Here is a 234,489-nt window from a genome sequence, read left to right as displayed (position 1 = left end):
TCTTTGGAATTCCAAAGCTCATAGTTGAACTTGCAATTAGCTGCTGCTTGGAGAGATTTTAGCTAATTGGATGCTGAGGGAAATGTTGGGGTAATAAGGTGTCTCTGAATTCTCATTAGGCCCCAAATAAGAAAGGGGGGGCAAATGACATTGAGAAAGAACAGAATAAGAAAAGTAGCTTTGTATAAAGTAAACAGAAATCAGAACTGAAGTTAATTTAGGTTGGATCACTATGTTGAGCAGACCAGTAAAAGACAAAAATGTAATACCTTAATTATAATTTTTTACCTTCTTGTCTGAGTCAAGACTAGATCCAAGGACATGAGACAACCATCTAATGTTGAATGGCTAGGCTATGAGTAACGACAAAGATAGTTTCTGTGTTTCTATGACAGAATTGGCATTCTTACAAGGAGATGAAGTAGAAGATACTCCTCTGTCTTCTGAACTTGGCATTAATTTTTCCCTGGAAAACAGGGCACAGTATCTATCTTTTGCCTTCAGGTCCAGGCAGAGCAGCCTGTTCATGAAAAATTTTGGACTGAGCCAAGTAGTGAAACCTTCCTTGGCTGTGTTGTCATGGAATTTGAGGATGGTTCAGCTGATAGCAGAGTGCTGGCTGGGAGCACAGAAAACGCATCCAAACAGACAATTGCTGTCAGAGATTTTACATCTATAATTACAAGGTTGATAATTCTGAATTTAAGGCTTGTCTAGGCTGGCTTGTGTTTCAGCTCAATATTTACTTATAGCTGGGAAGTGGAATGGGCATGCAGCCTACACTGATTCCCTGAGTCCTGGGAGTGGTATTAAGTAATCTGTTACAAAACAAACTCATGAGAGAAGGGGGGGGCAGTCTCCCTTTGCCAGACAGCGCTTCCTCACTGGGGATTTATCCATCTGGAGCATTAGCAAACTCTGGATAATAGTGAATAAAATCTGGCCTGCATGGCCTGTGGAGATGGATTAAATTAAACCTAATGCTGGTGGGGGTTTTTTTTCAATTTTGAATGCTCTGGGTTTTTTATGATTGCCAGGTGTATGATTATTTATAGTGCCCAAATTACTTTGTAAGAAATAGCCACCAGCCTGTACTCCATGTGCTGCACCTTTAAACCAGTGAAATACACACCAGTAAGTGGGGAAGGCAGCAATATTCAGGAGCAGGGGAAACAACCAAAAGGAAGCAGGAAAAGGAGGGATGTCTACTTAAATTCTTGCTGTCATGCTATTTAAATGCACTTATGCAAAACAGGCAAAGTGATTTCAGATTAGTTAGGGTGGATTGGTATTTTCCTGATGTCCCTTTGTGTTTGTTTTTGCATATGAATGTAGGCAATGCTCTCTGGATCAAAAAGGAATCTCTGGGATATGAAAGTCGTCCATCTTTCAGCCAAAGTGATAAAATTCATGGTTTTGAACCTGAAGAGATTAGGAGAGCTGACCAAGCAGGATGCAGATAGTGAAAAAAGGAGAATGCTAAAATACAGTGTGGCTGAATGGAAAAGCTCTGAGAGCGATTAGCTCAAGCAAGGGAGGAAGGTTGTCTTTTGTTGACATCTGAGAACTTCTCTGGTATCTTATTAAGACAGGGAAACTACTTGTTTGATTGAGGTTGTGGGTATTTGTGGGGTATTTGGTTGTTTGGTTTTGTTTATTTGTTTTCATTTGGAAATAAATAAAACACCATGAAATCTGAAATCAGCTTCACTTGTGTGCTGCTCAGCGCTTCAGCCTCACGCAACCCCTACTTGCCGTTTTCAGTTTGCTGCTTTCACAGCATTTTCTTTGAAGGGAAGCTTCCCTGAGCAGAGGGGGCATAAAACTTACTCTCAAGGCCTCTTCAGGAAAATTTAGTCTAGAAACCTTTGGATGACTTGTGGGGGGAAAGAGCAGACTGGCAAAATACAGTGTACAGTATGAGTAGCTTGGTGATGTAAAGGCAACCTTGTAGCTCTCACACGCAGAGACTGCTTTCAGGTACGTGAGAAAATATTATTAAACAAGGAGGAAGGGGGAGAGAGAGACTTGCAGAAAGTGCAAGTCTCCTGCTCCTTTCAAGGAAACTATGATTAGAGAATAGTGTGGCCACTGAGCTCTTGCTCTTACCTCTGCTGTTCCACACTCCCTTAGCCAGATCGCTCTGTTTTCTCAGGAATGTCACTGATACTGTCCTTCCTCAGCACCCCACTGATAACATCTCTAAGCTCAGAGAATGCTTTTTGTATCTGCTCAGAGAATGCTTTTTTGTATCTCAGGTGATCTACACATTGAAAGTAAGTTTTCTGCCTTTGATGAGTTATTTACAGGGATATGCTTATTTTCCCTGGCAAGAGAGTGCTGAATGGGGGGGGATTGGGACAGTTAAAGCATTCAGAACATCTGCTATAAAAATCACCAGTAGCAGCTAAAATTGCCAGGTAGTGTGGTGACGTTTACAGCACTCTCCTGTTACTGTATAAAAGTGCAGGGCAGAGAGAGCTGGATCCTCTCCGGTTTGTTTTCTCTCATCTGGAAAGTTGTGCATTTACTCCCCTCACCCCAATGCAACATACTCTTATAGTAAAGAATGAGTGTCACATTTAGGGATGCATGTGTGTTCATGCTGCAGACAGTCACTGAGCACAGGACAGGTGAAACAGGATTCGTTTACCCTGATGGTTGTGTTAGGTTAACATCTTACCCTGAGTTATTCAGATGGTTGTGTTAGGTTAACATCACGATCTCGCACTGTGCCAGGAGACCTCTGCCGCTGTGATTGCACTGATGTGTTATTGGCAAGGTGCTCTTATAGTAAGTCATTTTCATCTTGTAGTACTGTCTACAAGCAGAGAATGCTGTACCTGTAAAGTACATATATCCTTGTAAAAGCACTGCCTGGGCTATACCTGCTGATGTTTGGATAACACAGAGGCCCGTAAATATTGCTGTGCTGGTTGATACGGTGACACTGCAAGTCTGTGATGTGCGTCTGGTGTCTCTCAGTGAATAAACGGTTCAGATGCAGTGAGCCAAAAATCACAGAAGGAGGAGGGGAGGGATAGGATCACCGGAACGGAGCTAGAGGAATTTTGGGGAAAATCACCCTTGTTCATGGCCGGAGCCTGGTTTTCAGTTTGGGTAATTTACAGCCAGAAGTTATAAGTCTGACCGCGCTGTGCGTGCTGCTTTGGCTCTCCCTTGCCCCTCAGCTCGGCGTGTTGTCCCGGCCCAACTCCCCCGGGGCCTCGCCCCGCCGCTGCCGGGGCTGCGGCGCGTCCTCCGGGCCGCCAGGGGCGCGGGCCTGCGCCGCGGGAGCCGCGGTACCGGGGCGGGGCAGGCGGGGCCCGCCCGGCACCGGGCAGTGGCGGCCGCAGCGCCCGCCCCGGCCCGGCCCGGCTGGGAGGTCCCTGGCTGGCGCCGGCCCCGGCCCGTGCGGGGATCGCCGTGCCGGGGTCCGTTCCGCGGTGCTGCAGTGCCCCCGCCTGCGTGCCGAGCTCGGTGCTGGAGATGGGACGGGCTGGTGCGAGCACAAATCGCGGTAGAGCCGAGGCCTTCCCGGGGGTCCGTCAGTCCGCGCCGCGGCACACGGAGGGGCCGGCTCGGCAGTCGGGTGTGGCTTCGAGGGACCGCCCCTCTTCAGGGTGGGCACCAGCATCCTGCCCTGCCATCTGCGGGGTGTTCCACGCTGCCTTAAGGAGTACCGTGGTGGGAAGTGTTGTGAACATGGAGATACCATGAATAGGTTATTGTTTAAGCAGCTCAAAATATTTTTCATACCGATCCATAAAAAGGAAAATACTTCCTTATTCTACTTACAGAGGACAAACAAGCCACGGGGGAAAAAAAATCAACCTGGAAATAAGAAAACTTCAAATTCATAGGGCACTGCAGTCCCAGGGTGACTTAAGGGAATAAACATAATTTTATGTTTTAAAACGGAGCTTGATCATTTTATGAAGTAGATTATATGCTAATAAGTGAACAATAGCCGGGCTTGGACTATGACCCAGGAAGTTGCTTCTAGCTCTATGTTAATTACTCATCACTCCGTCTTGGACTGGGGCTGTAGTTCTATGTTTTTTGCCTCATGCTGCTTTTTCTTTACCCTAGGACATCCTGTCTCGCACACTGAATTACCAGCAAAGAAAGGATGGAGAACGTCCTGGCTAGTTTGTGTGGGACCAGCCCAGAAGATCCACTCCCTGTGTGGGTTCGTGGCAGCATTGGCCATTGCTTTAACCAGCTGACATTAAATGTGATTCCTCACGTGATCCTTGCAGTGGTCAGTGCCTGCTTCCTTGGCACTCCCAGGTATGACAACTGCCTTGTCTGGCTCTTGATTATTATGCAGGGCTGGAAAGGCTGGAAATTGTATCTCCCTATCATCTGCTGAATATGTAACTAGGGCATGACAGTATACTATGATGCTATTATATTTGTCAGCATCCATCTAATTCAGTGTACAGAAAGGAATCCAGGAAGAATCGAGGGGATTGTGGGATAAAATCACAGAAAGTAATTAAAAACTTTTTCAGTGAATGAGGGTTGGAGAAACTGGGAGTGTTCTGGGAGAGGATATAAATCCAAGGTGGCATAGAAGATGTACATAAGGCAATAAGGAGTTCAGAGAAATGCAAAATTGTTTTTCTGTTTACCCTCTTCTGAAATTCGTAAACGTGACAACATTCACTGATACTGAAAGGCCACAAAGAAACCAGTGATAATTTTGATGGGCAGTAGATGGTAGACTTTGCAAGCATAGCATCACTGAAACTAATAGTGATAAAAATAATATTTCTAGAAAAATTATCCCACAGATAAGGAAATCAAGGATCAGACATGTGACACAGAGAATTTCATCATCCAAAATTTGTGTTCAAGAGGTTAAATATACTTTTTTTGCTGTTAATCCTTAAGGACTGGAGTCTAATTTGACCACAAAATATCATAGTTTGCAGACAAATCTCTGTAAAGAAGTGCTTTTCTTTGGTATGTCTAAATCTCTGGTATTGTCCAAAGAGTGGGGCTATAATGACCTGATGTAGTTTAGCAATGCCTACAGTCAGAAAAAGTTACAGATCTAGGGAAGTGTATCCAGAAGGTTAAGTAGGGGTGTATGTATAAACATGGGGAAGAGGGAAGAAAGAAGGGACAATACTGACTGAGCGGTAGTGGAATTTCAACTGTAATTTATTTCACTGCTCTTTCCTCCTCAAGGTCTGGCTCCAGTGTGCCTTGCAGGCCAAGCTGGGGGTGGAGAATCACTACCTCCTTCGTACTTGTTGGCTTGTTCCTTGCTGACACCATCCCAGCCGCCATTTCCCAGCAGGAGCTGGGCCCTGTGTACCTGGAAGTGCTGGCCAATGGCACTGCTGCCCTGACATGGCTGGTGCATGGCTTTGCCCTTCTCATGCTCTGCAGGTCCATGCACGGCTTTACCAGGGGCCCTGCAGCCCTGGCTCTCCTCCCTCTCTTGCCCCTACCTTCCTTCATCATCACACTGCTGTGGTACTGCCAGAGTGGGACAGCTTGGTCCCCTGCCCAGCCCGCTGCCTCCTCCAGGTTCGCCATTCTCTGTCTGCAGCTGGCCTCTCTGCTTGCCTACGTGGGCAGCTACCTCTTCCCCACTGCTGGCAGGCAAGACTTCCTCTCCATTAATCGCTCCTGGCAACAAGACCAGCCCATCTCAGAGCCAGGGATCCCAGTGCCTGTGCAGCAGAGAGTGGCAGAGGATGGTGAGAGCTGGCTCTCACGCTTCTTTTACACCTGGATGAACCCCCTCATGAAGCGTGGCTACCAGCAGAAGCTGAACCAGCCACAGGATGTCTATGTGCTTCCTCACCAGCTCCAGACTGCCAGGGTCTGTGGCCGGTTCTACTCTTGCTGGCAGAAGAAGGCAGCTCTTCACCAAGCAGAGGAGGAGACAGTGTCTCTGACCAGCCCCATCATTGCTGGAGGTGATGGCAGTAGTGATGCTCCAGACAGCCCACACCATGCCCAGGAAGCTGTGCGCCTCTTGTCAGTCCTTCATGCAGCCTTTGGGCTTCGTTTCTATACCCTTGGACTTCTCAAGCTGGCTGGCAGTCTGCTGGGTTTTTCAGGTCCTCTGCTTCTGAACTTGCTGGTGAACTTCATGGAGTCACGGCAGGAGCCCCTGAGCCACGGGGTTCTGTATGCCCTTGGGCTCTTTGCTGGCTCCTTCCTGGGTGCTCTCTTGCGGAACCAGTTCAGCTACGAGATGAACAAGACGGCGCTGATGGTGCGGGCCGCCGTCATCTCCGCCATCTACCGCAAGGCTCTGCGTGTCAGCAGCACCAGCCTCGCCCGCTTCACTGTGGGTGAAATTGTCAACTTCATGAGCACCGACACCGATAGGCTGGTCCACTTCTGCCGCAGCTTCCACGAGTTGTGGAGCCTGCCTGTCCAGCTTGCCATTACCCTCTACCTGCTCTACCTGCAAGTGGGGGTAGCCTTTCTGGGAGGCGTGGTCCTGGCGCTGCTGCTCGTGCCCATCAACAAGATCATAGCTAACCGCATCATGGCCAACAATGAGAAGATGCTGAAACACAAGGACACGCGAGTCAAGGTGAGGGGCTGTGGTATCTCTCAGTTTGTGTTTTTTCCCTGTTTTTCCCAGAACGTTGGCCTCTTGGCCACTAGTCATGATGCAAGGCAGATTATTTGAATCACAGCTGAGAAAAATGCCAGAAGGGGTGCGCGCACACACACACACACTTTGGTCAAAAGTCTTTCAGGATGATGTAGTTTCACCACCCATAAGATCGTGAATTTTTAATGCTTGTCTTGTCCCCTGAGCTAATTTAGGTTCCCTTGCAGGTTTCTTTTCTGTGTATAGTAGTTAAGGTAAGATTTCTGATGGCTTCCTCTAGATATGTGTCCATCCTATTGCTCCAATGATGCCATCAATGCTAAAGTGGCTTGCAGTCTGGACAAAGGCAATGGTTATGGATGTAATATATATGGTTCCAGGCTGGGCGCTCTTAGTCATCTTTTCCACTGCTTTTCCCATATTTGCAGTGCCATCTTTTCCTCACCACATAACACATTTGATTCCCAGCTTTTAGCATTGTATCTGTGATTGGAGGGGACAGCAGTTTCACTCATGCTTTGGAAGCAAGAAACATAGGCCAGCTCCCTGTCAGAACTGTTGACAGCTTTAAAAATACTTACTTTCCCAACAGAAGGTGCATCTACCAGAATTATATCTGATTATGCTGAACTTTATCTGACTGTTGTAAGACTGGTTTGCTGAAAAAACTCTCCCTTTTTAGTGTTCTTTAATGTTGGGCAAAGGCACAGTCAGCTTGCTCTACATATGCTAACCTGAGAGCAGAAATGAGAGGACAGCATCCTGCAGGGACACCAGAGCTCTGGAAATTAACTGTCCAGGCTCTGGATACAGACTAGCTGTGTCAGGGCAGGACCAGGCCTGAGAGTCAGGTGTTTTCTCAAGGCACTGTCAGGTCAACACAAGTAAACAGTATCCAGCTAGCAATTCCACCCATCCCTTCACCTGTGTTGTTCATCTTTCACTTGGAAAGTAGTGTAATATTTTTCCTTTTCCTGAGTTGTGCATACCATGGATGGCTGAAGAAGCTGGTGGGATGGATGAGCATAAAGTTTCCAATAATTGTCACTTAAGTTTATGTCTTCATTAGCAATAAATGGTTCCTGACATCTCTAGCCTGACCTTTAGCAAGAGGAGACAACTGCACACCCAGGCACAGCCCAGGCTGCCTGGGCACTGTTTGCTTGATGTTCTTTTCCTTGTTGCCTGCAGCTAATGACGGAGTTCCTATGTGGCATTCGTGTGATCAAGTTTTATGCCTGGGAGAAGCACTTCAGCTCCAGGACAAATGCCTGCCGGGCTGCAGAGCTGCAGAAGTTACGGGCCATCGGTTACCTGGATGCTTTGTGCGTGTACATGTGGGCAGCACTGCCTGTGGTTGTCTCCATTGCCATCTTTGTCACCTATGTCCTGTTGGGTCACCAGCTCACTGCCACAAAGGTGAGTAGGTAGTAGGGAGAGCTCCAGTTTGTCTTGTGCAGAACACAGTCTACAGTGGAACTGCAGTCCTAAGGCATCTTCTCTGGGAAGTAAACCCAGCCCATGTCTCTCCACAGCTCTTCAGGCTCTCACTGGTGAAGCTGTTTGGAGGATATAGGGGAGGTACTGGCTCCAGCTCATGGCTGTTTGCTTACCCATGCAGGTGTTCACAGCATTGGCCCTTGTTGGGATGCTCATTCTACCCCTCAACGGCTTCCCATGGGTGCTGAATGCCATCTTGGAGGCCAAAGTTTCCCTGGATCGAATCCAGCAATTCTTCACACTCATGGACCAGGACCTGGAAGCTTATTATGCCCTAGGTAAGGGGTTAAGGAATCTGCCAGGCCTGAGGCTCTGAGCAGACATTCAGAGCAGAGAGCTGAGGTGCGAGGCCCAGGGGCAGTACTGGAGGGCAGTGGTTGTCACCCTGTGATTCAAAATGTTCAGTTGGGTAGAGGCAGAGTGGATACACTTCTCTTAATTTCTGTGGAAAACAGGAGACAAGGCTGTAACATTGCACCATAAGCCACTGCTTGTCCCGACAGAGCCATTAGTGTCCCAGTAGAACAAGCAGCTCTGTCCACTGACTAAAGCTCTTCTGACACTGAAGCCATCAACAAACTTGGCTTCACCTGGCAGAAAGGCTTGAGTGGCTGCTCCTCTCCTGAGCCATATTAGCTCCCTTTCCTTCTTTCATTGCCTTTGGCCAGTTCCCTGCCATTCTTTTACCTTCAGCAATAATAAAACCAGATTATATCCTTACATTGTCTCCCTGACAGCCATGTTTGTCTGGTGTGAGCTGGAGACAGGAGGGTTGGAAGAAGGGATGTATAAGCTTAAGGGCAATTGAGTAGGCAAGAGTCTCATTCTGTGGTTAGGTCAGGAGCATCATGCTGTGCCTCATCCATGGTCTCTGCATTTGGGAGCAAAACTGATGGTATTTGTAATGCCAGGTGCCTTTAATTTTCTGGTCTTCTCACAGCAATGCTTTGCTGTTCTGCTTTTCACTTGTAGATAGCCCTTCAGGTACTGCTACTGCCATGGAGATGCAGTGTGCAGTCTTCTCATGGGTGCCAGTTGAGGAGGAAAGCACCAGGCAGCCCTCATCCACAGGCACTCTGCAACTGCACGTCGAGAACCTGTCCGTGAGAAAGGTGAGCAAGGACACGATGTAAATGCACAAGAGAAAAATACTGGGAACTAGAAATAATGGAGCAGAGGTGGCATGTTTTCCTTAGCTTAGGAACTGTGCATCAAAATCTTCTCTTGGTCAAGAGGCACAGGACACATATCTCAGAGGTGAAAGGTGCTAGAGAACATCCACAGCATACAGACAGGAGATGAACTAGTTCTCTCTGCTTTCTACTATTGCTGCAGGAGACGACTGGATGGGGAACAGAGCAGGGCTCTAGAATTAACACTCCTTGCAAATCTGTGTCCTGTCATGTCAGGAGTCTGGTTTACCTGACAACTGTACCCAGCTGCTGAATGTGTGAGATGGTCCTAGCAGCCAGCTTCCTTACAGGCTACATGTGGCTCAAGAAATCTGGACAAGCTACCCTGTATTAGTATATCAGGTTGTTTCTTTTCATTTTCCTTTGCAGGGAATGCTCCTGGGGGTTGTTGGGAAGGTTGGCTCTGGCAAAAGCTCTCTGCTTGCAGCCATCACTGGAGAGCTCATTAAGTAAGTAGCCTAAAAACTTTTCCCTGCCTGGTCCCTCCCTGCCATGGCAGGTGGGCACTGTCTGGTGCTATTCCAACTTACAGGTAATTTTGATCTGCCAGCAGTTTTTCTTTGTTGCCCTTCATACCCACTTCTGTTGTGCTTGCAGACAAGGTGGACGAGTGTATGTTTGTGACCTGGAGGAAGGATTTGGCCTGGCCACACAGGAGCCTTGGATACAATTTACCACTGTCCGTGAAAACATCCTCTTTGGGCGGGAATATGATGCCAGGCTGTACGAGGAGGTGCTGGAGGCCTGTGCCCTCTCTGAGGACCTAAATGTGAGTGCCTAGACTGTAAACCTGCCCGGGCCTTCGTGGTGAGGTTTTGCATCCATCCTGATGGATTTATTCTTTCAGGGTGCAGACTGCTTTTCCAATGTTCCATCACACAGTGTTGCTGTGATTACCAAGCCCACACCTTTCTGGAGTGCCCATACTTATTTAAGGTGTGAAGTCACTCTTGTGTCACTTTGGTTTCTTCTGCTGCTGAGCCAAAAGCTCTTCGTCCTGGGGAAATGAGTTGTTCTTTCAGAGCTGATGACTCTTGGGTTTTTCAGGCGGAACCCATCAGAACCTGATGCTTTTTTAAAGGGGGTGGATCAGAAGCAACTTCTTTGGGATTTGGAAGGGTTAAGTCAGTGCTTCTGCCATATATTCTAAATTTGAGGTTTATGAGTGTATTAGCCAGTAAACCTGGCTGTATATATGGTAGGAAGCTAGCTTTCTCCCAGTTTATAAGCTGATGCCTGTTTCTCTGAAGTGCCAAGCTTTAGCAGCTTCTGTTTGTTTTGGCCAGAGCTATGAATACTCTATAAAGGCAAGATTTTTATTTGAGATTTAGTAGAATACACCTATGGTACCTAACCAAGAGGAGACTTATTTCCAGGTACTGAAATTTGGTAGTTTTTACTGCTACACTGTTTGGAAGGACCCTGACATGATTTTGATGCAGGCACAGCTCTTGTTTTCACAGAAAATTGCTGTGTGCAATTACCTTGGACCAGAAGTTGCTCTCAATGGGTAGTTCAGATGTGACCACCCTATTCTGGAGCGTAAGAGATTTTTATGCATAAATAAAGCTTGCTGGTTGTTTGGAGAACCAGTGTATAGACTGTTGCATTGTTTAGCTGTTGGTAAGGTGTCAGCCTTACAAATTACTGCCAGAGACTGGAGAGGGGCCCCTCTGTCCTGGTTTTGGGGCTCCAGAAGTTTCCTGTCCCTTTCTAAATTATTTTCTTGAATATTTCAGATTTTACCAGCAGGTGACCAGACGGAGGTGGGTGAAAATGGTGTGACACTCAGTGGGGGACAGAAGGCTCGACTAGCCCTTGCCAGAGCCATTTACCAGGTAAATAACAAAGGAGTTACTGTGTGGCAGACCATGCCAAGTCAAATGTGAAGAGGCTGGATGCACTCAGCTGTACATTGAGCTCTGGCAGCATGTCTTTAAAGCACATTTTGCAAGCCTAAAGGTGCTGCCACACGGAGATACTTGGACTTTTCTCTACAGCACTGCCTGCTCCAGCAGGACCAGCAGCTATCCTTTTTTTTTTTTTGTCCCCTCCCAGGAGAAGGAACTTTACCTCCTTGATGATCCCCTGGCTGCTGTTGATGCAGATGTAGCCAACCATATTATGCAGAAATGCATTTTTGGAGTTCTCAAACACAAGACCAGGATCCTTTGCACTCACAGGACAGAGTTTTTGGAGAAGGCTGATGCCTTGTTGCTGATGGACAATGGCAGGATAGTTAAGACAGGTACATTGTCTTCTCAGGGATTCACTTGTCCCTGTGTCTTGGAATGGCTTGAGGGGAATAGGATTAACTAGTGGAAACCCAGTGGTGAAAGAGGACACTGAGAATACTGCATGTGGGCAGAGATGGGGTGGAAGAGACTGTGCAGATGTACAGATAAAGAAGGACAGCCTAGATGGGTGGAGCTGATGAGGCAGAAGGATGTAAAGGTTGAATGGAGCAGAGCCTTCAAGGGTACAGTTGTTGTGTAACATAGGGAATGTTATGAGAGAACAAAACTGGGTCATTTCAGAGCAAGAGGCAGTGGGAAGGTGGAAAGTTGTCACCTGTTCCTCACAGATGCTGAAGAATTTGCATGTCTCTCTTTGCAGGCACACCAGCTGATATCCTGCCGCTTGTTGAAGCCTTCCCCAAGTTCAAGGATACAGACAAGGGGCATAAGGATAAAGGTCTGTTCCTGATGAGCTTAAAGGTAGCTGGGGCAGCACAGCTGACCTTCCAGACAGAACCTGTACCTGATGGCTGCTGGCCTTAGAGCAGAACTCCCACCATCTTGTTCTGCTGTGGCAGTGCTGATATGTGGGTGGTGTATACACAGAAGGACAGGAGGCCCACATATTATTGGGTATTGGGTATTGATCTGGAGCACTATTTGAACCTGGTGTTCCACTTGTAGTCTAGTTTTGGATGAAGAACTGCCAGGGTTGTGCACCTATCTTGAAAGAGGAGAGAGGAGGGGAAAAAAGTGTCCCTCTTAGTTTAGACTTGCTCAGTTCACAGTTAGGAACAGCTCCAGTAAGAAATTAACACTGCACTGATTTCTCCTTTTGCATCCATTTCCACAGCTCCTAATGAACAGGGACAGGAAGAGGCCATAAAGACAGAGGCAGAAGAACCAACCCAGAACAGTAATCTCATCCACAAGGAGGAAGAGAAGAAAGAAGGGGCAGTGGCTTTTCAGGTGTACAAGGCCTATTGGATGGCAATGGGCAGCTGCTTGGCAATATCAATCCTCTTCTCACTGTTCCTGATGCAAGGTGAGGCAGTGACCCAGCAGCACATCTCTCTTTAGGCACTCCTCTCCTCTTGTCTCATTCCCTGGTTGCATGGAGTCCAGAAGGAAAGACACCGGGATTTTAAACACTCTCCCTGTTAGCAGGAAGACCATTTTTCTCTTCCCCAAATTAAAGTAGCTCAAAGAGCTACTTTAGTAGGGAGGAGGCGCATGTGGGAACTGTACCTGGCATCTCGCTGCTGCATTTGCATTACTGCACCTCTGTAACAGTGCTCTCTCACTGCTGCAGCTCAAGGCTGTTCCCTTGCTCCTGCTTTGCTACCTACAAGGGGAAGATTATACTGGGCAGCAAGACTCTGCAAAAGTTGTCCAGCAGCTTCTGCTTCATATTTGCTGATTTAAAAAGTAGAATTTCTCTTTACATAGTCTGTCTTTCTCTGTAGCATCCAGAAATACCTCGGATTGGTGGCTGTCGTACTGGATCTCCAGCATATCCCAGACAGCAAATACCTCTGTGATGGCCTGCTCAGCTTCTCTGCCTTCCCAAGAGCTGCTTCTCTTCTCCACTGCTGGGCTTGTGTAAGTGAATATGGTCCAGAGGTGCCAAAGGAAACTGGAAATGTCCTGAAGTGCATTTCCTGTGAAAATCCTGGAAAGCAGGCTTAAATAAATTGACCACTTCCCTTCAGGGGATGTGTTGACTGCTTTAACGAAGAGAATCAAACCCCCTGACCTGGTGTTGTGCCCAAAAGGCTTCTGTTTGGGGCTGAGGGAAGACCCCTAGCTGCATACTAATCAGAGTATTTGTCCCAACGTGCCAAAAGGGTGTAACAGGAGTATCAGGCTAAAGTATCCTGATTTGCCCTGGAGTATGCTCTTGGGTTCTTGTGCCCTGTCTATGAGTTCACTGTCAGGAGGATGTTGGCAGATTCATAATCTTCCTCCTTTTTCCCAGTTCCCCCATTCAAGATCTGGACAAGACCCCAGGCCCTCCCAATGGCTCAGTGGATGTGAATTTCTACCTGATAGTTTATGGGAGCATTGCAGGGGCCAACTCCCTCTTCACCATTATTCGGGCATTCCTCTTTGCCTATGGCGCTCTCCGTGCTGCCGCTGTCATTCACGACCGACTTCTCCAAAGGGTTCTAAAGGTAACGGGCACAAAGTCCAGAGGAGCTGAAGCTCCTCCAAGCTGACATTCTTCTCATAGCTGAGAGTAAGGTGTGGGAGATAGATTAAGATTTCTGTTGGTATTGGCTGGTAGAACTGTATTCAAAAAGGGCTGCACCACAGCCAGCACAAGGGGCAAGTGAGCTGGGGTTCAAATTGTGTTCAGTTCATTCCATGGAAGGATGATTTATGGCTCCCACCTGCATCTGTTCACTCATTAGGCTTAGATGTATTGCCAAGGTGAGGGCCAGTCAAGTCAGAGTAGCTTTTACAGAACGGTGAGTTCATGTTTAGATGAGATTGGAAAGAGTTCAGCAAGATCTAGGGCTATGCTGGCATGTGTCAGTGAACTTTCTTCATGTTTTTGGCTTCCTTGGGTCCTTGGGCTAGGGTTCGGATTAGGGGATTGGTAGTTTGGATTAGAGGCTAGTTTTGCCTCGCTGCTGTTGGACTGAGTGCCTGCTCTCTCAGTAGCTGTCAGTCATTCGATACAGGAGTGCTTCCTTTTGCCATGCAAACAACGTGAGTTGTTTGGCTGCTAGTGGATGCTGGCTTTGGAGGCTGAGGTAAGGAAGTGGGTTGTGTGGCCACAACCTTGTGGCCTTATCTGCTCCTCTTGGTGCTGCTTTCCTGCACACAGTTCTGTGGCTGGATCTCACTGCAGCTGAGTGGCTCTTACTGTCTGGTTCCCTTGTTGCCAGGCCACAGTCACCTTCTTCGACACCACACCAACAGGCCGGATCCTGAACCGCTTCTCCTCAGACCTGTACTGTGTGGATAGCAGCCTGCCATTTATCCTCAACATCTTCCTAGCCAACGTCTACGGGCTCCTGGGCATGCTGGTGATAATGACCTATGGCCTCCCGTGGATTGGTCTGGTCTTGCTCCCTCTGGCCGTAGTTTACTTCTTCATTCAGCGCTATTACCGATTCACATCCCGGGAGCTCAAGCGCCTCTGCAGTGTCACCCTGTCTCCCATTTACACCCACTTCTCAGAGACCCTCTCGGGACTGAGCACTGTTAGAGCAATGCGGGCAACAAAGAGGTGAGCAGAAAGCACGAGCACCCCGAGAGACTTGGGCTTTATAGGCCAAGGCCTTCCTCATGTGGGGCTGGTCATAGGGTGGCTGGAATGCCCTTGGTCTGGGGCAGCAGGAGTGGAATTTGAGTAGTACAAACCTCTGTTGTGTGCCTGACAGGTTTGAGTTGGAGAATCAGCTGCGTCTGGAGCAGAACCAGCGCTGCCTCTTTGCCAGCAACACAGTGATGGAGTGGCTGGACATCCGCTTGCAGATGATTGGGGTTGCTGTGGTTACTGCTATTGCAGGGATTGCCATCATCCAGCACCAGAAGCAGCTGGGAAATCCAGGTAGACTGCCAGGGATTGATCTGTGTCTACTCCTAGGCTGTGCCCAAGGAGTTCCTCCTCTCCCAGCCCAGAGCTACACATTTTCCTACACTGCAAGTCACCCACAGTGTAGTGCTTCAGCTCCTGTCTCTGCTTCTGTGTGTCCCCAACCTCAAGTATGTCCCCAGACTCCAGAGTCCTGACTTTTCTTTTTTTTTTGTCTGCCCACCAAGATGCCAGTTCCTTCCCTGCCAGTGACATTCTTGCTTATGCTTTTGTCCTCACAGGACTTGTGGGCCTGGCACTCTCATACGCCCTGTCTGTCACAAACCTGCTCTCAGGCCTCATTGCCACTTTCACTCACACAGAGATCATGATGGTGAGTGTGGAGCGGACAGAGGAATATACCACAGACATCCCCATGGAGCCCCAGGATAAATTGTTCCAGGTAAAGGCTCAAATGTGTTCTCAGGTACTGGCCCATCTTCTGGCTCTTTGCCTTGCACTTGCCCCCTGGGGAGATCACAGGGTTCCAGTGAATGGGTGGAGGGCCCTCACCACAGAAACCACCTTGATCACTCATCTTTTACCAGCCTATCTCCTAGGGAGGATGAATCTCTGGCAGGAGCTGGTGAAGGCTGGAATGGTGGGGAGGAGTAGGGAAGCAGAATGGGTGGTAGATAGAAGCTGTGATGGAAGAACAAGCCTAGGAGTGGGCTGGAGGTGGGACTGGGCTGTATGTTGGTTCTGCTCAGAAGCCAAGCAGCCATCTAAAGGGATGGGGCGTGGACTGTGGGGAGGTGATGCTGAAGATGACAATCAATTGTTATCATACCTTTTCTCACCTGTGTATCCCTCTTAGGTTTCTGCTGACTGGCCAAGTGAGGGGCTTGTGGAGTTCCAGCAAGTGGTCCTGGCATACAGAGCAGGCTTGTCTAATGCACTTGATGGCGTGAGCTTCACTGTTTACCCTGGAGAGAAGCTGGGGATTGTGGGTCGCACAGGATCTGGGAAATCCACCCTTTTCTTGGCCCTTTTCCGTATGGTGGAGCTGAAATCAGGCCGGATTCTCCTGGATGGTGTTGACAGCCAGCTGGTGGGCTTGGAGGAGCTGAGGTAGGGCTGAGCAGAGTGAAGGGTAGCTCATGGTGGCTGAGAGCTGTCAGTGGCTGGATGCCAAAGTAAAGAGTGAGGAGCAAAGGACTCACTGTTGTGGCACCCTCTATTCTGGTTGTGGCAGCTTTTTATGAGTCTCTGTTGTTTCTCGACAGTTGTGCTAACGATACCAGGCTGAATATGTGACCCATGTCTCTGTGCCTCTAAGATTTGTAGCAAACTAAGACACCCCATGAAAAAAAGAAATAGCAGATCTTTGCTTTTCTGCAGAACCCATGCCCCATGCCATGAGGCTTCAGCTTTCGTTTGCTTGCAGATCTAGGCTGGCCATCATCCCGCAGGATCCATTTTTGTTCAGTGGCTCAATCAGAGAAAACCTGGACCCGCAGGGAAAACGGACAGATGCTGAGCTCCGTGAGGTGCTGGAGCAGTGCCACCTGTGGGATGCTGTTACTCAGATGGGTGAGTTGGAAACCAGGGGGAAGCAGCTGATGACTGCGGGTTCTGTGAGAGGAGAAGGCCTTAGCTCAGGCAGGGAGCTGAGGTGGATGCAGTAGGAAGGAGTTAGGTCATGCTAGAACCAGTGTGGGAACAGGTCAGTGGGATCCAGTGACATTCCCTGACATTTAGAGGCAAATGGACTGGCAGGTAATGGAATGGGGGCAGAATTTTGCTGGTGAGATCAGGACTCAATGGGTGTTAGAGGAGTAGCTGAGAGATAAGCCAGGCTTTAGTTCTAAGGGAACTGTGCCAGGTGTTGCTTGTGTCTGAGTGTAAAGGCTCCAGTTCCTAAGGCCTGGGCCTGAGCAGAGTTGGGATTTTGTGTGCTACTGGGAAAACCTTGGACTGGTGGAGCTGTTTGGGGCCCTGTGCAGATGGTGCAGGTGACTGCTGATCTGATCCCTGCAGGTGGATTGGACAGCGAGCTGGGAGAGAGGGGAAGGAGTCTGTCTGTGGGACAGAGGCAGCTGGTGTGTCTGGCCAGAGCCCTCCTGACACAGGCCAAGGTGAGTGCACTGCCTGCATCGGAGCAAGGGGGAGGGTGCGCTGCCGGTGGCGGTGTGGGGACAGCAGCAGAGAGCGCTGCAGAGTTGGAGGTGTAGTGAAAACAGATGGCCCGTGCTGACCTCTCAGGCTGTCTCCAGGCAGGGAGTGGGGGCTGCTGTGGTGCTTGGGAGCTCCCTTCACTCTCTGTCCCCGGCAGGTGCTGTGCATTGATGAGGCCACAGCCAGCGTGGATCAGAGGACAGACCAGCTGCTGCAGCAGACCATCCGCCAGCGCTTCGCTGACAAAACTGTCTTGACGATTGCTCACAGGTATGGAAGAGCTCTGTGCCTAAAGTCATCCTAACACTCACAGGGAGAGGTGGCTGCACATGCCATGCCTGGGCCTCAGGCTGAGCACAGAGGCCTCTGTGATAAGGTTTTTCAAGTGCCAAAGCTGGACTTTGCCTTTTGCCTTTTCTGCTGGGTGCTGGGAACAACTGAATGTGAAAAGGGGAAAATGTTGTACCCAGAAGTTGGTGTCAGCAAAGGGCAAATTGCCACATCGTAGCACAGATTTCTCTTGCTGGGCACTGCCTGCTGGGATCGGTAGGGCAGGTGAATTGTTCCTTGTGGTTCTGCCAAATTAGAGCGAGGAGTAATGGAGAACTATCCCATGGAAAGTGGCAGTGTGGAGACCGCGGAGGAGCAGGTGTCCCTGGCTCAGCAGAGGGCAGTGCAGGACAGCCGGCAGCAAAGGGGCTGCAGCCAGCTCCTGGATAGTTCTGTTTTCCAAAATCCTGAGTTTTTGTCCCAGCCTGCATCTTATGGCAGCAAGATAGACACTGCCCAGGCAGGACAGGACAACAGTCTGACAGATTAAGAGCAGAATCAGTGGATGGCTGCAGCCAGAGGGAGGAGGGCAAAATGTGAATACCGCAGAGAAGGGATGGATCAGCATTAGGTGGTGTTCTCTGCTCTTACTCTTGCTGAGTGGAGGAGCGTTTGGAGGAGGGTTATGCAATTGTATGGAGGGTGTTTTCAAAGCATAGAGGTTACCACAAAAATAAAAATCAAATGAGCAGGTGGCAGGGGCTGGTGTCCTGCTGCATAGGAGTGGGAGTGATGGATGACAGGCAGGGTGGGCTGGGCCTGGCAAGTGATTCAAGTGGGTCTTGTTAAATACATCATGTGGGAGGGAGGCAGGAGGGGTGTGAAGGGAATGTGGTTCCTACACTAGGGATCTTAGGCATAAATAGAGTAGAAGTGCAAGGGCACTGTGGGCTGAGGTGTGTGTTTGGGTTGGGTGTGGGGAGGCCACCTTTGATAGGGGAGTAATTAAAGAGGAGAAACAGCAGAGGAAGGAGTGGCAGAAGGCAAAGCAGCAAGACTTGAGTTGAAGATGGCCCCAGCCCTTTTTCCACTGGGATGAAGAACAACGGGAGAGAGCAGTAAGGAGGGAGAGGTGATCATGGGGTTGTTTTGTATCCGTGGTTTTTCCACGCCATTCAGCTTGGGTGACATCCAGGAAGGGAAGTGACTCTGTACTTGTCTCTTACCCCTCCAAGTCATTTCCAGTAACGAAAGGCACCCTCTTGGAGATGAGTGTGTAACCAGAGACTTGAACTCCATAATGCCTTTTATCTATTCAAAGCCTGTGCAGTGCCTTCCTTGTGACTTGTAGCTTCGTAGGGCTGTAGTTTCACACTGAATGGTGCATGACTGTGCAAAAACACTCCTGCTGTCCTGTTTTGCCTATCCAGAGCCCGAGGTTGCTGCTCTGATGGTGGTCTGGGCAGACCTAGGCACATATATGTATGCAGTGGGTCCTGTGGTTGGCTGTCTGGCAACTACAAATCCAGTGGTGGTGGCAGCATAAGCAAAGATGCCAGACTGCTGGGGAATAATAGCTGATGCACAATTTCTGTTGCCCTTGGGAGGTGACAGGTGAGGAAATGTTTGGGCAAATAAAGCAACTCACTAACTCCTGCAGGGATGGAGACATTTTGTGCAAACCCAGAATCAGGCATGCCCTGAGCTTCCCTCTGCACTCCTGGTGCCCTGCCATGCCCAGCAACTGGAAGGCATCATGATGCTCTCCTGAGAGGTGCTGCATTTCAGCAGTGAGCAGAGGCTCTCTGGGGAGCTGCACTGCACTGTGACCTTGAGTGCAGAGGGAGATCCTCCACAGCTCCTAATGCTGGCCATGTCTTGGGCCATGCTTAACAGCAGGGGAAGCAGTATCCAGAGCTTCTCCCCAGCTCCACCAACGGGTGTCCTGGCCCTTGTTGTCCACAGGCTGAACACCATCCTGGACTCGGACCGCGTGCTGGTGATGCAAGCTGGGAGAGTGGCAGAGCTGGATTCCCCCGCCCGCCTAAGCCAGAAAGATGGCTCCTTGTTCCAGCACCTCCTGCACAGCAGGCAGCTATGACCTCCCTCCTGGGCTCAGCCCAGGCAGCCCTTCCTGCTGCGTGCCTGGCTTTCCTCTCACCTCAAATACCTCTGTCCCTGCAGGGCCAGGAGCTGATGAGGTGAGGGAGGGGATTATTCCTGTCTGCAGGAAGCAATCGTGTGTCCTCAGGGACTGGAATGTGGCACTGTGGCCTTTCCTTTAACAAGGAAGATGTGACCTGACCTGCTGTTTAGAGTTAATGCAAGCCTGGTTGGTGGGATCTTGCTCCCCTCCAAGGCTTCCCTTTGAGATTACAGAGGGATTTTCTGCTCACTGAAGAATCAGTAACTCGTAATTTGAGACATAGTCTCACATATGCAATGTAAAATAAAGTGGAAATGTCCTTGTGAAGCTGTTAATTCAGGTTTTTGTTTCTTTTCCTCACCAGACACTTATTTCCTTATGAGATACAAGAGTAGTGCCCTCTCTAGACAAATACAACCCTACCTACTCTATTCCCAGAAGGCTTTTCCAAGCCCAGAAGGTTGCACCCAGGGACCTTGATGCTTTTCCTCTGCTTTTCAGTGGAGAGGGCCTTCCCCTGTACGGGCTAGAATGCAGTTGCATTAAAGGCCTCTAAGGCTAGTTTATTTCAAGACCACTCCTTCAAGGGAAATTTTCTATCCCTCCTGCCCTGTTCCTAGCTGCACAAACCCACAGCTGCTTTCAGGTGTAGGATCCTGCTTTTGCCATAGACACCTGGGACTCTTTCCCAACACTCTTAAGGCAATGCCTAGCCCACACCTTTGCTATGCTGTCCAGGGATAGGTGCCATTCCTTTCCCTGAGTCTCTAGGAGCCCCATCCCCATCCCTGCATATGGAGAATAAGGCAGGACAACTCCTGTGCCACGGTCTGGGTTTGCATTCTTGAGCAAAATGATGGCTGAGTAACCTGATCCAAGTAGGATCTGCTGAGAGCAGGAGGTTGATGTTCAGAGGTCCCTTGCAACCGAACTTGTTTTATGATTCTCTGATACACTGTTTCTGGGCTTGTACTTGTTTTATTTGATAAAGGTACATCATCCATCCATGTATTAAAAAAATAATCTTTCTGATGAAGCTCCAGTCCCCTCTCCCAGCTCTCACTCCTGCCTGAGCAGTCACTTCTTGGCTCACTTCACATCACCTTGGACCCAGCTCTGCAACCCTACAAGCCAGTAGTAGGGCTTTGGTTGTGGAGAGTTTTGCCCCACTGCTTAGCCATCCATGCCCATGAGGAGGCACAGAAATCCCTGGTCCTGGGAGAGAGCCACTGATTGCTGCACACCAGACCAGCACAGGCAGGAACAGACCTCGTACAAAGGCTAAGTGACCTGACCATCTATTGCCTCTTAGCCGTGCTTTAGCAATGGTAGAGAAGGCAGTTTTGTGTCTGCCTCCTGTGCTTATCCCAGGCTTAGCAGGCTGTCCTCGCATCCACTGTGCGGAGTTTAGCCTTTGTTGTATCAAGAAATGCTGCAATGACTGATTTGAGGTTAGGGCCAGCTGCCTGCCTCAGTCAGTGGGAGAGGAAAGGAGGACCTGGATCCTGTATTGCTCTTGAACCAGCCACAGCACAGCCTTGTCCATCTCTGGCTTCACCTGTGAGGACATAGGAGAAGGACCAGCTCAGGCCCAGAGGACCCCAGAGGACAGCAAATAGTGAGGCAGAAGTGCACACTGCAGAGGCACAGAAAGCTTGGTCATTTGTGGCCGGACCAGAAAGGACGGCTTGGTACATGGGTCAAAGAGACCCATGGATTAGCAGGAGGAAAGTATGGAACATGTTTGTAACCCCAAGTCTGACAGCAAGAGGAGGGTGCACCAGCCAGGGCAGAAGGGCATGAGACCTGCAATGATTTTTGAAGTCTCGTTGAACTGGCTCACAGAACCACAAGGCCAAGGAGCAAGGGTTTTTGCTCACCTGGGGACATGGCATCTGAAATGACACCCTCCAGAAACAGCCAGGAATTACGCCATACAGTACTGTGGCAGGGAGACCCATGCAGCCACAACTGTCCCAAAGGCCCTGGAAGAAGCATCCCAACACCAGCAGAAATGAGGATAAAGCTCCTTCCTGTAGTCATAGAGAGGAGTTACAAGGGATCTGGCAGTATTTGGGCTTGCAAGGGGGCTGTGCCCTCCTCAGCACTACCTGTCCTGTTTCTGGGTGCTTACGTCAAATGATACCAGTGCTTGTGTGGCACAGGCTGCTGCAAGCAGCACACCATCACTCCCATGCAGGGCTGGCCCAACACAGCCCTGCCTTCAAATGCTCATGGGTGCCAGCTGAGCCAGCCAGACAGGAGACAGCTCAGACCTAGGCAGGGCCATCACACCAATGCTCAACACCCAGGGTGTTGTTGACGTGTTTGCTGCCCTGGGACCCTTTTCCTGTTGCCCAGTTGGTGCTGGTGTGGCTCCGCAGGGTGCAGTTCGAGGGGTTTGCCAGCATGATGACCTGCCAGGGCCTGGTTCAGAGTCCTCACAGCTCACAGCTCTGTGGTCTTCCTTGGCTCAATCAAGATGGTGTTGAGCATGCCCACCTGACACTCCTGGTCTTGGAGCTTTCTTGCAGCCTGAGAAGGGCTTTGGCACCAGTTCGACCTTTGACGGCCTCTTTGCCAGTTCCTCAGCAATAGCAGGACAGTGATGAGGACCAGCACTGCTGTCAGCACCCCGAACACCAGCACTGTCACCAGCTGGGCTTCACTCAGCCCTGAGTCCCTTTGGGTAACCACCTCCTTCACAGATATTTTCAACAACCCTCCCCCTGGCTCTTTCTCACTGTGGTTGGCCACACGCCGCCCTGTGACCACAGTCCTGATGGGCTCTGGCTGCGTCACCCCTGGCGTCTCACTAGTGGTGCTTTTGACACCTCCAGCATTCTCATGGTTTGCAGGGTGGTAGGGAGGAGACCAGGTGGGCTCAGGGACGGAGATCTCACAGGTTTTGCCAGTGAAACGGTCAGGACACAAGCAGTCATAGTCATTGATGCGGTCGTAGCACTTTCCCCCATTTTTGCACGGCTGGCTGGCGCAGTCGTTGATGTTGATGGTGCAGAAACGCCCTTCAAAGCCCACCTGGCACTGGCAGGAGAAGCGGTTGACGCCGTCGTGGCAGGTGGCCCCGTTGGCACAGGGGCGCATCAGGCAGTCATCCACATCGTGCTCACACAGAGCCCCCACAAAGCCAGCGAGACACCGGCAGGTGAAGTTACTGGCAAAGCCATTTTCGTCTTGACATTGCCCACCGTTCTTGCATGGAGACCTGCATGGAGAGAGCAAGGATAGGTCATGGCGCTGGAGACCAAGCAGCTTCCCCCACCCCAGGGAGGTAAACACGCAGAGCTGCTTGCACGGTCAGTGTCCAGCTCTCTCTGTGGGGGCAGCTCTCTCTAGGAGAAGACTGGGCGGGAGTTTCTGTCTCCATGAGTGAGAGGCCGTGGGACCCCCTCAAAGAATGTGGCTGTGCACAGGCCCACCACGCACCAGGGATGGTCTTCAGCCAAGTGATCTGAAGAGGAAACATGTCCTCCTGATGCTCCCCAAAGGCATCAGGGATGTCAGCTCATCACACTCACAGCCGTTTGGCTGCCTGGGAGATAGGATGTCCCAGGCATGATGAACAGATTCCTGTCCCCCTACAGCAGGCACAGGAATCTATTCAGACTGCATCAAAGCCCTTGCCCTGGTGCGACTGTGCACTGCACACTGCTTAACCAAAGCCAAAGGTGATTTTGGCATAACTCCATTAGTGTATGGACATTCACACATAATGAGCCAAGCTGGGCCTCCACTTGGCAGTGTGTGACCCAAAGTTAATGTTCTCTGCAATCTCACTGCAGTGTCTCACCCTGCCTTCTCACATGGCCCTGTCTTCATCTCACAGTCCTTCCCATGGAAACCTTCTGGACACAAGCAGGAGTACTCCCCATCTCGATCGTAGATGCACTGTGCCCCGTTCTGACAGGGGGATTGGTGTTCGCAGATGTGGATGTCTGAGGGGAAAAAAATGGTGTGGATTAGGGAGAAAAGAGGGTTGATGTGGCCAACTCAGTGCAAACACAAACCCACCAAACCCCCTGGGGATGGAGAAATGGCAGAAGCTTCTCTCTTCTCCCCTCCAATAGGCACCTGCAGCAACAGAAGTGCAGTGCCTGTGTGGTTGTGAAGATGCAGTGCATGCCAACTGTCTGAGCAGTGGAGACCCCCTGGTACAGACGAGTCTCTGGGGCTGAAGAAGGGGAGTCCCTCAGCCACCTGCTGAAGGCAGGAAGCCTTGGGGAAAGCAGCAGAAGCTGCTTGGAGATGCAGCATGGGAAATGCAACGCATTTATCTGCTCCGCTTCCTGAGGCTGGCCAGTGTCACACCAGCTCTTGCCATGCAGCCAGGGAGTGTCAGCAGTCTGACCTCTTTTGCAGGAAGGGAATTGTCCCAGCTGTGGCAGCCAGGCAAAATCCCATCTTCCAGGCAGCCAAAACAGCATCACCCAGGTGGCTTCTGGCTATGCTGGCTGACATATCCATGAGGGTGTGCTGGGCTTCTGCCCTCAGCACCAGGCCACGACTCACCTTTGTCACAGAACTTGCCAGCCCAGCCGGTGTGACAGATGCACTGCCAAGGCTGGTGACACGTCCCGTGAAGACAGCCTGGCATACGCACGCACTCCTCGCAGTACTCCCCCTCCCAGCCTGGATCGCACCTGCAGGAGGACAGGGCATAGCAGCATAATCAAATCCCAGCAGGAGCTGCAGAAAAGCTGGCTGTGTGCTGTGCAGGGCTCCCACAGACACAGCCGTGCTTGGAAACCCTCCCGAAGGCCCCATGGACCTCCCAGCTGTCTCCCTCAGAGGTGAGTACTGGCATCTCATCTGTCCAAGGGAGCAAGCAGACAGAGCAGGAGCAGACAGCCTCTGCAGCCAGCGAGGGAGAGTGGCCAGCAGCAGAGCTCAGCAGCTTCACTTCCACTGCCCACGTCCCTCTGCTCTCCTCCAACCAGCTGCTCTGTATACACCACTACATTAGCTCAGCAACTCCCGTGCCTCCCACAGCAGGCAGCCACTCTGACAGGCAGAGAAAAGCCACCCCTAACCCTGAGCTTCCTGAGGGAGAGGGACAAGAGGCTGCTGAGGTCTGCATGTTTCACTGCTCTCTGCATTATAATGTGTCTCATTTTTTGTCTGGACTGTTATCCAGCCATGAAACCTTGCTTGCCATGGCTGGTGCACAGAATAGACTTATCAGCCAGCTCACAAGGGCAGTGCAACAGGAAAACCTGCAGCACACAACGAGCCTTCTGGCCCCAGAAGAGCAGGGCAGTGGCAGTGACTAAGTAAAGCCAAGCTGCATTGCTCCAGTGGCAGGCATCCCTCAGACCTGCCAGCTCCAAGGCAGAAAGCAAGTGATAACAAAATGAGAGCTGAGAGGCAGTGGCACCAAGCCACAACAAAAGCTATACTCAAACCAGCATGAAATGAAACCTAACAAAAACAACACAGTTTCTAGAGTAAGGAAGGGGTTTCATTTTCATGGCTGGGGCTCATTTCAGCACAATGTGTGGTAACTGCAGGTTTTTTGGGCTGGCCCACAGCTGCATTTTCAAACCTGAGTTGGGTGTTGCCACTGTATGTTGTTCCAAAGAGAGGAAGAGTGAAGAAATTGGTTAAATAAAAACAAACAAACAAACAAACAAACAAATAAATAATAACAAATAATACATAATAAATAATAAATATTAATTAGAGGCTTCTCGACACGACTGGAGGTGATACCATGTGCCTGGTATAGTCTGGAGAAATACATTCATACCTGGACAGCCCTGAGCAGAGGGATGTGGACACTGCTACCCCTCAGTACCTGCAAGGAGCAAAAGCCATCAACTCTTCCACTTCTCTGAAAAGGGAGCTGGCCAGCCTAAAAATTGCCAGGGAGGAGGCCAGGTAAGCAGCCAAGTCTCCCTGAGTCTGTGGTGATTTTGAGGCACTGCCAAGCCACAAGGTTCAGCAAATGCTCTGGAGGCCTGAACTCGGCAGCAGCAACTCACGTGTGGAAAGATCTGCAGCTGGGACACCTGCCACATGGTGACATGTGGCCTTTCTCACTGGGGCTTTTGCTTTTGCACTGGGCTGCTCCCCCAGCCAGCCACAGCTGCTGAAAGGGCTCAGGGAGGAGCTCTATGCAGCTGCAAACAGAGGCCCAGCCAAACCAGAGCTGGACACTCCCTGATGTGGCAGTTAGCAAGAACAAGTGGCCCAGGTGTGGTGTGACACCGGAGCTGTCCTGTGAAAGGGGCCTGGCCATGCCCTGGCACGGAGAACAGGGTGGCATTGGGCAGTCTGTCCCCTTGCAGCCACAGGTGTCCAAGCCAGCCATTGCCTCCTGGTGCTGCTTTATAGAATGGGGGCTCCAGATGTTCCTACAGTGGGACAACAGGCAGTGGGTCTGTGGCAGCCCAGAGCAGTTATATGGATGCTTCCCAGGCTGAAGTGCAGGGTCGGGCTCTGTGCTTTGACTCAGCGGGATCTGGGCACCAGCTGGAGCTGGGATGCGAAGTACACACAGGCACTTCTGCTGCTGTAGCTCACAGCTTGCTGGTAAACCCTTTATGAAAACATCTAGAGATCCCCACCACAGCTCAGGCTTCTGAGAGGGGACCCCTGAAGCCCTCGGTGATATGCATGGCTGGAAGTTCTTCTCTTCCATGCCCCAGGAAGAGCACCTCCACCTCAATCGGCAAGGAGGCCAAGCAAGCTGGCCAACCCTGCTGCCTGATGACTTTCCCCCATCATATCAGAGCCTGAAGGCTCCTTCCCATCACCCAGGCATGGCCAGGCTGTCCTAGGCTTCCCTCTAGACATAAAGGGCTCAGCAGAATAACACTGGTCAGTGTGTGAAGGTGGGCACCCTGGAAGCACAGGAGCAAAGGCTAGAGGGGACCAGCAAGAGGCTGAGGCATCAAAATCTCTCACTCCAGAGGATGTCAGGGGAGAAGAGAGCAGAGTCCTCGATTCCAGGTGTGGGTGAGTGGAGGAGGAGGCGCTTCAGCTCTGGGCAGGGATGTAGGCACCAGGGACACAGCATCAAGGGAGGGAGAGCAGTTACAGTCAGGAGCAGCAGAGAGACAAAGACAAGCCATACCTGCACTTCCCATCCTGGTCACAGCAGCCATGGGCAAGATTGCAGCGCTCACTACAGTCATCCCCTGCAAGACAAGAGACATGGGGACTTAGATTAAGCAGAGACTATAGATGATTCCAGATCTGCCCATGGCTCTGGGTGTTTCCTTAAGTGCTCAGCCTACCTGTCCCCAGAACTGTAAGGTGAGGAATCTTCCTCTCACTTGATGGATGCCACGCAAGAAATGAAGATTTCACAGTAACCTAACCAGCAGTAACACTGTCTTTATTGAGAAATGGGTCTGTGTTTCAAAACTACCCAGTCTCTGGTCATCTTCCCCACCTTTTCTCTGCTGCCTCCCTTATATTTTGAGCCCTTCTGGGCAAGAGCTGGGGTTGCCTGTGCATTGAGACAAGCTGTGTCCTGGGACCTGGGTCCCAGAGTCTTGCAGCAAGTGTGGTGGGAAAGCTCAGGGCCAAGTACTGCAAGGGGCACAAAGGGACCAAGGATGGAAATGGAAAGAATGGTTCTTTTTACCTCCCAGGGTGTTGCTGTGCCCAAGGACAGCTATTGGCACAGAGCAGTCTGACAGGGGCTCCTGCCCTCTTCCAGGACCCAGTTGCCAGCACTCCCCTTCCAGCACAGGGAAGCAGGACTTGGCATCACATGGGGCCAGGTATCCAGTTCTGTTTATTTATTTAAATGCCACAGAAGCTGTAACTGAGCCGTGGCCTCACTGTGCCACTTCTCATCCTCTCCTCTGTGCCAGGTGTTCTCTTTCATCTCCACCTTCCCCTCTTTCCCATCACTTGCTTGCATCTTAGCTCTACAGGGGAGCTGGCTCACTCTGGCTCCACAAGCAGTAGAACTAGAGCACATGTCGGGAAGCAGGGGGATTCTCCAGAAGTCTTGTGCAATCCCAGACCAGGCCCAGGAGGTGAATATCCTTACCTGAGCCCTTTCATCCTGGACCGAAACAGATTAAAGTCCCTATGTCTAGAGATGTGCTCAGGCTTTCCCAAGCAGCATTTTGTGCTGTCTGGGCAAACAAGCAGGGGAAGAAATCTCCTGTGCATGCAGTTCCGCTGCAGTGAGGCAGCAGGTCCCATGGCACAGGGTGAGAGCCTCCTAAAACAAATCACTGTGGAGCTGGAGCAGCATCCTGGGACTGCTCAGCCCCAAGCCTGGGTATCACCACCTTTCCTATTTGTAACCATCTCTCCTGGCACACAGCTTTGGGAATTCACTGCTTATCCGGAGCAGGGATAGAGCAAACTAATCTTTGGAAAAGGACTTTTTCTCATTGGATCCAGGGTCAACTGTTCACTTTTGGGACATTCTTTCCCCTGACCAAGCTCGTTGGTTTGGGAACCCATTCACCCTGAGAGAGACAGAGCGGCAGGAATGTCTTTGCCAGTCTGCTCAGGCACTGCCACCCCTGTGGACAAGGGTTTCTAAGGTGCCTCCAGTGTCACACCCCGGGTGATTAACAACTGGGCAGCATTTTCTGCTTTTCCAGGTCAGACCATCTCTATTTTACATGGAAAACTGAGGAGACTTCAGCAATGCCAAGCACAAGTTTGGAAAGATGGATATGAAAGAGAAGGACCCATGTCTACAGAGACTCACCTTGCACAAGCTGGTGATGGGCCAAGAGGATCCAAATCAAGGACATGAGCTGGAGACAGAAGCTCCTGAGCATGGTCAGTGTGGCCCCACCGAGATGAACACCTATAGAGAGAAAAATAGAAAGCTCAGCAAAATCCCTTGGCTGACACCACAGCTTCATTTCACACATCCCTTCCTCTCTACTGCCTGGGAGTTTTGAGTTGAAACTCAAGTTTTATAAAGATTTGTCACCACACTCCCCTCTGTGCATCCAGACTCCTTTCTCTAAGTCAGCATTGGGGCACTACAAATTAAAAAGCTTTCAAAAATGTGTGTACAGGAGAACCTAGTGTGCACACTCAGTCCTGAGTGTGTAATAGCTCAGGCTGTTACACCACATCTTGGAGTACTCCAAGGACAGTAGCTGCTGTGAAGAGATCAGAAACCTCCAGAAATACCAGTGCAGCTGTGGGTACCTTCGTCTTCCCTCCCTAGATCTGGGAGGCTTCAGCTTCATGTTAAATAAGGCCCTCCTGTGTACATTTGAATGAATAGATGGGCTGAGTGTTCTCCACAGTGCCCAGGCTCCTTTTCAAACCCTGCAGGGGAGCAGGGAATCCAGGAGCTCTAGCAGAGGGGCAGGCAGTAAGCAGCAGCCCTCTTTCATTGTCCAAGCAAGAGAGTGTAGCAAGAGGCACTAGAGCTGGGCTGCAGCTGCAGGCAGGAAATGTGAACACACACCTCTCACTAGGTGCGCTCCTTTTCCTCAGCTGTCCTGCAGAGAGCCCCGTCAGCCCAAGGTTCCTGCACCCATCTATTTTCCGACCGCCCTCCTGAAGTAGCATTAAATACTTTCCAAAAATGCTCCATTCCCTCCCAGCCTTCTGGGGTTGTTAAGGGCAGGAAATTCGAGGGTGATATCATAAATATATTATTGTAATGAGATGGGAGGGGTTAAACAGTTCTGTTAGGAGAACGGTGAAGGTATGGAGCGGACTCTATCCAGCTGCGTGGGTGTGATGAACAGGGGCCATTCCATTTTCAGTTTGACTCCTTAGCTCTGGAAGGTTATGTTTGGTCCACAGTTGTGTGAGAGACTTCTAAGACGGGGACATAAGTCCTCCCACCCACCTACACATACACATGCATTGCAGGAAGAGGTTTTGGGGTCCCTGCTAAGAGCTTCACCTGCCTGGACCAGACAAAATAGCCCAGGAAAGCAGTGATGTCGCTTGAAGCATCTCTCCAGAAAACAAACTACCACCAACGAAGGATGCAGCATTTTCAGAGGAGCTGCAGGATGTTACTGTCACTGCCCCAGCCAAATCCCACCATGGATTGCTGTATCCTCCCTCTCCACAGTCCCTCTGACACCATGCATGCAGGACCCTCCTTTGCCTCCTGCCCCTAAACACTGGGCAGTGCCAAACAGCTGCTGCATTTCAGGGGAGGGTGAAGCAATTGCTATGAAACTTATAAAATAATTTAGGGCTGGAGAGCGAGTATCACATTGCTTCAGGGCTGTGAGAAGCACAAGCTCCCATCACATGCCACTGCAAAGGCTGTTTTTCCCCCACACCTCCCCACCCGACGCGCAGCCTCTCTGACCTCCTGACGTAGCCACCCCATGGGTGCTGCTCCCAGGAGAACCCCGGGGTCGCCCTGTACCCCAGCATCCTGGGCGGCAGCTGGTGCCCAGGAGAGGCATGAGCAGCTCCCACCTGGGCAGGCCTGGCTTTGGGTCACAAGCACACGGGCGAGGGAGCTCCCTCTGTCCCGCTCGTCTGCCTCTGCCTGGCCGGGCTGGGGACTACCAGACCTCCAGGTGCTGCGAGGACGCCCCCCGAGTCTATTAATCTCCCTCTCGAGGGTATTAGGGACCTCCGTGCTCTTGGGGACTACCAGGGACATCCTCAGGACGTGAGGTATCAGGCACTGCCCCTAGTCCGAAGGCTATCGGGACCCCTCCGGACTGGGGTCCAGGGTCAGGGATGGGAACCCGGGGGATGCCGCGCCGCCGCGGCTCGCCGCGCCTGTCCCCCCGCCCCCTCCCCCGGGGCTTTGGGACCACCCCAAGCCCCAGTGCCCCCGGAGGGGCACGGCCACGGGGGTGCTCGCCTTCCCCCCACCCACCCCGCCCCACGGCCGTCCCCGGAGGGGGCCCTCCGCGGAGCCCCGCCGGTGCCCCTGCGGCCGGGGCGGCGGCGGGGAAAGGGGGACCGGCGGGGCTGGGGCGCTGCGGGTCCCCGCCGCTCGCTGTCCCCCGGCCCCTGCTCACCTCGGCGACGCGGCGGCTGGCGGGGCTATCGCGGGGCGCGGCGGGGGGCGGCCATGCCCGGTGCGGCGGCGGCGGGGCTGCCGAGACGCGGGGCTGCGGAGGGAGCTGCCGCCGCGTGTGCCGCGCCGCTCCGCCCGCCGCCGCCGCCGCCGTGCAGCCCCGGCCGCCTGCCAGCGGCTGCGTGTGCCTGCACATCCCCGCTCCCTCCCCGGGACATCCCGCCTCCCGCCGCCCCAAACCGCAGGCAGCCCCCGGCCCGGCCCGCCCTGCCCGCTCACCCCTGCCCTGCTCCCGCCGCCGGGGGCGGGGGGTCCCGGCACGGCCCGCCCGCTCCCACCGCCCCGGGGGAGCTGCGGCTCAGCGGCCCCCGGCCCCGATCGCAGAGCACGGAGAGAGAGAGAGGTGTCCCGGGCTGGCGATCCCCGCAGGGGCGCGGCCTTGCCGGGGGTACCCCCGCCCGGGCTCGGGGGGCTGCAGCGCTCGCCGCCCTCGCTTGGGCACGGGCGCGGCCCCGAGCCCGGCCCCGAGGGGCACTGAGCCTCTCAGCCTGGCGGCCCGCTCAGAAATAGCTGCGCGGTGATCCGAGCCTTCGTTTTGCTCAGATTATCTAATACTAATAAGCAAAAACACCTCCTGCAGCCCCTCCCTGATGTCCCCGGGGTCCACTAAAACGCCCCCACTGGCAAACTGTAGGTTTAAGAAGCCCCATCCTTAAAATAAAGGTAGTAGTCACCTCACAACTTGTAGTAGTCACCCCATAAAAGAGAAGCCATCCAGAGAAGCTGTAGTCCCCAGCATTTCTCTCGCTGCCACTCACGAGATGTGGGCATCAGCACTTCAGTGGACAAGGAACAATAAGGCAGCTGTGGGAGAGGGTCTGGGCTGTCACATCTTCAGAAGAAGCAGCTGCCTGCTCTCCCACTCACCTTGCATGGCCTTTCTGCTACTTGACAAGATCGTATTTGTCACCTTCAAAGGTCCTAGCAATCCTTAATTAGATTACAAGTTCACAACAGTCAGCTCTTTTCTACCCCTGTATCCCACAAGGTTTGCTGGTTTTCACCAGGAAGGAAGAAGAACCATGTCTTACTGGCATGGATCTTTCACACTCCATCTCGTCTCATTAGACAAAGCTCAACTCATCCCTGCTACCTTACCCAGTGCCCCCAGCCCTCTGCAGTTCCTGACAGCCCTGTCAGCACCCTGTGGCAGCCATGGGTAGATCTGCAGGCCCCAGGACCCAGTAACAGCCCAGGAAGCAACCCCAACAAAACCAAGGTCTCTACCAGCTCTGAGTGGGGAGCCCTGCTTGCTCCTCCTTGGCATGCCTGGACAATACAACATGACTGAGTGATAAAATGGGGAGCTACCCCCCTGCCATCCTCTGCAGAAGCTGCCTCCTTCCTGCCTCCTTCCTGCTCTCCTGTCAGCCAGGAGCCCTGTTCCTTTCCTTGCCCTCCTTCTCCTCCTCCTCCTATCTCTATCGCCCCACAGACAGAGGGACAGAGAAGTCCAAACCTCCTGCTTAGGTTGCTCCATCAGCTCTTCGGATATTTATGAGACAGGTGTGCACCAGCTCTATGCTGAGATACTTCCTGTGTCTCTACATCCATTCTCATCCCCAGATCCCTCACAGCCAGCTCAGCCTGCTTTTGAGCCCTAATTCCTACTATGTCTGGAACATACAGCAAAAAGGGGAGGGGAAGGCTGCAGGTGAAGCACAGCTTCTGGTACTCGGTTTAAACCCAGACAGCTTCTCCTTCCATCACTACATCTCTAGGACCTGGAATGATCCACATTTCTGCTGTGACACCCACAACACTCTGCCTCGCGCTCTTTGCCAGCCATGGTTGGAGGCCAGAGGTTTACTGGTGACACCTCCAACACTGAGTGTAAGCTGCTGAACCTCACCCTCACTTCCTCCTTGAAATCCTACCACCTTCACTGTGTCAGAGAGAACACCGCCTCCTGCAGCATCCTCATCTGCTCCTGCATTCCTCTGCTGGGATCTGCCCTGCTCCTGACCACACTACACTGCAACGTCATTGCACAGCCATGCTCGTGTGCTCTCACACTTCACACTGTCAAACGTGCCTAAGAAAACCCTCTGGATGCCTCGTGTGCATTTGAATGGGCAGATAGGAGGGGGCCTGCAGAGAGACCCTGATATGTGCTGATATCTGTAAGTATCTGTGTCCACAGCATGAGCACTGTGAGAGAGGGAGATAGGATAGGGTGCAGCCAACAGGATGGGACATGTGGCTCTCCCTGTGCTGCCTCTCCTGGAGGTGAGAGCCGTACAACCAAGTGAGGGCTGTCCAGGCGCAGGAGGTGAAGTTGGTTGTTGGAGATCTGAGCTCCAAGGAAGGGATATGAAGAACAAAATCCAGGGTGGGATTTCAGAAGGTGGGATATCTGAGGAAATGTGTTTTGTGGTTTGAGGTTTGGCTTTGCATGTACGTATCACAGAGAGAAGCAGGCACGGATGGATGGGAGTAAGAGGGGAATACAGAGGAGGGAGAAGGGATCCATGCAATGTGGACATTGGGTGCACTTCTTTCTCCACACCGAAGGGCCCCTGTCCCATCCCCAGGCACAATCCTGTGTCTCAGACTTGCTGTGTCAGCCCATGGACTGCCCAGTACTATTTAATCAGAGCAGCTCTATTTGCAGACCCAAGAAATGGGTGTTGAGGGGATTCCTGTGCTTGGCTTAGACCCTGCTCTACTAGGCTCTGATCCCTGCCATCCCTAGAGGCGTCTCAGATGGAACAGCTGCTGGGTCAGAATTAGGAAAGATTTTTTCCTAGCCATAAGAGTCCCTCCATGGCTTCTCCCTCCAGTGAAGGAAATGTCACAAAGCAGAGACCTGGAGTGGGAACTGGAGCAACCTCTTGTCATGGTTTTCCCTCCAATGCATGCCAGATGAAGACTCCCTCCCCCACCATCATCCCAACACACCGTCACCACTCACAGACAGAGGGAGGAATTACCTGTCAAAACCAGCTGAAGCTGCTTCCCTTTCTTCCGGATTCTGGAACCTGCACCTTGGAGGCAGCCAGACATCAGGGACAAGAAGCAGATGCCGAGCTGAGAAAACAGATAATGTTGCCTCTTCTCCTTCAGGAAGAAGCTTTCTCTTGAGCAGAAACTCTTCCCTGTGCAGAAGTCCAGAGAAATTTGCCCCTTCCTGCTCACTCTAATTCCTTAAGAAAGGCAGAAAAGCAGCACAAAGAAGCTGGAGAAAGACTGCAAACACCTCTGAGCTGCCAACTCAAATGATCATCCTCTTCAGCTCTTGCTCCGGGTCACCCTCTCCGCCTTATGCACAGCACCAGCCCGGGGTCTCTAGGTTAAAACAAATGTTCTCCCCCATCCCACCCCCCTTGCTTTTCCAATTCCACCCCAGCCCACAACAAACAGCAGCTCGCTGGCCCTACAGCCATGTAACCCAACCCCAGCCATTGTTCTCCTTCCACAAGGTCTATATTTGACTTTGCAGCAGCACCGTGGCTCTGTGTGTGTGTGTGTGTGCTTGTGTGTGCACTCTCTGCACACACACGCTCCAATATTTGTTCAGAGCCTCATTCCCCAGATGCCCGGGATTGCTTAGAAATAGCTTCCATGGGCAGTAGGTGTTTGTGCCTTCAGCGGGGAAGTGGAGGGGGCAGGCAAAAGAGGAGCAGGGAGGGGGTGGAAGTTGAAGGTAGAAAACCTCCTGGCTCTCTTTTCACAATTTGCACCATCCCACTACTCTGCCACAATGTGGAGCATGGCCAGGCTGACAGACAGCAATGCATGCACTCAAAAGTGGAACTGATGGCATATCTGGGAAATGATGGGGAAAAGGACGAGCTGTGCTCTTGGTAACTCTGTCTGGTGTTACCCTGCCCCAAGTTTTGCTCTCTTGTGGCAAAACTGCAGTTAAACGTCCAAAAACTCTTCAAATCTTCCTAGGTCTCTGGCTGAGACCACCAGAAATGCCACTGGGAAGTACCCAATTCTCCTAGCCTGGTGGCTTTGCAAGGGGTGCCTCAGGGAATGGGAGCTGCCCTTGGATTCACCTTCCTATGTTCCAGTACTGCACTAAGAGTGGCCATCCTGGGCTACCCCAAGATGTATTTTGTATTTGCCCAAAGCCTCCAGGAATGCTGCTCAAGTCCAGTGTCACAGTCCCTGTGACCCCGGAGTATCTGGGAACACTGCCTAGAGCTGGCATGAGCTTCTTTTATTTGCTTCTTTTGTGATCTGCCAGGATATAAGGCAAAATGAGAAAAAAGTGTAATCCAAATGAGTGACAGGAAGATTACTTTCATCCTAAAGACTGATGATCCAGTGAACTCATTGCCACTGGGTAACAAGAAAAGGCATTCCTTAAAAAAAAATGACTAGACAATTATATAGACAATGAGAATAAATAGGAATGAACTCCAAAGAGCTATAAACCCTCTTGCTTCAGGGCACTGAAGATGAGTTCTAGGTGATGGTATAAGGAGCAGTTTTCCATAAGGGCAGATTCTGCAGTAATTTTGTGCAAGGCAGTGTTTGTACTTTTCCCTGTGCAGACCCAGCCCTGGGAGACAAAGGATGCTGGGCATGGGTAAGTACCATCTGTGCATATCCACTGCACATATTTACCATTAGCAAGGCCAAGACAGGGTGAACTGTGTGGATCTCCTGGTGATGCCTGTGACATGTCCTGGAGAGGTGATTCCTGGCTGTTCAAAGCCAAGTGTCAGCTTCCATCCCAGCTTCTGATCATCAGCTTGCTTCTCCTCCTCTCAGAGCCAGGTGCAGAGAGTTCCTCCTCACCAGGGCTGCTGCTTCCTGAGCGATGGTCTGCACTCTGGCTTCCAGGCAGCTGCTGTGCTGGGACTAAAATCTGACTGCCTGATGGTCTGCTCCACTAAAACAGATCCTCTGAGTGTGGGAGAATGTGTCATTGTGATGGACCTGAGTTCATACCTGACAGTGTTCAAACCTACTGTGAGGAGCAGCAAAAGTAAGCTTAAATCACATGTTATTTTGAGATACAGATTCCTCAAATCCACCCTCGGTACTTCAATCCAAGACAAGACAAAGGTACCGGGGAAAAAAGAATTTAAAAAGAAAGATTAAATACTAGAGGAAAAGACCTAGACTTGAAGAGGGGGGGAAAGAGGCTGAGGGTTTTACCTGTGTCCCCAGAGCTCAAAAGGCTGAGTAAATCCCCTTCAAAAAACACTCATGAGTTCATAAGAAGGTGTAGGATCTTGTTTTGCCCTGTGATTTCTGGCTTCTCTCTGTGTGCATGTACAGCAGCTAATGTCAGGGCTCTCCCAAGGGCACTGATTCAGGGGGTGTATCCGTTCCCCCGCCGCCGGGAGGAGGTCTGGAAGGACTGGAGTGGGAAGGAGGTGTCTGCCAGGCTTTCCCTTTGCTGGCACACACCCGTGGGTGCCTCAAAGCCCATCTCCAGCTATGCGGTCTCCCTTTCCAGCCTTTCCAGCTGGCAGCTCTAGCAATGAAACCTCTTCATCTCACCAGGAGCACACAAACATTTAATGGGAGATTCTTCACGCAAATCTTTTGTGCTTTCTTGGTGCTTGCCTCTGAGCTTGCTCTTGGTTGTTTACAGAGGATGGCATATCTTGGTGTTAACAGTGAAACCTGGCAGGAGAGCCTGTTGCAGAGAATGTCAAGGTCATTTCATGAAACTATGGCCTGTGCTTAGAAAGACTTGAACCCTGGCTGCAGAGGAGTCCATAATTAGCAGCCCCAGGGGATGTGGACGAGTGTTGAGAGGGAGGCTAATTGTAGACTGACTGTCTCCTTGGCCTTCAGCAGCTCCCATGAAGCAGAGAAGTGGTGTGCTCAGCCAAGCACCAAGTGTGTCCTAGGGAAAGGTAATTCCTCCGTGGCCTGCCTGGACCCGTCCCTATAAACAACAAGAGCTCCACAGGGAGAGCAGTGCTGCAGATTTCACAAAAAAAAAAGGTCTCTGTGAGTTGGAGCATGTTAGGCACGTAGAAGGGCTCCTTAAGAGACAACACACAACCATGTGTGTCTACATGATAGAGTCCACAAGTCTCTGCTGTGCTTCAGAGGGCTTGGGGGATCAGCTACTGCCTCCCCATTTGAGTACTGTGGTGAAGGGCCAACCCCTGCACCCCAGTGTGTGGTGTCCTCCCCTTGCACACCACAAACGCTGTGCCCAAGCCTTGGTGAAGCCCTGTCTGCCTGCACACACCAAGGGGGGCTGGTTTGCACCTAGCCCTCTGCCACCTCCCCATAAGCTCCAGTGAGATATCCTCCCCCTTCCTCTCCTCATCCTTTTAACTCTGTTCATTTCAAACACTTTATTAGCATGACAAGCTAAACAAGTTTTGACGAAGGGGAAGGGAGGCAGAGCCCCTTGAGTCTTGGTCTGAGGCTGACACAGTGACTCTAGCCTTTGCTTCCCATGGTGTTTTGCCTTGCATTGGAGCAGCCACCCTGCCTGTCAGGCACATTCTCTCCACTCCCTCACCAAGGTAAATCACTGGCCCATGAGGGTCCTTCAGTCTCTGCTGCACAGCAGCACCCGTGCTGGATTTAGCACCTAGTGGGGTGAAGAATTTACAGTGAGCTTTGGTGGGGCTAAGGTGAGGCTGCCAGGAGGAGAAACTCTGCAGTGCTGGGGAGCACTGTGGGGAGCTGACCTCGAGGAGCAGTGGAATCTGTGGTGTGGTCCCAGCTGGGAACTGAATTTTCCTGGAAAAAATACCCTGTATAAGGTTACAGGCCAATACCTGGTCCCTTGCAGAGCCTTGCAACTGTGCAGAGTAAGAGTTGGAGGCACCTGTACAGGGCTCAGTGCAAGAGCTGGGATCGTGGCATGGAGCTGGCGGTGAGCAGAGAAATGAGTGGGATGCCACAAACAAATACCTGAGGTCAGAAAATCCCGATTTGAGCTGCCTGCCCCCAGGAGTGATGCAGCCAGCACAAAGTGAGTGCAGAGAGCACAAATACACCACTGCCAGGCTCTGCGCTCTGTGTCTCACACTGAAATACTGCACCTCAGCAAGAGGCAAGAGCTCACTGTTGCTGCACTATTTCGTGGCTAGTTAGGAATGGCCAGTAGGGGTCACTGATATATATTTATTTTATTCTATTTTTACGCACACACATTTATAAATATATAGAAGGCTTGCATAGGCAGCAATTGTAATGGGCAAGCATTGGTGTTCAGTGTATTCTTCAAGCATATAGGTTGGGGGAAAGTACCCTGTGTATGCCTGAGCTTTACATCAGTGTGAGCTTTACATCATGCTCTGCTCAAACCCCGTGATGGCATGAAACCACTGAGCTGTGCCAAGCACTGGGGTGCTGCAATGGTGTTTTTTTGTCATTGTTCCCCAGTTCTGTGTTCATCTTCCATTTTGCCAGAGATGCTTTGAGAGAGATTCAAGAGATTTAGAGATTCAAGCCTCGAAGGCAGGATATTGTGTCTGCTTGTCTTTCTGTGCAGTGCCCAGCACAACTGTATCGCAATCACATTTGGGCAGTCCCATAAGACAAACAGCATTTTGGGTTGGGTTGGGTCAGCGCTCTTGTTCTTCAGCCACTGATGCTGGGGAATGTGTTTGCTTGTGAAAAGACTCTATTGTTTTTTGAGTGTTGAATCTCTATTGAACTCAAAAATGAGCCCTCAGTCTTACGTGGTGGGATGGCCTGAACTATACACGTGGGTATGTTTTTAGCAACTGTTTTATTGGTGGGTTGGCTGTATTTGTCTGGTAGGTGTATGCTCCAGGCATACTGGCAGAATGTGTTTGGCTGTCCAATTCGGCATCCACAGACTTGTTTGACTGTCACAGGCTGGCAGTATTTCACCCATCTTATTGTTCCTGAAATGCTGTTAGTTTTGGGTGCTGAGCTCCCCTTGTGTTGGCATATCCCAGAGTGAGAACTCTGCTCAAACTAAGTCTCAGGTCTTTTGGTTTTGGTGGGCTCAGCCCATCCATGAAACATCTTTTGCCTCTGAGAGTTTCCCAGCTGATGTCTACTGGGGAATCCGCTGTGCTGCTGGAGTTAGAGAAGTAGCTGAGGAGGTAAGTGTTTCTCAGGAGTCCCTTCACCACTGCAACTCTCAGGCAGGTGACAGCCTCCAAGTCAGCCACCAAGGGGTTGTCCAGCACCTGCCATCTTCCCCGCTTGACCAGGTTTGATGGAAAACTTGAGAGGACCAAGCCTGCACTGCCTTCTTCTGGTGGGGAGATATTATTTCTGGCATCTCCTTTTTCACTAGCCAAGACCACAGGCACTTCAGAGGGATTTGTCCCTCCACAGGGTGGCATCTGCCCCTCCAGGGGTTCCTTTTATTCAGTTACAAAGGTCTATATAAAGTGCTGCCAGTTGGAAAGTATTTTGAAGAGATTCCTCCCTGCTCTTCACTACAGGTCATAAATTCAGCTGGTATTTGAGAGAATCTCAAATGTACTTCCAGGACTGTTTGCTGAGGGCTTTACATCCGCCTGAGGCCCCTTAAAATAAAAGGATTATTGAGAGCCAAGTGTTAGATTACCTGGTGCTTGTTAATTGAACTTCAGAGGCTTTAGCGAGCAACTGGCTCTAGCAGGGAGCTGCGCTTTGGTATTAATGGTGTTATATAAATGAATATAATGTAACCCAACGTCATGCTTCTGCATCATGTCATATCTCTGGGCTCAGGGCAATGGGGAGTCCAGCTCACAAGCATACGGATATGGGGAAAGGCAAAGCGGATGTATGTGGAGAGGAAGAAGGATTGGGAATCAAGGCCTTTGGGATCTGAGGAAAAAGTGTTTTTTGGTGCTCGAAGCAGGTGATTGGTGCTCAGCCAGCCCAAGTCGAGTTCCTTTCTCCCTTTGGCAGTCTGACCTTGAGATCTGATTTTGAGAAGAGTTGAGTTTAATGGAAGCAGTAAATGACAAGACCATCTGAAAATCAGCCTCTGTCCTTCCTGCAGGACTTATTTCACCTAGACTTGGAAAAAGCCTGAAGATCTTTCTCTGACAAGTCTCTAAAAGAAAGCAAAGTACTCTAATCATTGCTGCCATCAGTGCGCACCCATGGAAACCTGAACAGACCACAGCTGTGAAGGCTCCAAGGCAGCAAGGCCCAGTGGAAATGAGAAACCTCATCAGCTATGAAAATTTCATCAGCTGGCGCTGTGGAAGCAAGAATCTGGAAGTGCAGAGCAGATGGGCAGCCTGGATTCTTGGAGCCATTGTCCTTCTGCTTGTTATCTGATTCCGGCACAGGGAGGATTTGAAGAATTTATGGGGGCACAAGTACCAAAGTCTTTCTTGAAATATCCCTGGCTGACGCGTGGTGTGGTGCAGACGGTACTTGCTGGGCGCTCAGCAGACGTTTTTGCACAATATTGCCAAGGTCATAGAAGCAGGGTCCTGCTGAGCACCTGTCTTTTATTGTGTAAGACCAGGGACCATTTGGGCAGCGTTTGCACTACTGTGAGCTTGATACTACCAGATTTACCTGAATGTAAATCTGAAGGCTTTGTAAACGTAGCAGTACATTGAAGAACATCATGTAAATTTCTATCTGGACTTTCCTGAACCGGGCAAATTTGCTCAGAACTAGGTTCCATTACTTACTGTGTGAATCATCAGTTCATGAGATGCTTGTGAAAGAAAGGATAACAGGAAATGGAAGCAGTGGGTAACTCTCACTGGGCATGAGGAGCAATGGAAAAAGTACCTGCCTGAGCTCAGAGTTGAATAAATGGGATGATTTGGTTAGAAATTAAAATGTACTGATTTTTCGAAGACCCAAGACTAGAACAACACAGTAGAAAATTTTGCAAATGAATACCAAAGCACATTCACAAATTGTGTCAGGGTCTGCCTAGCTCTTGCCTTGCACACGCTGTCCTCAACACCTCTCCTTTAAGAAGCACACAATTGTCCTTGGCGTGTTTCAGATGGGTTTCTCCATTTACTACTCTACGTTTCTCCCTCCCTCTCCACCTGATCCTACGGCCTGTAATTTCCTAGTGACAGGCTGCGATATGCCCCAACCTGTTGAGTCGTTTCTCAGAACACGGGACACATAGGAAGGGGCAGGAGCGGGTCCGGTCCCTGGCACTGCCAGCGGTGTCTCCCGTCCCGCCGCCCCTCAGGGAGCTCCCAGGTCCCGGGACAGGAGCGGGTCCGGTCCCTGGCACTGCCAGCGGTGTCTCCCGTCCCGCCGCCCCTCAGGGAGCTCCCAGGTCCCGGGACAGGAGCGGGTCCGGTCCCTGGCACTGCCAGCGGTGTCTCCCGTCCCGCCGCCGGGCCTCAGGGAGCTCCCAGGTCCCGGGGCAGGAGCGGGTCCGGTCCCTGGCACTGCCAGCGGTGCCACCCCGCGCGTGCCGCCCCTCGCGCTGCCGGGACCGCCCCGCCCCGCCCCCCGCGCGTGCCGCCCGATGACGCAGCCGCGCCGCGACGTGGGGATTCCGCCGGATTACCCGGCGTGCCCCGCGGCAAAATGGCGGCCTGAGGCGAGAGCGCGGGGCCGGGGCCGGGCGGGGGCAAAGTTTGGGGCGGGCCCGAGGCGGGGCCGAACCGGGGCAGAACCGGCCGCAAAGTCCCTGGGACCCCTGGTGGAGCCGAGCCCGACCGGGTCAGAGCCGGACTGGGGCTCCGGGGGTGGGGAGCGGGAAACGCGACCGGCTGGGGACGAAGTCCCGGGCGGGGCCCCCTACGCCCCCGGGCCTCTGCGGGCTTCGGGCGGCGCCCAGCGAGCAGGGTGGGCCTTTCTGTCCACGTGTGCGGCGAGGAATTGTAGAGATCCTCGAGGACAGCGGGTTCGGGCGGGTCGCACCGTGGCCGGGGGAGTCAGCCAGGTGGGGCGGGGGCCGGGTGCGGGAGGCCCCCGCCCTAGGGAAGGGACGGTCTCCGTGGGGAAGGGTGGTGATGCCACTGCCTCAGCCATCAGGGCATTACGGAGCTCACCCACCCGGGGAGAGACCCGTGCCAGGGAGCAGCGCAGGCACGGGTCGGCAGGCAGAACCTGGTTCACGCAGGGTGTAGCTGTTTCTGAGTGATGGAGAGTTAGGTGGGGGGCGGGGGAAATGAGAAAACAGTATCTCTGCAGGGAGCGGTGCCGGAGTAGGAGCTGAAAAGTGGAACAAGTCTGGGCCAGCACGTGTGTTAAAGAACTGGAGTGTAACTGGCAGAGTCAGGGTTGGAAGGGAGGAATCAGCATTCCTCTGGTGTCAGACTCGGCAGGGGTTAATGGGAAATTCTCTGCCAGCCTGGACATCCTCTCTAGTATGGAGACATCATCTCTCTATGCTCTGCATAGAGCAGAGTAAAAGACTGAGTGCTAATACACAGACTTTTAGGTGTGAATGAGGTGTATTGATAGGCATCAGGGTATGCAAATGATGCACAGATCTGGCAAGGCTGAGAATGACCTAGATCTGAGAGATGCTAGGTGGATCTTGTCCACTGAAAAGAATCATCCATCACATATAGATAGTTCTGTGCCAGTGAAAGCTTTTCAGAGCTATGCATTTCTGTTTTACAGATTCAGAGAAAGAACTGGGATAAAGGGCCTATCTAAGATGAAGCACTGAATCCTTACTGAAGCATCAGACAGCAGGTAAGAAAGCCAGGAATGAGCTGATGCTGAGTCAGACTGTGTTCTTCTCGTACCACTACTTGAATTTTTTGAGAACATGTGACCCACATACCTGTAACACTGCGTCTCTCTGTGCTGTTCTCTGCATCGCAGTGGGCCTGTGTTGCCAGAATTGAGAGGCCAGGGGTGTCAGTGAAATGGGAGTAACCCCGAGAAATCCAGTAAGAGCTTCAGGGAAGAAAAGTTCAATTGAAGAAGTAAGCCAGTGCTCGACATGCCATCTGGGAAAGCAGTCTTAAATGTGCTCTATCAGTGCCAAAGAAGCCATATAATTCGCAAGGGATCTGCCCAGCCATAATCCAAATGAAGTCCTTTCTGATCTACCTGCTCTTGCACTACTGGCAGTGTCAGAGTTAGGTGGTTCCAGTGACCCTCTGTTCTGTCAGGTTGTTTGTTCCACCACATTGTTTTTCCACACCAATTTTAACTGTTCCTGTGACGGGTGGTACAGCTGTACCTGAGCTCACTGTTGAGAGCCAGTCTGGAGGAGCAGTTGTGGGATACCCAGCAGCTGGGGTTTTTTTTGGATTGTACACTGTCAAATCACCTTTGTAGCAACTCCTTTCTCTCTTCTGCACTTGCTAGTGGATCGCTGCAGAAAGCACCTATATCCCAGCAGTGCTTTGCATGCAGTGTGATTCAGCTTCTGGGTGCTAAATCAGCATTTAAGCTACCAGGTCTTAGCTGTGGTATGGAGAGGAGTTTTTCATTCCTTCCCAGGCACCCAGTGCTCTTGAAGTCCTGTGAATGCATTTCAGCTGGGCCAGAGGAGTTCCAAAGTACAGCCCATGGTTACCTTCATCTTTAATATTAACAAGGCATTGGGTCAGGAGGGGATGAGTTACTTGCCAAGACCTGTTGCCTCTTCACTCTCCAAACCAGCTTTCTGAACTAAAGATGACCTTGCGTGCTTTTCCACTCTGTTTCAAGTTGTTTATTGGCTGCTGCTAAGTCACTTGCTTTGCAGCCAACAAACCCTCAGTTCTTATCTCTGCCATCCACTCTAAATACAATCGTGGTGTAGCTTGTCTGGGAGATAGGCTAAAGTCCTGGAAAAGGTGTAGTCTTTTGCAAGCCTGCCTGCTTCTTGTCCCAGAGCAGAACAAATCAAGTCAGATGAGACAAATGATTTTTGGTCGGCTTGCTGGTCTGAATGGCACCAGAGCTGGCTTGGAGAAAGGGCTTGTGGCAGCTGGGGTGGCATATAAAGTGTTTTTAAAAAGGGGAAGAAAGCCAAGCTATTTGATCGGTAGCAAAGTGAACAAGTTAAAATGTAACTGTATTTTTTGGTAGTTGATTTCACGCTTGTGAGTCTTAGATGCTGATGGTTTTTCTGAAGATGAGCTCCCTAAGCTGTTAAAATGTCTGCCATGTTTTATGGAGACCACTGAAAACTGGATTCTGAGATTTCCGTGTATCACCACATCTACAGTGTAGACCCAAGAAGCAGTTCTGGAGCTTAGGTCCTGACAAACTGACTGTGTTGTGTATTTGTTGTCATGAGCCTCGCTTCTCCAGCAAGGAGTGACAACAGAACTCTCTGCCTTACGTGTTGCTGGGAGAGATGCAACGTGTAGAGGTCTCAAATGAGCCTGCATGTGATACAGATTGAGGGTAGGATTCCTGTGCTAATAAGTGTGGATCTGGCTTGACACCTTTTTGATTCATCTTGCTCTTTTTACTGGGCTTGTCGGGATCTGGAATTGTCATAATAGAGCAGTTTTTCTTGACCATTTGACTTGATGAATGCTTTGAGAGTAAATTTGGGGTCCTGAAGCTGGGTGTATTTGTCTCCTTGTTTGAGGGCTCTTGGTTGGGAAGATGTCTCCTCTCTGTATGACACCCTGAGCTTTGGAGAGAGTGCTTGTTGGCATTCCTGCCAGCTGTGTGTATTTCAGATCACTAGTGACTGGGTAAATATGATCCTCTCTGAGATTTCTTTTACGCAGGACTGCAAAGGAACTATGTGTGTAACCTATGCAAACAGGACAAATGCCTTAGGGCATGAAATCATCCATCCTGTTTCCCTGCCAGTTCCCCTACCTGAGGGCTTTTCCTTAGATCTAGATTGGCTGAGTCTGTAACTGTAGTAGGAAGAATGTTACTTTTTAAAGTTGAAATACCTTTACAGCTGGTTGGAGGGGAAGGGCGATGCTGTGGTCAGAAAGATACCTCATTTCTGCCCCAGATGGATTGTGTTCAGATCATTACTGTTTCTTACTCTTCATTCTTAGCTTGGGAAATATGATTAACGCTGGTCTTACTGGGATTTGAGGATGAACCCGTAAGTGTGTAGATGCTTAGATACCGTGGTGTTGAATGCTTTCGTAAGGCTGGGTGGAGGAGAAATGAAAAGAGTATTTCAAACTGTGACTTCAAAATGAAGCAGACCCCTGTGTGATCCATTGTCCTGTGTATTCTGTAGCATGGTCAAATTGCTATGGAGTGCAAGTCAGGCCCTGCCTTGTTCAAGGCAACTGGGCACTCTAAAACCTCACTATTTTTGCCTTCCTAGGAACTATTTGCTTGTTTTGCTCACATCTAACCTTGCCTGAATCTTTTTGACTTCAAGGACAATTTTCTTTTTTGTTTAGTTGTTTGTTCCATTTTCAGAAACCATTCTCTTCATTATCAGGATATTCATATATGGTTTTATTCCAAATATGCTCAGCCAGAGAGGGCCAAAAGCAGTAGCTTGCAGGATGTTTCGTAGTTGGAATGACATGAGCCAGGTTCTCTCTCTCGCTCTCCTGGGAGCTGCTCTTAGGAAGGAAATGGCGTGGAAAACCATGTAGGAGTGAGCATAGCTCTGCAGCGGTTGGAATGCAGTATAAGCATCACTTGGGTGGGCTCAGTTTTCCTTTATTTTCAACAGTGCTGGGTGCCAAGCTTGAGGAAGACTGCTGTGCTGGGGTGAAGGAGCTGGAATGTGTTCTTCAGTTGAGGTGAATGCAATTCAGTGAAACTGATAGGCATCAAACTGAATAATGATTTTAAAGTATTTTCACATGATGTCTAATCTGTGGAAATTCACTACCACATAATAGTGCTGAGGCTAAGAGCTGAGTGGGATTCAGAAAAGATCAAGCACTTAGGAATGGAAATGTTCAGACTTGCTTTAGTTAAAGAACTTGTTTTAGAAGGTGTATTTTTCAGAACTAATCCAATCTCTTAACAAATAAAGGTTTAAAGACAGGGCAGTGTGTTCCATAATTGTCCACTGAGGCTTCTTGCTCCAGCTACTAAACCACCTTCATGTGTTGGTCTGTGTCAGGGGCAGAGTATTGAATCACTTATGTGCTATGTTAGGTTGCTCACTGACCTTGCTTTTTGTGGTAACTGCATTAGGGTAAAAAAAACCCAACAAATCACCAACCAAAGAACAAATCCACAAAGCACTGCAGCTGCTCTGATTAATCGCGGTAGTTGAGGATTTTAAGCTGGTGAAGAGCAGGGTCTGTGGGAAGATAGTGCGGTTCATAGAGGAGGACTGTCTTACTGGTGAACGTGGAGATGTGCAGCCTATTGTCTTTTCCTGCTGAGTGGTCATGCAAAGCATTTGCTTCTTCCCTTTGCTTGTAAGAGGGAAAAGAATGTGTGGAGTTTGGCCTCTCCACGCTGCAGTGTTGTTGTGGACTTTAGTCTGTAAGGTGTCTGAAAGGCAGGGCTTTAAGGCTGTTCAAGTGAGTTCTGGTGTGTTGTAGCATGAGCCTCAATGTACTCGTGTCTGTGAGGACAGTTCGTGTCCTGTTCTCACGTGCAGTCTGTTAAGGATTAGGAGAATCATCAGTGCTGCAAGTAGGTATAAATTTCATTTGATGCATAGGCTAATAAAAATAAGTGTCAGTGCCATAAGGATATGTATAAAAAGCTGTGTGTTTGTGATGTTTGCCTGAATGCAAGGGGAACTGAAGGAAAGAGTCTGTATGTGTATTTTCAGAGACAGAAGCAGGATATGTAAACCTCAAGATCCTGTATGGGCCCTGTAGGCTTCTCTGGGAACAACACCTGCTTTAGGGCACAACTTAACCCTTCTGTGGCAGGGCTAACAGGGGAGAATAAATGGCTACCAACTTTCATAGAAGTTTTGTGTTGCTGTTAAAGTGAAATAGGTCAAGATTGGAAAGTAAGTTTTCCTGCAAGGCTTAGACTGATTTTTAGGCAGAGAGTATCTGACCAGCTTCTAGTGGCAAGAGAGAACTGGTTTAAATTTTTGATTTCTTAAAGATCAGCAAGTTCAGACCTGGAAGTCCCACAGTGATTTCTATATTTTTGAGTTGAGTGCTGCATTTGTATTTTAGCTCTGCGATAAAGCTGACTTTGGTAATGTTGTAGGAGTCATAACTGGATTTGCTTACTCTTGTGGTTAAAGTCTCAGTTGTCCAGCTGTGTTAATGTAACACTCATGCACAAATGGTTCTAAAATCAAAAGGGACAGATGAGGTAGTCTCTCTAACTATTGAGGAATTACACACAGTCTCATAAAAAGCCTTAAGTGAGTTTTACTTTATAGCATTTGTTTCAAAAGAATATAAGTTATTTTCCCAAGGTAATAATTAGATAATTGTTGTGGCTATAAGGTTTTTGACCATTATTTTGGCATAAGCTGTAACTGGTTTTAGACCTGCATATGTCTTGCTTCACAAGCTCTCTGCAATTCTCAAAGATGCCTTGCTGCTCTGTTTCCTAAATCAGATTTCTTCCTGCAGCTTTAGTTTTCATTAGTGATGACTCTGCTGCTGCCCAGCGGGAAGGTTAAAAATATTCTAGGGAGATGAGTTGAAATCTGGTGTCTCTCACATAACTGAGTAGTGATTGCAGTTAATGCTACTGGTCTGGGTTTTTTTTTCCCTTGAGTATTTTATTCATAATTTTTTCATTATCTCTTCTCCCTTCTCTTTTATCTGTGGGAGATTTGTATACAGTGTATTGTATTAGTTGTGGCGTTTTCAAATGGGGGAAAAGAAAAAAGTGGAAAATGACAAGATTTTCATGCTTAAAATTAAGTTGTTTTAAATAATTTCTTGAGAATGGACTTCAAGCTTACATCCTGCCTTTAAGTGCATTTATTTTTCTGAGCAGAAAGTGTCTTGTGCGCTAAAGTATGCAAAGTATTTTTATTTCCCTTTTAGAATTTAGGCATTGCTTACACTACAGTTATGTGAATACTGGGAAATGAAAACCTTGCTCAGAAGGGTTTTCTCAGGTAACCGCGTTTTGCTGGAGATACACACTGTTGTTAAATGTCTGTGTAGGCACTCAATCCAATTTCTTTTAGGACTAATGTGGAGAGTAATTTTTGGCAAACATCTCATACCCGTTAGGTTTGATTCCTGAAAGCAAATCACCCTTGCTGGGCTGCAGAATTTTGGTAGATTCTACTTGTGAGTGTATTCATTTTTCTATGATTAGATGATGCCTTTGCAAATAGGTCCCCAGGTGTATCTGAAAGGGCTGTAACAGAATTCAGTGTCGTCAAGGCCCCAGCTGGATGGGGCCTGTGCAGCTCCAGAGATGATTTACTGCCTGACTGACAACTCACAATATAAACATTAGTCCAAGCATGATCTTGTCCCAAAGCCCCGCCTACGCAGGGAGCCAGGAGTCTTCCTGCCACGCGCCATAAATCGTTTGTGCTTTGCTCATGCCCGTCCATTTGAAAAGCAGCTGTGGAGCGGGGATTAGCAGTTTGCAGAGGGCCCGTGCGGGGCTAAATTAGGGTCTCCTGCTCCACTGGTGAATACCAGTATGGGAATAGCAGGAGTGCTTCTCAACAGTGGAAGGCAATTTACTCTGGGAATGGGGGTGGCTGCAGGGTATCTGTGAGGGTACAGCAGCCAGGATTGCAATGCTCCAATCTGAGCTCTGATGCCTGATTGATAGCTGCCCAGGACTGTGTGGGATTGAACAAGTCATTGTTCTGTGGGTTTAACATTTTATTTATATATTTATTATTTCTATGTATTTTACACATATATATAGAGTCACGAAATGTAAGCCTACTGCTTCTAGTCTCCTAGGAGCTTAAGGATGATAGAGTTTTTTGGTGGTTTTTTTACAGTGTGAAGAGTGATTTCCCTTTTGCTAGCCCACGGTAGCAGAATCAAATTATATGCAAGGCCATTTGGGGCTTCACAACTAATTTTAAGCTTTTATAAGAAGTTTTACTGTGCCATTTGGAATTATTACAGCTTTGCAACTTCAACTCCCAAAGTAAAACTATTTTTGTGCTGACTGCAATAGTTTAAATTACCTCCTGGAGCTTCTAATGACTAACTCATGTTTATGGTGAAATCTCCCATTTATTCAAACTCTGAAAGCACAATCTGTTTGGTAATGTAACTCCAAATGTGTTGATGCTTTATATCAATGGCAAGTACATTGGAGCCTAAAGTCGATTGGTACCTTCAAGTCTTCCTGTAATAAAGAGAATCTGCAGGTTTTGCTGATCAGGTGGGACTAGACAGTACAGGTCAGAGATCTCCTGTGTGCTGGCTGAGGGACCAGCTACTGAGTAAAGCAGATATGAGTAGATCATTTTCAGCTGGCTTGGTTACTCATTAACAAATCCTTTCTTGGGTGGGTTGGATAAGAATCTGGGTGGAATGTGTCAGCAGGGTGTCCCCTCTAGAGGCATCAGCTGAACATGAGTGCTTCCAGATGGATGCTTCCCCATGAGCATCCATGGGGCCATGGGCAAAACCGGTGGGCTCTGAGTAAAGCAGGTGATTGATTCCAAAAGGACACAATTAGGAGACTTCCTTCTATTTTGTTGACGCTTCAGCATGGGCTTCTGTCTCAAATAAGACCATTTTCCTGGAGCTTTCCACTGTGCTCTCTTCTGTTGGAGGTTTGGGGAGAGTAGCTGGAAAGGCTCATCCTAGGGTTATTTTAGTCTCAGAGTTGCCACCATTTTTCTTACTGCTTTTGGCAAAAGGCTGTATAGTCTGATTCTTTCTGCTCTGCTGAGATGGAGGGCAGATAGCACCAAATATATTTGTGGCTGTTCGTGTGGGCATTTTGAGATTTGGAAGGCACTTTGCTAATGAGCTGTAGGTCATTTCATGTCAGATTGGCTGAGTTTCCATTGAGCTGGTTTTTTGTTGCGGCAATGCATATGGACTGTGTATGCTTGGGGATCCCTATTACCTATCTCAGATGGAGAGGGCTTTCCTCCTCTTTGCTACCTCCTCTCTCCCCACAAGAAAAAAATCATCACCTGGAGGGCTGTTAAGCTCCAGATGCTTTGCTGTTACTTATGCAGACCTTTCAGATGTATACAGAGGTTAGAGAGGGGCGTGGATATGTGATCGTATTTTGAGGTTTCCCTCCTTCTCCTTGTTTTTGATAGTGAAGTTGGAATTCACCTTTCCCTTTTCCTGGGAACTGATGTGAAGGAATTACTGTCACCCAGAGCAAAGCTCAATCCGCTTGCCTCGAGGCCCTGCCTCTCCAGGTTAGTACTTTGCCTGACTTCCACAGGCAACAGTTTGTTTATGAGCTTTTGTTCCCTGAATCTTGTGGGGTAGGTGTGAGGGGTACTACTCTTCAGGGCAGTGGAAATCTCAACTCAGCCAGGATAGGGAAGGGAAGGAATAGAGTTAGTACAGTTAACTCTTCTCCCCCACACACCCGCCTTTCTTCCCTGTTTCCTCACCTGCCCAGCTGTGTAGTAGGTTAGCAGTACGTGTCTGTTCTTATTCTTATGAAAGTAGACTTTGTTCTCTGAAGACTGCTAATCATGCCCCATGGGGGTGTAATCAGTTATAAGGTATTTAATGCAGTGCAGGCGGGAACAGGCTGCCTGGCCGGGCTGGCAGATTGCAACACTACAATTATAAAGGGCCCCTTTCCCCCACTCATCCGCCCACCGGTGGCAGGATGAGGGTACCTTGAAACAGTATTGAGTCTATGAAAAGTGAAGGTGTAGTGGGGGAAGGGAGAGGAGAGGCTGAAGAGGCAGCTCCTATTCTGGGAAACAGGCAGACCTACATTCTGCGGGAGCTGCAGCCATTGCAGGTTGCACTGCTGAGACTGGTGCAGTTCGGGTGCTGTCACCGTCGGAGCGGATTGCACAGGAATGGCCCTTGGCAACAGGACAGCAGGGGCTTCCGTCCTGTCTGAGATGGGTTTCCTTGTGGTGGCTGGGGCTGGGGAGGTATGGTGCGGTTAGAAGGGGAGAAGCCCATACTCCTGCTTGCAGTGATTTAGACACCTAATCTGTAAATCCTGCCAGGCTTCTATTTATATCTTTGGATATAAATCTGTTGGTAAATTCATGCCTCATTCTTCCAAGTACTGAAGCTTACTGAAGGGAATAGGTAGCTTGAGGCCTTGAATTTCAGTGGGCATGAGAAAGTCTACTGGACCTCGGTCTGGTCTGTTCTTGTTACTTAATATCAGATAATTTCCCTCTGTGAGGGCCTTGAAATGCACATGTGGGGTGTGGAGCAGCTAGGCTGCAAGCCTTATAAATCATCCCTGCTCCAGCAGCGTGCTAGATGCGGCGGTATGTCTCTGGAGCTTATGGCTACACTGACCTTTCCCCTTTCAGGTTCCCCAGAGGTTACAGTGTTTCAGCCCTTAATTGGTTCTTCGTGAGTTTCCTGACACTGTTTTTTCTCTTACATCCAGGTCGGATATATTCTTGCTGCGGTGCTCTTGGGGGTGTTGGTTTTCCTGTTTGGTGCTGAGAGAGCACTGGCTGTTGAATCTCAGAGTTAGCCCTTAGGACTGGGTGATGGATTTTTAAGGTTTTCAGGAGTGGGTTGTTGTTTAGTTAGGTTGCACAGAGTAAGTGCAGATTCACAATGTGGTGAGTTCACAATATAGACTTGAGAATTCTGCTGACAGTTTCACATCTGAGGCATCCCTCAGAGTAACTTCATATTTGAGAATGCGAATTCTTTGGAAAGCTTTAGGATTTGTAGGAGTGCTACATGAAGGAGGAATAATGTTTCTTCTGACTAGAGCACAGAGCCTCTTTGCAACGCTAAAATGATGAGGTTCTGAGATAAGAGGTTACCTGATGTCTTGGGTATTTGTACATTAATTTTTTCTTCTCTTGATCACTGTAATGACCTGGTGTCAGTGCAGTAGTGGAAGAATGTTGTACAGTGAAGGTCAGATTTGTATGTGTGGGCAATGAAGACAAGCATTTACAGAAGGATTTTGGGGTAATGAGGAAGCACCCCCATCCCAGAGAAGCTACTTGACTTAAAGCTGGATGGTTTCCTAGGGATAGAAAAAGACCTCGCTCCTTTCCAAGCATCCCTGTTGCCCAAAGTAACTTCTTATTCAGCCTGCTCTCTCAGTTTAAGAGATCTTGGTGTTAAATCTGCCCCTTGTCTTATAGGAATAGTCAGGGAAATTCCCTTCCCAGGCTAGTGTACAGAGCTGTTCCTGCCCTGGACTGTGGCTACTTCCCAGCTTAGGCGGCAGCTTTTCTCCCTGTGGCTGGCATGTCCACCTGAGAACTCTCCTGCCTTGCTCTGTTTCTCTTGTCCCATGGGCTCAAGAATTTGCCTGGAGAACTTGACCCTCACACGAATTTGGGGCTGAAGCTGTCCTTGGGGTCCTGACAGTGGCCATGCAGGCAGGTGTGGGGAGCGAGCATGGCGGGTGTCAGCAGGGCGGGTGTGTGGGCTTGCTACTTGTTTTCCTTCTCTGCCTGGTGAGGAATGCGATGTGTTTGCCTTCCTTGGCCTGTGGTTGCAGCCGCATTCCTGCAGTGGGAGTCAGCACGGCGGCGGGCGGCGTGCTGTTCATGCCCCGTGGCTACATGCTTTCAGCTCCACATCAAAGGTGTATTTAGTGTGTAGCTTGTGCCATTCCTGGCCACACCTGGTGGCCTGCAGGCATGCAGGAGGTGGAGTCTGGCTGTGTTTGCAGATGGCATTCAGGGTTCAGACTTCTTGCTTGTGGAGAGGCTGGAGCTGAATCCATGCTAAACAACCCCAGGAATGCACCGGGAGAGCTGAGCGGCACAGTCACTCCAGGGGCATGTCCTAGCAGCAATGTTTCCTTTATAGCTGCAGCAAAATAACTCATGCCTGCTTCTCCAAAGGAACTGACTGTTTGCTTGGGTGTGTTGTACGGTTTAATTTACACCGATAAGGCCAATTAAGGTTGGCTCGTCCCCCCTGCAGCCTGTGTGCTCTTGGCAATCAGTAGATGATTGAGTGGTTCGTGCCATCGAGCTCTGCTCAGTACACAAGATGTCTGCCCGGAGATGGAATGGCTCTGGGATTTAACCCGGGCAGGACTGCTTCTCCTAGTCTGTGGGTAAATGTTCTGTTCCAACTGCTTCTGGAAAATCTTACTTTTTCTGCCCAGTACCCCAGGAGCTGAGGACAGGAAGCTTGCTAAGGCTGGCAGATCAGGATGTAGCTGTTCCTTTGGGTTCCTTGACATATCTGTTTTGAGAAATGGTTACTAGTCTGCTATGCACCCATCATGCAAGCCATCCTTGTCCACTCTACGAGTCTTTTATTTGCCTGGCACAGGGAAATGTGATCCCATTTGGTAGCGTCATTATGGGCAGCCCGTCAGCAAGGCTTGTGGAAGTAACAGCAGACCATCTTCTGTGTTCTGGATAAGCCTTGGGCTGTTCATCACCCACTTTGCTTGGATCTTTTGCAGTTTTCCTTTTGGTAATTTTAGTAACCTGAAATTCTGTGAGCTGCCGGTCCTTTACTTATTAAAGTTAGTCTTCTGCAGAAGACCTCCCTACTGCCATCCTTAGATAGTAGCAGGAATGAAAGAATTTTTTTTAAGAAGTTCTCTGGCTTTATAGCTTAGTTTTTGCTGTTTAGCTGTCGCCACACTCTCCACGTGAGTCACTGCAGAGCTCACTGCAAACAGGTCACTGCCACCCTCTCTCCAGAAGGCTGTATCACTTTTCACAGCAGGATCTCAGTGATAGGAGATTAAGGGAATGTTACTTGTTCCAAGGCTCTTAGCATTGTGAAACAGTTGGAAATTATTCACATTGGGCTCTCTTCTCTTTTGATTTCATGTAAACTGTGCATTTTATTTCAAACCTAGTTGCCACCGACTCCATATGTAACTGTTAGGGCTTTGATGCTGAGAAAGTGTGTTGCCTGAATCTTCATTTTCCTTCCTCTGTTCTGTAGTGGCAGACTGGACAATATGTCCTGCAGCAACAGGAGGTGGTAGCAAAATATAAGTAAGTCTAAATTTGGATTGTGTGGCAGGTTAGTGATAGAACATTTAAGTGTGTAAAATCATTGTCATACCGGCTGTTTCAGCTTTGTCATGTGATACGGGCTGTGGCTGCAAAGATGGAGGTCTTGCTTTGGATTACATACTGCTTCTGCTGACGCTTCCAATTGCCAGGAAAGGAGTGAAGGAATAAGAGTGAAATGGATGTGACTTTGGCCAAGGAGGAAGTACGGCTGATTATTGACCTTTTTGCATCCTGTCAGTGAGTTTTAATATGTTGTGGGGAGAAAGTCGCTAGCTCCTTGGTTTGGCTTTCCTGCTGCCCTTCATGACTGTAGGAATCCACGCCTCTGTGCTCCTGTATCTAGTCAGGATAGGGCAATGTGTTCCTCTGGCTAGAGTTGTAACCCTCCCAAGTAGCTAGATCTCCCCCTGGTGGAATAGAGAGCGGAAGGCACGGCCACGGCTGGCCAGTAATGGGAATTGGTCTGGTCCTGGGGCACCTTGAGCTGGCAGCAGATGAGGTGTTTGTCCGGTTGAGACATTCCTTAGTCCAGAGTCACAGGCTCAACAGAGCTGTGCTCGTGCAGCTGCATGGAGCTGAAGGCATGAGTGAACAGCTCACTGTCGATACTGAGCAAACACCTTGTCTGTGCAGCATCTGCCTGGCTGTGTGCTGGCATTCCTCCATGGCCTTTGCCCTTAGATGAGCAGTGAGCTACTAGCTCTTTGGGTTCTTGTCTGACACTTGACAAAAAAAAAAGGTACCTGGAATGTGGTGGCTTGCTTTAAGATGTCTGGGGATTATTAGTCCTCAATTAGAGCCCCTTTGAGGACAGGTGACTTCACTTGTAGCTCAACTATTTTGCATTCCCTGCTTGCTCTCTGAAGAGCTGCACAGAGTTTACTTAAGGGGAATCTACAGGAGGGAGCCCTGTGCAGGGGAAGAGCTTGTGTGTTAAGCATTACTAAAAAGGAGTGGTTTTCCTTAACCTTGGAATGATTAATGGACTTACAGTTATCCCAAAGGACAACAGTGGTAAAGGCACTTCAGTTTTACAAGAGCAATGCCAGGCAGGGCATGTAAAGTAGTCTGGAGAAGCTGACCTTGTGGTAAAATGGAAGTGATTGGCCTTTGCTGCAATTGCCCCATGAGACAATTGATGCTCATAATTAGCTGCAGATGAAGAACAGCCCTGGTCCTAGCAATGATGACAGATGTGGCAGGAGGTGGTTGAGGAGAGCTCTCTCTGACTCATCTGCCACAAAGAGAAGTCTGAGGTAAGAGCTGAAGCAATCCGGCTTGGGGACAAGTGGGGAATCTGTGGTTATCCCCCTCCAAGGGAGAAAGGTGAACCTAGGAGGTACAATAGAGTATGCAGAAGGACAGACAGTGCAGCCTGTGACTGCTGGTGACAGGCAGCCTAGCCTGCCTGTGCAGGGCAGGGGGTGGAGGAGGTGTGAGTCCCCTCTGCCGTGGCTGGGATCCTGCTGTTAAAAGGACTGGCTGCAGCCTAGGGGAACAGGGAGAGAGGAGCCGTAGTCAGCTGCATGCTGTACACAGGTCATCAGTGAAAGATAGATGAGTGGATCTGTTTGTTTTTCCTAAGCTGGATTAAGCCATGTTATATTTCTGTGACTGAACTCAGAATGAAATCTCTCCGTAGTTCAGTGGTGCTGAAGACTAAGAGAATCATAAAAAAAAAAAAAAAACAACACCAAAGAAATGAGGCAAACTGAGGCAGATTAACTACAGGACCATGCCACAAAATGGAGAGAAGATGCTCTAGGATTACATGCTACTTCAGGAGCCATGCTGCTGTATTGTTTACAGAGCTGAAACAAGTTTTGTGCCTGTGCCTGCCTCGGCACAGGCTCTGAATCTGCTAGGCCAAAAGCATGGATTTGAAAGCCTTCTCCTTGTTCTGCCTTTGTGGTGTGGTGAGATGAGTACTGCCAGTGTGTACAGGAGTGGGTGCCCTAACACTCAGCATTGTGCCTGGGTGTAGAGGCTAAGTGGAAGTCAACGAGGAATATTTGTTTTTGTTTCCAAAGTCGGCAGTGGCTGTCACATGGGTTAAGTGGGAGATCTCTGTGCCTGGTAGGAATCCTGCTTTGCAAAGGAGTCAGTAGCAACACCACTTGTAACTCTGGGAAGAGAAAGGACCAGGATATAATCAGCTTTGGGTAAGGGCTGTGGTGACCCCTTTTCTCTTTCATCCCTTTGGCTGGGTAGTTTTACTCCTGAAACACCACTTTGCTTCTCTCAGTGCTGCTCTACTTTTCCCTGCCAGCTTACAGCAAGTTACTGCTCACTGTAGGTGATGCGAGGTTCAGGCAGTTTGATTAAAGAGCACCCCGCTGCTATCCTCACACAACACTGGTGTCACTAGTTTTACTTCATTATTCTGACTGGTGTATGTATTCAGTGCCACAGAGATCATAAAATATTTCTGAGCTAGATCTTCTCTGATGACTAACACAGAGGATGTCTCGAGTTTCCATGGCAATGCTACTGAATGTGCTTCTGTCACCAAAGAAAGAGGGGCTTTTATTTGATTAAGATTTGAGGATTTTGTCTGAGAAAGGGGATGGTGGTGAAATGGCGTATTAGTTGTTTTCCTGCCCTTGGATGTGCCTCTGACTGATACATAATCTGGAGAAAGAGGAAGCCGACATTTGGCTAATGGCAGACACGGCCTCTGTCGTGCAAACAAACTACAGCTGGACCCCTGGACATGCTTAAGTGTTCAGCTACAGATGCAGCTGCACAATCACCCAACAGTTAAGCCTGTACCATTCTCTGCCTCTCATATCTGACCATCTGCTAGGGAAAAGCTAATTAAACCAAAACGATTCTTGCTGGGATTAAACCCCAGCAGCAGAAAAAATTTGAGTGTAGTACAAATATTGTTCTACTACTGGATCAGGGTTGCTGCTTTATTTGTTCTTATAAAGAATTGCAGGCTATTCAGCTCAGTTGTTGTCAGGTAGGTGTTTAGCTCATGCACACTTTCCTTTCTCTTTTCTATCCCAGATGATTCTTGTTTTCAGTGCAAGAAATAAGACTGTCTTGCTGAATTTGTGTGCAGTTCCTTTCTTATGACAGCTGAGTCTGTTTTTCTTTAACTTGCAAGTTAATGCAAAACCAGTGCACAAAACTCTTATTTTGTCCTAGTGCCTCAATTTCTCTACTTATGGAATGGAAATTGTTCCTACTTTCTTGTAGGTATGTATTTATGGTGAGAATGAATCCTAGAGTTGGTGTGGGACCACATAACCTTGTAGTTGCATCAGTGTGAATCTGAGACCTAAGACCAAACAGTGTATTGCAAAAATATATCTGCAGCCCTTTGAGAGTTGAAGTTTAAATCTTATAAAATGGAAATGTGTAAGTGTGGTAAGTGTGGTTCCCTTAGCAGCCAAACTCTTGTGTACCTACAATCTTTGATGCCATGTGATCTGGGCTTCAAAGCAGCTCTTCAAAAAAAAAAAGATAAAAGAACTTACAATTCAGGTTGATTTCAGAGATGCTGTGTGTACTCGAGGTCACCACTTTATTCAGAGTTGGGGCACAATTTAGTTTCTGAAGGCCACTGAGGGGTTTAGTTCTCTTTAAGAGGCTCTGAGAGGATTCTTGATAATGTCTTTCTGTGCTAAGCTTGGAAAACTTGCACTGAAGGAGAAGTTAGTTTTGCATGTGGTAGCTCAGAGGCAGCAGTAGAAGGTGGCCCTGAGGAGAGAGAAATGGTTGTGTTGCTGGTATGGATGTGAATAAGACTGGTAAGCTCAAAGAGACACTATAGAAAAAGCAGGTAACAATAAAACAGTGCCAAGAGAATGAAGGTAAATTTAATCTTGATACTCAGGAGGAGGAGTTCAAATAGTTTTTAATGGGGAATAGAAAGAATACTGCTAATTTTAGAATTGTTGAAATTTAATTTTGACAGATATGTTTCCTGGGGAAACGCTGTGGGAATTGAGGAGATGAGAGATGATGTTAGAGTGTGGGTTTGTAGCGTGTTAGGTCTGTGACCTAGGACTTGGTTTGTGTATGTGCTTACCCCACAGTTAAAAGGAGAACATATTTTGGTGGAAGAGGGTCAGCAGTAAGACTGTGCCTGGGGGCAGTTTGAAAACGTGCTCTAACTCCACGCTCCAGTTTGCTCAGATAAGCTGTTGGTGAGCCATACCCTGAGGAATGAGCGAGTGGGGAACATTGTCTTCCCGGAACTGCTCCAGGGATGTTGGACATCAGCACGCAAAAGCTGTGTGGGAGTATGGAAAACAGTGTACAGTGTGAGTATTTGTGATCACCCTTTCCATCTTGCTTGGGGAAGGTAGAGAAAATACTAAGCTGCACTGGTCTGAGCATTGTTATGGTATTTATTTGGCATAAGATTAATAAAACTTTCAAGACATATAAATGTCAATATCTTTAGTATCTTAATATACCTCCTGTACTGTAGGTATCTTATTTTGATTCTGAGAGAGGCCATGCTGTTGTTGGTTTGGGGGTTTTTGGAAGAGAAAAACCCAAACGAAACACGAAAACAACAAAACCTTTGGAAGCAGAAAAGTGCAAAAAAGGGTTAACGTCAATATCGGTAAGGATTTTGCCATTGCAGGGAAGTTGTACTGATTTAACGTAATCAGATTAGAGACAGCTGTGATTATATTAGTGCAGCATTCCTGTATAGACATCCTTAATTTAGTTTGTGTCTTGTATCTATCTATTTAATTTAAATGGTTTCAATGTAAAGTGCTCTTAAACTGAATTAAGAACATTTGCCCAGGAGCGTTATACTGCTTTATATTATTTTCTAAGTCAATTTAATTTAGTGCAGTGTATATGTAGACAAGACCTTGGGGAAAAAGCTGATCCTTTTTATTACTTGCTGAACAGTCTGTCATGTTTGGCTGCAGCCATGTGATCATGGAATGAAAGAGCCTGTTGTGGTGCATGTTGGTGGAGGATGGGCGGGCTGATCATTGTGAGCATTGTACAACTTGGTAATTCTTAGTCGAAGTGTTCAATTAAAATAGGTTGATCCATCTTGTAAATGAGGCTTTTTCCTGTCTAGAACACATGTGAGACCCCTGTAATGTTATTTTAAGTTTCATCCTCAGCCTACCAATAAAAGTGCCTGCAATGTGGTTAGTGCCCTGTTTAGGCAGCAAAAGCAACATCTTAAAACTTGGCACAAATGTTTAATGTTTGAAAAAAATCAGATGGCTGAGCAGGTTTGAGCTGGATTTTGCTACTTTTCTTCATCCATAGCTTGAAATAAATGTCACCCAATTTTGATGCTGTTTCCTTCCTGGTCTATGTCTCCCGACAGAATGTGCCACCTGCTATATGTGGTGACTTACACACATACAGAACTTATGGCCAAGGAATAAGTAAGTACTGCAGATGTCAGTTTTCTTTCTGGTTGAAAAGGATAAATCTAGTCAATACATCTTCTGTTCTGCTTGCTGGTAAAGGCTCTAAGGGAACAAAACTGGCATGTGAATTACTCTGCAAGCATGGTTGTAGTGATAGCATTTCAGAATAAAGCTGACTGCTGTAAGCAGCCGTTTTATTTTTTGAAATTTGTTTTTGTCAGCACCTGCAAGCATTAGGGCTGGACTTAGCACCTCCTCAGCATTGCAGATGCTCTGTGGGCTAGGTCACTGTAGCAACTTGTCCATCTGTCCTCTGTAAATAATGCAAATAATGTTCTGCTACATTGTCCCACTGTGTAGCTACTGCATAGTGTGTCAGCCATCTGTGCCTCGCTGAGACTGCCGGACAGAGGGCATGTTTTGGAGAGTGGATTGTGGCAAGTGTATAGTTGAATGCTCCAGCAATAAAGCATTCTCTAGCATTACTGTATCTCTACTAGAGGGACAGCTCAGTGACATTCAGTTCCTGGCACTGGAAGAAATGGAGACTGCAGTTTGCCCAGAACTTCTGAACCAAAGCTTGAAACAAGAGGACTACTGATAATAATTGCTGGGGTTTGTGTGAGACTTAGGGAATACTTACAGGGGCTGAGAGTCTACCTCTCAGTAGCTGAAAAATTTAAGCTGCTTCTACCTTGTCCTAATTAAATGCCTTTTGATTTTATGCTCTAGGGAGGTAATGTATTATTTTTCACCTCTTCTTCCCCTCCTACACAGCACAGGAAATGACAGAGGTCTGGGAAAGGAATTCCCGCATGGTGATTTTTTACAGAAATCTCCCTCTTTGACTTGTCTTCAAATGTTTGCTTGTTGCAGCCATGCCCTCGCTTGTGTTTGAGAAAGTTTAAGGCCTCATGTGACCTATCAGCTTTATTCTTTAACATGTTATTAGAGTATCAAGATTTGCTTTTTCTAGCTGGGTCCAGACACTTCCAGAAACTTTTGAGAGTTCTTCTAATCTCCATGAGTTTTTTATCTAATGTTCTGGTATTTCTTTAAATTTCTGAGCAATATACTCCAAAAGTCTTCTCATGGGAGATCTTAAAGAGCAGGTAAGAAGAGAGAGTGAGGAAGTACTGTACTCTGAAACCCAGAGCACTAAGATGAAGAGACTCTGAAAGTTTGTAGCCTAAACTACCTTATGAGACTTGGAAGGATCACTGAACAAACTAAACACACTTCTGGTATGTCAGCAGTTCTGAATAAATTGTCCTTAGCCCTTGATGTAGCTGTCTATGCTAAAGGTAACTTGGGAAATGACCTTTTGCTGAGCTGGTTCTTGTGCAATTTGTGCAAAATGTGTAGCCATTAAAGGTGGTTCTACGCTTTATATGCATTAAAAAGGTGGTGCTGGTTTCCTAGTCAAAATCTCCCCTGGGTATTTTTACTCTCCATTAACATTCCTTTTGGGGATTGAGTTCTGGTCCTTTGCTTCCTGTTCTGTTCCTGTTCAGATGTTAATCAGCTGTTGCATTCTATTCCAGTTACATGTGAGTGATGCTAGCATTTCTTGGTCAGTGTTGACCAGTCCTGGCCTCTATAAAAGAATTAGGGAAGCTAAGCTACTCTTAACACAGCAGAGAGTAGATAATAAAATGCACACTTAAGGGTGTGGAGTGCAACTGAATTACAGGGACTGAGATCTTTGTATTGTGGAAGGAGCAAACAGGACTGTAAGGAAAGTGTGATTCTGATAATTCTTAAGAGAATTCTGCATGTGGCAGTGGATATGACTGATATGTGATATGTCCTGTGGTATTTCCATTCAGCAAGAACTGTGTATGACTGGAATCCAGGGATTTAATTTTCTTTGGAAATGTTAGGTGTTAAGTAGGGCATGGTATATGGACTGTTGTTCAACAGCTATCCTGATCTCTTTTACTTTAGAGCTCTTGGAATTGTTCCCATGCAGAGAACAGAGGTTTCTGCCTAACAGTCAAGGTTAATTGGCATGGAAAAGCAGGAATGACCAATAATCCTCCTGAAACTCGATTTTAATCCCAAAGTCACTATAGTGCTATTACTCAGATCTGAATTGTGAGCGCTAACATACAAGCAGAACTGAGATGTGAATCTGCACTAGGAACTGTCATCCTTCTATTTTAAAATGAGCTTCAACGTAGTCAGCGGTAGAATGGCTGTGAACCTTCTTTTGAGATGCCTTCTCTGAATGAAAAGATCTCTCTCATTAAATGTTAAAGGGCCCTTTAATAACCTTGCAGTCCTTTTCAATTGTGCTTGGCACCAGCAGTCTACAGGTGCTGCTTTTAATTTCACACAGCTTGCTTTTCTGTCCTGGACAGACATCCCTTGGTGCAGTTATTACATTGTTCATCTCCTGGTTAGTTGTCTTGGTCAGGATTTCTGCAGCAGCTTCTCAGGTAGTCTGGCTTGAGGCTTGTGAAAGCTAAGGTGTCCTCTATCCATACACACAGGAAAGCAACTAGACAAAACTCTCTTGCGTTTGCTTTTCATGAAGCTGGTCAGGAGATATTGATACCTCCTAAAGCAGGATGTGCCAGTATCCTGTATTGGATAAGCATGCAGAATATAGGTTGGCCCACAGAGAGCAAATATTCCAGGTTAACTGTGGTGGTCGGACATGTGTCACTGGACATTTGATTTTCTTACTTGTGGGTATTGTACCTGCAAGTTTTTGGAGTGTGCTGACTCTGACAGCCACAAAAATTGAGCCACAAAGAATCTTTCTGTAGTGTTGCATTAGAAACAAATGTGACTGTGATTGTATTTTGGAATGTATTTTTTCAGTAATACAAGTTCATCCTTCTGAATAAAAAGTAGTGCTAAATAAATGCTGCTATTAAGAGGAAAAGCTGGAAAGGTGATACAGTACCTGAGGAAAGAAACTTTGTCTTCATCATAATCACTGTATTTCCCTTGAGGAAAGGACACTGCTGATCCTCAGCACTGGTAAGAAGACTGTTTTATAAGATCAGAAAAGAGACAAGAGAAGGTGATGATGAGGAAAAGCCTGCAAGTCCTCTGCCTCTTTGCAGGATAAGTTCTGCTGCTGCAACTACAAGCAGGCAGAAGTTGTGTGCATCCTAGAATCACAGTGTTGGCTACCTCAGGCCTCAAGGGACTTGCCAAATATCAGGAAGAGACACTAGGTGCCTACAAATGTTGCCTTTTTGATTTCTCTTGTTCTTTCCCTTTTTGTCCAAAGCATTCCTGTTTGAACCTTTGTTTCTCTGCTAGGGACCTCTTTCTTGTTACTGGAGATAAAGCAATGCTCATGGGTGGTGGTGTGGTTTTGTGTGCATGCCAAGTGGCTGTTTATTCTGTACAGGGCCCAAAGAACTGTCTTAAGCAATTCAGTGTGAGATGACTTCTGTTTGTGGTGTGTGGTGAAAGTTTTGCCTTTCTCAGGTCACACAGAGAACAGAGCTACCTTGCAGGTGGATTTTACAGTGTCTGGTGAAGCCAGCTGGAGTCAAGGTCGTGTGCTGCCTGTGCAGCTGCACTCTGTCCCTGTGTTGGGGTTAATCCCAGCTGACAACCAAGTACCATGCTGGCACTTGGTCACTCTCCCCTCTGCTCCCAGGGGAATGGGGACGAGAATTAGAATAAAGTAAAACTTGTGGGTGGGGATTAGAGCAGTTTAATAATTGAAAAAAAGTAAAATATAGTAACAATTGTAATGGAGAGAGGGAGAGAGGAATAAAACCCAAGAAAAACAAGTGATGCACAACACAGTTGGTCACCACCTGCTGACCAATGCCCAGCCTGTCCCTAAGCAGCAGTTGGCCCTTCCTAGCAACTTCCCTTAGTGTATATACTGAGCATGATGCCATTAAATATGGAATATTTCTTTGCTTGGTTTGAGTCAGTTGTCCTGACTGTGCTCCCTCCAAGCTTGGTCAACTGTCCTGACTATGCTTCCTCCCAGCTTCTCATGCACCTTGTCACTGGCACAAGAAACTGAAAATCCTTGAGTTAGAGTAAGCACTGCATAGTAACAGCTAAACCATCAGTGTGTTACCAACATCATTCTCATCCCAAATCCCAACCACAGCACTGTACCAGCTACCAGAAGGAAAATTATCTCTGTCCCAGCTGTAACCAGAACATGGTGTCCCTGTGAAGAAAGAGTGTGTGTGTTTTGTCAGTGTGAGCCTTGTGGCCCTCAATAAGCCATCCTGGTGAAGCTGTAATTGTCAGTGAGCTTAGAAATCAGACTGGAACAACAGTGGGTAATAGCTAAAAGACAGAATTGGACCTACTGCAGGTGATCAACTAGTAGAAAGAGGACTGTAAATGTTAAGGAACAGTACTGATGAGAGGTGGAAAGGATGGATAAAAGGAACTAGGATTTAAAGTTTCCTCTTGTATTACAGTGCTAATTAGAATAGCTGAAGAGCTGCCTCCTGCTGTAGCTCCAGGCTAAAATTGAGCTTCTGCAGGGTAATCTTAATGTAGACTTGCCAGCAAGCTCCTTCAGAGAGGGGCTTTTGAATAGTGTGATGACCAGAATTGGTGCCTTCTTCTGTTTCTGGATATTACCTATATCCATTTCTGCTTTGGAGCACAAGGTCCATCTGTTCTGCAGAGCGTATCTGCTCCTCTCTGAACAGAGGTGTGGTGAATTGAACCACCTTGGGATTTCACCCTGTGGTAGCAAGAGATGCTCAGGTATTGTAGATGAGGAGGCCTTTGCTGTGCTGTTCACTGCATGTGATGCTGCAGCCTCTGGATGTCTGCAAAACAAAATCAGGTTGGTGTGGCAGAGTGATTGGAGCAGAGTGACAGCGACCGGATTCTTGATGGTGGACAGGATTGCAGGTGGGGAAGTAGGGACCCCTGAGCCATGTGGAAAAAACAGCTGCTTCTCTGAGGTCAGGTACTGGTCTGCACAGGCATCCTGCTCGGTGGAGAGATGGTTAAAAGACCTGTTCTTCCTGGGATACAGTGCAGACATGGAGCTTTTACAGTGGAAGGACCTGGCATTCGATAGTAGTCTGATGGTGCAGTTTGCTGTTGACTTCTGCCCTGGTACCTGGCTATGGCTTGCTCTGAGCATGCCTGGTTGTTTCCATGTTTTGTGCTGATAGGTGACTGACACCAAGTTTCCTTTCTCATGTTTCAGGAGCTGTTGGCCAGATGCTGCTGACTGCTGACAGGAGAGAGCTCATTCAGAGACAAACGACCAGAAATGTTTGGACACGTCGTCACTTTGGATCTGTAAGTCCTTGTTTGAGGAAAGTTGCCTGGCAGCCCTGTGAGTTTTTGAGTATCTATGGAAATTCTCAGATCATGAGGGTAGATTTCAAATCCTGCTATCTTTTCCAGGTAAGTAGGGATGAGATGGCAGGTAGCATAGTTGCTGCCTCTAGGGTAGGAAGCAGGAGAGTTCTGTTTGAGCCTGAGGAACAGTGTGCTGAGAGACAGGGAGGCCTTTGGCATGTTCTGAGCACAGCTGCAATGGAAACATGCGTGGACCCATTGGTGCAGCTGTTCCTGGAAGCCTCTGTCTGCCATGTGGCTGGTGGTTATGCCTGGATGCTGAACCAGCTCTTGCTGGGAGCTGATGGAAAAGCAGATTCAAACTGTGCTGTCCTGATCCTTCCTGGAGGTGCGTGTTCTCCCTCTCTCCCCTCATACTTTACAGTTTGCCCCACAGAGCAGTTCCACTGTTGTGAAGCTGTTTTTCCCTGTGCTAGTTGAGACTCGAGTCCAGCATTGTAGTAGGGAAAGGGGCCAGACAGCTTGCTGGGGCAGGGCCAGCACTGGGGCACCTCTTCAGTTTGTTTTGGCAAAGCTTGATTTTGCGTGGTCCTGTTGCCTGCGTGTTCCATTCACCTTCCCTCTGACTCTCCCTGTGTGTGTACAATTGCTCCACACCCTGCCTCCTGTGCCATCTCCCAGGACTTCATGCCACTGGCATGGGAAAAGCAGCACAGCAGCAGTAGTGCTTCAGGGGAGGGAAGGCTTTACTCAAGTCTCTCGTGCCAGTGGCAGAGCAATGGCCACAGAGCTACTCTCCTACAGAAAGACTAACCCAAATTAACCCCATTCTCTACTTGTAGTGATGGGTACCTGTTGTGGTTTGATTTCCACTGGCAACTAAGCATCACACAGCTATTGGCTCACTTCTCACCCCTCAATGGACTGGGGAGAGATTTGGGGAAAAAGTAAAATATTGTTGATTGAGATGCAGAGAGTTAAAAGGGACAGAAAAGGAAGGGATCATAGTAAAATGAGTAGAATGTACAGAACGAGGGATGCACAGTGCAATTGCTCACCACCTGCTGACCAATGCCCAGCCAATTCCTGAGCAGTGGCCCCTGGCCAGCTTTCTCCCTGGTTTATATACTGGCCATGATGCCATATGCTGTGGCATCCCTTTGGACAGTGGGGGTCAGCTGTCCTGGCAGTGTCCCCTCTCAGTTTCTCCCCACTGCTGGGATTGGGTGAGAAGCTGAAAAGCCAGTGACTCTGGGTAAGCACTGCTTAGCAACATCTAAAACATCAGGTGCTATCAACATTATTCTCATCCCAAATCCAAAGCACAGCACTTCCTAGCTACTAGGAAGAAAATTATCCCAGACAAAACCAGTTAAATACCCCAGGCTTTGACCAGAGAGGAAGGTTGTTTCTGAACCTGTTTTGTATCCCTGGTTGACTGGATGTTTTACAGAAGCCTGTTAACAGCAGGAGTATGATATGCTGCTTGATAGCAGTCAGAGTAGCTTGCCTTCCTCCCTTGTGGGGGTGTGGGTTATCACAGCTCTAGGCACAAATGTTTTGGCTCAAACAAAAGCCTGATAATTGCCAACTCATTTGTGGGTGAAAAGCACTGACTTGAAAGGATGAGCGAGATAACTGTTAGCATCACCAAACTTCTCTACTGAAGGCTCCACAGTTAGCATCCCTACAGTGGCAGGGAAGATTAGCTGGGAAGGTCCCATTCTAAAGCAGGTTTGTTTAGTCCTTTCTGGAACCACTATTGCCTTGAAGCCATTGCTTCATGAATTTTGAGTTTATGTGATTCCAGGTGCCTGAGTGCCTCGAACATTTCCTTGACATGTGCCTTTCCAGCTCTTGCTGGGCTATGTGGCCAAGTATTTCTAAGTCAATTTTCTTTACTTTCAGAAGATCTGATGTGGGTTGAGGTATCTGGAATGAGGTGGCCATCCCAGTTTGTCCTTGGCTATAAATATTCCCTATGCCTTATGTATTTATGGGATGAGATTTCAAGCTGGCTGTTTTGTTAGATGCTAAGCTATTTGTTATCTTCTTCAGGTCATCTGAGTGAGTGTCCCGGCTTCATGAGGCTTTCAATTTGAGCCCAGGCTGGTAAGTGCTCACGTCCTTATAAAATAGAGAAATTATTGTGATTTCAGCTGGGTGCACCTTCATGCACATCTCCTGTCCTTAGCCTGGCAGAAACTGAGAGAAGAGACCCCTAGACCGCCTGTTTGATAGTGGGCCATTTGCAAACCTTCTTCTGGTCAGGTTTTCAGCCTTTCTCTTTGAAAAAAGAGAAATGTCTTCCCAGCAAATCAGACCTATCTGTTTTGCTTAGGGATGCAATGAAATGTGCATTCGGTATTATGGATTTAATTTTTCTAAAATATTAGAGATCTACATCTACTTGAGTCTTTTTAGGGGAAGGGACTTTGAGACAATGACTGCAGCAAGGGGAAGTTCCCAGCATTGTGATGAGGAAGATTTACAGGTTAGTCCTAGGAAGTTGTTCATGTTTGTGGAAAGGTGCAAGAAACTTTTGTCAGCTTGTGTTTATAGCAGAGAGGACAGTTTGCAAATGTACCTGTGAAGTGTTAAAGCCTGCTAGGGCTTGGGACTGCTGTGTGCTTGGTGCAGACACCTCCCACTTGCCTTTCTCTCAGAGGACTCAGTCTGGGTGTCAAAAGAGGCAGCTAGACTGGAGCAGATAAGAATTGGAGACCATTCTTAAGGCTCCATTTAGACTCTTACCAGGTAAAACGCCACTGTCCAACACACAAAGCAAGTGAAGTCTGCTGAGTCACGGGCCCTGTGGTAGCCATTGACTGCAGGTGTGTAAAGGGGAGTTGTGTGGCCCTGCTTGTAGAAATGATCTGAGTGGACACAGGTCCTGCACTTTGAAGAGCTGCAGGTCAGGTGCTGAGGACTGCAGAGATGCAAGGCTTGCTGAGAGTAAGGGTCCCACAAGGGGAATGAGAATTGAGCACTTACTCCAAATATAGGACAACTATGAATGGTGCATATGTTGTCACTGAGGAAAGTCTGGTACTGGGCTCTGCAGGGCCTGCTTGATAGCTCTTGTGTACAACAGGGTGGATAACATTCTGGCTGCTTGTGGGGATGTCTTCCTGCCCTCAACTGTGGACACAGAAGATGGAAAGGAAGGTGTTTCTTCCATGTGTACAAGACAGCTGCTTTTCTTCTACCCTATTTTTTGCTTTTGTAATGCTCCTACAGAAGGAAGAGTCCCAGCACAGCTAGGGTGAAGGAACTAATCCTTCCACTAGTTGTGCAGCTGCATGTCTATATATTGTGCACTCACTCTAAGGGTGGGGAGGCACTGGAACAGGTTGCCTGGAGAGGTTGTGAGCGCCTCATCCCTGGAGGTTCAAGGTGGGGCTGGGTGGGGCTCTGACCAACCTGGTCTAGTGGAAGCTGTCCCTGCCCATGGCAAGGGGCTTGGAATGAGATAATCTTTAATGTCCTTTCCAACCCAAACCATTCTGTGATCCTGTGCTGCAAAATCTGGCTTTAAGAACCAAGAGGTCAAAACCACTGCTCCCTAATTTGATGCCACCTCTGACTTGGGGGTTGTCTTTGTGTTTTCTGCCAGAGTAATGTGTTCTCATTCTGAAAAATCTCCTGTGGTCTACTGCACTGGGGTCCCAGTGTAAGCCAAAAAGTTCTGGGCTCTTTAATGGCTGAAGTCTCCTCCCACATAGTCCCTGCTGACAGTGACAGGAGATGATCAATAACTCCTGCTCCAGCTGTCACTGCTGCCTGTAAGGCTTGCAGTTTCCATATTGAAAAAGGCCTTTCCTAAAGAGCCTGATCAATATGCTGCTGTGAGGTCTGTTCTCATTTGCTATATATAATCCGGACACACACAAGTACGTGAGTGAGCGTGTGTAGAGGGGGGAGAGGATGTGCCAGCCCTCTGCTCTCACTGGCTGGGAGAAGGACACAGCTCCCTCTTACTTTGCTCCCTCTCCTGCCGCTGCTGCTCAAGGCCTGTGGCTACATCCTTTACCTGCTCTATTAGCACTCTGCATGGGGACCTGCTCTGGGACTCCAGGGGAGCCGAATTGCTGCTGGGTCACCTGTAGGGTTCGATGGAGCAGCCGCAACTCTCTCTCCTATGCCCTCTCTGCTGTTGGTAGGTAACCCGCCTTCGGAGCCACGCAGGTGGGAGGATGTCGAGCACGGCCCCGACAAAGAAGCCTTACCGCAAGGCGCCCCCGCAGCACCGCGAAGTCCGGCATGAGGTACCCATCATTCGTGACGACCAGGACGGAGTGATCTTGGCTGAGCAGAGTCAGGTAACGGCTTGCCGGGTGACAAAGGGCTTAACACCATTGCACCAGCAAATAGGGTTTAGTTACACCGAGGCAGGCCAGCTCGAGCAGGCAGAGGGGTTTGAGGTTTGCAACCTGAACTTCTCCTCATCGTGGTCCCTGGAGTCCAGCAGTGAGAAGGAAGTGGCAGGGTGCAGAGCAGAGTTGAACATCAAGAGCCAGACTGTCTCTCCTGCACTTCAGCGTGGTGGGAAGATGGGGCAGCGAAGTGGGAAGCGGTGCCCAAACCGCAGTCGTGGGCACCGCAGCAAATTTGTGAGCCGTAGCATGGAGACAGTTCTGGTGTCTGGAGATGAAAGACACCATCCCACTTGCTCTTTCAAGAGCAGAAGCCTGGAACGCTCACTTATATTTAAAGAGCCTCCTGAAGTCCTGACACCAAGGAAGTTTCGTGTCTCCTCTACACACCTGCCTCTCAAAGGGATCCTGAAGCAGACCAACATGACTGGCTCGTGCCCTGAGAGCTTATGCAAGTCCCGCTCAGTTGAGACACTTTGCCGTGGTCGTGGCTCGCGCAAATACAGCGATCCTCAGCTCTGCCTCAGCCCTAGGGAGAAACGCTCCCTGGAGCAAAGCAGCAGCAGGGCCGCTGACTCTGTCAAGCATAGGGAGAAGATCACAGAGGAAAAACTGCAGTTCTCCAAATTCCTGGATGAGATTAGCCAGCGGGTGCTGAGTCCCAACCGCTTGCGCTCACTGGGAGAGACCAGGGGAGCAGAACAAGACCAGAACTCTCCCCCTTTTCCCAGAAGCTCCGTGCCAGAAGGCCAAGGGGAAGGTCGTCTGAAAGGGGTCAAAACCAAGCATGCAACTGAAAGATCCCCCTGCCCAAGCAGAAGAAAAGCAGAAAAGAAAAGTGAGGGGCTGGGAGTGGCTTCGGGCCAGAGAAAGTATGCTGAGGAAGCTGAGAGAGTTTCCAGACTAAGAAAGAAACCTGTCCTTAGGAGGAAGGACAGTAAGGGAAAACTCCTTTCCTTGGAGAAAAGGGTGGTAGATCTGTGTCAGTATGAGCTGCAGCAGCTGGCAGACCTGGGGCTGGCAGGGACATCCTCTGGGCAGCAGCATTCACTGTCTTCATGGAAAAGCAGTGCAGAGGGCAGAAGGGATGAAAGCAGTCCCTGTTCACAGCTATTACAGCCACACCATCAGTGTGCTAAGCTTGAGCAGAAGCGTGCAGTGGAGCCGAACTACCCAGAGAAAGGATCCTGCTCCACTCCAACATGCTGGAGTCGGGAGGAGGGGCCTACCCCACCTAGATCCTCCCCTTCCTTCAACCTGGCACTAAACAAGGTAGGTGCCAGGGTCACCATCTCGCAGGCAGGGCTCTCACAAAGGCCAAACCCCTACCTGGATCTCATCTAGTCTGTAATGCCAGGGCAGAGAGTGAGAGTGGGCCCCTAGACCTCATGTTGTGGGTGCTTAATCACCAGAAGCTGTTCTCTTGTGGTGCCACTCCCATACGTGTGGGTGCCACTCATGGCTGTGCTGCAGGTTGGGTATGGGTTGCTGGGAGTAACCAGCTTCCCTTTGGCCCCAGGAGTTAAGGAAGGTAGAAACTGGTGCTGTTCTCCCCACTGCAGACTTTCCAGGTGTTTGCTGGTTGGAGACCCTTCAGGCTGCTGGGCAGTAGGTGTGTGCAGGAAGCAGGGAGCTCCGTTGTCAAGGAGGTGCTGGGATGTTCCTGGTGCTTTGTGTGTGCCCTGTGCCTGGCTGTCTCAGGGTGTTGGACCTTTGTATGATGGCCGTTTCAGGTCCTTTAAGCTTTCCCCTCTTTTCTCTAGCCTGCCTTGAGGCAATGCCATTACCTTGTATTAATAAGAATCACATTATCCCCTTTGCCTGGTCACTATCATCTGCTGTTTGTTTGTGGCGGCAGGGGAGGCAGGTGCTAGATAATTCTGTGTGAATTAACTGATTGCCATGCGGAATCAGGAGGTAAGGATGGATTGATGGTTTGCCCTTAGGAGCAGGAGGGTATCTGCAGGTGTTAAAGACCGTTCTTTTAAAGTGTGAATTAATAAAGGAAGCAGCCCCTGAGGTCTTAAGGGATGAGGGATGGTGTACCTTATGGAAGTGTTAGCAGCTCAACAGCTTCGTCCTTGGCTGTCTGACACGATCTCTCAGCTCAGAGCTGACTGTGACACTTAATAGAGTATCTAAAGTGTGGTAGCACTTGGGTTTGTGAAGTGCTCTTGGTATGAAGCACCAAAAATAATCCATGGGCAGTTTGGACTTTGTGAGAATGGTCAGAGACTTGGGCTTTCACAAAAATACAGTTGCTTCTAGTGCTAATTAAATATCTTCCAGCCATCCTGGCAGGCAGCAGCTATCTCATGGGTTAGCACAGAGAGTTCAGAACAGCTGAGCTGTGTGCTCTTGTCACTGCTTTCTGTCTCCTTGTTCTGCAGGGCCCTGCTCCAGCTACCTCTGGGGATCTTGCCTATAACGTTTTCTTTTACAGGCTTTTCTGACCTTTAGTGTTTCTTCTGCTATCCTAGAATGGTTAGTGGTTGTTTTCAGGTCTGCAGAAAGAAGCCTTTTTTGGAGCACAGTCTGGGTGTTATAATTGGTAGCCACATTTTTCAGGTCCCAACTGATTCTCTCTCATGATTTTTATGGGGTTTCGAGGGTCCCACAAGTGACTGCTGTGGTGACAAGTGAATCCTGCTTATGCTGGCCTGTGAGATTCCTGCTGCCCACCAGCTGTGGATGTGGAGGAAGCTGAAACATCTGCTAAGGTGCTGATGTTACAAGAGATGCTGAGATTGCACCGTGGGAGGGTAAAGTTACCTAACTTGTGTGGTGGTTTCTAGTCCAGCTCTTCTACCCTGAACCAGACACACAGTGTGTTTCAGTATCAGACCACTGAGCAGTGTGTACAGATCCTTGTAGCTCTAAGCTTGCCTAGTATGAACTGTCAGAGCAGGGGAGGAAGAGTCACAGCTAGGGTGTAGCAACCAAGACTGCCTTTTAGGACAGTGTGAGAGACCAACTCCTCTTGTAAAAGAACCTCACAACTGTTTTCTTCCCTGTGCAGGAGCCCTTGACGGATGCAGAAAGGATGAAGTAAGTGTCCTGCTCCCCCTTTATGCCTGTCATACTGCAATTGTGTGGGTGCTGATTCCTCACATCCTGCCTGTGCCACCTGTGCAGTGAAGCTGACTGGCCCTGCAGGCTCCTCTCAGATCTTCAGTCTTCTTGGGGCTGTGTGGGCAGAACTTTAGTCTGTGCCTTGCCAACCTGTGCCATGCATGTCCCTCCCGCTGGAGGAGGAGGGAGCATGGACCCCCCAGTGCAGATGCAGGCAGAGGAGTTGGTGGGTGTGAAAGAAAGTAGATTAAGTCATTAACAGAGGTGGAGAGAGGATTTTTCCCGTCTATTCTTCTAACCTGGACTGGGATAAATTATTGATTGGTTTTCATTCATCATTGAGGGACACTGGAGCTGTGCAGCTCATCTGTCTTTATGCAAGCACTGTAACCCGAGAGGGAGCTGGGAGCCACGGCTGGCCAGCTGGCATGTGCTTCTTTGCCCCTGCTCCAAGAGTGTTTGTCTGTCTGTCCTGACAGAGATGTAGCTCTTGCTTCATGTGTTACAGTCTCCTGAGCGTTCAGTTCCTGACTTCCTGGGACCTGTGAGGGCTCTTGGGCCCTGGTACAGGGCAGCAGGTGGGGGTGCTGGTGTGGAACGCTCCTTGTGCACTCAGTGGTACCTTGCTCCTGGTTCCTGCCCCAGGCTCCTGCAGCATGAGAATGAGGAGCTTCGTCGACGGCTGACATACGTGACTAACAAAATGGAGGCAATGGAGAGGGAACTGGAGTCAGGTCAGGACTATCTGGAGATGGAACTGGGCCAGAACCGTGAGGAGCTGGAGAAGTTCAAGGACAAATTCCGTAGGTATGACAAAGAAAATGAGGGGGGTAGAGTTAGAAAGATCCCTCACACCAAAGACTCCCGCAGCTGGTGTGTGCAGGCTGTGCCCTGTTGTGCAAGTCAAAGGTGTGCTGCATCCTTGAAAAGGTGCACCTCCAGACTCTAGGGGAGATAAAGGCTCTGCAGCCATTATTTCTTCCTAGGTACAGTGTAGGAATGCTGTCAGCATGAGAGGCTGATGGCAGGGAATTCTTCATCTGTTGGATGTAAGCATGTGTGCAAAAAAAGCCACTGGTGGCTGCAAGGAAATACATCATTGCTTTACTTGAAAAGTACCTCAGTTAAAAATCAGTGCCAGTCACTGGTCGTGTGCTTAGATGTGACATAGCTCAGAGGAGTCCTCCAAAGGCAGCTACATCCCCTCCTGCAGATCCTTTCAGCCTGCCAGGCCCGTCTTGCCTCCAGTAACTTGGGGTCTGAAAGCCATCACGTGTCAGAGGTGAGGCACAGTTAATATGCCTGGTTGTCTTAGTAGCAGTCTGAGTTCTAGAGCTGGTGGTTTTCTTGGCACCTATGAAGGCAGCTTGAGCAGGTGCCTGAGATCCATTCCCAAGCATACAATCTTGTTTCTGTAGGTTGCAGAATAGTTACACTGCTTCCCAGAGAACCAACCAAGACCTGGAGGAGAAGCTGCACACCCTGGTGAGTGCCCTGTTAAGTCACTAGAGACATGAGGTGGAGAAGACCAGTGTGTGTTAGGAGCAAATGGGCAAAGGGCCCTGTCTTTACCCAGCAGATGTGGCAGGGGGTGAGGGGTGAGATTCTGGCCGTGACCATCTACTCCCCATTCTGGCTGGTGTCATGAGTGGTGTTCTTGATTTACTGAGCCCATACTTGGTCATGCATGAGAGCTTTGGTTCCTCACAACATAATTGCATGGTATTCCGTCATGTTGCTTCAGTCCCTCTCAAAATGCCAGGAATGTGTCAGCTAGTCTTGGGGTGGTCATCCTGGGAGGACAGGGGCAGTCAGAGCAGAGTCAGTGTGCGTGTACGTCTGTTGTGTGCGTTCATAACACTCATGGCTGTTTCTTTTCTCTCCCTCCCCCTCTCTTTCTCTTTCTCCTCCCCACGCTGCCGCTGGCACACTCTGGGCGCACTCACCTCTCAGGCCTCTCTCAGCCAAAGCTGGATTTTTGCAGTTGCGTCTTTTCGTTTGTGTGTTTTTCCTTTTTCCTCTTTACGTGTCTGGGCCTGTTGGTCTCATTGTCAATCCCACATACACCATCTCAGATGGAGGGGCCCCAGGCCTCGTCCAGCCAAGGGCTCACCTGGTATCCAGCAGCTGCCCGCAGATGCAGCAGGTCCTAGCTTGCAGGGCTCCATCTTAGGAGTGTTTGACTCTGAGCCAGCTGGAGCATGGCATGTTGGGAAGTGGTGCCCATAAGCAGCAGCACTGCACAAGGTGTGGATGGCTGTGAGCCTCGTTTGCTCCCTTTCCTTCCCCTTCTGAGCTGCGAGCAGGCAAGTCAAATAGCTGAGGTTCTGATTGCCTCCATGTAGCCCAGGATGAGATTTCTTTGGTTCTAGAACTTGAATTTCTTGGGTTAATATTCACTACCAATTATTCATTGTGCTGGTGTCTGAAGTACTGGCTCCCCTATCACCTTGCCTGTTGCTGTGCTGTACCTGTGCTGCACAGCTGGCCCTGCTGCTCACAGCCTCACAACAGCCTTGGGCAGTTTAGAGGAACTTCTTGAGACAGTGACAGCTTGGTTGTTCTCAGCTGTTGTCCCTCTTGGCTGTTACATCTGGGTCTCCATGTACCCGAACTGTTAGGGAGTCTGAAGAGGCAAGGTTGCCTGCTTTAGGGAGGACATTAGCTGAACTTCAAATGAAGCGACAGGTGCTTTTACTTACTAGAGCAAGGCTTAAACTCCTTCAAGATGGTGCCTTCCCCCTTTTGTCCATTCAGTATTGGCTGCTGGATCTTTTCAGGCAGTGTTCTTGTTTCGGTTTCCCCAGGAAGGAGGGCAGGGTATCACTATCTCAGAGTTCTTTACTACCAGTGGCAGGGTGGGATTGACCGCTCAAAACCACTAGCTTTTTGTGAGGCACCATGGGAACCAGGGGCAGAGAGGAAACCTACAGGTGCTGCAAGAAGAAATACTGCCTTAAGGAGGTTCAGACTCAACCTGTTGTCTCTGTAGCTAGCAGAGCGGCTGGTCCCATTTGGCTTTTGGAATCACCTTCCTTTGAAGAGGGTTGTCTCCCTTGTCTGTCTGTCTGTCTGGAAGTTTTTTGTATCCCAGCTGTACATGTCATTGTGCCATGCTTGGGCTGAGGTGGGTGGTGAAGCCAAGTTCTGTGCTAGGGAGTTTTAAACCTGTTGTTCTTGCATCCCAGATTAAAAAGGCAGAAATGGACCGCAAGACGCTGGACTGGGAGATTGTGGAGCTCACTAATAAATTGCTTGATGCCAAAACCACCATCAATAAGCTGGAGGAACTCAATGTAAGTGTCAGTCTGCAAATGGCTGTGAAAAGTGTGTGAGGTGTGGGCTTTTCCTTTTGTTCAAAGTCATTAGTGTAAAGGAGCAAATGATTTACTGTGCATGGAAGTGCAGGAACTGTACATGATAGCAGGGACAGACAAACAGAAGAGGGTCTGAGGGGTTGAACAGGGAAGAATGGATCTTCAAGTTTGATGTATTTGCTCTTTTAAGCTGAGGGTTGGACCTGAGTCTGGGCTGTACCTGTGGAGGGGTCATTCACTCCAGAGCTGGGAGGGGGCTGATGCCTCTTCTACACCATTAATATGAAAGTTCCTGGATCCGGTGCTTGACTCTGTTAGCTGCTCTCAACTCCCTCCAGTCTCTCTGCATCATCAGATGTGGCTGAGCTGTGGGATGGGAGAGAAAATCTGGTGGGATTTTTGGGGATGATTAAAATCCCCAGAGGGAGAGAAGCTTTCTACACTGATAGAGGATATGCCAGCAAGAAGGACTGGAGTTGAAAGGGACACCTTGGCTGAGTTGTGAGAAAATACACAAAAGTATGAGGAGGAGGGAATGGCAGTGCCCTCATGAGCGATTCATCAGATGCCTCTTCTGGCTTCTGTTCCAGCAGTATCTGGTCAGGTGGTGGCTTTTTGGGTAAGCGTTTGGGCAAGTCTGGCAGTGTCACACACCTGTGCCCTCTCTTGCAGGAACGCTATCGACAGGACTGTAACCTTGCAGTACAGCTGCTCAAGTGTAACAAGTCTCACTTCAGGAACCACAAGTTTGCTGATGTGAGTAGGAATCCTGCTGAGGTGGGGAGGAAGGGCTTATGAGCTTTGACTGCATTTTGCTTTCTCCAGCTTTCTCCACAGGGCTGCTGGCCTCTCATCCCTCATTCTCAGAGGTGGGGGGAGGTTCTTGTTCCCACTCCCACTGAGAAGACAGCAAAGAGTTTCTGCCAGCTCCTCTTTCATGACAGCTTCATTTCACAGTTCAGCCAGGAGCTGTTATAAAAAGCACAATAACCTTGAATTTGATAGCCTGCTGGGTGCATGCTGATAGCTGGCAGGAGGACAGACCTCTCTCTTACTGTGCTCCATCCTTTCTCCTTCCTCACCTGGCCACATGGAAGGGCCATACTGCCCCATAAGAAGCAGCAGTTGTCTGACCCAACATCACTTATTATCTGAGGAGAAATGTGTGAGGCAGCATGCAGAGTTTTCTAGGCCTTCTGAGTAGGAGAAGCTGGTACCAACTCACTCCCCTTGTGGGGAGGGATGAGGGTGGGGGAGTTCAGTTCATCCTGCTCTCATCTCCTTTCACATCAGTAGCATCAGTTCTTTGGCTGAAAGTATCATCCAGGCCCTTAGCTGAGCTCTCTTTGCCGTACCTCTAGTCTCTGTCCCTTCTTTTGTTCCTCTCAGCAAAACTACATGCTTGTCTTTTTTAATTTAGCAGGTGACCACTATGTCACCCTCCCCCACTGTGTCTCAAATTAGCACTCTTGAGGTCAGTGTATCAGTTACTGCTGGGGTAACCTTGACCTCTCTCCCAGCTGTCCCCTCCCCTCTCTGGAGCTTTGAATTCTGCCCCAGAGCGCTGTGTTCCACATGGCTGCCACTGGAGGGGGTTTGGTTCTGAGACAGTCTGCCTCACAGCCAGCTGTTGTTATGCAGTGAGCCCTGCATGCCCAGATGTGGGTGCAGTTTCCTTCTGGCTGTGATGGGACAGACCTCACTATGCCACTGAATGGCCTGGGGACCTCTGCCCTCCACTTTGTGCTTCACTTGCCTGTGGTGACCCAGTTGAGGGCAGCTTGGCAGGGTAAGGGAGGAACAGCAGTGCTCATTTGCAGGACAAGGTAGTGTTTACCCCGTGGTGAGACCCCAGTCCGACAGCTTTGGTGATAAGCCCTGTGTTTGTCTCTCTGAAATGGAGAGTGAGGTAGCGGGGTGACGTGGTGCAGTTGGTAGGAACACAGGAAGGCATCGATCCTGGTCTGCAGGCAGGCTGCCAAGGCAGCATGGCTGCAATCATGCATTCAGGGAGCACTGTGCATCTCAGCAGTGGGGGCTGTAGAGTCACTTCAGTGCAACCACCAGCTGATTTTCCACAGATCAATAGATCCCTTCCTAGCATGTGCTGGCTGGGCCTTATCTCTGTGCTCACAGACATGTGGCACTGAGCCCGTGTGCTGTCTTTACCTGCTCGCTTTGCCAGATGGGGCCTGTGAACCATGGCCTAGAAGCATGACTGCTGTGACAGCTGGAGAGCCTTGTTAGTCACTTGTGGGGCAGGTTTGCTTTGAAAAGGTGTACCCTTCTGAAGGCAAGGTAGGTGAATGTTAAGATCAAGATAATGACTACAAAATACACGTGTAGGTTGGTTGGAAAAGGCAGGTTATATGAAAATAAACGGCTTGTATGGCATTCCCCTTCTAATGTCCTTTTCCTTCTCCCTAGCTTCCCTATGAGCTGCAGGACATGGTGAATAAACATTTGCACAGCACGCAGGAGTCCGCAGGCCCTGGCCAGGAGGCACCCCACACTTTGGCTCCATCTGATGTTGTGCCCACCTCAGTCATCGCCAGAGTCTTGGAGAAACCAGAATCTCTGGTTCTGAATTCAGCCAAGTCTAGCAGTGGCAGCTGTCCCATGGCTGAGGATGTCTTTGTGCATGTGGACATGAGCGGAGCTCTTCCTGATGCCTGCAACAGTGCAGGGCAGATGGGGAAGGAAGGAGGAGATGCAGGGAAACAGCAGAACGGTGGCTGCAAGGCGCAGGGTAGTGTGGAAAGTGTGCCTGAGGAGGTGCCTGCCTTTGAGAAGCTAAGCCCGTACCCTACTCCCTCACCTCCCCATCCTATGTACCCAGGGCGCAAAGTGATTGAGTTCTCTGAGGACAAGGTAAGGATCCCAAAGAACAGCCCGCTGCCCAACTGTACGTATGCTACACGCCAGGCCATCTCCCTCAGCCTGGTGCAGAGCGAAGATGAGAGCTGCGACAGGCACCGGACGCTCCCCAGCAGCCCCGCGTCAGAGGGGCGCCGTTCAGCTTCCAGCTGCTCCTGTCAGCAGTCCCCCAAAGCAGCCAGGGCTCACGGCTCCTCCCAGAGCAGCCCATTCAGCAGCCCTCCCCAGATCCCGAGCGCCTTTGCCAGCTCTGCCAGCTCTGAGGAGGACCTGCTGGCTAACTGGCAGCGTATGTTTGTGGATAAGGCGCCCCCCACCTCGGAGCGAGTGCTGATGAACCGCACGGCCTTCAGCCGTGACACGGCCCCCGAGCTGCAGAAGAGGTTCAGCCGCTCCATGCAGGAGCTGGGTAGGGCAGCCTCGGCTTACTCGGATGGTGAGGAGTCTGCACAGAGCTGCAGCTGGACCGTGAGCCGGGACTCAAGCGTAGACACAGACAGCACCGAGTCCAGAGCCCGCAGGAGCCATTTCTCTTCAGACTATGGGACAGATTTCTCCCAGGATGAAGCCCAGAAGCTGTTGCTTGAAAGCAGTGGAGGCACTGCAGAGCCTGAGAGCTCCTCACCAGAGAAGCACAAGGACTATGTAGACCTTGTCTTGCCTGAGAGCCCAGCTGAGGAGACAGAAATGCTGCTCCAGGGAAACAAGGAGAGCAGCCGAGGAGGTGTCCAAGAGGAAAGTGGAGAAGGCAGGATCAAGCCTCCTTTCAGTCGGCCGCACCGCAGCCCTAAGAGGATGGGGGTACACCATTTACATCGCAAGGACAGTCTGACACAAGCCCAGGAGCAGGGCAACCTTCTCAGCTGAGGCAGAGCAAGAAGCAGCCTCACTTTGCAGAGCTGTGGGATGCCCCCATCAGTCCACTTGAGGGAGAAGCCTCCCTTAGTACCCTCCTCCCAGGGGAAATCTGCTCTGAGATTTCATATTTATTCTCTTTTGCTACCTGGAAGAGCTGGGATCTCCCTTCCCCGGCACCTCAGACCCACAGTACAAGCACATACAGTGTGCATAAGCACACCCACTGCCCTGACACACTCGCAGCTCTCTTCACAGCCTCACACTGGTGCCTGTACCAGAGCTAGTTCTTGGTACCCCTCGTCCTGGTGCCTGTGCCTCTTTTTGCTCTCATCCCCCTTCCCACTCAGGTACCTGAGGCCCTGGGTGCTCTCGTGTTGTTTCCCTGCAGCTGTTCTGCTCTCTTTTAACTTGTGCCAACAGGGCAGAGTGCCTGTGTGGTGTCTGATTCCCCGGGAGCCCCAGGGGCTGTGAGTGGGGCACAAGGACTCTCCCAGCAGAAGGCTGTGTGCCGTGGGGATGTGCTGGGATTGCTGGTGTCTCATTTTCCCGCTGGGTTTTGTTTTCCCCAGCCGCCCACTGGGTGGGTCTCCAGAATCTGCCGCCGCAGGTTGCTGTCGTGTGTCTCCAGGGCTGGGCTCAGCACCTGGTCCCCACTGGGGCAGTGCACAGGGGCTGGTGCTGTGGTGTGAGGCACGGGTGCTGCCTGCTGAGGTGGTTCGGGGAGGCAGTGCCTCCTGGGCGCTGGGGTTTGCATTTGTTTGTCTCCTCCCTCACACCTCTTCCCCTGCTCTCTGTGCTGTTGTTTTGTTTGAACAGTGCTGGTGCTTTGCTCTTGGGTGGGCTTCTTTCTTCTTTCCAAGCCTTTGGTTTTGGGGTGTATTGTTTTTTCTTTCCCCCACCCGCATAAACAGACGCCCCGTTGGCAGCCAGTCCGATGCCTGCACTGAGGGTGTGTTGAGGAGTCTCGGCTATCAGAGCTGCGCTTCCCTCTGATCCTGGCCTCCAGCCTGCAGAAACCCCTCCAGATTTAAGAACAAGGTCTTGCCCCAGGCAAGCAAGGCGTGAAGGATGCTTCCGGGCTTTTCTGGGAAGGGCTTGGTGTAGGGCCAGCAGGGATGTGAGGGCAGCATGCTGAAGAGCTGCTCCCTGCAGATGCACTACCTCATGGCTCAGCAGCAGCCCTTCACCAGGGTTTGCTTGCACGCCCCCTTCTCTGGGAGGCTCCAGGCTCTGGTGCCTCTCTGGGGCCTCCTTTTCTGGGTAGGGCTCTCCTGCGTGTTTTTCCTAGCGTAGTGTGATACTGTGTCACTTTTCTTCTCAGTCTTGTGTGCTCAGTGTCTTGTTGGGGGGGAGGGAACGGGAGAGGTCTTTAGATGTAGGTATTTTTTTGAGGGCTTACAAAGCCCAGGCCTCCTGTTTTAATTTTGTCCTGTGCCCTTGTCTGTCTAGTGTTTCTTGGCATCCATGGGGGTGCAGGGCAGAGAACAGCCCAGTTCCCTTCACCATACCCCCTTCAAACCCTGCCCTCAGCCTGCTGTCTGGTTTTTGAGTTGGGTTTGTGTTGTCCTCCCACCCTACACCATGCGGGCTCTTCACTGGTCTGGAGGAGAGCATCGCTCTCTCCAGGAGGGAGCATCTGTTCATATGTTTACATCAAGATTTGCAGCCAAGAGCTGTCTGGGGGCCCTGCTCCCCTCCCCAAGCCCCTGTCTTTGTAAAGGGCTTGCAGCTTGTAGCTGGGGCCAGCCAGGGCTTCAGCTTGAGCCTGGAGGCTCCAGGGCCAGTGAAAGGGAGCTGCAGGCCTCTCTGGCAGGCTGTGTAGTTTGTTTTATGTACCCTGGGCAGAGCTGCTGCCTACACACTCACCTTGTTTCCCACCTGGAACAGTTGTGGAGCTGGATGCCACCCTCTGGTGGGCAGGTGGGACTCAGTATTTCACTGCAGTGTTTCGCTGTGCAGACAGGCTGGTGCTGAGAGTGGGAGCCTCCTCTGAGCCTGCAGAGTGTTTATCCCCTGTCCCTGTTGTGGAGGGATGGGAGATGTCCTTGTGTTTGCTGCCATCAGCCACTCCACTGCTGCTTTTCTTTTGTTCTTCTGCAGCACTGCTGAGGGTTTGCAGCTGCAGCAGCTGCCAGAGCCTGCCTCGAAGATGTCACCTGGGGTTGGCAGCTCACTGAGTGAGCTGCTCTGGCTCTGAGGCTGCTGGTGGCCTGCAGCAGGGGAGGCACTGCCCCCCAGGGCTCAGCCCCATCTCCCCTGAATCCTGGTATGCTGGTCAGTGGGCAGAACTCTCTTGCTGAGGCAGCTGGTGCTGATGATGCCAAACAGAGCTGGCCTTCTCTGCTTTTGGTCAAGGTAGACTGAAAAGCAAAACAGTGAAGTGGAGGGGTGGCAAAGGTTTGCCCAGCACCTCACCAGACACTTGTGCTTTGCAGTATTAGGCTGCTGGCAGAGGTTGAGGGGGAGTGGTGGCCTCAAGCAGCAGAGCCCTCTCTTTTCTTGTGGGCATCGTGTCCTCTGCACTCCTGCCCACCTCCAGCAGTATTGGCTCTGGGGCCTTGAGCCCATCCCACTCCTAGGGTCCCAACTCCAGACTGTTAATGTGTAACTAATGTGGTTTTTTCTGAGATTTTCAAACTGATGTATATTTTAAGACCAGAAATAAACTATTTTAAAAGTAGATAGCAGTGGCTGTATTGTACTTGACACTAAACAAGACCGGACTGGAACGATCCTGAGTATGTGAGGGTGTACTCATGGTACAGTGTCTCAAGTTTGTTAACTGTGTGTGCCACCCAATGTCTCTTCCAAGGAGAGCGATCCTGGGACCTGTAAGCTGGTGCTGTAAGCACCCCTCAGTGTTACTCATAAGATTCTGCCTACCCCATTTCACATATTTTCCGGGCTGCAGTGGCTGATCTGTCTTGGCAGACCTGCACATTCTCATCTGGTAGGATGAGGTGTAGCTAATCCTTTTAATAGTTGCTGGTTTTCTTAGAGTCCCAGCTTTTGGAGCCATCTGAGAGTATCACTTCAGAAGCTGAATGACATGGCACCATGTAACATACCCCCTTCCTGGGCTTCCTAAGAGGTTTATAATTCTAGATTCAGTATTTTGTGTGAGGAGGGAGGATTGGTGGTGACTGGACATACCCCAGACAGAAAGCCCTCCAAACATGAGGCAGAGGATTCGTGCAGGATGCTGATACAGACGATTGGAAGCGTTTCCTTTCCATGTTGAAGGGTGCTGCAAAGGTCAGAGGGCTGTGATGAGTTTCTCTCCATCTCCCAAGTTAGGCTGCCTGTGCCTTCCTGACCTGGCGGCATGTAAGCCTAACGCTGGAAAGAGTGTCTTGTTTCTTTGTCCCCGTAATTAATGATTTTATTCCTCGTTCTCTTGAGTAGCAGCTGCTGCCACAATTTAATCTTCTAGCCTAATCTGAGACTTGAAACACGATCTTCTCGACAGCAGGGGACGCTTGGCCAAGCAGCGCAGCCCACGGTGCCGATGCGGGCTGAAGCCTCCGCCATGGTGTGCACGGCTAGTGTCAAGCTCCCTGCAGAGCCAGATCACCCCAGCTCGCTTCCTCCTGGCCCGAGGGAGGGCCCGGGGGGACCGAAAACAGGGCTGTCACCGACCTGTCCCCAGCGCTGGGCCCGACTCCTGGGGCCGCGGGAGAGCCCGTGAGGGGAGCGGCGGGCGCCCCCTGCCGGCGCTCCGGGCCCGCGGCTCCTGCCCGTGCCTGGCACCTGCCCGACCGTGCCGTGTCTGCCGTGTCTGCCGTGTCTGCCACCCTCTGCCCGACCCTGCCGCCCCCTGCCCGACCGTGCCGTGTCTGCCGTGTCTGCCGTGTCTGCCACCCTCTGCCTGACCCTGCCGACCCCTGCCCGACCGTGCCGTGTCTGCCGTGTCTGCCACCCTCTGCCCGACCCTGCCGACCCCTGCCCGACCGTGTCGTGTCTGCCGTGTCTGCCGTGTCTGCCGTGTCTGCCACCCTCTGCCTGACCCTTGCCGACCCCTGCCCGACCGTGCCGTGTCTGCCGTGTCTGCCACCCTCTGCCCGACCCTGCCGACCCCTGCCCGACCGTGTCGTGTCTGCCGTGTCTGCCACCCTCTGCCTGACCCTGCCGCCCTCTGCCCGACCGTGCCGTGTCTGCCGTGTCTGCCACCCTCTGCCCGACCCTGCCGTGTCTGCCACCCTCTGCCCGTCCCTGCCGTGTCTGCCGCCCTCTGCCCGTCTGTGCCGGTCCCCGCCCTCCCGGGGTCGCACCGTGGCGGAGGCGGACGCTGCCGAGTGGTGTCACCACGTCTGTGACCTTTATAAAAGTCTCACCGCGACAGCAGTACAAGCGATAGAAAGGACATCTCTTATACACATCTGAATAAATACAGCCTGCACCCTGGGGGCGCAGCCGGGCGTGGGGGCGGCAGGGCGGCGTGAGCTACACATGCGGCGACGGGGACAATCACAAGCGGCCGGCGAGGCGTGTGACGACACGGAGACGTGTGTGGAGGTTCGCTTGGAGCAGGCCCTGCTCAGAGCCGAGGGAGCATCGACAGGAGGTGAGATGTGAGAGGAGAGGGCTGGGGAGCCCAGCGGAGGCTGGGGGAGCTCGGGGCTCTCCTCGGCAGAAGCAGGCGGGGTAGCCCAGCTACATTTCTGTTTCTGCCAAGAGGCTGTCACCGAGGCCTGACGTCATCAGGACCATCTGGGAGCTGGAATCTGTGGAGAGAGGGAGAGAACCGTGAGCCGTGCGGGCCGGAGAGGGCAGGGCTGTGCTCCAGATCCAGAGGTGAGGATGAGCAATTGAAGCACCGCAGGGTGGGAAGAGAGCTGCTGAGTGAAGTGTGAGATTAAGTAGGAACTAGGCCTGCTCCGGCCACACAGCAGAACAGAATCGATTTTTGGGGAGAGGGAGAAAGCAGGGACAGCAGCAAGAGGCCAGAGGAACATCAGGTCCGAGTACCCTTGACGTGCAGGTGATCCTGGCTGTGCCGGCCCAGCCGTGCCCTTGCCCAGCCCTGCACGGGCCTTTAAATCTGCACTCATTGGGTGTTTTCCAGTAGAGAGACAGTGTCCAGGTGGGGCAGGCTTCAGGCTGCAAGCCAACCAACACCACACAGGGTGGTGGTGTTGCCTTCCCAGGAGCGGGGAATGCCGTGGGCAATCGGCCATGTTAGAGCAGCAGAGGCCTGGAAATACTGACTTTCTGCACCGCATGAATGGAGGGTTTGTGCAGCCCTCCCCTGCCTGCCTTGGGGAGGTGAGGGCAGCTTGCTGGCTCTGCCACGGCTCAGAGCAACAGCCAGGAACATTGTGACTGTCCCCACAGCAAGTGAATCAACTGCAAGGAGAATGGGCACGCATAGCAAGTAAGAAACTTAGCAGGGTACCAGTTTCCCATCCAGAAGCCTTTTGAAACTGAAAAAGAATCTGTTTTTTCCCGGATGGGAGGGAGGAGATCTCTAGTGCCAGTCCTGCACATTCAAAACTACTGCAGGGTAATCTCTATTTCAGGAATCGATTTCTGGAAAATAGATCAAAAACTTGGCCAAACTGTCACTAAATTATTTTTATGGGTTTAATAGATGAGGATCCAGATGTTTTGAGGTTCAAGGATTGGTTGTGCTTATCTGCTGGTAGTATGATATGAGAACTGTGAGGGGTAAAGGACAAATGAAGGTAAAAAAAGCAAACCCTCAAACCAGCTGGATCACAAGGTAGGCATGACAAAATACAGTATCACATATGCAAACTACACAGAACAGGCAACTGCTATCTCCATAATACACCTTTTTTCCATTACAAGCAACAGACAGACAGTGGCACCTGGCTAACCCTTCACATGTTTGGGACACAGAGATAGGAACAGCTGATGCCGTGCGGATTGTAGGGAGGTTCTGGAAACAGTGAGGAATGACACAAGTTTTGGCTAGGATATCTGGCAAAGGCTCCCAAGATCTTTAATATTCCTGCCCTTGAGTTTTCAGACTTTCAGATTTTGTTCCTGCAGCATCAGGAAAAATGCCTCAGAGGTACCGTTTTCACTCTTTGCAGCAGCTGCATTGTCCTTGGAGGCTGCCCTTCCAAGAGCAGCGCAGCCCAATGCTGTTTAACAGGAAGGTCACGCCTGGAGGTGAGTGTATTCCATGGAGGTGTGTATATTCCATGGAGGTGTGTATATTCCATGGAGGTGTGTGTATTCCATGGAGGTTGTGTGTATTCCATGGAGGTGTGTGTATTCCATGGAGGTGTGTGTATTCCATGGAGGTTGTGTGTATTCCATGGAGGTTGTATGTATTCCATGGAGGTTGTGTGTATTCCATGGAGGTTGTATGTATTCCATGGAGGTGTGTGTATTCCATGGAGGTATATGTATTCCATGGAGGTATATGTATTCCATGGAGGTTGTATGTATTCCATGGAGGTGTGTGTATTCCATGGAGGTGTGTGTATTCCATGGAGGTGTGTGTATTCCATGGAGGTATATGTATTCCATGGAGGTATATGTATTCCATGGAGGTTGTATGTATTCTATGGAGGTTGTGTGTATTCCATGGAGGTTGTATGTATTCTATGGAGGTTGTGTGTATTCCATGGAGGTTGTACATATTCCATGGAGGTTGTATGTATTCCAGTTCATGGGGAGACGTGACAGACCCATTCACCAACCCCACTGCAAGAGGCCAGTGGCACTGGAAATGCTCCAGACACCCCAGTTCTTGCCCCTGAACTCCTGCCACCCAACCCAGCTCCCAGAGCTCTTACTGTTCTGGCAGATCCAGGGGTTCTTCTCCCTGGCTGTGACTTCGTGGGCCTCTGTCTCCTCCTCTTCCTCACCCTCTGAGAGAAGATCAGAGATCTGCTGCTGCAGCTCGGGACTAATGTTGTTCTCTGCCAGGATGAGTGTCCGTAGGGCTGTGGGGTAATTCTCTACCATGTCCAGCAAGGTCTGGGGGCAGAGTGACATAAACAGGCTGACAAGCATCACAAAAGCTGAGCAGAAACAGTGTCAATACTTTGTCTCCCTGTAAACTCCAGCTCTCCTCTCCTTACTTCTACCTTCCCTTGGCCTTGACCTCCCTTCATCAGGCTTTATTATCTTCCTGTGGGAAGAGCCACACTTGAAGCTTGAACTTTCTGGCTCTGTCTAAAGAAGGGACTGCTCTACACTGTTGCTGTCAGACATCCAGGCCCATTCCCTCTTACCACTGGAAGCTGGAGATCTGAGAGGAGAGTCTGTGGAACTCAGCCTTGGCCTGTGTTTGTCCACAGAGATTTAGTTCTGATTCTCAGCCAAAAATCCAACCTCATTTCTTCCAAGAAAACAGCCAGGGGAGAGCAAGACCCCCCCTGGGTGCAGGGAGGGAAGGGAGTGTGTGTGGTGTGAGGCAGGTGTGGGTGTGGGGCCTCTGCAGACACCCAGAGCTGCGCCCTGAGGTGTCCGTGGTGCTGCAGAGTATCTGCGGGCTCCCCTACCTGGGCTGACTGGTTGGTAAGTCCTGTTCCCTCCAAGTCCAGCACTTCGAGGGTTCGACTGGAGGCCACAGCGACAGCGAGCATCCCGGCCACCTGGTCACCTGTGGGAGGAGCACACCAGGGCTGTCAGCAGTGCCTGCCTTCCCTCCTGCACTGCCACATCCCTCATGCGCCCGGGGCTGGCAGGGGAACATCCTCGGTGTGTTTCTGCCGTCAGACAGCCTTCCAAATCTGTTACCTCATGGTGGAAAAAAAGCTGTTAACTGAGAAAAGAGACAAGGAAAGGTGCAGCATTTTGTGGTTATGGGAACAGTCACTGATTATCAGGGGAAACATAAAGGAACACTGTGAAATTGGTTTTATTCCCCAAGGAACCATATCTTCCCAAATCTCCTTCCTACTCAAGGAGGCAAGGGCCTTTAACAGTCCCTGTAGGGCATCCCAGACACAGAATAGGAGCTGAATTCTTCAGTCTAGGGAAAGGCTGAAGTCAGAGAGAGGACTCTGCACCAGCTGGCATATTGCCTCCCTGCAAAGGGGGCAGACCTTGAGGGGGGATGTGGCAGCATGAGGAGCATTGAAGATAGATGTTAGTGGAGAGACAAGACTCCAGAATGCATTCTGACACTCTCTGCTGAGTGCAAAGATGCCATACAACCGTGACACCTTCTCTTGGAACAAAAAAGTAACACCCTGGGGCTTTTCCTGTCCAAGAGGAGGTACCTGGTCAGCGAAGAGGGCCTGGGGGAGGCTCTGCTTGCAGACAGGTTGAGGAGGGGAGTGTCATCCGGATGCTCAGAGAGGCATGGCCCGATCTCCTCCTCACCACCTTGCAGCAGAGCAGGAGAGAGTTTGTTTCTATGGCAACGAGTGCCAGGCTCTCCTCCTCCTCCTCCTCCCTGCTCCTCCAGGAAGATGAAGGGGGGAGCGTGGGGACATACTGCATCTGCCAAGCCAGCTTCAGCGCCCAGGGCTTCAGGAAGAAGGCAGACATGGAGGGTCAAACGTGATGACAAAGGCGGTGGAGTGGGCAAGGCACAGCCTCCATTCTGCACCTTCCCGCAGGGCATGTGGGCACCTCACACAAGCAGAGCACTTAGGGTGGCTTCCCCTACACCTGAAGGTGCCTGGCAGGGTGAACTTGCTGCTGGGGAACAGAGGGCACCTGTGCAAGGAACTGCCCCATGCTACTGTTGATGCTCTACTGCCTTTCCAGAGCTTGGTCCCTGGCCACCCACTGGTGCAAATCACACAGACACTGACTGAGAGGCAGGAGTGCTCCCCTCCTTGGCCCCCAGCTTACCTAGGGGGTTGTAGTCCAGGTTCAGCACGCGGAGCTGGGAGCTGTGAGCCACTGCAATGGCTAGGCGTCCCCAGCCCTTACTTGTGATGCCTGGGTTGGCACTCAGTGTTAGCTCTTTGAGGCCTGGAAAAGAGAGAGAAGCCAAACCAGAGCCTTAGGGTTCCCAAAGCAGTGCAGGAGAACTCATTCAGCTCGCCAGGACAGCTTTGGGTTGTGTCCCCTGTACTCTGTAGGGCTTAAGGGCTTGGTTTGCTCTGACAACTGCTATCATATATTTCAGTGATTAGTGAAATATTTCACTGCCTTCAGCTGTGGCCCTTCATTTAACCGTGCTGCAACTGCCCCATTTATCGGCTCTCCCAGGCTGAGTCCTGCTTACCCTAACTAGGAAACACAATAGAAATGAAGGGGTGTGTGAGACAACTGACTGGGCGAAGAAGGCAGCATGAGGTGACAGGCTGGAGAGAGGATAGCAGGGACAGTGGGCTCTGAAGCCTGCACCTGAGAGGGGTGGCCAGCAGAGATAACAGTATCCGTGGCATTGTGCACTCAGAGGAGGAGGTTCTGGGAAAAGGTGGAAAGCACTTTGAGACTCAGAAGAAAAGAGTGGTATTACCTCAGCACATGCCAGCTCTGAGCTTGAGTGGGTCAATGGCCTCACACCACCAAAGATCATTCCCTGCAAAGACCTGAGTCTTGGCATGAAGGCTGTGACCATGCAAATACATACTCATGGAGTGCAGCTGCGAGCTGGGACAACTCCAGGGCACTGATAATAAAGCTAAGTGCTTAGAGGTAGGGGCACACAATATATTTATTTATGGTGATTATCAACACACAAATGCGAAATAATAAATTCAAAGTCCAAGGTGTCCTCCCCAGTTTCAAATGCTGCTGACATGACCCAGAAGCAACCTGTTAGTCCCTGACTTCCAAACTGCCAGCGGGACAGATCAGTAGCAGAAAGCCCAAACCTGCCCAAGGGAACCCCTCGTCTACTGTTTGGCTTATCTGCTTTTGATAAGTTAGGAGAAATAAATCCTCAGCCCTGGCAAACCATAGAGCCTGCCTCCTCCAGGGCTGAGGGTTTAGTGCTGCATACATCTGATCTATGTGAAAGCTCCAGCAGCCACTGAGCAGCCCACAGCCCCTGGTGCTTACCAGACTTGGCCCCATCAGGCGGCAGGAGCCCACAGATAAGGTTGATGCCTTCATCACCCAGCATGCAGTCTCCTAGATCCAGAGCCACCAGCGAGGGGTGGATGGAGAGAGCAGGGTTGAGGAGGGCCAAGCCTGCATCTGTCAGGGGACTCCCATGGAGGCTGTGCAGGTAAAAGGGAAAATTACTACAGAGCCTTCTTCCTGAGGGCTAACTAACCTGACAGGGAGGAAGAAGCAGACAAAATGAGGTGAATGACAAATACTAACCCCAAGTGAGCAAAAGGCTTTGGGAAGCCTCTGTCGCTAGGGTCGGCTGGCCGCTGCGGCGGCCCTCCTCTCCCGGCCGGGAGGAGGGGTGCGGAGGATGCCAGCGGAGAAGGGGCAGCCTCACCACCGGGGCTGGAGGACCGGGACTGACAGGCAGGGCCGTGCCCAGCCGGGGAGACGGAGGCGGCTCCCTCCCAGCAGGTGACGGGCAGGGGCTTATCCTCCGCAGCGTCAAGGGCATTTTCCCTCCGACAAGACTCAAATTCGGGGGCTGGTCCCGAGCTAATAGTGCCCCGAAAGAGCCGTCCCCGCCCGGGAGGGCGCCGGGCCCCCTCGGCAGCCCCCGCCCCACCGTACTCACAAGAGGGACTGAACGGAGCGGTTCGTCTTGAGGGCCTCGGCCAGCTGCTTGACGCGGTTGATGTTGGAGACGATGCCCAAGTTGAGGTTGAGCTGCGCGAGGGAGCGGGACTCGGCCACCCCGCGGCAGACGTGCCCGAAGTCCCGCTCGGAGAGCTGGCAGCCCCGCAGCGACAGCAGCCGCACCGAGTTCTCCCGCAGGCTCTCGCAGATGTCCCGGATCTCCGCTCCCGACAGCGTCTCCCCGGAGATCTGGATGGACCCCGGCAGCATCTTCCCCCGGCTCGGAGCGCCGCCGATGCCGGGGCCGCGCCGCCCGGGCGCCGGGGGAGAGCCGCGCTGCGGGCCGGGGCGGGCGCCGCCGCCGCCGCTGCCGCCGCCGCTGCCGGGCAGTCCCGGCCCGGCCCACCGCGGCCCCGGGGGCGGCACCGCGCTGCCTCACCGGCGGCCGCCGAGCCGCCCCGCTGCGCCCGGCGGGGCGGCGGGACCCAGGGCGGCCATCGGCGGGGCTGATCCGCACCGGGGCGCCGGGTCGCGCCGCCCCGCAGCGCCGGGCGGGGGCCGGGCAGCCCCGCGGTCCCCGCCCCGCTCCGCCCGCACCTGCCGGGCCGCCCCGCCTTCCCCCGGCCGCCGCTCCCAGCCCTCCTCCCCGCCCGGCCAGCGCCTCCCGGCGGGACCGAGCAGGCGTGGAGGGGCGTCCGGCGTCCCTCATCGCAGCCCGGTATCCCGCCGGGCATCTCGGGCCCCCACGCCGTTCAGAGCCCGCGGGCGCGGCGGCAGCGCCCGCTGGCAGCTGCCCGCTGCCCCGAGGAGATGGCGGGGCCGGGGCCTGCCCGAGCGGGGCTGCAGGACGGGAGAGAGGGTGGAAGAGGCACCAGGGAAAGACTCTCCATGCCAGCCCCGCTCCCACCCGGGGAAAGAGGCCCAAGCCATTAGGCCACGGCACGCTGGGTGCTTGGTCCGAGGAACTGCGGTGTTCCGTGGCTTCAGTGGCGTTTAAGACTTAAATCTACTAAACCTGAATCCTCGACCCATGACTTAGTGGCGAGGTCAGTCTGATCCGCTCCTCATGGCCCAGAGCTTGCCAGAGCCAGTGCTTGGAGGCAACTGCTTGGAGGTGAAAGTTGGAGGGTTGGGGAAGGGCCACAGGTTTCCTAATCCCTGAGCACACAGCCTGTGCCCTCAGCCTGAACTGAGGTATGTGGGGCACACCCCACGTCCTGCTAATTCACAGGTATGGATCACAGGGATTTGTCTCCTCTCCCCCCGTAATCCTGTACTTGGAGAGAAATAGGAAGCAGGGCCCTTGCGTTTTCAACTTCACTGAGCCGAAAAAGGAAGGCAGTGATGTGGAAATTAGGTTAAACCGCCTAAGTAGGCAGCTTTCTGCACGTAACTAATCTGGCTGCTGCATATAGCAGTGCTCAAGTGAATTCCAGCCCCGTGGGTAACACTGGGACAAAACCAGGCTCCTCTGCTTGGTTTTCAGGCCAGGCCCTGGGAGAGGGGATAGAAGGTGAAGAGAAAAATAGGGTGTGGTTGGGGAGATGGAGCACTTCTCCATTGAAACAGAGGAGCAGATCACCTGAGCTGAGGATGCATGTTAGGTCCTGAATCAGACAAGGCCAGCAGCTTTAAGACTTTGGTTTAAACTCCCAGAGTGGGTAATCACCATGCCCTTTGAGTAATCCATCACTGCTCTCGAGAATACCTACACACCCTCTTTCTTTCCCTGTTGCACAGAGATGCATGACCTTGATACTGTTCCTGCAAGATACACCAAGAACAGATCACTGGCCTCACAACCCATCTGTGCTGCAGTAGGAGCAGCAGCTGCAAGCATCCAGCTGTGGTACAGCTGTGGTACTGTGGCTTTCAGAAAAGGAGCAGCTCATCTCTAAGGTCACATTAAAAGACCCAGGTGAGAATGAGATCCTACGGATTGCAGGATGGTGAAGGACAAAGGACTGGATTTCAGGTTAGAGGCAGGGGGTGGCAAGAAAGTCCCAGCTGCTGCTACTGCATGCAGGTCAACTACAAGGCTACACTCAGACTCACCTCTCAATTACCGCCTGGCACTACTCAACCCATGCTTTTTAAACAGACTATTATTAGAGAGGTGCTTGGAGGAGAGCCCTTGGGACATGTCCCACTTCCATTGACAGCAGCAGTCCCGAAATATTGATGAAGATGCCCTAGGGCCTCTTCACTGCCTGATGTCAGGGGCCAGAGCACATTGAGGAGACAAGTATCCCACCCACTTTAAGTTCAATTAATTGAAAAAAGTGGCACAGGAACTAATGGTCCAAAGCTTTGGCTCACCAAACCTCACGCAGGGCTATGCAGAGGGGACCTTGGCAATGCTATTTTGTGTAGAACTAGATATTTCTTCCTTGTCATGTGCAGTCACCCAGGAGGTATGAGGAAGGTCATTTATTGTTTACCTACTGGGAGCAGAAAGAGTGATGCCATTGAGATTTAACTCACAAACAGAGAAAAACAGTGGATGAATAGCAACTACTGTGAGAGAGACACAGGGAAGGGAACAAATGGGAGAAGAAAGAGCCTACCTGTAACCCAAAATCACAGTTAAGGTGACCATTAGGGCAACAAGGACAGACAGTAAGAAAAGTTGGACTCTCGGGTACTGCATAGGAGAGGAGGAGGAAGTCACAGATGCTTTAATTTTCAGCTTTAATATACAGCTTTCTCCTTCTAATCTGACAGCTTTATATGTTTGTTCCATATTTAATAAAGAGGGGCTTACACAGAACTACCTTTACTCAAAAGGGGGAAATGATGAGTCAGTTATTTCAGATTTGCTGCAAGGGAGAAGGGAGAAAATTATTTGAGATTTGCTGCAAGAGCTGTGCCAGGAAACAAAGGCAGAGATAGTGTTGCATGATAGGGTTGTAAGGCTTGTTCTGATAACTAGAGGACTTGAGTAAGCATTGAGATGCCCTCCCACAAGTACTTTATTAAGCCTGCGTGCTCAGCATGCTCCCTGGAACTGCAGCATGCATGCATTTCCCTGAAAAAACGTGTCCTTCTCTGTCAGTGAAAGGCAATGCTGAAGCTTTCAGCCGAGTTCTGAATTTCTGGCAGTAAAGAACAGTTTAGCTTCCAGCTGCTGCTGCACAGAGAATTAATCAGGGCTGAAGAACTGGAGCAGAGCAAGCCCCACAGGTTCCAAGAGGGTGGTTGGTTGTCACCCCAATCATGTCCCCAGCTGACACAACACACAAGCTGCTCAGAGGAAGCATGAGGAGTTTGCTCACTGCTCTCCTCTGTGCTTTGAGAGAAAACACAGGGCACAGCTTCACCCCTCTGGTTCAGCCGAGTGGCTCAGTGCAGGAGGGGCCACAGCTGTTCTCCAATTGTGTCCTAGATCAGCAATGGTTACAAACAAGTTTGTTGCAGAATGATTTTTTCTTCACAACTGAACTTACTCTAGTGACAATTGTCTCTTTTCCTTCCCCCCCTGCCAGTACTTCAGAGTTTGCACCAAAAGGAACAGATCTATTCTAGCCTGCCAGGGCAAGAACTTGGAATTAGAAACAAACCTCCCATGGAGATACAAAGAGGGAAATACCAGAAGCAGCTTAACAAACTAACACTTCCATTTTGTCAAGAGTTGAAGTAACAGAAATTGTAGGAGCTTTAAGTGGTTCAATTGGTCCAAAAAAAAAAAAACCTATGGAGACTACTAGCCAAAATAATTAACACTTTCCCCAAGTAGCCTGCTCTGAATGCTGTTCTTCGGCCAAAATGTTTCCCAAGGAAGGGGGTCAGGAGGAGAGAAGAGCGTGAGGGAACCTGTTACGCATGTGATTCTTAGCAGAGAAGCTTTTTGCTCTTAAAAGGGGAACAAATTATGAATGTGGGAATAAGCACATAGTGGAAAGTAGGTCTGTGACTGAAAATAATCAAGTCCTGTCCAGTGACAATTTTTTCAACTGAAGCAGATGACCAACCTGATTGCAGTAGCTGGCACTATCTTCCTCTCTTTCATTGCACCTTGGCACTAGTCTGAATGCTACTACAGCTGCATCCTCTCCCATTAATATGAACAAGGGACCAAAGAGTGCAGTTCTGACATTCTGCCTTGTGCGCTTGTGGGCACACCAAGGAAGGGCAATATCCTGGGATTTTTTCTGCCTGAGTTTAAAGATGAGCTTCTTTGAGGGGTGGCTCCTCTCCCCTAGACATCCAGGACTACAGGGAGAGAAAAGATGAAAGCCAGTTTAACAGCTTCTACTTGCAGACCAGTAGAAGTCTGAGCAGTGAGGGAAGGCTGAACTACTCAGTTGTGAGTGCAGGCAAGTCTAGACTAGGCTGCTCTGCTTACCCATCCTTACTGGAGTTTTCCTGCATCACTGGAGATTAATAAGCCAACTCTATTTCCATTACACACTCTGCTATTTCTCCCTTTGTTAAATGGAAACACCAGAGAAAAGTTTACCAGAGACCCTCAAGGCTGCAGGAGTCCCTTCGAAAAGACGGCCTAGACTCAGGTTGAAAAGCCAGGCAGTACACAGCAGAATGGGTGTCTGGAAAACAGAATGCCACTCCTGCCCAGAGATGAGAGTCTCATGGCTGGAAGACATGAGGGCCAGCAGCACAAGGGTGGGCTGAACTAGCCTCCTAAGAGAAACATCCACTGAGGACCATGCACAAACCCGCTGCCCTACATGACCCACGGAGCAACTTGGGCAGAAGGGTGGCAGGAACAAAGGTACAGCGAAAGCATGGGGACAGTTTCATTTCTGACATCCCCAGCAGAAGGGACAGTGAGGTGAGATAGCAGCTTGGACAAAGTGAGGAGAGAGGGATCAGTATGCATGACAAGAAAGAGAATGTGGCTAAACACCGTGCTGTTCCTGAAAATCGCCAGAGAAAGTGAAGTTCCTGTGCCTTTGGAACTACCATGCCCAAAACAGGACATATATCACAGAACATCTGAAGAAGGACAGCAGAAATTGCAAAGAATCCTGCTTTCAGTCTAGGACAGGACAGATGAAGGCGCAGAGACCCAAACACCACGCTCCCATTAGACAAGCAGGCTCAAGCATAAGACATCACTCAGCACCAACATCAATTTAATTCTTCCCTCTTCAGGACAGGAACAGGGCAGATACTCCTGGAGTTACATCAGCAAGCGGAAAGAGGGCTAAGGAACAAACTGTGCTGAGAAATCCCAGCTAAACATGCAGGCAACAGAACCACTCTACTCAAGACAGCCCAGACCTGGATGGGGGAGTAGCTCTTCTGAGTCACTGAGGTGCAACTCACCTCTGCTGAGTCCACTCAGCTGCCCAAAACCATAACGCAGAGCACAGGTCCAGGAAAACAAAACCAAGTTGTCTTCTTGCTGTTCTGTCCTGTTCCTAAGAGGCAGCAGGTTACTGTGGCCCTATGCAGCCCCAAAAGTAGTGAAGGAAGCAAGTCCAAGTCTGTAAAACTACAGGGTCAATGCAATGGCTTTGGCTGTTGTGTTCAATACAACATTGGAAACTACTGGAATGTCTCGGGCAACTCTCTGGAAGGGCGGCATGTTGGGTCCTTCCAATGTGTCCAGGATACCTGCAGAACAGAAAAAAGAACCTTTATGCACCTTCTTTTTTGCTTTGAGGGTGTCAGATTCAGTCCCTTGCCATTTGACCTGCATGTAGGTACTGCCAGAGATGTTGCTCTGCTGAGGGAAAATGCTAAAATCCTGCTTCTACTTCATCCCAGCACAGATCTTGCTCTTAGGTCAAGACTTTCTGCTTTCATCCTGAGATACACTGGCAGACTCACACCAGGAGCTGCTGCTGTTTTGCAATATGGAGTTTTTGTCACTGCAATGCAAACAGACCATGCTTGGCAGGAAATACAGACCAGTGCAAATGTTCAAGTCTCTGCAATTACCCTCTCAAGACTGATAATCAGTTTTGGAGTGCCTCGAGGAAAATTTCTTGGAGTATATTTTATTCTATTTCATCAGCCAAAAAGCTGCAGATCAGAACCTCTGTCACAAGAACAAATTCAGGAAAGAACAAGATTTATATCTAAAAGGACTTGTAATGCTATGTATAACCCCTAATTATGCAGATTTATCAGAAATACCACAAACGGGTCTGGCTGCCTAAACTCATAGAAGAGACTTGCAGAACTGCGTATTTAGGTATCTGGAAACTCTCTAGAGATGGGGAGAGAGAAGAGTTTGGGTTGTTGTTGTTTTTTTTTTTTTTTCTAAGGAGGTTGAGACTTTGTTAGTAGAAAACAAGAAGAGACATGGAAGGAGGACCTGAACATGCATGGCCTGGTTAACAGTACCAGCTGGGGAAGAAACAGCTTCTGCTATCTGTGCTATACAAGATATTAAACAAAGAAGGAAAAATACTTATGACACATTTCCTGATCAGAGAAAAGCAACCTGACTTCAACAATACTCAGGAAGGGGTTGGGACATCTTGATGCAAGAACAGTCAATGCTGTTACACTTCACTTGTGGTAATAAGGGTCCTGCCTCACAAATTGAGTCTTAAGTGCTAAAACTCAGCGCACAGTAACTATCCCAATGTTTACCTGCTGCCATACTTGAACAGCTTCCTCTAAAATACTAGTGGCAGTCATTTTAGAGTTGGAAACTGGCACAGATGCCCAAAGGACAGATTCAAAGTGTCCATCCTTTCTCTCAGAGAGACAAAAAACAACTTCTCTTCCCCCAGATCTAACAGAATGTCCTTGTATCTCCTTTGCTTACCTTCTACCACTTTGTGATAAGCAAAGTGCAGATAGAGGAGGAAAAGCATATGCAGAGCAGCAAGAGTCCCACACAGGATGAGCCGCTGGGTATGTCCCACGGTGCGTGACACCAACACAGCAACCTAGGAGAGGGGAGTGATCAGGGACAGGGCAGCTGCTACCTGAACCTCTGTGACTGCAGTCAGGAACACACAGAAGAACAGGTCAAGCAGTGAGAATCTGCAGAAACGCTGCACTGAGTCTTTTGTGCAGTTTTCACCCACACACTTGAGTAATTTGACACTGTTTTGTGTAGGTGAACCTTGCCCAGTATTGCCAAAAGTGCAGGATGCTCAGGGCACGGCTCTCCACAGCAGCAAGGGCTGTAAGGGAGTGAATTAACCCCCTGTAGCTGTTAGAATGGGTGAGGTAATTAGTCCAAGCAGCATCTCCATTCACCAGTGGCCAAAATATGCAGGAGCATAATTTTCTCCACAGCAGTTCGACTGGCTGTGAAATGAACCACCAGGCCAAGGAACAGAAAGCAAACCACTTCCCTCCCTTTTTTTTGTCCCAGGAAGAGGAGGACCCCAGGCTGCCTGTCCCTTACCATTCGTAGTGTAGAGAGTCCACCAACAACCAACCAGAAGATATAGAAGAGGGAGTGGAAGTGGATATTATAGGTGACAAAGAGAGTGATGCAGTGTCCGAAAAGACCGTAGCCCTGACAAAACAAAAACGTCCATGTTACAAGCACCAGTCCCGCACAAAGGGCCATTGATCAAGAGCACCAACAGCCTATTCCTGCAGCACTTCACCACAGCAAAGCCTCACAAACCACTCATTCACTGCCAAACAGGCACCCAGAACAATAACTTTAACAACAGCTCACACACAGATAATCCATGTGAAGGAGGCACAGCCCTGCCAGGGATTGTGACAACATGTGAAACAGAGGAATGATCCTCCAGCCCCAGAGAAATTGGAGTCTCCTGGCTTTTTACCACCAGGGGCTCAAATCAGGAAGTGCAAAGCAGGAGACCTGCACAGGAACTGCCTCTTTGTACTACTGCTGTGCCTGGGATGGGGTGGGTCAGAAGAACATCCTGGAATTCCAGGTTGTCCCAGTGCAGTTACCTGGGACAGTTTACAAAGACTTTTCCTGTTCTTTGGAAAAAGCTTATTCTGGAACACCACACAGCCAGCGTGCATCATAGGGCAGCTCCATGAGTACATACCAACAGTGAGAGCATCTGCACCATTGTGATTTGGGCATTGCACAGATATGCCAGGAAATACATGAAAGACGAGACTCCCAGCCAGTAACCAAAGCAGGTGCCAATGGCTGTGCCCATCAGTGTGCCTTCCCTCTGTGGAGACAGTGTCAGGATGAGAACTCAAAGAAGTGACCTGCCAGCACCCAAATTAACCCCTGAGAGTCCCAGACCCTTTGTAGGCATTATCAAATAGCTGGCCAGCAGCATTCAGGGGGCCACAGGACCTACACCCCAAGCTCTCCCGGCAGCAGTGTCAAGACTTTCTGGTACATCATTCCTCCCAGCCCCAAGGCCGCATCCCCAAATCAACCTGCTCTTCAGCAAGATGCTTATTCAGTTATAGAAGAGGTTTCCTCTCCTTTTCTAGTGTCACTACAGCAACCCAGAGCCCAGTCAAACCACTCAGCACTGAAACTCAACGTACAATGATGGTGTCTGAGGTCTTCATTCCATGCAAAAGAATGGCCACCAGTGTGAAAACCAGCATGAGGGGTCCGTACAGCTCGCCTGCAATCTTCTACAGGAGGAGACAGGTGAGGGCAAGTTTGGTTAGAGCTGAATATCAGGGTCCCCAGCACAGGTGATGTGAGAAGTGCACTGGATGGAGTTTATCACCCAGGCTATCAGCTGAGGTTAGGTGACAGCACACTGAGGTTTGGAACAACCGTGGAAAGGAGCCACCAACATTTTCAGGGAGAAGAACACCTAACAAACTCAGTCTTTAATAACATGGATTATTACAATTCTACAAGGTGTCTGTGGGACAGTCACTTGGCCATGGAGTCTGATTCAGCAAAAGGGAACTCACCTGTGGGAAATTAATCATCTTCACAGGAATCATGGACTCCAGCAGTCTGCATCACAGGAAAACAGGGAACGACAACAGACGCAAAAAGAACAACAGGACTGTTAACAAAATGCTTCATAAGGAAAAGATCCCATATACCCATTACTAATGTTTGCTATTGTGTTGACAGGCCTTGAGGGACAGAGGATTCTTTCTACAGAGTGAGTCAAGGTCACTAAAGAAAGAAAACCTTGCTGTCAGGGGGTTAACTTTGCTGAGGAGGAGCAGATTCAATGAAAATGTTTAGGGAACCACTCAGGGATGACAGATCATTGACAGAACAGCAGGAAGGAACAGTAACTCTCCTCACAAAGGCTCACAAAACTTTGCCTTGTTGGACACAACTGTGTTGCAAACCCAATAGAAGCCACATAAGGCAGCCAAGTACAAAAAGAGCCCCTTCTCCTGAGCAGCAATGCCAGGTGACAGGGCCCCCAGCTCAACCACGGGACCTGACTAAGACGGGCGGGACAACCCACGGTGTGTTTGCCCATCCGTGAGTCTTCCCGCAGGGCGGACCCACTCCCGCCCGCTCGCTCGGGGCTGGCAGCCAGGCTCCTGCAGGCGCGGAGCCCCGGCCTCCCCCGCCGGCCCTGCCCACCTGGCTCGCACTTGGACGGGCTCCACATCGAAGTAGGGCCGGAGGATGTCGATGTTGGCGTAGAGGCTGAAGGCCCTGGAGGCTTGTCTCTTCCCCACCTGCCACATCTGCGGAGAGAGGGGAGCGGGCAGCGGCCGGGCGGGCAGGCAGGGACCCCGTGCCCGGGGGCGGCCGGGGCCCAGCGCTCACCTGGTCAGCGACCTGCCGGCCCAGCTGCCCCCGCAGCCCCTTCATGCCCAGGAACTCCCCGTCCTCCTCCTCGCCGGCGCCCGCCTCGCCCTCCGCCTCCTCCTCCTCCTCCTCCTTCATGCGCTGGTGCATCTCCCCCATGTCCTCGAAGCTGGAGCCCGACGTGTCGTCCATGTTTTCCATGTCGATGACGGCGGAGCCGCCACCCTGCGCGGGGGCAGACACGGTGTCAGCTCCCGCTGGGCCCGGCCCCGCCGCCGCCCCCGGCCCGGCCCCACCTGCACGTTGTCCTCGAAGCCGCCCCATTCGGCGGCGGGGGCACCGCTCCTGCCGCCGCCCGCCGCCCCCGGCGCGGCCATGGTGCCCGTCCCGGCCCCGCCGCGCTGGCCCGGATGGGCGGGGGCCGGATGTGACGGCGGCCGTGAGCGGCTCCCGGCGCCCGGGAGCGCCGCCCATCGCCCCCATGGCGGCCCGGCGGAGCGCGGACGAGATGCGGGACCGCGTGGTGCTGGGCGAGTTCGGCGTCCGCAACGTGAGCGAGTCCGGCGGGGCGGGGGGCGGCCGGCGCCCGCAGCCCCTCACGGCCCCGCTGTGCCCTCTCCTCGCAGGTCCACACCACCGACTTCCCCGGGAACTACCCCGGCTACGAGGACGCCTGGGACCAGCGGCGCTTCGAGGAGGTGGGTGAGCGGCGCCGGCGGCGGGGCTCCGTGGCTGTGCGGGGCCGGGCCCCGCGGCCGGCCTGACCCGCGGTGCGCCGCTCCCGCAGGCGTTCCGCGTGGACGTGATCCGTGAGGAGGAGGACAGCCTGGAGTTCGACATGGTGGGCATCGACGCCGCCATCGCCAACGCCTTCCGCCGCATCCTGCTCGCCGAGGTACCGCCGCTCCGGGGCTGCTCGCCTGGGGGGCCGGCCCGAGACTCGCTTGACAGGGAGCCTGGAATGTCCAGCCCTCGGTCAGCCCTTGCGGACAGCTGCGGGGTTTGGAAGAGAAGCACACGGTCGTTCCGCAAGCGTGCCAGGAGCCCAGAGAGAATTAGGGCTTTAGCAGCATGGGCGATACCGCCTCCTGGGCCTAGGGCTGCTGTTGGCACTGTCTGCGGGTCAGCCTGTTCGACACAGCTGTGTTGCCAACCCAACAGAATAGTGCTGCCAAGTGCTAAAAGGCTGAGGGTGCCCCAAAGCCCTTTCTCCTGCCCTTCACCTCTTGTGATTGATTGTTATAAAAGATGGGGATGGGAGTAGATGGGGTGTGAGGGTATATTGCATAGCCTGATTTGGCAGAAATACCACTCAAAATAGTCTGCATGGAAGTTGTTTGTGGGAGAGGAGGGACACTTGAGCTGGATAATCTCTTGGCACGTAGTTCAACTATTGTCTTAGGCTGACTTGATCTCATCTCCCTGAGGTGCCAACGATGGCTGTAGAGAAGGTCTTTGTGTACAACAACACATCCATTGTGCAGGATGAAATTCTGGCTCATCGGTTGGGCCTCATCCCTATCCGAGCTGACCCTCGGCTCTTTGAGTACAGAAACCAAGGTGAGAGTCTCCGATGGAACAGAAATATTGAAGGATTCTCTCAAAGCAGGAAATCAGGGTCGTGTAAACTGAGCAGAAGTGTGATTTCACGTGCTTCTTCCCAGGAGATCAGGAAGGCACTGAAATTGATACTCTGCAGTTTCAGCTGAAAATCAAATGCAAACGAAACCCTCAGGCCGCCAAGGAATCATCTGATCCTGATGAACTATATTTCAATCATAAAGGTGAGTTCTGTCCTAAAAACAGATGTTGTATTTTCTTTTTGGTCTTTCTTTTTGGACTTGGGCTGTCTTCTCAGCCCTTTGTGCTCATAGGGAGAGTTGATTCCATTCTGCTAAACTTGTTTTTTGCTATCGAGTCCTGTACAGGTGAGTGACCTGCTTTGAAGCAGCAGCTGCCTGACGCTTGTGGCTTCTCTTTGCAGTGTACAGCAAGCACATGACATGGGTGCCCTTGGGGAATCAGACAGACCTTTTTCCAGATGCTGACTTCCGACCTGTTCACGATGACATCCTCATTGCACTGTTGCGACCTGGACAGGAAATAGATGTGCTTATGCACTGTGTTAAGGGCATAGGTGAGTCCTGGCTTCTGGGCAGCAGGACAAGGCATGGGAGTGCTTGGACTGGGGCACTGTGGTGTGATGGGGAAGAGTGGAGGACTGGCTTTTCCCCTGCAACTTGAGGCCCCAGCGTCCTTGTTCCCTGAGTTCTGCTCTCATCCTTGACTCTTAACTCTTCATACAGGTAAGGATCATGCCAAGTTTTCTCCTGTGGCCACAGCCAGTTATCGACTGCTCCCTGACATTACTCTCCTGCAGCCTATTGAGGATGAGGCAGCTGAGACGTTGCAGAAGTGCTTTTCCCCCGGGGTCATTGAGATCCAGAACGTCAATGGTACTTTTTTCCTGTGCTAAGTGCCTTGTTCTTGCAAGCTTTAGTAGAGACTGATTGGAGGTTAGAGCCAAACTTTGCAGAGACAAAACCACACTGTGATGTTGCCTTGCTGATCAATGGGCCATGCTCTTGTGAGCCTGGTTTTATGGATGAGTGGCTGCCACGTGCAGATGTGTTGGGTGATGAACAGGGATGCCCCTGAAATGCATTGGATACCTGTCCACAGAGCTCTGCAGCTGCTGACTGCAGCTTCCAGTGCTGTTCAGTGACACTGGGTAATGAGCTTGTTCTTTCCCGCAGCTGTGTGGAGACTTCTTGTGTCCTCCCAGGGGTGCATGTAGGCTTTGTGTTTGGGTTTTTCTGCCAGGTTGGAGTTTCATGTTGGGTATATGCTAATTCTTTATATTAATATCTTCCCTGCCTTTGGTGAGGGGCGAGTGCCTGTTTGAGGTAAGCATGTGCAGTCACCATTAGGTATTCACCTGCTGCAATTTGCCCATCTCGTTTCATCTTCCCTTCAGGAAAAAAGGTGGCAAGAGTAGCCAATGCACGCCTGGACACATTCAGCAGAGAAGTTTTCCGACATGAGAGTCTGAAAAACCTTGTGCGGCTGGCAAGAGTCCGGAACCATTACATCTGTAAGTGCCCCCTTTTCCACAGTCCTGACATGGTTTGTGTGAACAAGCAGCAACTGGCCAGCGTGTGTGGCTGGCTCTGTGCCTCTCCCCATCCTCGGCATCCATACGTTCAGAATGCAGTGGGTAACTGCTCGCTTTGGGATGGAATCTGTTGGTGCTTCCTGCTGGCAAAGGTAGCGCTTCTCTGGCTGTGAAAATGTGGCTTGCTGCAGTGAGGTGTAAGGGCAGGTGAGGGACAGAGGAATGGAGGCTGAGGCTGCCCCGTGGCTGTGCTGACTTGTGTCTGTGTCTCTGTGCAGTTTCAGTGGAGTCCACGGGTATCTTGCCTCCGGATGTGCTGGTGAGCGAAGCCATCAAGATCCTGATGGGAAAGTGTCAGCGATTCCTCAATGAGCTGGACTCTGTGCCTATGGAGTGACCAGGCTGCAGCTGGGAAAGCAGAAACTGCACTGCTCTTCTGGGCTTCCTGCACCTGCTTCTAGGGGCATTCCTCTTCCATAGGCAGGAGGCTTGGTAGGGGTTTGCTAAGAGTCCAAGGACTATCTCTGGATATCTCTGTTGGTAATGAGCCTCAGTGAGGAGATGCACTAAAATAAAAGCTTTCGATTTTTTTTAAAGCAGTCTCCTGTGCCATTCACAATTGTGAAACCACAGTACATGGAGAAGAGAGTGGCAGCAGGGCTAAAGATGAGTAACAGCATTTATTTTAGATGGTATGCAGTGAATGAGGAGGACTGATGGGGCAGTGTATTGAAGCACTTCACACCAGGTCAGTGAGGTTTAAGGAGTTGGTATCAGAGCACAGCTGTTTTGCAGGTGTTTCAGAGCAGCTCTGGGATAGTTAATATGGCAGAGAAAAGGCTATACTGTTAGAGGACTGGAACACATCTCCTATGAAGAAATTGAGAGCTGGGATTGTTCAGCCTGGAGACCAAGAAGGCTCCAGGGAGACCCTGTTCTGGCCTTTCAGTGTATAAAGGGGGCATGGAGAAAGACTTTACCAGGCTCTGTAGTGACAGGCAAAGGGCCAACAGTTTTGAACTGGAAGAAGGTAGGCTTATGTTGAACATTAGATACTTTTTACAATGAGGGTGGAGTAAGTTGTCACAGGTTGCCCAGAGCTGTGAATGCCCCATCCCTGGAAGTGTTCAAGGCCAGGTTAGATGGGGCATTGAGCAATGTGGTTAAGAGTTGAATATGTCTGGGAGCATTGGTGTGTCCCAGCTGCTGAAGTCAATCCACATTATAGTGCTAGACTTTAGCAAGTAAGTAGAAGGAAAGTTCTGTTCCCTTGGGGTCAAATTACTTAAGAGTGTAAACGTCCTGTAAGGGTGAATATGCTGTAGGGAGGAGGTATACTTGGCATCCTGGCTCCAACCCCAACCTGTCCCATGCCATGCTGCAGACCCAGGTATGCTGCATGTGCCTATCACATGTTTATCTATCTGTCTATCCATCCATCCATCTCTGCTATTGCTTCACATGCTTATGGGACAGAATCTCAAATAGCCTAAGGGGTTTGCTTTGACAACACATACCCCTCAAGCTGTAAGCTGGTACCTAGAATTAAAATAAACTAGCAGTGAGTGACAAATAAATGCTTTAAAAATGCAACATCCCCTTCAATTAAATAATATAGTCTGGAATGGTTCATCCCCTCCCTGACAGTGTACAGACCACCAGCAAAAGTGCCACCTCTTGGTAGGTGAAATAAGGACTGCTGAGAAATCTCCAGGCAGGCAACCTGGCCAGACCAGAGGCCTCACATCTTACTGAAATAGATAAAAGAATAAAAATGAAACATGACACCATGTGTATGAAACTGGAATAGCTTTACTAACATTCAGGTGTAACACAACCAGTTCAGAGACAGCTTCGGATTTAAACATTCCTACAAAAAAGATTTAAAATCCATTTTACAAAAACCCCTTGTGTCTAGCATGAAGTCACAGAATGTTAAAAATATCACAACACAATAAATACACCCAGCCTTTGCTAGAGCCAGGAGTAATGTTAGCTCAGAGGTTAAAAAGTCTGAGGCTAGAAGAAAGTGGAGGGTGCTGGTGGAACAGCAGGGGCAGGAGAGGGAGTGGATGCCCAAGGCCTGCTCTTCCTGTCTGCACTCCCACACCTCCCAACCCCAGCCTTTTTGTCCAGTCTGTCCATGTGGAGACACCGCTTCTCCAGCTACCACAGTTTATTACTTGTTCTGTCTCCTGGACTGCAAACCTGCCAGCTAGCTCTGGACAGACCCTCCCAGCTCCTGTGCTAACTCTAGGATAGATTGTGTAGTATTTGTCATGTAAGAACCAGCTTTGCAGACTGGAGTGGCTTCATAAGAGTCCCACCACATCTAAAACCCAGTTTCTGACCTGCCTCCCCCCTGTAAACTGCAGTATAAAGCCCACCCCTCCTGCCCCATTTTGCAATCCTCTGAGAAGTACCAGACTGGGTAAAAACGGGGGCTGTTGTCACCTCCACTGCAACAAGGCGAGGAGATCCCTTCTGGATTGCAGGTGCTTCAGGTATTGGTCCAGATTTTATTTACCCTGCGCTGGCCACGTTCTAGTCTACAGGGCATGATAAAATGAAAAAAAAAATTAAAAAAATATGTCCTGCTCCCCCTGAGAGATGTCCAAGAAAGGCTGGCACAAAGTAAAAGCCTTCCATTTGGCTCTGGGTAGAACAAGCTATATGATCATATTTATACATATATATGTATATATATGACAGTGTCTGCCTCTTTCTAGAGAGCAGTTGCACCTTAGAAAGGCTGATCTCACAGGAGATCCTAGAGCACTGCTAGGCTTCCTGGCACGCAGCCCTCAGCCCAAGGCTTAGCATTCTGGAGGGAAACAGATTCAGCAGAATTCCAGTCTGCTAGGGACAGGTGCTGATAAGCATGACAGGAGTGTCCGATGTGTTCCCTACAAAACCTGGCTACTAGCACCCAGAGGAAGATTAGGGTAGCCCCTTTTCACATGGCACACTACTCTGCCTTTTGCATTAATCCTAAACCCCAAGGGATGAAGAGGTGGAGCAAGAGTGACCCCGAGGCTACAGGATGATCAGACTTTACCCTAAAGAGGTCTATGGACTCAGCTCCCACCTTGCAGAGAAGCAGAGGTCTAAAGATGCTCATCCAGTGGAGGGAAGGAGTCAGGGGAAGAGCTTAATATTGACTGGTTCAAATGCCACTGCAGGCCCCATCCCAGTGTATGGAAGAGAAGGGGACAGGACCCGTAAGGGGCTTTATTCAGACGAATGCTTGTGGAGGCGGTGACAAGGAGAATCTAATGTGCTGACTATGAGGAGAGACAAATTATAAGGTAAGGGAGAAGATGGTTGCAGCATCCCAGGCTCAAGGCTCAAAGAGTACATTGAAGCCCTCTCCATCCTCGTTTTCTAGCACATCTGTCTCCAGTGACGGCTTCACCTTTTTGAAGAGAGATGGAAGGTTCCGGATATGAACCTCCTTGCGGAACTGCTCCCCGATGGGCTTCTACAGAGGACAGACAGGCAGGCATCAGTCATTACTGTCTCCATAGCCCCACTCAGCTCAGGGGCAGCCTGCTTGCATATCAGAAGCAGACCCCAGGTTCTGAGCAATCCCTTGGCCCAGACCTTGTGCTTGCATTTTGAGGAATTTCAGGCCTGGCCTTTTCCAAGTGCCAGGGCACTGAGGTGTAACCTTTACAATACCAGCTCCCCAGCTTCTTACTCAATGTCAAAGGCTCCTCCACCACCACCACCATCCTCATGGAAGTCCAGTGCCCATCCAGCAGCTTTAATCAAACATTTTAACACCCTGTTTCCCCGCGCACCCCTATGCAAGGTACCCGCTGCCTCTCAGTGAGAGGCCTTTGCTGGAGGGGCTGCTGGATCTGCTGGACCTCCAGGGTGAAGAGAGGCAGAACAAACACTAAGGACATGCAACAGCTTCCTGGCTGGGAAGGAGGGTGGTTGGTGAGAGGAGGCAGGCATCACTTCTGCATCCTACAGCTGTGCAATTTTCCTCCAGGATATCGCTTACCCCAATGCAACCTGAGATGAGGCGCTTGAAGTGATCCTTCCGGCGCTTGTCTGCCACTTTCTGCAGTGTTGGGTTGAGAAGCTTTGAATCAAACTGCTCTAAAGAGTCCAGCTGGATGTCTGGGATCTGCTCCATCACTGCCTTCAGCTCACCATAGCGAGGGCGCTGCATGGAGAAGTACCATTAACACAGCTCTGCTAGGGTTACAGCCTTGCCCTCATTGGGGGCCCTTAACTCCTCTGCCCCCACCCACTGGCATGGGATTAGTTTTCACCATTCCCCTCACATTCCTCAACCTCACATTTGGATGAAGAACAGAGTTTCTCACCAAGGCCTCGTAGATCTGGAAAGCCAGGTGGACAAGAGCTGCCATGCAGCCGTCGTGCTGCCCGTGTACTTGTAAGCCCTTCAGCACACTTGTGAAAAACCAGGACACTGCATCGGGAAGGAGGTTTCCTGGAAGCACCTGGGGAAGAAGCACTGTCAGCAGTGAAGCAAGGTACTGGTACATGACCACGTTTCTCCAACAACATGCTCTTCCTGAGGGAGAAGGTGCCCAGGGGAGAAACAGCCACGGTTCTCACAACATTCAGAGCTTCTTCTACCAACCCTGCCAGAACTAATCCCTTCTTCCTCCCAGAGGTACCTGTTTGAGCAGTGGCCAGCAAAGCTGTGTTGTGGTTCTTTGGCAGGACAAGGTGTCCTTCCAGGACAGGGATGTGTAGGCAGTGATCAGCACTGCAGTGCAAACATCCTGAAAAGGAGACAGGGGAAAACCAGTCAGAGGAACTTTCCTATTTCTAGCATTCAAACCTGATGCAATCAGGTTTCAAACCAAGCAGCAATCCAAAGAGTCTGCAGGAGCTTCTGAGAATCCTGCATCTTACTGTTGTTCCAGCAGAAGGTGTTCACTCTCATCATAACCATGAGGGATCAGTGTTAAATTAATCTGCTTCCTTCACTTCCCTGGGAAAGACCCTAGAGCACTAATGGACTCCCCTCAGCTGCTACTCTCAAGTTGCTGCAAAAGCTTCTAGAAGAGCTTCTGAGGCATCCACAGCAGAGAAATATTGGGATAAAGGTACTCTACACAATGGGTGGTGTCAGCACTGTGGCTCCTGTAGCACCATAGACAGATTTTACAGAAAAAAAAAAAAAAAAGCTGGATGAAGTTCTTCCTCATGAAGACTGGGGCTCAGGATGAAGGCACAGTCAGGGAGCTGAATGCCCAGGGCCCCTTTCCCAGAAAGGCTGGAGCTCTGTAGCTGTGTGTTATAACTGGATCCCAACCCCCATTTGCTCTGTGGCTTCTGCAAGGCCCTTAAAAGCCCTGCATGTTCCAAGAGGTGATTCCCACATGGGGAATGTTCCAGCAGCCCACAACTCTGCAGCAGTGTCTGGCTGCAGAGCAGACAAGTGTGACAAAGAGTACAGAGAAAGGATGGTGGCAGTCAGAGCACACGCTCTTACCTCTTGCTTCATCAGACACTTGCCGAGCTCGGTGAGCTCTGCGTTGGCAGGGGGAGTCACCTCGGTGGCCATGGCCTCATCATCTGCAGAGCAAAGGCTGCACTGTGAACTTGGCCTCCCAAGGACTCACGGGGACACAGGGAGGCTGCAAGAACTAAGCTGGGAGCCAGGAGACAGCACACACAATCAGTGTCCTGGCACAGCTAACCCAGAACATCTCTTTTCAAGCAAAAAGCACCCACCCTTTGTGAGGCAGGAGGGGCATGCAACTGGCTACCTTCAGCTCTTGGGAAACTGTTCACATCCCCATGTGCTCCTCAGCCCACTTCTCAGAACCTTAAGAACCAGCTCTCCAATATTTTACCTGTGAACCCTACAGCACATTAGTTTCCAGGCTAGACTGGGTTTTTCTGTGGCCCCCAGGCATGCTGGGCAGGACAGAGTGGAAGGCTTCTTACCAAACCTATATCCCTGACACAGAACCTCCAGCATCAGCCCAGCCACCCCCTCAAGAAACGGGAATGAAACAGTATTTGTGTACACCAAAGGCAGGAAAGGCAAAGGTAGGCATTTACTTACCATCCCCATCTACAGCAGCAGTAGTGTTCTGTTCAACACCTTTCTTAGAAACACAGCAAACAGCTGCAAAAACAGTTGCAGGTCAGTGGAGCAGAAAAGGGAAGACGCTACTGCAGAACATGCAGAGATTATCCTACAGACTCTGATGGGCTCACAGCTGCTTCAAGCTCCCCCAGCTCTTACAGGGAATCTGAAGAATCAGAAAGCCCAGTATAAAAGCTCAATACCTAGAAGGCTGTAACACCTCATCCACAGCACCTTCCCACAGTGGAACCTGCTGCACAGTGGTTGCTTCCTACTACTGAGAACCAGGAATGTTCAAAACCATCTGAAGCCCATAACCCAAGAAGAACACTGATTTAAAGCAAAAAGGCCACTCAAGAAAGGAGACAGAAGATTGAGATCTGTAATCTCTGTGGAATCAGTTTTCCCAGCCTCCCTGCACAAAATCATGCTGACACAAAAATGATGCTGGAGAAGGGGAACACAAGGGATACTGCTTTGGGGGAGGGACTCTTCCCTTATGTCTGGTTAGAGACATGGCAATGGCAATGGCCAGCAACAAAACTGCTCTACACTTGGCTTCTCCACAAATCCATGTCCCAGACTGAATTCCAAAGCACAGAATGGGAGAACAAAATTCCCTGTAGGACCGGATTCTTACAGGAACAGTGCCAAAACCATGGAGCCCTAAAAGCTAACAAAAGGAAGCAATCTCTCTTCTGAAGGTTTTAAATTACCTCTCACTAGGTTTTAGCTAAGATTTTGGCAGGGCTGTCTCATATCTGCCTTCTCATGGTTATGATATATACTACTGATGGTTATAATTAGGTTTTACTGCACACTGGGAATTCCTGTTGTCCTCTCCAGGGAAACCTTCCCAAATATCTCAGGAGACCTAGCCTGATTTCACTTACTGGCAAGATCCATGACTTCTCGAGTCAGCAGCCTGACCAGCTGTTCCTCAAGCATCTCCTGAGACTCGGGGTTGTCATCTGCAGCATCATCCTCACTGAGGAGAACAGGTTTTAGTCTGACAGGAGCCAATGTCTTCAAGTACCCCCTCCGCCCAAACAAAGGAATGAGTCACCAGTGTGTCTTCCAGCCCTTGCTGGCATGGCTGTTCCTGGGCAAAGGGCCACATAAAAGACCAAACCTCCATCCCATTCCTCATCTCCCTCTCTGTACCAGGGGGTGGAAGCTTACCAGAGCATGCTTCGCTGGTTGATCACCTGCCATTTCTGGGACAACCTCTGTTCAAGACAAAAGGAAAGATTAAATCTGGACACAATGCAAGGAGACCAAGCAACAGCTGCTGGCAGAAGCACAAGAGCTTTAAACACAGCTCTCACAACAAGGCCCATTCTGAATGGCAGGAGAACTGGTACCAAATGTGTTGGAATGTGAATGAGCTGTCATGAAAATGAGAGGACACAGGAAAAAAAAACACCCTATAAACAAACCCAAGAAGTCTCAGGGTTGCAGGCTGAGGAGTTCATGTCCACAGGTTTGAATTCACAGCAAGGGGTGCTGGGCAACAGTCAGGGTTCAATGAACTTTAAAGCCCCTCCCTAAACATCATCAAAATCATTATGCATCAAGGCTCTGCCCTTGTCTCTGCTGGCTCTGTAGAGACAGACACTCCCACATGTTGCTGCCAGCTGCTACAGGGAGTCGGGGCTGTCAAGGAACAGGCACTGAACAAGTGTGTTCTTACCATGTGCAGATAGGTAAAGAGTGGTCCCAGCATGGGGCAGACAAGGGTTTCGTAGTATTCAGAGGGGCAGGAAAGTACCAACGGCTTCACAAACACACCTGCACAGACCAGTTAAGGAACAGATCCAACACGTAAGGCCAGCTGCTAGGGAGTTACAGCACAGTGCCCAAGCCAGCCCATTCCACTGGGAGGCCAAGGGACTGACACCTGGAAGCCCACCTTCTCACAGCCCTGAATTAACAAGTGGCATCTCAAGAACATCAGTTATTCAGCTCTTTACCCTGACTGTTCAGCTGACAAAGTTAAAAATGCTTAGCATCCATTTCCTAGCTGTGAGACTGAATGTCCAGCCCTGGAAAGTAGGCTGGGGAACTCATATGACCCCCCAGAGAAGCACATCCTAATGTCAAGCTCCTCACTATCCAAGCCCCCTTGCCCCTCAGAAGGCACTACTCACCTCTCACAGTGCTTCCAGAACCACACAAATCCTTTGCATTTATTCTGACCCCACACACTGCACTTTCTGCTTGTGCCCTCCTAGGCTCACACCTCATCCACACCAGGTGTATCCTTTGTTTACCTCCTCAACCACCCTTCTTTGTCTTGGCCACAATGAAAACAATGCAGGGTTTAAATTTATGTCTTCAGAGCCTCCCAAGCTGGCCTGAGGCCGTGATGGAAGGATACGGAGCATGGGACGCAGTCTGTAATCAGGAATGTTGTTGAGGTTGTTGAAAGCAGAGCTGAGGAGCTGGGTGGCGAGGCCCTCAACAGTGTAGAAATCCTGCTGCATGGAGGGGCCTGCATTTCCCAGGATGTGAAAACTTCAACAAAAAACAAGTTAGTTACAAGTCTGCTAGACAACAAGTACCGTGTCTCTGATCTGCAAAGGCTACAAGTACTATGGCTTGAGACTACACAGGTGTCACATTCCTAAACAAACACTACAGAGGAATTTTAGCACGGTATCTTTCTTTTTTCTGAGATACCTGCAGAGGGACAATGAATTAAGCATTTAAGCACTGCAAAGTACTTTCAAGCGCTAATGTACCCTGACACATAATCAGAAGTGCCAAAAGAGACAAACTACATCAGGAAACCAGGTAAGTGCTCCAATGTGACTACCTAACTGCAGAAGAGCTAAAAGCAGATCCCCATTTCGAGGCACTTTTTCCAGACCGTTCCATGTCTGTGTGGCAGATTCTAACCACTGAATATAGGCCACCACTGCAGCTTGTACTTGGATATTACAGGACACAGCTCACCTCAGAAGCCTAACTCTAAAGGAAGTCAGGACCCCACAATAACCTACTGGTCCAGCTGTGCAGTGCTGGATTGTGGTGAGAGATGTGGTGCTCTTACCAGTTGTCATAGAGGGTACAAAAGAAGCCTTGCATCCTTTCTAAGACTGTTTTGTAAACAGGAGAGTCATAAAGCTCCAACAAAGGCTGAGGGAGACCTGTGGGAAGGAATAAGCTTCAGTTACACTAATGAGAGAGCACGGTACACCTTCAGAGTATCCCTGGCAGGCCCCAGCCAGCTTGATGGCAGCAAGGGAAGCTCTTGGCAGATAGGAAGTGGTGTAGCAAGTCAGAGGTCAGCCACATTAAGTTTGGTTGTACCCAGAGCAGAGGTGTTTCCACTGAGGTTGTAGCTGCCTTGTTTCTCCGAAGCAGAACTTACTTGAGCTATCAGATGTCACAGCTACAGCTCATCTGAAGCTGTACAGATAATTTGGCCATAACAAGAAACCCAGTTTGGCTAGCCTAGTCAGTTAAAGAATAGAAATAAACAAGTCCCCAGGTGAGGCAATGGTAGGTTGTAGAGGAATTTTTAGAAGAGCGAGGTCATGATTCAAACTCAAACAGGGGACTCCTGCCAATCCCATTCAACCCTGAATGCAGCCATCTAGTTGCCCCGTGAGCTGGGCAGTGCTGAGACCTTGACCAGTCAGGTGTTCAAGTGCCTGAATATATAGGGGGAATTTTGAACCCCCTATATACAAGGGGGTGTCCATGATTAAACGCTGGCTGTTGTCACATGACCTTCGGTGTGCCTGTCTCCAAAACTGTGACCCCTACGTAATAACCAGAACCCAACCAGCAGCAAAGCTGACAGTTCTTGCAGCTCCTCTAATAGCTCATCCCTTCAGGTTTGTTTTCTCTGCCAGAATACAAGCTACTGATGAACTATGATATTAAAAAGTTTAGAGGAGAGATCAAGGGCCTGCTGCTTTATGTGCAAGGGCTCACAGACAGAGTTTTTAAGGTCACAGAAAACAAGTAAAGGAAGCATGTCCTCATTCTATAGATAGGAAATGAGACAGAAAGAAAGGAGAAAGAAAGACAAAGCAACATCCTCCAAATATTTCACTCTCTGTCAGAACCTGAAATTAAACACTAATTCCTAAACTAACTATCCACACTTTGCCATGTTGCAGAGACTACCATCATCCCACAGATGGGCTAAGCAGTTAGGTAGCATACCCTTCAATGTATGCAGAACCAATGTGTCTGAGACCAATAACTTATTTAATGTCTTAGTTTCAGCCAGTTAAATCACAGCTGAGCTGCAAATGAAGAAGCTGGTCCTCCAGCCCTATTTCACTTCCACTGTTATCGACAGCTCATTAACTCAAATCTCTCTAAGAATCTGCCCACACATTCCTCCTGAAGAGAAACTTCTTACCTAGAATGGCATTCTTCTCCACGTCCAGCATGTCCAAGGCCTTTGCAAATGTATCCCCGAGCCTAGCCACCATCTCTGGCGTGTAGAGGTTGTTGTGAGTCCTGAAACAGAAGAGCACTTAGTTTATACTCATGTAAGTCAACTCCTTTTTGCCCTTGACAGTGGAATCCTTTCCTTCAGCTTGTGGACAGCTCTTCTGAGGCAGATGATGAGGAAGGTGAGACCACGCACATGTGCATGGGATCTCCCTTCCCCACCTGCAAAAATATTGGGGAAGCTGACCCAACAGAGGCATGGAGTGACTCCACCTCATGTCCTGAATCTCCTGGCTGCCCTTTCCACTTATTGCAGTTCATCCCACCCCTGGCAAGCACCGGCGGTAAAAACTCCCAGCAATTCTCCAGATGATGCTGGGAACAACTTATCAGCTTGGCCAAAGGGATCAGAGAATGCATTTTTAAAACTGATGGATTCTGTCCTCTCAAAAGATCTTCTACACCTAGGGCCCTGCAGAGGGAGGGGCCACAGTCCCCAGAATGGCAGCTGGCATTGGAGTGACTCTAGTGAGAACATCAGTCTGATCAGATGCTACTCATGGCAGGCACAAGTGGCCCTTGGGCAACACATCCAGCTGGGAACATTTCCGCACCATAGGAAGTGGCCACTGTCAGCTGTCTCAAGGGACACCAGTTCAGCCATGGGTGGCTGGTTCTTGCCATCCAGGCCAAAATGGGTCCCCCCTCTTAGCCAGGGTACTGACACTCACAGCTGGATTCAGCAGGGGTGTCTCTCTCACCTACCTCTCTCCTTTGAGACCTCAGACCTCCAATCTGGGTGTCGCCAGCTGCACACAGCACAAATCCTGCAGCCTCCTCCAAAACTGCAATGCCATTGCACCTGCTGCTAGAGGTGATCAAGGGCAACTCAGTATCTCCCCCTCAAGCAGCGTTTCCCAAAGCAGGGGGTACATGGGAATGGCTGGGGGAAGGGATGGTGGACAGACCTCACCATGTCCTCCAGAGTCTCAGCTTTCACTCATGTATTAATTATCACTTTTTGGGGTTTTTTTTTAGGTCTGTGTTTATAATTCTGGCAACCCTGATGCAACAATGTTTGACTGCATTGGCAGAAAGCTCCAAAACCACAACTATCCTGTTTCTCTCTGCAAGTGTTAAATACTTTCCTGCTCACTGCACATGGGAAAGGCAAGTGTGTGAAATTCATAAGAAAGAGCTCACTAATGACTTCTTAATGACTCATACTCTCATTCTGGGTTGGATCTAACACCATGCAGCCTCAAAGGGGCACAAGCTGATTCTACTTTGCCAAGAATGGCCGGGGAACAGCCCAGCTTCCACACTGGTTGATGTTGCCCCACTCACTCAAAAAACTGTACATTTCTGCTTGAGGCTACCGTGAAAGCTACCCACTAAAATCATCTCTTGTATGTCTCCTGCCCACTCCATACCCAGTGTTGGCTTTGCCTCATGCTGTGCAGAAGGCTAGTGGGGCACATGCAGAGACTGTGGAATTGCAAAGGTGAACCCTGAAATCACTGCATGACCTCCAGCAGGACAGGCCAGAAAGTCATATCCTGAAGGTGTGGTCATGGTCCTTAGTTGTTTCAGAGTCCTTGAAGCATTTTTAAAGTATGAGAGTTGTGAGGCAGGGCAAGCTCTCTCAATACTTTAGCAAGTTCCCAGTGGGAATGGAGAGAAAATGGTCAACCACCCACTCCCCATGGGAGTTAAAAAAGCATCCAACAGCCCTCATGTATAATGATGTAGCCCCTAAGCCTTCAGTTCCAGCTGAGACTTACCAGCACTCCTGGGCACACAAGGGAGAACAGTGAAACTAATTTCAAGAAACATTTATGTGTTAGAAAAGACAAGTGAAGGACATGGCAGGACTTGGGGAATTTTCAGTGATGGTCACAGCTCTGCTAGAAAGAATATCTGATGCCTAGAGAGAATAGCTTGTAAACCAGAAGATGAGTCCTTTAGGACAGTCCATGATTGAAGAATCTTTTTCCAAAGCTGGAGCTGTCTACAATGAGAATGCCTACAGCATCTATATCTAACCAAGAATTCTTTCACCAGCATTAATGCTTTGGCAATGTCAGCATTGCGTCACCAGGAGTTCCAAAAAAGTCTTTGTCTAAGCAAAGCATTTGCTGAGCCTGAGCACTTTATTTGTAACAGAACATGAGCCAATCCCAGCACAATAAAGGCTCTGCACCCATCAGGTCATGCAGCTACTGACTGCAGAAATGCACCAAGGTGGCTGAAAATCATGATTTGGATTTAAATTCAGGAGCAAACATTTTAAGACAGAAGCTAGAAAACACCTAAATGAAATGAGGTGCCACAGAGGACAGCAGAATCATTACTCTGAAAACTGCAAGCAGTGATTAATAAAGCAGCCAGAAAACAATTCATTAAATACAGCTACCGACACAGAGACAAATACAGGTAGGTACAATGTAGGCATAAGATGCCACGCAAAACGACCTTATTTTTCCATTACCTGGACTACCTCATTCTTCTCAGTTCTTTGATCTCACCCATGACCCACCTTCATGCTACTTACCACCCTGGCAAAGGCCCAAGGGCTTTACAGCTTCACTGCTTCTGTCTGCCAACACAGCAGCAGAATGCCACACATGATCCAGAGTGCCGCAGACCCACCTGCTCAGCCTGAAACCCCCTTTGGTAGCACTCTGGGGCCTGACTTGGTGCTCAGCTCAGCTGCTCAGCAGGACCCATGCTGCTGCTACCTGCAGATCTGCTCACACAGAAACCAACACAGCCTGCAGGGACCTTCATATCTCTGTCCCACGCAAGCATGGGGCAACACTGGATATGTTGCTTATCCCTACAGAGAGTTGTCTAATGGCACAGATCTAAGAGAAGTATCCATCCCCAGGCAGTAATGCAACTCTGACCCTGAAGGCATCCTCAACACGGGAGCTTTCCTGCCGGGCAGCCTTCCTCATATCCCCATAACTCCTGCCTGCTGACAGGTGGCTACAGATTCCATGTTCTCCTGTGTGATCCATACTAAAGGGGGCTTGAGGAAGACATACATGGAAGAGGCACCTGAAGTCACCAAAGAACACAACAGCAGCTCCATAGCACAAGATCCAGCTTTGGCAAAAAGACGTAAGCATCAACATTTGCACTGCACAACCATGAGCTTGCAGTTGTCAGAGGCCTATATATCCAGCAGCAGCAATGGAAAAATACAAAGCATAAAGATCTACTGTTCTTAATACATCATTGATTAGTTCTTGTTGGAGCATCCAGTCTTAAGAAAAGCCTAGATACCTCTGAGTGAAACAGAGGTTTCTCCATGTATGTTACTACCACGTACACAGAAACTATTTCAGTCTGCAGGTGAGATGCTTGAACACCACAGGTGCATTATCTCAAAAAATGCCCAAACCAGCCACAGAGCCTCTTCCTTTATATACTGGATAGAGAACATAGCTCATGTGCTCTACTGGAGGTGGTAAACAGCCAGGCACAGAGTTTCTGCTTCTTCACAGAAGTGGCGACAGAAGTTGGATGACAGTTTCCTAAGCTTGTTGTAACAGAGATTCCAAGTAATCTTACTAAGGCACAAGTTCTGGTCGGAACAGTGACTGCACAAGGAGAAAGTGTCTGTTCCAGCCTGTTCAGACCATGAGCACTGGTTTAGTTGGTCTCAACAATATGACATGCATTTTCCAGACACTGGAAGAAATGGCATGAGGCTACTGTTACTCAGGGCAACTCTATTCTACCTAACCCCCCCTGAAAACTCACCAATAGGATTTTCAGCCTTCCAGGATAAAAGGCAAAAACACTTCAAGCACAATTCTGCAGCTCTACATGGTCACTGGCCAAAGTACCACACACTGTGCTACATGGAGTTTAGTGATGAGAAACACTGCCAGGTGGGCCAAGACAGCATGTGCTTGTCCCAACAGTCCAGCATGTTGCTCCTCTCTGGAAGCAGAACATTTCTGAGCTCAGTGACTACTAAACATACTTGACAGAGCTCAGGTAACAGGGCCCCTTCCCTTACCAACTCAGGAGCTGAAAAATCTAAGTGGATCTAAATGCTCTTTCGTAAGAGGCCCCTGCCAAGGACAGAGCATCAAGTTTTCAAGCATGTAACATGTTATCTCACAAAACTGTCCCAAAGTCTAGCAAAATCCCAGCATCAGGAGTTAACCCGAGGCTTATCCTTTATAATTCTGGGAACTATGTTACTCAGGATTTCTCTTTTCTGTCTTCTCTTGCTCCCTCCCCTGGCTGCCCTAGACCTGCACAACACTGGTGACATGCAGAGAGCCACTGCATGGTAGCAACAGCCTGAGAGTATGCATCCACTGATTTCAAGAGCAGACAGTGCTTCAGGAGGCTGCTGCTCATGTTTAGCAAAACTAGCTTAATTTAACACTGAAGAGAGAACAAGGTGAACAGGATGCAATGAGAGCTGGGACTGCCCTGGTGGTGACGGGAGAGGTGGCCTTGTAGGGGCTGAAGGCAGAGCAGAGATGTTAGCTGAGAAATCATTAACTGGGTGGGAGAACTATAGCAGTGGAGGTGGGGAAGGCAACCCCAGCACAAGCTCCCGTTAGCTTTGATGGCCTCTTGCAAGTCAGGCCAATGAACATTCAGGAGGCTGCAGTTTCCCCAGTGCCATTCCCCACTGTGAACAGTCAGGAACAGTATTTGGGCACTGGCACCAGCCTGTATTCCCACTGGCTTCACTGGCCAAACATGCTCTGAGCATTCCACATATTTATCACGGTTTGGCTTTCAGAGATTTATAAGCCATCATAAATGATTTCAAGTCAACTGGACCCACCTTATGAGAGCAAGTAAATTGTCAAAAAGCTTCAGGACCTGCTCAGTGCAGGGATTACGGTACATTGGAGTTCCACTGGGCAAGTATCCCAAAAAGAATCCTCCAGCTTTTGCCTCTTCAGTAGCAGCAGGCCAACGAGCTCGTTTCACAACTCCCAGAATGGTGTACACACAAAAGCTTATCTGCAGCAAGAGATGTGGAGAAAGTATTTCTTAGCCAGACCACAGTCTGAATCAATAGGCTTTCAGAGAAACATGTCGTCATTCCATCTAAAAGGAAATATTCTACAGTGAGCCTAACCTGGTGATAGGAACAAACTCTGTTGAGTTTGCTGCCAGGAAAACGCAGCAATGATCATGATTCCATCAACTTCTGAGAGCCCTGGCCATGGCAGGATGGTCTAGGAATTCACTACCAGACAAAGCATCAATGCATACCATCTCAAGAGCATGCAAGAGCCAGGCAGGCTGCTAAAAATAGGTGTCTAGACCATCAGTTCCTCATGTCCTTCATGTGCTGGGATAGATGCAGGATCCAAGATGATACAACTGCATTAGCCCCAAATCACAAACACATCTCTATGGACTGCATTTCAGTGTCTTCCACAGATCTAAGGACAGCAACTCTGAGTGCAGTCCAAGTGAAGACTTTACACTAACAACTCAACACAAATCTCCTCAGATGAATTTTAATTACATTCTGTGCTCCAGTCTGAGCACGATGTTTTCCATACTGCCCGTATAAAAAGCACAATTCACTGTGCCCTATTTCTAAAAATCATATAAATCAATTGCTTCTCCAAAACCAAACTATTAAACAAAGAGTAGAAAACAGTGTGCTTCACTCTGATAATACTGTGTTTTTGCATAGCCTGCATGCTCTTTACTGTAGCTTAAAGAGCAAAGGCCAGCCTGTTATTCTGCAATCTCAAAAACCTATTGATCCACACTCTGAAGAAGTACATGATCAGGAGATCTCGTGTGTAACCACAAGAGAAATGGGGGATAGAAGGAGGCAGGTCTCCTTTCACTAATGATTACACCTCTCCTGGTAGTGATACTCACTCTAGACCGGTTCAGGCCACTAGGATCTTCCAAGACTGGATCAGCAATTTTGTTGTCTGCACCCACATAGGATATAAAGGCTTCAGGATCTGAGAGAACTCTGGCAGCAGCAAAAGACATCAATGGGATTATTGTTTGTACCAGGGAATTTAAGCAGAGCTCTGCACTGGCAATAAACATCTAACAAATACAGAGCAGGCTAGAGAGGCTAGGTAGAATTCCATCCCATACATGGGAACATGATTAAAAAGCATGAAACTCTCCAAACATTACCAGCTCTCTTGGGCTGTGGAGACCTAAAAGATTCAAATCTCTTATGAAGATAGCCCTGCTGGGAAAACTCTTGTGGATGCCCAGCTACCAGAGTTGCAAGATATCTCAGCTTTAGTAAGAACTCAGCTTCCTACCTTCTCCTGGGGACGAGAAGGATGTCTTTTATTTCTCATCTTCTGCAAATGCTTTGATCATGCTGAGCAATGTTCCTTTATTACCTTAAGCAACTCTTACCACAAATTTTCAGCAAACAGCACTTAGTCTGTTGGCAGTTTCTGAACTGTAGAAGGACCTCCTGGCCACAGCACAGGAGGTCAAGAGGCAGCCCACCACCCTCCTATGGCTTGTGTGTTTCCTTACTGGGCACAGCATCACCTCCTCAACACCTCTAGCTCAAAAGTTGGAGAAGAAATGACCAACAGGAAGAAAAATAACCCATACCTCTGCATCTCTGGGGAGAGCCATAAGCCAGCCACAGGAGCCATGAGCTCCTCCAGGAAAGCTTTCTGTCGCTCATAGTCCTTGAACTGGTTGCTGATGAGGACAAGGGCCTCCATAAGAGCACACTTCTCCATCTGTGTCAGGAGTAGCTCATTTGACAGCAGCTGTTTCACGTGGTTGTACAACATCTCAAAGTTTGGCTAGAAAACACATCCAAGTGGAAAGATATCATGCATTTTGTACAGAGGAGGGCCACTGGAGGAGGTGGAAAAGGGGTGTACTGTACAGCTGGAGGAGCGTATCTGTTACCTTTTCTCAACACAGTCATCTCTTCCTCACACTCAAGTTTCTCTGCACGTTCAGTCTAAGAGAAATTCTATTCTTCCCTACCCCTCTATCACAATCCTGCATCCATTTTATTTTAACTCTCCAGAATGACTGAAATATGAAGAGGAAATTTCTCCCTAGGCACTTATATCCTTTAAAGCAGTGTCACACCTCAAAACAGTTCTGGTGCTTTTATTTGTCCACAGAATGCACCTTGCTTCTTTGGCCAGACTTAGGATTCTTCCATCTCTTTGCTTGTGGTAAGTAACAATTCATATGGTTATGATGAGTGCCACAAGTATTCTTGCATTTCCTCCCTTCCTTCTCCAGCTGCCAACACATTTACCCATAATTTTGTACAAGCATTAGCAATTATCCCCTTCAGCAAAGTCATCTGAACATCCTCTGGGGCAACTCTGGGTCCTTGGCTCTTATAGTGATGATGTCTGGCTGGCCATGGACCATAAGCTATAGCTCAAGGACCAGTAAAGTGGAACAAAACCCAACCCATTAGTTCTTAGCATCAATTGCAGAATACAGACTGGAACCTCCAAATTACCTTAATTAACATATTTTAAAAATGTCTTTGCTTAAACTAGCAATGTCCTATGGTCCTCCCATGGAGGTCCCACTCCACAGAAACACATCTAAAGCATATTGCATGTGGTGACTGTTTACTTCAGCAAAACAAACAAAACACAGCTCATGGAATTTAAATGTATTTGTCTTCTAATCTCCTCAAGCTCATCAAGAAAACAAATAGTCTCCTTCTCCTCCTATATTATGCTAAGTAACAGAAGAAAATCTAGTGATTAGCTACGCCAGTGTCTTCAGCTAAGGAATCAACTGAGATCAGCACAGGCGATCACACAGATACAGAGCAAACATTCCCATAAATCCAGTGCAAAAGAGGTACAGGGAATGAGCCGCTTTGCCATTTGTGCAGCAGGAATGTTTCTCACAAGGAAAGCAGAGACTGCAGCCAAGGAAGCTGAAGATCCCACAAAATCCAACTGAAACTGAGGCAAGACTCTTCATGACAGTTGCATTTACATACCAGGACAAGCTGAGGGTAATCCCGGCACATCTTTATGATTGACGAGCACGCATGCCTTCTCACATTCTTCACTGCTCGAGTTCTAGGAGCCTGGACAGACACAACAAACTTCAATGCAACAAAACAAAAGTTTAGCCAAATGCAGGGTACCATCAAGTGTCAAATTCATTACATATAGACACAGGTCAAAAAAACATTTCCATTCCTCCCCTGCTCCCTCCAAGCAATCATGCAGCAACCAAATTTCCTCTGAAGCAGTAGTCAGGTCAAGAAGCCCATGTTCAAACAAGCTGTACCTCAGGAGTGAGTATACCATAGTATACTATAGCTCTTACTCACTATTTCAAGAGTCCAAGCCCTCCTTAGGTAACTGGTGGGTTTACAGCCATCCTTCAGAGGCATGTATACCAAGTACTGAACGAATACCCAGAGCTAGTGAAGGGATTTCACTCTCAGGAAGGCCAGCACTGACTGGGGAACTAAGTGTACTGGCCTTAGAGCACACCTGTGGCCTTCTGAGCTTGTGAGCCAAAGCTTAGTAGACTGTCTACCACAGAGATCAATGTCTAGAGCAATGTCTAGACTTGGCAGCTTTTTCTGGAGCAGAGCTACACTTGAGAAGCCTACTTCAGCAGAGTCCTCAGACTCAGGATGCTCTCTCCACTAGAGTATGATTTGATCCAACTGTTACAGCTCATTAGTAGATAATAATTAGGACATACCTTACTTTCTTCTACAACTTCAAAGGTAACTGAAGCAAACAGCTGTGAGAAAAGGGAGGAAAAAAAAAAAACAAACCTCGTATCATTTGTTAATATTTAGCACTCCTGTCTGAGCTCAAGAACAGGTAATAAAGATTTTAGTGCAATTTCATTAAAGTCAGTGAAGAACCTCTGAGTGAGCTGAAAGATGCATAAATACAGTGAGGCCTTGAAATAAAACATAGCCAGAACATGCACTTAACACTAAGATTTAAAGCTAAGAACTACAAAATTTGGGTTAACTGACATTACTCCTCTCGTGACAAGCCTCAGTCTCAGTTTCTCCCATCTTTAACATGAAGGATAGTTCTTCCCTAACAGCACCACCAAGAGCATTGACTCCTGCAGTTTCATCCGAGAGCCCTGCACCACAAAAAGCTGATGTGATTTTAGCAGGGTCTGCATATACCTACATACCTTGGAAAGTACTTGTGGGAGGTATTCTGGTCGGTAAGTGACAAATGGAAAGAGTGCAGAGACATTGGTGAGCACACAGGACAGGATGAGAGGGTCTTTAGTTTCAAAATTAAGGACAAGCTGCAGCAGATCTATGCCATCATTCACTGGGATTTCCTACAAAGGTAGCAAAAAAAAAAAAGAAGGAAAGAAAAAGGGAGGCAACACTCAATACTTCAACCTGTAGTATACTTCCTACAAAACCTACGAAGAAGGCTGAGGCAAAAAGGACAGCAGCTTTGCCACTGTTGATAGGGAGGTCTTGAGACATCAGTCTCTAGTCCCCATACTATTGCTTGCACCTCTGGGAAAGGCAAATTTCCTCTCTGTCCGTCTCCCAATTCTCCTCTTGACATTGTCCAACAGATTCCATGCTTACCCAACTGAATTGACCCATATAATTATTCTACTGTGATTAGATTGATGAATGCGTGAGCAGCTTAATCTAATAAAAAAATCAAGTCAGCCTACATCAAACTGATCCTTCTGATTTGCCCGCTGTTGAACAAAAGACAGAAAGAAAATGCTTCTGATCTACTTTCTGGGCATAAGTTCCTCTCATTTACTTGGAAGTTTAAAAAAATTAAAAAAATCTAATAAAGGGATAATTAAATAAACTCAAATTTTTTCTTTAAGCAATCTCTTCTCCTCTAGCAAGGCATTATGTAAAAGCCTGTCACCTGAGCACTGTCTGGTGACTTCTCATCCCACAGTGTCCAAAACTAAGACATGCCAGTATGAGTTTGGTGCCATCAAAAGAAGGGCCGTTATTCCTCATGAGAATGGCTCACCAGACAATCTGGGTTTTGCACGGAGGTAACCAGTTACTACAAACTGCTCAAGGAAAACATAACCGCAAAACCCCATTGGTGTCGACCCAGAAGCAGGCAGGAGAGAAGGCAGGAGCACGAGATACACGTACATCTTTATCCATGGTTCGAAAGATCTGGCTGATGATGCTCTCTGAGAAGAAGGTCATGGCATCCCACTGCACAAAGGATGGAGAGAAGATGGAGCAGAGACCTTCGCCTGTCTTAGCTGAAAGGAAGAGAACACTGGAGCTCTCACCATGCTCCTCAACAACAGCCTGCTAAGTTCCTGTGCTGCAACACCTTAGCACCCACGAGTATTTTAAGCACACAGCTCTCCCTGCAGATGCTTGGCAGGGATGCAATTACAACAATCCCACGTGATTTGCTTCATTTAAGTGAAGGCTCCTAAGACAAAAGTCTTTGAGGTACTATGCAGAGCAATATGAACAAATCACAGAAGGGAAATGAAGGGAGACCACATGGCCAGACTCAGCACTGCAGGTAAGAGTGCCCTCAGTGTGACTTTGCAGAGCACCAAGCAGCCTTCCTTCACAGCAGGGAAAGCAAAGTGAATGATAAGGGACTTGCCAGATAGGCAAAACTTCCCTAACAAAAGTAATCAATATGTTACAAAGACAAAATGGCCCAAATAATTGGAAAATTGTATCAGAGAGACAGCTGTACCTGTTCTGCAGAGAGATTTGGGGGAAGGAAAGGAGGAGCCAGGGGATTTATATTACTTATTCCATAGGTAGACTCCAAGGGGATACATTAGGGAAGAGGTGGGTTTGACTTGGTTTTGCTTTTAAGTTGCAAAAACCTTAAAAGCTTTAAAATCTAGCATGGAGTCTTAGCTACCACTTAAAAAACTCCAACAACACCAACAAAAAAGGAAAAGGCCAAGAAGTTTCTTCTTGGCTTTTAATTAAAAAACAAATCCCATATCCCTCATTTTTTTCAGGTATCCCATATCCCTCATTTTTTTCAGGTAACCTACAGTTCATGGGTCCAGTATCAAGAGGAGCTGTGAGTTGGTACTTCAGCCATTCACCAGCCATTTGGAAGCCAGTCAGAGGGTCCAGACGACAAGCCATCCTCATCACGTCTCCTTGCTGGGCTCGGAAAGCTGCAGGGGAAAACCACACACCAAGAAACCAGCTGATGCTGCAAATTTTGCAGACCCACGAACATTATGGACTTTTGCTTTGGTAAGAGCTGTGAAGGGGCACAGATACACAAATAGTAAAGCAGGTACAACAGGATGGGCAATTCTGAAGTGATTTAAGTGGACTAAAAAAAGATGGACTAACCTTAAAAAAGTACAATTAAAATGCAGTATGAACTATGAAAATCTATGCTTATGCTTATGGGCTTTTAAGACCATAAAAGACTTATGCCTTTTCCTGGCCTTAAAAACTGAGAGCCAGACATGCTTAAGGGATAAGGGGTTACCTTTGTATTTTAATAAGGATCCTTACTGGTGCACCACTTTGCCAAGGCGCATTGCGGCACCTTTTACCTTACCAAGATAAAAATCCCTTATCCCTTAACCATATCTGGCTCTCAATTTTTTAAGACCATGAAAAGGCATCAGTGCTAAAACAGATTTACTACAATTAATCCTCTACTCTTCATTTAAAATATTCTTCAAACTATAAATGTTTGCTGCTTATAGAGCATCTTGGGATACTGAGATAAAATACCAGCATTAGATAACTTACCACTTCCTTAAGCTAAACACACTTTTCCTAGATTATTCAATTGACAGCAAATCTGAACTCAAACCCCACTTGCCTTGTTTTCAATTTCAAAAATACTAAAAACAAAGTACAGAACATTTCACTTATTCCAACATATTCTAGTGCATGACCACACAAAAGAATCAGCTCTGCTGACTACATAAATGCAACTTGCATTGTTTAACAAAGTTGTGTTGCCAAGTAATTTTATTTTGTGTTTCAAATTAGTTATATTTTCTTGTATATGTAATGCCTTCAATATAACTTAATCCTCTAAAACTATTTCAGATTCTGGCTTTGTGCATTTAGCTACTTTATAGTTTCTATCCAAACACATTTATTACAGTAGTAAAACTATTTAGTAAGCAATAAAATATGCATAACTTAAAATCTTCAGATATAAATGTAAAAAGTAAAAATATGTAATTTATTCTATGTATCCTCCCACCCACCAAGTTACTACCAAACTACACCAGTCAGTGAGATCCAATTTCAGTTTTAGTAAGAAAAATACAAAAATGAAATGAAATGTAAAATCATTAATAGCTAGTGCTGGGTAAAGATCCAAATTAAATGTGGCTAGCTTACTTGCTCAACTCTAGCTATTGGTACTAAACCAGAAGCCTCCTACCAGGGTCAAGACAGATTTTCTTTCTGGAATGACATCTAAAGTCTTTTGTAAGCTGCTTTCCTCTCCTAACCCGAGCATGACTTGAGGCTGTTTGATTTCCTCCTCTAGCTGACCAAAAGACACATTTGCTTTGACCCTAGAATGCTATTAGGCCATCTATCTGACTAGCCAGCAAAACAACAGCAAATAGTAAAATTAAACACATGAGCTGCCCCAGGAAAATCCTAACTTAATTTACTCCAAGATCCAGACTTAAAAAGTTGGGAAACAAACAAGTCAATTTAATAGGCTCCAAGCTCAACCAGTGACTAAAAGCAGAAAGAAGGGCACAGACAACAGAATGCACAAAGGGTCATGGCAACTTACAGTTGAAGAAGGCATTGAAGTCCTCGTCACTGTCAAAATCAAAACGGGAGTATTCACAGCTGGGGCTGTCTGCTTTGGAAGGAAAGCCCACCTGCAGACAAAGTGGAAAAAATCAGGAAGAAGGAGAAGTCACCCATCACAGCTAACAACAGCTTCAAGGAGATGAAGCTTGGAGGCAAGGAGCAAGATACAACTGTGCTCAGCAGCCTGTAGATCATGTCTGGCCACAACACAACAAAAATGTGGTTTCTTCCCCCATGACCCACAGGACACATCCACCAGGCACCTTCTCATAAGCAACTGTGATTTCCACATACCTTCACCAGGTTGGTCATAGATGCACGGAGATACTTGGGAACGACTGCCAGCAACAAAGGGTCATGAGCCAGAACTTCATGCCGGAAGAGGGCTCCCCATGTGATCTGGGTGGAAGAGCGCAGAAACTGGGGAAAGGAGAGAGAAAAGAGTGGAGCAGAGGAGATTTTCAGTACTGGAATTCCCACTCCTAATTTCAAGTGTTGCTATCAGAAAGCAACAGCAAATTTTACTGACTATTAAGTTGAGGCCAAGGCACCTGGAAGGCACACCCCAAATTCCCAGAAAGCAAAAAATCTCTAATACTAGGGCTGGTTGCAAATTCTGGATTTTCTACTCAGTTCTCTGTGTCAGGAACTGCTCCTGATGGGGTGGTAATGGAGTAGAAAACACTCTGCCTTCCAGGCCTTCAGCTGAAATGGAGAGCCTAGAGAGCAATATTCAGCAGCTGAAGTTCTGCAGTTTTCTACAGGCTAGCTCAATTATGCATTCACACACACAGACACATGCGAGACTTTCTGCCCTTTACATACCTGGCTGGGATGGGTTGTGAAGGCTAAAAATGACTCAAGGTATTTTCCAAAGTTGGCTGGTGTTTCCACATCACAATCTGAGCCCTATGAGGAATATGAAGTATTTCAGACAAAATAGTAACTTTATGGCAGGCTGGGCTCACAAATGGTATGTTTCAGGGTAAAGCAGGAGCACTACATCCAAGGCCATAGACTGTAAAGGAGCAGAGACAGAAACACTGAACAACTGATTTTTTTTTCTGAAACCAGTATAGCCCAAGGAACATCAAGTTCTGTTGACCAGCCTGGAGGTGCTGGAGACACCACCACCCTCATTCAAGAGTAAAGGGTGACTTCTTACATAGTGGAGTTCCATTAAAACCAAATTTACAACCGCTGCTGCCGTGAGTCACAATTTTACTTCTATTGGGCCAAACCCACACAGCAGTACCAAAGCAGTGCAACTCAAACTGAAGAACGTCACAAGAAAATACACCCAGACAACTTGATTTTTCCAAACATTTTGTGTATTTAACACATGGGTATCCATGACCAGTAACTTTCTTAGAAGTTTGCCAAGAAATTAAGTTTTGCCCGGAGCCATAAATTCAAGGTTTTGCTGCTTCTCACAAGTTACAACATAACCTGGCGCCCCCAAGATCCCTGAAATTATACAGCTCAGTGCTGCCTGTCGCAAGTGAATCTGAATTAGCTCCATCTCATTACTTCATTATGGATTAACAGCTCCTACTGCCTAACAGCAAGTGGAGTCACTGTAAGTAGTAATGCACCCTGTATGCTGTCCATTCTTTTCAGGGATGAATGCTCAAAAGGTTGGTTTTGTTTTTTTCTTTCCCTCCCTATGAGACTTTACTTTGCTCTATCACTTTTGCAGGTTGGTTGCTTCAATCTCCCCACAAACAGCATCTCTCAACAAGCCTGCCCTCCTCACTGTATTCAGCACTGAGCTGAATAGAGGGAGTGGGAAGTCAGCACCAGCATGGCATGAACTATATGAATTTGCACCTTCATTTCAACATTGACACAAAGCACTACAAAGATGAACAACAGGAACAAAACTCATTTCTTCCTTCAGCTTGAAAGTCGTGGTAGAAGAAAAGACAGGTATACTCCCTGAGTTATTTTTATTGGGAAATTTAAAAGGCTTCCAATAGAAAAGTGATTTCCTGGACTAGATTTTCTGTAGCAGTAGTCAGCTAAAAACCTGACCAATTTTCAGCATTTTACAGGGGTTATAGGAAATGGTTCTTGATGACAGCAAAGCCCTGGCATCAGTTGGTGTCCCTCCAGTCTACATTCCTATGACTGGGCAGGATACAGTTAACCCACTTCAAAGCAGAGCCATTTCTGCCTTTTGGAAATGCATGGAGAGAACCCTACAGCTGCCAAATAGGTGCAGAGAGAACCCTGGTCCTACCTTAGATCAGGGTTGCCTCAAGCCCCAGCCCTAAAAACTAGCCCTGCCAGGGTTGCTGTTGGTATTAATAAAGACTTACTAGCAACGCACATAGCTGGCCGCCCAAAGCGCACAGAACTTGGCAAAGTCTCTTCAAGAAAACATAGTGCTTCTCCACCAGGCCTTCTCCATCTGCTGTCCTGGGAGAAGGGGAAGGGGGGAAAAACAGGACCAGTTACTCACGCTGTAGGTGACAGGGACACTGCTATACATCCTGTAGATAAAAAGAGGACTAGAGCAATTTGATTTTATCACACTGGGATTTTCTTTGCTATTTTCAAAAAGTACTGCTTTACTGGCATTTAAAACCTCTGAAATTGTCTCTTTGAAAAAGTCCCTCCTCCTGATCAGTTTCAAGTTAAAACAGAAAGCCAGGGAGGAAGCTGTGATATTTACACCTCTTTGTCCTTCAATTACCGGTTTTGAAAAAAAACCCTGGTTTTACAGGTTTTGCAAAAGAAACGGTGGTTTTGTTCTCTCCTATCCAGGCCCCGCTTCCTTTGCTCAAGCAGTAGTATGTTTTGCACCTACAAACCCATTTGTATGCAGTTTTGTGTGAAATGACAGCAGCACCACAGTACTCACTGGGCAGCAGAGAGGATGCAGTGCATGGCAACGTCTCCAAACAAGACCATCAGGGGCTTCCGATCCTCCAGCTTACCCTATGTACAAAACACACCACATGCCTCAATTAGAACATAGCTATTTACATAATAAATAATTAATTACATAAATATTTATTCCCATCTGCAAGCAAAATTGGGAGAGTCACAGTTTTCTTCCTGTCTGGGGAGGAGCTTAGAGTCCACATATGATTTAAGTAAAAACTTGTCAAAAATCGAAAGTATCTGATCTAAAAAAATGTCTCCAAGCAATCCCACCACAAGAACTTTAAACGGCAAAACTGACCTTGAGACATTATCATTTATTCACAGAAGACTGGTTAGTTACTTACAGGCAGCTGATAAACACTCAGCCTTGACACTCAGCTGCTTGTGCATGAATGGGTCAAATCACCTGTCACGATCCTGCTGTCATTTCTCTGAGCTGCCAGGTAATTCAGCTCATGACATTACTTTCCACTTCAAACTTGTAGGATGTGAGGGGTAAAAGGTAAGTGAGGACCTCCAAGTTCAAACAGAAACGAGAACCGAGCACAGAATTTGGAGAGGGTTCCAATGGTTGCTCCATGCATTGTGCTGGCATGACATTCACACCAAATACCATTAACAGAATCAGCTAAATTTGAATTTTGACTCTCAGATAAAAGGGCAAAGATAGCACTGCTCAGTCTGAAAAATTATATAGGACAATAGGAGAAAAAATAAAAGGGAGCCAGAAGAGCTGGGGAGAAAGAACTCACTTTCCTGCTGACAGCAATCAGGAGACACTCTGCTGCTCCAACCTGGAGTTCAGGCTCATTTAGCAGCAGACACAACATCTCCAAGAGCTTGCAGTTGTCTGCTGTAATATGACTTAGGGCTACCCAGTCAATGTAGCCAGCTAAAGTGTTGAGTGCCGCTATCCCCACACGACAGTTTGCCTGGGCCTGTGAAAAGACACGAGGCACGAGGTCAGAGACAGAGAAAAACACCAATTCCCATCTAAAGCCCCCCATTCCCTGAAATAACAGTACAAAGAACTCCCAAGAAAGTGAGAGATTTGGGACTCTTCTGCTGCCACTCCTCACTTGTCTCTTCTCAAGGGGTTTGTATTAAGAGTGAACTAATCCATCTGCATGAAACTGCAGGCAACAGACTCGGAAGCCTGGGAAAAGCCTGGTTCTAAGTAACCTTCATCTCAAGAATTACTATCCCATATAGCTCCACTCACCTTTGGTTCCTGAGCCAAATCAGTCTTCTGAAAAAGAAAACAAGAGAGGGTAGGTAAGTGAACAGCTACAGCACACACTTCCACCTAGCCACTGCTGGACAGGCTTACCCACAAGAGCACAGCCAAAAAAGAGGCTGCACCAGTCTACCCTCACTCAGAATATTGCCACAGTCAACGAAGTCACCTCTGCAGCCCCCAGCCAGGTAAGACAACAGGACTATGAACTGCCAAGTTAAGTCACAATTCCCTTCTCATCCAAAAGGTAACACTCCAGTCAGCAAGCACCAGGAAGACATGGGACAAGAAGGAAAGGCATTTTGGTACTTCCTGGAGGCTTCCAGGAAAGAAACTTTTGACCTTTTAAGAGCATCTTACACACAAAAGCCAGACTCTGAAAGGATGGTGGTGACTTTTAAGATTCAGGTCTGAAAGGGTGATTTGTCCATGGTCAGAAAGGCAGGTAGAGAGAGCTGGAGCAACAACTTACAGCCTGACTCCCAAGCCTAGGACACTTAAGAATGTACTGCCTGTACCCTCTATCTGCTAATGCAAACAAGTCCCTCAGATACTCAGATTTGATTTGTTTTTCAGATATAAAGACACCACAAGCATTTCTTTCTACTGCAAGGTTTTGGTTTGGACTATTCATTGCACTGACTTTTTAAGTTAATCAGCCTGAGTCCCAAACACATCATATATGACCCACCTTATAAACACGTTTATCTATTTATCCATCATACTTATAAGCACTGCACATAATGATGGCCTTGGAGGCCTGTCCATCATTTCCCCCAGTCTGTGTGCAGACAGGTGAACACCCAGCCCTCAGAAAAGACCCTCTGCACAAACAGCCCAAAGATCTGCTAACCTGTGGAGTGGTGAGGACTTCTTGTTCCTGGGGTGCTCCAACCTTGCCAATCAGAAAGATTCCACCATTAGCGGAAGCAGCCACACTTCAGAGCCTCAAGCATTGCAATGCAAACCTTACCTGGAAATGCATTTCAACCAGACTACGAAACACACAAGGTCACCCTCCCGCCACCATGAACTGCACAGAAACTGCCTGCTCTACAGGGGGGCTGCTCAACCTGAGAGTGCATCAGAAAGGTATACAGAAGTCAGGCAGAAAAAGGGTTTTTCATTGCTTCCCAGTTTCACATTTAGTATAACTCTGGTTTTTAATTAATAGAGAAAATGAATATGAGATATGACTAAGCAACTCGTTTCTAGTTTGGTTACTTGACTGTGCTTCACTCTCAAATCCACTTCCTTTTCACAGGAATAGACTGAGGTAGGGACTCCATCATCCATTGTGACAGACCTGCACATCTCTGATTCTAGGTATGAATTCAGGAAAGAAGTCTGTTTACACAAAAACAGAAGAAGAGTGTTCTTCACTACAGCTTTGCAAAGAAAGGGCTTCCTGACTTGAGCTCTTAGAGAAAGGACCAGTGGCCCAGAAGCATGTTGAGACATCAGAAACTCATACATTTTGGTGCATCACCTCAAATGTAGCACTGCAGCATGCGAGAGCATACACGACTCCTGGATGGCATCTCTTAATCACTGTGTGTTACACAAACCATCCCAAATTACTTGTTTCTGCCACAACCACACCTTCATTCTGCTGAGCTGTACACCCCTGGTGCCAGCATGCATTCCAACAGCATGGATGAAGCACGCATCCACTCAAGCCACTTACACTAGCAAAATCAAAGTATCAACACTAACACTACCAGCCTTGTGTGTTCAGTCTCTCTGATCAGTACTAACTTCCCAGGCTACAGCAAATCCCTACCTCAGAGTAGCAGCAACAAATTTCAGTTTCTGCACTTGCTTCCCCAACAATTTGCAAGCTGCATCCCAAATCCTAATTGCCTCTAGGACAGACTAAACCCAAGGGAAGGAGACTCTTACCATGCATCTGTACTTGCTGACGTTCTGCTGCAGGGCCGTTAGTAGGAAGCTGAAGATCTTTTCCATGTTCTGGGTGAGGGTTTGCTGGATATCTCGTCGCCGCTGGGTAGGTAGAGTTTGAAAAGTCACCACATCCTCTGCCAGACGTAGGAGGATGAACATCACCAGTTCTGTCTGAGTTTCCTGATGTCCCAAAGTGAAATACACTCCATCAGCACAGTCCAAACATTAAAATCTCTAGAGACTAGCTCAAAGACGTGGAGAGAAAGAAAGCATGCATGAAGACACAGGCCACATGTTGACAAAATAAACAAGCAGGATGGCCATCTCTCTGCTAAAGTCATCTCAGGAGAGCTTAATCTTACAGAGATTTTGGAGTCCATCACCAACCTGTCTCACATAACCACGAGTGATTTAGATTTTCCTCAGGATGATGGAAGACTGAACCCCATACTAAGAGCAAGCAAAAGAGACCAGACAGCTGTGTTTCATACCCCTTGCTTGGAGAGGGTATCCAGCTCCTTTAGCATGTCAGGCCAGTGCTGAGGCCATTCCCGCTTGATCATCTCCACCACAATGCGAGACAGCACATCCTTTATGTGACTTTCCTCCTCCAGGATACTTTGAGTTCCCTGTGACAGTAAGGGGACAGTTACACAAAACAGCAAGCATCAGGCACCCATAACTCTGACCTGGGAAACACAGTGTTTGCAAACATTGTAAACCACAGAAACTAAAACCAAAACAAAACACAACATTGGGCAGCTCTTCATTGCAGCTACCTTAGATGACACTCCTACGCTCCCAAGCACCCAGAGCTAATAAACTCTGGGAACCAGAAGGATTCTCCTCAAAAGAAAGTCACTTGGTCACGAGAGCAATCACAACAACAGAGAAAATATGACTAAGATAATGGCTTTAATATTTTTGCAAAGGATAAGAACATCCATAGTTACTGGATTTCCTCTTAAGACAAAAAAGTACCTTAAATATGTTATACAAGCCTCACAACTTCCTGCCATGTGAGGTAACATGGCTACTCAACTGACAAGACAGAGAAAAGCACTGAAACAACCAGAGACGCAAAGCAAAGAAGCAATGAAATGCAAAACTGAATTCAGGTCCTCTGTGCTAATTAACTGGAATATTTTTTACTTTTGCTGTCCCATTTCAGAGAACAGCCTGGGGCAACAGGTACTTACACTGGATATGAGACCCATAACATTGTTCTTTAGGTAAACTTTTTCTAGGCGAGGCATATTGTTCCAGCGGTATCTGTTAAAAATAAACAAACAAAAAGGAAACCAAGTCAAAAGATTTGTACTGATCTTTGACTTGATTCTCAAAGAACCATTGCTTCTGTACCTAAACTACAGCTCCCTGCCTCTGCCAGCACCCAATTCCTTACTAAAAAGGCTGAGTTAAAACTGCTGCTGGCAAATGGGCGTGCCCCAGCGAGGTCAACAGACACCAAAAGCAGCAGCAAAAGCACAAAGCATCAGGTCTGTAGAGGCGGCAGAGAAAGGAATCTCAGAACTGAACTAATACAAAGCCTCTTTGTTAGTAGGAGGCCAATGACACAACACTGCAAGGACCTACTGGTAACCCACTGCGCTTATTTTCGTCTTATGATGTCAACATGTCCTACAACTCAGGGAATTCACCTTCCCAACCTGCCTGATTCTCTCCTTCTTTTACAGAAAAAGAAGAAAATCCAGAGCAGGACTGCAACTCTCCTCTGCTGCAAAACAAACTCTCTGCGTCCTGAAAGAAAGTGCCTCCCTGGGGGAGGTAAGGTGCCGGAATGGGCACAGATCCCACGCCAGCGCTGGGTGGCGGCAGGCCGGGACCCTTCTCAGGCTGGGCGGCACGGGACGAGCTGACTTACTTGACCACATGCTCCAGGATCTGCAGGCCGAAGTGCCGGACGATGGCCGTCTGCGTCTTCTCCGCCAGCTTCAGCCCGCAGGGCACGCAGATGGGGCACTTCTCCTTGAACTCCTCGCAGAACTAGGGGATGCAGGGCCGGGACACGTACACGCAGTTACACACCGGGACAGGAGGTGGCAGCCCCATCCCTGGCGGAGCACGCCGGGGGACACGCGGCCGCCCCCCCACGGCTCCCAGCACCTCAGGGGACGCCCGGGACCGGCCCGCCAGGCTCTCGCTCGCCCCAGGGCCGTGCGGACGGGGCGCCCGCGTGGCCGGAGCCCGGCACCCTCCCTCCCTCCGCCCCTCTCTCCCTCCCTCCCCGACCGGGCGGTACCTTGAGGGCCTCCAGGCGGTACCGCTGCGTGGACGCCGGGTCCATGATGACGGTCACCGCCTTCACCAGCTGCTCGCAGAGGCCGCTCACCTGCTCGGCGGACATGGCGGCGGCGGCGGGCGCGCGCCACCGGCCACCCACGGGAGGGACGAGCGGGGCGGCCGGGACGCAGCTCCGCGCATGCGCCTTGGGGGGCACGGGGACACGGGGAGAACGCGGGCGCCGCGCACCGTCGCGGCGGGGACACGCGCACGCCCCACCGCGCGCCGGAGAACTACGGCTCCCGGCGTGCCCCGGGCGGAAAGTACGGGTGCCGCAAAGCAGCGGGCCGAGGCGGGGCTCTCCGCCCCACCGAGCGGGCGGTTATTCAATCATTCACTCAGTCGGGCGGGAGCCGGTGGCGGCGGCGGGATGTCGCGGGGCCGGGAGCGCGTGGTGGCCCTGGTAGACATGGACTGCTTCTTCATGCAGGTGGAGCAGCGCCTCGACCCGCAGCTGCGCGGCCGCCCCTGCGCCGTGGTGCAGTACACCGAGTGGCAGGGCGGCGGGTAGGTAGGCGAGCCGGCTTGGCGACCCCGGCTCCCCGTCCCACCCCGCTCCCCGCGGGGCCGGGCCCGCCCTGCACTTCACCTCCGTGTCTTGGCAGGATCATCGCGGTGAGCTACGAGGCGCGCGCCTTCGGCGTGTCCCGCGGGATGTGGGCGTCGGAGGCGCGGGCGCTGTGCCCCGAGCTGGCGCTGGCCCGGGTGCCACAGGCGCGGGGCAAGGCGGACCTCACACGGTGAGAGCGGGGGCCAGGGGTGGCGGCGGCGGCGCGGGCCTCCCTGGTGGCGCGGGGCGGCGGCTGAGCCCGTGCCCGCCGCCCGGCAGGTACCGGGAGGCCAGCGCCGAGGTGATGCAGGTGCTGTCGCGCTTCGCCGCCATCGAGCGCGCGAGCATCGACGAGGCGTACCTGGACCTGACGGGCAGCGCGCGCCACCGGCTGCGCGAGCTGCGCGGGCGCCCCCTGGCGGCCGCGCTGCTGCCCAGCACCTTCGTGCAGGGACTGCCCGGAGAGCCCGGCCCCGAGCGCGGCGGGAAGGGCGCGCGCCCGGCCGATCCCGGCGGGAAGGGTACGCACCGACCCCGGGAAGGGTCCGCTCCGCCTGCTTTGTCTCCCCTGAATCGAGAGCGTGCTAAATGCGGTCTGTGGTTTCCGCAGTTAATGGCTTTTAAGGTGCCTGCTTCTCCTCCCTGTGGGTGGAATGCGCTTACCAGAAGCCTGTGGCTGCTGCCTGGGACTGGCTGATGCTGCGGGTCCCTTTGCTGGGCTCAGCAAGAAATGCCATATCGTGTTCCCTTGTGATCCCTTTTGTGTCCTTTTTCTAGAGGAGCTGCGGCAGCGTGGTTTGGACGAGTGGCTGGCGTCACTGTCTTTCGATAACCCTGACTGTCCTGACCTGCAGCTGACCATGGGCGCAGTAATTGTGGAAGAAATTAGGGTGGCAGTGGAAGCAGCGACTGGATTCAGGTGTTCAGCTGGCATCTCGCACAACAAGGTACATGCATAACACATCAGCTGGATTTCTTCTGGGTAGCAGAGTCAGAACATGCTGTAGATGCCCTCCTATACTTACAAGTGTCCTGTAGAAGGTGAGCCAAGCTGGGAATGCAAGTATTTGTGATCACACCTTCGGAGAAATTGTAAGACATTTGGAAATGGGAGGAGTTGTTTCCCCAGAGCTGTGGCCTAGGCAGTCAGCAATCTGGAATTGTGTCCAATCTGCCTGGATTCCTGGTGTACCCTAATGAGTGAGCTCATTAGGAACAAAAGGGGTTTAAGTCCTCCAGAAGTGTTTTCTGTAGAAAAACCACAAGCATAAAGCAGGTAATCTTCACCTTGAGTTTCAGGCAACAGTCACTGTAGCTAGTTTTACTGAAACAAATTCCCAGCTACTTTGTGGCAGAAGAACACCAGATTGGGGCACTGAGGTGAGCTGCGTTGCTTTTTGTCTTTCTGGTGAGTCAGTGTTTACCCTGCTGGCCGTGGGGATTTGGGTGATGCTCAGCCAGCTGCTGAGAGCAGCCACAGGAGCCCTTGGTGCATGACAGCAGCTGCAGAAACGAACGGACTTTGATGACTTTGATGCTATAGCTACAGAGGGTTTCCTGCCGGGTGAAAGGCAGGGTGCTTTACTGAGAGCATCTCTTTTGTTCTGCAGAAGAGGGGTTTACACAGATATGACTTTATAAAGGCAGGCTCTCACTTACTTAAAAAAAAAAAAAGAAAATTAAGACTAAATGGACACTTTGGAGTTCAAGCAAGATATATTTCATCTTAGACTGTTGCAGAAACATCTGATACTATTTCCAGCTGAATACAGGGACTGGAACTGGTTCTGCACTGGCTCAGTTTGAATCTAGAGCAGACTGTGAGGCAGAAATGAGCTAGCTGAGGCAGGTCACTGATGTAGAAGTTTCCAGTGGAAGGTATGTTCAATTTGCCTTTTTGCTTTCCTTAATCAAGAGTAACAGAGAACTTCCCTGGTATTCCTAGCTGCTTCTCCCAGCTTCCACTTTCTATGCCAGCTTTTTTTTTTTTTTTTTTGAGAGAGAGTAAGGACATTATGAGGTACTGGGCTGTCCCTGAAGAACTGTGTCTCTGTAGCAGCAAGCACAGTGCAGAGATCACCATAGCACACTTGTGGCCATGCAGAACACTGTGCAGAACACTGTGCTGTACTTCCACAGCTCACCTCGGTGGGTACAAACTTTTTCTGCAGAACAAAAGGGGTGCTCTCAGTAAAGCACCCTGCCTTTCACCCGGCAGGAAACCCTCTGTAGCTATAGCATCAAAGTCATCAAAGTCCGTTTGTTTCTGCAGCTGCTGTCATGCACCAAGAGCTCCTGTGGCTGCTCTCAGCAGCTGGCTGAGCATCACCCAAATCCCCACGGCCAGCAGGGTAAACAGTAACTCACCACAAAGAGGAAAAGCAACCCAGCTCACCTCAGTGCCCCAATCTGGTGTTCTTCTGCCACCGAGTTGATAAGAAATTGTGTCAGTAAAACCATTCTCAGGCTACAGTGACTCAAGGTGAAGATTACCTGCTTTATGCTTGTATTTCTACAGAAAACTCTCCCAAGGAACTGCTCTTTCCAATGAGGTACCTTGTTAGAATACACCAGGAGCCCAGATGATGAACGAGACCAAGAAATTTGGAAGCATCTGGAGGATAACAGCACGGTTTTCTCAAGAACCACTCATGCCAAGTTCTTATGTGCCCTTTTTGACAGCATAAGTGGCCAAATGTGCAGGAAAAACTACAGATGTGAGGTTAAGGTTTCTAACACACCTCACCCTGAGCTGAATAACCTGATGATGACACTGTAACAGACAACATGACTGAAGTTGTCTGAAGGGCATGCATCTAGCTGAAGAAAATATCAGCTTCCCATAATGATTTTGTTCAGTGAGTTACACTCAAATTGGGATGTTTAGAATGGGATCCTGGGGGGATCTGTCTGAGGTCTACTAAGAGCCACTATTTTCACTGAAGCCTACAGAGAGGGAACAACTGTATGAATTGAGGTGTTGCACAGATGGGGCTCAGGGCCTGGGCTGTGAAAGTTCTGAGATGAAATTAGAATCGAAAATTCTGAGCTTGAAGAAGCTTAGAATCAGTCTGAAATCACCAAACAGTACTTCTTATGCTCCTCTTATGCTCACTGACTGTTTTTGTGGTTTATAGAAAAAAGCAACCAGCAGGATTTTGGCTAAGTCACACTAAGTCAGGAAGTAGCCTGGAGTGGTTGTGGACAAGCAGCAGGATGAGTCAGTAATAGAAGTGCTCTTGTAGAAGTGCCAAATCCTGTTTCAGCATGTGCAGTTTACAGAAGGTGTCAGAAAAAGTAAATGATTTCTCCCCATGAAGTCTCAGTGATTGGTTTGGTTTACAGCACGTCACTTTATGAGGTGGGTAACCTTGGAAGTCTCCAGCCAGACAAGAAAAACAGTGTTTGGATATCTGAAAATGGATCTACTTTGTCTAGAAACAAGTTCAAATGTATGTAAGCCTGTAAAATGAGCTGTTAATAAAGATTGTAGCTCAATAGGCAGGCAAGAAATTTTGCTTAGTTACAGGATGTGTGGCAAAGCAGTGAAAGAGGAAGTTATTAGGGTTGTTCAATAAAACCTCAAACACCCAGCTAAACGTATTTCAAACTGGTCTGTGTATTTTTGACCCTGTGGTGACTTAGAGTGGGAAGGGAAGCTGTATAGGAGAATATGCCTTCCAGGCTAGCAATTCTGCATTTTAAAGGTTTCCTTTTGCAGCACTATGCTGCTGCAAACCTCACAGAGAGAAAATTAAAACAGTGGCATTGAGAAAAAACAAGACAAACACAGAAAATGAAGGAAAAGTCATAGTGAGAGACATAGCCTGGGGAGGACTATGGCCATGCTGTGGAAGCTCTAGCATGCTTGCCTGATGGAAAACTATAGCAACCACAACAGATGATAGACCTTTAGCCTGGAGTAGGAGTCCAGCAATTCACAGAACTAAAGCCTGGAAGCAGCTTTGCTTTCAGAGTACCCAGCTAGTGCATGTGGAATCCTGAGGTAGATGCTGCCGAAGAGCAAGCAGTGGTGCACCCTGCACATATTCCTAGCAGCGATTCTGAGGGCAGCTCTTAGAGGTGCTGCAGCACAAGCTGTTGGGTAGAGTCACGTTAGGCCAGTGCATGGTGTGTAATAACCGAGTTTCCACCCTCTTCTGTGTTACAGACACTGGCAAAACTGGCCTGTGGGTTGAACAAGCCCAACCGGCAGACCCTGGTGTCCGCACGATTCGTGCCGCAGCTCTTCAGCCAGCTGCCCGTCAGCAGCATGTAAGTACCAGGGAGCTGCTGCCTCAGTGCAGCCCGCGGCGCTCTGGCCACAGCAGCACAGCAATTTGATGCTCACTGATAGCAGCCAGCAGGAGCCAGCAAAGGCTCTCAGCTCCACAGTGAGTGGTTGTCAATGCTCCTGGCAAACAGAGGGAGTCCCACCAGTGATCCCTCATGGCTGTGAGCGACAATTCAGGGGGAGTGTACTCGGGAAGTTGCAGCCCTGCTGGTGAAGGGACCACAATCCAAAAGCCCGCTAGCAGCCTGTGGGCATCCTTTCCCAGGGTAAGGCTGTGCTAAGCCAGAAGCAGCTGTGGGCAAGGAGGCCACAGCTGTTCCCCAGTGTGAGTGACAGCTGTGCTCACAGAGAGCAGATGTAGTTTGCTTCTGAGCATCCACACTGTGCACAAGTACTTTTCCTGGTGTAGGGAAGTGTTACCAGCACCGCTGCTCCAGAGGAATGGATCCCTAATCGTGCTTTCCAGACCTGCACTGCTGTTCTCTGCCTTCTGTGTCTTGCAAGGGATGGAGAGGGATGTGTGTAGGAAAAGGGTCCTGTCTGTGTAGGAAGAAGGAAGCTGTATGTGAGGCATTCTTCAGAGCATGGTTTAGGATCAGATGGAGCTGAGGGAGAAGCTGGGGGACCCAAGGAGCAGTTTCTACATCAACTCCTATGTGTCCTCTTACTATGAGCAGAAGAGCTGTTACGTGCCAAGTGTTCCTTTGTCCTGCTAGTTCCTAGCAGCTTCTAGCTGTCCTCATGTAGGAACAACTGCTGCAACGAGACTTGTCAGAGTCTCCTTATGATGCTTCATTTATGTTTTTTTCTTTGTTTCTCTGCCATAGCCGTAACCTGGGAGGCAAGCTTGGCACTGCTATCACAGACATCCTGGGAGTAGAGTACATCGGGGAGCTGACACAGTTCAGTGAGACTGAGCTCCAGACACATTTTGGAGACAAAACTGGGTAATGATGAACTACTCACCACAACTTGGCTCTTGGCAGAAATTGAGACTTCCTTTCAGTCACAGAATCTTTTAGATTGTTCTGCCTTAATTAGGAAGGTTGGAAGGTAAAACTTCAAGGAACATCTTTGGGAAGCCTTGATCTGTCAGGCCCACAGCAGGTTTCCAGTCTTGCCTGCTCCCAGGCATCCTCCCAGGATAAAATTTTGCTTATCAGCCAGTGTCTCAGCCTTCCTCTACAGCATCCAGGAATGGGGTCAAAGAGCTGGTCCTGCAGGCTGGGAAGAGGTCAGTCTAGAGAGTCTCATTGCAGAGGAAATTACAAGGCTGGACTGGAGGCTGAAACACAACTTCTGGGCCTAGAACAGTGGTGGGACTGCCCTGCGGACTGGTGAACTGTTGCCACTTCAGGAGAAGAGGTGGAGGAGTTGTGCTGACAGGCAGTTGTGGCCTGAAGGAATTCTGCCTGTTCAGCTCTGGCTGCAGCTGTAGAGCTGAGGATGAGACAGTCACAGCTTGTACTGAGCTGAAAGCAGGGCTCAGCAGGAGACTGACATGCTGCCCAGTGATGCCTGTCTGTAGCTGCCTTAACCTCATGCTTTCCCTGTGGCTTTCAGGTCTTGGCTCTATGACTTGTGCAGAGGAATTGAAGAGGAACCTGTAAAAAACCGGTACCTGCCCCAGTCTATTGGCTGCAGCAAGAATTTCCCTGGGAAGTCAGCCCTGGCCACACAGAAGGCGGTAGGAGAAGCCTCCATCTAGCATAAGGCTTGGCTTTCACACTGGAGAAGATAAGAATACTAAAAACTGAGACTAGCTTGAAAAACTGCAGCTTTTCTGCACAATTATGTCCTGAAACTCAGACTAGAGGCCTAGTGGGAGAAGGTGGTTTGAGCTCTGGAAATCCCTGTTGACAGAAATGTATTGACAAGCTCCTGCACAAAGAGGTCCATCCTGGTTGTAATTTCCATGAGCAAAAGGCCTGTGCTGTTCAAAAGTTACTCATAGTGCCAAGCTTCAAGAGCATCGTTGCTAGAGGGAAGGTAACTAGCTCAAAGAAAGAGGCAGGATGTGCTTTAGCTGTTATCTGGGGTGAGGTTCCCACTGAGCTGTAGAAAGATGGAAAGAGAAATCCAGGACAGGGAACCTCAATTACTTGACAAAGTCTAGTAGTAACACTGCAGGGTTTGTATGGTATCTACAATGTCATTGCCTGCAGTGTTGAATCTCAGCTGCACTGATTTCTCAAGGTCTGCTACAGATATGGGGCCTTACAATAGTCTGTCCATTCCAGTCTGATCCCCCACCAGCATTCCCCAGTGTGCAGAGCATTGCTCTGGTGTTGTGTTACTGCTGTGAGCAGAGGCCCAACCTGTCTTTTACCTTTGCTTTGTCCAGGTGCAGCACTGGCTCCTGCAGCTGGCCTTGGAGCTGGAGTCCAGACTGAACAAGGACAGGAGCCAGGTAAGGAGGGGAGGCAAGCAGGGCACGCAGTGCATTTGCATCATGAGTGGTTTGCAGGAGGCTGAGGGTGGTATGTGGGAGGGGAGGAACTCTGCTCATCCACAGATGTGTGCCTATGTGCTGAGGTGTCCCAAGCAGAGAGGTGTGCAGGAGCATGGCCAGGCAGGATGGTTTTGCCCCAGAACACTGCAGGGTTAAGAACAATCCTTGTCCCGTGCTTTAGGATACAGGGATCTGCAAGCCACTGCACCTTCCTTCTGCTGCACTCCTGCTCCCTTGCAAGCCCTTTGCTGACACAGGTGTGCCTGTGGGCTCCTATGACAATGGTAGGCTGCAGGCCAGGGTGGGAGCAATCCACCAGCTTTGGCACTGCAGTGGGGCCCAAAGAAGTGTGGAGCTGCCTTTGAGGGAAAGGTCTAGCTGCTTCCCATCCTGCGTGGCACAGTTGTGCAAGCACATGTTGTGTATCCCATCCCTTGGCAATCAGACTGGGCAGGACGTGTTGTTCCACCCCACATCGAGAGAAGGCAGGGTGTGGGGGCTGGGGAGGGCTCCAGGCAGGGAACAGTCCCCTCGGCTGTTCCTGCCCCTTCCTGCAGGAGTCGCTGGAAGCACAGCTCTGCTCTCCCGGCAGAACCGCCGCGTGGCCCGGCAGCTGATGGTGGTGATCCGCCAGCAAGGGGACACCCGCGTGTCACGTCTGTGCGCCCTGTCCCGCTATGACGCGCAGAAAATGTGCAACGACGCCTTCACCCTCATCCAAAACTGCAACGTGGCTGGGGCTCACCAGGCAGCATGGTGAGTGTGGGACAAAGTGGGTCACCTCTGTCAGGACTGGTTCTTATGTGGGAGGTACTGGACGAGCCAGAGACCTGTTGGAAAGGAACTCAGGTTAATTTGAGTGGCAGGAAAAGTGATTCCCAGCACCCTCACGGTAAAGTGAGGTAGTGTCCTCCTTGTAGCAGGAGGACAGCCTGGCCTCTTCTGGCCCCACATCTGGTGAGACACTTCTGTATTTGGAGCTGAGGATTGCTACTGGCTGGGGTTTGTCCAGCTGGAGCGAGGCTGTCCTGGCCCTGCTGGGCTGAAGAAGTTAGCTAAGCCTTGTTGTCCTACCCTAAAGACAAAGCTTTTTGTGAGGAAGCCATTAGGGCAGGAAGAAAAATGAAAATGCACAACTCCTGTCTTCAGTGTTTCCTTATTCTTTCTGCTCTGCAGTGAAGGCAAGAAAGTCCTGTCAAAGTCTGACAAGGCTGCTGCTCCCCTAGGGCTCTCTCATCTCACAGCAGCTTCAACCTGTAGTGGACTGAAAGTCCACACGGGCAGTTGGCAGCTCCTGCTCCAATGCCCTTCCTTTGGAAGTTGCTGCTTTGGAAAGAGGGGTTCTACTTTGCCCAGCACAGCCTGCAGTGTCTGTTCTGGACGTAGCAATACTTTGTCAGAGCAAACATCTCTCCCGCCCCTTGTCAGGCACTACAGTTCCTCTGTCTGTGAATGCTGTGTATTGTTTAAAGTCTTACCTCAAAAGATTTCTTGCTTTCCAGGCTAGTGTCTGAGCTGATGTTGATATGTCCTTTGCAGGTCTCCACCGCTGATTTCAGTGCAACTCTCGGCAAGCAAGTTCTCGGAGCCTGTCACCCTCTCTACAGGCATTGCCACCTTCCTGACGGGTGATACCCAGCCTGATGACACTGCCACCACCAGCCAAAATGCCACGTCTTGTGGGAGGGCCAGGGTCAAGTTCTTTAGGAGCCCGAGCAAAGAGCTTCGGCAGAAGCCAGCTAGTGCTATTGAGTCATTCTTCCAAAAGGCAGCAGAACGGCAGCCGGCACAGACAGCGGCAGCAACCAGCTCGCCCACTGGTGCCACTGCAGAGTCAGCTGTGCCCAGCTCCCCTGAGCACCAAGAGAGAGCTGCTGTTGGCTTGCGTGTTGGACTTCCCTCTCTGCAGTGTGACCTGAAGGCCCCTGTGAAGCAGAGTCCCAGCGATGCCAGCCCTGCTTCTCTGTATGAGAGGCTTTCCCGGGAGAAGTTGCCATCAGATGCTGCACAAACACCCTCAACTCCACCCAGCTCCAGGACCCTTCTGAAATTACAACCAGCTATGGAGGGAAATGAGAATTTGCCACCCTCTCCTGAGCTCACCCTGCCGCCTCCTGCCTCTCCAGGTGACCAGCAGCGCTGTGAGAAGTGTGGCCAGCTTGTGCTGGTGTGGGAGTTCCCAGAGCACATGGATTACCACTTTGCTCTGGAGCTGCAAAGCTCTTTCCTGGAGCCCAGCCCTCCCATTGCTCCAGAAGCAGCTCCCAATGCAAAGACTGTGACTTCCAGGTCTCCTGCCAAGGGAAAGAACAAGGCCAAGACTCCAGCAGGATCTAGTGCAAAACGACCCAAAGAAGCTGTGACAAGAACTTTAGATTTTTTCTTTAAGCCCTTACCTCCTTAACTCCCAGCCACAATGGGTGTTTTTAAAGAATCGGGTTTTTTAAAGAATCGGGTTTTTTAAAGAATCAGTGTTTTTAAAGAATCAGTGTTTTTAAATATGGTTAAAAGTTTTTATATTGCCTTTCAGGTTTTAATGCCAAGAAGTCTAATAAATTATCTCCACCCCAAGTCCAAGAGGAACTGGAACTCATGAGTTGTGTAGATGTAGCCAGTTCAGCTGGTGGCAGCTAAGCCTGCCTCTGCCTGCCTGGTGCTACTAGAAGCTGCATGGTACTCTCACCTACACTTCTTGCCATAGGTATTTCCATGGCATCATTGCTCAGTAATTCTGTTCCTCCTACAAAAGCAGCCACTGTAAGTGCAGCAGCTTATCCAGGGAATCTCCAGCTAAGCCTTGGCTTGAACCTCTGTCTAATCACTCAATATGAAATCTTCAGCTCATGATTCTACTCTGGCTGCAGTTTTAGGCTTTGCCCTTACTGTGTTATTTATATGTGCTGTCTTAGCCCTGTTGCTCCTTCTCCCCTCCACCTGGAAGACACAGGTTTTTATTCCTTCCTTCCCACACCCAGCATTTATGTTATACATGGTTTGGCAAATCCCTCTCTAGCAGTCCATTGCATGATGCCTATAGGCAGCTCAGGAGCACACAAGAAAGACTGCTCCTGTCATAAAGATCTGAGGAAGCAGTAGCTGCATGTACATACTTTGTGGTGGGCTTTTTGAAAACTTTGCATTAATTCATAATAATTGCTATTGAGACGTAAATAGTCTACTGCTAGAGCCTTCACTAGATGGGATAGAAAACATGCCAAGAGTCAAAACCCACTGTGAAAGCTTTTGTCCACTGTAGAGTGCATAACCACATTTTTCCTCCTCCCCAGACTCTGAATGATACTGGATACAACTTGCTGACAGGTGCCTGTTCTGTGCTCTGTCAAATGACTTGTTCAGCTCTGTGGGCCACAGCTCGCAGTAAAGAGGACACTCCAGAGCTCCACAGATCACAACAGACAACAAAGCTGAGTGTCATGGACAGGACAAGCAGGCACTGAGGGTGAGAGTGGCTCCAGGGCAAGAGAAGTGCTTCCCCTCAGCTGCCCGGCAGGGCTCAGCTCTGCTACACTGTGAACTGCCTGGAGCCCGCCAGAAACTTTGCTGCCAATAATTTGAACGTGGCTCTTAGGGAGGGGGGAAAGAATGTGCCACGTCAAGGCAGCACTGGGTGGGGTTAGGAAACATATTGCAGGGAGTTTCATCAGCTGCAACTTCCCTTCCTTGGGCAGGAGGGCAGAGAGCCTTTCAGGCAGCAGATAATGCAAAGTGCAGCTCTGTATCTATGTGCTATTTCCTGAACTGCATCATCCTAAATGCAGCTGTGGAGCTGCTCTCTCCTTCCAGCAGAGAGCCTGTGCTGGCGTGCTGCTACATTACTGTCAGTGGAGTCTAACACTTGACAACACAATCGTGAGATTTCAAGAAGAACAAGCAGCTCATTCTGGTGCGTGCAGCTCTGGTAATCAGTAGAGGAAGGAATTACTGAGTCAATCCCACTAATGACAGTCCTAACATTGCAAAGTGACAAGTTTCCTAAAGTCCTCACGTGAAGAGGAACAACAACCAGTCTGGCAGGATTGCCTCCTGTGACAGTGGCACATCTCATTTCCTAAGTGTCTTGCAGGACTGGACTCTACAGATGCCACTATGACACAAAAACAAGTTTAGAAGGGGCAAATCCTTTCAGTCACAAGTCATGTCCACAGGGAAACCTTTTTGCCCAACTTGTCTGTGTTCTCATGGAGACAAGGCAGTCACAAACCTCTTGATAAGGTTAAAGCTATTTTAAAAACAAATCACTGGTTAGATGCGTGCCCTAGAAAGCGTCTCTTTAATTAGGCTCTGGGGGAATTTGTGACTATGAGGAGGCCCTGCCCGCAGCCTGTTCCGCCCACAATGCCCAAAGTGCTGTGCTCAGGGTGACGTGGCTGCCTGTGACCTCAGGCTGCACACCCAGGCTTACTCAGATAAGCAGGGACGCAAGATTGTAAACAGCAGCGCGTGCATTCTTTCCACACCACGGCGCGGTATTTATGGCGCTGAATGCAGGAAGCTTAGGAGTGAGTGAAGGGTAGCCAGCTCCAACTGTGACCCAGCTCCAAGGGCAGCAGGGTAAGAGCCCAGCTCCACCCTCACTCATTGTACAACTCAGCCAGCAAGCTCAATAAAACATCTTTATTCTGTACATTTATATAGATGCTTGGAGAACTGGGACAATCCCCAGCATTAGAAAAATTCAAGACAACAAAACAGCAATTATGAAGAGCATGGCACCAAAGAACAGTCATGCCACAGATGGCAGGGATGAGGTGAGACCAGCCATCAGCTGTTTCAGAAAGGTCACAGCACCCCCCTTTGGGGCACAAAACACCAGTGCTGCTGCAAAGAGCTGGAGTCCCCCATCCCCAGGCAGCTTTCTTTGTGACCTACTAGCACCAAACAGAAGAGCCTGCTGGCAGCTGGGGCCTGTCCTTGCAGGCATCGGTGAAAAGTCTGTGTCATTGGAATACCCAGGCCACTGCCAGAATGGTAAAAAGAAGGGATCCTGCTTGAGCAGTGACCCTGAGCCAGCATCTCCTTTCCCTCTGCTGGGGATGCAGCAGTTTTCAGCTGGATCGGTGCTCCCTCCAAGGGACAGGTCACTCCTGCAACTATTAAGCTGCCTTCCCTTCATTTATGCCACCACTTGACAGGCTCCCCCCAGCTCAGCCCGCTCTTGGCAGGGTTCAGTCCCCACCCTCCTGCCGGGGACGGCCTCGCCCAGCGCAGACCCCCGGCCCCGCACGGCCCTGCAGCAGCGCCTGTGCCAGTGGCCAGCAGCAGAACCTGCTCTCAGGATGGCAGAAGGGCTGCTTGCGTGTCCAGGGCTATCACAGGCCCTCGTCCTTCTCTTCAGTCACGGCTAGCAGACCACCACACCAACCAGCGCGGCTTGCTGAAGGTCTTTTGCTCACAGCACACACATTTGGTCTAACAGTCAACAATAAAACCAAAAGCCTATCTACAGCTTTACAGACCCTGCTGCACCTTACAGGTTACACAGCAGAGCTGCATGACAGAGAGTGGGAGACCTGTGCTCCACTCTACATACAGAGTCCTTGCTGGCAATATCAGGTTTCCTCTGACAACAAACACCAGTGGCAGTGGAAAGAAAGGAATCCGTGCTCCAAAAGGAATAAAAATCATGCCACTGTCAGAAGTTACCTGGTTTTGTGTAGGTAATGCAGCCTGTCCTCACACATTAAGGCAAGTGTGTGAGGAACAAGGTGGGCTGGGAACAGCCACACCAGGGAGCCCACTGCAAACCACTGCTACCAATGTGCAGGTGACACCTTCAGGTGAACATCCATGGAAACAACCTGCTCACACCAGCACAGGCCTGGGCCCTGCTCTGCTCCACAGAATGGCGTTCTGTTCAGCTGCTGCAAGGAACAGATGCAAGTACAAGCTCTGTCTTCATGATGTTATTTATGTTTGGAGGCTGTGCCACTCAGAGCAGCCACAGCTTCCTGGAGTCAGAAGGAGTGATGATGAAAAAATGTGTAAAGGTGAGTGGGAACAGAAAGTCCAACAGTAAGACACTTGGATTGGAGTAACGCAAAACCAGTGCACAAATGGACACACAGCAGATTAAAGCCGAGATTCAAAAGGTTAAAAAGTGTCCTGAATGCATTCTGAGAAGTTCAGCCAAGCCCCTGTTGTGGGTAGCATGGCCTCTTCCATCCCCTGCCCAGAAGGATGTGCTGAAGGATGACTCAGGAGAACACTGTTATCAACCCAGTGCTCAGAGAGCAGAAATGGGACCAGATCTTGTGTCAGAGATGTAAAAATATCCCTGCTTGTCCTCAAGAGCACTGCACCTCCCAACCAGCAATTTTCAAACAGTAAACAAAGCCAAAACTTGCTTGCCCAGGTCTGCGGGTACCTCTGATCTATTCTGAAGGAGGGCAGGGTGATGAACGCTGCAGGCGATGTGGAGAACATGCTTAACTTGTCCCACGTACGGCACTGAACGCAAGAAACTCTCCCATGCTCCATCTCACAGTGCAGACGAGGGACACCCACACTAGAACGGGACAGCAGCAGCTCCAGGCATTGCTCAGAAAGCCACAGGAGCTTCCAGCCTTCTCCCCAGGTGCTGGTGAATGGGTATTTCTCTGACCTACTGGTAGTCAGAAGCTCAGCTGTCCAGGCCCCAGGGACTCCTCCAGGCCGTTTTCTTTGGTGGTGATGGCTTGGAGGTCAGTGACATGCCCAATGCCTTTGGTGACTCCTTCACGGAAAAGTAGTTTGGCTCCAATCTTCAAGTATTCAGGATGCTTGATGAACCTGAAACAGACAACTGCCTTCTCTCCTGTCCGCAGCTTGTCCTGGAAAGAAAAATAGGAGAGCTTAGACCCATCTCCCAAGCTGATGTGTGCAGAAAGAGGCACATGTGGATGGTAAGAAGATGAGGCAAATAAGCAGCCTTCTTCAGACTGCATGGCTTGAGCCCTTCCCATTACTGTATACATAACAAGAGACAGGGAGACACAAGCTCTGAAGGATGGAGAGTTCACCTCTTTAACATGTTTGGAGGAAAAGCAACCAAATGGGCAGAGATAGAGTCTGCTCCTAGGAAGGGACACTGCTACTCAAAATACTAGCAGCCCCCAGCTTTACTAGAGGGCATGGTGGAATCCCAACAAACCCCACAGGGAGGTCCATCTTCCTCCCCCTTCTTCCTGCGGCCTACCTTTCCATGGATCTTCTCTACGATAGCTGTCTGTCGCACATTCCCCACGTGCACCGTCACCTGAAACCCCTTCCGGAAAGTTGTGGCATGGAATAACAGCACGATCTCAGCTTCAAACACGGAGCAGATGGTGGGGTTCATTTCTGGGCTCACCATGACCATCCCCTGCAGAACAACCCAAGGCTCAGACCATTTAGGGCTAGTCCCCCTGCTTCTGAACAGCCCCCAAAACCACAAATACACCTCCACTCTGTGACTTGGGCTCGCATCCCATTCTCAGCCTTGTACTCATTGTACTTTGTAACTTGGCTGTTTCCTCCCCTTCCAGCAAGTTTCCTGCAGACATTTCTACTTCATTCCCACCCTACCAATGGAAGATGTCCAGGGAAGCCTCCAGCCCTGCTCACTGGACCAGTGAACGGCCTGGCAACAGCAGCACTAACCTTGCGCAGCAGGGAGCGGTCGAAGGGCCCGAGGGCCAGGGTGGCTGCCTGCCCAGCCCGCAGCACGCGGCAGGCAGAGCGGTTCCGTTGGATACTGCACACTTTCAGCCGCAGGAACTTCCCGTCATCAGTGGGACCAACCACCAAGTTCTCCCCTTCTCGGCAGATCCCACTGCCCAGGGTAGAAGAGCAGGACACAGTAAATCAGGAGACAAAGACATTTTATCCTCCAAGACTAACCTGAACAAATTCCCCAGGGCCAAGTCTTTGGACTCTTACCCTGGACCAATTAACAGGGGCACAAAGCTGCTGAGAACCAGGATTTCTTACAGCAGGAGTGAAAGCCACACTATCACTCTTAAGGATCCCAGGTACAGACGGGGCCACTGCACCCTCAGTGCTCTGCCACACTGCTTTGTTTCTGGTGGAGAGACCTCAGATGACACTCCTTCAGTGAGGATGTACTGGTGGCCAAACTGTTCTGATCCCTCCCAAACATGGAGGAACAGCTGCCTTTTCATGGGCTAGCGTGCAGTTAACCCTTGCTGGAATCAGAGGATCTACCTTTTACATTTTGCAGTTAACCCTTGCTGGAATCAGAGGATCTACCTTTTACATTTCTTCCCCGCTACCTGAGGAAGGAAGAAAGCAACTCCTTGGGATCACGCCTGATCTCTGCCAACTCTAGATTCCAGCATGCCTTCTTTCAGCATGCTTCAGGACACATTCCTAATCCAGACACTTTAGCGCAGACTGTCTGCTTCCCACTACACGACCTTCCCAGCACCCTGTAGGGCTCCACTCTCACTTGGCTCAGTCATCTGGCTGCAGTCAGGACTGAGCCTCACACAGCTTCCACTTCTGCAGCAAGTGACTCTAACCTTGTGGGAACTCCAGCAGCCATTCACATCCACACATATCTGCCTAAGCTCACTTACCTTGACAGAGTTCCTCCTACAACAGTCCCCACCTCTGGCACTGTATAAATTTCATCAACCTGCAGCAAGGACAACAAGAATAAGCTGCTCAGACAGACAGCTATGAAATAGCACTCCAGAATGAGAACAAAGAGCCCACTCCTTGTGTGGAAGGAGGTGATCTCTCTGCTGGTCATGAGACACCATCTCAGAGCTTCACCAGCTCCCGCTACCTTCCCATTAGAGGAACAAACCTCTGCCTTTTACATAGCAACCAGAGAAATGATCTTATCCCTGAGACAGACATCTCATGGTTAGGACAGATCCAGCCTATCAGGCTTTTCTCAAGGATGAAATCCTTTTTAAAATGTCTCTCAATAGTCCAAGAGTTCACCACATCTCTACCCATGGTGTCCAAATTCCCCAAACATCTCTCAGTGTCAGAACTGGAAACAAGCTACCCTTACCCACCTGAAATTCTGTAAGTTGCTGCATTAATTCTTCCTGCTCTTTACTGTTGGTCAGTGGAGGGAGGATGTTGAGGAAGACTTTCAAGAGATCCAGGTTCTCCCCAGAAACACTGGACAGTGTGAAGATTGGGGTGATGCTGTCAAACACAAATAGACAGAAATAAGCAGAAGGCCACAGCACAGCTCCAGAAGGTTTCTGGGATTCTGAATCTACTGAAACCCGCAGGAAGATGGATACTACACCAGTAAGTGGCTAAAGCAAGAAGGCTAGGTACAACTCCACAGTAACCTCTGCCTCAGTGTTTAGCTGAGGCACTAATCCCTTGTCAACACACATTATTCTCATGAAGAAGTAACTCTAATGCAGCCTTTGCTACCAGAGCCCAGAAAAGAGTTTGGGAGGGGAAAAAGCCTTCTTGGAGAATGAAAAGCAGGAAACTTGACAAGGAGCAGAGATGTTCAAGACGTAATCGCCTCCCCTGTGTTCACCCTTCCCCAGCTCTGCATGGCAGCCCAGTCTGAATTGCCTGCTCCCAACAGAAGAAAGGAATGGTCCCTTACTTGGGAGATTGTGCAAACTGTTGTGCTGCTGTAACAGCATCATCGTCTGAATTCACAAGCAGGGGGAGCTTGTTGCAGCCTGGCTGCTTCAGGATTCGCTCTAGCTGCTTCACTGTCCGCTCCACGGTGGCTTTTGAACACAAGTCGACTTTGCTGATGACAATGAAGAAGGGGACCTTGAGGGCCATGGCCAAGCCCAAGTGCTCTCGTGTTGTGCCTGCTGCAGGAGACAAATGAGAGTGTAGGTGCAGCAGCAGTCACCACTGTAGCTTGTTTTTATCAATAGCTGTGTCTCCTGGCTATCCCACGGGCCCACTCTAGAGATTTCACTGTAACTGCTTAGTTCATCACGCATTGAAAAAGCACAATGATTCTTTTAAACAAAACCAAACATCAGTCCGGAAAAATAAAAACCAAGAAATTTTGTGACTGATCTGTCTGCTTCAGAAAGATGAAGTACTTTTCGTTCTTTGGCCAAAGTTTGCCAGAGAACAGTCACAAAAATGTCAGAGATAGATGTGGGAGAACTCCAGATGCCTTTTTACAAGACTTTGGGATTCATCACCCCTAAGAATATGTCAAAGTTGTTCTCTTTCCTGAGAAACACAGCCCCAAATCCCAAACAAAGCCTCTCTGTCCAGGGTACAGTTTAAGGTGGTCTACAGCTGGTAAGACGATTCCAGATCTACTCCTCTCTCAGGCACTCATAGACACTGGCTTACAAGGTATCAGTAGAAGCTTACAAATTAATAAACTTCTCTGACAACCACTGACAGCTGACAAGGACCCACTCCCCCCATTCTCCATTCCTCTTCACATGTTGCAGTAACTCCATGCAGGCAGGGCAACACTCACCAATGCCAGTGTTGGCGCTAACCACCAGCATGGCAAAGTCTGGGCAGTAGCTGGTGAGGCCAAAGATGGTTGTTTTCAGATACTTGTGGTGGCCAGCCAGGTCAATGAAAGTGATCATTTTGGAAGAACTCTCACAGATCTCTTCTGCTGTCCGGGAGTCACTGTAATTTACCACCTAAGGGATAAGGAGCTTGTGAGAGTGGCAGCCCCAGCAGGCAAGTAAAGAAAACCTAGCTCTTATCTATCCACTTTGATGTCAGAATTACTAAGTAGAGATCATCCACCATGGGTGGAAGAAACAGTGTCTGTTGCAAACAGACAACCAACACTCAGGTTCAGCTTAAGGGACACAGAACTGTGCCACCTCTCTTCCCTCCTGTCCCACTCAGTTCTAACAGGTGGGTAATCCTATTCTCCAGCTTTTTAGTTCAGCAACCCACTCTCTTACCTCTCCTTTGCTGTTGAAGCCGAGGATCTCAAAGCTGATGCTTGATGTTCTTCCTGACTGGATTTCATGGAGATGCCGGAAGAGGTTGAGGCGTGCTCTGCCCCGCCCGTTGTCCAGCTCTCCTTGCGTTAGGACACCCAACAGTGTTGACTTCCCTGAGTCCACATTCCCTAGGACAGCTACTCGAAGGTCTAAGAACTACAGGAAAAAGAACAAAGGAATCATTAAACTTAACCACTGTTGTACTGAGTGCATGAGCACTACTGGACAGTGGAGATGCAGCTCAGAGATCTTCCCTACATCAGGGACACTGTGCAGTATAATCTTGCTCAGATTCTGCTCCTGCTCCCAGCAATCACGATACACTCTCTAGAGTTGAGATGTGACATATCAGGCTTTAATATCACAAAAAAAGGCCATTTGCTGCAGCAGACCTCTAAATCTTTCCTTGTTTGCACATGGGTCTGCATCAGAACCACTGCCATAGAAGCGAAATAATTCTTCACCTCTGATGCAGGCAATTTCCTGCACTGATATCTGCCTCAATCACAGTCTTGGAGATAAGAAGCGTTATCACCAAGCCTCCCTCTGGCAGCCCTTTAAAGCATCTGCTATGGCCCAACTTATGACAAAATGCCTCTAGGGTATGGGTTCCTATCCCAGAAGGAAGCTGCTTGTATGAAGCCTCCAGGTCTCCAGCAGCAGAAGACAGCCAAACCACAGGTCCCTACCTGCTGGTTGTCAGGCACCTTTCGGACAAGCACCTCCGTTATCTTCCTTGGAACATCGCTGTCGTAATCAACCTCCCTCTCCCGCAGCACTGTAATGTCAGCCCCAACCCTGCCACAAAGACAAAAGGCAGGCGTGAGACACATTTGTACTTGACAGCTCTCACACCTCTACAGTAACAGCTGACAAAGCAAACGGGATGAAGGCTGGGGATAGTAGGGAAGGAGCCTCAAGCTTCCAGACAAAAGCCCTGTAACTTTCCTTGTGTTTCCAGAGCCTCACGACTGAAGGAATGTCAGTCATACAGAGGCTTTGTAGGATGGAGCCACCAGCTGCTCAGGGGACTCCAGGAAGGGAGCCTCTCTGCCGGAGGCTGTTCATGCTTGTGGGCCCTGCAGGTAAAAGGAGCACGTACTTCTCCGCCATCCGGCGCAGCGTCTTGAGCGAGGCTCGCATCTCCTCCTCTGAGAGGCCCACCAGCAGCCCATTGTCCTCCACGCCGATCTGATAGACGGCCTCACCTCGGCCCTCCTGCAGCCGCCACTTCATCTGTGTCACCAGGTGCTCGAAGCGGTACTGCGAGGGGTTCACCAGCTTTAGCTGTGGAACAGAGGGGTAGTTCTAGTCACAGCCTGGACGCAGAGGCAATCCCATTGCCCAATCCCTTCAAGCAATGCTCCCAACTCTGACCCACCTCTAGAAAGCACAGCCTGTATTAGTGTCTGAACAGAAGCCATGGGACAGGTGAGAAGGGGTTTCACAAAGGTACAAACATATGGCAGAAGAGCTTTCCCGCCTCGTGACAGAGGGATCTGTACCCTGCCTGCTGCAGAGTTAAGGACAGCACTCTGGGACCAATCTGTGATCCAGGAAGCAGTAAGTGCAAATGGCAGAGCAGCCACAAGAAAGTGGCAAATCATTTTCAGAGATATCTCCATCTCTCTCTCAAGATAAATACAGCAGGCATCATATACTAGAAGAGACTCCTAAGAATGAGTACTGAGATCAAACTTTTTCAGCTCAGCATACTGAGTAAAGCTTGGCACAGAGAAACAGAAGATGAATGGTAGTTTCTTAGTGCAGTGTCCACTTTTCTGTCCTTTCCTTGGCCATGTTACCCATAGACTGTTTTTGGTGAAGTTACTCACTGCAAAATAACCCTCTGGGAGGAAGACCTCCTGCAACCTAAAAAGTCTCACCTTGTACTCGATGTTCCCATCTTCTGCCTGGTCAGAGAATGAAACAAGAAAGAAGAGTTAGATGCTGTGCGCACAGGGACTTCAGGCACCACCTGCCCATATATTCTGAAGCTCATGCTGACGATTTCAAAGAGAGGGAAAGTGGCAGAAAGAGACACTGTTAGGACCCAGCCTTCTGCCATTCTTTCCTACACTCAACTAGAACTTTCCTTATGGTTTGTTTGTGCAGTTTGTATCCCACATCATGAACACCAGAGGACAAAACTAGAGTGGGGCACAAAGGTAATACTGTCTGGGGGGGATTTTTTTTCTGGACAGTAAAGAATAGGGACAGTCTAACAGTCACAGAGAGAGAAAGAGTTCCAGTTTTAAAAATGCACAGGCCAGTATATGATTTAAAGCCTCCCCCCTCACCCATCCATGACCCACAAAATGCTACCCACAGCATCCCACTCCCACCCTATCCAGCAGCTTCCATCCATCCATCCAATGTACACAGAAAACAGGGACCTGAGTACAAAAGCCTCTGCTTCCTCTCCCTTCCCTCTCTACAGGGAAGGACTACAGACATAAAGAAGCAGGGTAATGACTCCTCTGCCAGCTAGTCACTGGCCAGAGAGTTCTGGAGAAACAAACCTGATTGGGACTGTCTGTACACAATAAGCTCAGAAGTACTTTCTCAGGAAAGGCTGAAGATGGGGTTGTAACAGAAAGGCACAGGTACTCATCAAACTCCCTTCAACCAAAACAGGCTCCAGCTTTCCAAAGAGAATATCTAATTTTACAATTAGATATACAACATTTAAGTAAATTTTCCCATTGATTCAGTGTAAGGACCACTAAGAAAAGGCTGGAGCCCGCAGGAAGCCACATACTCTGTTAGACTAAATGGAGCTGGCAACAATAAGCACTTCCTTTTCCTCTGGACACCTATTTGCATGTCAGGAGAGGCACCAGCCCTCTCCTTGCCTTCCAGCTCAGCTCTTAACCACAGCGGTGCTTACAGTGGCAGAAGGCCAACAGAAGTTCTCAATTGTCAGCTCAGTTCTCTGGCAGCAGAGCTGTGCCATGAGAAAAAGGTACTTGCAGCAAGTTTTCCTCTCCTGCCATCCACCAGCTTTCCAGTTCTAAGAAAAACCCATTCACCTACTGCACTGTCGTCTAAATAAGGAAGTGGGTCTTCTCCAAGGCACTTGAGACTAGAAAAGCAACAAGCCTAGACTTGCTTGGGCACTCTGCACAGGGTAGCCAGAAAGAGGAAGCTGTTTTGAAACCGCAGGGGCTGTCCAGCCTCCAGCTGAAAGGAACAAGAACTAAACTGTGGCTGCAGGGCACAGTCCTTCCCGTGGAGAAGATCTAACAGTAGCAATGCAATGTTTTCCCATCTTCCCAAGAGTCCCATGCCTGCCTTGTGGAGGAATCGCTCCCTCCAGACACAGGCTATTATATATTTTACAGAAATATCTCACTGACTGGGGCCGAGCAATTGAGTCCGAGGCAAAGTAATTCTCCCCACAGTGACAGTTCTATGAGAGCAGTGACAACTGCCCCAGCTGAGCACACACCCACGCACTACCAATGGCACGTCTTCCTGCTGCAAGAGACAAGTGCCTTGCCCTCTGCCCATACACCTGCAGCCCCACGGAAGGAAACAGCCGCCAAATTAGCTGGGAAGGGAGTCACCAGGACCCGTCTGGCATCTGGAAAGGGGCTCAGCCTCACCAGATCGTCTCTCGGGGAGAGAGAGATGCAAACGGGATGTTTGGAACTACGAGGCGAGCCAAGGTTTATTTTCGAAGCTGTTTCGAAGGCAGGCGGCAAAGCGCGCACAGACAGCCGCCGGGCAGTGCGATAGTACTCACGGACAGGGTCCGGTGGACCCCGCAGGGAACTCGCTTGCACCAGGGCCTCGAGTACGGCCGGAGGAGAGCCCGGGGCAGGCGGGCACACGGCTCCGGGGGCAGGGCTGCAGGACCGCTCCTACGGCTGCTGTCAGCCCGACCCCGGCCCGGCCCCGCACCAGCACCGCCGGTACCTCCAGCCAGACCCGCCACCCGACCTGCGGGGTCCGGCCGTGGTACCGACCCGCTCTGGGGGTGGGCATCGGCCCTCCGGGCCCTCCGGCCCCTCCCGCCCCTCAGCGGCGGCGCCCCCCGCCCCCGGGCCTGGTCCCGCTCCCTCCGCGGCTGACGGAACGCGGCGGCCGCCGCAGCTCACCTCGGGTGGCAGGTACGGGGGGTTGTTGGCCTTCCCGCCGCGGCTCCGCCCGTTCTTCTTCTTCGTCTTCGAGCCACCGCCGCCGCCAGGCGCGGCCCCCCCGCGCCCGCGCAGCGCTGCGCCTGCCCCGCCGCCCGCCGGGCGACAGCAGCCCCCGAACAGGTCCGACACCCGCGAGTCCATGGCGGATACCGCGGCCCCGCCGCCCCGCTGCAGCGCCCGCTCCGCTCCCCGCCCGGCCCCGCCGGTCCGGCTCCGGCGTCACCGACCGCCGCGCGGCGCCCCGGGAAAGCGAGTCCTGCCCGCCTACAACGCCGAGAACGCACCGCGCTCCGCCCGCTTGAAACTACACCTCCCGGCGTGCCCCGCGGCTCGACCCGCTAGCTCCCCTACGGGTTCCATCCGCGGGGCTGATGGGAGTTGGAGTCCAAGGGAGAGGGCGCCGCTTGTCGGCCGCGGCCGACAACGCGCGGGATGCCGCCGTTCCCCGGGATCTGCGGACTCCCGTGGGTTACCCCTTCGGCAGTTCATAGCCCCGGGTTCCCTGGTTATTGACATCGAGAGGTCAGTCAGACTAGCTTCGGGAAACTGGGGCACTCTCGAAGCTCTTTGGCATTGGAGGTACCACATGACTACGCAGAGGCACCAGCCCGATACAGAGCGATCCCACAGGACACATTAATATCCGACGCGGGGACGGCCGGAACAGCAAAAGATCCTCTAGCTGTGCGCTGCATCCCCTCGCTAAGTATATTCCCAGTCTCCAGTTCCACGGCCACTGCGCCTTCTCTTTCCCTGCTCTATGACCTGGGGAGGGTGACACTGGATCACTGTTTGTGTACAACTGATACACACCGCGGCGCTGGGCACAGGTGGCCGCGGTTCCTGTAAAGCAGCCGAGGAGTGGCTCCTCTCGCCGTCCCGCCCTCTACTCGCCGTGTGCTGCAGGCGGCACCCAATGGGGCGGCGGGCGCAATGTTTCCAAACACGGCACTCCCTGCACGCTCCCCGCCTCCAGCTCCCCGCGGCAGCGCGAAGGCCGCTCCCCCCGCAAGACACGGGAGCCGCCAGAGCTGCCAGGAGCGGGGCGAAGGACAGCGGACCCGCTTCCTGCAGCCCTCTCCGGCCAGCCCTGCAAGAAGCAGGCGTAGCTCCAGGCCCGGGCCGGGCCGGGCGGCCCCGGGACGGGATCTGGATCGGGAGCGGAGGGGCGGAGCCACACCGAGACCCCGCCCTCGACCGCGCCGCAAATCGCGGCGCCGCTGCCACCGCCGCTGGGGGGCGCGCGGCGCGGCCCGTGCGCCACTCCCGTGAGGCTCCGCGGCGGCGGCGGCATTTAAACCCGCGGCGGCCGTTGGGGGGGCGCGTCACTGGTTCCGCGTTCCCGGGCGCTGGCGGGCCTGGATCGCGGCGGCGCCGGGATGAGGCCCCAGCGGGACGGGTCGGTGCTGGGCAGCCCCGCGGTGGCCGTGGCGTTCCCGGGAGCTGTGTGCCGGGGCAGCGGCTACCGCTTCGCCTGCGAGCTCCTGAAGCACGTCCTGCACCAGCGGAACCAGCTCCCGCTGCCCTACGAGCAGCTCGCCTACTTCTGCCGGCGGGCGGCCCAGGTGAGGGGCGGCGGCCGCGCGGTCATCCCCGTGTCGGAGGCGGCCTCCGGGCCGGGGGATAAGGGAGGCCGTGGCGTTTGAGTTTTGCTGTCGAGCTCCTGTTCTCTCTTGGTGACTCGCACAGCAACGTGTTGCTGCTTTTAAAGTTGCTGGTTTTAAAGTGAAAAGTTTGTTGTGGCTTCATCCCTAGATGTTACCTCCTCTTTTAAAAATGAGGCAAAGGCAACGTTAAGTTCAGGCTGCTGAAGGTGTCGATAAATTGTTCTTAATTGATTGCGTCCTACTTTCTGCTCAAAGCGTGCCACTGCTTTGTTACACGAAACGCTCTAAGCAAAAAAAAAAAAACAACAAAAAAACAAACAAACAAAAAAAAACCCAACAAAAAAATATTAATTGATTTCAGAGTGATGGCTGATCTTTGAAAGATGGGCTTCTAATTCCTATTGGAATTCATCAGTAGTGTGATTCAGATTCAAACCGAGTAGGTATGGACTGTACATTTGTGTTCCTCTTGCATTTCCTGATGTGGAGACAAGAGGTGCATCTTCCCAATGTGGGTATCTATAGCTCTCAAAATGGAGACAAATGTCTTTTTCCTTGACTCTCTGGGATGGGCCATACTTTCTGCAGAGTATATTAGAGCAAATACATGCTCATAACTAAATGTAGTAATGTGAATTTTTGTTTTCCAGGATGGTGATGGAACTGAGAAGCCACTTTCCCTGGGTCTGCCAAGCAGGAAGTGCCAGCAGCTGCTGATGGAGCTGGAGGGATTGTTCCAGCACCTGGAAGTCATGTTTAGTCTGACGCTGGTTCCTCGGGTTCTTTTCCTGCTTGGAGGCAACGTCATGAACCCCAAGGAGCTCTATGAGCTGAACTTGGAAGGGTTCTGTGAGGGCACTGCTGAGGAGAGCCTCCAGACTGCGCCCTGTGTTCGCCAGCTCTTTCACCGCCTGTTTGTTGCTGATGTCTTCAGCGAACTTAAGGCTCTCCCTGTCACAGCCACTCTTGTCCTGGTGCAGGGACACCGTGACTGTGGTGTTGAGTGGTTCCGGCCCAAGCTCGACTACCGAGTGCCGACCCGAGGGAGGAAGCTGACTGTGAAGTTGTCCTGTGATGGACACCTCCACGTCAGTGCCTCATCCCCACAGCACACAGCACCTACTTGGGAGGACTATATCTGGTTCCAAGCACCAGTGACCCTCAAAGGCTTTAGTGAATGAATGGTTTCCGCAGAAGTTTACTTGGAATATTGATTATTTTTTTTTCTTTAAGTATTAATTTTAACAAATGTAACCATGTATTTTTGAACCATGTCTGATTTATTTTTTTTTTTCTTCATGGTCTCTACTACCTTCCTGTTGCTTGCTGTGCCCATCTATTGTCCTTATTTCCTGAGTTGTTGAAGGCAAATCTGCTTTATAGCACAGTTGTACACAGGTCCAGTCATTCTGTGATCTGTCACACGGGATGAACTAATGTGTTGGGAGTAAAATTCTCCTGCTGTGTGCTTGCTAAACTGCTGCATACCATTTCCTCCTGAGTTTTAATATGACCATTTTGTGACCCTGCCTTTGCCATGTTACCCATAGACTCAGATGAAGTTAATTCCTGCAAAATGCCTCTCTGGGAGGAAAAGCTTCTGCAGTCCTCAAAAGGCTCCCCATAGCAAGAAAACAGAGGGCAAAACTGGAGCAGGACGTAGAGGTAATATTGTTGCGGAGGAGGGATTTATTTCCAGCTAGTAAAGAATGGGGCAGGATGAAGGCAGTTCCTCTGCAAAGGGCTGGAGCTGCCAGGGCTGCCGTGGAGATGGGTGGAGCTGCTTCCAGGGGCCCCTTGGCAACCCTGCAAGCAGCAGCCTCAGCTTCCTACACTGCCTCAGCTGCCGTGGTATGTGCCCCACTTGAGTACTCAAGTGCTTGCCTATCTATTTGATAAAATTATTCTTCCCCATAGCTCACGTTCTGTTCCTTAACATTCCAAAGTAAGACTTATCAGCAACTGAAAAATCTTGTAGCTAGTGCAGTCTTGGAGATTGAAAGAGACTGGTTCAGGGGAGGCAGGGTAGCAATTAGCAATTTCTATTTTTTTCTGCTAATCTTTGCCTACCAGCCCTGACAAATGGTCACATGTAAGATTAAAAGTAAGCAGTTTCTTTGCTAACCCTCTTCAGAGAAAATTAGGAGTGCTACCCCAATAATGGAAGATTACTCTCACTTGAGGAAGAAACTTAAATGTTTGTGACATGCATAGGGTTCAAGGGAATGTGATCAAGTTTAGCACTATCTCTACCTGCCAAATTCCCGTTCTTAGTCAGATTGTGTCACTTGCAATCAGAATATGAGCCTGTTCTTCTGGACTGGTGTCCACTGCAGAACAGGACAGGGAGAGGAGCCCTGAGAGTGTGTTGGAACTAGATAGCTGCTGGAGTTGTCTTCAGTCATCCGGGCAATTATCTGTGCTCTAATGAGCTTTCAGTAGCTTCAAATAATTCCATCCCACTGAAGAGAAACGTGAACCTACTGGTACTGAGGGTACTTGCTGTTGCTAGTCAAAAATCCACAATCGTGTGCTAAAAACGCTTTGTGAAGAGGATAAAGGTTGAAGTAACTCTCTACACTTGGTGCATATTTTAACTTTGACCTTTTTGAATGGAATGAGATGATAGAAGTAATAGGAACTTAATTTAATATTTTTGAGATTGGAGAACACTAGACTTCTCTCTCTGCTGTGTTATCCATTAATATCTGTTTACAATGTGCAGTAGCTGCTTCTTAAGCTCGTCCTAAGGGAAAAACTTTAGAGTGAAGAAAGCTGCCTTATGTGCAGCTGCCCACTTGAATATGGAATCTCAGGTCTCTTGAAGGAAATAAAACTTGAATGTAGGAGTGTTTGTGCTCAGGAGAGCAAAACCCTTTATGCTTCTACCAAAGCTGCTTGTAATGTGTTTAAGAATGCAGGTGCCCAAGTGTTTAAAGAATTTTTAAACATAAGCCTTAACCAGTTCCTTTCACCTCTCTTCCTCAGATGAGTGCAATGTTACTGCAATAAACTGTTTACATATTCTCTTATACTTGAACTATGGATGCAGTAGTGATATGGTGCTGGAAACAAAAAAATACAAGATGCTTTCTAGAATTTTTTTTTCTTATGAAAACATGTAGAATTCGATTTTAAAAATCAGTACTGTAATCATTATCAAAATAAAATGCTGGTTTCTATACACGATTATTTTGAGGGATTAAACAAATCCAATCTAAAGATTCTGCCACTGGTAGAATAATTTGCTTCAATTCTATGCATGTATTTCAGCTGCAGGCTCACAGCTGTTCCACTTTTTGGACAAACTGCATGATGTCTTGTGCCAGAAGCTTTGGTTCCTCAAAGGCAGCAAAATGCCCTCCACGTGGCATGTAAGAGTAAGAGATGATGTTCTTGTAGACATCCTTTGCCCAGATACGGGGTACATGTACAATCTCCTGAGGAAAAGCTGCAATCCCTGTGGGAACATATACGCCAACCCTAGAAGACATAAGTTAATTGGACTGATGAAACAAGTCCTGGGGAAAGTCTATAAAAACCTCTGTCTCTAGTAACACATCCAGCTGGAGAAGTTTCCCCACTTGGTGCAGTGCACCTCGTGGTCTGCACTCTGCTGAGGAGCTACATTTCTATTTAGTTATCATTGATTTTAAGAAGTTTATAGCTGTAGAGGTGTGAAGTAGAGCCAACTTTGCACACAGGTTGATTTGAAATGTTTCCCATCTTTAACTTTTGTAAGCTGCAATGCTGTGCTCCATGACAAGATACCACACCTCTCTGAGAAGTAAAGAATATTATTTAAGCCAGCTCCTGTTTGCCTTAGAATTTTGTACAAAATGCATAACAAATGAAAGGTGGGCTGGTTCAGACCGCAAAGAAAGACTCCTCCATTTGTTTAGATGATCAGTTACTTGGAGAAGTCTGCTCAGCAATGTTTTGTGGTCAGCTTCTCTTAGAATCATCTTAACTTACAAGCTATCATGAAATGCTAGGTTTCAAGTACTGCTCTCCAAATTACTGCCTCAGGTTTGTTCTTAACTCTTGTAATTTTTTGCTTACCCTCCAGCAAGCAATAGCCCTCCTAATTCAGTTTTAACTTCTCAGATGTGCCCATGATCTTTTGTTTTGTTTTTACTGAACTGGGCTGCAAGTCACATTTTTCTGGTGAATAAGTATATAGACTTGTATTTTGAACACAAGACTATGCTTGATGCTTTATCAAGTCTTTTGCACTGTCTTGGCTGCAAGCTACCTTGTGTGCATTACAGGTTCAAAAGAAAAGTGACCCTTAACTATATTTATTAAAAGCAAGATTTTGGACTTTTATTTTTATTAAATAAACTAATTAAATTATTTTTATGGAACTAATTAAATTTGTTGTTCTAAGTGATCTAACTGTTGATGCAGGCAAATGTTTCAACCTCATTTGCAAATCTGCCTTGCAATGTGCCACATAATTACCTGTCATGAGCACTTAGATCAGGGTCCTTGGAAAAGTTTTCCTTGTAGTATCGCATTGAGGACACAATGGAGGATGTCACCCAATAAATCATCACATTGGTCAAAAGCTCATCAAGAGAGTATTTGCTGTTGAGAGAGAGAGGAAGAAATTTAACTGGAAGCTGCTCCTCAGTGCTCTGTACCGGGCTCATGCCCTGAAGGACTGCTGTCCCTCTTAATCTCTGCTTATTTTCAAGCAGCAAATTAATTGGCATCTGTGTGTCAGCAAAACCACCTGGTGCTGAAGCAGTAGTGTGGAGGCAGTCTGCTGTAAGTTTAAACTACTGCTTGTCACATAAGCCCTTCATCCTTAAATTTCAGCTTTGACAGGCCAGTATTTTACCTGTATCCTCATACTAGTTCCCACCAGTCACTCTTTTAATGAGACTTCTCACAGAATAACATCTTACCTTTCCAAGCCTCCATCATCTCTGTGCAGAAATGATTTGTCTGTCCAGGTTGAGAATTTTTCCAAGATATATGCAGCAAGCCCCACTGGGGAGTCATTCAGTCCACAACCTAATTGAAGAGAAGGGCTGTTGCAGTTGCCTGGCATTGCAATACTTCATTGCAAGTTAAACTGGACTTTCATTAAGTGCTCAAGAGATTTCTAGAGAATTCAGTAGCGAGTCTGTATTTATCTATCCCTTAGAGTACTTTATTTGTGACAAATTCCCTGCAAAGGAATTCTGGCTATAACTGAGGGCACTACAAATTCAGATAATTTCTATATAAAAGAAGCTGAGAGCTAAGGAAGTTCCATTGCCTTCTTGGTGATGTGTAGCAGAAGGAGCAAATTCAGATGTAAAGAGATGACATTCTGAAAAGAAACTTCAGATACAATATTTGGGAACACTGTCCTGCTTAGGATGGGATGTATTCTTCTGATTCTGAAATATATTTATGAAACAGGGCTAATAGGAATGCAACAGATTCAGAATATCATGAATATAATGGATTCTGTGATTTTGCTTTTTGTTTTTTTTAGAGTTTGCAAAATTGCCTTAATCATTGATCCAGCTGATTTTTGGGAGCACTATCCTTGACTCTCAGATTCTCTCATACAGCAGCAGCTAAACTTGAACCTACTGTCATTTTCTTCCTCCACTTAAACTGCTTTGGACTTTGTTGATATCCCCTTTTCTTGGCTGGTTTTATCAACCAGTCACTTATAAACCAAAGCTTGGATAGCTGTCAATTTTACATCTAATTATTAACTTTTATTCATAAAGAAGTTGGGATCTTGTTGAAGGGTATAGGTGTCAGCACAGATTTTTATGATTCTCTCCCTCCCCTGGAAATTGCTGATTTATTCCTGTGCTTGGACTCTCATGTTAACTAGTTCTAATCCTTTTCTTAAGGCAGTTCAATTTCTTAAGAATGCCGGGGGAGGAGTCTCAACAAAATATTTTTGGAAATTATTAAAGTTCCGTTAAAGTGGATCTACAGCTGTTTGATTCTGCCAGAGCTCTGATTCTTGAAGCATGATTTCCCTGTGATATTATTTCCTGTAAATCAATTCTCCTTGTTTAAACAATTCTGTCAGATTCCTAATCAGAGAGTAGACATACTAATCTTCATTTCTTCTGTGGATACCTTCACTTTTGGGCCCTTAAAAACACTCAAGCAACCAGAAACACCACCACCACCATAACTCCCTCCCACTTGGTATATTTATGTCCTTTTATTTCGTTGGGTTTGTGATCACTTCAAGCAATAGTCTAGGCATTTGTTGACATTACAGTTTGAGTTTCTTTTTCATCTCCTTTGGCGAATTGCCAGGATGGGGGGCTGTTTGTTCTCTTGTCTCCAAATCTGACACCAGCCTGAGACAGCTCGGCTGTCTTTCCTGATGGGGGTTTATTTTAATAAAGCAATATCCTAGAACCCTCTCTAGTGGGGACTGATGGAAAAAGTTCCTTTAAGCATTATGAAATGGCCATATCTTTCTTCATAGTCCTCATCCACTGGCTCCAAGATGTCAGCATTCTGGCTTTTCCGCTGTTTGAGCTTTGTCTACCTTCCTGTAACTTTCACATTGTACCTCCTTGCTTGTGATATTTTTCTTGTTTTCAGCCCCAATTAATTCTCAAAGCTTCAATTTCAGGACCCTGTGTTTTACTTTTGAGAGACTCTTTGGAAAGGGGTTCATTCCCAAGACAAGTGGCATGCTAGTTAAGAGATCTTGAAAAGTTATACTTGAAATCTCCATCTTTTTTTGAGTGGTTTCTTTTAACTTCATTTTACACAGTTCTCATCCCCATGAACTCATTGCCCACATGGGTCTTGTACTCAGTCACCAGAACTCACCGGCACTCATTGCTTCTCAAATTTGGCTGGCCGTTGTTTTCCTGTACCACAAGTGATTCGTGACCATGCTCACAGGGATACAGAGAAGGTGCATTACCTGCAGTGTCAGGTTTGGTGGCCTGGATGTGTAAGTATCCAGACTCTCGCAGGACGTCATATACGTTCTTCTGCATGAAAGGGTAGACACGTCGAGCGTCTTCCCTACTGAGGCCTACGAGCCATGGTACGTAAGCCCCAAGCATTATACAAATCAACCTTCCCAAACTTTGTTTGCCGATGAAAACAAGATTCACATGAAGCCCTTTCACAGATCTAAAAGTAAGTTAAGGAATACAGGGTTAAATCAAGCAATTTTCCATCTTCAGGTTTTCTAGAAAACAACTTGGACTGCAGCTGTGAGATAAACACTAGACTGAATCATATACACAAAGCCCTTCAGGTTCATCATGGTTAAAAAAAAAATCAATACAAAGCATATGAATGCAACTGAATACACAGGATGGGGTGTCCCTGAAGAAAACAAAGCAGAAGGGGATGAGAAGCAGGGCAAACAGAAGGTAGGACTATGGATCCAGAAGGCAGGGTAGGAACTGGAGGCAGCTTTTCTGCACTGATTTCCTTTGCTACTTACTGTGGCAGCATCTGGGCCATGTTTGTGGTAATACGAGATCCCCAGTCTCCTCCCTGTACGTAGTATTTCTTGAAGCCCAATCTGTTCATCAGCTTATGAAATATGCGAGCAGTTGCTATGGAGTCAAACTCTGTAGGTAGAGAGAAACACAGGAGACCTGTTTGACCTAGTGTTCTTCCCCTGGCCAAACACTGTGACTTGACCAAGGCACATGTGTGTGGAGCTGTGGGAAGGGACAGTGTGCAATGCTGCTCTGCCTCACTTCTTGGAAAGAAAGTGAACACAAGATGAAAGAAATTCAGTGGAAAGCAAAATCAGACCTGACTTCCAGTTACCACTGTGTTGCAAATCACAGCCAGCCCCAGAGCCTCAGCCACATGGGCCTTAGTGAAGAGCCAGGCATCTGCATTCACAAACTGCAGTGCCCAGGGCTGCCAGGGATGGTTGAGGTTTTAATCCAAAACCTGCAATTCCAACAGAGCCTTTTTGTTGCTTACCTTTCTGGTGAGGGGCCTCTGAGAAGCCATATCCTGGGATGGAGGGGCAGATGACCTCAAACACCACATCACCCTCATTCAGGCCATGCTTGGCTGGCTCCGTGAGCAGAGGGATGATCTTGTAGAACTCATAGAAGGAGCCAGGCCAGCCATGGACCATCAGCAGAGGCACAACGGCTCGGCCGTGAGGAACATAGGATGGCTTCACATGGATAAAATGGATATCAATCCCTGCCACATATCCAAGAAAGAAAAATTAAAGCTCTGAAACCATCACAGTTTCTGCTCTGCATTCCGTAGAAGGAGGGCAGCAAAACTGTAATTAGCATCTGGAGCAGCTGTTCCACAACCAGCCCACTGCAAGAAGATGCCTGGCTGAAAGGGGATGTCTGGCATAGTATCTGTTGTCTCACTTTTTACGTACAGACAGAGATTTTGACCCCAGCCACAGACATTGGGGTCACTGGAGATTAGCATCCATCTCCTGAGAAACTGGTCTCAGAGTATACAAGTAGAGCTGCACTTGAATGAATAACATAATACATGCAAAAACATTACAGTAGTTAAGAGAAACATGAAAAAGGGCATGATAGAAGCCTAACGTAGAGATCACTTATGTAAAGTCTGGCTAACGTAATCTAATGATCATTTATGTAAAGTCTGGCTAAGCTCACCTGGCTAAGCTACTGGGTAGCTGGGAGAGATATTCCAGCCTCTGGCTAAATTCTGCAGTTTTCAAAGGTGGCTTCAAGGCAATCGCCGAAAAGCACCTCATCATTAGTTAGAACAGGTTCAGAGCCAGATTAAGCTCATCTTGAAGCAGACCTAATCTTATTGCCACTGTGTAATGGTCTTAATCCCTATAAGGTTATTAATAATAGAGCCTCCACTAGTTATATTTCACTCATATCACTAAGCTGTGATGCATAGGTTATCTCAAATACTGTCACTTCTTACATCTCCCCCTTCTCACTGTACATTTCCAAGTGAGACCTGTTCAAGCCATGGAGGCCCCCTCACCTTCAATGGTGGTGTGGAAGTGGGGGTATTTGTTCAGCACTTCCACTTGCTTGCGCCAGTCAAACTGATTCCTCCAGTAGGCCACCACCTTCCGCAGGTAGGTGGAGTTGAAGCCGTAGTGGAAGGCGGCTCCTTCCACGTGCGGTGTGAAGCGGAACTGATCCAGGCGCTGGTGCAGATCCTGTGGAAGGGAGCCCTTCTCACCAGGCTGGCCAGCTGCTGGCATGTGCCCTGTGCCAGGGCAGCCACAGACAGGCTCTCCTGGCTCTGATGGCTTTTGTATTGCTCTCTGGGGCACCACAAGCCCTCCTGAAGAAGTGCCATGCTTTATATGACCGACTGAATTGTTTATATGGGGAATACAATTTTCTACAGGTTACAAGTTCCCTATGGGCACCCAGGAGTACTGGGTCCTACTCTTGGCTTGCTGCTAACTCACTTCAGGGCTTTTGGCACTTGGAGCTTGGCAGCACAGCTGGCTGGGAGAATAAGAATCTCACACTGAGCTGCTGGCTGCTACTTGGTCAGATAATTAGAGACAGGCATGCAGGGATGGAGGAGCTATGACTTAGTCAAGTCGCCATTCCTCTTCAGCCTTACAGCCCTTTCCTCTGTGGAAGCCCCTCAGTCCTGCCCTACTGGTGCCACTGCTGTCCCAATGCCTTCCTGCCCTGCTCCACCATACACAGACCCACTGTCAAGGTCTGCTCAAAGTGTGGCCTTTCCACAGGAGAAGCTCCAGCTTGCACAGAGGGGCTGTCGTCTCAGAAAGTCTTTAGAGGGGACGTTGCAATGGACCAGAGCTCAAATCCCCTTCATAAGGAATGGTGAGCCAGAGCATCATCTAATGGAGCTGGGTAGCTGCCCTGGCGCATGGAAGTGCCCTGCTACCACCCCCAAGGCAGCACCTCAAAGCAGTGAGGTGGGTGATGGACTTGGCACCCCCCTTGCAGCTTTCCGCCCCTCCTTACCCCCCAGCCAAAGGTACCTCGATTTCTTTGTCAGATGTTTCAATCTTGAAGGGACGGATGCTTGCATCTTCTTTCCCTTTTACGGTCCTTTCACCTGAGCCCCACCACCCATCGCCCATGTCAATAGTCTTGATCTTGCGTCCAGATCTGAGCCAGTAAAGCAGCATCCCTCCAACCCCCAGGGTGGCCACAGGGACCAGGACTGCATTCTTCTGAGAATATTCAAAAGACCTGGGGAGGCACAAAATTGCCTGTGTTCAACAACAGCAGTGTCAAAGGGACTTATGTTGAGGCTTGTTTGCACATGTGTTGGGACTGAGCAGGGACAAATGCCTACAAGTCCCAGGCAGTCAGCAGGGACTCGGTATTTCTGTTCTTTTTGAATATCACAGGTAAGATTTGGGGCAGGGTTCTATCTACCAAGGCTTCTCAGGGGTCTCAAGTCCTTGCTGATCAGGACTTGCTGACCACAAATCTTCCTTGTCCCTTTCCTTGTGAACCAGGGGGACAGATTTCAATAGGATATGGGCCAATCTGCTTTGAGGCAGGTACTGCAGTAATGAGACAGTGGCAGCTGGACTTGTCCAGGAATAAAAATTCCATGGGCAGAGTGGGCTGAGGAGCAGGACGAGAGACAAAAGTCTTCAGCTGCTGAAGAGAGCTGGATGTGCTGATCATGCTTTTCTTACCAGTGCTTCATACACAGCTCCCCTACAGACTCAATAATCTCTTAGGGCAATCTCTTGACAGCTACGGGGGAGAGCCAGGATTGCCCTAGGAGAAATCCTGGCTCTCCCCCGTAGCTGTCAAGTAAGGAGTGTTTGCTGGTGTCCCTGTTTCTGTTCTAAACAGCAAGGTCCCAGACTTGAGGTATGGGAACTAAGTTACCAGAGCTGGAGTTGACAGGCATGAAGTCCTAAATGTAGTATACCTTCCCATCCCGCTGACTTGTGTTTCAAACTCTCCAGCTTCCCTTTGGGATTAGTAGAGGTGTCTGGGGCTCCTGCAGGGGGCTGCAAGGGGGCTGTGAGTGAAGATTTTCCTGCTGTTGTCATGCAGAGTATGGAAGGGATGATGCTGTGCCCCAATCAGGGCACTAACCAAAAGAAGAGATCACAGCACAGAACAGCTCTTCCACTCACCTGATCCGGGACAAGATGGTCTCCCTACAAAAAGGGAAAAAACAGAAAGATCCTTACAATCTGAGGTGCAGAGAAAGTGCCTTGCCAGTACCACTCATTGCCCAGGGATGTGATCACAAGCTGTTTAGCCACCTGGCAACATCTGCCATTATTTTTCCTACTCCTTGGCAGAGAGGGGCTCACAAAGCACTGCCTCTGTACAAAGAGACAGTGTTTCTGGGCTGTGCTTCAGCTAGATAATTTGTTGCCATAATACTCCCTCCTTCAGCACAACTTTGATAAAAGGCAGTAAAATAATTGCACAGGTGTCCTTGCAGTGTTTCATCCTGTGAGCAGCTGTGTAACTTCAGCCAAGAAAATTGTTTACTTTGACTTCTGTGTTGCAATAGGTGCAGAGCCTCAACAGGGCAATTCCGGGCTCCGGGGTTATTCTGCTGCCAGCCATGTGGTGCTGATCGTGCTGCACGGTTGGCACCACCAGAGGCTTGTGGGACCCTTCCCTATCCAGAGTTTAATGAGCTGCTGAACCTTTGACACTTCTGGCTACCCCTGGCTGGATATCAAGCCTTTAGGTGTCCCCTGCCTGCGAAAAAGTATCCTCCTCATTTCCCTTTAAGCCCGGTGGATTCTGGTAGAAAAGCACAATCTAAAATCGAGCAACAATAGAAGCAAGTCTTGTTACTCTGCTTTGTGGAATGCAGCAACATTAGGGAGTTCTTTGGTGTAATAATTATAGTATTTAGAGAAAACAAACCCAAACAAATGCCAAAAAAGAAAAAAAGACCTGCTAATCCATGAAAAACCAAGTCCACTGGGTGTTTGTTATCACCTGGAATTGTTTCCCTCTGCTGTCTGAAGTGCAGAACCTGGAGCCTTTACTGGATACCCCAATAGCCTCCAAGGCCATTTGGTAACTTGCTGAGACCGCGTCACTACGTGTGATTTTTGCCTTAAATCACTTCCAGACATGGAAGAGCAGGGCTCCTTAGAACAAACAGCTTATGCAACAGGTAGGAATATCCCCTGCGCTTGCATCCCGGGGGTCGGTGAGCAGAGGTGTGAAACCAGGTAACAAGGCAGCGGCACAAACCCTGCCCTGCTAACAAAGCAGGTCTGTCCCAGAAGCGGGGATCTTGTGGATCGACAAGGCTCAGTCGATCAACACCTCCTCCGCACTCCTGCTCAGGAGAACTCAGCTGCCTGCTCCCCCTCTCCGATGACCTGGAGACCCTCCCGGGGCTTTCTCCCTCCCCCAGCCCCAGCGGGCCCAGCCTGGAGTCCCTCCTGCCCGTGCCGAGCAGGTCTCACCATGCGTTTGGAAGGGTCTCCCGCCACATCTCCGCTCCTCTTTGCCTGGCCGCTGCTCCGAGTGAGGAGGGCGCAATCCCAGTTTCTCCTCTGCCGGCTTTCCCTTCCGCAGTGACGTTTTCTCGGGGACAAGGCGGACCACACCGTCCATCAGTGCCACCTATTGCCTGAGCGTGCCGCTGCAGACGGAGCTCCACAGCGGCCAGGTCCTGCGGGCAGCAGGAACAGCCCCGTGCCCCAGCACAGGCTGCGTGCCGAATGCACAGAAAGCGGCCCAAATGGAGCTCCACAGCGGCCAGGTCCTGCGGGCATCAGGAACAGCCCCGTGCCCCAGCACAGGCTGCGTGCCGAATGCACAGAAAGCGGCCCAAATGGAGCTCCACAGCGGCCAGGTCCTGCGGGCAGCAGGGACAGCCCCGTGCCCCAGCACAGGCTGCGTGCCGAACGCACAGAAAGCGGCCCTGCAGGGGCTGGGTGAGGTGCTCGGTCCGGGCTGAGACAGCACCGCGTCCTTACAGCAGAGGCCAGCTGGGCCATACAGCCCATGCAGAGCCCTACAGCAGGAACTTGAGCCAGCAGCCCGAGGGAAGGGATTCTTCACTCTCCTCAGCGCTCGGGAGGCTGCATCTGGGTTGCCACAGCCACATCTGGGTTGCCACAGCCACCTCTGGCCTTGCTGGTGGAAGAGAGACCGGAATGGGCCGCAGCCTTGGAGGTGCGGGGCCACCAAGCTACTGAGGGGCTGGGCGGCGTGGTGTACGAGGAAGGTGAGGAAGCATATTCATCTGCAGAGGAAAGAGTAAAGGGTGGGATCTTAGTGCTGTCTACAGTTAACCAGTGAAAAGCTGAGGGAAAATGGACCCAGAGTCATCCTGGAGGAGGTGAAGGACAAAACGCAAGGACACAAATTGTAACAAGAGAAGTTAAGGTTAGATATGAGGAGAAATTGCTCCTCCATCGAGGTATTCAGACACTGGGACAGGGCTCCAGGGAGGATGTGGGATTTTCATCCTTGGGGGCATTCCAAATTTGACAGGAGCAAGGCACTGAGCAATCTGACATACCTGAACCTGTTCTGAGCAGGGGTTGGGATTGCTCACCTCCAGGTGTCCCTTGCAACCTGTATATCACTTGACTGTATTCCAGGTGCACCCATGATGTGCAGCAGCCAAAACATAAAGGAAAAGTTCAGTTTTTAATTTTCTACAGAAATCAATGCTAGGTTTTAGTTCAGGTACCTAGACTTCATTTTCCTCATGGTTGGTAAAAATAGTCCTGGATAAAGGCTTCTCCTTCCCAGGAATTTGACAGCTTGGGTAAATGAGAGTTCAAAGCGTAAGGAGTATTGGGTGGGGGGAAGTGAGCAGAAGAGCAGTATGGAAAAAAAAGAATAAATACATGAAAGAGAAAGGTGAATCACTGACATATTATGCACTATGCTCAGTATTTTGCCTTTTACGTTTTCAACAAAGACGTACTTTGCTAAGGACTATTCTCCTTGCTTCCACGAGTGGCAGAGCAGTGGCAGGGAGACTCACCAGGGTTTTATTTGCTTGCAGTCAAGAAAGACTGAAATGTATCCTTCTGTTACTTTGTTCTGCTTCTCAGAAGTCTTTTTCACTGTGCTGTCTCTGTTATTAAGCTTCCAAATAAAATACATTAGTGGAAGGTTTTATAAACAAAAGAGAAAATTACAAGAGTAGGAGGAACAAAAATGAAACACAGCTTTCTAACTTTTTTTATGTTGACAATTTATGTTCCCAGACAGATATATAGTAAAAGAAGCATTTACACTGCATAAAATCCACAATAACCCTGTGGGTTTCCTAAATCAAAATGTTGTTAAATCAAAAATTTGTAGTGTGCCTAAGTAGTGACTCACATATGTGCCTTCAGTTATTTACCAGTGTTTATGGATCCAGTCCCAATGGCAAAAAGCACATGAAACACTCCTAAGACCTCCAAATTTGGGGAGTCAACAATGGTTCAAAATTAAATATTTACTAAGTTCTTCCACAGAAACAGTTACCTCTGATTATCCAGCCAGTTCTAGAGCTGATGATTATTGTCCCTTGGTGCTAACTTGCTCCCATTTTGTTGTTTTGAGCTGCAGCCCCTGAGTAGTGTGCAGCCTGCCCGCCGCTCCTTCCAGCACAGTGCAGCAGTGCTGAGACTGCACATACCTGGGTGTCCTTTCTGCTGCAACTTCTGTGACATCCTGGGCTTCAGGACATCAGCTTGGATTTGAACAACCACATTGCCATCAGGATGTGTCTTGGATGGCATTGCATGCAAACATTTCAGATGTGAAGGGGCACCATTACTGCCTTCTGCCATGAACTGTTGTCACTTTGCCATTATCACTCAAACAGTGTCTCTCACACTGAGGTACCACCTGAAGCTTGACTGGTTACTGACCGATCTAGGGTGGTCAAAGTTTCTATAGGCAGAGTAGCATTTGAGGTGTGCATAGCCACTCTCCAAGCCATTTTCATTCAAACAGCTGGTAGGAATTTAGCCCGTGTTGATTTATCGTTATTGATTTTGTAATCATTAGGTGCCCTTGAGCACTCACACTCAGCCCTGCCCTTTTGTTAAGGAATTAGCTTATCAAACCGCAGAGCTGAAGGTGGTAACACCACACCCTGCAACAGAATTAGTCAAGTTCCAAGGATAGAGACCTTTTGAAAATTTTACTGGGGAAATGAAATAAAGCTTTCTGAAGAGAAAGCACATGGTAAAGGACTCTAGTCTTTTAACCATACTGTTTCATACTGCTGCATGAAAAGTTTAAACTTGTTACAGGGCAGAGAACTGATCCCTCTCCCTGCTCCAACGTGTGATAAAAGTACTGGGAGGTGTGGGGAGTGGTGGGCTTCCTAACAGTGACCAAGAAGGAGCTGATATCCTGTCGGCCTTCTCTGAAATTGTTGTTATTCATTCCAAAATTTAAAGATCAGCCCTGAGACAAAAAAAATATTGGAACCACCCCATCTTACAAGTTCAGCTATCAAAAATAGTTGTGTAAATGATCTAATGTTAGGTAATGTTCAGCTTCACAGAAGGAAAGCGTTGCCTCCAAGAACACACTGGAAATCATGGATGATCTGCTTGACTCCTTGGGTGCTGAAAGATTGCTACATGAACTCCCTCCCTGGAGCCTGATTGTCCTGCAGTTTTTGGACTCAAGGGGTGCTGGGGGGAATGAACTTCATAAAAGGATATTAACTAGATTTTTGAATAGCAGCTGCCCGTTACAGGAGTTTCAGCATGCTTTTCCCTTCTTTCCTTTCTTCTCTATCTACTGGACTGGAGCAGGAGAGGAAAGGCCCCAGCGCGCTGGTTCCAGTCTATTGAGCTGTGGGGTGCTTGTCGGAGAGTGGACAAGGTGAGTGTCTCAAACCAACGCCTGTGCCTGTGTGGCTGAGGATGCGTCAGGCCTTGCTTCTGGTGAGACACTGCCCTACCCCCAGACCCCCAGCCTGGCTGAGCTGTCAATCAGTCAATCAATCACTAGAGGCTGTGCTAACCCAGCTCCTGAATCTTTCCAGCTGTAGACAGGAAGGAATTAAAATAAAGATTTAGGTTGAAGAAACACTGAAGGGTTTGGTTAAGTTGAAAAGGCTTATGGTCTGAAATCATGACCCTGAAAATGATATGCTGAGGAGATTGGAATGAATGAGTATATTTTATCTTTGACTCTCACCCCTGAGGCAATAATTTAATTAGTAGAATTGTACTGTATGTCATTTTCCATGATGTCCACTGACCTTTTCTCTATCTCTGAGTACAGGCTCTGGGAATCTCCCTGAAACCTGCTTGGTGGGAGGGATAAGGATGGAGATCTGGGGTGTGTGTATTTGTTTGGGTCGTAGGGATACCTGGAAATGTAGGATTGTGGAGTCCAAAAGGCAAGGTGGCCTACATTGAATTTGCCAAGCTTTTTTCAGAACTCAGCTTACAAGTCCAACAAGTATCACAAATAGTTGTGTAAATTATCTAATGTTAGAGAATACTTAACCCCAAAGTAGGAAAGTGATGCTTCCAGGAGCACAGGAATCATGGATGATCTGCTGGACTCTTTAGGTGCTGAAAGACTGGTGCATGGACTCACCCCCTGGAGCCTGATTATTCTGTGATTATTTGGGCTCATGGGAGGGTGGGGGGAATGAACTGCATAAAAACATGTTAATTAGATTTTATTGGCACAGCAGTTGCCCGTTGTATGAGTTCCAGTATGCTTTCCTCTTCTTTCCCTTCTACTCTGCCTGCTAGATGGGATCAGGAGAGGACAGGTACCTTGATTAGACCAAAAGATGAAAGGTCCTTGTGCGGTGGTCCTGATCGATGTCTTGAGATGCAGGATTGTTGTCAGAGACCAGATAAGCTTAGTGTCTTGAGCCATTTCTTGGGGTGCTTGGAATAGCTGCTTATGTGCTGCTAGGTGAGGCGGTGCCCTGCCCTGCCCCCAGACCCCCCAGCCCTGGCAGAGCTGTCAATCAATCAATCAATCAATCAATGGCATGGGGGGGTGGTGCTGACCCAGCCCCTGGCTGGCCAAGCAGGGAAGTCTTTCCTTAGGGGAGAGGCCCATGGGGGCTTAATAGATGGAGCACAAGGGCAGCACATGGTCTTGACCCTGCCAGGTTCCTGGAGTTCCTGTCTCACCACACTGGAATTCTAGGAGGTGGTAGCTACACGTGTTTTTCTAAATCTTTTCTGTCTTTCTGTCTTTCTGTCTTTCTGTCTTTCTCTGTCTCTCTCTCTTTCTTATCCTAATTCTCTTTTCGTGGAACTTTGTGGGTAACATAAGATCTCATGGGTTTACAGGTTTCTAGGTGAAATGGGCTAAGTAAATGCTAAGTGCTAAATTAATGCTAAGTAATCCTAAGTAGTTTTATGTCGGATATGGTGTCATATTTAATCCTTTTGCCAAAGTTGCTTTATTTTCTGTGTTTTTGCCAGTAAGTTTTTGTGTGATTTTTCACCTCTTGAGATTATCTGGTTGGGATTTCTCTTTGTGCCAACCAGAGTAAAGGAACCTTCAATTTAATTCCTGGATTTAAGTATTTTGGGGTGTAACAGAGGTGAAGTAGGAGCCTTACAGCTGCTGTCACATACAACCATGGTTGACTCACACAGGTACAACACGGATACTCTGACAGACAGTAGCAATTGGTCAGCTTGGCTATTGCTTTGCAATAGCTACTGCCACACAGCCAATAGTGGTATTTATTTAGGATTCCTATGAATTATTACATGAGTTTAAAAACTAGTTGTAAAACCATACTTGGAATGTTGTTTCTGACACAGGAACTACTTTCCAGAAAAATTAGCCTGCATCTGGATTCAGTGGGAAGCCACTTGATCCAAGAAACAAAAGCAGTAATTCAGACAAAACCAGGCTTTGATGGCTGGGCACAGTCCAGTTCCCAAGAGATGGCTCCATATTGGACAAATGTGTCCTTCTCTTGGCAGACCAGACGTCCTCCAACTTCAGCCTAGGGAGGAAAAGAGAGTATAAAGTAGCTCCTCTAGTAATGGGGACTCTAGGCGTGTAAACAGCAAAATACTGGCAGGAACAACATTGTGGCTCCAAAGGCTTTAATATGTGCCTGACACAAGGACTGTAGAGAGAGAAAGTTTTTATTAGACCTGCTGGAGTAAAAGAGTTAGGGGGGAGGAAACCCATTATCTCTAAGCATCCAGGCCATGCTCCTGGTTGAAGATCCACCAGTCATAGATGTGAACACATCCCCAAATCACTGAGGTCAATTACACACACAAAAATGGAACTTTCCTGATTGCCCACATCCTTGATCTACTTGACCTGGACAAAAATGATTGTTTTAATGCTGTTCCTTAAAAAGCAGGCATAGCAGGATATGAATACCTGTGTCTGATGATTTTTGACTGTCAGTGAACGCACTGCTCACAGTCTCTAAGTCCAGGCAGTGCATTACAGGCTTTGCTTCAGGTGAGTGGGATATTCACAACACTGGGCTAATATGAGTCAGATATTACCTTATACAATTTTCCTGCTATTCTGGTTGACTGTGTGAGTTAAGAAAAAAATTCTGTGCATACCTCAGTTCTTAGGCTTCATGCAGAAATGCTGAGCTTCTGAAACTATACCTGAGCCTTGAAAATCCAAATTATAGGCATTTACCTGCTCATAGTGAAAGTTAAATTATTCTTACCCCACAGTTATGTATGCTTCCGAAAGTAGATTCAGCACAAAATTATTGTTTTTTTAACACTTCCATTCATAAATTCAGGGTGATTCTATATCTATATCAAGGAAGTTCAGGCTAAACATTTTCTGTAACATATTGCAAATATCTGGAAAGACTTCAAGGTTTTTGCTAAACTGATATCAGTAACCACTTTCATGAGAGAAGCATATTTCAGCAGCCCATTAGACTGGAAGAGGAACTTTTGCTTCCAAGGACATTGCTACAGGTACTTTTTTTCTGCTGCATGTAAGCACACAACTCAGTTTAGGAGTGTGTCTGTTGTTCAGCCCTGCTACCTTCCTTTGCAAAATGACTAACTCATGCAAAGCTCCACTAGACTTTAAGAAATGTCATACCACTTTGACCAAGGCGGACCATTAATTAAGGAAGTAACAAAACAGGACAGAGCAAAATCTCATTTATCTAATTTTGCAAAACAAAGCTGCCTATGAGCGATACAAGCTAAGGTCACCATCCTGAAAGCATACAGCACAACACAAGCAAAATTCTTATAATAATAACAGCCACATATTTCAATAGCACACATGTAGAGAAATACTCAAAATGTCTGTTTTCCTCTTATTCACCTAAATGAAAAAGACATCCTTCAGAATGCACTGTAAAATAACATAGGCTACAGGACATATACTTAGTAAAGAGCACTTGCTGCAAAATGCAGCAGTACAGATCTGAAAGCTGCAAGAGAGATGTAACTGTTACACTGCAGGCCTAGTCAGTGTCCTGGTTTTGCCTTAGACAGACTTAATTTTCTTCTTAGTAGCTGTGTTTTAAGTTTAATATCAGAATAATGATTATAACACACTGATATTTTGGTTGTTGCTAAGTAGTGCTTACTCTAACTCAAGGACTTTTCAGTTTCCCCTTCTCTGCCAGTGAGGAGGTACACAAGAAGCTGGGCAGAACCATGGCCAGGGCAGCTGACCATAATCCTGGCCACAGGATTATTCCATCCCAAAGAGCAACATGTTTATTGCATACACTGGATGGAGCCACTAATTGCTGCTCGGGGACAGGCTGGGCATTGGTCAGCAATTGTACCGTGCATCACTTTTGTTTTTGTTCCTTGGGGTTTATCCCTCTCTCATGTTTTCATCATCATCATCATCATCATCATCATCATTATTATCATTATTATTATTATTATTATCGTACATAATTTTATTTCAATTATTTAACCATTCTGATCTCATGAATCCTACATTTTTTTAAATTCTCCTCCCCACCAAAGAAGGGATGGGGGAATGAGTGAGCAGCTGCATGGTACTTAGTTTCTGGCTGTGGTTAAACCATGGCACTCAAGAATAATTTTGATAGGTTGCTATTTCCTTTACGCACAGACTCTACAGGAGGTGATGCTTATAGCCAGCTGTTACCAGATGTGGTGGGTGCAGCAGGGCCAGTGTTTCGTTCCATCATTCCAGGGGAGGCATTTGGTGCAGGCTCTTGGGTATGATCATCACACCTCTTGAGATTGCAGTACTCCCATATCGTGTTGGGGTCAGTGGTGAAACACCACGGGCTGCTGTCACCATCTGGGTTTCTGCAATAGTTGTCCCTCAAATCCCTGCACAAATAAAGTCAACAGTCATGCTGCATAAGACTGAAAGTAAGCATAGGAATATCATGACAAAAAGATGTCCTATGTACATCTACTACATACAACTAAATAGATTTATTGTTGGTTTTACTTATGGGCAGATATCCTATTACCAGCAAACACATCCGTGATTGTGATGATAGTGAAGAGTTGTATTTCATGTGTACATTGGAGTCTTGAATATATTTATGCAAAAGGAAACAATTCAGCTACTGGCTTATACTCTGGCTGTAATATTTCAATGTACTGAGTACCTAAGCAATCATCCCATATGGCAATCCTTTTGATTTACAAATTAGTGTATGTATTCATACACGTTTGTCAGAATGTGTGATTTAGTAATAAATATGCAGGAAGATTCATATTATGAAACTTAGGAACTTAGGCTTTTCCAGAATTTTTTTAAGTGTGAAAAGGTTCCTTCTCATATTCAGAAGAATGGCAAACAAATGCTTATGCAATTGATCTCCTCTTACATCCCAAAACCCCATTTCTACTGACTTCAGTGAGACCACTCCTGTGTCTGTGCTTGCTGGGTCACGGGGGAATAGAATTCCTCTCTTCATTAATTTGCAGTGTTTCAGTATTTCCCCATCCTGAATCACAGCACAGTCTCAGAACAAAAAAAAAAACTGAAATGCTTTTTCTTTGAATATGATAGAACACATGAATTACACATTTTCCCAGCTTGGTTTTAATTTTTTTTAAATGTTTTTGAAAGATATCATCTCCTCTGAGGATGTTCTAGTTTTTTGATTTCAAAATATAACTGAAACTTTCAAATTATTTAGGGTGACAGCATAAAAAGGGCAAAAAATTAGAAAACTACCACCCTTCCTGCTTATAATCCACTAAGCATGATGGATTTCTTTACAATTACTCCTGTAATTGTAATCCTGTTGCTCTCCTGCCCTTACTGATTTTGATTAGCTTGTCACTGGTGTAGTCATTCCTGGTCCATTTTGTTAATCTCAAGAAGATAAATCAAGGGGAAATTTCAATGTGTGCAATTCTGGGTGCCCAATTCCAACTGCAAAGAACACTTTGTTGCTATTTCTAAGCATGACGTATCTGACTGTGTGTTTTATATCATAAATGCTGTGTCCTCCCCCGATTAAATCATTGGAAAGACCACAGCAAGAAGTATCAAATTCATAAACAAAACACATGTTTCATTAGATGCCTTGTCTCTGGATACAAGTCTGCTGGTGCTGGTTGCAGATCAGATTTAAGAGTAAGGGGCACAGCTGTATTTTACTCAGAATTCAGATAACAAGAAAACACAATTCTTACAAATGAGACTAACAGAAAACATTCTTAGAAAAGTTCTCTTTTATCATTGTATTCCCTGGCAGTTTTTAAAAGCACAGCTGTGCAAAGATAACACTACCAGCAATAGTTGTTGCCAGGGCAAATGAGAAAAGTGAGATAAACGTACGCATCTGGGAATCTGTCCGGGGTTTTTATATGCGTGTGTGGGAACATGGAGCTCCAGGCCTGGCACTTCTTTCCCGATGCAGTGACAGAAGCTGTGCCACGATAACTCTGGCCTTTGCCTCGGTAGCACTCCTCTGTTAGGGGAGCTTGTATGGGCACATCTGCGGCGAACAACAGAAAATGGTCTTTGGCATCGTAATTTTAGTGTTCTCACCGAGCACGCACAAGAAAGGCTCAAACACACAGGACGACAAAAATGAATGACTCGTTTATGCAGACAGTGTCCAGTGAAGTCATCACACCTGCAGCAGAAGGGCATGTCCAAAGACACTGAAAAAACTATCAGAATTTTAACATCTCATGTTAGATGTTCTTCAGTGAAGTGTTCACCAGTTAGTTTCATTTTGTAATAAGTGAATCTGTCAGAGTTAAAGATAAGAAAGTTCTATTGCAAAAATCTCACAGATTAGATACTGGTGTTTTGCCCATATTTCTCAAACAGACATTATGTTAAACTTCAGTCTATTATCCTTTTGATTGTGCTAATACTTTCTTGTTAATTTTGTGCTTAGATGAATGAATGTTTCAATGTAGTTTTTAATTACATTGAAAGCTCTTGTCCTCTCATTTGTGGCTAACTTCCAAAAACAGGAGTTAATTTTATTTAGCAATTTTTCATCACTTTAAACCTTCTCATTTTTCAATGAACTTGCTATAATTGGCCTACCTTTGAGAAGAAAAGAATATAAAAACATAAATATCTTTCATCCTGTAATTCTTCTGTTGAGTCAGCTCGTGATTTGCATCCTTCACTGTATTTCCCTAACCATTGAAAGTTTAATATTTGAAAGATTTTGCAATGTGCCAGGCAGACAAACATTAAGAGTGACAAAGTGACTGAAAAAGATATAATACATTTCCAGTATGAAACAATAAATCTTTCAGTGTTTTAAGTCCTTATCTCAAGTACAGTCCACTATTCATACCAGCAATTCCTTGTTCTGTCCTGCCACAGGGAGGAATTGTGCAATATTCCCATCTGATGCTGCTGTTGGTGGTGTAGCACCAAGGCTTCTTCTCTCCATCAGGGTTTCTACAGTAGTTTCCCTGTAAGCCCCTTAAAACAGGAAACAGGAACACTGACTTTAAACCACTCATAAAAATCCAGAAGAGTTGTGTGCATGACTATTAACAACTACTGCACACAGAATTTAACTCAGAGGTGTATTTATTAATTTTGGAGATCGATTAACCCATGCATCCCTCCTTTGGGACTAATCAATGATCTTCGACTTCACAGTCTGAATGCTGAAGATATAGGAAGAACTTTTCCAATGCTTACACTTTCTGCTCTTGTTGTTGAGGTCAAGATGCATCAGTAAGAGCTGATTTCAAAACAGAAGGCACTGATGTCCCTGAGATTACAGTAAGGACCAGGCAAGGCTGGATGTGACAGACTGGCAGTGTGTACATAGGAGCACTGGCGCACGCTGCTCTCTGCCCTGTGAGACTGGACAGGGTTTCACCTCCCTAGGAAAACCTGCAGGATCAAACTACAGAGCTATTCCTGCACATCAGTAATGCTCTGCAAACCCAGTTCCCCTGACCTTGGAGCACAAGGACGTATTGGAGTATGTTGTCCTTGGAGCATCACTTTTGAGAAGAGTAATGCATTGAAAATGTGCCAAAACACAGCCAAGGGATTTTTAACATAAAAATAATGAACTACTTATAGCTCTGCAGTGGGATGTGGAGGAGTCAAGTGAGAAAAATACATGAGAATAAACAGGGAGGCAGAAAAAAATGAAGAGCAATACCTGAACAGAAGTAATGAGCACTGACAAATAGCCAGATTTACAACTTAACAACATAAATGAGGAAAACCTGTCCTCCTCTTGCCTCTGCGTCTGGATTGATAGGGAATAGCTGTTCTTTGGTATGTGTTAGAGTGATGAGGCTCAGCGTACTTGCAGGGATATCTGTCAGGAACCCAGCCGTGTTTGTGAGGAAGCTGTGAGTTCCAGGGCTGGCAGGCATTTCCCGATTCCGTGACGGCTATCCTTCCTCGATAGTCTTCGCCTTTCCCTGAAAGACACTGGGAGCCTACGCCAGAGACTGGTGGGGGTGTAGCTGTAACAGGAAAAGAAAAAAAAGAAAAGGAGAGGGAAGAGGTGAGCAGGGGAGGGCAGAGGAGGAGAGAAAAATTGTAGTAAGTAGTGCTTTCAAAAATATATAAACACCTTTGTTTCTATAACAGTGAAGTTGCATTTTTTTTTCTTTGAGCAGAGGTTACACTGGTTAAAAGCCATGTCAAAATCAAAGAGGACATTTTTATAGGCCTCCAGACTGCCAGATGGATGTCCCATGTCTGCCCTTTTACAGCAGCCAGTAAAAAACTTGGCTGGCTTAAGCCGAACTCTGTGCCTACTATCCCCTGAGAGCAGAACAGGAAAGGCAGTCAGTAGTCTTGTACAGTCTTGTAGACCCAAGTGAGATGGAATTCAGTAATACAATACACACAGGTAGCGTGGAAGGGCAGAAAGGACAAAGAAGAAATTATGAGAGAAAGCAGAGCAGCCTTCGCAGCTGAGCCTCTGGAGTCAGTGAACTGGGGAAGAGGGACAGAAGGAATAGTGAAAGGAGAAAGTGAAATGCTCTGCCATGTGGGGAACAGCAAAGAAAATAAGAGTAATGATCAGAGGCATAGAACCTGCAGACAGCAAATGGAAAATGAATTTACAGCACATACCTATAATATACAGAATTTCCCAAGGACATGAGTATGACCCTAAAAGGTTGGTACATTCCTTAAACTTTAATTTTTAAGCACAGGATGGAAATGCTATGGTAACTGTCACAATTTATCATACAAAAGTCTACACATAGTTATTCTGCCATCTGTAATTAAGCATGCTGGAGAGAACTACATCTAGCAAACACACACCACTGCTTAGAGCACTGGCAAGTGCAGATACATAAGAAAGTGATCTCCAGAGAGAAAAAACACATTTGTAATTTTTTTTTTCTCAAAGTGCAATCCACTTCTACAATTGGGAATTTTACCCCTTAATTCAGTGCCTTGGAAATATCCAGATTTAGTGTGCTCAGCTTACTGGGTTAGGCTAGCTGGCTGAAAAGTCAGGTTTTTCTCCTAAGGCCTGAACTTGTTTCTCAGGATTCATCCCTTGCTAAGAAAAAGGCAGTGCTGGCTGTGCAGATCAGAGCCAGGTAAAATATCACCGTATGGCCATGGTAATTTAGATGTTTTCCTTGAGTTAGCAGATAAGCAGTAAACTACCACCTGATTTAACCTTAATAACTTGCCTCCCAAGTAAGTTGAAAAGTAAAGTGGTTAAAGGCAACTTATGGTTTACCATAATATCTTTGGCCGTATTGCACTTGGTGACACCTTCATCCTCACTGGCCATACGTGATTTTGCATAATAGAAATTTAATGAGTGATTCTGGTAATTCATGTGCACTTTCCCTGCTTCACAGAGATACCTCTAGGTTACTCAAAACTCTGGTTTCTTGTCTTTGCCCTCCTTGCATGAATTTAATGAGCTACCCCCTGGAGTGATCTTAGGAAATCAGACTCACTGCAATGAGGAATGTTGCAATATTCCCAGCGTTTATTTGGGTTGGTAGTGAAGCACCAGGGCCGAAGTTCACCGTCAGGGTTGCGGCAATAATTCATCTTCAGATCCTTCTCTGGATAGCTGTACATGGAAAATGAAAGAGAAGGGCCATGTGTGTGTAGCAAGGAGGCTTTCTGCAGGCAGGGTCTCCCACGCTCTGTGGGACTGAATTCTGTTCTGAGTGTCACTCACTGTGTCAGGGTAAATCCATGCATATGAGGCTCTTGGACATCCCAGCGCTGGCACTCAAGTCCCGACTCTGTTCTTGAAACTTCTCCGTGGTAATCCTCACCATTACACCACATGCACTCCCCTGGGGGTCCTGGCAGAAGGAAAACAAAGCAAGGAACACACCAGCCTGTTCATGGAAGATTATACTGCCAGGACAAGCGGGGTTTGCTCCAGCTAACAGTGAAAGGAATTCAGAAACCCACGCATTACAGCCTGGCCAAATTAATAATGCTTCGGGAATATGTTTCATTTGCAGGGAGGAATTTGTCAGGTATCTGTGTGCACTGTTAGCAATGCAAGTTCAGCGTGTTACACAGCACTTGGATCAGTCTACTCTTGTTACAATTAAGTAAATTACTGCTGTAAAAGCAATATAGTCCTTATCCAGATCATTGCAGTTCTCTGCCAGTAGAGTCAAAAGTAACAAGACAGATGAAGATAAAACTAATAATATCAGCAAATGATTAAAAAATTAAGATCTTCCATATTTACAAAATAACTTCTATAACTCAAACCAATTAGGAAAACAAACTCTTTGTTGAGAACTTCTTAAGTTCATCTTGATTTAAATTCTAATTTGAAAAAAATCTGCAAAAATAAAGGGCAAAAAAGCATCAGGAATAATATTACCTACTTGAACATCCCTTCTCTGAAAAGTAAATATACCTTCTCCAGTGTGCGTGACCTGGTCCTCACACTCTGGGATGGCACAGTAATCAAATCTCACGGCAGGATCTGTTGTGTAACACCAGGGTCCCCTTTCATCTGTATCAGGGTTTCTGCAGTAATTTTCTTCCAACCCTGCACTGGGGTATTTTTCGGGTGTATAACTGTAATAGTATTAAAATTCTATTTTAATGCCAGTACTTTAGTGGCACAGAAGGGAAATGTCCAACTTGCTCAGCTAGCTGTGAATTTTATTCATTCACACTGAAAGTGAGAGAAACAGATTTCCCATTGTAAGCCATAAACAAAAACTGAAAAATCATTCCTAACTACAATTATTAGTAGCTTTCTCCCTAGCCCCAGTTGCCAGTAAGAAGTGAGCTTACAGCCTGTAAGGACGATGGCAGTCTCAAAGGACAATTGTTGTCTGTAATACATGCACCCCCTTGATCTAACCAGCTCACTACAACCTGTGGCTCTGTCGTGTTTCTCTTAAAGGAGCTCCTTTAAAAGTTGTGTATTTGTGGAGACTATTCACCAAACACAACTAGGTCTCACAGAGATCTGAAGCAAGTGATGATAGGCTTATTCCTACAGTAATCTTCCCAGAGAAGACTAAATTACTTTTAAATTATCTGAACTAGTGTATTCAGGTGTATTTAATTAGAATAACAAAATAATTTTTAAAATAAAACTTTAACATAGATCAGAGGAAACAGGACCTCTGCTTCCCCACTTGCTTCAGTTGAGCCCAATGGCAGCCAGCCCTGAGAAGACTCTACCTAGCTAGATCCATTTGGCCCTTGGATATTTTCTCTATCTCTCTCTCTCTCTTTTTTTTTTTTTTTTTTTTTTTTTTTTTTTTTTTTTTTTTTTATTTGGTTTGGTTTGGTTTGGGTTTTGTTTTTGTGTTTGTTTTTTTGGACTATCTGTATGGCAGGTAGGGGGGCCTAGAGTTGGACAGATATCACTTTATACAGAGGAGAGCAATTATGACCCCACTGTTACCAATAGCAAAAATCCTCATGTTGACAGAAGCATTTAATCTGCTTAAGACACCTCACATTTAGACACAACTTCTCTAGCTGACAGTGCGTCCTTTCCTTACCCAGATCACTGCAGTTCTCTGCTAGTAGAGTCAAAAGTAACAAAACAGATGAAGATAGTGTTTTTAAAAGTCACCTGACAACAGGATTTGATAATTTGCACTATAAATCTGTATAAATATATATATGAAGATGAGGAAACTTGGAAAAGATTCAGAACAACAAAAAGAAATGCAAATAGGGACATACTTTGGTTTGTGGGGTATTTTTTCTGCCCACTTCTGGCATGGAATACCCCTCTGAGTCTTGGCTTCTGTTCCTCTGTAGTCTGTCCCAATGCCTCTTTTACACTGCATAAGGTAAACTGAAATGAAATCAAATTTGTTAATTCAGTGGTGTTACAACATTCATTTCCTGGTACTGAAAATCTGCAGATATAACGGAAGCTAATCAGGATGAACCATGTTTTACTCATGCTTTGAACCTCTTGTGCCTGCAAACATTCTATAATGTGTTTTAAAAGAAATTAGTTGCAACTAGTGGGCATCCAAAGACAAAAAATTTCTGAAGCATTGTTATAAAGCTATAAAGTCAAGAGAACAGCTATATCAAGATTTTGATATGCAAAAAAATGCATGCTTGTCCTATCCAAACACCGGGATCAATAGGAATGTCTTTCACCAGCAGCTGGAGATTCTTGGAAAGGCACTGTTCATAATCACATTTGCAGTGTGGTTGTCATCCAGCTAGCCCTTTAAGCCAGAAAATACCTAGTTATCAAAACACACTTGTCACATAAGTGGCCTCCAAACCTTTGATTCATCTTAGCCTCAGACTCCCCCAGGTATTTTTCTAGTGGGATTCCAAGACAGAGAATGCAAATCATGTTGATGGTGCTTTTATTGGCAACAGACACTGCAAAATCTCCAGTTATTGAGAGCAGTGATCTTGATTGCCCCTTCCTTTTCCCCTTTCTTGTTTGCACAAGAAGAATCTCCCCAGACCTCAAAATATAAAATGGAAATGTTAGAGCAAGGACCAAAGACCAGTCTGCTAGGAAAAAATGGATTCCTCCTAAATTATTGTAGCCTGTCTAAATAATAAAGCTGGACACGTGTGACACCCAGGGAGAGGAGGTGAAGACTGTATAACTGTGTCTGGGAGGCAGAAAACAAGTAACTTCCTAGTTCAAATGGCACATGGAGACCACCATGGATCTAGGCCTTGATATGTGATCCTTCTTGAACCGAATTTTTAGTAATGTGTCTTCTTCCTGTTTGGCCCCCAAATTCTCTGTTGGTTTTCTGCCTTATACAGGAATTTGCTCCAGCACTGCAGCAGAGAACAAAGGGGTGCCATTAGAATAGGCTTGATGAGTAAATACGTCACATCTTACTGTACACATACTTCTCTTCTCATAAAGAACTGTGTCCGTGCTGGTGAATGTCACTGTCATTTTGGCATTTTCAGCCAGTGTTAAACACTGTAGCTTTTTCCTGGTGAATAGGAAAGCCCTGTTGAAGTTGAGAAGGAAGAAATATTGACATAGGAAGCAACACTTTAAATTCAATTCAAATGATTCAACTCATAATTATTTTTCTACAAATTATTAATTTGCTAGCACTGTCTTATATTAATTCTTATCTTTCAGATGCTGCACTCAGTATTTTAGACACTGAATTAGAGGTAAGCATTATCTGCTACTCTCAAGGGGCTCACTTATTCAGGATATATGATTACCTGAATAAATTATCGTGTGGGGAACTAGAAACTGCATTGACAAGGCATTATCAACAGCATCCTAGCTGCTCGGTTGGTGTCTGTCCCTACAATGAATTAGAAACCTTGCATTCTTGTGAAACAAAGCAACCTCCAGCTAAAGAGGGTCAAGCAGTTCTCCATGTAGCATTGGATAAGAATGGGAACTTGAACCTTTACTCTAAAATGAGTAGTATGTTGTAAATCCACTCTTTACTTGATCTTGTGGTAATTTATGGGTGGGGATATCACAAGCTAAAGGCACAGGCATGGGAGACACTGCTGTAGGCAGAGCTGCAGCAGAATGGGGATGTTGGTTCTGAGTAAAGGTAGGAACATATCATTGATATGCAGGCACCCACAATAGCACAGTTTTAAGATTCAACAGAAATTACCTGCAGGTAAAATTTCTTTCAGCTTCACATTTCTCTGCACATTCTTTTTCATTATTTGTCTTGTAAAACTGTTTGTTTCGAACGAGTATCCAAACACCATCTGTTCTTAAATAGTCATCCAGTATATCTCCTTTCACTAGAAGGGAAAGAAAAGAATCAGGCATTACAAAGGAGAATCCTGCAATTAAGATCATCTCTGGATCTCAGTCCCATTTTCCATGTAGCTCAGACAGGTGAAGACACAATTTATTTTGCATAATTCTGGGTAAAAGATGATAAATTCTGAGGTAATTTCTGTCTCCTGACAGAATCACAGCTGAATGACTGCGACAAGTCATGGGAAAAAAGAGGCAGAAGAAAGACATAGAGGCAGTTATGATTAGAGTTATGCATGGGTTTGAAGCTAAAAGCAAAAAATGTGAAACAAGAGTGAGGGGGAACAGAGAGAGAGAATAAGTGGTGTCAGGTCAACCAGAGAAAGAGGAAGGGAAGCAGTACCCATATCAAGGTTTTGGAGAGGCATGAGTTAGGTGGATGGGAGATTATGATCTGTCATGTGGATTGTGTCATCCCTGCAGCTTCATTGGTCACTACCTTGTTTGTCCCAAGATGTCCTGCCCTAGAGCAAGAAACCTCAGTCACAAAGTTAGTATACAGCTTTTTACAATCTCATTGTTTTATTGTAATGGAGCAGACTTAGTAATGAAATTGTCAGACTACATCTCTGTTGCAACAAATTAACCCAAGATCTTAAATAAGTAAATCAGTTATCATTGTTAGATCTGAAAGCTACATATGCATAAGATTTATAGTATGTACCTGCTAATACATCTAACACCTCTAAGATACCGTTGCTCACAACAGAGTTTACCATCAAATTGATTGTTTCTATGACTATACAGTTTCTATGTTTCTGTTCTTAATTGCTACAAGAGTTTATTTCCATCTCCAGCATCAGGCTGCAATGTCGCACAAGTGATAGGGTTTAATTATTTCATTTTTTCAATCTAGATTATTATTGATATATGCAGGAAGTTAATAATTTTGCACAGTGTGCTCACAGGTAATGTTGTGAATCTTTCATTTATGCACTCATATTAGGGCTGAATTCACTGCAGCATCACTCCAGTGTTACCAATTCCCATGACATATGGGCTGTTCATCACCTACCTCCATATGACACAGATGCACTCTAAATAGATATTTGGGCCACTAATGAAAGTAAGATTACTACCTCCATATGACACAGATTCACACAAAATAAAAAATATTTGATCCATTAATGAAAGTAAGATTATTAATTGCTTGAGGGCATTTTCTGTGTCTCTTTGCAGAGTTGGCTCAATGCTATAAACCCTGCATGTTTTAAGAAATCCCTGACACTGAGCCTTCCTATATCTAGTCCTACTGTTACAGCAGGACTCTGCAGAGCCTAGCCTACTAATTTCTCCTGATGGATTCAATAAACAAGTGCTTCCTTTCCTGAATTTTTCCCTGAGTTAACTGGGACTGGAAAAAGAAAATACTCCTTTCCAAACTTTATTTACTCATCTTAAAACTCTGTGTTTCTTCAAAGAACTTTACTGTGGATACTATTGCTTTTCAGTGACTATAAGAAAAAGTATTACAGTTGGATTAAGAATGAATATATAGCAACATAGATTGGCAGAAACTTAAATAGGAAAGTAAAGGTGATGCTGGTTGCCTGGAAAACACTACAAAGTGTAAAATTAAGAAAAGAATAAAAGAGATTTTAAATGCATCAGGGAATAAATTAGTCTCACTAATAACTAATCTTATCTTATCTAAATCTTACTAATAACAGATTATTCAAATATTTGTGAATAAACAAATTTCTTCATTTCCATATACATATTTCCAGATTTGACCAGTACTAACCCAGAAGACATAAAAAATTGGCTTTAAGGCAGTTGTGGACCATCACTTTTGAGCAAGTCAGCTAGAGCTGATAACAATGAACAAATAAAATCCCTCACTTTCTCAGTTGTCTTTTATGACCTGATACAATCATACAATGATCTGTGCCTGGTATTCTGACCTTATGTGTCTGAACTATTAAAAACTTATAAAAAACTTTACTGATATATACTTATCAGTACTTTAAAAAAGTAATTTAAGTGCCGTGCAATTGTATGTAATTTCAAAGAAAGTATGATGTCTGATTGAAATCTGATTGGAATATATACTACACATGGAACATTTATTTACAGAATTTGTATATAAGCTTGAAATCCATGTATTATCATCAAGGTAACACCTATCTTCTTTTGGAGTTGTAAGAAAGAATTCTGGACATATTCCTGGAAGAGGTGATCTAGGTTACTGGGGAGTAAATTTCTACCTACTGCCCTCTGGAAGACAAGGGAGAACATTTTATTATAAATGTTTGACAACAGGAAATGGGAAATTGCTGGAATATAAAGGAGCCTGTTAATTTTTCATTTTGTTTTAAATATTTCATGTCAAAGCTTTAAAACTCCTATCATAAAAGATGAAAATCAGTATCACTGTGCTCAACAATGCTTGGCAGTAAACACAGTTTTACCTTTAGCATTTGATCCAAAGCCTGCTGGAATTAGAGATAACTTCTCACTGACAGCTATGGGTTTTGTACAGGCTGCTTCCCAAGGGTGCCCCCATCTCTGGACATGGGAAATGCTTGCCTGGGGCCATTAGTTGCCCATGCAGACACCAAGGCTGCTGCTCTTCAGGTATTGAACACAACCCTGGGGCAAGCACAGCTCTGGCTTTATTCAACAGCAGCTCTTTCTGACCAGCAAGGCCCAAATCCGTCATTGTCCAGGAAATGAGTGACACACTGACTTCGCGACCCACCTTCACCACATGGAGCTTGCTGGTGTTTGGCCCCAGTCTCACCTAGGCAAGCAGAAGGGAAAGGACTCTTACCTGAGCTGAGCAAGAAAAGAAAGAGAAAGGCAGCTTTGCTAATCCCCATTTTGGCCCAGCTGGTGGCTGCTGGAAGTTGTGCATGCACAAAGTTTTATTGACTCTCACTGGAGTGAGGCAGCATCAAACAAACAAGGCGGGAGGATGAAGTTAATCATTCTCCCATCCTGTGTCCCCTTGCCATGGTCTGGCTATCAAAACAACCTTGAATTGGATGGATTACCAAATCAGCTCCAATAATTTCTACTGGATACTGGGAAATGTGAAGGCACTTTCTTCTTTTGTGGGACATGCTTGGTTTTTTTTCTGGCATTGCTTGGAATCACTTTGTTAAGGTAAAGATGAGGATCCTAGTGGTGGAAAGTATGGGAACAAGACACAATCCATACACCAAATGTAGTTCTGGATATTCAGCTTTAGATCCCAATAGTATTTCCAGTCAGAGACTTGGACTGCTTTAGATTGGAACTGCTGCTGATTTATTCTCTGTTTGAGTCAGTCCCCCAAATAGACCCTGATAATACTAACTCTGTATCAGAGTTGTTTTCAACAGCCTTCAAATCTCTTTCTGGAGGAAAGAAAATTACCTCCCTCAGCTTTTTTCTGTTCCTGGTTTAGGTTTTGCTGTTCATGACTTGGGAGGCATCATTCTCTTTGGTTCAGTGTATGATGTGCCTCTGACACCCAGGCAAAGCTGCTGATATCTCAAATCTTCCCAGACCTCAGGGTGTATGCAGGGTGCCCCGTGCCTTTCAGCAACATCTGTCACATCTGTCAACCCTATGGGGCTCAGCTAAGGCAAGCCAGGCATTCCCAGCCTCTGTGCCTTCAGGAGTTTCAACTGGTTTGCCTGGCCAGTCAGGGTAGCCTTTAGCTGGGATTGGGAGGGCAGATGAGAACGACAGATGGGAGAAAGGTGGGAGTCCCTCATGTTCCCCTCTGTGCTGGGAGTCACTTGGGGTAAAGGCAGTGGTCCAAAGGTGCATGCCTCCAGGGCAATGAACAAATAAAACCAAATGCACCCTGGGCTGAGGAGGCTGTGGGGAACTGGTCTTTTTGTGGGCTTTTGGCCTCAGCTTTGTTACACTGCAGAGGGCTCTTAGTGGATAGCCAATGTGGAACCTGTAGTGAGAATAGGCAGGAGTGACACTAGTAGGAAAACAAGTCTTTGGTCATGTTTTGTGGTGAGCTGTGTTTACATGCCAACACAGCCACAGCTCATCTGCATCCCAACCTACACAGTCGGTGTTTGAGCATATCATGCCCATGTTCTAATAGCAACAAATAAAATCACATCTTTGCTGATGAAAACTATGCTATAATCCCACTTCAGACTGTGTGAGATTTTTCTGGAGAATTGTGCTGTACTGACAACGTCCAGAAGGGTGCAGCAGACGATAGTTTTTGGGAAAAGTGAGCGACCTTAAATCCCCAGCATGAAAAAAGTGTCAGTCCACACTCAGGACACGTTGTCAGGCTATGTTTGTCCACAAGCTAGCTCAAGCTTATAAGGAATTTTGTTGTGTGCAAATATGCTTTGCTCTTCTTTCTCAGTTTCCCCTTTTCTCTCCTACCCTAATACAACAGGTTTCAAGTTGATTGGTTTGAACTTATATAAGTAGGTTCAAGTGCTTTATTTTCTCAATGCAATGCTCCATGTAGGAAAGACAGCATGCAAGTGTGAAACACAGATTAAAAACAGAATGAGAAAGAGTGAGGGGAAAAAAGCCAAGTATAATATTATCACTTTAAGGCACTGAAAAACATAAGTAAAGGTTATGATGCAGTGGAAAATACAGTCACCTATTTAGAGCAGAGAAACCCCCTCAATTTTGTGAGAAAATAGCACAGATTTAATCAAAATTAGGAAAATTAGATGGAGAAGAAATTACTTGATTGAAAAGAAAAATAAATATTGATAAAACAAATAAGTGAGAGTACATTCAAAATAATGTTCTTAAAATTAACTTAGAAAAACACATAAAAAGAGCAGTAATGAAAACATACCAAAAAAAAAAACCAAAAAAACAAAAACTTTCATTAGGCTTTCAGCTTGGAGAAAGAAAGATTTGTACACACTTGCTCATTCTATAGTTTTGCTGGAGAACATCATGCAGCTCTGCAGCACTGGCTTGGAGTGTGTATTTTCTTTAAAGGGTTGAGCAGAGGAGTTGTTATTTAATCACGGTGCTACTTCCAGCCACTGATTCACTCAATTCTATCAGTGGAATCAGAGGGCTCCCAGACAGGCCTTGTATAAGTTTTAATCACCCTGTACTTGGCACTGGTCAGGTCACACCTCAGGTGCTTGTCCAGCTCTGGGCCCCTCACTACCAGAAGGACATTGAGGCACTGGAATGTGTCCAGAGAAGGGTGACAGAGCTGGAGAAGGGTCTGGAGCACAAGTCCTGTGAGGAGGGGCTGAGGGAGCTGGGGGTGTTTAGCCTGGAGAAAAGAAGGCTCCGGGAAGACCTGAAATTTTGCCTGGGGAGGTTTTTAGATATTCGTGACTAGAAACTTCAGAAACAGATTTGATAAGCGTCTGACATCCAGATGTTTATCTAACCTGTTTCAGACATTTACAGACGTTTTAGATATGTACACTTTGTTACACCATAATGGTTGAACTCAATAATCCTTTTCATTGCCTTTTTCTTCTCATTGTGTGAATTAGATTAGTGACACCTAAACAATTCCTCAGCATAGCTGTAGAGCAACTCTCCACAAGCCATTACCAATAATGCTTCTTTCTCTATAGAGTGGCTTTTGCACCTTCTGTCTTCCTTCTCCACTGACACACTCTCAGCTTACAGACATGAAGAGAAGAAATGCATTTCTGGAACTCCAGACACATTCACTTAAGAGTTGGGCTTGATGACCCTTGTGGGTCCCTTCCAACTCAGAATTCTGTGATTCTTGAAATACTCACGTTCCCACAGCACTGTGCCCATTACCCACCAGGTCATATCTACATGCCCTGCTCAGCTGCCAGGCTGCAGTTCTGTGCTGTGGGTCTCTCTTAGAGCACTTTGGTTTCCTTTGGGAGAAGTACAGCACACTGAATCCTTGCCCCAGGAAGACTGGCTGATCAGAATAACTCCCTTCAAAGAAAGAAAAATCTTCTCCAAATCACTCTGGGAACCCACAGAAATCTTCTTTCTCAAGACATCTCCAGTAGGAGCCTAGAAGCAACATCATTTCATTCAAGTGACAGCTTCCTCTGGCCCAGAGGCACACCAAGCACAGTTGGTTTGCCCCTGCTTTTCACAACATAATTGCAGCTTCTGGAGTTGCCTCACCTTGACAGCTCTGTTGTTTTCAGCTGGGGTGCCCCCCAGCTATGATGAGAAACGCAAGTCAGACTTGTTTAGGCCTGATCCCTGCCCTCTGCCAGTGCTGCAGCTGGTGAGGGAGACTTTGTGTCCTGCTGGCATCCACCAAACTGGGCTCTGGCTCCCACCCAGCAGCTGCTGTGCTGCCTCAGGCTCTCATACACCCAGCTGCTCAGTAACAGCACCACAGGCATTACCAGCATACTCCCAGCACCACTGAAAGCTCTTTGCTTGGAATAGCTGGATAATGAATTATTAGATAATAAATGCCTCAGGAAAACATCTTGACTAAAATGACCTTGCTAAATAAGAGACTGATACTTGCTTTAGTTTATATGACACTAATATATAGGTATGTGAATGAAACCCACCCAAAGGACTCATGGAGTGTACTCAGAGGAATGATGCCCTTGTCCACAGTCATAATCAGCTGGTTGTCCAGGCCTAACTCCTTCCAAAACTGAACATCACTATAGCTTTTTACCTTTGAGGAAGGTTTGAGGTGCAGGCTGAGAGCTCATTTTCTCCTGCCATTGTTTGTTCCAGTATTTTCTTCCCCCGCATGTGGATACCAACAACTGAATCTTTAATTTGAAATGTAGTACATACACCCAAATTTGTGCCCTTTGCTATACCATCTGGAGTAGAAATGAGGCCTCAGAAGCTGTCTAATCATGCTCCCTTCCCATAAACAGAATCAAATCTATGATATCCTTCCTCACTGCTGCTTGAAAAACCCCGGGTTAAAAACCCACCAGGACACCCTTCTCAGGAAAGCAGCTAACAACTATCCTGACTGTTAAAGGCTTTCCTATGTCTAACCTAAAGGGGTTTGCCTTGGTATAGTTCTTTCAGTTGTTACAGTATGTGGGAAATTCACAAGGCATCAAACAACAGAATTGCAAAAAAAACCAACTCAGAATACTACAAGCCTCGTAGTTTCTACTAGTTCCTCTGCATGGATGGGTTAGGTTTACATCATATAGCAAATATAATGGCTGCTCTCTTTGAAATGCATTCAGACAACTGGATGCAATACTAAGTTTGAAGTATATTCAGAACGCTTCAAGTGTTCTGAATATAAATAATACATATATTAAATGTTCATATAAATTATTCATATTCATTCCATATTAATGATAAATATCAGCATCTCTAAAGCAAGCAGGTGTATGATGCTATCAAAAAGCTGTTTGATAACAAGTATCTGAGCTGACAATATTGTGCTGACTGCTCAGAGTGTCTCACAGCCCGCCACAGAGCCACAGTCTAATGGCCACTCCTGAGACGTGGCCTGAGACTCTTCCCTTGTGCTCCAGTTGTACCAGCCAGGCTGCTCCCTATCCCAGCACAGCTTTAACACAAGCAACGCAAGAAGGGCTGCCAGGGCTGCATCTCTGATGTTCACTGTGTTTTTCTTGTCTGTCCTTCTCCCACAAGTGGTCCTCAAGCATCTTCACTGTAGCTGCAGACAAAGCCAGAGACCTGCCGGTGCTCTGACATGTTAGATGATAAATCCCCCCCTGGCAGATGGTAAACCTTGGGCTAAGGGCTCACTTCCAGAAATTCAGTTCATCAAAAGGCCTGTCCCGGGATGACTTTACACCAGCAGGTGTGCTGGCCCTGCTGTGAGACGTTCCCAGACAGGGAGCGTGGCAGCTCCTGCAGAGTGCCGAGGTCTCTGCGCAGCCGGCCGGGAGCAAGCCGTGCTGGGAGCTGCTGAGCCAGGCAGGCTCCTGCACCCTCCCTGCTCAGGGAGCACCGGCTGGAGACACCAAGGTGGAGCAGAGAGCCAAACTGGAAGGCACAAACCCTCTCCTGATGCAAGGACCATGCAGAAAATGGTTTTGCTCCCCAAGGAGCTCCCCGTGGGCCTGCCCCACCTTTGGAGAGGAGCAGCAGCTGGGGGCACCAGGGCAGCCCCAGCGCTGGGCATTTGGCACATCCCTGGGGATGGGATGGGATGGGCTGAGGCCGTGCAGGTGGGCTTGGCTTCGTGGGGCCCATGGCTGCTCAGGGCTGTGGGGAGGGACACCAGCCCAGCTGCAGTGTGTGTCAGCCGGGGCTGGCATGGGGTCCTGGACCGTGGGGGAGCCCTGTGTGCCTGGGCAGGGACAGCCAGGGCTCGTGGTGCCTGACAGCTGCAGGGAACTGAGGAAACAGGAGCTAATTTCTCTCCATCTTGCATCCATGCCATCACTCAATCATCCCTCTCCTCTGCACGTCTCCCTAGACTGATCTGCCATTCAGCTCTGCAGGAAAGAGTCCAAGGTCAGAGGCATTTCTGTAGAAAAAAATCTGCAAACGGGGTTTCATTCAGCGGAGAAACTCAAAGTTCAGAACACTTGACTGTTTCTTACCTTTACTCACACAAATGCATCCCCAATAAGGACCTTTTCTCCTGATTTTTTCTGACCTTATGTCTACTGTGACTTTTCCTGAATGGTGCTGGACAGGGAGCTGGACTGGCACTGGGAAAACTGGTGCAATCACCTCTTACAGCCCTCGGGAAGAACTTACTCATTTTGTGGAGACATTTCACTGAGCAAACAGATAAAAATCTGCTATGACATCTATTAGTACGTGTTTTATTTGGTTTCAAGTAAATGTCAAAACTATAAGACCAGAAGAACAAAACAAACTACGATGCTGGACAATATTTTACGTGCACATTGTAAAGTCTGCATAGCTCTACCCTCACCTTGTTTCTTTTGTGTTTCTTAGGTATTATGTCACAGTTTATTTTTCTGTCCTAAACTAACCTTCCCTGTGAAGGGAATCTCATTCCTTCTCAGCTGAGAAGAAGGCTTCCCACCCAAACCTCTCCTGTCTCCCTGACACACGTGCTAGTGATCAGCTGCATATGCTGTCACAGGTCCCTTGTCAGTGACTGCGATTCACCAGCACAAAATAAATACCAAACAAGTGCAACGGCAACATACATTTAACTGAAATGGACTGCCAGCAGTCAGCTGAGTGCAGAGGTAGGAGCTAATGTTGTCTGGCAAAATGAAGACAACATACTGTTTGTCCAATTGTAGCTAAGAGTGAAGGGATGTCTGACGTCTTCAGCTTCTGCTGTCCAGTAAATCTGAAACTTAGCTTGTGTTGCTGACAACTAGACTTTCTAGAAAAAAAAAAATAATACTCTCTTTCCTGTGAAGGATAAGTTTTTAGGAAATCACAAGAGCTGAAACTGTTTAACTTTTAAAACCACTCTAGAATACATGCTTTTGGACATAGTTCCTTTTAATAACAGTCTTATTTTCCTTGGAAACAACCTTATTTGACAATAAATTCCTACAGCAGAAGCTACTGCCCTTTATATTAGGACATGCTGGCCAATCCATGCTGTAATGAACTATTTTTATACTCTTCCCTTTTCTGACGTAAGGTCATGCCACGTTCTTCCCTGATGAGTTAGCAAACAACTTCTTAGCACCAGGATCCTCTGTCCTCTGTGCAGCTGTTGCCCAGGTTCTCCTCTTGCTTCTGCTCTGCTTCTGGAGTTTCAGACTGTCAGATTATATAGATTTGTTTCTTGAGACTCTGTGCTTTTTTTTACAGCAGGGACTGAAACAATACAGTCTTTAGCTCTGTTGCTTCTTGACTAGAGACACTAGGAGGAGGTATTTGTGTATAAAAGGGTCTAAATTGGCTCCCTGTAGTAAGAGTGAAGAGAAACCTACCTATCTAAAGGTAGGACAGGTCCAGCAAATGTCCCTTTGGACAGTTACATGAAATGTTTTTCTTTCCTCTTCCCCTGCAATCAAACCTCCGTGTGTGAGAACACATCCAGGGACAGAGTGCTCAGTAAATGATAAAGAAAGCAGTGCAACCCCTCAACCATCTGCAAGACTTGCAGACTTAGGGACTTGCAAATGTCTTTATAAGATTTAGCTCAACAATTGCAAATTCAATGCATACCTAGGTACCCTGGGAAAGAGGCCTTGATGTTCAGAGACGTTGTGCAAATGTGATTTCTGTTCTGCAGCTGGGCTTCACATTAACAATGCAAAAAAGCCCACTTGATCTGGTGAGCTAGAAATGAATTTAGCTGTCCATCTTGGGAATCCTTCCAGAAAGCATATTAGCTTTAATCACCCTTTTCACAGGGAGATAAGTTCTTGCTTATGTTTGAAAAATATATTTTCTTTCAACCACCTTACCTAGTGCTAGAAGAAAGCAGAAAAGGGGGTTGCTACTAAAGCAGCATCTATACTTTTGTTCACAGTCAAGGGTATTTGGTGTTGCTATGATAATATGTCTGGCAAATAGAGCATGCAGCTGGATCTGAACACTATTTAAAATTCAACAGCTCAGCTGTGTGGCTTGTTCAACAAATTGTTCCTCACACTGAGCTTTTTCACACTGAGCTGTTCCTCACCCAGGTTTTTTCATCCACTACTATGGTACACACTTGTAGTGGTCAGATTAGCAATTTATCTATGTACATCTTAAGCAAAAAGTCATAGATAAGCTAAGACCAGATCTTATTTAGAAACCTTAGATACCAAACATCAGTAAAAACATCCCTAAAAGCAGGGCTTTAGGAGTAAAGAATGTACATAGAAAATGCAGCTTATGCTGGGCAGGGCACAGCCAGCACCTGCATTACTGTGAAGTCTTCTGTAACTACATTTACTTTTGGATATTTTAACTGCATGAGAACAATGAATGTAGAAAAAAATCTATCCATTCAGTTATCTTCTGAAGATGTGGGAATCATTTTGAGGAATGACAATCCTTTGATTCTCAGGATTCCACCGCTTGCAAATAAAGGTGGAAAAGACTTTTTATTCGCTTGTTCATGCTGTAATGGTGGTCTAAGAACACGGGCAAGACAAGATTTATAGGTGGAATTAATATTTTTCTCTTAGATCAACTATTACAGTTGAAAAAATGAGACAAGCTTTGTGCACACAAGTCCTTCCTTGGGCCTTAAAGCTCATCTAATTTTTACAGCCGTTCCAGTTGTGAAAATAGGTTGGGCCAACAAATGAAGTAGCAGGAGAATCAAGAGGAACACAGGGGTGAGACAGCAGGTTAGTTCACACACACTGCAAGAGCTTACTATTTACTTTGAAGAAAGTCTTTTTGTACAGACTTAGTCAGAATACTAAAATATGACCTAGCTAACCAATTCCATTTTATAATAAATATGCAGAGAGCAATACATTTTATATGATCCTGGAATAACATATAATCTTGAAGTATTGAAATATTGTTTTAATTTTTTTCTCATTAATCCTCTAAGAAAAGCAGGACTTGTAACAGATTCTTATTTTCTCCCTAATGCAAGGGATCTCACACACAGAACACCAAGCTGCTGACTGGATTTAATACAAAATTTTTTAAACGAGAACATCTGGTTGAAAGAGACTAATCCCACAAAATTTCAGTTTAAGAGCAAAACAGCATTTTGAACAATTTTTTGACTCTTGTACAGTAGCTGGTATAAAGAAATCAGTTCTTTTTTTTAAAAAAAAGTTTGATTATATTAAAAGCCACCACCAACTTTTGAAAATGATTACTGAAAATATTTGTATGTTTCCCATTTAAATACATGACAAACTAGAAAACTTAGTTCACAGGCAAGGGTGAGATTGACAAAGCAGCAAATGAGTTTAAGAATTAATAATTAAACTAGTTATTGATGGTATAGTATCTGTACCCCTACCATGGAGAAAGGTTTTACTAGGAAGGTATAAAATCCATAATAAATTGCCTGACACACCAGATATTTTTGACTATAGATCAATACCTATAAATTTATGCAAACTATGCCTTCTAAACCAGTAGGTAAGAGAGAAGTATGTAGGCTATTACAACAGAGTGCACCAACCCTGAAGACAAAACAGAGTGCAAAATATTACAGCAACTCAAATCAGATTAGTAGTCTTAAACTATTCTAATTGCCTACTGAATTGTAAATACTGATAATAAAAACTGCCTGGATAAGCAAATCACCCTTTATCAAATTCTTCGGTTTTTAAAGTATTTTTTGTTCATTTGAGTTGTTTGGGTTTTTATCCCTCTCTCCTCTATCTCCCTATTTTATAGGATTTTCATATGAGAAGTAAAAAGGAATATCCATGCCCTGTTAGTATTTGTTATTTAGAGTAAGTCTTTTTAGTAAAATTGGCAGGGAAAATCAACATAGAAACCAGGCAAGTTTTTGAAGGACCTAGTTAAAAGTTTAATCAGTTTCTGTTAGATATATATAAGGTAACTAAGCACAGCATGAGTGAAACCATAGACACTAAGTGCATAGTGATTAAGATGAAAGAACAGTGATATTTTTAGGAGAGTGATATAGGTATTTAATTTTGTAATGCCTTAATGCTTTGAGTTTGAAAGCTTTATAAAGTCAAGTAATAAGAGAACTTTCAGTCTTGTATCTTTTTGAGATAATCAAGTCAAGATGCTTCCAAAATTCATGTTGAATTACTGTTGCTCTTCTAATAATAGGAGTGCTGGAAGTACAGTACTATCCAATCAAGTAAGATGATGAAACTCTCCTGAGTATATCCTCTAATGTATATTACATGTGTGAAGTGGAATCTTTAATGATAAAGACCTCAGGTTTGGCGTTCAGTGAGAAAGTGAACTGTTGCACTGGTGTTCTCTCTGATACATAATATCTGCTTAGCTCTTGCCAAGATGTTAACAACTGTTAGGGTTTTATTCTCTTTGAAAACTGTTCTAGATATTAATACCTGTCCTATGCTTTTCTAGTCTACAAATGTGCATTTATTATAATAAGTAACATGTATTACATATACATATTTTTAAGGAATAGCTATTCAATTGCCCTTTTTCATCTGTACAGAATATTCAACATGGGAAACAGCCAAAGCATTTGCTCAAAAGCTTTTTCAGCTCTACTGAACTGAAGCAGAAGTAGCAAATGAGGACACTGGGTAAAAGACAGCAACCTCTTAACTGATAATATGTTGTACAGCTAACCTGGCTTTAGAACTGCAATGAAACAGTGCACTTCTGTCCATACGTGTCATTGTAAGCAACGAAAATTTGCAAATTAGATGCGGAAGAATTAAAAAAGGAGTCAGGCTGGCTTTTGATATCTTTGTTGACTCTACAGAGAAATTAACAAAAATGCATTTTTAAAAAAAGTAAATTAATGTTACAAATGGCAAAATTCACCACTCAGTGAAAAGTAAAAAAAAACCAACCAACCAACCAACCAACCAACCAAAAAAAACCCCGAACAAAACCAAAACCAAAACCAAAACCAACCCCCAAAAACCCCAAAAACCCCCCAAACAAAAAACAAAACAAAACAAAACAAAAAACCCCCAAAAACAAACAAACAAAAAAAAACCCAAAAAAACCCCACACCTATTCTGTCTTCTCCAAGAAGAGGATCAAGACGATGAGAGTCTTGTGCAATGGATATTTGAATCTAATCCAGAGTAGTAGTTACTTAAACATGGGGCTCAAATTACTCCTGGGGCTATGAATGCAGATGATTTTTTTGGTCATATTAACATTTCTAGACAGCTTGTCAGTCTTCTTTTTAAAGATGGTGCTTCATTATGTTCTCAGAAAGAAAAGCCATGCTCCTTGTAGTGCATTCTGGGAGTGGGATTGCTTGTATACAGGGACAACTGTCATTGGAGTGAGGCACTGAAGAATGAATGAAGTGCAAAACAAAATATTAAAATAACTATACTGAGATTTGATTGTTCTTTAGTATTCCACCACATGACAAAGACCCAAATACATTAGATTTCCTTTGTTTTCTTTTCCTCTGTTGTGTGTCTTAAATTATGGAGAAGTAAAACCTATTTATGTATCTTAAAAGATAATGGGGAAACCTTTCACAGCCTCACTGTGGTATAAATTATTTCCACATAGGGCAGAACATTTACAGCTGGCATGTGACTTGTTTAAGCATAAGTACCTATTACTATTTTAGACTTCCTAGGAAATTTTCATGGAGCTCCAAGCTGCCACTTGAGAAAGAACTGGGTCTCCTTCATATCCTGTAACTTTTCTGCTGGCAAGAACATGAAGATTTCTAAATGACCCTGACCATCTATTTTTGGGTAATTAAATCCTACCTCTGATGTGTACACACTGAGACAAGGTGGGTACTAAGGATCTGACACCATTTTTACTCTGCACTGTAACTGGTTGTCAATAACAGTGCTGAAGACTTGCCTCAGCCTGCCTGGTGGAGAAGTCTTTGGGCTGGACACCTCATATGCGGCTGGATCTTGTGTCCTCCAGTGCTGAGACTCAGGGACAGTTCTGAATTTGCTATACACAAAACTGAAGAAAAAGTCCCTTCCATTTCCACTGAATCACACTCTGAAAAAAATCACACCTCGTGCCAGTTTTCAAGTATAAGAAGCTTCTAAAACAGAAGGCTTCTTTGCTGACTAGTGGTTGGTTTTTGTTTGTTTTGGTTTTTTTTTTGCCTGCATGGTGGGGGAAATAATCCTCATGCTTGGCAATTGCTGTGATGGCTACTAGGTAAGTTCTAGAGGATAGAGACTACCAAAGCCACACACTGCTGTCTAGAAGGCATAAGGCATTCACAGCCAAAGCCTGTCAATGGAGAACCCTTTTCCCATAATTTAGCTTGATGTCTTCTTGATGTCTTCACAGCCTATGGGAGTCCTGAAAAGGCTGAGAGCACAAAGGACCCAGAACAAACACAACCTTTATGAGAGCTTGAAATAGGTGTGAGATTCAGCTGCACAGAGAAGGGGATGTTTTAAATGGATGCTTCATCTGTTTTTATTGTAGAATGCACTGAAATAAAGAGCATACTGAAAGGGGGGAACAAGCCATCCCTTTGGCTAATTATTATCATGTTAGTTTATTTTAATTTATAATGGATGAATTTTTTCCTTAGATTTTAAGGTAATTTTTTGTAGCAGTTGAAATCCTGTATTTTGAATATGCATACTGCTCTCCAGGAGAGGGCAGTCCATTCCCAGGATCAGTTGGCTCCCACCACATTAATCCAAGAAGTGTCCAAAGACAGAAAGGTTTTTTTGCCAGGGTATAACCAAAACCCCAAGATGTGGGTGCATTTTATACAAAGCTGTCTTGGATAAGAAAAACTAAAGGTTTTTCACTGTCTTCTTAAAGAAGAAAGAATGCAAATATGCTAGTGGAAGCACATCAGTAACCAGTAATGTCTAAAAAGGGGGCACAGAAGTGGAATGAATTGAGAACTACAGCTGTGCAAGGGCTAACGAATACCATACCCAGAACTTTGGCCAGGAGGAGTTCTCTCTATCACACATTTATCCTAAGTTGAACAAGGGCAAGTGCCAGGTTCTACACATGACAGTGCAACCCAGGTTGTTTGTATAGACTGGGGAATGAGATACTGGAGAGCAGAGCCACAGAAAGGCACCTGTGTGTCCTGGTCAGTGGCAAGGCGAACATGAGCCAGCAGTGCCCTGGCAGCCAGGAGGGCAAACCCTGTCCTGGGGGCATCAGGCACAGCACGGCCAGCCAGGCAAGGGAGGGGATTGTCCCCTCTGCTCTGAGCTGGGGCAGCCTCACCTCCAGTGCTGGGGCAGGTTTGGGTGACACAATGTAAGGAAGACATTAATCTACAAGGATGTGTCCAAAGCAGGGCCATGAGGATGGTGAAGGGCTTTGAAGAGAAGCCGTATGAGGAGCAGCTGAAGTCACTTGGTTCATTGAGTCTGGAGAAGAGGAGACTGAGGGGAGGCCTCGCTGTGTTCTCTGACATCCTCACAAGGGGAAGAGGAGGGGCAGATACAGATCTCTTTTCTATGATGACCAGTGACAGGACTCGAGGGAATGGTTTGAAACTGAATTGGAGAGGTTTAGGTTGGATATTAGGAAAAGATTTTTCACCCAGAGGGTGGTTGGGCACTGGAACAGGCTCCCCAGGGATATGGCCACAGCACTAAGCTTGACAGAGTTCAAGAAGCATTTGGACAACGCTCTCAGGGCCCATGGTGTGACTCTTGGGGTGTCTTGCATTGGGCCAGGGGTTTGACTCAGTTATCCTGCTGGGTCCCTTCCAACTCAGCATATTTTATTATTCTATAAGAGCATAAAAGCTCTAGACACAGACAGGAGCTAAGCCTGGACTTTCACTTAACGTAATTTCATTCTTCAATTAATTTAATTACTTTTCATATTTTTATAGAACAATGTCAGTTTTTTTTCTGAAAACACAATATATTGAGTCAGACTGTGTTTCTTACAGTTGTGCCTGTGCTCCTTCTGCTTGTTTCTGCCAGGTGTGTGATTCACCCAAGAGAGCTTTGAAGTCTGCTCTGGAGCAAAAAGCAGAGTAGCCACATCAACAAGATACAGCAGCTAAAGTAATTAGCCTTAACAGCGCCTGGAAGAGACACTCCCGAGCTTGTCTGAGATAGTCTGTTCGTGTATTGTATTTCATGGCTACTGACAGCCACAGAAGACACTGACTCCTGAGCTGGTGTGACAGCACTAGAGCGGTGCTCAGCAGGAGTTAGTGAGTGCTCTTGCATTGTAACCTGCACTGCAGGATGTAATGAATGTAGCTTATAAATGTTATAAAACTCAAGGAAGGAGAAGGCGATTTCTCCCACAAAATGTCAAAGCAGTTGATTTTACCCTTCAAGCTCATTTTCTCATGAACTCCATTTGCTCATGATCCTACACACACAAGCACTTGAAGCACCTCTTGGCCTGGACCTCTGTGTCCAAGTAGTCTGCCCAGGATCACTGGTGGGGCACAAGTGCCTCCTGAGTCCTCATCGTGTCTCTAGGGTTATTTTTGATTTGCAATGGCTAAAACGTTTTTGGACAGATCTTTTACATAATTTAGGATTCAGGGATGTAATGGGACAGTCAGTCCTTTTCCGCAGCCTGTCCTCCTGAGCAGTTCCAGAAAAAGGAATGGCACAATGGGGTGTGCAGTCATGTAGTTCTAGTGCAATAAAAGGAAGGTCAAGGCACAGTACATACCTTTCAGCTCTTACACTTTAGTTGGAGGCTAAGGCATGTATCACCTGAGTAATTATCTAAGAATTGAACTGTAAAGACTAACAGAATATTTTCATTTGCTTGGAGAATCAAACAGAAACTTGAAATACAGTAATGAAAAACACTATAGCAAATCAGTGAACATTCTGACAGGATCAAATAATTAGAAAAATAAACTTCTAAAAGCAGTGTACTTTCTACAGGCTTGCTATAAGGATAGAAAAAGATAATTATAGTCAGTGGATGTAGGGTGAAAAACTTCATACTACAGACATGAAGAACAGAGGAATTCATTGCCAGGGAAACATACTGGTTGTTTTTATTAGGAAAGCACTATCAGGTCAGGAATACATATGAAAACTTGAATTTAATCTCAGTTTACTATATTATCTAGAAATTGGGCCTAGATATTTCCTAAATTATTTTTAGTGCCTTTGGTATCTCACCATCTACCCACATTACAGTCAAATCCACTCTCTACAAGTTCCCTCAGAGTCTGAGACAGACAGGTGCTGGAGGTAAGCGCATTTGGTAGGCAGGAGGGTGCATCCTCCAAAGGGCAGCAATTACTATAGCACAGTCTCTGTTCCCTCCTACTCTTCAGTGGTACAGTGTATTGTCTACGTGGGCAATTATAAATAATTATGCATATACATAAGTGTGCATAAAAAAGACTAAGTTTAAGAACTTTTTTCTTTTGCAGTAATCAAAGGGAATTTTTTGTTAGCTGAATTTTCCTTTTCCAGAGAATTTTATCTTTCTCTTCCCCTTCATTGAGAGTTTTAATCCTGTGAGCTTGAGGAAGCACTAGGGTTTCTGTTTGTTTCTGAATTTGCTTTCATTAATCTGTGGTTGTGCCTTGTGACATCTCCCTTACCCTAGCCTACTCCCCAATCCTAAACCATCTGCCACTCTTGCTAGACCTCAGGTATACCCTGCCACAGTGCCAGGATCATACTTTCTCTTGCTGATTCAGATAACTGGACAAATGACCATCTTCTCCTCAGCAGCAGCATCTGCAGCCCATCTCAGAGGGTGATCTGTGTCCATGCCCAGAACTGGCTGTACTCCTGACTCCCTAGATAAACATATGTGCTCTTTTCCTTGTACTCCACTCATCCCAATGCTGGAATGTTCGTGCAATGATCCTAGTGCTCCCAGCCCAGTTGGTAATGATTTCAAAACCAGGATGTCCTTTTGTTGAAGAGGGGACAAAGACTACGTCTGTCCTAGTAAACGAGATGTGACCAGAGCCTGGGCCTGCACCCTATCCACGATGGTGCAAGCTGCTCAAATGTTAGCACATTCCCTGGCATAGCTGTGGCCCATGCTGGCCAGCATGCTCTCACAGAGTGCCAAGACACAGTTTGGGTGCTGACAGAGTCTGGGGGCTTTTTCAGTGAGCAGGGCAACTGTCCATTTCTCTCTTGATAAAACACAGCAGTGTTTGTAGACTCTTACCTGCAGGCTGTGCAAATGTTCTGACTGGAGAGGTAATGCCCCATGACATAACATTCCTGCTTCTTGACATTCATGAGAACATATATGCAACTGTAGAAACAAATTCTCTTTTTTTTTTTTAAATTTAAATTCCCATTTAAATTGAGACATTTCTTTCATAAGTAGGATGGTTAGCATAAAAGTAAAAAGGTTCTCTTCTTTATCAGAAATTGATAAAACAAAAGGTATGTCCTATATAATTTTTAGGTTGAAGGGCACATGAGCAAACATGCATGTGAATTTGAGTGAGGACTCCCAATCAGCAATAGTTATAATGAATTCAGTGAGCATTTCCCCACATAAGAGCTTGCACTGTGATGCCTGGCTAGGACAGCGATTACTGGATGAGACAGTGAGGGGAATGGTCTTTGTCTCCCCAAGAATTTAAAAGAGCTCAATTAATTTTTGTATCCTGAGTCAGAACAGCAACAGGATCTCCAACAGTTTCAGAAACAGAATCCTTTCACACACAAAAAAAATTGTTGATCAGAGAAGTGTGATTTAGGATGGAACATAAAAGATGAGTTGTTGGCAGGTTTGAACAGAGATTTATGTGGGAAGATGTCACAATACACTGGGAGGATTTGGGGAAAAAAGACTGATGAGAAAGCTGAAAAAGAGTCAGTTAAATTAACAGTATTTGTCTTATCGTTGCCGTTAGAGTTTACAGCTAATGGTAGCCTGGCTACAAATTGTGAATTCTTTGCCGTATAAAACACAGTCCAGGCCACTGATGAATGACAAGCTGTTCATTTTTTTCCATCTACTGCTCTCTAAAGCACTTTAAAGGCTATTGCAGTTCTTGCAAATATTTATAAAGAGATGGTTTTGGAAAGCAGACAGCTATTTTGCCATATGTCTGAATTGCTGTTCTTCAATATGTTCTTGAAGAGTAATGACAACTCTCAAAATTTCAAGAGCAATTTAAAGGGATCTTCTTCACTTATATTTAGCCCACAATTTAAATTTTGTGAAAAAATTACTGAAGGGTCATATTTAATATTTGGAAACATGATTTATTTTCAAATCCAGCACATTCTCTTCTACTTTTAAGTACTCCAATTGTGTTGAAAGTTGAGCATAACACATAAGCATAACATAACACAAAAAATGTAAACCAAACATACACATTTGGAGAACCTCTTACTGTTCTGTTGTGACTATGTGGCATCACCAAGCTCCAGGCTTGCCATTTCTTTCCTGTGAAAGAAATTGATCCATGGTAATTCAAACTTCTACATTGACATATCAGCATATGTAATGAACAGCAGAAATCAGTCCCTTAATTTAATTTATTATTTAAACTTTAAAAATATCCACCCCCCCCCAGCATTTAGGAAATATGTAAAAGTGAGTTAGAAACAGCAGAGAGATTAGTAAGCAGTCACAGGAATGACTGAGAACAGAGACCAGAAGGCATTTTTAAGGGTGTCTGGAACAACTTCATGCAACAGATGGTACTTGGTAGGAGCACTTGCATTTCAATTTCACTTTGGCATGCTGCATTTGTTTGTATGCAAGGCCTTGACACACAACTCAAAAATTTCTTGAAATAAAATTTTTAATGAGTAAAATTTAGGAGATTAATGTCCAGGATTAAAAAAGTATAGATTATTATACTTTCATTTTTTTTCTCTCCTCATTTTCACTTTCCTCCCACCCACATGAAATAAATGTGGAGTCCAGCAGTTTAATTTTACCAGCTGTCTTTAACTGTGTTCTTTCTGAAACATTCTTATATTTTCTTACTTGCAAAAGGAGAACTAGAAGTCTGTAATTTGTCAATCAGCATACTTAATCTTCAGTAAAGATTAAGTATGAGAATTAAGTATAAGAATTATACTTAATAATAGTATTATTAGTATTATTATTATTAGTATCATAAGTATTAAGTATAAGAATTAACACTGAAGATTAACACTAATCTTCAGTGTTAGACTTCCCAGTGATCAAAAGTCTCTATTTTCTACCCCTGGCTGAGAAAGATTTGCAGCATGGATGCAAGATCAATAAACAATCAGTAGTGCTGAGGAGAGCTGTAGTAGAGACTTTTACATGATCCCACTCCACCAGGCTCAGAACTGTAGCATTAGGGAGGCTGAATGAGAGTCTGAAAAGAAAAATGTAAAAAGTCAGCTGGAAAAGCGAAACTGGAGAGAGCAGGAAAATGTGAGAATGAGAGACAAGAAAAAGGTATGATGAGAAGCACTACAGGCTACAGAGAGGTAGAAGTACTCCACCCTTAGGAGGAGCCAAACCTAAGTCCTTTCTTCTATACATAGTAACTGGACTTTGTCAAACTACGTTTTAGTTGTTCACATGAATAAATCCAGTCTTAACAAGAAAAATGCTCTATATTCACATGTAAAGCAGATACCTGATTCAAAAACCACAGAAGGATCTGAATGTTGTTTCATACTTAAATATGTCTTACTCTCATGGTTTACGCTCTGGGATGCTACAGTAATTCTGTGCGGTGTCAGGGCCAGTTGTGAAACACCATGGTCTATTTTCATTACCATCAGGATTCCTAAAGTAGGTTTTTTCAAACCCAGCATGAGTGAAAATTTAATCTCTAAAATTGTAATAGAAAGGAAAACATCATTACACAATAAGTGAAGCTTTTTTGGTTTTATTTTTTCCAAACATTTGTGGCTCAGTTCATGGAACCTGAAAGGCAAGAAAATGGATGCTCCCCTTGTGGATCTGGTGTGTTTGCCTGAATATTTTTTTATAAGATAAGTTGTCATAAAAAGTCTCTCCATTGCCCTGGAAGAACCACCAGACACATATCCACAGTTTACAGGGAATTCAGTGGTCTCAAAGGGCCACAGTACTCCTCTGTATTTTTGTGCAGCATCAGCTATTTGACTTTTATTGCCATAACTATTGTTCTAACCTACAAGGTCTAAAAGAGGTTCACATAAAGAACTGCTGACTTTTTTTTTAAGATATCGAGAGGACACTGATTGAACAACAGAAGTTTTCCAGTAGTGCACATCATACCTGTTTGAATCCACCTGAAGAGCTAACAGGCCTTCTTCCATGCTTCTCACAGAGTAACATCAACATATCAGCACAGAAAGGTGCATCAATGTAATGATACTATTTCAGTTTCGTTTCTGACATACTATCTGTTACCTAACCAAAAAAATCTTATCTCCATTTAAGGATGTGTAAGTGAATGGTATTTTTTCCAAGTGCATGTTTTGCCTGAACAAGAACCACAAAACTGGTAGCATATGATACCATTTTAATCAAAATGAGATTAATTACACAGTGTCTGAAAGGCATATTTGTCTTGATTACTTATCTGGTAAGAGATAAAAGTCAGAGTGAGAGATATGTGGAAGAAATTATTCACTATAAATTGACTTCAGCAAAAAGTAACTGTCTTTGACATACTGTGGTATAGCATTGCTTAAAGTACACTATTAATGGATATTTCAGAAATGATCACTCATAATATTTAGACAACTATGACAAGATCAAACCTTGATGTGTGGATTGTGCTACCCACCCAGTTCTTGCATAGCATTCTCTTCAGAGTTCTGTCTTTTGTTTCTCTATAATATCCTGCCCCATCTTTTCTCTTTTTTTCACTGTAGAAGATAAACGGAAGCAAAATACACCACTGATAAATCAGTATCACTTTATATATGCATTACCTAACTGACATTCTGCACAGATTGTAACACATTTAGCAAATTTCAAACCCATGTCCTACAAAAACGTGCATATTATTCCACCACTATCAATAAAGTAAAATTGGAGATATTAACAGAGCACTTATAGAAAGAAACTCATTAAAGTTATCCTGTTTTCAACAGGAAGGCCCTGTTGAAACCAAGAGAGAAAACACACAAAAGTCAATAGGCTGTTTTGTTCAAGCTGCTCTCCTGCTAAATTTTCTGGCAGCATGTGGCTTTATCTCCAGCTTCTGATGTAGCATTTGCATTAAAATGTTATTTCTTTCATTTGCATTAATGGTGACAAACTGAATAAAGCTCATTATCCTGGGAGTGGTACAGGGTGATGTTGCAGAATAGGTAGTGAGGAGCACAGGGGAAGGCAGGGCAAAGCCAGAGCCTTTAGCAGCACAGAGTGTAGCTTCTGAAGATGAATGTTAGCCTAGTGCACAGCAGAGGGTTCCTCCCAATCAATGCTCTGACAAATAAATATTTCCCTAGCATAGACATGCAAGAGAAAGACAGCTTTCCTAATCCGTATTTTGGTCCAGCTGGCTGGGCTTGAAGCTGTGTGTGTGAGCGCACAAAGTTTTATTGATTCCCACCAGAGTTACGCATCAGCAAACAAATGTGGTAAATGAAGTCAATAATTTCTTCTGTTCCAATCTCCCTTTTTTAATCTCTAAACATGACCTGGAATGTAAGATGTTACAAAATAACATTTAAATGTTTCTACTAGGTGTTGGGAAAGGTAAAAGGTGCTTTCATCTTACTAAATACGCTTATTTCTCTTAACTAAAATGTAGATAATACTGCTGAAAATCATGGACAATGTCTTGGTGCAGAATCCTGATCTCTACATGTTCAAGCCCAATTGTCTGTGCTATAAAAAGGGTTACCTGCTTGATAAGGAATGCAAGACTGACAAGGACCTTCAGTCTATTTCCCTGCAGTTGGAGAGTTGTATCATGCCATCACACATAAAAAATTATCACAGTTCATTGTTAAATTGTTTATGTTGAAATCTTATCTCCTGCATACTACTCGAAGAAAGAAGGCTGCTTTTCACTCTTACAGACCTGGTAAAAACATAAAAGCAACGAGTGAGGTAAACTGGGAAGCAGTCTCTTAGTTAAACTTCTCTAATAGGATCTCCTAACAGAAGTCAGTGCGCTGAAAACTGTTTGAAAGTGCCTGTAAAGCCTGGTACTGCGTGGTGTCCATGGAGGCAGGCTCTCCCTGGAGTCCCAGGGGGTTATTTAAAATGACTTTCACTTGTGGGAGTTCCTAGCTCCATGAACAGAGGAACGATGCTTTAGTCTAGGGAGGTAAGTGCCACCTGGAAACCAAGCTCATGGCAGATGGGGAAAACTGCCTCAACAGAGGGAAAAAAGCAGCACATAAGGTTTAATTCTCCTTTGGCTTGGCAATTGCTATGCAACTGCAGTTTTCTAGAAAGAGGGACTGAAAACACTGCAAAATGCACAACAGTCTCGTCATTTGATCTCAGGGGTCAAATTTCTTTACCAGCCAGGCTCTCAAGCACTGAGAGTCTCCATGGATTGGCTGTATGATGGAATAATTAACATTGATCGCAAGCCTGACCATGTTCAGGTACACTCAAGGACAGGAGTAGCATTCCACATTTTCTTGACAAATGGGAGGAGCAGTCAGGGGAAAAAGGGCAGTGTAAGGCCTTAATTTTATCCAGATAAAATAATTATGGAAAATGTAGTGGAAAATGGGTAGATGTATAGGAAATGTGTGAAAAGAAGACTGATCTGACAAGCTGAAGAAGGGTTAGTACCAAGATCATCCAGTTTTGACATACCATTTCCAAAGGCAATGTGAGTGAGGACACTAAGAATGGTCAATAATCTTGAAATATTATTTGTGAAAAAGCATGCAAGATAGGTTTCTTCACTTCAAGAAAAAAGTAGGAGTTCTGTGGCAGTGGGTAGGTGGATATTCAGATGTTCAAGAGGCTCTGTTTTCATGATGGATAGGCTAAATTTAAATTTGGAAGACTCAAGGCAGACACAGAACATCACCAGCTGGTCAAGGGAGGTGCCTGTCGCATCCTGGTCTGCACTGGTGTGACCTCACCTTGAATATTGTGTGCAGTTTTGGGTGCCACAATATCAGAAGGATATAAAGCTATTGGAGTGTCCAAAGGAGGGCAGCAAGGATGGTGAAGGGCCTTGAGGAGAAGCCGTATAAGGAATGGCTGAAATCACTTGGTCTATTCAGCCTGGAGAAGAAAATTCAGAGAATCCAGAGAATCCAGAGAGTGAGGGGACACCTCACTGCAGTTACAAGTTCCTTACAAGGGGAAAAGGAGGAGCAGGCACTCTGTGCTTACCAGTGACAGGACCTGAGGGAATGGGATGAAGTTGTGCCAGGGCAGGTTTAGGTTGGATATTAGGAGAAGGCTTTTCACCCAGAAGGTGGTTGGAACAGGCTCCCCAGGGAAGTGATCTCAGCACCAGCCTGACAGAGTTCAAGAAGCAATTGGACAACACTCTCAGGCACCTGGTTGTGACTCTTTGGGGTGGTGCTGTGCAGGGCCACGAGACTGACTGGATGACCCTTGTGGGTCCCTTCCAAATCTGCATGTTCTGGGACTTTGTGATCTGTCATGGCACAAAAAGAAAGTTCTGAATCAAATCAACTGTAAAGATGTCTTGAGGACAGGTTACAAACCTCTTATAGGACTGATGTAGAAACAGTTGCACTGTTGTATCCTTCGTTTGAAGGATAGAACAGGTGGACCTGAGTTTTAGAATGGACAACCAAAACAAGATTTTTTTTTTTTAATTATATTTACCAAGTTCAAATAGTGAAACTTGGGAATTCTAGAGAGGAGACATTACCCAAAATGAAGAGGAGGATGAAGGGACTGTCCAAAAGACAGCTTAATAGAGGGATTTTCTCAAACTCAGTACCTCTCCCCTGTGCCCCAGCATTCAGTCAGGTAAAATGACAGCAGCACCTGGGAACATACAGTAAAATCTTTTAGTGTCTTACTCGTACTAAAAAAGAAATGTAGAGTAGAGTTCAACCCACTTAACTTTAGATAAAGTTAAGATATTAGGTAAATACTGATTTCTGATTAGTCTGTAACTAATTAGTCACCATTCAGATTCCCTTTCCAACCAGCTGAGGAATAGGTATTTGGAAACAGTTTGACTAAATGTATATGTCTACTTTGGAATGAGCCATATCCTGGGAATTCTCATTTCTCTCATTGACTACAAAAGGAATTCAGTGTGATGAACTTGTCAGGAGACATCTGCACTGTAGATCTCTGCATTTGATCAGATAAATCCACCTACAGTGTACACAGTTGCATTGAAGGAAAGCTTGCCTCATTTCCATTTGTTCCCAAGAATATGCTGAGCAAGTTCTCCTTCTACTTCAACATGCTCACCACATCACCATTAACGGGGTGGGAAGAGCTGAGAACCTTTGGCCATTTTAATTTACCTTTTTTTTGTTTGCTGCTGAGATACTGGGTGAAAGAACTGATTTCTGATCAAATTGGTTGGGGCTGACCACACATCCTTTCTTTGAACTAGGCAGTCAAGAAGAGTCTCATCTACCATAATGCAAGGTTTTATATATGACTACAGACTCTTCTGTGCACTACCTTTCTATTTTTAGTGACATTTCTTCCTTCTTATAACTAGGTAGCTTAATGTTTCAGCCATTTCATTAAGTTTGGGGGCCAAATCCTGACAATTGTGGCAAAAGACAGCTGGGAAAACAAAAAGGTGAAGTACTTTCCCTTGCCTGGAAAAGGAAAAGACTCTGAGGAAGAGATATTTACAGGAGTGAGAGAGATTTTACATTATAAGTAGGAGTCATTTAGCTGGTTTTGAAGATCCTCAGGAGCTGCTCAAGTTTCAGCATTTTGACATTTTCTTGAAACAGGACAGTACATGCCTGTGATGTTTTCTGTGATTACCTGTGAGGTACTGTGGTGCAGACTATTACTTATGATGATTGTAATATCTAAGCAGCTTTGCCACTCAAAGCCTTTAGTCAAGATGTAAAATTGATAGAGCATTCATTTGTGTCATTTTCCGTTGTAGTAGCCCTCACAGAAACTTTGACAAAGTTCCCTTATTTTCCGTATTACAGACATGTTCATAATATCAAAACAGCTTTTTGGCATTTCCATATGTTAAGCTTATCACTGACTGCTTTATTCTTTTTATTATTTAGTTTTTATTTTCACATTGTTAAATGCTAAGATATTCTTTCCTCTGCACAAACTAAAATAAAAAAGCTAAACAGGCAAATGAATGAACTATTGCTATATTTCATTCAATTTGTACATGAAAATGAGACCATCAAAGAGCTGCTGCAATCAAAGGAAGTTGTCACATACTTCAATGGAGTCAAAATATCATCACTGGCAATATATACAGACAACTGACCATACTCTAAAATGTAAATGTGTAAAGAAGAGAAACTGAATGATAGCTGGTCTATTTACAGTGCTTTATCAATATTTTCAGTTCAAAGTAACAGAACTTTTTTTGTGTGTTCTTCTGAAGCATTGTTATGAATTTAACAAAAAGATTTTCCTCAGAACATATATGCTTAAGGTAAGGCACCCAAGTCTAAACTCATGCACACTTGTAAAACTCAGGTTAGTTCACTGGCATATCTTAGATGTTATCATCCATCATTTATTTCTTTAAAATAAGTGTAGGCTGCTACTGTTGAGAATATATATGCTGATATTTTAAAAAGCTAAAATATTATTAATATTTCTGCTTGTAGATGAATTCAGTTCATGTTTCAAAATATCTTGAGTCAAACTTCACAAATAAATGTCTGCTTTACTCTACATGCAGGATACTGTACTCAGAAATGACACACATCTTTCTGAAGTTCTCACAATTCCTCATCCAGTAATAATGTCTGAGGACAAGGAATAACATAAGAAAGTAATTTTTTTTCCATCAGAAGTGCACGCACACACACACACACACATCACACCTTCAGCTCTTTTCTGTATCAGGCAGCATGTGAAACTATGGGGAAGAAGAGCCTCTTTTTTCAAGGAACCAGGAGAGCACTCAGTTGAAGGCTGCACAAGCATTACAGCAACACTGACATGCTAACTTCCACTGATACTCTTTCATTTCAGTAGTTGTGCCTGTTTTTTAACTATATCACTTTGTCATGCTCATTAAATTTGTTTATTACTGAAGACAGGACTGAAAATCACCACTCCAGAATGTGTAACACCACTGAAAATATCTCCCTTCTCCACCAATTGTTTTTATTTCCCGAGGGAAAAAGCAAAAATAGGAGTAAAATGCACACCTTCCATATACCTTCTAATTGTTCTACCTCCAATTTACAAAATATTTTACTGTGGTTGCAATTAATGAGCATTCTATAAGAAAAGTAGGAGGCAGCCTTTTGTCCTTAGGCAGCAAAAAGACACACAGTGTAAGTAAGTAAGTGTAAGTACAGAGTTGTGATCTGAAATCATACTTCAGTTTGGGCAGAAGATAGTACTGAAACTTTTTTTGCTACTGAATCTGCCTTGGTCTTTGGATCAGCCAAAGGGATGGAAGTTGAAGTAAAAGCACTGAAACTAAATTTTTGCTGATCCAACCCACTCTTTGATCCCACCACATATCTGCATGAGTTTTCCTTTAAAAAGGGCTGTTCTGTGAATACATGGAATAGTGCTGCTTATGAATTTTTATTTGGGAAAAAGGCATTAACAGGACAAGTTCAAAAATGATAAAGATCCTAGTAACCACAACATCGCATGTAAGCAGGAGGTATTTAGTTTCAACTGAGTTGATTTCCAGCTCCTTAGCTATTTCCTAGTCCATTCCACTGAGCTAAATTTATGTGGAAACTTGACTCTAGTCCCTTCTCTTTTCCCTTCACTTCTTTCTCCCTTGCTGAACTGGTCAAAAGGACCAGAAAGGAAAAAGAGGAGTGACGCAAGATCAAAATGTCAGTGCTGATGGAGAGAAGAGCTGTGCAATGGAAAATATGAACATGATACCCAGAGAGAGATTTTCACCTGTTTTTGTTTGCAAAGTCACAGAAACATTGCAGAGCACTGTAGCTGTTATTTCCAGAGCTGGATGGCTCCCCTGATACGAACGGTGTCTTGCTAATTTGAACTGGCCTGCAACGATAAACAGAGCAACAACAAGGAAGGTATGAGTAAAGGGAAGAAAATTCAAGGTCTTGCAGCTTGTGAGATGAATAACTAAATCATTGGCACTTTCCTTCTCTTCCCAGGAAAGTAACTGGTTATTGAAGTAAGAACAGCTCACAATAGCTTTGCCTTGAAATATCCTACTCTTGAGAGTGCAAAGGTTTGACCCCGGCAAGTGTTTTGAAGGATTCCTGCGTCACTAAAACCAGGTGAAAAAAGAGGTGCAGACATGAAATAAAAAGAAGACTAAGCACTTGAGAAGGCAGTGACAGAAACATTGTCAATAAAAGGACAGTAAGAGACAAAGCTATGAAAATGCTACAAAATGCATGAAATAGCAAGACCAAAATCAAGGTTTCACATCCACTTGATCTGGAAGACCTCAGTATCCAGTAATTATAAAAGCCTTGACATTTTATTTAATGTGCAAACATATTTTAGAGAAAAAAACCTGTACAGACAGCATATACACCATGTATACACACTGACATGCACCATGTACACTCACTGCTCTCTCTGCCAGTATGACCTCCACTCTCACTCCACTTGCTGCACTTAAACCTCCATACACACATGCACACAGAATAGAATGTCACCCAGAAAAGCAGAAATGGAGTTTTGTATGGTGGTAGACAGATCCACAAGGGTAAAAGTGAGAAAACTTGTGGGCTGAGATTAAGACAGTGTGACAAGTAAAGTTAGACATGCAGCAAAGCAAAAGGAATTTATTCACCATTCCCCATGGGCAGGCAGGTGTGCAGCCATCCCTAGGAAAGCAGGGCTCTGTCACATGTAGCAGTCCCTTGGGAAGATAAACACCATCACTCTGAATGTTGCCTCTTGCTCCTTCTTCCCCCAGCTTTAGCTGCTGAGCATGACCCCGTATGATACGGGGTATCCCTGTGGTCAGGTGGGCTCAGCTCTCCCCACAGTGTCCCCTCCTAGCTCCTTGTGCACACCCAGCCCATTCACTGGTGGAGCGGGGTGAGAGGCAGAAAAGGCCTCAGCTCTGTGGGATCTGTGCTCAGCAATAACCAAAACATCCCTGTGTTATCAGCACTGTTTCCAGCACAAGGCCAAAACACAGCCCCTTACCAGCTACTGTGAAGAAAATCAACTCTATCCCAGTCAAAACCAGCACTGGAAGAAAGCAAGTGTAGGGAACGTGAAAGGAAACAACAGTTTTATTAGACAAGTAAATGGAAAATTAGACACACGGCTTCTATTTTAAATGTATTTTATTAGCGGAGGAAAAATCATTTTAATACCTAGCTCTTCATACATTCTGAGGCTGATGTTATCCAGAGCCAGCAGCAAGTCATGGTCTCCATGAAGTGCAAGTACCTGCACAGCTTCCTTCCACCATGCACATGTGGGCAAAGCTATTTCCTTTGCTACCCTGCACTTTTTTTCCTCTGATATCTGATGTCTCACAGCTCTCCACTGATAAATATATTGCAATGACTGTGGAAAAGGAGTAGGATAGCACTCATGGGGAGTGGTGTAACAGACAGTAGGCACAGTGTTGCTCACAGTATCGCAGTGTTCACTTGTTTTCCAAAGTGAATGAGCTTGGTGACCTTTAAATCTGTTTCTGCTGCTTCTGCAGTTTGTTTTTTACCCGCTGCCACTCCACCCAAGCCACTGGACCCTGTTATATGTTCGGCACATCACAATTCTGGAACAGGCCATTATATATGAAGTAAGTAGAAAAGTTTTTTTAAATTTTTGTGGTTTGCTTTCTTTAGGTTCCAGTCTTGCCTGGGGTTTTTGATTGCTTTGGTAGCTCTTTTTTTTTCTTTTGTTGTACAAGATCTGAAAGAACTGTTTATTAGCAGTGACTATCATCCTGATTAGTATTGCTGTCAGTTCTCCTGGCAGTGATTGGGTCCCAGGGCTTGGTGCCATGCAGCTCAGCAGGGCAGGAGAAAGGGCCTTGGAGGTAAAATGGAGTGGAAAGCATATCAAAATCTTGATCAAGTTTAGGAGAGTGGCAAGGCCGAAAGCCTTGGTCCCTTACACTCTTTGCAGAGCTCTGCACATCTTCCTTACGTAGCACCTGTCACAATGCCATACCACCTGCCTTTCCACCTCTGGTGGAAGCCTGCAGAGAAGCAGAAGGTCTCCTGTATTCTGCAGGTGCCCCTGGTCCAGACACCCCTCTGGGATGGCACCCAAGTCCTGCATGCTGAACCCCAGCACCAGATGACCCACTTTGCATAAAGCAGGGTTCAGTGCACTCCCAGTGAGTAAAGCAAGAGTGTCAACACGTGCTTATCTGCTTCCTTGATTTGTGATTAGTGAGGTTTTGCTTGTTCACAGCTTTAGAAATGAAAAGTATTGTCTGTCTGCTGAGAGTTCTGGTTACATGAGTTACTGGTGATCCTCAAGGCATGTTCCTAGTGAATATGTGGAGCAGCTGGTATTTTAAGTATCTTGCCTCTGTGATTGTGTCCAGATCACTGTGGAACTGAGTTTAACTTAAAAGAACTTCTGTGTTTTCAGGAGAAAGTGAATTCTCCTTTTCTAATCATAAAACTTTGTTTTGTACTTGTTCATGCTTTCCTGATCTGTGAAGCCCAAAGGTCTAGCATATTATCAGAGATGCTTTAGGCTAGGCTGGGAGCTATATCTTAGGGGAAGTAAAAAAAAATTGTTTCTCTCTCATTTTTTTTCCTTTCCCTAGTGTTTGGGATGTGCATTTGTTATCCTATGGGTAAGAGCAAGCAATTAGATGAGATTATTTGAAGATGTCATTGTCCTCTGGATCCTAGAAAAACTGACTGAGGTGCCTATGTATTGTTACTGTACATTACAGCTACTAACATCAAGCTTATTGCAGTGTAGTAAGAACTTAAACGATTTCTGTATTTAGAGAGGATTTTACTGGCAAAGAAAACCAAGATGATGATCTGCTGCATCTTCTCTTATATAGCCAATGTACGCAAATTCAAAATTTTCATATGTACCTCATATGAGGGCAAATATAAAAACCCCATTCTATATACCTAAAAATAATCAAAATATATTTTGAATTTTTAAAAATATTTTTATTAATTAGTAAAATACTCCTTTCCCAAGTACATAGAAAATTCAGATAGTGTGGAATTTAATGTGCCAAACAGGATGGCTTAACAATCAGAATACAAACACCTTTGGTGCTTTAAGATGCTATTGCCAGTGTTGGCCCACTTGCTCTCAGCTGTCTGTTTTGAGGGCCATCCTCCTAAAAGAGCACATCATCTGAGCCCTGCAGGCCAGCCTCGGGGCAAAGCTGCTTGGCTGATTTTCAAAGCCCCCCCCCGTGCTGGGGCTCAGCCCAAGCTGCCTGCCCTGCACTCGGACAAGCAAGGTGCGAGTGATGCTCGATAGATGGGCAGCAGCCACCTGCAGCAATCGCTACAGTGCAAGGGACAGCCAGGAAATGGCAACTTTTCCAACCATTACAGCTGTTTCCAAATAAAACCCGATTTGGATCACAGTCAGATAAAATGTTTCAGCTGCCCCTGAGACCAGATCACAGCTCAGTTTATTCACACAATTAACCCATCCCTCCACATTCTGCCATTAATGGGCTGGTTTGTTTTCTTGCTCATACAACGTAATGGAACAGAAGAGCTGGGCAGGAAAAGCACTGGATGGTGAGGCAGCAGCGAACAGCTGGGTTGATAATCTTCTCATCCAGCTCATCACAAGAGTTCACCTCATTGCCCTTTGCAGAGCAGATTGATGTGACTAAGGCAGCAGAAGAGGGTGAGTGGTGGGACTGTGGCAGTAGCAGGTGGGCCCATGGTGCATCCTACAGTCACTCCCTGGCTCTGTGACTGCCAGGCTGGTAGGGATGAGGCCATCCTCAGATGTCAGAGATGTGACTGCTTCCCACATGTCTGCTTGCTGTCTTGCAGGCTGGTGTGAGCTCCCACACCTCTCTTTCTTAACAGCAGTGGATCCATGAGCGCTCTGCCCACACAAAACCTGCAGGCTCAGGCCACACGGATGGCTTAACCAGGCAGAGGCAGTGCCGGTGCTGCTCTGTAGCAGACAGCAGGGTGCTGTGTGCCAAGGGGAAAGGGTGGTGAAGACTCCCCATCCCCAAAGACAACCCCACAGCTCCCATCAGCATGGAGGAATTCGCCACAGCAGTTGTCCCTCTCAGCTGGTCATCCATAATAATTCTGGTCAGAAGGGCAGAGTTTGTTGCCAGGGACGAGTTCCATCACAGGTCACCTCTGAGTCACCTCATTGAGTCACCTCTTTGTCACCTCAGTGAGTCACCTCTGTCTGGCCTTGCCACTGGCTGTGGAGCCCTCAGCTGCAGCCCAGTGTGGGAAGGCACAGTCTCCTTTTGTGAATCGTCTTTTCGTCCAGTGTCCTGCTGCTGCTGCTCCCTTGGCTCCTGCCCCAGCATGGCTCACCCGGGCTTGTCTGTCTCTCTGGGGTGCCCCAGCTGGCTCCCTCTGCCCATAAAATAGTCAGGCAGCAAATCGTTCCTAGGAGAGTGATAAGCAAAGCCTGACTTTTTCTTGGTTTGTGATAGGGTTGGAGGAAAATGGTTTGGGCTCACCATATGATACATTTAGATGAACACAGAAGAAGGTGCAACTTCTCCTGGCTTGAGCCCAGAACTGCAGCTCCTGGAGTTTGGCAGGCTGCTCTGACCAGGAAGTTTGGTGAATGAGCTGAACCAATGAGCCCATCCATCCGTTTCACTGGTGGGCAAGAAAGGACCTTACACAGGGCAGCCTCAGCTGCTGGAGCCAGTTCTGCCTCAGGCTGTTCCTCCACCAGGGATAAGCAGTAAAGAAAACAAGGCACAGAGAACTGAGGGGTCCAACACAGACAGTAAAAACAAAAAAATTACAAACATGTTTGCAAACGCTTCACAAATATCAAGAATGGCAGAGAAGGCTTCTACATTTTCAGCCAGTTTCTCTGGGTGATATGTTAGTGCAGATGAACAAAAAAAAAGGATGAGTCATACAATTTTGATGAGAGCCTCCTCCTGCCAATCTAATAGCTATTTAGTTTTACATGGAGAGGAGTTGTTAGGACACAAGAAGGGCATTACAAACAAATGAAATTATTGAACAGAACTAAAATTATCTTGTGCACATGCTGAAATGGAGTAAGAAGTTCTGCCTCTATATATAATGCAAACTTTCTTCTGTGCTAATTGCCTGTCTATCCAGAAGTCTATCTAGTTTTATGGCCTTTTAAATCCCTTCCTTTTCAAGGAACAAGCTGGCATTCAGTGTCATAGGAAAGAATCCAAGTTCAGAGGCGTCTTTGTACAGAAAAAACTGTGAACGCAGTTTCTCTCAAAGGAGAAATTGAGTGTTCAGGGCTCTTGGCTAACTGTCATGCTTGTCCCTACAGATGCACAAATGTAACACTAGCAAGGACCTCTTACATATTTTTTTTCCATGCCTCACTGTGTTCGTTTCACTGTGTTCACTGTGACTTTTTCTGCTGGGTACAGGGTTGGAAGATGGACTGAGAAACAGACTGTGTGTTACAATAACCACATTTTTTAAATCCTCTGGATGAACATGTGGGTTTTCCATTTCACTCTAAAGCTTTTCATTAGGCAGCTGAGTAGCATAATAGCCATTACCACTAATAAAATAGTTTTTGTCTTTATTTAACGTGAAAGAACTACTGAATACGCAAATATCAAAACAGAGCACAACCAAATATTTTGCAATTCTTTATATCTAGTTTGCAGTTTCACATAGCCAAAAACATAGCTATGTGTGTATGTAAATTTATCTCTATCTCTCTATCTCTCTATCTCTCTATCTCTATCTCTATCTCTATCTCTATCTCTATCTCTATCTCTATCTCTATCTCTATCTCTATCTCTATCTCTATCTCTATCATCTCTATCTCTATCTCTATCTCTATCTCTATCTCTATCTCTATCTCTATCTCTATCTCTATCTCTATCTCTATCTCTATCTCTATCTCTATCTCTATCTCTATCTCTATCTCTATCTCTATCTCTATCTCTATCTCTATCTCTATCTCTATCTCTATCTCTATCTCTATCTCTATCTCTATCTCTATCTCTCTCAGCATCAGGCTGAAGGAACTCAACTGAAAAAATCTTACTTATATTTTTTAGACAGTCTTGAAAGGGTGGGACATCAGATGTGGTTACCCAGGTAGCTGGTGTGAATGTTGACTGAAGGGCAGGATTTCAATTCTACAGAACCCATAGAAGGACAGAAAACCCCTTTTATTTCTTGCAGGGCTCAGACCTGTTTGCTTTTCAGTGTCTTGTTGATGGCACAGCTTGCTGACTTTGATACAAGTGGAAAAGTGGGAAAGGAGTGCAGCTTCTCAGGTCACAGAAGAGCTTTGGAGGAACTGATGCAGAAGGACTTGGTCTGGCAGATCACACTGCATAGTCATTGCATAGTTCACTCTGTATAATTTTCCATTTTACACATAATTGTAGTTTCTAATCCTAGCAGGATAAATCAATGTCTCTTAACCTCTCACTGATACACTAATGTTGTACTATGGAGTGATTCTAAGATCATTTCCCCCACACAAACCAGACTAACAGTAGCTGCTTCCTGGAGGACACTAGAGAGACAAAAATCAGGGATGTTTCCATGTCCTTCCTGTGTATACTTAATGAAAAGTTAAGGTCTATTGAATAATATGCAAGAATCTGCCATGCAGGAACTATTAAAACAGCACAGCACAGCCAGCTACTTTTGGCAAATACAGTAATCCAAACCACCTTGGGCATAGTTTTAAATCTGTTCATCTTTAGATTCATTACCAGAGTTGCACATGCCAGTGTATTTCCCAAACACATCCTATTAATGTACAGATTACATATTCATATGGGTATGTACAGATAAGAAATGTACAGATAGCAATAAATTGCAAATAACACAATGTATGAGTTTTGCACCATAGAAACAGGATGATCCAAGTTTTAGAAAAGAAGAATAAGTTACTTAAAATGAAAATGACACATGGAGAAATTTCCATCATAGTATCTCTGGGGCAACAGCATGGGCACAGGCTAGAGTATTGCAATATTGCTCAGTTTTATCTTGGAGAAAGAGAGTTTCCCACAAGGACTCCCTGTTCTGATTAAAGCACAGGAAATCCTCTTTTTCTAGAATTCTTTGTTTGTGGGTTAGAGGGGTTTTTTTGATCAATACAATGAGGGTGGTCTGTCCTGTGGTCTGTCCTGCTCTCCTGGGCTAGCACTCAGGACAGAGCCCTGTGGAGGTGCAGCTGGGAGTGGCTGGCACTTGCACAAGCCACACTCAGGCGAGAGAGGCTGGTTGCTACTCTGAGGAAGTGTTGGACAGGTTCTGATTCTGGACATTAAAGTACACACATTTGGGATTTGTACTGGAGGAGCTGTAAGGCGTTTCTATAGTGTAGAGGCTGACAAAACAGAAAAGGAGGGGCACATGTTTAACAAAATAGTCTTAATTTACATCTACAGTACATACGGAGGCACATAGGGATCATAAGAAAACTTACCTGTAACACTCCAGATGTCAGCTTTAAAACTGTATTCTGGAATGAGTATTTCTTCCAGATAGAAGCCTGAACAAATTGCTTCATTTGCTTGTTACAGCTTTGGGCTACAATAACCCAAAAGGAGATAGGCGAGAGTAGGAACTGGCCAAACCTGTTATTTATTTAACACCTACAGGATAGAAAGTGAAAAAAATTCAGTCAGATTATCCAGCATTGTTATTAAAAAAAAAGTAAATGGTGGTTTCTGTCCCAAAAGAAGAACTGTCTAAAATATAAGACATATGTGACTGGATAAATTCAACAAATAAATCAGACCTGGCCAGAAAAGGGCAGAAGACTCAGGTAATTGGTTAAGGCTTATCTGGTCTGTTCTCAATCAGGAACACCTTCTACAGTTTCCCAAATAGGTGGTTTCTGAGGTCACAGTTTTTTTCCACTTCAAGAAGAAATAAAGTTTTTGCCTGGTGCTCCTGCCCTTTTGGAAGTGCAATCACTTTGAATACTGTTGCTTTATGCATCACACTTAAAGGATAAGTGATAGAAGAAAAGGAGGAGTGTCTCAGAGTAGCTCCTGTCAGTCTCTGCTGCTGCTGAGAGGCAACAAAAGAGAACTTCAGATCCAAGTGGCAATGTTGCAAACTGATTTTTGTGGCCATGCCATGTTAACTGGCAAGGTCTGTGCTCCTTTTTTAGCAGCTTAGATGGCTTTTACCAAACATAAATATAGACTACACAAATAGCAAGAAGCTATTTTTGAATATTTTGGTCACTGCTAAATACAGAATTGCTAATCCAGGCATTCAGAAGTCATGATTCAGGTCCCCAAAATGAAAAGGCTGGCCTAAGTATATGTAAATCCTTTTTTATTTTCATTCTGTTTTGTTCACTGCAACTTCAGAATATTTCTGGATCATGTCTTCAAGAACTGTTCTACAAAACTGAAGACAATAATTTAATCTGAGTTTGTGTTTACCTCTAATTCACATGGTTCCTGGAACTGACTTAAAAAAAATATTCCCAAAGCTCTGAGGCAAGAGAATTTCTTTGTTTATCTGCTTAAGTGTCTGCTATAACAGTAGCTGGAATCTCTTTAATCAAAAATGGAAATGTCAGTGAGCAGCCAGAGCAGCAGAGGACCGAGGCACCATTCACCTCCCACCTTCCTTTGTGTTCACAAATTTGATGTGAGGGGAGCACAGAGGCTCCCCTGTGCAGGGCTGACAGCCAGCCCATGGCAGAACAGCAGCAACCTTCTGAGTGAGGCACTTGCTCATAGAGCAGACACATCGTGACTGTCACACAGCACACAAATATCGTGGCAAAAATGTCAAATACTCTGAGCAATTCTTACAACAGGCATTAGCATGAATTTGTGTGATGAATGTTTTGTACAAGTAATTCCAATTTGTGACGCATTTGGGAGGGTTTTTGTTAGTTTTGCAATTTTAAAAGCAGCTGGTAAGCAGAACATGGGTCTAACTTTGTCCAGCGAAATGAAAATAATATATGGCTTGTTCAGTTGCAACTTTAAGTTCAATATGTTTTAGTACATCCTCAGCTTCTACTCCCCAGCAAATTTTAAACTTGGCCAATGTTGCTGCTGCATGAGACTTCCTGCAAGAATGGTTTATTGTCTCATCATTTCTCGTCATTGCCTTGAAATGACGCATTTTTAAGCAATCAGTGTCACAAGAGCTGGTGACTCTCTCATGTCTAAGAGCCCTTGCAAATATATTTTTGTGGACAAAGTACCCTTCATTCACTATTGTATTTTTCCTGGAAACACCTCAAAGCCAAGTTCTTACATGGGGAATATACTGGCCTTTTCAACAGTGCAGATTAGCAAATTTCTCTTCTATACTTCCAGCATCCCTTTCTATTGCAAACTGGTCTTTGCTGAAAATTAACAAATTTGTCCTAGCACCTATTGGTTCAGTAGCCTTTTATCAAATACCTGTCCTAATTTTTGCTTGCTCTTCTGAGATGCATGTTTTGCTCTACAGGGGCATTAACAAATTTTGCCTTAACAAATTGACTAAATGCATTTCTGTAAAAATAATGCCAGGTAATTTTTGTCTGCAGCTCTCAATGATGATTGCATGTTTCTTTAACCCTTCCTCCTGCTTAAAAGCTTCACAGTTTGCTTGATACCTTTGAGGAAACAAATAGTCTGACAGGGAAGGGCAAGGGCAGGGCTTGCATCACCCTGACCCGTCCCTGCTTGTTGAGCCAGCTCGACAGCCCAAGTCAGAGGTTACACCTTCCCTGAACAGGTGTAACTGGAATGCTCCTCCAAGTGTACTAGGCAGCTGGGACGTAAGAACCAGAGTCCCTGAACAACTTCTTCTGGGCTTTCTTGTGGCTGAGTGCTGATGTCCAAGCAGAGGCAGAGCCCCTGCCCATCGCACTGTGCGTGCCCTGCCCTTGCAGATGGTGCCCAGCCCGTGGCGTGGCTGTGCCTCACCCCACAGCACCCACACAGTTAGCTCAGTGCGGGCCCCGCGCTCTGCCACGACCCACGGGGGCAGGGATGGAGCTCTTGTGCAAAGGAGAGACAGCAGCTCTGCAGCACAATTGCCCTCGGGCTCCTGGCAGGTCAGCACTGCACTGCAGGAGCCAGGCAGCCTGCAGCAAACATGAGCTGGCCCAGGACAAGCCTGGCCTTCTGCTGCAACTGCACCCTCCTGCAAAACCACGGGAATTTCTTGCCCAGTCACTGCTGAATTTGCAGCTTCTTGATTTTGCCAAAGTTCTATTTAAGCTTTAGCCCTACCAAACGCAGATTAAATGCATACCTACCAACCCTTGCAAAGGTGTTCACGGATACCAAGCATTGCGTTTACCTCTGTGCCTTTCCATTTTACACAGAAAAGGAAAACCAGACCACTGTGGTTTAAAGAGCTTGAATTAGACTGAAACTGTTGGTATTAATTATCTTATACGGATAGAGGCTAGGGGGTTGGAAAAATTTCTAATCTAGCACTTTAAGGAAATATGAACCTTGAACATCAAGGGTTGCTAGTGGCACTAAAAGATACATGCATGCTTTTGTTTATAGTCAAAGAATCTGAGCGCTTTGATTATATATTTGGCTGATGGGAAGCATGCACCTGGACAAGCATTCAACAGCTCAACCATGCATCCTGTTCCTCAGAGAGTCCCTTGCCCTTGGCAAAGAAAAAAAGATGCGTCTTTCTGGAAATGAAACTGTGACTTTTTTATTGACAAGAATAAAGCTTTTTCCTTCTTGAAAGCACAATAAATAACACTTTCACAGTAAGATAATGATGGGTGTCTATAATGTATGGCAGCAGCAACCCTATTATTGATGTAGTTATACTGTAAAAAATGCAGACATTATTATAGTTTTATGTTGCAATGGGAGGAGATTCAATTATGCTCATAAGCAATGCTGGAGTTGTATTCATAGCTCTGCCAGTTTACCCCACTATAAATACACCAAGAAAATCTTTTCAGCTTGTCAGATTGCACAGAAATAAAAACCACTCTCAAGGAGAATGCTTTAGAACAAAGTGCCATGTGATCCAAGCATTGCAGAGGTGAGAACCCGGGTTCATAAAGGCATCATAATAAATTACATAATCTAAACATCAACCAGTTATTTTTAAGGCAGACTTCTTTGAAAAGTAATCAGTTAAATTCAGCACAAGCAACCATGGTTAAATGAATACTTAATCCAGGTTAACGTAAGGCTCAAGTTACACCAGAACGGCAGTACCTACAATGTCTTTTTGTTTCTGCTGTTCCACCCTTTTTACATCTGCTGGTTATAACTGTGATTACTACCAGAACCTACCACTAAATATCACACTTAGGTGTGCCCTGTTATGGCTGTAATTGTATTTATTATATATTTCTTAAACATGCCCCCTTTTTCTACAACAGAAATATTACATTTCTGAAATGAAATGAAATGAAATGAAAAGAAAATTTAAAAAAGGATGAAATATGTTACAAAGATCCTGTTAGAAAACCTAGCAGATTTGCTTTATAAATATCTTGTAGGTAAGATGGCTGATTCTTTATGTCTCTGAGTACAAAAACTGTACATTTAAATACTAACTTTCAGATTATTTTCATGTGCCCACATTTCATAATCATGTCCTAGGACTCTGATAGCCAATATGAGCACAAACCTTTTGTACTGACCTTTCATATATATGCACAAATACAAGGCTTCATAAATGTCAAGCTGGCAATTAGATTCATTTCTGGTTTGTGCTAAAAGTTGCAATAATAGTAATGTGAAGAAAACTTGTCAGTTCACTTTTAGTTACCAAAATGCTGGTGATCAAATAGGAAAGACATGCAGTGGTATATTTAATAGGCTGTTTGCTTGTTACTGCTTTCTCAGGCAAAAATATTTTAAATTCAAATAAAGATCATTTGGCAGTTCACAGGAAACAAGACTCTCTGATGATGTGACACCTACAGCTTGAGACTTTCTAGGACACTCATACTCACTGCATTACATCAGAGTAATTCTGATAGCTCTGCCCTTATCCTTTTCAGACAAGTGATGAGGCAGGCAAAACATCACTTTCTGAAGTCTATCTGAGCTAGTTACTTCAGGGAGAGAGATCCATTCACAGTTAAATCCTCTTACTCAACACCGTGGTGGGCAGGCTGTTGTGGATAACACAAGGAGATCTGGAATAGCTGCAATAAACATAGCATGAAATGTAACTGAAAAATAATGGTGATATAAATAGATCTGATGTACTTGCCACGCTAAACATGCTTACAGATTATTTTCCAATAGAGGTAGTGTAATAATTAAAATATATCAGAAAGCTCAGCTGAGGTATAGTGCCATGAGTAGGGAATACCACAGAGCCATTCATCTTTTAGTTGGGTAAACCTCACTTAGAAAAAACAATTCCTGAAATCAGAGGAGTCTAAGCTTTTCAGAATCTGTCTTTGTACAAACTATTATGGGTGTCACATTCACTTTTTGCAGAGCAGCAAAGCTGACCACATCCAAATAATGACAGGCTTGGTTTATTTGACATGTAAAATGCAAAGACATATAATTTACACAATTTGAATATCAGGATTCTGCATCACTTAAAATACAAAAGCATGGTTAATGTGAATTGTTTTTTAAAAGTTTCTTAAAACAAGCCATGTGATTCAAGTGCAAAATATATGTTTTTTTAAAGAGCAGTATTGTTGTTGATGTAAAACCTCATTAGCAGGAAATGGCACAACTTTGGAAAGGAAGATGCTCATAAAGCTGTGGTTATATCCACATATTTGGTACTGTGCACCTTCTTCTGACAGAAGGTTACAATTTAGTTGGCAGAAATGTCTACTTAACAGCATTGTGAATGATACATTTTAGAAGAGCTTAATTCTTACTGGAAATCGGTCTTCATTGAAAATTCATTAATTTAAAATCACCACAATTCGCAACAAAATTATAAATGGTACCAAAAGTTTTTGGTGCTGTGTGCTTTTAAACAGTTGTGTTTCCTAGGGAACTTTCTGTTTAAGAGGTTGCTTGTAATTCAAAAGTATTTATGAGATCAGCCACAGAATGGCTGAGATGGACAGGTTCCCCTGGAGATCGCCTCGTCCCAACCCTCTGCTTAAAGCAGGGTGAGCAGGAGCTGGCTCCTCAGGGCCACAACCACCTGAGTTTTGAATATCTCTAAGGAGGGGGATTCCACAACCTCTCTGAGCAACCCATGCCATTGTTTGACCACTCTCATGATAAGGAAAGTTTTTCTCAAGCTTAAACAGAGTTTTTCACCGTTTATCCACTGCTTCTCGTCCTTTCACAGGACACTACTAGGAAGAGCCTGGCTCCATCTTCTTTACTCTGGCCCATCAAGTATTTATATACATTGTTAAGATCCTTCCTGAGCCTTCTCTTCTCCAGGCTGAACATTTCCAGCTCCTCTCCTCAGCTCTCAGATGCTCCACACCCTTCACTACTTTTATGGTCTTTTGCTGGACTCATTCCTGCATGTCTCTATCTCTTTTGTGATGGGGAGCCCAGAACGAAGCTGTGATTTGGGGATGCTTTGGAAAATGTACAAATGCAAATTTTAATGCAAAAGTTTGAACTGAAATGTTATTCTTGAAATTTGAAATCCAAGTAAGAATAGCAATCTTTTCTGGACTTCACACCATCCATAGATAAACAGCAGAAGCAGGGCTCAAACATGCCATAGCATTCAGCCTGCAAGAGAGAAGGAACCAAGCAATTACAGAGCCTCACCTTCAACAAGGTCATCCTGTTCTTAGCCAACACATTATCTCATTCTATCTTCTGTGGACAGGAACAAAAACTGACAACATTTGGACCCCTTTGTATTTCTGATTATCACCACAGCTGAAGAGCAAGCACAGTGGAACTGATAGGCTTTGGACTGAAATTTAGAATTAAAATAGGTACTCCTAAAATTTATCAATATTCATTGTATCCTGACAGTCATAGTGAAATCCACCCAAAGATGTTGATAGAAACCATCTTTTAAACAAATAGCTCGGCAGAAAATGTCACATGCATCTCAGCTCCCTAACACAAAGGTCATAATCTGGATTCCTCAACTGGCTGTAGCTGGAAAGACTGCTGTGCCAGGACAGCACATTAGCTCACATCATTCCACAGTTATTTCAAGTTCTGTGTGCTATGTCTCCTAGCATGAATGGACCTTAAAATAAGCATCAATTTCTGTGAAGAAGAGAAAATGCAATTCAATAATAGAAATAATGATAGGGGCCAATAAGATTTAAATGAGAATAAAAAACTCTGAATGCATTGAAACAACGTCAAATGGCAGGTGATTTTCTCCTTATAGTGTTTTATACTGCAGGAACTGTGTAAGTACTTAGAAAGATGAAAATAGTTATGTTAACAATGAGGGAACAGCTCATGAAAAAATAAAACCTGAGGAATTGCAGAAAGGGACACAACTGGGACTTGTAGCACAAGATACTATTTTACTATGCTCTTGTTGGGATAGTTTGCAACAAACAGGGAATATCTTAATTCCTATTGATGTTCACCACAACTGAGCCTTCAACAGGATTATGCCACAAAACTCACCTTGTGAAGTTGTGGGAACAACATTATCCCAGATGATTCAGAGCAAAAGGAGGAAATGAATGCTATAAACATTTATATGTGTGAGTAACTGTTCTCTCAGGGTTGCCCCAATGATTTCAGTATGCCTATTATATAAGTGAACTGATGTGTATATAAGTGTTTGGAGGGATTAACATTTACTGAAGATAAATTTTTTCTCATGGCTGTTTGTAACTCCATCCAGCTGATATAACTGCCAGGAACTGCTGGGGCAAAGGAAAATGCCAGCTACACTGCTTTTCTGTGATTCACTCATAAAGAGAGCTGTTGGAAGGAGGAGACATGGACAGCTCCTGTCTTCATAGCCAGGGAAGTTTGATACAAATCTCACGGCTGTTTTCTGCTAGGATAACACAGCGGCCATAAGGCAGACACAGAAATAATCTCAGCTCCACAACCAGATATTTTAAAAGATATAGTCTGGAACTTTTTTTGGCCTTCTTGGATGATGGAAATAAGAAGCATTACTTTATAAATTTTGGTATAAGCAACTAGTCAAACTTGCAAGATGCTTGAAAACATGTTGAAAGAGTTGCCTGCAACAATGCACTGAATTGCACTGTCAGACGCACACAGAAGACAGATGGATATGCTCTGGGCCTACAAATACAGTTTCAAAGAATTGGCCCCAATTCTTCACTGGCGCTTCTTTGAACATGAAATTAATGTAGTGAACACAAATGCAGACAAGCATTTGGTATTGTTTATAAATGCCCCATGGCTGCTCACTGAGTATGTCTATTATACAGCTGGGGAAAGAATTAAAATATGATTTAGCAGGAGCCAAGCAAGCTTTAAGCAAGCTTGCTCTGTTGTTGATAGTCAAGTTCAAGTAGCACTGAATTCAGTGCAGCTGATTTTCACAGGTCCAAAATCAGTTCTTGGGAGGATATAAACTGCTGTAGCCAGACTGTTACACACGTGTCAACATTTTCAGTTTCAGATAATTTCTATGTCCAGTGCCTTGGTATCTTTGAAGAGCAGCCAGTGTGTTTAGCTATGCCCAACTTAACAGACACAGAGCCCAAAGAGCAGCTTTATACAGCAAAAGCATACATCTTTAGGCACAACTGGATTTTGTACTTCCCTCATATAGGTCATGCCATTTTAATAATGCAGAGGCAGTGCTACATAGAGCTGCTTTTTAGGACAGGAAGCACCTAAAAATATAATGCCCAGTTGAAGTGATAAAACAATAATCACAGGAATGTCTCTGACCTCATGCTGCTCTTACGAACAAATACTCCTTTACTAGTGGTGCATTAATGGTACTGAGCCCTGTGCAATCCGACATGCAGCCCGTGAGATGACAGCACTCAGACAGAAATATTCCACCTCTGTCAAGCTAGCTGGCTCCCATTATAGCACGGGTGCTAAACCATGCTGCTGAACAAGCTTTGGCAGATCTCATGCCAGCTTCCCAAGTGAATGAATCACAGCGGCAACAGGTGATTGAACAGGGGTATATACAGTGGGACTCCTTAATTTCTTTCAGCCTCACACTTCAAATCAATTGCAGCAAAGCTCAGATTAGATAACACTGAAAACCGAGTTCTGTTTCTTTGAATGCCACCCCCAACCTGCTCTGCTGTGAGGACAATGAAACTGTAGATGGAGGAATCTGCATATGTCCAGGTAGAAACACATCCTGGTATTTTATTTGGACGCTGGAGATGCTATGTCTACATAAGAAACAGTGTCAGGTTGTGTTCTTGAAATTGAATGCGGGTATTGTTCATGTCTTACTCTTCATTGCATTGCAGAAGAGCATTTCTAATCTATGACCAAAAAAAAGTGAATATTCTATTTTCAGTACATTTTACTAAATCTAGACTAACTATACCTAGCAGCCTGTTTTCTAATGTCTGATTAACTTTGCTTTTACTTTTAAATAGCTTTTATTAGAATTAAAACAAATAACTTATTTGAAGAAAAAAACCTAATTGTACAAAGCTGGTTTTGCCAAGAATTTGATTTTTCTTGCATGCAGTTCACACAGTGAAGAACAATCTGATTACTAGATTTCATTTACTGACTTAAAAAGCCCCAAGACCAAGTTGTGCCTTATTCTGTGCAACATTCATAATGTGAAAAAAAGTTTGGAAGTTTAGTCTTGTGACAGGTACCGGGAGAAAAATTTTCAAATATATTCTTATAACATATTTATTTACCTACATGGACCAAATCTTTCTTTGTCTTCATTAGGATTTTTTGTATATAGGAAATAACTGGAGAAATGGCAAATAGCAAAAGCACAGCTGCATGTACAATTGTGTCTGATACCCATGATGAATTGAGGAGGAAGGAATAACAGAATACATGCCCCAGGAATAGATAGAAATTTCAAGGGCTGAAATTTCAAGTTGCAGCAGAAATTTAAAAATGCTATTTGAAAGACCTGTTTTTGTTATTAGGATGCTATTGCCGTGTGAAATTTCTGTTGCAAGTTCTAGGACTGCTACTGAAATAAAAGGCATGTTCCTAGAATAAAAAGCAATTCCTAAGTATTTGCAGCATCTGCTAAATTATAAAGCCAGATGTTTTTTGAAAAGAAGAAGAAAATTATTTCTAAAACTTCTGAAAACAGAAGTTAAACTGAAATAAGTTTGTCTATTTTGACAGTTACTTGTTTCCTGGTTTGTTTTTTTAACCTGGAATTTTGAAGTCATGATTTTGCCACATCAGACAATAAAATCCATTCCTAAAGTTTTCTTACAGACAGGTGCTACTTATTGTGATGTGTATTTTAATCTTGTGCCTTCTTCTGTTCCAACAGTAGAACCAGAGTGAACAATTTCATTTATCAATTTCCATGCACCTATGAAATACTGATATGTTTAGTCTCAGAAACTGGCAGTCAGGGAGTCTTTGAAACACAATGATATTCCTTAAAAGAAGCAAAAAAAATTTTTTTTTTTGCATATCAATTTTTTAAGACCTCTGTATTCCCTTGATTTTTTTTTTCTTTGCTAAATATTATCCCTATATAGGCTCTGACACTCTTATGTCATCTGGTGTTTCCTGTACTATCACCTCCAAATATTCCTACATCTCCTGATTTCTTCCCAAATTCTCTGTAAGGCCATTCATAAACTTCTCCTCTTCCAATCTTCTCCTTGATGCCAGGAACGATGTTGTTCACTATGGTCAATTGCAGGTAAAGAAGCACTTCTGTATCAAATTTACAGCCTTGCTTTCCTTGGCTAGTATCTGTAGTTCCAGGATATTATCTGTGATACACCACCAGAACGTGATGCAACACAACATGCTGCATTGCCCTAGAGGGAAAGAGGAAAAAACACACAGGGAAGAGTTTTCTGGACCACCTTGTTTGAGAGGCTGCAGTGAATCCCAGTCCACTTCAGTAAATTATCTTAATATTTACAGAAAGTAGTGGCAGTGGTCAGTCCCCATTTCTCCCTTTGCCAAGGGCCCTTGGCATATCTCCACTTCCACACCATCACATCTGTGGCAAAATGCAGTATCAGATTTTTTTTCTTGCTTAATGAAAACTCTGTGCTTCTAACAGACCACTGCATTGATTGATAGAAGAAGCAAAGAAGCTGAAATCTTTTGCTATGGTTGCTAAATACATCTCTGCCCTGCAAAACAGCTGCAGAGGTGGTGTGAGACAATGATCCCTAACTGAAAAGAAGGTTCAGATTTAATCTGTAACATTGACTATTTGTTATTTGTGATCTTACTAAAAACACATGCATACTGTGAAGTAAGCAGCTTTACTTTAGATAATGTATGTATTTTAATGGAGATGACAACTAATTTATTAAGTTAGCACTTCAGAATTTCTGACCTTCTGCTATGGTTTCTGAGTTTTGTTCACCATGGCAGATTAGTGGGATGGTATTGTGTGTATCTGCCATTGGAACTGCTTTATTGGTTTTGGGCTCAAGTACTTGACCAAGAGTCTTTAACATGCTAAATACTGCATTTTTCCATTACATTTTCCCATTATCTTAATTAATAATTCTTGACATAAATGCTGAATGTCTTGATGTTTCAAATGTCATGATCGTCAGGGTCATGGGGATTCAGGTTATCTTTCTTGACCTATGGAAAACAGTGTAAGTGGCTTCCTGCATACTGTTACTTATCTGGTCCTGCATTTTAAAGCATGCATTCATTAAGATGATAAATAGTAGATAGTATGAAGATGATATAGTAGAAGTATATCCTGCATTTCAGCTTCAAAAATTTTTATTTCAAAGGGACTGTTGAATTTGTTTCCTAAACTTCGACAGAGAGGTGGACAACTTTATTTCATGAACAGTGACTTTACAACCGAATTTTGGTATCAGACTT

General features: G+C 47.1%; 12 protein-coding genes and 1 long non-coding RNA gene across 27 annotated transcripts; 6 read left to right on the top strand and 7 right to left on the bottom strand.

Moving 5' to 3' along the window:
- Nucleotides 1-3,305: 3,305 nt before the first annotated feature.
- On the top strand, nt 3,306-19,969 carry ABCC10 (ATP binding cassette subfamily C member 10). Of its 4 annotated transcripts, none has more exons than XM_063390667.1 (22): nt 3,306-3,502; nt 4,093-4,293; nt 5,200-6,568; nt 7,784-8,011; nt 8,214-8,370; nt 9,065-9,204; nt 9,655-9,734; nt 9,883-10,054; nt 11,025-11,123; nt 11,344-11,533; nt 11,902-11,979; nt 12,376-12,567; nt 12,989-13,124; nt 13,501-13,696; nt 14,417-14,760; nt 14,915-15,084; nt 15,351-15,511; nt 15,926-16,179; nt 16,496-16,641; nt 17,089-17,186; nt 17,384-17,496; nt 19,462-19,969. In XM_063390667.1, exons 2-22 carry the CDS (start codon nt 4,133-4,135, stop codon nt 19,595-19,597), a joined length of 4,620 nt encoding a protein of 1,539 aa, XP_063246737.1. In that variant the 5' UTR covers nt 3,306-3,502; nt 4,093-4,132; the 3' UTR covers nt 19,598-19,969. The 4 variants fall into 4 exon arrangements, with proteins under 4 accessions (XP_063246737.1, XP_063246734.1, XP_063246736.1 ...); XM_063390664.1 differs by having other exon boundaries at nt 3,306-3,623; XM_063390666.1 differs by having other exon boundaries at nt 3,306-3,687.
- Nucleotides 19,970-20,108: 139 nt separating this feature from the next.
- On the bottom strand, nt 20,109-30,986 carry DLK2 (delta like non-canonical Notch ligand 2). 2 transcript variants are annotated; one of them, XM_063390669.1, is made up of 6 exons: nt 30,882-30,986; nt 28,347-28,448; nt 26,739-26,802; nt 24,173-24,303; nt 23,454-23,598; nt 20,109-22,868 (listed from the first exon to the last, which is right to left on the bottom strand). In XM_063390669.1, exons 2-6 carry the CDS (start codon nt 28,417-28,419, stop codon nt 22,091-22,093), a joined length of 1,191 nt encoding a protein of 396 aa, XP_063246739.1. In that variant the 5' UTR covers nt 28,420-28,448; nt 30,882-30,986; the 3' UTR covers nt 20,109-22,090. The 2 variants fall into 2 exon arrangements, with proteins under 2 accessions (XP_063246739.1, XP_063246738.1); XM_063390668.1 differs by lacking the exon at nt 30,882-30,986 and adding an exon at nt 30,604-30,766.
- A 10,096-nt stretch (nt 30,987-41,082) lies between these two features.
- On the top strand, nt 41,083-81,265 carry TJAP1 (tight junction associated protein 1). 7 transcript variants are annotated; one of them, XM_063390654.1, is made up of 12 exons: nt 41,083-41,225; nt 42,135-42,209; nt 58,775-58,835; nt 63,988-64,082; nt 66,144-66,197; nt 68,249-68,407; nt 71,481-71,509; nt 72,179-72,340; nt 72,952-73,018; nt 74,722-74,829; nt 75,523-75,606; nt 77,278-81,265. In XM_063390654.1, the coding sequence occupies exons 6-12, from the start codon at nt 68,282-68,284 to the stop codon at nt 78,592-78,594; spliced, it is 1,893 nt and encodes a 630-aa protein (XP_063246724.1). In that variant the 5' UTR covers nt 41,083-41,225; nt 42,135-42,209; nt 58,775-58,835; nt 63,988-64,082; nt 66,144-66,197; nt 68,249-68,281; the 3' UTR covers nt 78,595-81,265. The 7 variants fall into 7 exon arrangements, with proteins under 7 accessions (XP_063246724.1, XP_063246725.1, XP_063246726.1 ...); XM_063390655.1 differs by lacking the exon at nt 58,775-58,835 and adding an exon at nt 49,600-49,704; XM_063390656.1 differs by lacking the exon at nt 58,775-58,835 and adding an exon at nt 42,342-42,445.
- A 1,616-nt stretch (nt 81,266-82,881) lies between these two features.
- On the bottom strand, nt 82,882-89,573 carry LRRC73 (leucine rich repeat containing 73). Its single transcript, XM_063390652.1, has 6 exons — nt 89,159-89,573; nt 88,531-88,691; nt 87,370-87,492; nt 86,067-86,167; nt 85,356-85,539; nt 82,882-83,309 (listed from the first exon to the last, which is right to left on the bottom strand). Exons 1-6 carry the CDS (start codon nt 89,428-89,430, stop codon nt 83,239-83,241), a joined length of 912 nt encoding a protein of 303 aa, XP_063246722.1. The 5' UTR covers nt 89,431-89,573; the 3' UTR covers nt 82,882-83,238.
- On the top strand, nt 83,257-85,340 carry LOC134547097 (uncharacterized). Its single transcript, XR_010079371.1, has 3 exons — nt 83,257-83,379; nt 84,645-84,742; nt 84,820-85,340. It is a non-coding gene; the product is annotated as an uncharacterized LOC134547097 (long non-coding RNA).
- A 2,236-nt stretch (nt 89,574-91,809) lies between the features above and the next one.
- YIPF3 (Yip1 domain family member 3) lies at nt 91,810-99,236 on the bottom strand. Its single transcript, XM_063390651.1, has 9 exons — nt 99,079-99,236; nt 98,801-99,007; nt 98,612-98,718; nt 97,972-98,017; nt 97,588-97,680; nt 97,125-97,256; nt 96,497-96,610; nt 95,906-96,029; nt 91,810-94,740 (listed from the first exon to the last, which is right to left on the bottom strand). Exons 1-9 carry the CDS (start codon nt 99,157-99,159, stop codon nt 94,619-94,621), a joined length of 1,026 nt encoding a protein of 341 aa, XP_063246721.1. The 5' UTR covers nt 99,160-99,236; the 3' UTR covers nt 91,810-94,618.
- POLR1C (RNA polymerase I and III subunit C) lies at nt 99,188-102,493 on the top strand. The gene is made up of 9 exons (XM_063390650.1): nt 99,188-99,332; nt 99,409-99,480; nt 99,570-99,677; nt 100,210-100,342; nt 100,447-100,566; nt 100,767-100,919; nt 101,089-101,238; nt 101,760-101,876; nt 102,176-102,493. Exons 1-9 carry the CDS (start codon nt 99,264-99,266, stop codon nt 102,292-102,294), a joined length of 1,041 nt encoding a protein of 346 aa, XP_063246720.1. The 5' UTR covers nt 99,188-99,263; the 3' UTR covers nt 102,295-102,493.
- Nucleotides 102,494-103,689: 1,196 nt separating this feature from the next.
- Nucleotides 103,690-133,722, bottom strand: XPO5 (exportin 5). Of its 4 annotated transcripts, none has more exons than XM_063390646.1 (33): nt 133,468-133,722; nt 133,090-133,211; nt 132,404-132,476; nt 131,696-131,833; nt 131,202-131,384; nt 130,153-130,194; nt 129,285-129,311; nt 128,815-129,000; nt 128,037-128,113; nt 127,492-127,591; nt 125,996-126,079; nt 125,465-125,590; nt 125,148-125,238; nt 123,409-123,537; nt 122,522-122,637; nt 121,561-121,716; nt 121,105-121,146; nt 120,383-120,490; nt 118,999-119,198; nt 118,285-118,384; nt 117,221-117,402; nt 112,364-112,464; nt 111,038-111,134; nt 110,363-110,499; nt 109,676-109,773; nt 109,165-109,211; nt 108,876-108,970; nt 107,959-108,021; nt 107,380-107,462; nt 106,556-106,663; nt 106,238-106,375; nt 105,910-106,074; nt 103,690-105,378 (listed from the first exon to the last, which is right to left on the bottom strand). In XM_063390646.1, exons 1-33 carry the CDS (start codon nt 133,570-133,572, stop codon nt 105,238-105,240), a joined length of 3,660 nt encoding a protein of 1,219 aa, XP_063246716.1. In that variant the 5' UTR covers nt 133,573-133,722; the 3' UTR covers nt 103,690-105,237. The 4 variants fall into 4 exon arrangements, with proteins under 4 accessions (XP_063246716.1, XP_063246713.1, XP_063246714.1 ...); XM_063390643.1 differs by having other exon boundaries at nt 120,383-120,472; nt 133,468-133,670; XM_063390644.1 differs by lacking the exon at nt 130,153-130,194 and having other exon boundaries at nt 133,468-133,671.
- On the top strand, nt 133,648-143,375 carry POLH (DNA polymerase eta). 2 transcript variants are annotated; one of them, XM_063390649.1, is made up of 10 exons: nt 133,648-134,015; nt 134,114-134,248; nt 134,338-134,579; nt 134,836-135,005; nt 138,230-138,333; nt 139,180-139,299; nt 139,916-140,039; nt 140,697-140,762; nt 141,397-141,560; nt 142,344-143,375. In XM_063390649.1, the coding sequence occupies exons 1-10, from the start codon at nt 133,648-133,650 to the stop codon at nt 143,206-143,208; spliced, it is 2,358 nt and encodes a 785-aa protein (XP_063246719.1). In that variant the 3' UTR covers nt 143,209-143,375. The 2 variants fall into 2 exon arrangements, with proteins under 2 accessions (XP_063246719.1, XP_063246718.1); XM_063390648.1 differs by having other exon boundaries at nt 133,881-134,019.
- Nucleotides 143,376-145,425: 2,050 nt separating this feature from the next.
- On the bottom strand, nt 145,426-156,145 carry GTPBP2 (GTP binding protein 2). Its single transcript, XM_063390640.1, has 13 exons — nt 155,839-156,145; nt 153,622-153,648; nt 152,838-153,022; nt 152,425-152,533; nt 151,694-151,891; nt 151,246-151,420; nt 150,391-150,610; nt 149,831-149,966; nt 149,381-149,439; nt 148,443-148,614; nt 148,000-148,164; nt 147,427-147,634; nt 145,426-147,330 (listed from the first exon to the last, which is right to left on the bottom strand). The coding sequence occupies exons 1-12, from the start codon at nt 156,019-156,021 to the stop codon at nt 147,437-147,439; spliced, it is 1,827 nt and encodes a 608-aa protein (XP_063246710.1). The 5' UTR covers nt 156,022-156,145; the 3' UTR covers nt 145,426-147,330; nt 147,427-147,436.
- A 121-nt stretch (nt 156,146-156,266) lies between these two features.
- On the top strand, nt 156,267-160,440 carry MAD2L1BP (MAD2L1 binding protein). The gene is made up of 2 exons (XM_063390642.1): nt 156,267-157,445; nt 158,138-160,440. The coding sequence occupies exons 1-2, from the start codon at nt 157,260-157,262 to the stop codon at nt 158,666-158,668; spliced, it is 717 nt and encodes a 238-aa protein (XP_063246712.1). The 5' UTR covers nt 156,267-157,259; the 3' UTR covers nt 158,669-160,440.
- A 134-nt stretch (nt 160,441-160,574) lies between these two features.
- LOC134547090 (epoxide hydrolase 1-like) lies at nt 160,575-170,001 on the bottom strand. Its single transcript, XM_063390641.1, has 10 exons — nt 169,870-170,001; nt 168,562-168,585; nt 167,437-167,650; nt 166,449-166,629; nt 165,429-165,659; nt 164,932-165,061; nt 164,398-164,612; nt 162,401-162,509; nt 161,952-162,077; nt 160,575-160,970 (listed from the first exon to the last, which is right to left on the bottom strand). The coding sequence occupies exons 1-10, from the start codon at nt 169,896-169,898 to the stop codon at nt 160,769-160,771; spliced, it is 1,461 nt and encodes a 486-aa protein (XP_063246711.1). The 5' UTR covers nt 169,899-170,001; the 3' UTR covers nt 160,575-160,768.
- A 5,258-nt stretch (nt 170,002-175,259) lies between these two features.
- On the bottom strand, nt 175,260-189,871 carry LOC134547624 (plasminogen-like). Its single transcript, XM_063391770.1, has 13 exons — nt 189,823-189,871; nt 186,895-187,030; nt 186,149-186,255; nt 184,991-185,105; nt 183,696-183,859; nt 182,991-183,120; nt 182,761-182,879; nt 181,128-181,290; nt 180,147-180,277; nt 179,162-179,321; nt 177,500-177,690; nt 175,695-175,699; nt 175,260-175,370 (listed from the first exon to the last, which is right to left on the bottom strand). Exons 1-13 carry the CDS (start codon nt 189,869-189,871, stop codon nt 175,260-175,262), a joined length of 1,581 nt encoding a protein of 526 aa, XP_063247840.1.
- Nucleotides 189,872-234,489: the final 44,618 nt, after the last annotated feature.

The sequence above is a fragment of the Prinia subflava genome, chromosome 2, assembly GCF_021018805.1.
Source record: "Prinia subflava isolate CZ2003 ecotype Zambia chromosome 2, Cam_Psub_1.2, whole genome shotgun sequence".
NCBI classification, from domain to species: Eukaryota; Metazoa; Chordata; class Aves; order Passeriformes; family Cisticolidae; genus Prinia; species Prinia subflava.
Note: the sequence above shows the minus strand (reverse complement) of the source record. Positions and strands in the feature narration are given on the sequence as shown.

Excerpts from the sequence above, each read along its gene's own strand:
- POLH (XM_063390649.1), top strand. The coding sequence starts at position 133,648 with ATGCGCCTTGGGGGGCACGGGGACACGGGGAGAACGCGGGCGCCGCGC. Across the intron at positions 140,763-141,396 it reads TGAACAAGGACAGGAGCCAG|AACCGCCGCGTGGCCCGGCA; the intron begins GTAAGGAGGGGA and ends CTCTCCCGGCAG. Across the intron at positions 141,561-142,343 it reads GGGGCTCACCAGGCAGCATG|GTCTCCACCGCTGATTTCAG; the intron begins GTGAGTGTGGGA and ends TGTCCTTTGCAG.
- MAD2L1BP (XM_063390642.1), top strand. The coding sequence starts at position 157,260 with ATGAGGCCCCAGCGGGACGGGTCGGTGCTGGGCAGCCCCGCGGTGGCC. Across the intron at positions 157,446-158,137 it reads TCTGCCGGCGGGCGGCCCAG|GATGGTGATGGAACTGAGAA; the intron begins GTGAGGGGCGGC and ends TTTGTTTTCCAG.
- ABCC10 (XM_063390667.1), top strand. The coding sequence starts at position 4,133 with ATGGAGAACGTCCTGGCTAGTTTGTGTGGGACCAGCCCAGAAGATCCA. Across the intron at positions 6,569-7,783 it reads ACAAGGACACGCGAGTCAAG|CTAATGACGGAGTTCCTATG; the intron begins GTGAGGGGCTGT and ends TGTTGCCTGCAG. Across the intron at positions 13,697-14,416 it reads TTCTCCAAAGGGTTCTAAAG|GCCACAGTCACCTTCTTCGA; the intron begins GTAACGGGCACA and ends CCTTGTTGCCAG.
- GTPBP2 (XM_063390640.1), bottom strand. The coding sequence starts at position 156,021 with ATGGACTCGCGGGTGTCGGACCTGTTCGGGGGCTGCTGTCGCCCGGCG. Across the intron at positions 152,534-152,837 it reads CTGCGCCGGATGGCGGAGAA|GGTTGGGGCTGACATTACAG; the intron begins GTACGTGCTCCT and ends TCTTTGTGGCAG. Across the intron at positions 150,611-151,245 it reads TAGCGCCAACACTGGCATTG|CAGGCACAACACGAGAGCAC; the intron begins GTGAGTGTTGCC and ends TGTCTCCTGCAG.
- POLR1C (XM_063390650.1), top strand. The coding sequence starts at position 99,264 with ATGGCGGCCCGGCGGAGCGCGGACGAGATGCGGGACCGCGTGGTGCTG. Across the intron at positions 99,678-100,209 it reads GCCGCATCCTGCTCGCCGAG|GTGCCAACGATGGCTGTAGA; the intron begins GTACCGCCGCTC and ends CATCTCCCTGAG. Across the intron at positions 101,877-102,175 it reads AGTCCGGAACCATTACATCT|TTTCAGTGGAGTCCACGGGT; the intron begins GTAAGTGCCCCC and ends GTCTCTGTGCAG.
- LOC134547090 (XM_063390641.1), bottom strand. The coding sequence starts at position 169,898 with ATGTGGCGGGAGACCCTTCCAAACGCATG. Across the intron at positions 164,613-164,931 it reads ATGGCCCAGATGCTGCCACA|ATCTGTGAAAGGGCTTCATG; the intron begins GTAAGTAGCAAA and ends ACTTACTTTTAG. Across the intron at positions 162,510-164,397 it reads CACCAAACCTGACACTGCAG|GTTGTGGACTGAATGACTCC; the intron begins GTAATGCACCTT and ends CTCTTCAATTAG.
- TJAP1 (XM_063390653.1), top strand. The coding sequence starts at position 68,282 with ATGTCGAGCACGGCCCCGACAAAGAAGCCTTACCGCAAGGCGCCCCCG. Across the intron at positions 72,341-72,951 it reads TTCAAGGACAAATTCCGTAG|GTTGCAGAATAGTTACACTG; the intron begins GTATGACAAAGA and ends TTGTTTCTGTAG. Across the intron at positions 73,019-74,721 it reads AGGAGAAGCTGCACACCCTG|ATTAAAAAGGCAGAAATGGA; the intron begins GTGAGTGCCCTG and ends CTTGCATCCCAG.
- XPO5 (XM_063390646.1), bottom strand. The coding sequence starts at position 133,572 with ATGTCCGCCGAGCAGGTGAGCGGCCTCTGCGAGCAGCTGGTGAAGGCG. Across the intron at positions 131,834-132,403 it reads TTATGGGTCTCATATCCAGT|GGAACTCAAAGTATCCTGGA; the intron begins GTAAGTACCTGT and ends TTACTGTCACAG. Across the intron at positions 126,080-127,491 it reads GCCAGCTATGTGCGTTGCTA|GGCTCAGATTGTGATGTGGA; the intron begins GTAAGTCTTTAT and ends TATTCCTCATAG.
- YIPF3 (XM_063390651.1), bottom strand. The coding sequence starts at position 99,159 with ATGGCCGCGCCGGGGGCGGCGGGCGGCGGCAGGAGCGGTGCCCCCGCC. Across the intron at positions 98,018-98,611 it reads CCCGTCCAAGTGCGAGCCAG|ACTGCTGGAGTCCATGATTC; the intron begins GTGGGCAGGGCC and ends CCTGTGATGCAG. Across the intron at positions 96,611-97,124 it reads TGCAGATGCTCTCACTGTTG|GGCTACGGTCTTTTCGGACA; the intron begins GTATGTACTCAT and ends TTGTTTTGTCAG.
- LRRC73 (XM_063390652.1), bottom strand. The coding sequence starts at position 89,430 with ATGCTGCCGGGGTCCATCCAGATCTCCGGGGAGACGCTGTCGGGAGCG. Across the intron at positions 88,692-89,158 it reads CGCTCCGTTCAGTCCCTCTT|CCTCCATGGGAGTCCCCTGA; the intron begins GTGAGTACGGTG and ends TTACCTGCACAG. Across the intron at positions 86,168-87,369 it reads CCTGGACTACAACCCCCTAG|GTGACCAGGTGGCCGGGATG; the intron begins GTAAGCTGGGGG and ends CTCCTCCCACAG.
- LOC134547624 (XM_063391770.1), bottom strand. The coding sequence starts at position 189,871 with ATGGGGATTAGCAAAGCTGCCTTTCTCTTTCTTTTCTTGCTCAGCTCA. Across the intron at positions 187,031-189,822 it reads TCTTTTCTTGCTCAGCTCAG|TGAAAGGAGATATACTGGAT; the intron begins GTAAGAGTCCTT and ends TTTCCCTTCTAG. Across the intron at positions 183,121-183,695 it reads GGTCACGCACACTGGAGAAG|GACCCCCAGGGGAGTGCATG; the intron begins GTATATTTACTT and ends TCCTTCTGCCAG.
- DLK2 (XM_063390669.1), bottom strand. The coding sequence starts at position 28,419 with ATGCTCAGGAGCTTCTGTCTCCAGCTCATGTCCTTGATTTGGATCCTC. Across the intron at positions 26,803-28,346 it reads CCATCACCAGCTTGTGCAAG|GGGATGACTGTAGTGAGCGC; the intron begins GTGAGTCTCTGT and ends CTTGTCTTGCAG. Across the intron at positions 22,869-23,453 it reads GGGCCATGTGAGAAGGCAGG|GTCTCCATGCAAGAACGGTG; the intron begins GTGAGACACTGC and ends CTCTCCATGCAG.